Below are 243793 nucleotides of genomic sequence, written 5' to 3'. Positions count from 1 at the left end.
GAGGCCGCGGCGGGGCAGCTGTTGCGCCAAGAGGGGGCAGCTGCGGAGTTCCATAACCATAGCAACGGCATCAGCACCACGGCGGCGGCCGAGGCGAGGGCAGCATCCTCTCGCTCCCGCTTCAGGCAGCCTCGCCGCCAGGGGACCTGAGACCCAGCTCACAGGTGCCCGGGACTCCGCGGGCCACCCACCGCAGCTGCGAGTGTTGGCGGCTGGCGAAGGGGACGAGAGGAGCAAGAGGGACCCAGGAGTGGTGGCCCAGGAGGTGACGGAGGGGAGCCCTGCGGTGGGAGACAGGTAGGTGAGAGCACTCCGCGTCGGCAGCTGCCAAACTCCTCGGTGGCGGTGACGTTTCTGGAAGCGTGGCTGCTCGTTGGATGGCTTTCTATTACTTAACAGGGATTCCGCCGCGAAATGTGGTTTATCCCCTTGGATCCCCCCCAACCTCCCTGTCCTTTGGTGTCGGGCACATCTGGACAGGGCTGGAGGGGGCAGAGGGGGGGATCTGATGCCATAGGGGGGAGATCTGGGGTTAATGAGGTGGTCCCCACGGAAGTCCCAGCTGGAGGCTGAGGGAGCTGGTCCAGACCCTGGGCAAGCAGGTTCGACCGGCCTTTGGACCTGCTTCCCGGTTTGCAAGAAGACCGTGTAGGGGTGAACGGGCTGGTGGTAGTGGTTCTGTGGTTCAGGCTGACCCAGAGACCCATTCTTGCTGTGGCTCAGCTGGGGACGGGGGGGGGGGGTGGGGGTTGGTTACTGCAGCTCAGCTATGACATGGACTGGGACCAGAGCTCACAGCAGCCCGTGGTCTGTCCGGCCAGCTTCAAACCCGGCAATTGGAGGGCTGTTTAGACCAGGGAAGGGGGAACTATTGCCATTTCGAGACCCAAGGGTGTCCCTGGGGTTGATGTTGTTATTGCCGTTGGCGGGAGGGGTGGGCGAGAATGGGAATAACATTATAAACTAGCTGTCAGGACGCCCCCTCCCTTTCTCCTCACCTTGTTTCCAGCGACCCCCGCCCATGCCGTTGCCAGCAAAACAAGACCACAGGGGCTATGATGACACCCTTCGTCTCCTTGGCCACCCCCAGGACTCTGGCCACTGGCAAACTACTCCACTTTCAGAGAGCTGGAGAACGTGCCTCCGTTCTCTGGCCGAACTAGGGAGGTTTGCTTTCCATCGGGTTCTGTTGCTCTTGACATTAGGAGACGTGTCGGTGCTGCGAGGTGCCCGGGCTGTCCATGCGGAGGGATGGGCTGTTGTCCTGGGCTGCGGGCCGGGAGCCAGGGGCCCAGGGCTGGTCCGAGCCCCAGCCCAGCAAGGCCAGGCCCCCAGAAGATGATGGCGAAGGGAAGTCAAGTTAGGCGAAGAATTCGGGTCTCAAGGCTGCTGCCTGTGGGTGAGTGGGTCTCTGGGTGGTTTCCAGGAGGGGCAGCCGTCGATTTCCACGGGCTCTCTCTGTATACCCCGGCCTCTGGGGTCGGAGATCAGTCCCAGTTAAAAGGCCGTGTTCTTTAATTGGGCTTTTAATTTATGCCGTAGCCGGCAGGCATGTGCGCTGACCAGCGTTTCAGCTGGGATTTGTGTCGTCATGAGGAGATGTGACTGTGTTCAGACAGATGGGACGGTGCAGAGAAGGGACGAGGAGACACGGGTTTGAGTTCTGATCTCTTGCCGTACCTGCCGCGTGACCTTGAGCTTCTCCTCCTCCCCGGGACTCCTTTTTCTCATCTGTAGAATGGGGACACGAACAACACTTGCAGCTTGCCTGCTCGGGTGACAGTCGAGTGGGTGGGGTGATGGATGGGGGGGGCTTTTCCAAACCTAAGGTGCCCCGAAGATAAGAGGGGTTATCCTTCTTTTTAAAGAACCCCCTTTCCTCCTGTCAGCGAGTCGTTAAGCAGCCGTCAGCTACGGAAAGGGAGTGGAAACTCTGGCCAGTGACTCACAGCGGGGACGCTGTGCTGGGGTCCAAGGTCCCCTCAGGGACACCGAAAGGGGCCTCTGTCAGGGGAAATGCACCATGCCATCACCCTTGTTTACAAATGGTGAAGGTCAAGGGCTTTGCCGTCAAACACAGTTCTCATCTAGTCCGGGGACTCAGGGTCTGCTCAGCTGGGGCCGTGCTTAAGCACCGGATAGGTCCGCAGGAGGGGCACACACTGGGGCTCCCTGCAGCGTGGGTGAGGCAAGGACCCTGGACACACTCTGGGCTCCTCGTGGGCAGGGTTCACGTTCCTCCGACTCACCCTGTAGTGCCAGGTGTTCACCAGCGGTTGGCCCGGTCGGACCGGATGCTTACGGCTTGATGGGATCGCCAAGGGGACCGTGACTTTGGACGGAGCCAGGACTGGCTGACGGTGTGTCCTGCCCTTTCATCCCCTGCGCTGGTCTTGCTGGTCTCTCCCCACAGTGACCAACTCTCACTTCCCTTCGCCGCCCAAATTCACATGCCCCTTCCTCCGGGAAGCCTTCTTGCCTCTCTCCCCTCTGCTCCCAGAGCTCTGCAGACCTGCTCTGCGACAGCTTGTGCTGTGTTGTGTTGACATTGCTTGCGCCCAGGCCTGTCCCCTCTCTAGAGTGCATACGTCCTGAAGACAGGAACCTCCCCCCGCCCCCCCATTCCTCCGGGGCTGTGGCCCCGGCAGCTGGCGCACGCTCACCGCGCCCGCGGAACACCCAGCAGGCCGGGGAGTGCCGGCCCGCTGAAGCAGAGGGAGGAAAGCAAGAACGCATGTGTTACCTTCAGATGCTCACTCTCTCTCAAGTGGGTGTTTTGGAATAGCTGTAATCCAGTGCTGAATGGCCTTGGCGTAACATGTGCTGAAAGCGTCTGATGGAAGATGTTAAACGTTAAAATGCATTTCCCTGCCTTCCGTTCCCTGAGTTCAGCCCAGTGCAGTGGAAAAGCGCAGAAGGTAGACCCAGAAAGCCTTGGTTGGGGTCCCGGCTCCGAGGGGGCCTGGGCGGAGGACACTTGATTCTCTTGTCCCCCCATTTCCTCGTTTGGGAAACATGGCTGGTCACACCACCCCCCAGGGAGGCCGAGGGCTGGAGCGGCTGCATAGGCGGTGCAAGGAATTCCACAAACTGCAAAATACTCTAGCCAATAAAATGTGTTTTGTTTTTTTTTTATTGTCCTAAAAAAGTGAGCACACTGTCCCTGTCTGATGGCCGCAGCATCGGACGGGACGGGCTGGGGACCCTGGCTGCTCCGCTTCCGGCTCCGCCCACCCGGCGGCCACCCGCCTCCTCTGGGCTCCGTGACAACGGCCTGCCGAGATGGGCCGGGAAGGTCCGCATTGGGAAAGGGGCCGTGCCTGGCACTGAGCACAGGACATGTGCGAATTCCAAATGATAGATCAGATACCATGGCCAATAGTAGAAGACTCCCGAAGTTTGTGAAATGCCCCAAATGCATTTTTTCCCTTCAGTTTATCTGCGTCTGAGAGACAGAGAGAGAGCGAGAGAAGGCAGTAAGAAGGGAGCAGTAGACCCCTTACCAACAGCCCCGTCTGTGAGACACCAGGGGGGGTGCAAGATGCTAAAGATTTCCCTCCAGGAACTGAGACCCCCACCCCCCCCCCCAAAGCTCCGACACCACCTGCTCGCAGGCCTGGTGCCCTGTCCTCCTCACCTTCCTGGCCTCAGTTTCCTTACCCGTCCCCGGCCTGGATGGCGTCAGCGGCCCCAGCTAGCTCCGTTTTCCCGTGTGCCCCCACACCAATCCGAGCCGCTCCCCCCCGAGGTTCCATCCGTAGCTCTCGGGTTGCCCTGGGCTCAGAGCTCATCTCCGGTCCACACTCACCCTCGGGTGCACCAGGGGCCCACATCCCTGCCTCCAAATTTCTGACCCTTTCGGAACCGTCTCCAGTCTGGAGGAGGCCAGCATGTCCGAGAGGACCCTGGGACGTAGGGGGTGGTGACCACTCCATGCCACCTCTGCTGGTGCCGGCGCTGTGCTCTCCTGACCCCCCCTCCCATTCCGCTGGTCCACCTGTCCTGGGAGATCGCCTCCATTCAGACCTCACGACCCCGGAGGGGTGAAGCCTGACCTTACCCGAGAGCTGGAGGGAGTTCATGGCCATCCTGAGTACTCACTGGGCTTCCCAGACGCTGGCCGCCCCGTGGCACCGAGCGTCTCTGCTCAGTCGGAAGTCATTTGGAGGTGCCTGCGCAGACCCCAGGGGCGGCTGGGTGGGGCGTCTCAGCATCGCCACGGAAACTGGCGCCAGGGCCCAGGGCCCTCCGCCTTGGGGGCCTGGGAGGCGCGGTGGCGTGCCCTCGCAGGGACTCTGCGCCAGCACCTGCTGTGTGTCCCTCCTCCTGCCAGACCCTGGGAGTCAGTGGTGAGCAGGCCCATTCTCCCCGTCCTCACAGATGGCAGGACTCCTTAAGACTGAGCGACAGTCCACTGTGTGCGCAGACCGCACTTGGGTCCCCGCGCCCGCTGCAGGACGCTGGGGTTGCGGCCACGTCTCGGCCGTGGAGATGGCTGCTGCGCCCGGGCGTCTCTGCGAGGAGCCTGGCGTCTCTGCGAGATCTGGACTGCAGCGCCTTCGGGTGAACGCCCAGAAGCAGGATTGTAAGCGAGTTACACGGCAGTTGCATTTTTAATTTTTGAGAAACCTCCATCCTGTTTTCCACAGTGACTGCGCCAATTTGTGCTTCCATCAACAATCTGCTGGAGATCCCTGCCCTCCACATTCTCACCGATTTTTCTTTTACTTAAAAAATAATTAACACGGAGCGTCCTGACAGGTGGGAAGCCATATCTCAGTGCGGGCTGGCGTCTCCCTGATCGTGGGGGACATCCTTCCAGGCAGCTGGTGGCTGTTCGCAGGTGTGCTTTGGCAATGCGTCTGGTCACAGACTGCGGCTGTTTCTCAGCTGGGTCGTTTTTACTCGTATGGAGGTGTACGTGTCTTACACATTTTGGACATGAACCCCTTATCGGACATATGGTTTGCAAATATTCCCTCCCATGTCATAGGTGCCTCTGCGCCCTGTTGATTGCTTTCTTAACTGTGCAGAAGCTTTGTAGCTCGATGGAGTAGCATTTTGTTTCTTTGTTTGTTTGTTTTTGTTTCCTGTGCTTTTGGTGTTCTATGGAAAAAAAAATCATCACCCAGATGATGGCAAGGGGTGTTTCCCTGTTTTCCTAGTTTTTCAGCGTCAGGCCTTGGGTTTAAGCCTTTAATCCATTGTGAGTGGATTTTCGTGTATGGGTGAAGCTAATGGTTCCATTCTTCTCTTTTGCATGTGGATACCCATTTTTCCCAACACCGTTTATTGAAGAAGCTATCTCTTCTTCACTGCGTGGCCTTGGCACCTTTGCTAAAGATTGGTTGACCGAATATGCTTGCGTTTATTCCTGGGCTCTCTCTTCTCCACCGCACGGGTCTGTGCATCTGTTCCCGCGTCAGTGCCACACTGTTTTGATGACCGTATCTTTGTAGTGTAATTCGATACCAGGGAGTGGAATGCCTCCGGCTTTGTCCACCAGTGGAAGGGTCTCAAACTGGGAAATGATGGGTACAGACAGGCGTTTTGGATTCTGGCGGCGGCTTGGAGACTAGAGCGCCTTGCGGGGAAGTAAGAGGGGGGCAGAGAGACGTGGTGGGGGGCTTCCAGGTAGACGGGGGTGAGGACGGCCCCGGCCAAGGCGAAGGTGCTGGGAATGAAGACGACAGGACAAACCCGAGGAATGCAAAGGCGGTAGAGTGGTGGCAAGTTCCGGATGACTCAACCTGCAGTGTCTAATAAATAGGGAGGGACCAGGGATGCCTCTGAGTTGGGCGACTTGATCTGATGGATTGTCCTCGTCCGTGCTCCTGGGCCTAGGGACACAGGGGACAGAACAGATCTCGAGGGGGACATGGTGAATTCTGTTTTGTATAAGAAGAGCTGTCGCTCACTGAGGACATCCGTGCACGCTGTAGGGAACTAGAGATACCGGTCAAGCTCAGAAGAGAGTTCTTGGCTAAACCTGTGGACTTAGGGAACCTCCTAAGTGAGCACAGAGGTGCTCGCTGAGAGTGTGGAGAGGACCTGACCACCCAGGGGAGGAGTGCGGAGTGAGGATGCAGAAGGTCCTTCTAGCTTCTGCCTATCCAAAAAAAAAAAAAAAAACCAACAACAAAAAAAAAACAGACGAAAAGCACACACCCTGCAGCACCCTCTTGCCTTGAGGACTTCTCGCTTCATCTCCGCACCTTTGGCCGGGATGAGCTGCCCCTGGTGTTTCCAGGGTCCCTCCCTCCCTCCCTCCTTCAGGTCCCCTCTTCCTAGAGGCCGCCCTGGACCACCGCCCTCCTGAGCCCCTTCCAGCCCCCGGCCACGGAGCCCGCTTGCGCTTGCTTCGCCGCATTCCTCGCCACATCCGTGTCTGTGACGTTACAACAGGGGGCTCGTTTCCTTTTTTTTTTTTAGATTTTATATTTTCATTTTTAGAGAGGGAAGGGAGGGAGAAAGAGAGAGAGAGAAACATCCATGTGCAGTTGCTGGGGGTCATGGCTTGCAACCCAGGCATGTGCTCTGACTGGGAATCGAACCTGCGACACTTTGGTTCGCAGCCCGCGCTCAATCCACTGAGCTACGCCAGCCAGGTGGCTCCTTTCCTTCTTTATCGGCCGTCTCCCCCGCAGGCCAGTCCGCTCCCCGGAGCAGGGCCTTGGCCCTGTTTGCAGCCGCACCCAGCAGCAGCTGGGAACAGCCCCCGCCCTCCGGGAGCAGGCAGATGATTCTTTTCCAAGCACGTACGGCAGAAGTCATGCCGGAGGTCTTCCATAACGGGGCACGCGATGTCAATTAATTAAATAAGCTGGGTCTGTGCCGGTGCGTCGGGAGCTCCTGGTCGGAAGGGAGGATTTCAGTTCAGGGACAGACGACGCACGGGGGCCTTGGCCGCGGCTCCGCCTTCTCCCGGAACAGTCTGTCCGTCCTCTCTTCCCAGCCAAGCCTGACGAATGCCTTTCAATGAAATGAAAGGGACATGTCCCTCCGGGGACGCGGCTGGGGACAGCCTGAGGAGCGCGGCGGCCGGCTCCCACCTGCCGAGCTGTGGAGACTGCGGAGAAGGGTGTTCGGCTCTCCGCTGGGGAGCACCTCGGCGGCGGGGGGCCGCGAGCAGGACACGTTAAGTGCGGTGCCCCGCTGTCCTGTGTAATCCAGAGATAACAACATCGTTCAGGGCAGTTGTTCTTCACCTTAATTATCTCAAGGATCCCTTGAAGCATCTAATGAAGTCTGCAGTCATCCTGTAAGAAAACAGACCAATGCATCAGAGGGGTTTGGGGTCCCAGGAAGGCTCTCCTGGCCCCTGCCTCAGAATGCCTGTTCTCGGAGGCTGCAGACCCCCGGTCCCCACCCCCTGCCCCCCACCCCCCACCCCCACGGGGCAGCGTAGCCTCTGGTGGAGCCTGAGATAGCAGGTGTGCAGGACACACGAGGCAACTCTCGTGGAAATGGAAGAGCAGCACCGTATAGACAAATCCCAGTTCTGGGTGGAGGGACCAACGTTTTTTGTGGGGGGAGGACTGTTCCAGTTCGAAAACTGAAAGTCTTGCATGCAGGGAAGCCCCTCACCTGGACACGCCAGGTTGGCAGGTCACCCTCGCCTGACCTTTGTTGGCCGAGTGGCTGGAGGGGTACCTGGCCTCCGTGGAGTGATCCTACCCGTCTGCGGTCCTGAGGGGGAGGGCTGCATCCTCCGTCCTGAGACGTGGACCCTGAAGGGGCTCCTGTGTGAGTGCCTGAGGGGGTGCTGCTCTCCGTGAGGGTCTCAGAGTGGCTGGGGGGGGCGGGGGCAGAGAGCACGGGGGAGAAGACAGGCATGGCTGGTGGCGTGGCCTCACGTTGTCCCAGCCTGACCGCGGCAGGGGCCCGGGCGCGCAAGGCCCTACATGTCCTCCACCCTGAGGCAAGTCCTCCAGGGCTGTGAACCTGACCCCGGGAGGCACACCCGCCCAGGCTTTTCTGGGTGGGGCAGCTCCTCCCCGCTGAGCGAGATTTCCAGGAGAGCAGGGCAGTGATGGGTCCCCAGCCAGCACGGCAGTGGAGTGACGCAGCAGAGTGACGAGCCCCACACCAGCCTGGTGGGGGCGTGGTGCTCAGGGCCGGACGCCAGTCGTGTCCACCGAGTTTTCATCGGTTTTCCATGCGGGCCCCCACGTCTCCCTTGAAGACAAAGGAGCTCCCCCACAGCTGCTTCCTTGGGGCCGTGACATTCGGGCATGCCACGCTCTGAGTGTCTGTGCCCCCAAGGGAGTCACAGAAATACACTGCACAGAGGTCGCCCTAAGCTTCTCCATGCTTGGAGCCCAAGGGGCCCTACTGCCGATTCCCATCTGGATTTGGCCACACCTTCTCCGGCTCATCTCTTAAAGCGCCGTCGGTCGGGTGGCAGTGGGTGCCAGCCGCTTCGGTACCCCCCGGCCGGCCTGCCCTGCCCTGCCCTGCACCGGCCTCTCCTCCTTCTGTCACCAACGAGCAAGCTGCGCTCATCGGCCATTATGCCGGCGCCTGGGGTGGTGTTCCTCCCACGACAGGCCCCGCCATTGTCTCGGAGGCCTTCCGAGTTCAGCGCTGCGACCCTGCAGCACCTGGGCCGGCCCGCGTCAGCTGGGCCAGCTGTCCCCCGCTCCACGCAGCTGCATGTGCATGCGCTCCGAGAGTGATGCACGAGGATTTCCACTCCCACGTCGCACTCCTTCCCGCCACCCGTGGGCCACGGCCTCCCCTCCCAGCCTGCGCGCTGTGTCTCCCCGGCGTGGTCATTCTGGACTTCTGCGGGAAGCCCTGGCCGGTGAGCCCTCCCCCGTCCGTCTCTCCTGCACTGGCTCCCTTTTTGGGACCCCCTCCTGGCTTGCGTCTGGGTGGTCCTCTTCCCCGTAACCCAGACGTCACCCTGGCTTCTCTCTAGGTCATGGTCATCGTATGGCACCTGACCTGTCCCGACCTTAGTGTCTTTAACTCTCGTAATGGGCAACCCATTAGGGAGTTCGAATGACAATCCAATGAAAAAAACACATAAATCAAATTGATAGAGTCCATTGTGATACTTGGCCCCTGGTAGTCGATGCATCAGCGTTGATTCTGATTAAACACTAACCCGTATTCGTCGGCTCAGAGGCGGGTGAGGCTGGCGTTCTGCTATGAGAACTGAGCCAGTTGGGGGGAACTCTTCCTTGAAGGGACCCTCTCCAGGGGGTAGGCCGAGGGGCCCTCCCGGGCCGAATGCTGGGGTCGTGGGTGCAGGGACTCTGGAGGTGTCCGTGCCTGAGGACTCACGGGGTGGGGGGTGCCAAGGCACGGTGACCCTAAACAGTGACTCACTCTCCCATGTGACAATGAGTTCTCATCAGGAAAATCTGAATGACGGTCTGTGAACTCTGCTGAAGGGAGGCAGGGGCGTAGACTTTCTAAAATAAGTTACACCGGAAATGGCCACAATTAAATATAAAAGCACTTGCCATTTTAAGGACTTGGTGCAAGTTTTCTGAAAAATTCATTCCTGGGTGCACCGTCATGGCTGAGGTGTCACGGCGGGCAGAGGGAAGGGAGGAGACGGCGGGACCCGGGGTTCTGTGGAATCTTGTTGGTGTTAAATCAGAATATAAAATGCACTGAGAATAAATTGCCTTATTTTTTTAGTTTGTTTAAAGGAAATATTTAAAGATAAGACTATCGTTGGAATCCTGTGCTCTAGGTAGAGTAGCAAGCTTGGTATTTTAATGTGCCAGCCTGTGTTTGCCTTTTGGGAGAATAAAATGAATATTAATATAATTGCTTCTGATAATAGAATGAGATTTCCTTCAAAAGCACGCGGGCACTGGAAACAAAAAGAGGTCAGGAATCCTCTTTCAGTGACCGGCTGGGGCTGCGTTCCGTGGTGGTGCGCGGACGAGGGGGAGGCTCCTACTATGTGAGAGCAGCTATAGTAAGTCCTTTTCCTGGTGCCGGTTTCTCTCATTCTTCATGCGGGGGCCCCACGAACCCTATGGGAAGCCGAGGGGACCGAGGCCCAGAGAGGGGCAATGATCAGGTCATGGTCCCGCAGCCAGCAAGGGTGGGGGGGCCAAAGCTGACCCCAAATCCATCTGATCTGGACGCGTGTTTCTTCTCAACCTCCCCGCGGCGGCCCTGCCGAAGGGCGTTTCGACTTCAGCCATCTGTTGCAAAAGCAGAACAAAACTCAGAAACTGCCCAGTCAAAGGTAAGTGGCTTTTAGCCACTCAGCGGTGTGGGTCTGGGCAGCGGGTGAGCTTTGTCTGGCTTGAGATAGGAAAGGGGTGAGGAGGGGGTGCTGGCTGACCCTTCCCGTGAGGCCTTCCCCCTGCGTCACCGAATCTGAAATACACAGGAAAGACGCGTTATAGACTCGGGAGCTGGCGCAGGTGCGGTGGCGGGGCGGGGGGTGGGGGATCAGGGGGCGGGGGGAGAAGAGAACCCAGGGCAGTCTGTACCCTCCCTCCTCATTCGGGGAAATAATCGACCTTTCAGATGGTTTGCCTTTCTGCTTCATACTTTATTGGCTACCTGGAACCAAAGTGCAAGAAACCACATTTACTACAGTCACAGACCTGTCTTTTCTTCTTCGTTTGTGTGGCTTGAGTGTCCCCCTGGACCTGTTGACTCAAAATCCAGTGAATAATGTATGTGCCAAACGTCTGGGACGTCAGCGTAATGTATTATGTGGATCTAACTTAAAGTCAGTATGTTCCTCGGAGATGCATCTCACTTCAAGCTGAGACCGAGGCCGGGCTGGCCCCTGGCGGCCTGCGTGGGGGGCTGAGTCACAGCCGCAATGGAGCAGGTGCGTCGGGCTGGACATCTCCTTTGCAGACAGTCTTGGGTTCCTGGTTGTGGAGGCCATGAAGTAGTTTTCAACTTTCCATTCATGGTGCTTGGAACACAGTCTCATTGGACCCAAGTTAATCTAAGCTCCTAGGTGCAGGCACTATCTTGGCATGGGCTTTGTAGGAAACTGAAGGAAAATGCAGTTTATTGAGTTGTGGGGTGAATGGGTAAGTGGGTGGGTGGGTGGATGGATGGATGGATGGATGGACAGATGAGTGGATAGATGAACTGGTATTGTTTATATCAAGGGAGTAAAAAAACATTTAACCAAGCTGGGTGGATGGACACATGAGCAGGTGGATGGGTGGGTGGTCGGTGGGTAGGTGGATGGACAAGTGGATGGATGAACTGGTGGGTGGGTGGATGGATGGATGGATGAGTGAGTGGATGGATGGGTGGGTGGGTGGATAGGTGGATGCATGGATGAACAGGTGGATGGATGGGCGGTGGGTGGATAGGTGGATGGATGAATTGGTGGGTGGGTGGATGGATGGATGAACAGGTGGGTGGATGGGTGGTGGGTGGATGAGTGGATGGATGAATTGGTGGGTGGGCGGATGGATGGATTAGCAAGTGGATGGATGAGCGGGTGGATGGATGGGCGGGCGGGTGGATGGGTGGATGGATGGATGAATGGACGGATGAGCAGACGCATGAAGTGGCAGGTGGGTGGACAGATGGGTGAGCAGCTGGATGGATGGGTGGAAGGCTGGTCAGTGGACGTGGAAAGAATAAAGACACACTTGTAAAGGCACGGCTACCCAGGGCACTCTACTCGATGGTGGGAATGTAGAGTGAAGAGACCCAGTGCGAGTGGCCAGGAGGACAGACTCCGAAGCCAGCTAATTGGATTCCATCCTGCCCCCACCACCAGCCTTTGCCAAGGTTCCTGACCTGCTTGGGCCTGAGTTCTCTCACCAGCAAGTGGTGAGCAAGTGACACTGTCCCTGCTCACTGTCCCATGAACACTCCCAGGTGTGAGCTGCTGTCATCACTGAGGAACCTGGGGCCAGCTGTGGAACTTGCAGGGCCCAGTGCAAAATGAAAGTGAAAATTGTTATTTATATCAAGATGGTAAAAGAGCATTGAACCAAGTTTGGGGTTCTTCTCGGCCTGGTGTCAGGCGCCGTGCGACTGCGTAGGTCAGGTACTTATAAAACCAGCCCCGGTGGGACCTGCTTTCTCCAGAACCCCACAGCCGTCCGGGAGGGAAGGCAATTCTCCAGCGGGTTTCTGAGGCCCTTTCTGTCCGTGCCCCTGAACCCCCCTCCTCCCTGTGGCTCTGTCCCCTGCCCTTCTCCACGCCACAGAGGGACCCTCTGCACCACGGCCCTTCTTCCCCACACCTTTGGGAATGAGGTAGGTGTCAGCTCTGCAGCCCACGGTCATGCCCCCTCTGCTGAGATGGCATTTGTCCCCCCCCACCCCACCTTCAGTCTGAGAATCTCCGGTGCATCTCTCTGTCACCAGTTAAGCCTGAACTCTGGCGTGGAATGGACTGCCCATTCCCTGTGCCGGTCACCTGGCCTGTGCGGACGCACGTCCATCATGGAACCGGTGGATTTCACGTTCTCCTGCGGGCTCTGAGCTCCGCTGGGGCGGGGACGTCACCTGCTAACCTTGTCCGCCCGCCAACGTCTGGATATTCCATGTGCCCTCGGGAAGCCAGCCGTGGGTGGCCCTGGCACTGTCAGGGGCTCAGTCCCGTGGGGAGGCCATGGTTCCGGCAGCTGGTTGTTCCAGCATGGACACCCGACGTAGCCGGAGGAGGGCACGCGAACAGACCCTGGATTGGATGGGACAGAGCGGGAGGTTAAATGCAACCAAGCGGAGGGGCTGTCATTCAGTGCGCGAGCGGAGGCTGCCTAGGTTTGAAGCCGCGCAGCCGGGCAGACAGCGTGGAATTCAGCCTCAAAGGGCTGGACTCCCACGACTGGTCCGAATGCTCCCTGCCCGAGCTCCGGTCCGCTGCACAGAACGGGGCAGCTGTCCGCGCTTCGCCTGGACCCTGCCCTGCTGGTCTGTGCTGCGTCCCATGCCCACCCCGACACACCCAGCGGCGATGCGCCAACCGAGGGACCTACGGGTGACAAGGAGAGCACTGGGGTTCGGGAAGTGCTGGCCCGGATTCCACTCCGCCAGTCACTAGCTCCGACTTGGGAAACTTGTTTAACCCCTCGGACTCTGTTTCCTCCCCCAGAGAACAGAGAGAACCCGACCACTTTTCTCATGGTTGGCCTGGACAGTTAAGTAATAGGCCTACTGCCTGCACGGCCCTTAGCAAAAGCCCGACCTAGGGCGAACGACTTGAGAAAGACTAGCTTATCGGTTGCAAAGGAAATTTCATCCCGTACAAATTACGTGCCGAGCACTGTGCTCCCTGCTGGGGGCGCTGTGCAGACCGACACAGACTCGGCCCCTCTCTCCCAGAGTTTATATCTTTCCAGTGGGCAGAGCAGGGAGAGGCCGGAAGCAACAGGCAGTAGTTTCTCTCTGTTTTCCTCCCCCGGACAACGCACTTGGGCACTCTTTCAGGTACGCATTCATTCAACACACAGGCGAACACTTTTCCCAGGCCGATCACTGCATGTGGACTTCCTTATGCCGTCTTCACAACAGATAAAAATTTTACAACAGATCAGAGAACAAAGTGAAAGCGTCCCTACGAGTCCCTTTTCACCGATGCAGCTTCTGGAGTGCAGAGAGGCCGGGTGACCGGCCCAAACTCACACAGATGCTGAGTCTCCGAACCCAGATTCCGGCCAAGGCCAGCTGATTCCCAAGCCCTTTCCTGGGGCTGAGCTGCCCCGCCGAGGCGTCCCCGCGTGCTCACAGCACTGGGTGAACTTGGACGCGGTCCCCATGTTAAAGATGAGAGGGATGGAGGCATAAATCCTACTGTTTTCTCCTGCTGGGCTTTCTTCCACTTAGAAATAATTTCTCTTCCTCTCCAGTTCTTTCCCTGGACCTCTCCTTTCCCCCCCCACTTTCTCTCATTGGTACTTGGTGTCACTCTCTCTTTTAGTAGAAGGATGTGTCTGTGTGTTTTTCTTTCCTGTTCGACTGCGGGCAGTGTGAAGACAGCATCCACTTCACAGCCCGTCCCTGCCCCCAGTGCTGTCCTACCATCGGTGTCCAGGGAGTGTCTGTAGCATTTCATTGTTCAGTCGGGGTTTCCTTGTACAGCCTGAAGGCCACAGCCCACAGAACTAGGGTGAGCCCACGGAGCCCAGCACAGATGTCGGAACCAGTTGGGTCAGGATGCCGGGCCTCCGGTTTCCCTGGGAGCCGCCAGCACAGGCGGGGAGAGCTGACCGCCAAGCCCGGCTCCCCAAGCTCAGCACCAGCTGTGAACGGCCACTCACGGCTCTCCAGCCCCCACCGGGCCCCAGAGAGGCCCCGGGGACGGGCCGCAGGAAGATGAGATGTTCAAGAACGGCCAGTCCAGCGCTCAGCTCCCACGGGCTGCAGATCCAGCTGAGAGCTGCATTGTTTAGCCTTGTTTATTATTAGCCCAGTGCTGCCTGCACAGCTGGTCCCGCTGAGAACTGCCTCGGGGTGTCCCTGCCCCGGGCTGTCGCCGTGCTCAGAAACAGACTGTCTCAGTCAGGCACAGAGCCTGCCCAAGCGGGAGAGCTCCGGGGGACATGCTGCAGCAGTTATTCCGGTGGGAAGAGCAGGTGCAGAGCGGTACCACTTGATGTGCGTTATTTTGGGCTAGGACCTCAGAGCGCTTTATCATTGAGCGCCGAGAATAAAGGACCTGGGATTCATTTCATGTATCCATCCAGAAAGCGTTGCTGAGGGCCGTCCCTTGGGCCAAGCGCGGCGCTGAGGGTACAGAGATACAATTGTCACCTTCACGATCACTGTTGTCGTCCTCCCAATGCTGAAGTTTCCGGAACGTGTTCCAGCGGGCGCAATGTTGGGCGCTGCGGCGCGTGACCGGAGGGCGCCCTACTCCAGGGTCGCCGCCACACACCTTGTTCCTCACACGCCTGGCGTGGGGCGCCTGGCCCGTCGGGGGCGGCCCTGCGTCCGTTTCTATTTGGCAGATAAGTTTTGCAGAGAAGATAAAGGCCACGGCTTCCGGAGGCAGAGGGAGCAGCAGGGTTAGCCCTCAAACGCATGCGGAGGGCCCGGCGGTGGGGCTGAGCCTGCGGGAGGGAAGGACGTTTGCCGACTCCTTGCCCCGGGCGCTTTCAGCGGCGGGCTACCCGGTCGCCGGGGAGGCGTTCCTGGGAGCCGGGGTGCCTGGGTCGGAGTTTTCATTTGGAAGTAATTTCCGGGCTCTGTGGTGGCCCGACTAGCCAGGGCCGGGGGGGGGGGGGACCCCCATGCCAGGGGGGAGACCGGTTTTCCTTCGCCTGTTGTCAGCGGGCTGTGTGGTTACGGCCGTCTTAGGTTCACGGCGAGGCGGAGCAGGGAGTACAGAGACCTCCTGCGGACGCCGGCCCCCACACGGGCACGCCTCCGCTGGGGTCAGCGCCCCGCCCCCCTGCGTCAGCGCCCCGCCCCCTGCACCAGCGCCCCGCCCCCCGGTGGGCGTCTTCGACGTTTGATGCGCCCGCTCCAAAATGTTCCGATCACCGAGGCCCACAGTTCACTGCGGGTCCCCCCGGCGGCGCGTGGTCTGTGGGTCTGGTCGAATGTGTGACGATGGGCCTCCATGGCTCCTCTCACCCGGCCCTGCTGACCCCTGACCTCTTGGCCGTCTCCGTAGTGGGACCTTTTCCAGAATGTCACTTGGCGGTGATCACACAGTAGGTGGGCTTCTCGGGTGGGCGTCTTTCACTGCCTGAGACACGCGTGCATCCCCTTCAGGTCGTTGTCACTTGACCGGCGGACACTCGCCCACACCCTGCGGACAGAGAGCGAACAAGCCAGCCCTCCCTCTCACAGACCCTCCGGTTTAGGGGAGGGAGTCAGGAATTTAGAAAGAAAACACAAATAAATAGAAGGGTAGCAAAACAAAACACGGCAGCGGCCACAGAGACGTGCTGACCTAACAGTGGTCAGGGCGCCGTGTCTGGTTCGAGGACGTCGGACAAAGGCCTGCAGGCGAGGGGAGGAGGGAGCCATAGGGAGTCCCCAGGATGTGCTGGTCCCTGCTGCAGTCACCCCTTGACCTTCGGTCGGTCGTCCGTCCCTGGAGCCAGTGAGAGAGGCGGCGTTACTCGTCTGCTTGCAGCAGAGCACCCGGGGTCCCACCGTTGTGGTGGAGCTGGGCTGGGACCCGGTGCGAGGTCCTCCGCACTCCGGGCTCTGCCGTCTGCAGCAGCAGCCTCTGCCAAGGGCCCGGGGAGCACAGGCCGCCGTGCTGTCCGCAGGGCGGACGCGACTCCGTGTCCCGTGCAGGAGGAGTCGGAGCTGCCGCCGCCTCCCGGAGCGCGGGCGAGGGTTCTGCCGCCCCGAGAAAGAGGCGCTACATCTCTGCCGAGTGTTGCCTGCGACAAGCCGATGGAGTCAAATGACAGTGGACACTAACGCCTGAAATACTGGTCGCTGTGGAACGTGCCCAGCACGTCTGACCCACGGCTGTCGGTGGCAAAGCCCCGCGGGGCTGGCCCGTTGTGGACACAGCTCGTTCCGTCCGTGGTTTCCTGCGCCCTTCCCCGTGCGCAGGCGGAACCCAGACGCTGACGTTACATCGAACAGGAAGGTGCTTTCTCTCCCTGTCCCTGTCTCCGCCGGCCCCGCCCCCCTGCCCCCCGCCCCCCACCCCCCACCCCCCACCCCCCACCCCCCACCCCCCACCCCCCCACCCCCCAGGTCTTGGTGGGACGCAGAGGAAGTCACACAAAAATGGCTGCCGCTTGGCTGGGAGCGCCTCTCTCCTGGTTCGGTGTTACCGCTGGTCCTTGCCTGCGCAGCGGCTGCGCGCTCGGGACTTGCCCGTGTGCTGCTCTCCTCGGCTCAGACAGCCGCCTTCGGGGTCCAGAGCCTTTAGGAAGCTGCTCGCAAAGACATTAGACTGAATCTGGTTCGAGCAATGGCTTTGACTCTGGAGCCTTGTTCCCGTTTGAGGAGCCGTCAGGAAGGAGATGGCTGGACGGATTTAGAATGCTCCGGTATTTATAGTCGCGAGTGGAGTGCGGGCCCGTGGGGGGAGGGACGGGGCTTACCACCCAGGGCCGTGGAAGGCACGCCGGGGTCGCTGTGCTGCGTCCTCCAGGCCCCGGGGTCCTTGAAGGAGTGCCCAGCGAGGGCAGGCTGGGCGGGGCTTTGGGCTGTTTTCAGGGATTGCTCTGTGGTGACGAGTGGGCAGGTGGGGCGCCTGTAGGTTGTGCCCGGATGGACACCAGGTCAGTGCTTATTCCCGCTAAGTTGCAGATTGTCCGACTGGGTTCGCCTCTCAGTGGCGAGGAGAAAAGCCGATCGTATGCTCGCAGTCTTACGTGGAACAAAAGGTGAAAAGGTTCCACGCTGGGAAGAATTAAACTCGTTTCGGTGTATCCTTGTTTCTCTAAACTGGAGTAATTCACATTAGCAGCCGTGCCGATCGCCACGTGCTCCATCCTGAAGGCACAGGATTCTGCGCGAACCCTGGGTGAACGGGCTCCTCCCTTCGTCTTCAGGGAAGGACCGAGGTGGCCCGAGTCCGTGTAGCTGCTTTAACCAGCCGGTCGGCAGAGGGAGGGCATCACGCCTGCACCCAGGCCCCGGCCTCTCTCAGTGTGGGGCTGGCTCACTGCACACTGAACAGGAGGCGCTGCCCAGGCTGCTGGGGGAAGCCTCACACACATACAACACATAACACACACATACAAAACACACACCACACGTACCATACACACCATGCACACAACACACATGTGCCATGCACATAACACACAACTGTGCATAGACACATACCACGCATGCCACATAACACAGAAACATTATACATACCACTATGCACACACACCACACATACCACATGCACACCACACCACACATATACAACACACATGCAGAAACCCACAAGCACACGAAGTGTGCACAAACTCACATCGCACACAACACACACCATGCCCCTTCCTGCTCCTGTTCTCGCGCCTGCCCTTCACAACCAGCGTGACCAGGTTGTCTGCCCTCGCTGTCACCAGTGCCTCCCATCTGGTGTCCTCGTCACACCGTGCTGTCCCCAGGGCAAATCACCAGAGTCTTCTCGTCGCTAAACCCGTGGGAAACGTTTCACTCGTTCGTCCTGGAGCGGCCGCGCTGGCCGGGCCCTCCCTCCATGAGCCGCTTCCCTTCCCGGTTTGTGCTGACTTCATTCTTTCGTGGTCTCTCCCCGCCTGTGTCGCTGATCTTCTGTCTCCCCGTGGTCCGTGTCACCTCTGTTTCCCCGCTCACGTCCTGCATGCCGCCGTGTTTCTCTCTGGTCTGGGCGCTGGTCCTCTGATGTTTTCATGGCCAACATGCACCTGGGCGTTGTCATCGAACCTCAGCTCCAGTTACTGTCCGTGGGTTTGCGGCTGTACACCTTGCTCGGTCGCCCTCTGCAGCCCCTGCATCTTGGCAGACTTCTCCAGAAGCGTGTTTCCAGGCCCCTCACACTCCACAAGCCCCGCCTCCCTCTCCTTGCTGCAGTCGAAGTTCCTCCTTCAGGGGATAAGGGGCCCCTCTGCCCGTTCAGAGTTGTCCCCCCATACCTGCCCCTCCCGCCACCCCACCCCTGGGTCCAGCCAAGACGGTTCCTTCTTCCCCCTCGTCACGTGGCTCCTTAATCCCAGGAACTCGATTGCTCTTTGTTTCCCTCCGCTCTTCCTGCCGAGAGGAAACGATTCTAACTTTCAGTTCAAGGGCGTTATCACATTTATACTGTTTAAGTTTCGGGGTTTAAGAGGAGGCTTTGTTGTGAGCGCTGGCTGGGTCCAAAGCAAGTAAAAGATGCGGCAGCAATGAGGCCCCTGGAATTTAACAGGCAAACTTAAATACTGATGCAAATTTCAGCACCTTATGCATAAAGAAAAAGGAGCGAAAGGAGGAGAAGAGAGACCGTCATCCAGGTGGGATCGCAATGACCTTGACTCGTTTGGGACCAGCGCACTGAAAACCTCGTGCTGGTTCGATGTGCAGCTTCCCTCTGTCCCTGGACGTGAACCGCGAAAAGCCGAGAGCTAATGAGGCAGAGAGCGCAATAAACTTCTCCTTCTCCTTTTATCTCCCTGACACACGTAAATAAAACAGCGTTAGAGGGGTGGAAGTCTCCCATTACCAGGTAATGAAAGCAAAAAGCGCTTTCACACACAAACTGTCTTCGTGTTGTGACACCTGCCAGGTCCCGTGCATCCCGCAGGGAGGCTGTGGGACAAGTTTTACTATGAACGTGCTCACGCACGCAGAGAAGTTGAAGAAAGGTGTGATGCACACGTGCACTTTCCAGACCTAGATTGCACAGTCGTTAACATCGGGGAACGTTCGCTTTACCTGCACATGCATGCACGCGTACCCTTCCAGGTTGTGGGAACGTAAGTTGCAGAGTTCAGGCCAATGCAACCCAAATATCTCACTGTGCTTCAGCTGGGGAGAGGTGTCCTGCTGTGTGACTCCGACGTATCATCGCGGCGAAGAGGATTAAAAATACCCCGCAGCACCATGCAAAGAGTGGTCCACATTTGTATTTCCCCAGTAGTTCAGGAAAGGGGCTTGTGGCTATTTTTAGACAGAATTCCAAGTTTGTGCACTTATTTACAAAAATGTTAATAGATTTGTTCACTAGAACAGTTTCAGATTCACACTTCCACGTGTCTGTTGTCCCCACGCGGAGCCTCCCGGTGAACAGCAGCTCCCACCCGAGGGGCGCATTTGGGACTCTACAGTGACACGTCATTGTCACCCAGAGGCCAGTTTCTCTTAGGGTCCACTCTTCATGGGGCGCAGTCCGTGGGTTTGCACCTGCTGTTACCGGTCCTACGTGATGTTTCCAGTGCCCTAAACACCCTCCGGTTCCGCCTGGCCATCGTCCCTCTCACCGAATTTCTGGCCGCCGCCGGTCTGCTGACCATCTCCGTGGTCCTGTCTTTCCCAGGAGGCTCTGTCATACAGCCGGGACCACACTGCAGGTGGCCTTTTCTGGGTGACTTCTTTCACTGTGTCTAATGCTGTTGAAGTTCCTCCATGTCCTTTTACAGTTTGGTGGCTTTTTCTCTGTGAATTATCCGTTGGATGGGCCAGTGTATTTATCCATCACTTTACTAGAGATCTCGATTGCCTCCAGGTTTTGGCGACAATGAATAAGGCCGCTTTAAACATCCTTGTGCAGGTTTTTGAGTGGACACAATTTTCCATCTCCTTTGGGTGAACAGCAAGGAGCACGATCACCGGATCGTGTGGTGAGGCTGGGTTTAGTTCTGTACGGAACCGCCAAACTGCCCCCTACAGTGGCCCCACCGTCTGCACCCACCCACGGGGAGCGCGGGTTCCTGTCACTGCGCACGCACCCTGGCTGCGTTCTTTATTCCGGGGCATTCCAGTGGGTGCGCGGTGGTGCCTCACTGGGGATGGATTTGCATTTCCCCGATGACAGATGACGTGGTCTCGTGCACTTATTTGCCGTGTGCAGATTCTCTTTGGTGAAGTCTCTGTGAAGGTCTCCGGCCCCTTTTAAATTGGGTGGTTTGTTTTTTTGTTGCTGAGTTTTAAGAATTTTTTGGTATGGTTTGGATACTAATCCTTTATCAGATGTGTCTTTTGCAAACATTTGCTCCCAGTCTATGGCTAGTGTTTTCGTTTTTTTGACCATGGCTTTTGCATAACAGAAATTTCTAGTTTTAAAGAAGTCCTGCTTCTCAAATCTTTCCTTCACAGATCCTGCCACTCGGTTTGATCTGCAGAGTCATCGCCAAACCCAAGTTCCTCTAGATTTCCTCCTGAGTTATCATCTGCGAGTTCCCTGGTTTTATATATTACCTCTAGGTCTGTGATCCATTTTGATTTAATTTTATCCAACTGTATTAGGAATAATTGACAAATATAATTGTATTTATTTAAATGGTCAGCATGCAAATATTTAAATATACAGCATGACGATTTGATGTACACAAATTCTGTGGAGTGATTACGGAGATGAAGATATTGAACGTATCCATCAAGTCACGTCGTTAACTTCTGTTTCCTTGTGGTGAGAATGCTTGCCACCTGTGCCCGGAACCTTGACAGTGTATCGTATCCAACTGTTCCCTGGGGTCGCCACCGCTGTTCACGAGACCCTCGGCCTTCCCTCTTCTCCCAACTGTGAGCTTGGACCGCGTGCCGACCTCCTTCTCCCTGTTTCCCTCTCCTTCCAGCACTGGGTCTAGATTCTTTTTTATTTTTGCATGTGGATGTTCAGTTCTAGCACCATTTGTTGGAAAGATTCACTCTGCTCCATCATATTGCCTCTGCTCTTTGTCAAAAACAGGCCGAGTCTATTTATGTGAGCGTGTTTCTGGGTTTCCCATTTTGTCCCATCGACCCACTTGTCTGTGTTTTCACCCGAACCGCACCCTCTTTAGCTTCATAGTGAGTCCTGGGGTCAGGAAGCGCCAGTCCGCCACCGTGTTTTCCTGTGATATCATGTGGGCTAGTCTGTATTTTTGCCCGTCCTCTGAGACTGGAGGACCAGCTCGCAAACGTCCATCGGGGCACTCACTGGGACTTGGGTTGGGGTTGAGTCTGCAGACCCAGTTGGGCAGAACGGACATCTGTTCAACATCGGGTCTTGCTATCCGTGGACATGGACCATCTCTCCCCTCCGCCCGTTCTCCCCGGACGCCTTCCGTCGGAGCCCTGTGGCTGTCCCACGTGGGCCCCCTGTGCCTGGTTAGACGCGTGTCTGTGTGCTGCATCCCCGGGGCGCTCTGGCTGTGTGGGAGAGGGACGGAGTGCCGGGTGGGCAGAGATGAGTGTGGGTGCCGGACGGTCAGTTGCTGGGTGAAGGCCTGACTCTGAAACAAGAGTGTTTTAAGGGTAACAAAAGAAAAGCTGGGGTCCCACAGGGCACACAGATGTGCGCTAGAAGTAGCTTGCTGGCACTTTTTTGGAGAAAGAGGAAGGCTTAAGTAGGTTGGCTATTGAAAAGGAAAAATCACACACACACACACACACACACACACACACACTTAGCGAGAGAGTTTGGTCCCAACTCAGAGAGAGAGGCGGCTCCCGCTGTGTGCCCGCGGGCGGCACCGCACCGTTCGCCTGTGACGTGTGCAGAGCTCCGTGCCGGGGCCTGGCCCGGGCCCCCGCCCAGCACACCGGCTCCTGGAGCAGGTGGGCCTGTTACCTTACAAAACCCCCGCAGGCTGGGGCTCCCTGGCGGATGCCTCCTTACGTCACCGACCCTGGTTCTCTGTCCCCTGGGTTTCGGGAGGACTGAGAGTTTGGTCTAAGGCAGGAGTGCTGCCTAGAACTTTCTGTGAGGATGGCGATGTTCTGTGTCCACTGTCCGGCGTGGCAACCGTGAGCCACACGTGGTGACTGGGCCCTGGTGGCCAGAGCTACTGAGGCAACGGGCTTTCCTTTATTTAGTTTATTTAAACCTAAGACTCGCGGCTCTGGCACTGCCCAGCACGGGCCGGGGGCCTGGATCAGTTCAGCTTCCACTGCCGGTGGGGAGAGTGCCTCTGGGTGTTCCAAACTTGTTCCGCGGCTTTGAAGGTTCTGGCTCTGTGGACCCCTTGGTGGACACTAGGGTTGAGTTGATCGGCCGCGAGTGTACGGCCGCGTGGGACGAGCCCCAGGCTGCTGTTTCCTCGCCTCCCGCAGGTCCACAGCGCGGGCCCAGGGCAGCGTGCAGGGCCGCACCTGGGGAAGGCGAGGACTGCGCAGAACTGTGGTGACCGAGGTCGGACTTCGGGTCTGCCTTTTGGGTGAGGAGGTGGGTTGTTGAAAAACACGTGGGCGGGATAGTGTCACCGTCTGTAGTCGGGGATCTGCCCCCTCCTCCCTGTTTGTCACACGTCCTTCATACACGTTTCCGTGTGACAGCAGTGTCTCACGGGGACACAGTGCCCGCTCCCGCGTCCTCTGAGGGAGACACAGCTGTAGCTACAGTGGCCAGTGCGGAAGTGACATTTCTCATCTCCTGGACGTGACGTGGACTGACCCACACACCCCAGCCCTACCTCCAGTCAAGGAGGGGCTGTGATCACGGGAAGATGCCTTCCCACCCCGTTTACCTGCCCTGGCGTAGACGTGTTAGTTGGCACTACCTCTCCCCTGGTGAGGCACAATGCCACCCTTCGTTGAGACTTTTAATTCAGTTGTCAAGCCATTAATTTCTCGAACAAACACTGGTGCAAACACAGAGCATCGTCCAGTGGGCATTCTGTGGCCTCCGTCCCCTCTGTGGCCCCCAGGTGGCCCCCACACTCACCCACCCACCTGACCGCACTGCCCGCTCCCGTGTGCTTTCTGGTCTCCCCGCCAGGCTCGCCTCCCGCTCCGCCCGTGCTGACCTGCTTCTCGCTCCCGACCGAGATTCCGACCCACTCTCTCTAACTGGGTCACGCTGCAGCTGCGTGCTCGTCGTGCCCTGGCTTCGTTGCGCTGCCAGGAAAGAGATGTTGAGAGCACGGGCCGGTCTTCTCCTTGACTCGTGGACTTTCCTCCCACGGGCCCAGGGGCCAGAGGGCTGAGCAGGGCCCAGGGGCCAGGGGGCTGAGCAGGGCCCAGGGGCCAGGCCGGACTGCGGTGGGCGGAGCGAGGTCGGCTGTGGGCAGAGCTGGGCCCCTGGAGCTCCTGCCGGCCCCCATGGCTTCCTCAAGGGGGGGCAGTGCGTGGTGGAGCCACAGGGCTCAGCAGAGTGAAACGGAGGTTCCATTCGGTGTGGTTGGAATGGACCCACGAGCGTGAGAGAGGGGGTCAGAGAGGCAGCCGGACAGAGGGGAAGAACAGAGGGAAGGGCCTGGGGACGTGGACGGCCCTGAGTTCCTCTTGTGACCGGTCCCTCACCTTGTCATCCTAGGACAGAGTCGCCCACCTGTTAGCCCCCTTACTCCATCTGTGACCTGGGGATAGGACGGACCCTCCTGGGAAGGTGAAGTTCACGGGAGAGGCTGTGTCTGAAGGACCTCAGCGGAGGGCCGGACTCGGGGCCCACGCCTCCCGAGCCTCCACTAGGAAGGGATCTCGGAGGGGGATTGACAGGCGACGTTTGGGGAGTGCGACTCCGACCTTCCCTCCCCCCGCCCCGCGTCCTGGTATTTGCCTGGGGCCGGGAGAGCCCGCCTCCTTTGCGTACCCTTCTCCTTCCAGCTTCCAACTTGACACACCCTCTCGCGGAACTCAGGCTCTAATCTTTTTAATTGCATAATTGCCCTCGAGCCCATGATTCCAGCTTGTGGCTGTTTCCTCATTAATTGTTCTTTAAACAGTGAGCGCGGCGCAGCTTTCCCCGGCTGCCGAGTGCGTGCGGCACTTGCTAAAACGTTGTGACTCTCTGTCCAGGTCATTCATTCTGCGGCCGAGGTGCAGGAGGAGGTGGCTCCCGTGGTGGCCGCTGCCCGTCCCAGGGCCCGCTGCGGGGCGAGGAGCAGAGGAACAGGGCCGGCTCTCAGTGCCGAGTTCCTGGCCGTTTGGATGCGTTTCCTGTGACACTTGTTTTTCTGGCGTCCGGGCAGCGGGCCCACTGCCACGCAGCCCCGAGGATCTCTGTTGGGAGGGTGGCAGAGCACCCTGAAACCCTTCCATCCTGGGTTTTTCCACCGCAGACTCGCACTGCAGCCCCGGGGAGCCCGCCTCTGGCCCCTCCTTGCCTAGCACGGCCCCTCGCCCTCAAGTCCAAGGCCAACTCTCCCTGCGTGTAGAAGACCCTGGAAGTGGCCTGGTCTGGGGCTGTCCCCGAGGCCAGAGGGCTCAGAGCTGCAGGTGGGATTCCTGTTCCGAGGAAGCGCAGGCTGTCCTTCTGTGTGTCTTGTGCCATCCTTCTGTCTTGGTGCCGAGTGCCTATTGGACAGACTTGGGTCTGGAGGTGAGAGGAGGGCTATTTTATGGGACCCACCCTGGGAGCTGGGCGTAGCAGACCGAGGCGATGTCGCCCCTACCTCAGGGGGGGCCGGGGCCTGTCCCAAGCATCCTGGCCGCCCCTGCATTCCCTTGGTTGACTTCTGCTTGGTGACATCTCAGCCATCTTGGTGGTCCCCCAGGCTAGCTGCAGCCTTCTGGAGGTCAAGGGTGGCGTCCACCTGACTTCTTTCTTTTTGCATTGGGGTAACATCACCTCACAGCCTCACGTGAGTTCGAGGTGTGCAGCCTCGTGCATCTACATCCGTGCACACACCGCCGTGCGCGCTCCGCCGACCGTGGGCTTCCCGCCCGTCACCGCGCAGTGGGCCCCTTACCCACTGCAGCCCCCCTTACTCACTGCAGCCCCCACCTCTCTCCACCCTCCCACCCCCACCCCTCCTTCCCGTGTTTCCTGCATCTGTGACTTTTTGTGCGGTTCGTTTGTTTGTTAGATCCCACCTACAAGTGAAACCGGGTGGTATGTCTTTGTCTTTCTCTGTTGGACTTTCTCATTTAGCGTAATGCCCTCAGGGTCCACCCGCATTGGCACGCACCCCCCAATGCTTCCCCATGCTTGCCCAGGGTCTCCGCAGGGCTCTGAGGGTGGCACAGGCTGAACCTGGTGGCTGGACCCTCACGGCGTCCTGAGAGGTGAGCAGTGTCCCCCCCCATCTTACCCGAGGAGCCGAGGCCCAGACCACGTGCCAGAAGGTGGAGCGGCTGGAGTCCCGGGTGTGTCCTGCTGTGGGGTGACTTCAGAACCTCTGGGATGGTGTCATGCTGTGTGAGGGGCCTACTGCCCGTCAGGCCCCCCCACCCCCGCCCTGGTTCAGCCCTCCTCCCCTCCTTGGCCTGCTGAGTCCTTGTCCCCCACTTTCCTCCTCCTGCCCTCCCACCCTCGCTGCCCGGCTGTCTTGCCCCCGGGCGTGAGTGTCGGCTCCTCGGCCTCCTCGCCCCCGCGAGATCTTAGGGGGTTGAAGGTGAGAGCGTCTGGTTCGATCCCGTCCCTGCACACTACCTGGTCGTGGGGCCTGACGTCCTGGGGGGGTGCCTGTGGACCCCAAGCCTCGGGGGCAGAGCCGCCTTCTTCCTGGGTGTTTGACCTTCGAGAACTCAGCTTCGTTTTCTAACACAGAGGACGTGCTCATGGGCTGGCTTTACAGCAGGCTTGAGGGCTATTTTCTTTAGAAACTACTGTTACGTCTCACTCTCTCACTTATTTTAAGAAGTGTAATGGAAACAGTCTACCAGTAGTTCATTTCTGGAAGAGCACATAGAGCAGACTGCGGACCCTGACCCCGGGGTGGCCTCCAGGGGGGCCGTGGGGGCCGCGCGCAGCCCGTCTGACCATGCTGACCGGGGCCCACGTCCAGGTGTGCGCCGGGTCCCCCTCTCCTTTCTGAAGCTGGACACCTGCTTTCCTGACGTGTCACACCTGTGCTTGCTAGACGGGTGACTCGCTAGTGTTTTCTTCTTCGTGCTCGCAGAAAGGCACCGGCACCCTGTTTTCCAGACGAAGTTGAACAGAACGATCCCCACAGAGGAGATGGACACGAGGGGAGCCACGTGGCTTGACTCGTGAGTCGGGCGTCCAGCGCCTCCCTCGCTCGCCCTGGCCGTCACGCAGCCCGCCTCCCCCCGAGCCTGGGCCGCCCGCCAGCCCCGACCCCGGCTCTCAGAGGCAGGCCCCCCACCTCGCAGCCCCGTGCTGTCCTGACTGACGGCCGCGCAGAGCTGCAAAGCCTCGCCCCTCGGAGATGACCTGCTTTCCAGCGGGGCCCCGGGGCCCTGCTCCCCACCCTGGAGAACCTTTGGAAGAATTCGCACGCCGCCTGCTCTGCCAGGTAGGGACGCATTCTGCAAAGCCCCCGAACCCAAAATAAAGGCGAAGAGCCCCGGGGCACGATGCGCCATCCCCGCGCCGCCTGCGGCCTGGAGAAAGCAGGAGTGCACGGCACGGACACGGAAATAATTGGGTTGTTCCCTGTCGGTTTTTTCCTTTGTTTCTGGGAGTACTGACGCCGGACGGACTGATTATTGTTGTTGCTGCCATCAGCGGCCGCGTCTGCCAGGCCGGCCTTGGCTGGTCGGCCGGGCTGGCCGTGAGGGTGACTCAGGTTCCCGAGAGGAGCCCGGCCGCCGCGCGGTAATGGCCCCTGTCCTTTGAGCAGGATGACGGCCACATGAGTCATGCTGCTCCAGGTGGGTGGTTATTAGCAGCAGTGTTCCCCCAGTGGCGGACGACAGAGGCGAGCAGATCCTCGTCTGGGAGTGTGCGCGGGAGTTCGGGGACACGTCACCCACTGTGGCCACGGCTCGTCGGGGGAGCCAGGCCTGGGCTCGGGTCCGGGCTGGCCGTGAGCTCCTGGAGGGACTCGGCCTTGGGAGTCGGAGCGTTATCTCTGGTTAAGCGCAGTGACCCTGCTTGTTCCACATGCTCTCGTGAGGACTCGGGCATGTGTGCGGGAAACCGCTCGGGGTCCCACACCTGGTGGCCCTGCAGAAATGGGGTGACTGTCAACATTTCGCTTGCATGCCTTCACATGAACCCACAAACCAAGAGCTGGCCCCCTGTCCGCCCTGAGGCTGCCGGTAACTGGCTTCACGGGTCGTGTTGGGTGTGCGCACCCTGCCGTCAGCACGCCACACTGCTGCCCAGATCTGCATTCGTTCCGCGCTGCAAGATGTTATCAGGTCCCCTAACTGAATAGAAAGAGACCTTCCCTGAAAACTGGTTTTGTTTCTGTTTTTACCCATGGGAATCGCTGCTTTGGGGGTGGGGCGTCTCCTTGGGGAACAGGGACCTACCCCCCGAGCCTGGCTCACTCTCCAGTTTATGGCGAGAACTAAATGCCCCTGCAGAGCCGAGTGGCCCGGGGATGTCAGCCAGGGTGACTGTCGGCTCTGTGTGACAGTGGACTTCACTAGCGGTGGCTGCAGCTGCTGTTTACTTAACAAGCCTGGAGACAGTTGGCTCCTGACATTCTGTTTCTTCGTGCTGCTGAAAAAGAGTCAACTCTGTGTTTTTCAAATGAAGTCCTTTGCCATCTTTGCCTATGGGCTCACTGTCGTCTCATGGTCACAACATGATGACCACAGCTCCAGACATCACATCTGCATTCAAGGAAGAAGGAAAGCAGGAGTGCAGCCCCAGCCATTCACCTGCCTTGTCTGCCCCTTTATAACAACAACAACAAAGAGTCGTTCCAGAAGCTTTTTGGAATATTTCCCCTTTTATTTCCTTAGGCAAAGCAGGGTCACATGGCTATTTTAGCTGGAGGGGATGCTGGGGAAGTGGATGAATATCTGTTTTTTTCTTGGGCCTTTCTGCTCAGAGGCAGGTACAGGAGGAGGAGGGGGGCCTGAGCAGCCCTTGGGGGGCACACGCGGTACCACCTGCCAGGCGTGGGTTGGTGGGAACCGGTGTGGATTTGCTCCACGACTCTTCCCGTGACCCTCTGTTCCCTCCACGTGCGGCGTGGGAGTGTTTCACCCTCCAGGCTCGTGTTTTGGACTCAGAAGGGAAGTGCCAGCTCCCGGGACAGTGGGCGACTTGGGCATGGTGAGTGGGCACTGGCTCGCATCCCGGGGGCATCCGAGCCGGACAGTCTGCAGGCTCCTCCGGTCCCGGCTGCCCCGCCGACTGTCCAGGTGCCTCCGGGCACAGTGTGCCCCTGACCCGCGCCCCCGGCGTCCTCCCTGCGGAACGTAGGGGCTGCCTCTGCCTCGCAGGTGGCCTTGCCGGTGGTCCTGAGGGCGAAGGGTGATGCAGGATGGGATGTCTCAGCACAGGGCTCCTCTCCCAGCGGGCACTGCGGCTTCAGGAAAAGCGGAGAAATAGCAACGGATGTGCACGGGGCGCTTCCTAGGAGCCCAGCTCCCCCGCCCCACACGCTTTTGTGTCTGTTGAATCCATCCATGCCTGAGGTTTCAACCTACGAATTTGGGGGACACACAGTCAGTCCACAGCGGGGGTCACAGTTCAGCCCATAACCCCTCTGGAAGGGCTCGGGATCTGGATCTTTAGTGCCTGTCTCTGGGCGACGTTGCGGCCGTCCGGTTGGGCGTCACACTGGAGGAACTCTGGCCTGGACAGAGTGACGTGAAGACCTTGGTGGCCCACGGTGCTGCCCACGGTGCTGCCCACGGCGCCCTCCACGGTCTGTGGACGGGATTCTGCAGCCTCAGTCCCGCAGCGGTGGGTGCGGCTGGAGCCCCTCACGACCCCACCCTCCCACCTCTGCAAGCCCGCCCCCCCCCCCGCCCCCCGCCTGCTCCGCCTGCACACACGCACACCCCGGCCCCGACCCACCCGGCCCCCCCTCACCTTCCAGCTCCCGCACGGACACTCGCTTGCGACCCCCTTTCCTTTCCAGAGACGTTTCGCGTGTTCTTCCATTACTGTGTGTTTAAGTTCTGTGAGAGCTTTGTGGTTTGTTCCTCTTCTTTTTCTGGTCACAGCGCCGTCGTGTCCCAGTTTTGTCCTCCCCGAGCTCCCCAGGAGGGTTTTCCTGGCCTTCTTTTCCTTTCATCCGGCCACATCAGAGACCAGGGAGGGAGGGCCCGGTCCGGGGGAGGCAGCGCGGCTCCGTCCGCGCCATCCGGCGTCCCCTTCATCTGGGGACGTGCAGATCAAGGGCGAGCGTGAGGCCAGGATCGCGGCTTCCACGCTTCCAAGGCGAAGTCCTTTTCATCTTCTCCCCGACAGGGAAACGTGTCCTGGGGAGCCTCGGGGGGCGGGGCGTGGGAAGCGCTTTGGTGTGCCGTCCAGCCAAGGGGAGGGCTGGGAAGACTTTCAGAGGATCCTGTTTTCCTAGCCGGGCGCCCAAGTCTTACCTGAGAGCCGGCGGATCAGCTCAGGAAACTCAGATAAGCCCGCCGTGACCTTGAGGACAGGGGCTGCCCTTGTGAGTGGGGAGAATGCCTCCTCCCTAGGCCGGACGCTCGGGTGAAATAGAGTCACAAACCAGAAAGGCAAACAGCTGATTCTCCCGGGGGCAGTGTCTGTGAAAATGCTTTCTCCAGACCCTTTGCCTGCGTTAGAAACGCGCTTGGCTTTGGCAACACGTAAGTCCACTGTTGAAAGATGCAGAGAGGTCGTAGGACGGTGACCTGACTCTCTGGCTTTCTGGGTCACCGCTGGCAGTCAATCCGTTCTGGCGACTTGAATGTGAGCGAAGCCAGAGCGTCTCCGCCACGGGCCCGGTGGTGTGCACGGGGTTTCAAAAGCAAAGCTGGAGATTCTCGCGGCTTTGTAGCCTTGGTGGGATTTTGCCGCTCAAACCATAATATAAGGAAGACCCACTGGGGTTCACACAGACCCCGTCCACATGTGGGGGGCGCTGTGGCTGACTCATTGGCTCATTCTTTCCACACCCGTGTCCGGAGCGCCCACTCCGTGCCGGCACGCTGCTTGACCCTCACATGGTCTTCCCAGCGGATCATTTATCCCCATCCCACCCCCCATTCTCCAGTGATAGGAATGGAGGCTCAGCGATGTCGCACTTGAGGCCAAACAGCTTGTCACGCTGCGGAGCCAGCAGATGGGTGGGCGTATCTGACTCCGGAGCCCGCCCACAGAACCGCCATTCTTGGCCTCCCCGACGGCGCTGGCATGACTCAGCCCACACAACCGCAGTTCGCATGAATTATGGATTAAGTTGGATACGTAGGGACTGTGTATCCACAGCAGTGACACCCTCTAAATCGTTTCCTGTCTCTCCCTGTTCCTTCATTCACCCACCCATCCACTCATGCACCTACCCATGGACCCACCTGGCCACCCACCCATGCATTTATTCACAGGGAGGGTGACGCCAGGCAGGAAGAAGCGGAGCCAGAATTTAGACGTGGTTGGTCCGTTGGCCTTGCCTATATGCCTGTCTTCCTCAGCGCCTCATCTGCAGGCTGGGGATTATTACAGCAATGAAAGTCGCGCACTTGTTAGATGGTCGTGGAGATTACACGAGGCAATACGTTTAAAGCTCTCAGAACGTGTAAAGCTCTGGCACTTTGTGATTATTATCATCTGCACTGTATTATGCTTAATTTCACATAGTTGGCCGGAACTGGCTGAGAGGCTGGCAGCCCAGCCGTGCGGACGGAATCTGTGCACCGGGGGGCTCTGGCTCGTGGGGGACCCAGGCGACAGCTGTGCCGACCGCGGTCCCAAATGTGGTTTCCGTTTCTCTGACTGTGGGTGAGAGCCGAGGACTTTGCTGAGCGTACAAAGCAGAGCCAGAACAGCGTCTCAGGGACACGCTTAACCTCCGAAGCACCTCGAAAGGACCCGTGTGTTAACCGCGCTCCGTTTGCCGGATCCGGAGCAATCTCGCTTCTACATTAAAACGGATCCCGCGGGACTTCCTCGTTCTGGAGGTCACACAATTTCTCCTCGTTCCCACACGTAGGCCCTGATGGACCGTACAAGTCATTCGGTGAAGCCGGGCCGCAGTCCACACCAGCACTCACCTGGTTCCTTAAGACGCAATTGAGCTCTTTCTTCGCTCAACCTGTTTATCAGAGCGTCTGCCCCAGGCCGCGCCCTGGCTGCCGGCCGGTGACGCACAGGCGAGCGGGCGGCCAGGGTCCTTGTCCTCGTGGAGCCCGCAACCTGTGGGGAGCACATGCTGCACATGGGACGTGTAGCGGGGTACCTGGCGCCCAGTAGGTCCCCAGGACGAGCTGTTCCCATCCCTACGGGTTGCAAGTTCAGTGGTGCTCTGTGTCCGTGCGGCCTCGCCAGCAGGGAGAGAGCCACTGCTGGTGAACTTAATCTAAATCCATGGCCACGAGGATTTTTTTATTTTATTAAGTGTTGAGTAAAAGAGGAAGAAAGGGTGCCCAGATCCACCCTCGGACATGCCGCGGTTCTGCACTATTTGCCTGGAGATAGCAGGACAATGTTACAATGTGTTTCACTTGGGTTTCTTTGCCTGGTGAAGGCAGTGGCTCAGAGGGATGAGCTCTCTGGTCCCTTCCGAGGTGCCGGGACCCGACAGCCCGTGGTAACGACTGTCAGCAGCACGGAGACTAGACGTCCCTCAAAAGCCGTCCTGTAAGGGCAGCCGCGAGGGCCGTGATTTCTCCAGCTGACGAACGACGCGAAGACGGGCACCACGACGTGGCCGTGGTCCAGGCACCCACTTTCCCTCTCACCGTGCTGGTGTCTCGGCCCTGAGGGCTGGCCTTTGAAGAGAAAACTTTGGCCGAAGCAATGGCTTCAACACATGGGCAGCCTGGTATACAGACCCTTTCAAAATGGATCTTTTCCTTTGTGAAAGCAGTGGGCTTTTTTGTTCCTCCCTTGGATTGGCTCAGGACCCTGTTTCAGCTCAGTAAGTCGGCTCCCGGGGGAGGGCTCCACAGCAAGGCCCTTCTGCCCTTGCAGGTGTGGGCAGGGGCTGGAGAGACACGAGGGGCCGCTGTCACTTGCAGAGTGGGCTCTGCGACAGCTGAGGTTCGGGTGGCTCCCCGGCACGCTGTCCCTTCCCCTTCTTGGTCTTCGTGTAAGCCGGGTGTCCCCATGACATGCACTGCCATTCTCCGCTGCTGTGGGTTTGGTTGTTTTCACCGTTTGGGTTATTGTCGCCAGTCCTGTCCCCAACGAGAGGGCTTCGGCTCCATGGGACAGTTGTGTCCACTCCTCTGTTCTCAGTGCCTTGAGCCGGGCTTGTCCCAGAGTCCGAGTTGTAAACACTTACTGACTTAGTTTAATGGACGACAGTTTTGAAAATAAAGGTGTCTTGGTTTGACTAATTAGCTGTTTTATCTGTGAGTTCTGCCTTCCAGGTTCGATGTGAGATTTGAGAAGGTCACACAATGTCTCTTTTCATTTGCTTTTTATTTTCTAAGTTGGATCCTTGTAGGAAAAGGTGCAGACATGTAAGTGCACCCCCTGCAGTGCTGAATTTGTGAATGAGTTCATGTTTCCTAGCTCTGTCTTTGCAGAACATTGTTTGGAACCAGTTTGGGTAAAAAAAAAATAATGAAAGGATTATTTGAGTCATGGAGACTAAATCTCAAGTTCTGTCCCAGTCACCAGTTCTGGGACAGCAGTTCCCCGGTCCGTTCCTTGGGGTGGGCCAGCCCTGCCTCACCCTGATGCAGTGGGAGAGGAGACGACCACTGCCCGGCTTTCTGGTCGACCACAGACTGCATCTCCGTCTCCCACAGCTGCACAAACGCATGCTGCTGTGTGCAGGTCGGACCTCATGGGGTGTGCTGTTACACTTCAGGCAAAGCCTTAGGAAGGTCCCGACTCCTCGGGAGAAGCTGCCCCCTGGCAGGACCCCACTGACCGAATTAAAGGTAACCCATGCTCAGGTTAAACCACGAGGTGACAGGGGCGTGCTGTTCTCCCCAGAGCCACTCTCGGGGCCTCTGTGACTTATCAGTGGCATTGCCTTCAGGTCGCTCCATTTCCAAACTCCACAGCTGCTCTTTTCTGATTGAATTACAGACCCGGCAGGGCAGATCAGCCCTTCCCCCGGGAGCGGGAGCCCCCCTGCACAGCCAGGCCCATTGATGCCTCTGGTTTGCTGCGGATTCATTCCTCAGGGGAATCGCTGAATTGAAGATCTATTACTTTTTACGTTTTGCAATCTGTGGAATGCCTGGCATAATGTTCTGGCTACCCTCCAGAATCGTTTCACTTTGATGTTCTCTCTCTCTCTCTCTCTGTTTTGCTTTGCGTTGTCGCAGGTGAAGGTAATACAGTGGATAAATACATTGATTCTACATCTGAAAGGTAGAACCTGAGGCTCAGCTGCGCACTGTCTCTGGGGATTTGAAAACCTGGCGAAAGGGGATGATCAATAGCGTCTACGTGACTGATGTGTGTGCCTGCGCGGAGCAGGTGCTCAGTAAATATGTGCTGAGAAAATGAAACAGTAAACACAGAAACCCATGCACACGCACGGTGACCCACAGAGAGACGCTCAACTCTCAGGAGGTGTTATAATCCCGTCTTTTTATCCACAGTAAACCGCATTATTTTTAAACTGAGGACCCTAGACTAAGACTGAGGCAGGCTCGTTTCTAGTCTTGTTTGCACAGTATACCTCGGACAAGTCTGTCATATTCTGAGACCTCTACTTTCTCATCTGTAAAGTGGGGGGAGGGGTAAGTAAACAGTCTGTTACATCCTCTGCAGACTGCACAAAGATCCACTTATCCAACCTGGTACACAATGCATTCGACTAAGTGGCTCTCATCTACCTCTCCGTGTATCAACAGATGCACTTTCTCAACACTCTCCTCCCCCCTGGCTTTCTTTTCCCTCCCGAACTTCCTCCATCACACCTCTTTGCTCGATAATCAGGGAGTCAGTGTCTGCTCTGTGAAGGCATTGCTTGGGGTAGAGAACAAAGCAACAAACAAACAAAAATATCCTTGTCCTCATGGAGTATATTTGCTAGTGGGGCAAAGAATAAAGAAAAAAAACAATAAGCAAATAGCGTGTCAGGACGTGTTAAATGCAATGTGCCGGGTTCTTTACGTAATGGTAATGACGTCGGCTAATTGTTGGAGGTCCCCAGGGTCGTCTCAATCCAGCCAAGTGTCCCCACAGAAAATGTCAGTGTCCCACTCCTTCCGATGCCCGAAGGTGCATGGAGGAGACTCGGTGAATGGGCAACTTCCAGTCTCCTTGTGACGCTGCGAACTGCAGAAGTGAGGTTTGCTTGACCTTTAGCCTCATGTGCCCTGTAGCTAGGAGACGAGAGCCTCTTTTGAAGCCGCCGCAGTAGCAGTCTCGTTCTCTGATCAGAGTGGAGTCGATGATGACATTTTGAAGCCTAGGTTTTTTTCGTTTTCTTCCTGTCGGGTGTCCAGTGCAGTGAGAAGTATCCACCCCACTCAGGGTCCTGTGGTCACCACTAACATTGTAGCCAAGGTCAGCGACCACTTGGTCCTCCAGGCGTTGGCCAGAACAGCACTTCCTCCCAAGAGTCCCTCGGCGATGAAGGAATGACTCGCCGGACTGCGTCTCGCCACAGAGCGTCAGCATCTCCTTTCTCACCGACAGGTGGCATTCCGCTCAGAGACATCAGCAAACCAGTCTTCGGATCCTGGCTTGGACGGTGTGCCCCCCTAAAGCACTCCTGGCACCAGGCAAAGTGGTCCTCCGCCCAGCCGGAAAACTGGAACCGCCAGTAGCCATGTCAGACGCAGGGCGTCTCAGCCAGGGGATTGCTCATGCCAGCACGGGAAGGGGGCAGAGCAGGGAGTGGGCAGGGGGAGGACTCAGTGATGAGCAATGAATAATCATGATGATTCACCACTATGTGACTATTGATTAATTAATTGAGTAGTTGTTATTATTGATCAATCATACTGCAAGAAGAGGTGTTGATTGCAAGGGTGCAGCCTCCGTGCCCAGACCCCGGGGGCAGGGCCCGCTGCACAGCTGTGCCTGGTGGTCTGGGGAGGGCTCCCTGCAGCCGGCAGGGACACGGTTCGTCTCTGTGCAGGAGGCTTTGAGAGGGCGATGCTGGAAGGGCCAAAGGACACCGACGTCTGAGCTGGAGCTGGGCTCGGTGGCTAGGGCTGCTGAGGCAGGGCCTAGAAAGATCAGAGAAGCCCATCCCGTACCTTCCCGTTCTCCCTCTAGAACCTTCCATCAGCAGCCGCTACCGGAAGTCAGCCTGGTCATGAGCTGGGTGCAGTGCCCTGCAGGTTCCCAGCCCCAGAACCCCAGAACAGGAGGAGGTGGGCATGGAGCTGCGTGGGGAGAGGCAACCAGGCCCCCGCAGAGCCGGGGGGAGGCACCCAGCCCAGCTGCCGCCCCGGGGTCTCCACTGCGTCCTGGGAGCCGGGAAGCCCCCCACACCTAGTCAGGACCACGTGAGAGTTCAGAGTGACGCTTTGTCCCCACCGCAGGTCCTCCTGGGCAGGACTCCCCGCCCCGTCCCACTCACGGGCGCTGCCCTTCTGACGGCGTCTCCGTCACTGTCCACCCTCGGCGGCTGATCGTAGGGAGTCCTGCTAATTGTCGCCTCCAGAGTGACTTCGCCGTCCATTTCTCCTCCTCTGTTCCCCTGAGTACAACACAGTGTCAGGTTTGCGCTGTTTTTGTTTGTTTTTTTTTTACTATAGGATTTACCTAATCTCCTTCCTTTTCTGCGTGTTCCTCCGCTCATGCCTTCACTTTGCTGTCAGATGGTCTTCCTTCCAGATTAAAGAGACACGTATCCCCTTCCTCCAGCCGAAGCGCTAAATGCAGGCCTCGTGCCCACTGGCTCCCGAGAGGCCACGGAGGGTCCTGCTGAGTTCGTCCTCACAGGTCACGTGCTGTCGCGCTTCTCGTTACTGTTCTCCTGCTCGCCTCTACCTGCCACTCTCCGCCTGTCCCTGGGCCACCTGCGCGTCATCTCCTCATGACCGAGGCCTCCTTCGGTCCTCGCCTCCTCTCCAAAGCCCGCATTTCAGGTCGACGTGTGCGTGCGTGTTTCCTCAGAAGGCTGTTTGTGTCTCCCTTCTACTTACCGTTACCCCTCCCGCAGGGGTGGGGGTGGAAGGGGAAGGGCACAGGATTTGGGGCCAGACGGTCGAGGCTGGCTGGAAGGTCCGCCACCTGAACGCCAGATGAGTTTGCCCAGGTGGCTTCAGCTGCTGCGCCTGGAAAGGGGGACTCGACTGCCGGCCACGCAGCGTCGTTAGACACGTTAACGGCACCGCATCGTTGATTCCCTACTACGAGGCTCAGCACACAGTGGGCTTTTAAACTGCTCTCAGCTCTCCACTCGGACTGGCGTGCAGCTGCCACTCCCACTAGACCCGAAGCTTCCGGAAGCCAGGAGCAAGTTCATCGTCACCGTCGCTTCCTCGTAGGTCCCAGACCGAGGTCTGGCTCACAGCCGATAGTTTGCACAGTCACAGTCTCAGCGGTGGCCCTGCCTTCCCGGGAACGGACGTGTTTTGTGGCCCAGGCCGCCGTGGGCGGCAGCACAGCCAGAGCCAGGGAGGCGGGCCTGGCGGCGGAGGCAGGGTTAAGTTGCAGAGCGGCTGGGGGCGCCCGGGAGCGGCCTGGGCACGCAGCGAGCCCGGACCAAGGCGAGTCCTCTCCCTTTTGCTTCGGATACAGCACCCCACTCACAGGACCCGGAGGGGCTCTCGGCGCCCTCCGGTCAGAGGGAAGCCCCGACTGCTCCCTTCCCCGATGTCACGTCCCCCTCTGATGTCGTCAGATGGCTTCGTCTGTGAAGCGTTTCCTTTGGCACTGGCGGTGAGCCTGGTGCACGGCGGGCGCACGGTGCGGTGGAGTTAGAGTGAGAACACCTACGCTCCGCCCCGGTGGCGCCGTGTGTGATTAGCCACCTAAGCCTCGCCCCCCATTTACTGCTCAGTGTGCTGACCACACAGGGCCGTCACGAAATGACAGCGGACCACGCCTGTGAGGGCACATGGCAGCCTGGAAGAGTCCCCTCAGCAAAGCCAGGATTTCCATGGGTACGCGCTCGGGAGGCCTTGCCTGGTCGAGCTCCCCGTGGACAAACGGAGGCCTTCCCAGGGGCAGGGAATCGTCGGGTTTCCGTGAGAGTTAGTGGGGACCTGGGTTTTGTGAAGACCGACGGTCTGGTGGGAGACGTCCCGAGTCCGCGAATGGGGTCACCCACGTCTCTTCTCAGGCACCCGTCATCGAACGGGAGTCACATCCGTCACGGCTCACCTGTGTTAACCACGGGGGTTCACCAAGCCCCGCCCCGCTCACAGCGTCTCCATGGCAGTTACGGGGTGGGGAACATGGTCCCGTGAAAGGGGATGAAATACTAACGGGTGCGGTGCAGCTTTAGGAGGGCTGGTGTCAGTCGTTGCTACACTTCGTCGAGCAGCTGGATTGGCGTTGGCTTGGGGCCACGGTGTGCCAGGCGCCTGGGTAGGGAGGGGCTCAAGGAAAAGCAGCGATGACCCCCATGCCTCGAGGGCCTGGCTTTTGGCTGGGGTGTGGGAGACCGTCTGAACCAGACACCAGTGGGTGTTATGAGAGCAGCCACGGTTCCACACCGAGTGTGCACGGAGCCAGGGTGGGGGTGGGGAGGGAGAGGACAAGACAGGTTTGAATTACATTTGTGTTTGTGTGCAATACACGTGGAGAGCCAATGTTTTGACAGCTAGATCGGCTTTTGGGGGGAGGAGAGGAGGGCAGATGCATGAAATAAAGTTTAAAAAGACCCAGGTAAGATAATTTCAGTAGTCAATTATGTAATGTAAGTTCACTATCTCACACAAGGCAGGGTAATCTATGGTGAACGTAATACAGAAGGTTCTAGAAAGCTGGTAATGTGGTTAGGTCGGTTCCGGAATGATGCCTGGAACCGAGTATGTAATTATCTGTTCAGTTAGTTAATTAATCAATTAGTAGTTATATTGCGTTCCCAATCTTCTATAGTTGGTCTAATCAAATATTTTATCCCCAGGAAAATGTGAACTTTCCTAAAACTGCTCTCTTTGTGAGATAAAACTTTTCAACCTTCTGTGATTCTTCACTTTCCCCTTGAAGTCTGAGGAATACACACCCTTCATAAGTAGTTTTCAGTCATTACGAGCATATTTTCCGTCATGTCTTCGAGCGTAATTATAACTTGTGCTCATCCCAGTATCTGGATCATCTGGGGATCAGTCTCCATTAACCTGTCTTTTAAGAATGGGTCGCACTGTCATGTTTCTTCTCATGTGGAGTGATTTTGGACTCTTAGAGATGGCCAGTATTGTGTCGTGGAGACTCTAGGGCCTGTAACCTCCTTCTGGTGGGTTTTCTTTGTTGCTGATGTTCTTGTGATTTGTTGGTTTGTCGTGGTGGACGGTCAACTTAGTCGAACTCAAACTGCAACCTCTGCTTCTTAGGCGGCATTTCAATGTCAGTTTGGTGAGTCCATCCTGAGTCGAGCCCCCGGGGGGCTGCCCCACCCACCCACACCCACGCCCACGCCTGGTGTAGGGGTCAGCCGGAGGTTTGGACGGGATGTGAATGTGGAGTGTGTGCTGTCCTCTCTGCTTCTTCCCTTTCTTCGTTGCTCCCTCGCTTTGCAGGGGCTGCAGTTGCCCCGAGTTCTGTCCTCTGGTCTCTTGGGCCAAAAATACTGTAGTCTTTCGTAGGAGAGGTGTCCCCGCCCTCGCCTCCCTGCCCCGCCCCCCGCTAAAGCCATATAAACAGAAAACACAAGTGCAATTTGAACTAGATTTAGGAGGAATCGGAAGGTCGCTGGTACTTGAAAGCACTCGAATTCTCCTTCCTTTTGCTGTCTTTTACTGTATTTTTCACATTTCTGCCGAGGAAGCGGAGTTCCAAGAACTCTCGGGGCATCCATGGGATCCTGGCCCCCACCCAGGCGCTGCGGAGCCGTCTCCTAGAGGAGACAGGTGGACTTCTGGGGGTGCCTTACTTGAGATCCCCTTGAGTAATATCATAAAAAAGATGTTATAATAAAACTGGGCATTTAAATTGCCTCTTATTTTTAGGATGTCAAAGTGTCTTGCAAAGATGAATCGCTAGAAGCCTTTTGGGTCAGTTAATATGAGCAGATTTCTCCCCAAAAGAAGGTGACTATTTTTGTCCTTTTGGGTGTTTTTTTGTAGTTGAGATGCAAATAAGGCCTTTAACCAGTTAGTTGAATTTAGCCTGAGCACACTGACCCCCTCACCAAGTTCATTGCTCCTCCTAGGAATAATGGTGATGTCAGTGATTCATGAACCCTAGTGCTTGTGTGTGGGGATCAGTGCTACTGTGCAGCGAATGTGAGGCAGGCATTGTGCCTGCCACGTGGTCCTCGGTGACAAAGTGACTCCGCCCAGTGTCCCTGCACTTCACGCCCCGTGGGTGGCTCTGGTCTTCACTCGACAGTTCAGGAAACGGAGGCTGAGGCAGTTAGGCAGCTGGCTGTGGGTCTTCCCACTAGGAACGAGCCGGGCTGGGGTCTCTCCTCCCTGATGCCTGTGCTCTCCTTCTCGGCCAAGGTCTTCACCTAACGTGCACTACATTCCCCTCCTCTCCTTAAAGTCCTGAGGCATGGAGCACAGTCCCACCAGAAGCAGGAGCTCCTCTCAGACCCGCCGACTTGGAATGGGAGTTATCGGCGGACAGAGGAGTTGAGGGTAGACTGTTGGGGCGAGTCACAGTGTTGGCGGGGGTGGGGGGTGGCCTTGACAAACCAACCAAGGCACTTGGACGTCATTCTGCCTCATATATTGTCCTGCCAGCACTGGTCTTCAGCACCTGGTGGTCCAAGGGGCCGGCGGCAGGAGCCCCCCATTCTCCGGCGCATGTGCACCAGGGGCAGACGCTGCAGCGAACACATTATCACATGTTGTTCTCCCAAGAGCCTACGAGGCCGGTCTCATCTTCATTTCACAGAACTAGAAGCTAGGACTCGGAAACGTTCGAAGATGTTCCCAAGGTTGCACAGCCCTTAGGGAATGTCGCCAGCTTGTTCAGCTCCAGGACAGGTTCCTGCCGTGCTCACGCTGCTTAAAAAGCCACACTGGGACCAGATCTCAGGGTCAGACAGGCCTGAATTGAACCCGCCCACCGATGTCGACATGCTAGGTAAGGGTTTTCGGTTCCAGGGTGGACGCGTGGTTGCTAAGTTTGCATTTGGAGACTGTTGTGGTTTGCCAGGAGTGCTGTATCAGCAGAACACAGAGTGTCCTTCCACCCGCCGACCGGCCTCTGTGCCCTCCTATCACGTCGGCAAAGAGACGGCCTCTCCCCGAGAGAGGCCCAGGGTGGTGTCTTCGAGGTGCTGAGCTCCGTCTTGTTCCTACGATTGTCGTGAAGCTGAGGTTCCCTCTGTGCCTCGGGCTGGGTTGCACGAGGAGCGGGTGGATGTGCTGGGAATGCAGACGCAGCCGCCCTGCGCATTTCCCAGAAGGCCGCTCCCCAGGCACAGGGCTCACCGGCAAAGCCAGCAGGCACTTGGACCCCCGCTGCCCACCTCCAATGATCACGTCCCGACAAATGCTTCTGTGGGGGAAGCCACATCTCCAGCCGCATTGCTGCCACCCCCTCCTATCCCAGTGGCAAAGCTCACCTTATACATGCAGTGCACGCTTATTTTCCAGAGAAATGGAAAAAGCGACCATATAAGGGTGATCTTTTCACCCATTCAGATACACCGTCATTACGAAGTTACGTCCGATGAACTTCTCTTCTTGTGAATTCAGGGCCTCTCGTCATTTTGTCACCGAGGACACCGCTACCCCTGCGTTTGCCCCCCCAGGCCCCGTGGTCGCAGCTAAGACAAGCTTTAAGTGAAATGCTGCCCGAGTGTCACGTTGGGTGAAGGTGGAAGACCCCAGCTGTGTCTCTTTGACGGCTGTCCTTACAGAGCAGGACTCTGCCGGCCCCCCTCCAAGTGCAGCGGGGCACACAGGTTGTCACGGACCGTCTCGCCCAGGAGTCGGGAGGTGCACGGCCGTGTGTCCCTGGGACTCCGAAGCGTCTGCCGTGTCCAGACCCCCCAGTCCAGACCCCCAGCCCTCAGCGCGGTGGCCGGGGCAGCCGACGTGGACCCCAGCGGGGAACCAGATGGGCGCCCCCTACGTAGCCCCCTCCATAGTCTAAACAGACGGCTCCCGCGATCAAAACTGTGATTCGGAGAGATCACTTTGAGCGCGGACCAGAAGGCCATCTGTGATCTTCAGCTCTGTGTTTGGATTCGTTTGCGTGGATTTTATTTAGAAATGTTTTTTTGCAGACCCAATTCTCATAAAGAATGCAAGGCCCGGTGAAGCAGTGAACTGGAAAATACACGACGCCTTCCCAAACTCTGTACATAAACTGTCTGTATTGTTACTGCGTTTGATGAGTAATGTTTGAATTAGCGCATCGTAATCAGTGATGTAATCGTGTCACCACCGTGTTTGGACACAGCGGTGAGACTGTGTGGCACAGCGGCACACCTGTGCAATGAGGGGAGCGCTCTGACCTTCCCCCCTGGCTGTCGACCCTCAGACCCAGGCATGGCTGGTAACCCCTCTGCATGGGCAGCTAACGGGTTCGGTGTCCTAAGGGGCGTCAAACAACCAACGTAGGCACGTTTCGGAGAGTTCTGAAGGTCATTTCCGAAAGGAACTGTGGTGCGGAGTCGCTCTGGTACTTGTCTCCTGCCGTGAGCAGGTGGGAGGGGGCGGGAGCGTTGGAAGCAGGGGCATGGTGCCCGACGCGCCCCGACTGCGTCCCAAGTTCTGCTCCTCGCTGGCCCTGAGACCTGGGCCGGTAAACGGCTCCCATAGCTCCCGGCTCCTGCCCTGTGGAATGGGAATGATCACACCTGCCTCGACTTGGAAAAGCCCGGGGCGGAGCCGCAGGCAGGACAGGGGCTCAGCGGATGCTCATGCTAACCCCCTTTTCTTACAAAAAAAAAACCCTTTCCTGGTTATTCTGACCCCCGAGAAATGACAGAGGGTCAGAGTTGACGAAATCCAAGCACTTCAGAAGCAACGTTGGTTTCATATTTAGGCAGCAATTTATTTCTTTTCTTGGCGAAGACAAATTATACACTTGCTTCTAAAATATGAGGAGGGCGATGATGATTCACGCGCACATGACTCAGAGAGGAAGCGGGGGCTGGAGCACAGCTCCGCTAATAACCCTCCGTCCTCGCGACCGACGCTGGTCTGAGCCGTGGCTGCATCCCGGAGTTAGAGCGGCGGTCCCGGGCCCTCGGCGGGGGCTTCGGTTCAACGTCAGGGGCCCCGGCAGAGGGATGGCCGTCCCCTGGGAGCCCCCTCCCCTAGGCGGGTGCTCCCACACCGTCTGCAGCTGTTCCTTCTCTTCCTCCACTTAGTGTCCAAGGTTGACGGATCGCTGGAAACGACTCCTTCCTGTCTCTGCAGGTTACGGCAGCCGCTCCTGACGGCTGCCCCGGCCTATCATACCTCCCTCTCTCTGGCAACCCTGTTCTCTCTGTGCTTTCCGAAGAGAGTTCTTCCCGCTTCAGTCACCTGTGTGGCCGGGAAGAAAGGCCGTAGATCTGGGCGCCGACCGCTTTGTCGCCGTGAGACTCTCAGCCCCCTACCCTTGCTGAGCGTGCACCTCATCCTGTCCGAGACAGAGACGCTGTCTGTTTACCAGCCTCCTCTGTGGGGATTAGATGTGCATCAAACAGCTCACACGGCTCCTGGAGCACACCTGGCACCGGCCAGTTTTGTTTGCTCTCCTGTGGCTCCTCCTCGCTGGGAAAGTCAGACCTGATTTCACTGTGACATTCTGGGCCCCGCCCCCGACCTGTCCTCCACCTCTGGGTGTCTGTACACAGCGCTGCCTTCCCGCCTCCTGCCTCAGTGCTCTGTCTGACCTTGAACTATTCCCGTCGGAGTTCCCAAATCCAGTGCTTGGATGGATACCATTCCATTGTCTTTCCTCCCCGAGTTCCTTTTGACTGCGTGCCTGTACGTTGCAAGAAAGTCAAGGTCTTCTGGGGCCCCGTTACACCCGAGACGCTGAGGCCAATGATGGCCCTGCCTGCACTGCTGCATCTAGTTCAGCGGCTTCCTTCGAAAGCACAGCGCGTGCTCACACTGTGTTTGATGTCTTCGAGGCGGCTGTGGATCTGGGTCGGGTGGGTCGTGGACCTTAAGGCATTCCCATCCTACTAGGAGAGGGGGGGTTCACTGTGTCCGTCTGTGCCAAGGACAGTGAAAAGAGCACCAAGACTGGCTGGGGAAAGGAGGGCTGGATAAGGGGGAGAGCCCCGCGTGGCCGAGGACATGATGGGAGACTCGAGGAAGACTACGGCAGGAAAGAGACCCTTGCGGGAGAGCCGGTAGCTATGCTTTCGGCAGGAGGGCTGGGGCCGTGGAGACACGTTTTGCACCTCCCAGCCCCACCCGCGGGCTCCCCGGTGGGATGTGGAGTCACCCAGCGGAGTCCTGCTTGAATTCCTGACCCGCTGAGTCAGGAGCGAACACAGTCGTCATTGCGTCAGTCACGCAGTCTCTGGGTGATCGTGTCACGCACCGTCATTTTTGTCGTAGACACCCAGACGCATACTGCATGTCCCCGCAGTGTTCCGAGCCTTCCCAGTGGCCTCTGCCAAGTGTCTGACTGGGCGGTGACTCACAGTAGGTGATCAGCAAAGAGGGGGTGGGGTTACAGCACAGCGGGAAGTGGCGGCTGTGGCAGCTGAGTGAGGTGTGCGTGAAACACCCGCAGAGGGCAGGGGGCCGCCAAGGGGTGGCAGGGATCGAATGCGGGAGTGACAAGTTTACACGGAACTCACCGTCTGTGCAGTCCTTCCTCTCCAGACATGCTGCCTCGGCTGGAACGCCACCCTTGTCGGTGCGGTGGGCGCGGGGTCTCAGGTGCACGGGAGCGGTAAGTTCCGGAGCCTCGCCGGACAGCGCTGTGCCCGCAGAGAGCGCTACTCTGCACTGTGAACTGGAAGGTCCATCTCGTGTTCAGTGCCCCCCCGCCCCCAGAGAAAGGGAGAAAACACAACACAAGCCCACAAAGTACTGGGAGAAAACCAAGGAACTGGGAACCATGGGAGGGCTCCTGCATAAGAAAATAAAAACAAACAAAACCCCAGCAAAGCCGAGGCCCAAGGCCCAGTGTTGTCTGGCTTGCTCTGGGTCCTGGAACTCATCTTCTCTGGTCTCAGCTAGCGTGTTTGTCTGTTTACAGTGGCTGGAGAGGATTTTCTCAAAGGCGTTGTTTAAAATCCAGTTCTGATTTTTTTTAAGGAACCCACGAGCACATCTCTTGGGCCGAGACAGCAACAGGGATCGGTGCCCTGGGCTCGCAGGGTCTCTGCTGGCCGTCCTCCTCGGAAGCAGAGGTTTTTCCTAGCCTCAGTGCAACATGCGGTTGCGGTCCGGGGTTCACAAACAGGAGGCTCCGACGGGGAGCTGCCCAGCTCCTGGCTTGGCAGGTGCTCTCAGGGAACCAGATGGAAAGGAGGTTCTGGGAGCAAGTGAGCGTTTCAGAGAAATAGTTGCAGCTGGTCAGCTTTCTGGTTTCTTTGTCGTCAACAAATTGTTGTTGTCTTCCTTTAGGTGCCGAGATGGTGCCCTTAAAGTAGAGCTCATCCCCCCGGGCTCGCTCAGCCGGAGTCTACCTCTCCCTCCAACCACGGAGGTGGCCACCAGCACAGGGGGATGGCGGCGAGGGTGCTAACCGTCAGTGCCAGGGCGATCTGTGGGGCCACTTGTAATGGGCCACGCGAGGTTTCTAGGACATGGGATCAGGCCGTGAGTGAGACGTGGTCCTGGCACTCGTGGGCGGGAGTGGACACGGATAGGAAAATGGATCACAGGGCAAGGAAGTGTGTGCGGGCACAGTGGCGCCCCGGGGAGCAGGTTAATTAACTCCGCTGACCTCTGGCGCCGGCTCTGAGGCCCTGCCACGCGGTTGTGAAGTTCCCTGTGCTTTCCGTTCGTGGCGGCGGCGGCGGCGGCGGCGGCCACCACGGGGAATTGCACGTGAGAGTGGTGCCAGGGGACCCTCCCCGCCAGGTCTGTACGTCCCGGGATGACGGGCAACGTGACTGTTTATTCACCCTCGGGTCCCCAGAGCCTCGGCCACTGCCCCCTACACGGCGCGGTGAACAGAATACGTGAGTGAAAAATCAGGGAAGGCTTCCAACGAAGTGAAGTTTGTGAGTTAGGTTTTGAAGGACAGATCCTAAGCAGCAGGAGCAAAGGTAAATCTAAAAATAAGGACAATTTAAACAGAAAGTGGGACCTCATTAGCCCCTCGTTAGGGAATTGGCAGGGACCCCCACTAAGATCGCTGGGCCTTGGGGTCTTTTGGGAAGAGGGTTGTTGTGGGGAAGAGGCTGGTGCAACATTACTGAGCTGGGTGGTTCTACACTGCAGGCGTTTATTATTCTAGTGTGTCATTGCAGTTCAGTTCTCACGGCCACTGTGGGAGTGTAGACACGATTCCTGTCTTACAGGCCGAGGCTCAGAAACTTTTCCTTGTATCTTTGAAACGTAGCTTTTGTTTCAGGATAAAACATTGGACTTTTGAAAAAATCAACATAAAAGGTACATCTTAACATAGCAGTGCCATGGAAGAAGTTTTTAAACCTTTTGTTTTCATTGAAATACACGTTTCAATGATAATTTCAACAGTTTTCCCCTCACACTCAAAAATCTGGTTTCGCCAGCATCCAGGTCACGAGCCAGGACGTCACCCACACTCCCAGAACCGGTTTTTCCCAGTCACTACCCGCCACTGTCCCCAAGGGGAGCTACCCTCCTGACTTCTGACGCCGTGGGTTAGTGTTGGCTGGTGTTTGACGTTCACATACATGGAGTCACACCCTCCGTATTCTTTTGTGCTTGGCTTCCTTCCTCAGGTGCGATTGTGTAATTCGCCCATTTCGGTGTGTGCAGTGGTATTCCGTTCCTTGACACGCGGCATGCAAAGTATGAACCTACCTCGGTTCATTTGTCCATCCCGCTGAGATTTGTACAATTTCCAGTATTGGGCTGTTACAAAAAATGGTACAGACATTCCTCTACGTGTCCTTGAACACACATGTGTGTGCATTTTTGAATATATTGCTAAGAACCACATATGCTGTAAGGTGTGTGCATGTTTAGTTTTAATAGACATTGCTTGCTGCATAGTTTCCCAGCGATCAGACCGACTTACGCTTCCTCAGTGTGCATCAAAGTTCCACTCACCCCACGACCTCACACACACACGGGACTACTGTCTGCCTTGTCCTTCGTGGCCATTCTGGTCCGTGGGAAGTAGAACCCTGCTTTTATTTTCATTTACACTAATCAGATTCTAAATAAAGTGGGGCACCTATTCATATGACAGTGAGTCCTTTGACACACAATTTTGAGGTGTGAGTTCAGGCTCCAGATTCTTTCTTGTCGTGCTGACCTTACCGGACGAAATCCTTTGGTTCTTGCTGAGCCTCATGCATTTGTGTGGCGTCAGCACCAAGGACAGAGCCTGCCCTGCCGGTTTGTGGGCTACGTACAGCTCAGGTGAACCTCAGAGTCCACCCGCACTCAGCAACAGGAGGTGAAGCCAGGACAGAAGGTCAAGTCTGGCTGATGCTGAGCCTGTGCTCTGCCCACTCTAAAGAGGGTGAATGAGACCTAGGTCTCCCTTCTGTCTCGGTTGGGCTAGACGCATTGCAGAAGGGATGCTCTGTGGAGGAGGTCCCCGTGAACAAGGGACATTCGAATGTGGCCTCTGTAGGGAGCACCCCTGGGAGGCACAGAACTGCTTGCTCTCTGAGCGGCTTTATGAATTCACGACCAGGCTCTGTCCCAGCTCCCTCCGTGACACGTCTCGTTGGCGAGGAGCCTTGCCCAGAGCGGTATGGTCTTCTCGCCGACTGCGTGTGATATTTCCCAGTGAGTTCGAAGGCTGAAATCCAGCCCCTCAAAGGGTGGGCCTTGGGATCCAGTTCCACGTCGCATTTATCCTCCTGGAGCTGTGGGCACATCGCTTGTCCTCTCTGAGTCTTTCTCAGCTGGGACGTTGGAGTGATCCCCCCCACCTCAAAGGTCATCGTAAAGATCAAGTCGTCCCCTCAAGTCATCCACGAGTGTCCATGCTCAGCAGAGCCCCTGGCAACTAGGGACCACTCACTTCAGGATGGATATTATTAATGGTAACACCCACAGTGAGCGGTTTTGAGATTAAGTGCAAGGTGATGGCGACCGTGTGGTTGGCTCCACATGGCTTTGGGATGCATTTGTGACCGGCGTGTTTGGAAGTAAGAGACAGGTCCTTGGAGTTGACCGTGGCCCATGGAGCATTGCAGAGGTACTTGGTGGCAGTGAATGTTAGCAGTGCTTTGAAAAGCCATCGAGAAAACGTCTTGGGTTCCCGTTACAGAAAGAGAGGCCCAGATGGGGTCCTGAAAAGGTGTTCCCTCTTTCTAATATTATTTCCCTTATTGGCTTATTAATTGATCCAGTGACCAAATATCCAGTAACTGGAGGCGCTACAGTCTCGTGGGAAGGGGAGGAGGTTCGGGTCGAGCTGCCCTGAATTTGAAACCTAGTAGTGCTGTTGCTTTGGAACTGCCTGGCACAAGCCATTTCATCCAGCAGAGCCATCATCTAAAAATGGGGAGGACAGGGGGAAGTTGTAAACAGTCACTGAGATAATGTATAGGGATTGCTTTGTCTAACGCTCAACCGTGAGAAAGAAAGTCCTTCATCAGGGGTAGACTCTTTGAAAGCTGAATACCACTTCGTACAGATCATTGTTTTGGTTTAACAAGGTATCAAAGATAAACGCTACCTGTCTTTCTCCCCCAGCAAGGCAATCTTGGAGAACAGGAATGGTCTCATGTGTGGTCTTTATTTGCTTTGTTTTGTTTATTTGTTTGGCTGAGTATCTCTGTGCTTAGCCCAATGTACGATGTGTATTGACGCTTAGTAACTGATTTTGAATGATTTTTTGAATGAATGAATGAATGAATGAATGAACGAACAAGTTGTAGATCTGACCCCCCTGGAGTTTACACACTGCGGAGAAGGGGGAAAGACTCAAGTGATGGTGTTGCAAGGTAAAGAATGAACACTAAACTGTAATCATGCCTATCGCTACGTTATGGTCCAGCTATATGAGGGTGCACAGAGTCAGTGTCGGACATTGTCCTGAGCACGCGACAGGTGTCATGTGTTATGTAGGTCACCCACCCTTAGAAGGTGGCCACCTGTTTCATTGCACACACTAAACCTCAGGGAGGCTAGGAGACTCGCTCAGGGTCACATGACTAGTGGGCAGCAGGTCTCTAACCTCTCTGCCATCCTGACACACAGGTCTCTTAGCTGTGTACTCTGGCGGCAGAGAAGGGAGGTTTCTTCTGTCCTGTGAGATAGAGAGAAAGTACCATCTAACTGGGTCTTAGGAGCTGAGTTGAATTTTGATTCAGGGTGGAGGGAGGATGATGGGAAGAAGTATTACAGATGGGCCCAGAGGAGGGGCGAGGGAAGAGGCTGAGAAGCCAGAGTGGAATGGGCCTTGAATGCCGCGCCAGAGAGGTGGACTCCAGGCTCCAGACACTTGGGAGTCGGTCGGTGAAGCGGTGCCTCAAGAGGCGGAGCCAAGAGGAGCGCAGGGATTAGAGGGTGTTCAGTTACTGTGTCCCTGTCATGCATTCTTGGACTCTGGAGAGTAATCAGATTCCCCTTGGGGCTGTGTCCTCTTAATTAGCTCTTTGCACTAATTAATGGGCTCTTGTCCTTCTGTCCCTAGCCACCTAAATTGCTGACAGTGGCCTGCAGAGTCAGCTTTAGCTCTGGTCCTCCAGCAGCTGTGAGGGGACCAGAAGGCCCGCCATGGGTTTGAGAGACCCTGGTCCCAGCCCTGTCTCGGCTGCTACTGCGCCATGTCCTGGGGCGTCTCTTTGCTTCTCTGGGTTTTCATTTTCATGCTCTGTGATGCTGGAGCTGGCCTGGCTGGTTCCCGACCAGGCGAAGACCCTGGGATTGAATCCTTTGTCGTCGTCACCACCGACAGCTACACCAGGGTCTATGGAGCAATGTGGGGAGGTCAGGGTCAGTGCAGCATCCTGGAAAGACAGCAGCCACTTACTGGACACCTGCTGTGAGACAGGCACTGGTCGAGGCCCTTTGGTCACGGCGGCCCAGCTCCCCAACTCACCCCCATAGGAAAAGTAGCTGCTTTTTTGCAGCTGAACCCCTTCCACGGGGAATGCCCACCTCCTTGGGTGGCCATGAGCTAATGTAGGGAGTGCTGGGCACAGCGGCTGGCCCGGGCTGAGCGCTCTGCGCATGTCACTGGTCACTGTTACTAGAGGCTGGAGGTGAGGGAAGGTTGTGGGTCCGGTGTGAGGCGGGCATGGTAGAACAGGAGCTGTCCGGTCCTTCCACAGCTGGGTCAGTCTCTGCTGAGCACAGAATGGGACGTGAACGAGAGCCCTCCCCTAGCTCCTTCTCCCTCCCTCTCTGTTACCCTTCTCGTAACTCTGTTACCTCTTTACTGAGATGGGAACACTGTCCCTGCGGAGGGTCCCCACCACTCTGTTGAAGTGTGGCCGACGCGTGAAAAGCCGTACCTTTCTCATCTATACAACGCGACGAGCTTGAGGACAAGCCTCCACCCGTGAACCCAGCCCCCCATCGGGGCCACAGACGTATCCGCCATCACCTCCCAGAGTCCCCCCACCCGTCTCTGTGATTACTGCTCTGGTGGCTGTCGTCGTCTCAGTGCGGCGAGAGGGCAACACGAGGCCTGGCCTCTTCTCAGACGTTCAATCCACAGCACGGCCTCGGGCGAGACTTCCGACCACCATCTCCCCACCTTCCCCCCTCCCACGGCCCCCGGCAACAGCTTCGCTACTTCCCGCTTCTGCGAGCGTGGCTTTTTAAGATGCCACGCGCAGGTGAGGTCCCGCGGTGTTTGTTTTCCCCGCGTCTGGCCCGTGCCGCTCAGTGTCAGGCCCTCCCGGCTCACCCGCGCGGTTATGAATGGCGGGGCGTTGTTCTCGCCGTGGCCGAACACCGTCCGTGGTGCACAAGGACCAGGCTGGCTCTGTGCTTCCCCCCCCGCCCCCGCCCCCGCCGCGGCCTCGGACACAGGCTGTTTCTGGGTCGGGGCCGTCGGGAGTGACGCCGCAGCACCGAGCACAGACACGCAGGCGCCTCCCCCACGTGCCGCTCTCAGCTCCTTCGGGTTGTTGACCCCCGGAAGTGGCATCGCCGCCTCGTGCGTCAGTTCTGCGCTTAGTGGTTCTCGGGGCCGCCATCCTGTCTTCCACCTTGCGCCCTTCCCCTGCGCCCTTCCCGAGCGTGCATTCGGCTCCCCGGCACAGCGACAGCTTCCTGATCCGTAAGTGGCGTTGCACAGTCTGGGCCGACGCCGGAAATGCCCTGCGTGTTCCACGCCTGTGGGAGGGGCTGACTGTGTCTGGGAGAAAATGCACCAGGTCCTCCGAGTCCGCAGGTCCCCGAGACCCCCGTGAATGCCTGCTCCTCCTCTCCGTTCTCCCTGCACAAGGGCTGTGTTGCTTGGAGAGCTTCTATACCAATTCTCTCTCTCTTTCTCTTGCTCACACACACACACGTGCGTGCACCCCCCCACACACACACCAGGGACAGACACTGAATAGGCACTCAGTAACCGTCCATAACCCACCTGACCGGCACGTGGGCAGTGTGCATGCGTGTGGCGAGCCTGGCGTGCCCCGGCAGGCCAGGCCTGAGTCCCCAGGATGCTGACACTTGCTGTGAAGATCCTTTTAAGCCAAACGGTGCTCGGAAGTGGTGGCGTGAGTTTGCTCTCGTAGCTTTACCTGCAACTGGACTGACTACCCAGAGCAACAACAGTTCCTGCCCGGCGGCCCCTCGCTTTGCTGGGCTCTGGAGGCGGGAGGCGCGCTGGGTCGTTAGATCCCTGCAGGGAAACGCCACATTAGCTAGAAAGACTCTCGTCCTTGTCCTTCCAGGTCCCGCTGCTGTGTCAGCTGGTGTTAAAAGGACATTTTTCCTCCTTTTTGCTGAAGGCCGGGAAATCGCTGTGAAGACGTCCCTGGGGCCCGTGTTTGGCTCCGAGCCTGGGCTGGGAAGCCGCTGGGCCCCTTTCCAGCCCGTGGCTGTCGCTGCCTCGGGGAAGAAAGGTGGGGTGCGCGCCACGCGCCTCCCGCGGGCTCGCTGGTGATTTTCCCGGCCCCGCTGCTTGGGTGGGTCTGCAGCTGTCGGGCAGGGAAGGCCAAGGAGACCACGTGCGCTGAGGAAGCTTCAGTCGGGGGCGGGGGAGGGGGCAGGTAGAGGACGTGCCGCCCCAGACGTGCGTGGAAGGAGGCGTCAGGGCAGAGGCCCCAAGAAGCCCCGCGGTTTCCACCCCTGCCTGACCTGCTTCCTCCCGGCCGCAGCCGAGTGTGGAAACCTCTTTCCATCTAACACCAGCTAATGTTTCGGATAGAAGAGTGTCCAGGTTCACAGTTCTGTAACACGGTGCCCCGTTGTGATTCAGGGGGGCGCTGCCTCTGGAGCCCAGGCACTGTGCGAGTTTTCTGAGTTTCCCCGTTGCCTGTTCAGCATGCCGCACTGCGACGTCCCCTTCCGGGCGCCGATGTGGCTGGCAGTTTAGTCTCTGCAGCCGCCGGACTCCGGACAGCAGACCGCGGTGTCTGCCAGCGTTTGGGGTCTCCGTGGGGGGCAGCGCTTCTCCCAGCTCCCAGCCGCCTGGAGCTCGGCCCACGAACAGGGCGTGTGAGTCTGGGCTTTGGAGTTGTCTACAATTAGGGCATGGTCCCACCCATCAGTGTGGAGTGAGCCCGTGGGTAGCCCAAGGGACAAAAAGGTCCCGCAGCCTCGGGAGGTGGTGAGGTCCCTGCAGCGGATGGGTTGCAACCAGGCCGGGTGCCGGAGCGTGAGGGGGTTCCGCAGGTGGCGCCAGGCGGTGCCTTCCCCGTGGGGTTCTGCCGGAGAGGAGGCGGCTGACCTACTTTCCCCTGAGTCATCTCTCCCGCCCTCGGCTCACTCTCCCCTTCCTCCCACTTCCATCCAAAGGTGGTGGGTGGAGGGTGAGACGGGGATAAACCAGGGGAGACACTGGGGTGCTAGCCTGTGGCGATGACGGGGCTTCTGGTCTACCGCCCAGGCCCTGGTCCCCGGAAGTGCCTCCTACGTGTGCCTGAGCCACGCCCAAGCGGAGAGGCAGCAGCCCGCCACTCTGCACGGCGTCTCGGGTGTGCGGCATCGATGTGCCCCATGTCCCCTGCTCGGGGACATTCGAGGCCTCCCTCCCCATCTGAGCAGCGGTCTCTGAGGGCTGCCTCTGGCTCCCCCATTAGCCAGGCGGCCTTGCGACCAAGCATCGCCGTGCTTCTAGAACCCCCAAAGCCCAGGTTCCAGAGGGGTCGGCACGGGGAGCTGACTCCTTCCCCCCAAGCGTCCGTGCACCCATCCGCCATTCACTGAAGCTCACACAGGGCCAGGTATTCCGCAGGGCCCTGGAGAACAGGTGGGAACAAAACCCCCTTCCTGGGGTCCCCCCCCGATGTGAAGGGAAAACACATGCGTGGGGAACAACCTGCGCCCCGCTGCAGCAGAACGGAGGCGCACGCGGGAGCTCAGGGGTCCGAGAGGGTGCGTGCCAGTGAAAGGCAACGTTAAGGAGAAAAGAGACTGTGTTTGGCTGGGTAACGTCAGTCAATGAGGACAGATACTCGTGGCTTATGACCTCGTCCAGGGCCCTCAAGGCCAGGTGAGCTCCGGTACCTTCTGTGATCGGGACTTCCCGCTGTCCTCCCGTGTTCTGCCCTCTGAGGTTGGGGTGGGGTGGCTCAGGCGTGCATATTTGGGTAGCGAATTTTATTAAGACTTTCCCCCCTCGCTAAGGAAGTCATGCAGAAGCCCTTGTCTTCCATATAATAGACAGAGGGCCCGATCTCCTGGCAGCGGGGGTGGTAGGACCCCTGAGCCCTCCCACTTGGCTCCCCTTGGTTCCCTCGGTGCATCATAAGGGACATCTCTCCTGAACCCCTGGCTGATGGGACATGACCCAAAACCACTCATTTTGAGAGGAAATGGTGGGTGAGGGTGACTGCTCAGCTCCTCCTTTAGACGGACTAGCTTTGAGCTCCGCTGTGCACCCGGTGGACATTATTCATCTGTCTGAGCCTCCATTGCTTTGTGAGTGAAAGGCCAGCGGTACCAAGGCACGCCGTGGAGCGTTGCTGTGGACAGGACAGTCAGACACTGTCTGTCCAGCCCCGCCGCTCTGGGAGTGAGTGGGGACCCTGTCACTGTTTCTGCTGGGACGTGGGATGCCACCTGGGACAGCCGCTGCGATAATGAAGAGAACGCTGTGCCGTGAGAGCCCTAAACTGGTGCTTTGAAACAATCACTCTTCTACTCCTGTTCTTCCTTTATTAACGGGGGGGCTGAGACTCAAGGTCCCTAGCAAGACTTCGGGGTGGAACGAGCTGTTTCAGAGGCTTGGAGGCCCGGGTTCAAGTCCCGGTCATGAGCCGTGTGTTCCTCCCTGGCCGGCCTTGGAGCACGGGCCTGCCCGAGATCGACCAGGTTCTGCGTGAGGGACGCAGAGGCTGGGGGCAGGGCCAGGCTGGGCGGGGACTGAGTCCACACGAAAGACAAGGCGTTTTCCCTCCTTCCTCTTGGGGTCTCACCCCTGCCCTCTCCGGTGGCATAAAGTATGTTCCGTGGCTGCCCCGAACACCTTTAAATTGCACACTTAAAACCATGACATCAGTCTGCTGCCTTCAAATGAATGAAAGATCTCTGCTTTGGGGGGATGTCCCCACCAGTCCCTGCTCCCTGCACCACCCTCTCTCTGGCCCCGGCCCCGGGAGCCTCTAGGGGCTGCAGCAGCGTTATTCCCCAGAGCACACCCCCATCACTCCACGCCCTGGGGTGGGGGCTGCAGGTGTGTGGGTAAGCAGAAGCCGCCCATGGGCGTCTCTGAACTGGGCTGGTTTCTATGGACACCCACGGCTCACCCTTCCACGCAGCGTGGAGACCTCTGCTCCAGGTCCCCCGAGGCCTGCAGGGGTGGGGAAGGCAGGTAGTGAGGTTCTGACATGGAAATTGAGCAGATTTCATGTGAAATCATCCAGAGGGGAACTGCTATTTTTAGCAGCATCCTTCTGGTTGGAGATGCACCCTCATACCCTTGAAAATGCAATGGGTGCCTCCTCTCTCCTGGGGAACTTTCACCTGTGCGGACCCCAGGAGCCCCGGAGGGGACCGGGCAGGTCTGTACCTTGACCCCACTCAGCCCCTGCAGGCGCCGCTTGGCAGCACGTCGCCGAGGTACAGGAGGGGGCGGAGCCAAGTACCAACCCTCACAGAGCCCCAGGGGCGCTGAGCCGCAGAACCTGGGGCCCCTCTGAGTCTGTACGGCCCGAGCTGAGGGAGAGGAGCAGGCTGGGGTCCATGTCTGGGTGAGTCCAGCTCCCAGGCCAGGGCCAGGCAGGGACGCCGGAGGCGGGGCACGCTGCCCCAGGCTCCGAGCTCAGGTGTGGTGCCTGGGGGAGGGGGCCGCCCTGGCCCGCAGGACCACTCCTGAGGGACCCGTCAGCCTTCCTCCTGGGCCCAGCAGGGCGGTGACTGGCAAGGGGCGGCAGCGCCTTGTTCTCGAGGCCGGGAGACCCCAGGGAGTGCGTTGTTCAGAGGAAGGGTTTCCGGGGACACGAGCGCTGAGGTCACTCCCGGATGATGGTGGAGGCGGGGACTCAGCCTGTGGAGTTTAAACCGAGAACTGGAACCCGAGGCGGGCAGGCAGCCTTGAGGTCAGAGCAGAGACACGCAATCAGACCGTACGGGTTCTCGTGTGCAGTGACTTCCTGTGTCTTTACTGGGCTGTCGGATGTGAGGGTCCCTTTGTAAACACAGGCGTGATATTGGGGGTTGCCTACCTGCAATCAAGGTGAAGTTCACGCAACGTGAGATTTGCAATTTGACGTGTAGGGTTCGGTGACCTTTAGCACATCACCATGTGGTGCAGCTGTCACCTCTGTCTCGTCCCCAACGTGGTCATTGTTCCTGAGGGACACCCCAAGAGCAGGTAGCCGTCGCCCCCTGACATCTCTCCCACGGCCCCTGGAAGCCACACACGCTGTCTCTATGCATTTCCCTGCTCTGGACACTTTGTAAGACTGGACTCTTACAACGCATGGCCTTTAGTGTCCGGCTTCTCTCTCCTGGCGTGCTTCTGAGACCCGTCCCTGCTGTGCGCGAGGCTCTGGCGCGCGGGCCTTCGGCTCCGGAGCTTTAGGAACCATTTCCTCTGTCCCAGAGCCGGGCCCCTGTGTGGCCGCAAGCGCTTGTGGGACCTGCGTGTATGGAAGCTGCTCGTTGAGCTCATGGGCAGCTCAGGATTCGGCTGGCCGCCTGGTCAGGTGGGTGACCCCACCACTCTGCTCCCCAGACAGGGCGGGGGACCACACACCGAGGCTCGGGCCCAGGCTAGCTGGGACGTGGGACACGTCAGCCCAGGAAACCGCTTCCTGCACGTGTGCAGTTTGTCTCCTTGGACCCTCTGGTTCCTTGACTGAGCCATGTGTGTTCCACGACAAGTGAGGGCCGTGCGTGCCCTTTGCAGCGGAAGCAGGTGCTGTCTGGGGGACAGAGCAGGGGCAGGGCGACGGGACAGCTGGCCTTGGGAGGCAGGGCCAGCGGGGTCAGTGTCCCTGCAGCTCTGGGCGAGCTTTCTGCACCCGTAACAGTGGTCGCAACCAAGTAGCTGTGAGGTGTAACTAGATGAATGAATGTGCCCACAGACCATATTCATCGGGGCTTCACTCCCAGTGCACGGGGCTGGGGTGGGTGCTGGGGAGGAAGGACCCCGAGACCCTGCTTGTCCTGCAGACCCTCCTCACCCTCCCTGCTCTGTCCCCGGGTCCTGGGGGCTCAGCGGGCCTGCGCAGCACCAAGAAGGGGCTTTAGCTGTTTCATGTGGTCTTCACAGCACAGCTGGGAAGCATCTGTCTGTCTTCACACTCCCTCCCTTCCTTCCTTTATTGACTAACGTCTTTGGGCCTGCGTGCTGGCCACTGCGTCTCCCCGATAGATGCAAGGTCAAGGGCGTGCACGGGGTGTGTGGTCCCTTGGGGGAGACAGCAGGGAAAGGGGCCACCAGAGAGTCTGTAGCCCGGGCCACACGGCCAGCGAGTCCTGACTGTCCCTGAGGCCCGCAGTCTTTCCGGGAGGTGGGGCTGCCCTCCCACTGAGCAGATGGGTAGAGTGAGGCCCACGCCCAGGAGACTGAGCCCACCCCAGGGGAGCCGACACTGCAGCCCTGGGCCCTGGGCCTGTGTGCAGGGCGCCAGTAGGAGAGCATCGACTGGTGGGCTCAGGCTGTGAGCCGGACTGTGGTGGGGACGTGTGTGTGGTATTGTAATCATCACAGACGCGTGAAGAACCGGCTGTTGTTCTCATGTTGTAGACAAATGAGCACGAGACACGGTGAGCTTAAATAATCTGCCCAAATCCTTTGCCCAGCAGTAGAGAGTCGACATCACGGTCTTTTAGGAGTCCAGAACTTTCAGGCTTGCTGCCCCCAGCGCCCACAGGTCAGCAGGGCTCTCTCTGGTTGCGGTGCCCCGAGCCCCGGACGCCGCCTGGGGCACGAGATGTGCCCGACAGATGTTTGCTGCCTCCAGGACAGACACCCGCCTGCCTCCGGGGGGACCCAGCCGGGGCCCAGGGGGATGGGAGTCCGCCTCACACCCCTCCGGTCCAGACTCTGGAGCCCCGTGGGCCCGAAGCGGAGAGGCCGGGCTCAGGAGAGGCCGGTGAGGGCCTCCAGGTGGTGAGGGGCGGGGCCTGGAGGCAGACCCAGGCGTCTCTGTGTCCCCCATGTCCTCGCGCTCCTTGGCTTTCCCAAGCTCTGTGTCTGGCTCAGGGTGGGCCCACCTGCGGTGCACACTAAAGGCCTTCCAGGCCGAGCCAGCAGGGCCGGCGTCTGCCTGCCGGGCTCCATTGATCTGGGGGCTGGCGGCTCTGCAGGGGGCCCCTCCGAGGACCCAGGGGCTGGGCAGGGCCGGGGAGCAGAGGGAGGGAGATCCCGGCGGGGCTGTGCAGGCGGGTCTGCCGTGCAGGCGGAGGCATTTAGATACAATTAATGCAACTGCAGTCTCATTCGGTGATGAGCCCTGGGGATTCGGGTCAGGCTTCCCCGGCGGGAGCAGGTGGCACCGAGTGGCTGGGCGTCGACTCCGGGTGTCGGCAGCGCCTTGCTGGAGCATGGGGGGTGGTTTCACAGGGTGGGGGGGTGGGGAGAGGGGCCGAGATGTGGGCACAGCGAAGGTCTTGAGAAGGCACGCAAGTGACCCAGTCGTCCCCTGTTAAATGGTGTGCCCCGGCTGTGCCCGTCACGACGTCCCTCCCCGTCTTCCAGGGGTTTGTCTGAAGCACCGACTCCCTGTGTGGGCACCGCTGGCGGCCTGACTCCCGTGCTGCTGTTCTCAGGTGCACACACCTGGGCTGGGACCCGTCTCCCCCGGCCAGTGGCGCTGGGGTGCGGGGCCCTGTGGCCGCTCTGAGCCTCAGTGATCCCGTGGGTGACACAGGAATGCCGACCCCCGCAGGGCTGCTGTGGGCGGAGCCAGAGCCCGTGCCCAGGGGGACAGCGTGGCAGGGGACCTTGTTTCTAGGGCGATTCCGAGAGGTTCCTCTGAGCAGAGACTGGGAGGCCGGTTCCAGCTCCTTCCCAGAGGACAGGAAGGGCGCAGAGAGGGCAGGGAGGTCGGCGCGGGGAAGAGAGACCCACCCCCTCACACTGCCCCCTGCTGGTGCCAGGGCTGTGCTGCGCTGATGTCACCCACCCCCTGCCTCCCCCGACCCACTGTACCTAGGAGCTGGGGAGATGTTAATGACTTGCCCAAGGTCGCAAAGCCAGAAACGGCGGGGTTCAAACTCAGGTCTCCCAGAGCACTGTTCTGGCCCCATGCGGCTCAGGAGAAGGTGAGGAGGGGGCAGGGTCGACTCGGCTGCTGCTGGGACAGGCACCCCCCCCACCCCCCCCACCCCCGCCCCTGCTTCCTTCTCACTCCAGCGTGAGCTCTCATCAGCTGATGCCCTCACACTCGGCAACGTGTGGCACAGTCTTCTGGTGGAGGGGTTCCCTGAAGAGACTCCAGGTACAAGTTAGGGGGAGAGGCCAGATTTGGGTGGGAGGGGCCCTGGGCCGGGGACCAGAAGAGGAAGGAACAGTTTGCAGAAACCTTGGCAGAGACAGGAAAGGCCCGAGTTTATTTCAAGGGGACGCTTAAATTCCGAACCTTATGCGCATGCGTGACAGTCAGCCTGAGAGCTGTTTCCCTACGGTAACTGTTCCCATTCGGGGGGTGGGTGAGTCTTCTGCCCCGCCCACCACCGCCCTGGGCTGCTGCCCTTGAGCTTGGAGCTGGGCCCGAGAGGCCGGGGAGCGTCCCCCTGCCCTGGGCCGTGCCTACCTGCGTGCGGGGCAGCGGCTCAGCGGTGAGGAGGAGCCGGCCCGCCGGACCGGGACAGAACCGGGGCTTTGCTGCGCGTTCAGCCGTGTGCCCCGCCCCCCCAGTACGTCACCGAGCCTCTGTGGCTCCTCTGCAGGGTGGGGGTGGCCCTGGCAGTGTTCCCGCAGGGGCCGTTGGGCGGGTTACATTGACTCCGTGACAATCTCAGAATGGGGCCCTCAGTACCTGTCAGCTGATGGGGTGGCCGCCGGCCTGCTCGGTCTCCGGGCGGCAGGTGTGACGTCATCTAGAGGGTGAAGGGGGAGCCCACCTGTCCTGGGGCGGCCCGGGAGCAGTCTGTGCGGGAGCTAGGGGGGCCAGGGCTGTGCGGGGGGGCTGGTGGCCGCTCTGCGGTGCCGGCGGGTAGACCCAGGCTGATGTGTAGGGGTGGAAGCTGGGGCTGGAGGTGGAAGGGGGAGAGTCTGGTCACACGGGCTTGGGGTTCTAGGTCCCCCTCTGTAAACTGGGGGGCAGCAAAAGAGAAGAGGGAGGGAGGTGGGGTGGAGAGTGGACTTATCTAAGGCTGCGTTTCTGTCTCCCTCTCCTATCTGTGTATCTATCTATGTATCCATTGTCTATTTATCTATCTATCCATTACCTATCTATGTACCATCTATTATCTATTTATCCATGCATCTATCTATCCATTTATCACCTGCCATCTATCATCCATCTATTCAACTATTATCTATCTTTCCATTATCTATTACCCATCTATCTATCAATCTATGTATCATCTATCTATCTGATCTACCGGTCATCCCTGGCTCTGTTGCAGGGACTCCCTTGTCCCTGGCCTCAGGGCACACGGGGACCTGGGTCTGTGCAGTGCGGGGCGGGGGCCGTGGGAGGCTGGAGGGAGGGACAGAGGAGCAGACCCCGCCCCGGCTCCGGTGCGGCCCCTTAGAGAGTCTGGCGCTGCTCTGGCCCCTTCTGTCCCCAGCGTGCCAGCTCCCTATGCTGTCTGTGCAACTGCTTATGTGAACCATTTACCCTCTAGGTCCTGAAGGTCACACCACACCGTGCCTGTGGGCAGACAGCGCCGGTGGCTGGCGAGTTTGCGGGGGGCTGTGTTCCGAGGGGGCGGGGCCTGCCGTGCGTCTCCGCCTCCCGCTGCCGCTCACACCGGTGAGGAAACGCAGGGGCCCCCGGGTCCCGGGCTGGCTTCCTGCAGGGTCCCCTGTCCTCAGTGCTGTTGTGTAATAATAGCCGTCGGCTGTCTCGTTTCCCTTCCTGAGCTCCTGTCGCGTTCGCCGGGGTCTCCCTCCGTGCCCGGTGTGGTCGCCGACACGAACCGGGCCCTCGGTTAATATGAACATCGGTCCTGTGACCGCATGGACCGCGGGTCTCGTTATGACCGCGGAGGTGACCTGGGCAGCCTTCGCCGGGACGTTTAGAGAAAGAAGATTGTTTTTAGAAATTAAAAAGCATGTGAACTCGTGATTCATTCGATCCAAACATCAGGTTGTTCATTGTCATTTTACAAAGATGAACATCCCAGCCCGGCCGAGGTTTCCTTCTTCACGTGCGCCGTCTGTTACACCTGAAGGCCACCCTGCCAGGCCCCGCGTGGCCCTGTCCCTCCGGGCCTTCCCTCTGAGCCTCACACGGCACCCTCGTCCCCAAGCCCCCAGCGCAACCCTGGCTCCTGTTTCCCCAGAAGCCACCCCTCCCTCTCCCCTCGCCGGCCGAGGACAGACAGCGGACAGCGAGGTCCATGCTGCTGCGAAGCCGTGGTGTCGTTTATGAGCCGTGCGGCCCCCGGGAGCTGCGGCTGCCTGCCTCAGCGCCCACGCCGCTCCCACAGAAGCACACGCATTTTTGCGGTGCGCTGGTGGGCTGGGTTTTGAAGATTAAATGAAAAAAGAGATGAAGCACCCAGAACAACAATAAAAAAAAAAGAATGTAAAAAAAGTGCCCTGGCTGGCATAGCTCAGTGGATTGAGCACAGGCTGCGAATCAGGCATCGCAGGTTCGATTCCCAGTCAGGGCACATGCTTGGGTTGCAGGCCACAGCCCCCAGCAACTGCACATTGATGTTTCTCTCCCTCTCTCTCTCTCTCCCTCCTTTCCCTCTCTAAAAACAAATAAATAAAATCTTTTTTAAAAAGTGATGAGGCATCCCGTGGAATAGCTGTTCAAAAAGTTTCGTCCCCTTCCCCCAGGCCTCCTTTGTCCCCTTTAAATACACCTGTGTCAACCCTCACCTCCTAAACCCTGTTCTTCCTGCAGGACTCAGCTCAAGGGCTACCTTTGGTTTACTGGGCAGTTATGTGGGGCTCTGTCTGTGGGCCCAGGGTGCTGCCCAGGGCGGGTACGGCGGCCCGGGCGTCGGGGAGAGCCTGCCCCTCCGGGAGGGGCACCTGGGAGGGGAGACGGAAACCAAGCAGGGGAAGAATTCCACGGGCAGCTCGTGGTCCGAACTGCTGAACGGGGTGACCTGCGGGGAGGAGCTGAGGGGAGGCAGAGGCCGCTGTGGGGCTCACCCCTGAGCTGAGCGCAGGAGGAAGGCGAGGCCCAGCTCCTGGCAGCCTTAGGGAGAGCCTCCAGGGCTGGGGCAAGAGCAGGGCAAGGCCTCCTGCCCCTCGGGGGGCACGGGGCCCTGGGGAACCGGCAGCCTCTGCACCCCACCCGAAGCACGGGGCAGGCAGGGGGGTGCCTGCCTTCCTGTCGGCTCCCCGGAAGCCCCAGAAAACGCCGTCTCAGATCCGTGTTCAGGCCTCCCTGTGGTGTCCCTACGTGGCTCTCTGCTCTGGCTGCGAGGGGTGCTGGGCGTTGGGCGCCCACGTCTGGGGGAGCGAGCTGGTCGTGGAGCCTTGGCGACCTCGTGGGCGGGTCCCCGGGGACTGCAGACACAGGCTGAGTCACTGTCACACTTGGGAAGTTAATGACAGACGCGTGCGAAATCACAGTGGAAAGTGCCGTGGCCGGGCCGCCGACAGACAGCGCGTGGGAAATGCCAGCCTTGACGCGTTCCGTGGCAGCCTGGCGGCTCGGTCTCACCTCCTCTCCTGTTTACGCCGCGGCTTCGGGAAGGACAAACAGGGCGTCCCGCTGCACGGGCGGTGCTGTCAGTCCCTGCACCCTGCCCAGAGGCGGCGGGGGGGGCCCTCTGATCCCCTTCAGGCAGGACGGAGGGACAGCACCGCCGTCCTTCCTTCCCTTTAAGAGCCGAGCGGTGGTTTCTGCCCCGTGGGCTTCAGAGCCTCTGCCCTGGAGCTGCACCCGTTGGCTTTGCCCGGGCTGTGGGACCCGGCCTGCCATCATGCCCACTCCTGAGGCTGCTGCCTGTGAGGGGCACAGACCCCGAGGAAAGCGGGACCCCCTGGCACAGTGCGGGTGCTTCTGTCGGCATCGCCTTCCTGTGCGGAATAAACAAACCCATCAGTGCCCCCACGTGGGTGGTTTCCACGGGGACAGAAAGACAGTGCTTTCAAAGGTCAGGGGCCGGGCCGCTGGGGCTGCCGTTGCTGGGACGGAGGAGAGTCAGAGACCCCCCCCCCCGCCCCGAGTGCGGGTGTCGCCCCGGCCCCTGCCGGGTGGGCGCCCCAGGGAAGCACGCAGCCTGCCTGGGTGAGCCGTTGCTGCTCTCCTGCCGCGCCCACAACACCGGTTCTATGCGCTCTATGGTGACAGCTTGTACTCGTTTAACTACTTACTATATGCCAGACTCCATAGCAATGTGCATCTGGGGAAACTGAGGCGTAAGAGGTTAAGGTCTTGGCTGAGGTGGTTCAGGTGCCGTTGGGCCGAGCCGTGTCCCTCAGGCTGGGCAGGCTGTCCCACGGGTCAACGTCATCACCTCTGGGTGTCCTTGCCTTCTCTGTACGTTCTTCTGTCGTGACATTTGTCCCCGTGGACCACAGCGGTGGCCTGGCTCTCTCCCTGCTGATCTGTGTGACCCGATGGCCCCAGCGCGTGGCCCAGGAGGCCGGCTCTTCCTGGGGCTTCCGTCGAGCGGTCCTGCGGGCTGGGCCCCGTGAGCTGACGCGGCGAGCAGCCCCGGCAGACGCCCCGTGTTTGCCTCAGCAAAGCCCTGCAAGGACGCCGGTGTGGGCCCCTATTCCGGAGGGAAACACGGAGGCTCCAAGATGCTGTGTGGCCTGCGCACGGCCCCATGCAGAGCTGAGCCCGGGGCGGGGCCCCAGTGCCTCCGAGATGGTCCTTCAGCAGACAGAAGCAGCAGGCTCTTGGGTGCCCCTTCCTTCTCTGATGAAGAAATGCCTTTCGTCTCTAAGGAGATCGTTTTCCTCGGCCATGAAGCAGATGCTCCCGCAGTCATCAGGAGGAAAACTGGGGTGCCTTGCCCCTTGCCTGGTCAGACTGGCTGCCAGGAGTTGAGGGCGCAGTGGGGGGGGCAGGGTGGGGAGGGGGAGGCTGCTGCAGGGCGTCCAGAAAGGTTTCCTATAGGTTTCTCTGCCCGAGGAAGGCAAGGCAGTGCGCTGGGACCCCCCGGAGGTCTGGGGCCGGAGAGCTTGCCCGATGCGGGGTGCCCTCCCTGCCCGCCCCCTTCCACGCTGCTGCTTGTGCAGGAGCAGGCCTGCCCCGAACCTTCCCGCGCACGCACCCCGCGTGGTTCTCTGACTTACAGTCTTCCGAGCGCGCTGACTCTGCCTGCCCTTTCCGCGCGGTGCGGGCTGGCGCGTGGGCAGATACACACGGCGGCTTTTTTTTTCGTTCCATCTTTCAAAGGCCACACACTTGGAAGATTGATGTTTGAGAAGAAAGATTACGTTTCAAAGGAAAACACGCGTGTAAAGGGGTCAGCTGCCGAGCAGTAGGTAACGGCGGGTTTGGGATCGTGGTATTTCTCCAAATATTCCGTGGTTCTTGATGTTTTTGCCAAACAATCTCAGAGGCAACGACAGTGTTCTCACACACCTTAGAAAATGTAAACAACTGAGGAAACATCTTAGAAACGTTGCAGTGAAAAGTGCAAAACACCATTCAGCCTTAACGGACGCGGCGCCCAGCCGGCCGGGGACCTCAGCAATAAAGGGGGGAAGCCCAGGGCTTCGGGTCTGGAACCCACGAGGGGCCTTCCGAGTCGGTGCCCACAGAGCCGAAGGCAGAAATGGCAATACTAACCGCTACCTCTGATGAGTGGTGAAGTGATCAAAGCCGTTCACCTACCTGCTCACCTCCACAGCGCCCCCCCATGGCCGGACGTGCTCCCCGACGCGTGCAGGGAGCAGGAGTCCGCAGGGCCCCGCCTGCCCTAAGGCAGACGGATTCCGGCTCAGCTCTGCCCTGGGCTGGGCGGGTGCAGCCTTGTGCCTGGAGGTGGCCTCAGTGGCGGGCCCCTCCACCTGCCTTTTCCTGGAAATGGCTTGCCCTTGACGTTGAGAGGCGGTCGGACTCTGACTGGCTCCTGTGAGCTGGGGGGTCCAGGGCACGTGTCCATGGCTAAGCTATTAAGGAAGTGGGTTTTCAGCACACTGTGGGAGCCAGGCCTGTCCCCACTCATCAGCATGAAACTCCCCCCGGCAGGATTTATAGAGATCGGGGCGGGCGGCGCTCTGCGTCCTCAGAAGCGTTTCCCCGGATGCGCCCTTCGTCAGGGCTGGGGCGCAGGGAAGTCCCAGCACGGCCTCGTGCGGTCGGGGAGGGGGGGGCTCTGAACCACAGCCCGGTGGTCTGCTCCTGAGCTGTCCTGGGGGCAGAAAGAAGATGGGCTCTGTAGCACTTTCACCAGGATAAAAAGTGCTTTCAATTATTAATTGTCATTACCGGTATGTCCCATTTGTTGAGTGTGTATTGCATGTTGGGAACTGGGCCAAGGGCTCTGTGTGGCAAGTTCGTTTCAAGGTCATGCCATCGGGTAGAGCCACGTGCTACTTCCGGTCCCCACGTTGCAGACAAGGACGCTGGGAAGGCGAGGAGGAAGTGACTAGCTCAGGGCCGAGCAGGTGCACAGTGGCCGGGCTCCATTGGCTCTTGGCCGTGAAGCAGGTGCCTGTGGCTGGGAGGCCACAGCTGGGAGACTGAGGGGGGAAGGGCTGCCTCCGAACCCCACCTTAGAACCAGGATCTCGGGGTCCCAGTCCTGCCCCCGCCCCCAGGCGTGAGCTGAGTGATACTGAGCAAGTCACTTCACCTCCCTGCATCTTTCTCCGTGAAAGGAGGGACGGGAGGACATCCAGGGGACAGACACGTCACGGCCCCGTCCATCAGACGCTCCCACCCACCTGCGTCCAGCTGCGTGGTCCCCTGTCCTGGAAGCGCGGGCTGTCTGTGCCGGGTGGGTGTGAGCTCAAGCTGTCCTTTCTCTCTTGTTTTGCAGGTAATGCGCCAAAAAGATCATGTCTGAAGTACAAGGAACGGTTGAGTTTTCTGTAGAGCTCCACAAGTTTTATAATGTGGACCTCTTTCAGAGAGGGTGAGTCCGCTCCTCTATTTGTGTTTTGTGGGGGGGGGTGCGTGCGTGTGTTTCCTCCGGGCGGGGGGCGGGGTGGGGCTGCGGGGGTGGAGAAGGGAGGACAGGTTCCGGGAACGGCAGGACCCATGGAAACGGGACGTCCATTATTTTTCCTGCCAAGTGGAAAATCCAGACCTCTAGTGCATTTACAAATACGCCGTATACGAGAGACTAGAGATGCTAATTTCTCTCCTCCTCCTGCACTTTCTCCTGCCTTTTCTCTTCGTAGTTGGTCTGTCCCCTAAAGCTGTCAGTCTGTGTTAGGGGGAGTGAATTCATCGGAGATGAAGCTTGTTGAGTCCTGATAAGCTGCTCTCTCAGAAACCGAGAGTTGACAGCGTCCTCTTGCAATACACCGTGAGGACAGTGGCGTCCAGTTTGCGAGGGCGTCCTCTGAACTTGGCCGGTCCACGCGGGATCCCAGTGGGTTCGCACGGTAGACTTACCTCTCAGGGTCGTTGCAAGTAGCAACAAGGACACGGAATGGTTGCAGATGGCACCTAAACGCAGCCCAGGACTCTGTCCTCACGTGACTGCGGCCCTTCCCCCAGGTACGGACCAGGAACCCGCGCTCACAGACGCTGTGTGAGGTGTGCGCGGTGAGGGAGCAGAGCCGTAGGCGCCCGTTGGCTTGTTTTCGCTGCGTGACAAATGACTCTAACCTTAGAGACTGGACACGGTGACTTTGGGTTTAGCTCCTGATGCGCGTAGGTGACCTGAGCTGGGCTCAGCCTGGAGGTCCCTTCTGCGGAGCTGGACCAGGTCTCAGGTGATCTCTGCCGGGTGCGCTTAGGGTGGGGGCTGTCAGCCGGGGGGCTGGGGTTCTGCCCTCTGCGGGCTCTCACTGTCCAGCCGGCTGGCCCGGCCCGTTGCTCTGCAGCTGGGCCCCGAGAGCGAGGTGGGAACGCACGCAGCCCCTTGTAGTCTGGCCTCAGGACCAGGGTCACGCCGTTTCCATGGCCTTCTGTGGGCCAGAGCCAGGACAAGGCCAGTCTGGACTCCAGATCGGGAAAAGGACGCCATCTCTTGATGCAAGAGGAAGACTGTGTGTGCGTTTATCTGCCACGTTGAGTTTCAAAGGGACTCAAAGTGTTCTGAAATGAAAGCTTCGAGGGCCTCTTACGTGTCTGGGTACAGAAGACCGACTTCGGTGGCGCCGAGTCCTTCGGGCGGGTGGCCTGCGTCACTAGGAAACAGTCTGGGGCCAGGTGCGTGCTCCAGGGGAAGGGCGACGTGGGGGGTTCTGGGCGGGGCTCTGGAGACGGACGCTGACCTGGCAAAGCTGTGCATCTCTGGACACCCATCGCCCTTGGTCCCGCCCCCTCTCTCGGCCAGAACTCGGGTGGAGTGGCGAGAAGGGCCTGGACTTGGGGCTGGACCGCCTCAGTCCTGGCTTGGCTCCTGCTTCTTGGTCATCTCCCTCCGCTCTGCTCTCCGGGTTCCACATTTGTTTAAAAAAAGGAAGCATTTTGATAATGTCATGGGTCTGTCATAGTGTTAGACACTTCTCTGTTCATTGTCTCCTGACACCTTGTCACCAGCCGTAGGAGCAAGTGGTATCACCTATATGGTGCCGGGCAGGGGACCTGGGACTGGGGCAGCGAGTGGCAGGGACACGGCCCTCACGGAGCAGACGTGGGGTCCGGGCCTGGGCTTCCTCGCCCAGGACCCTGTATCGCTCCTGTTCCGTGAGGCTGGGCTCTGAAGTGGACTGCGCCCTCCCCAGGCGTGCACAGTGTGTCCATCTGCAATCGTCTTAGCCAGAACTCAGCGGGAAGTCAAGCCTCCTTAACAACCAGACTCCCACGTCGTAGCCCCTGGCAGCCTCCTTGAGTCCACACGGCTCAAGGTCACGAGTTCCACTCGGTCCCTCGAGTGCCAAAATAGAAGCAGGTGCCCCGCAGCTTCTAAGTGAGGTCCACTGAGTGGGCTGTGCCCCCTCGCACTGCAGTGTATTGCAGTTGGTGGCCGGCCAGTCACGGACGTCTGTCCGTTGTTTTCTTGTTCTAACTGCATCGACCCTCATGGGGCAGCAAATGGCTCAGAAACAAGCCCTGTAAGAGAAGCATCGTGAGTCGAAGGTAATGTTAATAATGGAAGCGTGGTGGCAAACCCCAGGAATTGGCAGAACCCCACCCATGTTCCCCTTGTCCGAGCCTGTCGATGACACCCACAGAGATGGCAGGACGAGTTCATCAGATCAAAAAATAAGTGGACTGAGCCACTTGGACTCACCGAAACGTTGGTAAATGGATTTGTGACCATCATTATTCATAACACACCTCATCCTACCTGTGGACTGGGGCTTCAGGTGTTGCCTAAGGCTTGTATGAAACCCAGACGTTCCGGAGTGACGCACCCAAAACACGAGCAGACCCCTGTGCCATTGGGAAAGCAGGTTGCAAGGAAAGGATGGAAATCGTGAGTTACTCAGCAGGTCATCATGCTCATCTTCCTAGCTCTGTGTGGTTTGGGAGGCATCGTATTTAGTTGTGCTCACCACTGAACTCTAATAGTGAGTTAGGGAGAATTACAGCCAGAACTCTGAATCACTCACGTGTACATATATGAACAAAAAGATTGTGTGTTGCATAAATTATTTTTTTATAGCATGGATTGTTGCATTTCTTAGCTTTTAAAAGACCTTTTCCTGTGTTTATAGTGCACATTGCACGCATGAGTGGAATTGCACATGCACATGATTTACAAATAAGTACACATTTTGAGGGGCCGCATGCTCAGAAATGGTCTTACCGGTAAACGTGCAAACCATCGAGAGCTGGTGACCCACCCCTGGTCCGTCTGACAGAACAAGGAGGGTGCTCACAAATGCCTCCTCGTTCTTGATGCTGGCATTCCGTGGTGTCGAGGAGCGTGGACATTTAGGGGCATTATGTCCGTGTGGATAAGGACGCACTCTTACGATCACACATGCCCGAAGGTGGGATTCATGGCACCTACGTTCCTAAACCGACCCAGACAGCATTGGGATGGAGGCAGGTGGACCTCTCAGGGGGGCGGAGCGAGTTCTAGGCTCTCTCTCGAAGGTCCCATCGGCAGTCAGATGGTGAGGCTGGTGGTCCCCAGGCCCCTGGGTCCTAGTGCAGACAGCCGTGGACAGGCTGGGTGTGATGCCAGTCAAGAATCTACACCTGTCAGGGGAGCTTCTGACAACAGGCATAATCCTCGATGTTCCAGGGCCAAGGGTTTTTCTGCTCTGAGTCCCCCAGAACAGGAGCCACACTTATGGGGAAACGTGATTGCTTTACCCAGTGAGCTCTCCACGGGGAAGTGACTGCAGCAGCCCAAGCCCCGTGCACAGGGCGGGGCCTGGGTGGAAGGCAGCGGGTGGTCTGCTGATGGCACACACAGAAGGAAGGTGGGAACTGGGGAAGCCGTTCCATTTGGGGGTCATGGGGATGTACGGTTAAGTATGGGCTCCATGGGGTCCTTGGGTGATAGAATCAGAGTTGGGGCCTGCGAAAGAAGGAGAGCACCCTTCCTCAGACTGGCTTTGACCGCGGTCATCCAAGTGCCACCTGGCTTCTCCAGTTGATGACAAATGTCCCCTTGAACGGAGGTCAAGGATGGCCCAGGTGTCCCAGCCCAGGCGGCACTTGGATAGCCCAGGCACCTCAGCTCATTGTCTCCCCGTCTGGCTGAGTAGATTCTTCCCCGGGATTTGTTGTGGGGTGCTGTCTTGGAGCCACGTGGACACCGAACTCAGAGTTTTGCATGAGAATCACCCCGATCGGGAGCCGCTTGCTTGTGGCACATTTATGTTTACCTGTGGGTGGTCTGTCCGGTCCCAGATCGCGTGCCACCTCTCGGTGATGTTTGCTGGGAGCAAACAGTCAACCCGCATTTACCCAAAGTCTGTGTTGACTGAGGCGGATTCTCAGAGGAAAAGCACCTCTTCGAACCAGCCCGCCAGCGTCACGAATTGTCACCCCCGTGCTTGGGCAGCCACACTCACCCTGGCAACAGGCAGGGCCCAGGGGGCCTTGGGGACCCTGGCTTGGGGCTCAGACCTGACTTTGAAGCCAGGATCTGCTACTTACAAGCGCTGAGGATGGGAGGACATCTCTTTAAGACGTTCGGAGCTACCATGTTATCGCCTATAAAGTGGTGATGACAGAGTCTGTCTCAGGGGGTTACGTGCTAAGTGCATTAATTAGTACAGGCGGAGCAGCTGGCATGGTGCCTGGCATCGGGTGGATGCTATCTAAATTGTCACTCCTGTTCTCACTCCTCAGCCCGTGCTCACAGCCTCAGCGGCTCGACCTTGACCTTCTCCCACCTTACTGTCGGTGCTCAGACCCTTGTCCCCCTTCCTCCTAATGTGTGCCATGAAAACTGTGCCCTGCGCGAGGTCCGGCCCCGCTTGAAGCCCTCCCCCCAACTGTTCCGCACATGGCTCTCACTGACTGCATTCAGCCGGTGTTTAGGGATCCCCTTCCCTCTTCCTGGGGCACGTCTGTGTTTGGTTCTGTCATCCGCTCACACGTCCGGTGCTATGGACGCCAACATGTGTCATTGTAGTCGGCTCTGGAGCCGGGACGAGGCAAGGCAGCCTGCCCTTCGAGCGTTTAGCCGCCAGCGAGAAGACAGACACGCCACAGACGGGGCCCAGGATGGGCAGTGCGTTCCGTAACAAAGACGGGTTTGGGGTGCTGGGGGGAGAGGCAGATGGGGGGTCCAATCTGTGGGCAGAGTCAGAGAAGTTGCCCTGGGAGGAGATAGCGTCGGGACTGTCCCTTGTCCCTTGTCGCTTGATGGGTGGGAGCCGGCCATGCAGCAGCCCCGGAAAGACAGGCGCGGACCAGAACGGCTCAGTGACGCCAGGAGGATCGAAGTGAGGGGAAGCGTACAGGTGGGGAGGGGCGGGAGGTGGAGGGTGGCAGCATTTATCCCGGCCTGGCTCTGTTAGACTCGCGATTGCAGGGAGGTTCGTGGCCCAGACCAGCCCTTTCTTAACGGGGCCGTGACGGCTGCCGTCCCGCAACGGGAGAGTGGTCTCAGCTCCCTCTGCACACTCCTGCCGCTGGAGCTCCCGCAGAGCCCCCGGGTGGGCTTTCCAGCGTGGGCTCTGGGGGTCAGAAAGCGGGGTGGGCAGAGACGTCGTTTCATGTACAGTAACTTTCTCATGAGGAAATACAGCCCTTAAGTGAGCAACTAGTGCTACAGCCCATTCTGTGGATATTTGGAAGTCCTCATTGTATACGTAACTGGTTTATCCCTATGTATGAGAACGTGAGCCATCGTGTCTAACCTTGTTAGCTGAAAGGGAGCTGAGAGAGGTCCTTGAAAATGAATTTAAATTTCATCTTCGGTCTTAATTTACACGAGGCTCTCAATCCTACTGAGAGTGAATTCACGGAGTGAAGTTTTTCATCGCTGGAGGCTCAGCATCATCTTCGGCCTCTCCGCCGTGCCTTCTCCACAGTGTCGTTGACAAGGTTTTCTTCCCAGAGGCCGGGGATTTTGCAGGCGGCTTCAGTCCTGTCCGCAGAGGGGGGGTGCCAGAAGGACCTCCAGCCAGACCCTCAGACCCGACACGAGAGGCCAGACGCTCACAGGAATGTTAGGACGGCGACCCTCTTCGAGCAAACTCACCTGCCGTTCCTGTCCCGGAGGGAGAACGGCTGAGTTGTACATCTGGTGGCTCTTGAAAGAAAAGGCTGAGGCCGAGACGCTGCCTGTCACAGCCTGACGCCCGGAGACAGCCGGCTCGCTGCGAGATGAGCTAACCAGCCCTGATGGGCCTTAATAGACTCAGAAATGCAATTATCTTTGCTTGCCAGGGATCAATGAATTGATTCGTCTGGTTCTGTCACACACAATCCTTTTGTAAATTTTTACTTCTTTTAGTAAAATACAAGGTCTATCCAGAAGGTATCCAGCCATATAATATGAAAAATAGAAACATTTATCGAAGAAGATACAAGATACAAGAAACACTGTACACAGGACAATGACGCCTCAGTCTCCTTCAAAGTAGACAACCTTGGGACCTCACACAGTTCTCTCAACCGCCATCAGCTGCCCCATTGTATTTTCCTGAATCTCACTGATGGTCTGAAATCTCTTCCCATTCAAAGGTGAATGGAAAGTTCTGGAAAAAGCCAGAACTTTCCATTCTGAGCCAGCTGAGTTCTGGAAAAAGCCAAAAGTCTCAGGGTGCCGGATCTGAGCTATAGGGGGCTGAGTCACCTGGGTGATTTGATGTTTTGCCAAACAACTGTGCACGAGATATGGTGCATGAGCGGGCACGTTGTGGTGATGCAGCTGCCAGTCCCCAGCTGCCCACAGCTGCAGCCTCCTGAGCCATCTGAAGAGTTTCCACGGAGGAATGTCCAAGCTTAATGCAAAACTGGATGCAGACTCGCTGCTCCATTCACTCAGTCATTTTGAATGTGACGGCCACACAGCACACACACTCACGCAGTGGCACCTACCGCCCCACTGACTAGTGCAGTGAGGTCGTCATTGTTCACACAAGCGCATTCCAGTCCCCTCTCCTTGGCTGCCAGGTTACGTGGATGTCATGCACGCCATTGTTATTATTATGTTAACAATGGCTGGACATTTTCCAGACAGGCCTCCTGTGCTGAGATTCCTTTAAATCATCCCCACTTCGAGGGGGACGGGGCATTAGAAATGGCAGAGGGAGGGCTGCCCTGAGTGTTCAGCTGCGCAGAGGGAAGGGCTGGGAGGTCGGAGTGGAGGCGGACCCACAAGGTCAATGCCGCCAGGGCTTCACCAGGGACACATCTGTGAAGACAGTGTCCCCCCCGTGAATGGCCAGGGGGTACGATTTTGACACTGAATGCCGTGGCTGTAATTTGCCATTTTAGTCCCACGAGTGTGCACCCATGGAAACCAAATCGTTCTCTGTGTGTTTGTTTAAATCAGGCTGACCTGCGATTCTTGCATTTCCATCCAGCACAAGGGGGGGGGTGGGGTGGGCCCAGTAATTTCTAAGAGGCTTTGTTTCTCTCAAATCCCATCATTAATATTTTCATACAAATGTGATCTTCCCCTCCCCATAAAACAGCATCGTTATAATCATTTCCACAGAGAATGAGCAGAGGTTAGTTACCCAAGTGCTTACAGAGATGGATATTCTGGATTATTTTTCCAGCGAATCCACATTCCTGTTAACCATGATCCTGGTTTTTCTTTTTTTACTTTAGAATCTGTGACTCCAGCAGGCCGCTGCTGCTTTAAGCCTTTTATCCTCTTAACCCCAGCTGAGGACGTGCGGGCGGGTGTGTCGGGGGAAGAGCCTGGCTGGGGCGATGGCAGCCCTGCAGGGATACCTTGGGGAGCTCAGAGCCCACCCCCCGCAGGGCCTGCTACCCCCCCGTGGACCGAGGACAGAGCTGAGTGCCCGGTCCCCTGTGTGTGGCCCCTCCGGTTCTGCACTCCAAGTGGCTCCCACTCCAGCAGGGACACAGCTGTGTCTCCTGAGAGACAGAGGTCTCGGTTCTAATTCCGTTTCTCCTGTCCCAAGCCAGGGACCATGGCTAGTTACTGACCTTCTCCGGCCAAAGCCTGGCCCGGGTCTCGCCTCCCGAGGCTTCGTGAGCCATGGGACCAGCCCAAGAACAGTGATGGCGTAGAACCACGGCGCCGTGTTTAGAGCAGGGAAGGGCCCCACTGCTGCTTTCGAGCGCCTGCAGCGCAGGCTGAGGTGGTGGAAAAACAACTGACAGTGAAAATGAGCCGGGGGTGCCTGCGGCAGAAGCAAGAGCAGGTACCCCGGCTTTGTAGACAGAGAAGTGTGTGCGTGTGCACACACGTGCGTGTATGTGTGTGAGAGCACTGGGAGGGCCGAGCACACACGCAGCCTGTTGGAGCCGGCCTCGTGATGGGCACGGCCCCAGTCAAGCTGCCGTTCCTGGTTCAGCGCCCAGAGCTTTACGAGGCGGCCTCTGCGTCCCTCTGTAAACGTGGGGAGTCTTGTCCCTTTCTCCCTTCTGTCCAGTCCACTTAGATGGTGCCCGCTCCCTGGCCAACTTGCTGAGCCAGCCCTCACGGCACTGCGGGTGTTACCTTCAACAGCCGTGACCACGAGGCCGCAGCCCCGTCAGGCCGGGGGCCGAGGCCCCAGGTCCCAGCAGCGTGGGCCCCTCTGGGCCTCGAGGCCGACCTGCGGGGGTCCCACTGGCTCCCCAGGGGGCCCGATTGCGGAGACGTTCCGGCCGCAGTTTGCCCCCCGGCATGACGGTGAGGTTCAGCGTCCCCCGTCACCGTCATGGCCGAGCGGCCCTTGCAGCCAGATGGAGCTTCTGGGTGGTGACTCTGTCTGCAGAGTTCTGCCCGGACACAGATTTGACGGATGAGGGTGTGGACGTTTTTATACAAAAGGGAGAAAAAGAGAATCCCCGGAAGACTCCAGAACGGCTTCAGACCCCTGGCAGTGCTCGTAGCAGGAGACAGCTGAGAGACACAGCGGGTCGTGGGAGGGGAACTGGCCGTGGCGGCGGCGGTTCCTTCTCAGAAGGCGAGTCCTGCCGGCCGGGCGGGTGGGGCGGGGGGGTCGGCTGGTTGGGGCGCAGCTCCAAGCGACAGTGGGCGGGGGTGCGTGCCCGTCATCTCCCTGCCTCTGCCTGTCCGTCCCCCACACTCAGCCAGCTGGCTGTTTCCCGGGCACGGTGTAGTGGCCTACTTCACCTGTCGTCATAGCCCGTGTGGGGAAGCATGACGCATGCCAGGTTGTGTGGTTCTTTTTAAAAAAATATTTTATATATTTACTTTTAGAGATGGTGACGGAGGGAGAAAGAGAGAGAGAATGAGAGATCAATGTGTGGTTGCCTCTCATGTGGCCCCCACTGGGGACCTGGCCTGCAACCCAGGCATGTGCCTTGACTGGGAATCGAACCTGCGATGCTTTGGTTTGCAGCCCGTACTCAATCCACTGAGCTACGCCAGCCAGGGCATGTTGTGTGGTTCTTTTCTTCAGGAGGGAGTTTGGGCCGAAGGCAGCGTCATCCAAAACAGTGCTCTCAGCGCCCGTGTTTTCTGAGTCCCTCCCATGTGCCGGCACCTTCCTGTGTCGCCTCCTTTACCCCTCACGGCAGAGCGGCAGACGAGTGCTCTCATCGCTCTCTGGCAAGTTTGGAAACTGAGGCTCGGAGAGGCGGGGTGCTGTCCGCCGCGGACTGGCGATGCCCCGAACACTTCTCCTGAGGCTGCATGCCTGGCGGGCGCAGGGCCGGGGTCCGACCCAGGTGTGACCGCAAAGACCTTCCCCCCGCACACTGTGGCACACCGTGCCTCCCGCTGGCTTTCTGTGTTAGCGTGAGAGTGGCAATGATGCTGTTAATCCAGCTAAGGATTATGGGAGACTCGCCTGGGGCTGCGCTACACATTCTTTCCGTCACCCTCCCCCGACCCCGTGCGTTGGGTCTAATTCTTTATCTGCAGGTTGCAGAGGAGGAAGTGGCAGCTCGGAGAGGCCACACAGGTGGGGGGCGGTGAATCTGAGACTGAAACCACACCTCATTTGATCTCGCAGTGGTGCCTTTAACCAGCACACCCACACCCGCGGGTGGAGGGGCTGGGGCCGTCTGTGTACGCAGTAGCCCGTGCCAGCATAAACACCCAGTCCTCGTCCCTCCCTCTCCATCCTGTACTCCGGCCAGACTCAGCTCCGCCCCCTGGCCCCTGTACTCTCCCCTTCTCCAGGAACACCCCTCTGCCTCTTCGCAAACTCCTCTTTGACCCTGAACGCTGTTCCCTCTTCCCCAGCCCGGCCCAGACCTGCCCACTCTTCAGGGCGCACTCAGGGGAGCGTGTGGCTTCAGCCGCACTAACTTGTTCCTGGAAAGTGGGGCACACCCTGGATGAGCCAGGCGAAGTCAGGCAGAGAGGTGTACAATGTGCACGGCGTCCCCCGCCATCCCAAGCTCGGCCACAACCTGCGCCCTGACACGCACAAGCACGTGGCGGCTCCCCAGGGGACGTAGACCTACTGAACGCAGTCCCAGCCTGGCTCCCCTGGGACCAGCGTCATAGTGCAGCTCTGCTGGACATGGGTGATGCCCGGGGTCCTGCCTTCTGCAGTCAGCCACTCTGTCCCACTGGCCTTGACCCCTGATTTTCGCCCCTGTTTCTTGACATGGGGGGTCTCTCATGCCCATTCCACTACCTCTAGGGACCAGTGTCAATCCCCTTCTGCCTGGGCCGCGCCCTGCCTCCCACGTCAGGGAATGTCTGCACATTCCGAGCGGACCTTGCCTGCCTCGCTCCTCAGAAACCCTGGGTGCCCGCCTCCTTGGGACCACGGCCATTATTTGTGAGTCTGGCCTCCTCCTCTGCTTGCCTGCAGGCCCCCCAAGGGCAAGGGCAGTCCCATCACTCCCTCCCCTGTGCGTCCTCAGCCCCAGTCTTGGCGCCTTGCACCCAGCGCCGGTCAGTTTGCACTTGAGCGTGACCGACGGAGCGGCAGGCACGTGAGCGGAGCAGACAGAAGCTTGCAGTGGCACTTCTGTGATGGTCACCGGCACGGCATCTCAGTGTTCGGGCCCTTTGCACTCTGGTTGTGGGTCGTCACGGACCCAGGCATCTGCTGCGGGCGTGGATGGGTTGACCTCCATCGGAAGGGTCCTTTTGCATCCTTGGAGTTTCTGTCTCAGTTCTCCTTCTGAGCTATCCATCTGTCAGTGAGAGACACCTTTTCTGAAACGCCAGGTTCCTGGTAGGAAGCATGGAGGACACAGCGGGCATCTTTCATGAGTATTCTCTGGGCGGAATGAGACAGTGCGTGCTGGACAGCTGGGATGGGGTCCAACTCAAGGTCGGCTTCTAGGAGCGGGCGACTTCCTGTGTCCTCACTCTGACGTTATGGCTGTCGTTGTTGCTGATAGTCACGATGTGCCTGAGAGAACAATGAGATACCTTGCCCATCTGTTGGCCGAAGGTCTCCCCTTATCACTCAGCATCAGTCCGTATCCAAGAATGAGGTGATGCCCAGAGATGTTGGTATGACGGGTGGATGACGAGTCCACACCAGGGACCCCGCAAACCCCTTGGTGGCCTCTGGGGCCCTCCTCGCCCTTTCTGTGTTGACTGCCCATTAGCAGTCCGGGCGAGCGGAGTTTTGGGAACGAGCACAACGGCGGCTGGCGAAGGACTCGGTGCTAGCGGTACCTTGGGCACTGTGCTGGGGGCACCACGGGTCCTGGCCCATTTGACCGTCACAGCAATTGACTTGTAAGTTGAGAAAGCCAACGCTCAGAGAGAAAAGATGAATCGCTCAAGGTCACACCCCACCCGCGAGTGGCAAATCCAGGATTTTAACACCTGGCCTGTCTGGGGTGGAAGCCAGCACCTTGGGGTTCCATCGCGTTTTCATGCCGCGCCTCCGTCCCGTGCGCCCGAACCACCTGTGAGTGGTGTTGGCTTCCCAAGCCGTCCCCCACCCCCCGCGATGGCTGGGGTCCCGTGCAGGATCCAGTCTCGCCGATTAGAAGTGCTCTTCCTGCAGAGACCTCTGTCGCAGTGTGAGGCTGCATGGCCGATTTTCTGGTCTGAGGTTCTAAATTGCCCGTGTCATTTCAAGCTGTGCAAGAAGCCTGACAGCCGGCTTGCACGCAGCCTCGTTTAATCAAGCAACACGCGTGCGAGGAGAATCAGACGCTCCCTCGAATCCGAAGGGAGGCGGGCCGCCACCTGTCGAGTGTCACTCGGTGCCCGGCAGCTCGTGACGAACCCCGTGCCGCGTTGGCCCTCTGGAAGGAGCCTTCCTTCTCCCTGCAGAGGGAGCTGCACCGGCCGTTTCTCTTCTTCGAGCAGCCTGGACACGCGGCCGCCCGGGCAGATGCGAAAGCCCGTCTGGGCTGACTCCTGAGGCGCGGCAACAGGTCCAGCAGGCGGTGTGCGCAGGCTCGGCAGACGAGATGCGGGGACAGGCAGCTCAGCCACCCGATTTTTGTGCGCAGTGTCTCTCCCACGAGGCTACCTGGTTGGGTTGCTGGTCTGACTTCTTAAGAAGCTGCTTGCATGAATAGGGACCTGTGTCTATGCACAGTTTGGAGCCGCCATGCAGGAGTTAGAAAAACGATAATAATGCCCATCGTTTTCATTTCTGTCCATAGCAACTCCCCAAAGCCCCTGGCGCCCCCGCTGGCGAGGGAGAAAACGGGGGTTGGGAGAAGTTTAAATAGTCCGAAGTCACCACACTGGGTGCGGTCATCGTCGTCACTGCCACTGGCGTTTTGTTTCGGGGTTTGGAAGAGGGGACAGTGGCAGCAGAGTTGTGGACACTTTGTGTAAACCTCCAAGTCCGTGCGCAAAGGGCACGCGCCTTGTAAAGGCCCTTCTTGTCGCCGAGTCGGGGGACAGTTGTCCCAGGAGCCCCATTCGTGTGGTTGTCCTTCCTGAGGTGTCTCCAAGGAAGAAAACAGATATTTCCAGAAGGCTTGACAGTGTGAGTCGCGCCCAGCAGTGACTCCCTTAGAGTTCTTCCAAATCGCCCAATCATCGACCCTGTTCAGGGTTCACGTTTCCTTTGGTTACAGGGACGGGGTGATGCCGGTCACAAGGAGACAGGGCCGCGGCGGGAGGGGGTGCTGCTCGGTGGTGAAACCGGCCTAGAGAGGGAGAGTGGTACCACTGGTGGTTTTCTCGAGGCGAATTCCCCCAGCACGGCCGATTTCGAGCTCGCCGCTTGGAGCCAGAGGACACGAAGCGTCCCGAGAACAGTGAGCGGACCGAGGACACAGCGCTGCCTGCGGCGGGGAGGCACTGCTTGCAACACCGCAGCTCCGGGACGGGACGGGCGGTTCCACGGCCGCGGTCCTCTCGCGCGCAGTTCTGCCGGCGCGGGGATGAGAGCGCTCGACCAAGTCCTCTTTCTTTGGAAGGACGGGTGGGGGCGGGGGACTGTGGATTCGGAGCCGACGACCGCTGACAGCGCGAGCCCCGCAGGCTCTCCCCGGTCAGCAGGGAGACGAGGAGGGTCGGGCATCGCAGTGAATATCGGCAGGATCTACAGGAATCGTTACGATCATTAAGTTTTGACCGCGTCGCAAGATACACACAGATTTTACCGAGCTCTTGGCGTCACCTCCTCTTGAAAAAACTATCCGATTTGCTGTGCAGGCCACTCAGACTCAGCGGGATGTTTGCGGTCCGGTCCTGGTGGGCAGAGACTGTCGGAACAGATGCATCATCTGTGAGTGCGGGGTAGAAATGTACCGGTCATTCCCTGGGTCTCCTTTTATGGTTGTTTTGAACACCAGAACTTCTCTCGGTGCCAAAGGCGGGGACGTAAGCGTCACGGAGGAGGCACCAACCTGCTGATCACACCATGGAAGGGCACACGTCAGTGTCACGCTGACCGAGGGACGTCAGCCAAGGATGACTCTTTATTTTTGTTTCCCCTGAGGAATCCCGTGCGAATCGGATGATTCAGCCTTTCCGGCACGTAGTCCGCAGCCGTCCACCCCCTGCGCTGGGCGCCTCTGTTCTCTCTGACCGGAACTCACTCCCCCACCTTCTCCCCCGCTGGCCCCTTCCCCGAGGACGGGAGGAGCTGCGAGCTTCCTTTCTTCCCAGCGTGTTTCTGAGGGTCCGGCTGGAAGGAGGTGGCGCTACAGATAGCTAAAGGGTGTTCGTAATGAAACAATAAGGTGGTTTTGGAGATTTGCTCCTAAATGTTATTTAATGCATATGCGCTGAATATTTACACATTTCTCCATCTCTGGAGGTTAGGGTTCTCATCTTCAGGACGGAAATTATGGCAAACGCATCAAAGGCTTCCTGAAAGAATTAAACACGATCGCGTATGTCACGAGTGAACTGGCGTGTGGATTTACGAGCCGGCAGAAGGTCCGTGTCAGACAAGAGGGCATAGCTCAGGGGCCTGGAGCCTTCTGTTCAATCAGGACGGAGCCCGAGTGGATGAGCCGAACTGAAGCGTATTTCTTGTCAACACCTTCTTGTAAGACCGTCTGACGTTCTCAATGACGACTAAGCCCTTGAAGCGCCGTTCAGCGGCATCAGTGTTTTTAAGGAGTAACGATTCAGACGGTGCCTTGGAATCGTTTATAAGAGGGTTTTGATTTATGCAACCGACGGTGACTCCCGAAAGGCGTAGAAAAACTTGTGCCTCTAGCGTTAGAGTTCCGCCTGCCCTTGGCTGGCCTCCCTACTTTGGATAAGTAGTCCGATATCAACAGTGACCTGATGTTTTTATCGGGTTGGCACTCGGGAGGGTGTTTTCTCTCACGGAGAATTTATGGAGGGCCGCACAAGATCGGGTACTGAAAAGTCCCGCTGACACAGGCGCCGGCTCAGGGGTGCTCCGTAAATCTCAACTATAATAACTGTGGCCGCTCCCGGCGCGGTCTGATCGGAAAGTGATGCATAGGTGCTGGCAACGACGGACCCATTTTCCGTCCGGCGAAGAAGACGTTGGAACCTGACAGCCGGTGGTAGTGATGGGGGGTTGGGGAGGGATTTGTGTCTTTTCCCATAATGATGGGATTTTTGAAACGAGCAGGTCTTTTATTAAAGAAGCCCTACCAGGTCCTCTTGCGTTTGCATGAATCAGAGTCTGGCAGTTACGGGCCCGCCGGAATCCAGCCTGCATGCATCTTTCGTGCTGTCGACAGAGGGCTGGGTTGCTGCCGCTAACTCTGCTCGGAATGGCTGGTACCACTCTGGCCATCGTCATTGATTTAGGGGCCACCATTTACAGTTGTAGAGTTGTTTTATGAAAATACAAATGTCTGCCTTTCCCTGAAATGCTGAAGCGTCCCGCGGTGCACCGCCCATGTGTTCCTCTCTAGAGGAAGCGGGGTTTTGTTGGTTGTGTTTTTTATTTTATTTTATCTATTTTTTGTCTTCAGCTGTTAGCATTTCTGGGTGGCTGGCTTCTCTTGGAACTGATGAGGCAGAAAGAGCATGCAGCAGCTTACCTCGTGTCATTCCTTGGGCCCGGAGGCCGCTGACTGTGGGCGTTCCTTTCCGCCTCGGAGAAGCTGCTTTGTTGGCTGTGTGCGCGCTGCCCAGAGTTTGTAGCTGCTCAGCGGTGCCGGGCTCCTGCTACGACGCGGCCGCCCCGGCAGGCAGGGCGGGAACCCGCTCTGCCTCGGTCTCCCTCACCCGACGAGGGCGCTCGCGGCCCATGGCTGTGGGGCTTCCCTGTGGACCTCCTGGAGGTTTGAACTGTCTCCGTGTGCTGAGCCTTTGCTCCCAGGGGACGACAGGGCCAGGGTGCTGGGAGCTTCCGCCATGGCCCTTCGGTCAACTGGCCAATACCTGACCTTGTTTTAGGTGTGTTTCTGTTTGGGTGGGTTTCTGCATTATATCCGATTTGCTGACGTTGAACTTGTGGCCCATTGCACCATAGCTCACACCCCAAGGAAGTGGGCAGGGAAACTCACAAATGCAGAATCCTTGAGGAGGGTCACTCGCACGGGATTTGCAAACAGTTCCCTTCACTCTGTGGTTTGTCTTTTCATCGTCTTCACAGAGCATCTTGCAGAAGAAAAGTTTTTGATATTGATGACGTTGAATGTATCGATTTTTAAATTTCCTCATCATGCTTTAGGGTCAAGTTTAAGAACTCTTCGCTTAGCTCTAGATTCCAAAGCTGCCTTCTACTTTTTTTTCTTAAACGTTTTATCGTTTTACCTTTTGCCTTTAAGTCTGTGATATTCTTTGAGTTAGTTTTTGTATCAGGTGTGAGATTTCAGTTGAGTGTCTCGCTGGGGTTTCAGTTTGGCCAAGGGATGTCCCGTTCCTTCGGGACCATCTATTGAAGAGGCTACTTCCCTTCATTGGATTGCTTTTCAGCCCTTGTCAAAACCGCCTGGGTGTACTTGTGCTCCTGTTCCCGCCAGGTGCGGGCAGAGAGCCCGGCTGCCCACCTGGCCCCCGCGTGCCGCAGGGCAGGTGGGGTTCTCATCACTGTCCATCAGTGGTGAGCACCCGCCTCCCCGCTCAGACCCTCTCTCGCCAGGTGCGGGCACCGGCCACAGGGGCCTCTCGGTTTTACGTGGTCTCCGGCGCGGCCGATGGAAGTGTCGAGCCACCACTGTCTAAAAACTGTCCATCGTGCTAGGCTGCCCCTTTCAGGTCCTTTCTCTAGAGGAAGCAGGGTTTTGTTGGTTGTGTTTTTTATTTTATTTTATTTATTTTTCTGTCCTCAGCTGTTAGCATTTCTGGGTGCTTGGCTTCTCTTGGAATAGGTGAGGCGGAAAGAGCATGCAGCAGCTTACCTCATGTCATTCCTTGGGCCTGGGGCCCCTGGAGTGTGTGCCTTCCTTTCCACCTCGGAGGAGCTGCTTTGTTGGCTGTGCGCGCTGCCCAGAGTTTGCGGTGAGCTTAGTGGGAAGGCTAGGAAGCCGTATGTCCACACAGTCTTTCTTGGAAGCAGACATCAGGACAGTTACCATTGTACAAACCTTCCATGTTACAGAAACAAAACCAAATCCAGAGCAGTTGTGTGATGTGTGCAAAGCCACACAGCCCTCAGACGATGTGGCCCAAGCTACAAGAATCCAGTGCCAGGGCCCTTCGCCCTACATTTCCTCAGTTTACTACAGGTGTGTCAACAGAAACACTCCACACGTACGTTCCCAGTGCAAGGACATCGACGGCGAAAGAGCCCCCGGCCATGAGCTCAGCGGGCCGTGGGCGTGTCCATGGTCCCTTTCCCTCCCGCTGCACTCTGTCTCACTCACGTGCTGGCTCGTCATCAGTGGGAGGGGAGAACAGTTATGATGGGAGAGATGTGCCCGGTAGCACTCGAGGGAAAGGGCCGTTAACCCCGAGGCGCAGAACTGCAGAAGATGCTTCCACACCTGCACGCAGAGGACTGCTCCCAGGGTGTCCCGGTGACGCAGGAGCCCACACAGTGTCACAAGGGGATGGAAGTTGGAAACCGGACTGGCAGATTGAAGACGAGCCAGAGAAATGCCCTGGGCGTGGTGTCCGGCTGTAACCCAGAACGTGCAGCTCAGCTGCTGAGCTTCTAGAGCAAGTGCCTGTCCGTGGTGCGAGAGTGACTCCGTCTCCATGCGTGTTCTACCACGGAACAAAGCCCCACACAAACACAGTCTTTAGTCTCTGGCTAAAGAGAAACCACTCCGCTTCGTGTCCCTGTGCCGTGCGACCTGTCTGTCCCTTTTCCTGCCCCCATCCCCAGCAGCCTGTGTGTGCCTCCCGTGATCTCAGGTGCGCCCGGCCTCCCGTCCGGGTTGGCCCACTGCTCCTGCCGATGGACCGAGCCCCCTCGACGGCACATGCTCACGCCCGCTGCCTAGAAACACCCACGGTTCCCTGTGACCTTAAGGGTTAAGACGCGGTGATTTCAGAAGAAGCCAACAGAAAGAAGTGTGAGCTTCAGCCGCCTGTCCTCTGCTCTTTCCTTAGGTATTACCAGATCCGAGTGACCTTGAAGGTGCCCTCCAGGATCGCCCACAGACTGAGTGCCTCGCTCCTTGGACAGACAGGTGAGCAGGAGGGTGGCGGTGGGGCGCTCGCCGCCAGCGGTAGACCGGCACTGATGGCTGTGCGCGAGGGCTCAGCGCAGTGCGAGGTACACAAAGACACTCGGCGAGTCCCTGCTGGCAGCTGCATGAGTTTAGAAATGGAGACTCGCCGTTGGTGTGGCCATTGCATGTGCGTTGTTGCAAGGGACGCCTGCTAGAGGAAACACCGTCTCAGGCGATCTGGTATAAAGCTGGCCAAGGGGAGTGTTCGCTGAAGTCACACCGGGGAGGAAGAAGGTGGAAACGGCAGAGCAGCTCGGGGGTAGGAGGGAGCCCTGCTGTCAGAGGGAGCTGGATGCTCAGCCGGGCGCAGGGGCCGAGTCAGCAGGCGTTTGAGGGGGAGTCCGATGCCACACTCTCAGCTCGGGGCACGACTGCCGAACACAGTCCGTGTTCGAACTGGGGGCGGCTGGCGTACGGGCGGGTGTCCGGGGCTCCCAGCAGGTATTCAGTGTAATAGAGCTTTGGGCCAGAAATAGAAACCTCATTCCGTAAGCAGTAAGGTGGGGCAGTGAGATTATGGCCTGGGAGAGAGATTTACATTCGTAGATTTGGGAGAACGTGCCGCTCAGCCCGACCTCAGGGAGAAGGAGACGCATTTCAGGATGGAGGAGAGAGAAAGTAAGGAGATAAAAACATGGAACTACGGAGAATCTGTTTCGCTTTCACCGGACAAGTGAAACTGGCCAAGAATGTCCAGTAGAGATAAGAGTTCTAGTTATAGCCACCGTCCAGAAAGTTCTTTTGTGATTAACAGCCAACGGCTTGGCTGTCAGACCACCCACTGTGGGAGTTGTGGCACGGTGAGCAAAATTGCCTGCATTTACTTGAATTCCCACCACGTAGGAGTGTACACGCCCTGGTCTGCTCCGCTCCCCCTTGGAGGAGGCGTGCGAGCTGTGGGAAGGGTGGGGCAGGTCCCTCGGGTCACTCAGAGGACGTCCAGGGGACTACAGTGGTTGCCAGGCATCAGGGTGACTGGGACCTGTGCTCCAGAAAGAGGAAGGCGCTGGACACCTCCTGCTCCTCCCCCGACTCGGGCAGAGTCCGGTGTTAAACGCTAGTCAAGCTGCCACACTGCCAAGCTGTTTCTTCTCCTCCACGCTCCTCCTCTCTCTGGGGAAGAAGTCGGGCACCCGAGACGGCGGCCACCCCCAGCTCTGCCGTGGCCTGTGCTATAGCCCCGCCCACCCCAGTTTCTGCCAGAAGAACTCGGCTGAGAGTAGGGGGTGTGAACCCTGACGTTGTATGAACTAGTCGTGTGACCTGGGGCCATGGCAACTTGGAGCTTCCTTTCCTCACCCGAGAAGTGGCTAAAAGTCCGTCCTCCGCAGGCTCCTGCCTTAGAGCGTACAAAGGAAAGCCTGTTTTGCGTTCCACAGAGGTTCTAAGGGCAGAGGAGCCGGGGCAGGACCTGGCCCCCGGTGAGCGTCCCATCAGTCCGGCCTGTACGTGGTCCCGGGACCGGGGCTGCGAGGCCGGCGGGCCCTGTGCATATATATGGACAGGACGCCGACTCGGGGGTGACACCTGGAAGTCGGGTGGGACTAACGCCCCGATGTTCTGATGGAAGCCATCCCAGGCTGGCGAGGACTCCAGGTCTTCTGTGACTCGGTAGAGCGGCAGCAGCCGAGCCGCGCTGGGAGCTGAGAGGCCCTTGCCGTGAGGACCAGGGGCCTGTGGGGCCCCTGGCAGCGGGCAGAGCCCGGCGGGCAGCCTGGCGGGGGGGGGGGAGGGAGAAGGATGAAGACAGGGCCATACAGAGAGAAAGGAAAGAAAAATGAAATGCAATTGCGGGTCAAAAGTGATGTTCTTCCTTGGTGTAGTTTGACACGGGGTCATTAGGAGGCGTTCGGTGCCCGTGAGTCCCACGCGAGGCTGTTAGAGCAGGAGGCTGGCGCAGGCCAGCCGCAGCCGCAGCTACGGTGAGGCCCCTCCCCGGCCCGGCGGGAGCGGGCGGCGTTTCCGATGGCTTCCTCAGAGTGGACTTCCCGCCTGTGTTCTTTCTGGCTAGACATCGCTGCGTTATACAGGCCTCCAGACCTTAGTGGCTTAAAACACTGATTCTTTTTATTTTTAATCTAATTTTTATCGTATTTTTGCCATCACCATTTAGTCCCCTTATATCTCCCTCCCGCTGCAGTCACCACCACCCTGGTGTCCGCATCCGGGAGTCCTTTTTCCTTTCGCTCGATCCCTCCACCCCTCTCCCCCGACTAGCTGTCATCTGCTCTCCATCTGTGAGTCTGTCCCCATTTTCCTCGCCAGTTTGGTTTGTTCGTTAGATCCCACATAGGAGTGAGATCGTGTGGTTTGACCGGGGGGCTCGGCCGGGCACTCAGGTGCCGCGCTGTGCTGCGGGCCCCGTGGAGGGGCCGCATCTGAGACGTGTTCGTTCGCCGGGCCAACCCCGCATTCGGGCGGCTGGAGCGCTTGAGGGAACGCTGGGCTTCCGTCCCGTTGGGTGGTCTGACTTCTCACGTGGCAGCCCAGTTTCCCGGGGAGGAAAGAGAAAAAGACTGCAGGTCTCCTCAGGCATAGGCTGGGGACTGGCACGGGGCCACTCCCCCACACTCCATTGGTCAGGGTCCCTGGCAGGGCCAGTCTGGCTTGGAGGGGAAGGGAACCCTACTCCACCCTCCACGGGCTCCCTCTGTACGCACACAGAGCGTGGGGGGCGGGGGGGAGCGCCCACTCACACTTGCAGGCAGTCATCCAGACGAACGTTCTACTTCCTGCACGTGCTTCTGAGTTAAAGGAAATATATATATACATATATATATATACACACATATATATGAATGAATATATATGAGACATATGATTAGACAGTGAGGCATGACATATTGACAAAGAGCCAGAAAGAGTTAAAACATACTCGGCGTCCAATGATGCCCGACACTCATTAGTTGAGTGGTCTCATTGGGACGAATGATTTCAGGGGGCTTGTCTGCCTGTGTCCAATGTGAAAATAGAAAAAGCTTGCTGTACCCAGAGCAGCAGAGTGCAGGGGTGGGGAGGCCACCGACTCCGGGCTTTCTGGGTTCAAATCCTTCTCCAGGTTCAGATCCTTCCCCAGACACTTCCCCGCTGGGCGGATTTGGACACGCGATTTAGCCGGCTGGTCTTCAGGCCCCGCCGCTGTGCAGGGGGGACGGCAGGCTGTGGTCGGGCTGAATGACTCGGGCACGGAAGTGATCGGACGGTGCCAGCTCGTAATAACCATTAGCTGGATGAGGTGGCTGCTAGGCACAGAGGAGCTGTTGCCTTAAGGACATTTTGCTGGTCCCGGGACGCGTCCCTGGGGTGCAGAGGCTGCCTTCCTGGCCTGGAGGAGCCGGGCCTCTGGAGTGGGGGGGTGGACAGAGGTGCCACAGGGATACAGCAGAGGTAGAAACTGAGACGGGACCTCACCTGAAGCCTGGAAGGACCAGGCGAAGTGGCCCCACAGATACAGGTGGGAAAGGCTAGACCGGGCAGAAGGGACACCGTGACCTCTGTCCCCAGGACCCGAACAGAGCAGAGCGAAGGCGTTTATGGTATGACAGGTGGCGGGCGGTAAGAATGAGCCGAGCTGAGAAGGGGCACGGAGGGTGCCAAGGCCCTGCCGGCCCTCCGGGCAGCTGGATTCGCTTTCAGAGGCACGGCCAGACTCAGTGACATTGCTGGGACGACACGAGCCCCGCGCTGCGCCCGAGCACGCTGTGGTCTCTCCAAGGAAGGGGCAGAGTTCCGCACTTCGGTTCTCCTCTGCAACCTGCCCGTGCTCCGGCAGCCACGCTGCATGGGAACGCACTGCAGTTCTGCGGACGGCTGAGATGCGGCTCCTCCAGGTGCAAAACAGTTTCTCACCGAGTTTTCTGAGCTAGATGTTTATGACTCGATCCCGTGAAGAGGGAAACATCACGATTCCCCGTGCGAAATGCAGCCACAGCTCGCATCTCATTGTGTTGTCTTTTATCAGTGCTTTTAAAAAAGGTGATCTGGTGGGGGGGCGGTTTCTCTGGAAACCCAGGCTTTGTTCTGGTCCGAGTCCGTCGTGTGTCTCGGGACAGACCGTGACAGGCTCTGAGCTCCCCCAAGTCAGGAGCGGACCTCCCCCGGGCGCTCCAGGAAGACCCCAGGCGCGGCGTTATGGAAGGGATACACATGGGGACGGGCGGCCGCGCTGCAGCTGTGACAGCGCGTCAGAGCTGCTGGTGGAGCTGGGAGCGCGGTGCAGAGGGAGACGCTCTGTGCAGGCGTGGGAGCCGCGCGGAGCGCTCGGCCTTCAAGTTCAGCACGAGTCTCAAGTCCACGGGGTCTTGGTCGTCCCCAGAAATAGAAAAGCATCCCGCGCAGGTGAGCCTCTAATGAGTCACCGAGGCCGGGACGTCCTTGGCTCTTCCAGCACATCAGAGGGAAAAGTGCCTGTGGTGTCTTCCAGTTGTGCTCCTTGAACTTCCGTGCAACGGAGAGGGTTAGATGGAGGAATCCGGTGATTAGGGAGGCAGGTCCGACGGCAGACTCACAGGCACATCAGCGTCCCCGTCCTCTACTGCAGAGCCACTCGGCGGTGCCAGGACCAGCCCTTCCACGTGGGAGCCCTGGCTTCCCTTTCACTCTGACGGGGCTCCTGAGGCTTTCTGCCTGGGGCGGCGGGCTTGGGGGCCCAGGGGGCGGGGGAGGGCCCGGCTCAGTGCTTGACCGCAGCTGGGGGAGCAAGCGCAGCTGCCGTTCTCCCCTGCTCACACGGACGCTGGCCGGGACCCCAGGACTGCCTGCACAGGGAGCTGACAGGGGCGTCCCTGAGTTGAAGGTGACAAGGGGGGACGTTGAAACAGGGCTGTCTGACCTCACTGAGGCAAAGGGAGCCCGCAGCGTGGCTGAGGGGGGCTGAGGCTGCCCGGGCAGGGTGTGGCTGCACGTGACGGCTGAAGACCGGACAGGAGGATGGACCCTGAGGAGGCTGGGCCCACCGGGCTGGAACCCAGCCTGAGACCAGCGGGGCGTGCTGCTCCCTGGTCTGTGTGGTGTGTGCGAGCACCTTGGACTTGAGGGAGGACACAGACTGTGAGGCTCCTTGTACTGTGGCCACAGTCGGGCACCCTACAGAGACGAGTCAGAGCCGGGCAGCCCCCGCCCCCAGACTGTTGCTGAGATGAGGCCTGTGGACGGACGTGGTCGGCCCCCGGGAGCTGTGCGGCAGAGGCTGGGCTGGAGAGGACAGGGACCACACTCTTCCTCCGGGCTGCAGGGGCTCTTAGAAGTCACACAGTGTGACTTTCATTATTCTTAGCAGTAATCACAAGACATACATACATGGGGTACACATGCACACATGTACACATGTGTATGCCCACATGCATAATAACTTTATTATGTACACCCATGTAAATGCATGTGAAACTGGTTTCAAACTTTCTATGTGTATCAGCATTTATGCATATAAATACATACACACGTGTGTGCGCAGGAATGGTCCATGTCGATCCTGACACCGTCTCACCTGGACACGGCGTCAGATCCCCCAGGGGAGGGGCTCACTCCTGCAAGTCGCCTCCTCACCAAACCAAAAGACACCTTTCTCCTCTTTCCGAAAACTCCAAGGGTCTGAGAAGCTCTGTGTCAGAAAAGGGGCAAAGACCAAATACATATTATTTATTACAAATCACAGTACCACATGGGCCGGAGGAACAGAGGTAAATGATACTCCATTCAAATGTGAGGGTTAAGGTATTTCAGGGAGAGGAACCTGAAGAAATTAAAAAAAAACACGTGACCGTCCTCACCTCAAGGGCTTGCTCCCGTTTGGTGGGTCTCAGAGGTGGCTGTCTCGGTTCGGGGTCCAAGCCCTCGGCACGTCCGTGGCTGTGAGTCGGCGTCAAATGTGCTTCGTTCTGGCTCTCTCCTTCCACCGAAACAGTGCTGGCTCGCAGATTTTCGCCGTCTCTGCCTACCAGCTTGTGGTAAACAAACAGCATTTTGCCTGGGGGGGCTGACTCTTGCAGTCCGACTTGGGGGAGAGAAACCGTTCCCGCTTATTGAGGCTGGTCAGTGGTTCGGCACGCGACAGGCCCCGCCAGCCGTCACCCACGAACGTGGGAGGGAGGGGAGCTCCGGGAATTTGAGGAAACGTGCACAAATTGCCGTGATTAGCTTCAGTCATGTTTTGAGAGGTAATTTCCGTTTCTATTAAGTGGAAGTGTTTAAGGGTTTCACAGCATAGGGGGCGGGGAGAGAGAGACATTTACTCTTCAAATGAATCAGTCTGATTTCCTTTCAGGGTCCATTAAAGTGCACCTAAACATCAAAAATGCCTGTTTGCATGGAGACGATGAGGCAGGTGAAACACTCCAGCTCCCGGGCTGGGAGGACCCCCCCGGGGCCCCAGGGAAGCAGGGCTCAGCCGCCCCGGGGGGCGGAGCCTGCACAGGCTGCGACCCCAGGATGCGCGGCCAGCGGCGGGGCTTCCGGCCCTGAGCAGCTCTTGGCGGCCTGGAAGCCCACTCACCTCGGGTCCCCTGCCCAGGCCAGGGGTCTGCTGGGCCCGCTGGACCGGTGACCCCGCTCCCTCGGGGTCCGGGCCCGATTGGTCACTTACCCTTCGTCCTGGAAATGGAATCGTGAGGCTTGCCTGGCCTCCCAGGCCCTCCGTCTTCCGCAGGCGTTCCTGCCTCGGTCCCTGCTGTTCCTTCCGTGTCGAATGCCTACCCCTTCCCCCTCACCTTCGGCCCCCCAGCCCACTGGACCGGCGGAGAGAATTCACGCAGGTTCCCACAGCAACTCCCCACCCCTGTCACATGGCTAATTCCCTGGTTACTGAGTCGGAGCTCCTTTTCCCTGGCCTGTGCACGCCCAGCCCAGGAGGCCACCCCCACTGCAGAGCCACTGGCAGTCACGGACACCTGGGGCCGCTTTGGAGGACTGCCCCAGGCTCCCGGGAGCGCTCTGTCACTGTCCCTGTCTGCACCGCCAGCTCCTGCTGTGACGCAGTGGCGGTTAGTCCAGGGACATGTGTCTAGCTGCTGGGCTCAGGAGGGGCAAGCTGGTGCGTAGCTCACTCCAGGGTCCCCCCACCCCACGGGCTCAGGCTGGTGCCCTTCGCGGGACCCTTGCTGAAACGTTCCTTTCTGAATCAACTTGAGAATTCTTGAATAACAGCAAGGCGAAGAGTGATCATGGGGGGAGACTTGAAAATGAAAAGCAGAACCCAAACTGATGCGGGGGTGGATGGGAGCACGGAGGTGTCTGTCACACAAACGCAAACAGAGATTATTGTAAATGTTACACATACCCTGCCTTATACAATCAGGAAAAACAAACAAAAACAAAAAACAAAACCCAGCAACCTTGTCTAAGGCTCCCCAGCCCCGGATTCCAAGCCTGTGTGTCAGCCGGACCGGCCTCGTGGCTCTACTGCTCTCCCCCAGCAGCGGCCGGGCACTGGAATCATTCCGCCAAGTGGCCTGCCGAAACCACACCGCCGCGTTGTGCGCAGACTTGAGTTCTGTGAAGGATCGAGTGGTGACGAAGTGCATCGGTGGCCCAGCCCGGGGACGTCACCGTGGGCCCCAGGGAGGGTCTGAGCTGAGGTTAGTTCGCCAGCAGGCACCAGGGGTTAAAGGCCGCGTCGAGCACGAGTTCCCCGTGGAGATTCCGTGGGTTTTGAAGCCGGGGCACGGAGGACCTCTGGCCGGCTGAACTCGGCAGGGGGCCGATAAAAAGCAGCTCGCGAGGGACCGGCCACAGAACCCAGAGCAAAAGACAGGATGGGGCTGGGTTTCAAAGAGGGAGTCTCAGCGAGACAGGGCCCAAGTCACAGAGAGGCTTTTGATGTGGCCTGGAGCGTGTCCATTACCAGCCATTTCTAAGCTTTGTCTTTGAGGTCTTTGAAATAGAACTTTTCAAGTCCCGCCTCCCCCTCCCCCCCACCCCTCCCCGCAGACACCTGCCCTGGCTCAGCCTGGATTGCTTCCCACTTTCCGCAGGAACTAAATTGCCTCGGCTGACTCTGTTTCCCCCCCGCCCCGGGATGTGTGTGACACCCTCTGTTTCTCCTCGTTCACACCCCGTGTCCCTGCATCATCGCACCCGCAGCTCCGTGTCCTCGTCACGTGGGAGTGGCCTTGCTCTCTCGTCCTCTTCCCACGAGGTTTTCCGCGCCCGTCCCTTACGACTCTCACTGCCATCAGCATCGGTGCTGCTCGGGGGTCGGCGTCCCCACTGACGTGTGGGAGACAAGGCACGTGTGTGTCTCTCCCTCTGTCTTCCCACCCCTTCGCCTCCTTCCTCCTCCTCCTCCTCCTTCAGAACTCCGTCCACAGGCCTGGCCGAGTCCAGGTGCCTCTGCTCTGTGGCATTCACCCTGTGTGCACATAGTTGGGTGTAGACCCCCGGTGCTCCCCTGCCCAGGCCTCCAGAGCTTAGGGCTCAGTGACGGCGAGGATCACGCAGCTGGTACTCGTCCCTGTCCCCGGCTCGGTCATCAAAGCCTGCATCTGGGGGCCAGCAGCCATGTTCTCTAGACAAGGATGCTTTGTCTCTCTGCGAAGCTGCAGCTCCAGTGAGTCCGTGTCAAAGCCCCCTGGGGCCCTCCGGTGGGGTCCCTTCCCCCCAGGCCTGGCTGCCCCGCTCACTGGACGCTGTCTGAGGAATCTGTCTCCAGCGGCTCTCCGTGTCCGGCGTCAGCCGTCCTTGGGCTCCTGCAGCAAGGAGCCTGCGCAAGGGCATGACTAGCCCAGGGAGAAGCCGCCAGGGCGGACCTTTAGCGCCGAGGCAGACGTGTGTCGTCGGGTGCCGGGTGACCCGCTCTCCTCCCGGCGAGCTAGCTCCCACCGAGAAAGGACGGAAGGTGGCGGCCTCCAGGTCTGGGAGCCAGGATGGGGAGAGACAGGGTCACTGGGGGGAGCGCGGCAGGGACTGCGGGCAGCTGTGTCTCTCGCCAGGCGGGCAGCGTCCTGGGGTGGGTTTCTTCTGACTGTAGCAGGCACCCGGGTGCACTGAGAATATACTCAAAACCAGGAGGGCAGGAATAGAAATAACGCCGGAACGCCACCTGCTAGGTGTCATATGGATACAAACACGGCTCTTGGCGGGTCATCGTCCTTTGTCACACGGTTCCCTCTCTCTCCTTCCCGTCTTCCCTCCTTGCTCCCTTCTTCTCTCTCCTCTCGCTCCATTTTTCTCTCTAGACGCCTCTTTCTAGTCTCTCTCCGCATGTAAAGAAAACGGAGATAATTCAGCCACTTACTACATCTTTTATTTTTGTTTATTGTGAACTTGTTGTTATGCCTTATGCTGGGTGTTAACTCCCCCGTAACGCTGCATGGCGTGAGTGCCGTGGGGTGTGTCTGACCGTTTCCGCGATGCGGACAGGTTGGAGCCCAGCGCCGTTTCTGGGAGGCCGCGTGAGGGTGAGACGGGCGTGCTCTGCCTGGGAGCCCCCAGGACCCGTCCGGCCTCCGGAGCGCCACGCGGCAGGCACACCCTCGTTCATTCGTGGGGGTGCACGCAGATGACCATCTGAGTCCCCGGCCCTTCCCCGAGACCGGCTCTCCTTTGCGTCTAAATACAACCCCCTCGGTCCGGACACTGCCCAGCCAGCTTGTGTGTTGCGTGTGAGTCAGGCTCGTATCAGCCGGCGCAGGCCGGTGAGTGCCAGCACATGCGTGCCCACTTTATGAAAAGTCATGTGTAGCACACGGCGGGTGGGTCTGCAGATCACCAGAGCACAGAGCAGGCTGCAGACACAGGTGCCGAGAGCCCAGCTGGCGGCCCCTGAGCGGAGCCTCCCACTGCCTGTCACAGGCAACACCATAGGCTGGGGCTGCCCAGGGAGTCCGAATCGTGGCCCAGCCCCCGGGCTGTGCCCGTGGGCTCCCCTGCCGTGACTCTGGACTCCATGTAAGGGCAAGGGTAGCGGGATCTCAGACAAGTCGCCATGCATGGCAGTGTCTGAATCTTGTGGTAGGATGTTTTTCTCAGTCATGTCCTAGCCTGGATGCGAGGAGGAGGGGGCGGGGACAAAGGCATCTGGAGCCCTGGGTGCTGCGCGAGCCGACGGCCACGCCCGAGGCCGGGCTGTCCATCAGAGCCCCTGCCCCTCTCTCACCTGCGTGCCTGCGCGCACGCGGGCTTGGTGCCATAGCCTCGCCTCCCTCCGCCCTTCCCGCTCGTCTCCCCTCCTGTCTTCCAGATCCTTCAGGACGTTGTTCCCCTGGAAGGGCCTCCCCACCCTGGACCCCTGCCTTGCAGGCTCACCCCAACATCACCCTTGCTGCACCCCTGCTTCCTCTCCTTCCCGGCGAGGTGTGCGTCCTCACGCAGGGAGAGTCACTCACCAACACCTATTTCTCCACCGACAGACCCTTGGTGCCCCCCGTTTGGGGACTGTGCCCCTGCTTGGGGGGTTTGTAAATGATGGTGAGTGACCCAGTGAGCCTTTCTGGGCACGCCTCCCGTGCACGGTGTGAAGGGCCCGTCCAGGGAGAAAACTGGGCGTGCATTTCACAGTGCCCGTGGCAGCTTCCGCCGGTGGAGAATGAGACTGTCTCCCCCTACCTGCACACCTGGGAGGGCCCGCCAACCTACACACCTGGGAGGGCGCATCAGCCTACACACCGGGGAGGGCACATCAACCTATACACCTGGGAGGGCGCATCAGCCTACACACCTGGGAGCGCGCATCAGGTGTCCTGTGCGGGATTACATCTCCCTGATTGCGGGGGGCGGGGGGTTGACCGTCTTTGTGCACAATGCTTATCTGTTTTCGTTTCCTTTTTATGAATGGCCTGTTTACAACGGTTTCTTTTCCTTCGGATCGTTTGCTCCTCAGTGATGTCACTCTGTTTCCTACCTTCCTGCCAGACGTGTCTTTGAGGGCGATTCTTCGCTCCGTCGCACAGAAAATCACTTCTCCTATTCTGTACATTGGCGTTTCACTTTGTGTTTAGGATATTTTTAGCAAAAATAAATGTTCACTTTGACGTCTGATGGGTCAAAGCTTTTGCCTATCAGCCTAAGTCGGGCTTTTGTTCTCACACGAATGGAATTTGTTGTCCTGCCGCACGGTTGTATCGGACAATGTGCAGCAGCAGAAGCCGAGGCTGAGGGGTTTGGGGGGCGGGGTCAGGACCTGTGCCTGTGTCTGTCTGGTTTCACGGCCGTTCTGCATTTGAGACATTGCTCCGTGCTGCTGCTGAGATGCACCCTCCGGGACCCCCACCCCTGCCACTCTCTGCCGTTCAGCCTGCCTGCAGCTCCGTCTTGTACTCAGACGGGTTTCGTCCACAGGCTTTCCCTGCTGGAGTCTTTTCGTCCCCTTCGGTTGTACCCTGGAGAAGCCAGTGCAGGTGCATTCGGTGGTTCGCCCTTCATCCTCGGGGATGCTGGGTGCAAAGTTACACGCCGAAGTGCGGAGGTCCCCACCTGGGACGAGCCATACCACCCTCTGGGGTCTCCTAAAAACCAAGGGTGTGTCAAATCTACTTTGGCCTCAGACATGTTTGATAGGATGAGTGAGTTGAGGTTGGATGGTCAGTGGTTGGGTGAGGAGTGAATGAGTAGATGAATGGACCCATGGGTGTCTCAATATATGGATCAGTAGATGGATCCTGGATGGATGGGTGGGTGGATGGATGATGGATGGGAAGATGGGTGGATGGGTGGGTGGATGGATGGGTGGATGGATGGGTGGATGGGTGGGTGGGTGGATGGATGAATGGGTGGGTGGATGGATGGGTGGATGGATGGGTGGATGGGTGGGTGGATGGATGGATGAATGGGTGGGTGGATGGATGGGTAGATGGATGGGTGGATGGGTGGGTGGATGGATGGATGAATGGGTGGGTGGATGGATGGATGAATGGATGGGTAGATCACAGCTTCAAAATAACACCAGACCAGCTCTTCTCCCTAAGGGCCTCACCCCTGGTCCATAAATACTCTCTCTTTTGAGTCAACAAAATCCTGAACATCCAGTGCATTAGCCTCTGTTCTCTGCCTGGGGTGGCTGTGACTTCCTGAGAAGTGAACGTGCACTGGGTCCTCTGGTCGCCAGGCCAGGAGTCCATATACAGCTCCTAGAGCAGGCCCCGCATGCCTGGACGGCAGGAGGGGATACTTCTCCCTTTCCTCCGTGGGAGGCGGTGCAAACGGAGACCCACTGCACGGCAGCAGCGGCTTCTGTGCTGTCTCCCCATCCTGTCTTCCCCCTCCACGGGCGCCACGCCACTCTCCTGCCCCCACCATGGGCTCCGCGGGCGGTGCCCCCAGCCCCTGCCTCCGGGAGCTCTGCTTCCAAGCCTGGCTCCGCACACTGGTCTGCACGGTGGTCTGCTGCGGCCTCTGTGGAACTTCAGCTTCAACAGCCCGTAACCATGGTTGTTTCCATCTTCAGGCCGTCAGCACCCCCGCCCCAAATCAAGTGTCTGCACTCCTGTTTCCTCCTGCTTTTGCACTGGTGGCTTCCATGACCTGAGAGCTGTTTTTCTTTCTCTTTCTGTATTGTACATCCTACGAGGAGAGAGACTCGTTACATACAGGTCAACTGCGCGGTATCACACCTGTGTCACCCAGGGCTGGGTGTTGAGTCGGTGGCTGGATGGGTGGCTGCAAGGGTGCGCGGCCCAGTGACAAGAACCTCACTTCCCTTCCAGACGTCATTTAAAGACGCTTTGCCTTCCGCCTGCATCCGGCTTGCTTTCTTCACTTAAGCACCGTTCCAGTATTGATCGCTGTAGTGTAGAGAAGTTTGGGTCGATATGGGTCTGGTTTAGAGCACCATAAGAGCTGTGACTCCTGAAAATGAATGTTCCTGTTTACCTTCCTTGAAGCGAGCGCGCTTTGCTTCAGCCTTCTGAACCGGGCGTTCCGGCCCACCCCTGTCCTCACAGACCTGTAGCGGCGGCGCAAAGAGACGTCCATCATCAATTGTCCAAGGCGTACACCAAGCGCCGCTTCCAGGGGAAAAGGGCCCCCGTTTCTGCGTTCGAAGGAGGAGCCCGCGTCTCCGAGACTCCGTCAGCGAGGAGGGCCGAGGGGCCGGGTGCTTCCGGCTCACGCTGCGGCCGGGTGGTCGCCCCGTCGTGTCGAGCGGACGACCTGACTTCTCCACGTTCCTGTCATTTGTTTTCTAATGATCAAGTGAGAAGGAAGTTATTTGAAAAAAATTTTTAAAGGTCAATGGATTAATGGCTTTATCCTTTTTTTTCCAAACTAATATATCTTTAAACCCACCTTCAACAAGCGTCTAGCACGCAGCTGCGTGCTGCCCGGGGCAGTGGGTCTGTCTGGGCCGAGAGAACTTAGCTGGTGGAGGGGCCACCTGGTATAACTGACTGCAGGGTGGCAGTGGTTGGTCCTGAGGACGAAGAGCTACGCGAGCCCGGAGTTTGGAGCCCGCTGGCTGAGCCTTGGCCGGCGCCCAGGCAGGTGTCGCTGCGGCTTTCAGGGGCTGGTCATAGAATCTGCTCAGATACAAGTGCACTGAGAGATCATGAGACGTGGCCCTCCACTGTCCCAGGGAGCACCGGGGAGGGGAGCGGGCGGGGCCCTGGACTTGGTGTCGGATCCTGGAGTTCAGCGCTGGTCTGCTCTTGGGTTGAGTTTCCACCACCCCGAGCCTCGCAGTTCCCACCTGTGAAATGGGTCCACGGAGCCGCGTGCTTTCCTTCTAGCTCCCAGTCCCCGGCTTGGGTGCGCTGACCTCAGACCTAGGATGGTGGCTCAGAGGTGGACAGAGAAAAGTTGCCTTTCCTCCTGAGGACTCAGCTCCTCTGTGGGGAGAATCCTGGTCCCAGGCTAGTGCCCCACCAGCCATTCCGCCAGAGTCTTAGTTTCTTCGAAATGCTCGCCGAGGCCACAGGGCAGAGCCCCGCGTGACGGTGCTGTGCCCCGGGCCCCCGAACAGCTCGCAGAACGGTGGAGGCGAGGAGGGGATGGGGGACAAAATAGGACGGGGACTGAATGGGACACCCACGTGTATAAATGAGGGGCATGAGGTGGGAGTAGGCACACATTTTTAGTAAAAACAGCGACACCTGCCCTTGTGTCCTCTCCCAGTCACAATGACCCCCCGGAAGAGGAGGTCCCCGCGATCCACTTACCAGGAAGGACATGAGGCTCCGCAGGGTCAGTCCCTGGAGGCGCGTAGAGAGTCAGAAGTTGCATACAGATCAGACGTCACTCTCTGCTGCCTCCAGCTTCACTCAGTGAGACAATCTCCAGGCGGAGGGGACGGCCTGCGAGGCCACAGAGACACGGGCAGGACTTTGAGGGAAGGATGAGGCTCTCCATTCATTAACCAATGCGAATCCCAGCCTCCTGGGCCCAGCTCCTCACTAGGAGGCAGGGGCGGGGGCGGGGCAAGTGGTATGCTCAGCCGCCCTGACGTGCTTCGGTCTGGTCACGGAAAGACACAGAACTGTCCCTCTGGGACGCTCTGTGACAGGCGCTCCCAGCAAGCAGGGGGTAACTGCTCCAGGGACAGAGGAGGGAGTGAGAGAAGGGCGTCGGAAGAAGGGACAAAGGACGCAGGGTCTTGAGGGGTGTCAAGGAGAAAGCTTGGTGGAGGGAAGTGTCAGAGAGACAGGGTGTTCAGAGAGAACGTCAGCGACCCCCCCTCGGGGCAGCGCTGTGCAGGGACCCCTGGGAGTTAGCGAGAAACCACCGGGTCTGACGGGAGGGACGCCTGCAGTTGGCAAAGCGGGTGTCAGCGTGAGCCGATCCCCCCGGACGAGACAGCACGGCATTAGAACACCGGACCGCAGTGTTTCTCTACGGCGAGCCGCAGACGCGCATTGTCATCATCTGATTGTTCCACACGACACCCTGGAATGGAGGATCAAAGCTCCGTTTTACAGAAAGCAAAGCGATGACAGGAATATCGTGTCCTCGTAATGGGGGAAATCTAGACGCTAACCCAAGCCCCTTAGTGTCCCCCTTGAGTCCCCATGGCCTATAGCAGCTCTCCAGACTCCTCGCGTCATCTTGCCGTGTCTCTGAACTGGACCCCACACATACCGACCCCCGACGGGCCGGCAGAAGTGGAAGCTCGGTGTGTGGTGCTCCTGACATTCACTCACGCGAACAGAGTTCTAATGGGCCTCTTTCGACAGCGGGGACTCTCGTGAGTCTCCAGCCCTGCCCGGGCCTTGGGGTTGTTAATACTTTCGATGAGTGGAGTGTGAGGGTTTGGGGGTGTGAGCGGCATCTCCGGAGGCTGAGTGGTGTCCAGGAGTCAGTGAACAGGAGACAGAGGTGAGCACATTCGCCCTGAGCCGCGCACACGAGGGTTTGAAATGGGCCAGCACGAGGGGGCGGGATCAGCTCCCGCACCAGCGCCCCGCGGTCCTGCTCCCTGAAGTCTCGGGTCCTGTAAGGGGAGGGCGCTGCTCACTCCAGCTGCTCCAGCTACGTCCGAGGCGGGGCCAGCTGTAGGCGGGGCTAAGGCGGCCGTGCAGGAGTTCAGATCAAGAATCGTCCCGGAGCTTGGTCTGGCCGTGTGGTAGAAACCTGTCCGTCCTGCATTTGCTGGGTGTCAAGTCCAAGGTCAACGACGAGGTGTCAGGTGCAGTAAGGGCAACCCATCCAAGTCACCAAGTGAGCTGGGATGCTAAGGCTTGCAGGCCATCTGGAGGGAGAGAGCCAGCCCTGCAGTCACTCCCGAGTTCATGCGCAGACGGACGGCGCAGCTGGGACGTTCGGCACAGGTGTGCAGCACAAGGGAATGGAGCCGAGGATGGGGAGGAAGGACTGTCAGCTGCATAGGTCTCCGTGTCCTGGAGGACAAGAGCTCAGGTCACTCTGGCTGAAGCAAGGACACCCAGCCTGGCCGTGGGGCCAGGTCTCGGGAAGACCGGCTGACTGACCCGCACGTGGTGTGGGGCGCTGTGTTTATTTCCACTCACACAAGGCGTCTGCTGCGAGCAGCTGAAACAGCAGCCACTGGCCTGGCCTTCCCCACACTGGCCAGTAGGCCTGGCCCCAACCCCAGGCCCTCTGGTTCCTAAGGGCCCACAAGGCAGCAGGTGGCCCGTGGGATGCTGCCCACCGCTGTGCCGGGCATGCCTTCTGACGGGCGGCTCCTGGGCTGGCCCTCGTGGACGATCCCGTCCCTTTTCTTGACCGCAGGCATGACCCAGGTGTGCGTCTCCGTGGTCAGGGCAAAGTCCAAAAGGGGCAGGTGAGGCACGGGCAGAGAGGGTGCAGCTGAGAAGGCTTTCTGGATGGGGAGTTCCACTCGTTCATGGCTCCGTGTTGGGGGGGATGGGGGTGCAGCTCCTGGGGGGCGCTGAGGCTGCTGATCTTCCTGGGCTGGTCCGTGTGGCTGATTCTGGGGCAGTGGGACTGGTCCCCAGAGGGAACTCCCATCTCTGTCCAGACAGACGCCGAGTGGCCGCCTGGCCTCGGCCGTGACTCTTGGGCTCCGCACTAGTTTTGTAGCAAGCCACAGCCGACCCTGCGTTCCATGGTCTCCCATTAGAGCCAAGGTCGCCGTGGGCTGGAGAGCGGGTCTGTGCTCTCGGGGGCGGGCGGGAACGTCGATGGAAGGTTCTGTGTTGGGGGCGTAGGTTTACGGTGTGTACTTGCCACCCAAAGGGTAGTGCGGGGAGTGTGCGAGATCACGCACACTCGGGAGGTGGGCTGGCGTCATCCACTCGCACGTTCTCAGTGTATGAGCCGTACGGGGAGCCTTGGGGTGGGCTGGGGTCCCTGGGGAGAGAGGAACCCCCTCCAGGGAGCAAAAACCTGGATCTAGACCGATGCGCAGGCTTACCACCTGGAAACTCGGGAGGCTTGGGGGAGCCATCTCAAGGAGCGAGGGGTGCTGGGACCTCCTTTCTGTCAGCAGGGAAGGGGCGTGCAGAGTCCTGCTGTTGCTGACTTTTTTGCCTAAGAAAGGGACCGAGGCCAGCCGAGTTCCAATCTCAGCCCAAGTCTCCCGGGAGCAGGCAGGGAGGTGCCCCATGCTCCGTCTTCTCAGCCAGCGCCCGCAGCCCCGGGCCGCACCAGCACTGCAGGGCGGCAGGGTTCCTGACCCACTGCCCCGAGAGTTCTCGGTGAGCAGGCTTTGCCCGAGCACCTGGCAAATAAATACCAGACCCCGCGCCTGGTGCTCTGCCAGGCAGCCCCTTCCCGGGCCTGGGCCGGCTGTTCCTGCCCATCCCCACCGCACAGGGGAGCAGACCGAGGCTCAGCTCGGTGTGTGGCCAGGAGACGAGTCCTTGAGAGGCGCATGCTGGCTGCGTCCTTCTGGGGTTGCATAGCAACGCACGCACGGGGTTGGCTAACACAGTGTTCTCCAGCGACGGCCTCGCTGGGCTCTCTCAATGGGCCCATCACGCTGGTTTGTAATTAAGTAATTAAGCGTGCTCAGTGTGGACGGGTGGATGCTTGCTAGTAAATTGTGGCATCAGGCCTGGTCGCTTTCAGCAGGTTAAGTGGCACTTTGTCCTCCGATCTCTGGTTCGGTTGCAGGAGACGGGGGTTTCTACCAGGCCAAGGTCTGCCCCGCGGCTTGGGTTTTCATGCGGCGTGGGTGAGGAGTCAGACTCCCGAATACGTCAGCCACCGCTCACGTCGGGAAATGTCCCCCCAGCCCTCCCCCTTGCCCCCCCCCACACTCATGAATACTCCACGGATGGGTGCACGGAGGGAAATTCGAGTGGCTCTAGTGTGCACAACCAGCGGAGCCGTCCTTCCAGGACGGAGCGTCCTCTGCTGTGCAGCGGGAGTGGCGGAGTCGTGGGAGCGCGGCGAGGAGGGGCCGGGGTGGGGCACTCCGGGCTGAGCGCGGAAGGGCGCCCTCTGTCCTCGTTGCGTCACCACCAGGGACGGGCGGTGTGTCTGACCGGCTGCCCCTGCGGTTGCCTGGTGACAGGATAGACCAGGGAGCGCTCAGACTAGGGGGTGAGAGAATGAGGGACAAGCCCTGAGGTTTGAAGTCGTGGTGCCATCTCCTCCTAGACTGTGTTCAACGGCGAGGCTGCACTTACCCTCGGCGGCGGACCCTGAGTCTCCTCGTGAGCGAAATAAAGGCTCTCACGCCCCCGTGGGAGAGGAATGGGAAGTACCCGGGACTCAGGCTAGCTTCTGTAGAGCAAACCCATCTACGGCCACACCGCCCAGAAGGCGCCCGATCGCGTCTCATCTCGGAAGCTAAGCAGGGTCGGGCCCGGTTAGCGCTTGGATGGGAGACATGAGCAAAGCCGTTTGGTGTGAATCCCATGTCACAGAGAAGGGACTTTCCCAAATCACAGCGCTAACAAACAGCACCAGCTCTGCTCACACCCAGCGTGCGGTGCCTGAGTGGCCAGCTCAGTCGGAACAGTGGGGGTGGGCTGCCCAAGATGGTCCCAACGAGGCAATGGGTCTGGAAGGATGAAGGATTCACTCTCACAAGGAGACGCCTGGGGGACAGACAGCAGGGGGACTACCAGCCCGGGGACAGGCGTGGGGGACACCCCCTCAGGGATCCCTCTGATGGCTCATTGCTGAGTCCCAGGGTTGTGCCCGGGGCCTGATGCACAAGGGGATTAATAAGAATTTAATAAACAGATACATGTCTGTGATGGCATAAATCATAGACACATATTAATATGGGGTTGTGGACAAGGCTCACACTCATCCACGTGCACGGAAGCCAGGTATTTAATGTTCCGTGTACGGCAGCGCACGTGAAGTAGAAAGCACTCAAAATGCTGGATATTCTTTGGAAAGACAATAAAAATGACAAGTGAAACACAGCCAGCACTGATGTGTCACCCGTGTGATGCGCCTCAGGAACTGAAGGCACAGGTGCGTTGGCATCCTTCCAGACGCTCCACGGAGCTGCTTGTGGGTCTAAATGCCCTGGGGGCAGAGGTGCCCACCTGCGTTCCCACCACCCGGCACCCGACAGCTCCGAGGCTCCCCAGGGAAATGGGCCCCTCCAAACGCCGGCACGGAGGGAAGGGGGTCTGGTCACCCCTGCCGTGCGTCGGGAGTCCCTGTTGAGGGGGGTTCTCCGGAGCCCCTTATCCACAGTTTCACATCCTGTGCTTTCCTGTACCTGCGGCCCACCACGGTCCAACATGTTAAATGGAGAACTCCAGAAATAGACAGTTCATAAATTTTCAATTGTGCACCGTTCTGAATAGCGTGTTGAAATGTCATCATCATGCCCAGGATGTGAGTCATCCCTTCGTCCAGCACGTCTGCCCCCGCCCCCCCCGGGTCACTTTGCTGCGTCTGGGCTGTCAGAGGGGCTGTGGCAGCATGGCAGGGCCTGTGTTCGGTCACCCTCGTTATAATTAAACATGCCACAGTCGGCCCTGGCCCGTGTGGCTCAGTGGGTTGGAGTGTCATGTCGTAATCGAAAGGCTGTAGGTTCGATTCCCCATCAGGGTGCACTCCTGGGTTGCGGGTTGGATGCCTGGTCTGGGCACGTGTGGGCGGCAACCAGTCAATATTTCTCTCTCTCTCTCTTCCCCTCTGTCTCTCTCAAATCAATGCACATGCCCTTAGGTGAGGAAGGAAACGCCACAGTTAATAATTTTTATTACTGTTCCACTTTGCCGTTAGTTGTTGTTAACCCCTTACTATGACTAATTTATAAATTGAACTTTTTTTGTAGGAAAAAACAGTATGTACGGGTGTGGGCAACAGTGGGTGCACAGTTGCACTGTGACATGTTTTTGAGTTAATAAAGTCAATGTAATAGTATCATAATCTGCACATCTTTTTCTGTATGAAGAACTGTGAACCTCCTCCTGCCCACCCTGTATAGGGCTAGGGACTACCTGGGGTTTCAGGCAGCCTCCGGGGGTCTGGGGACAGGCGCCCGACAGTCAGGGGGACTGCCGTACCCTCCATGGTGAGCCCCCTGCTGGACCAGGGGCCTGCTGGGCCTTGAGGGCCCACGCCTCGGTTGCCCAGGTTTTGCCGCTTCAGGCAACGCCCATGTTCTCCACCATTGCTCTTCAAAGCTCGGGCTTTGCGCCAGATGAGACTGCAGGCCACGGTGTCGCCAACCAGCCTCTCACTCCTGAGCCCTGGGGCTGTGGTGAGCACCCAGAGGCACCATCCGGGGCCCCAGCTTCTGTCAGGGCACCGTCGTTCCTGGAAACAGCTGCCCATGCCCAATGCACACAGTGTGCCGACACCTCGGTGGTGGGACAAGCCTGTCCCCGACCAGCAGGCCTCCCCAACCTCCAGACTCCAGACAGAGTCACCGGGATGTCGCCCCCTTCTCTCCCAGGGGACCCCTTTCTCCCTGTGCACGTTGGTCCACCGTGCTGGGGTGACAAGGTCTCCAGGAGAAGCAGCAGCCTTCTTGGAGCCGCAGAAGGTTCTAGCTCCTCACCCTGGTGGTGTGTTCGCCCTCCCTGCCAGTCGGAAAACACCCCCACGTTAGGGGAAACCCCGCCGGGCGTTTCCTGGGGAAGCAGTGAACCCCCACTTCGAGGTGGCTTTCTCTTCTGCCTGCTCTCTGACCTGGTTAGAAAAGGACAACGGAGCTCAGCCTCAAGGGCCTTTCTGTCGCCCTGTTCCCAGACGCAGGCAGAAGACTGTCTGGTATAAGACTGTGTGGTATAAGGAATCATTGCCATCGCCACCCTCAGCCCCGCAGGAAACCCGCCCGGGTTCTGAAGAGTTGTACAGCTGACCACACACTTCTTGGCTCCTCGTCTCCCTGGAGCCTTAGGTCTGTTATGAGGACTGGGCGGGGCGTGACTCTCCCTCAGGAAGCTCGGACGTCATGGCCTGTCCAAGGCCACAGAGCACAGAAGTGGGGGGGGGGTGGGCAAGTCTAGAACTGTGGGCAAGTGTGTACACTTGCCTTACAGGAGGAGGTCCTGTTCTAGACCGTCAGAAAGCCAAGGTCTTGACCTTGAGTTGCTTAGAACCTGACTTGGCTTCTCCAGTGCCGTGAGCGCCAGCGTGCCGGAGGGTTCTCCCTGGCGAAGGCGGCCCGGGTTGGAAGGAGTCCGGCGGCAGCTTCCCGGCCCCTGCGCTGGTCACAGCCCAGACTCAACTGGCCGTCCTCACGCCTGGGGGTGGGGGGCTCTCCCAGCGTTTTGACGGTGTAGCACAGCCCCAATTCTGGGTTGGGGGGCCCTCTGCGCACGGTCGAGTTCTCAGGGTGGGCGAGGGCTCAGGCTGCCGCTCAGGGCCCGGGAGCGCTGTCCCCTGGATTCGGGGCAGAGAGCGAGGTCTGTGGGAACTTTGTGATCGCGCCCACAGGGACCGGGAGGGCTGGGCAGGGCGCTTGGCCAAGGGAGGGGGGTCGGCGTTCGAGCTGCAGACACGTAGAGGCACGTAGGTACAAAGGGTGTGGGTGGTTCACATTTTGTTGGGAGAAGAAACGTGAGAACCAAAAGGCCTTCCTCTTGCCTTCTGGCCTGGAACTCTGGATGGAGTGGAGCGGAGTGGGTTCTTAGACGCTGGGGTGGGGCCCTTGACTGGTTTCTCTTCCTCCCCTGCCTTCTCTCTCTCCTCCAACCACCCCCCCTTTCCTTTCCGCCCCCTCCTCCTCCTCTCACCTGCCTTCCACCTGTCTTCCCTTGAAGTTCCAGCCAGGTCTCAGATACGTACGCATGGCACCAACCCCGACCCAAAGAGACAGACGTGTCAGACGCCCATAGTCGGCCCCTGCCCACTGGGCCGCTTCCGTAGAAGTCTGGCTGCCAAACAATAAGTAAAAAGGGGCTCTTACCCCACAGCTAGAAAGGGGCAGCACCCCGCAGCATGAGCGGGCGGTTCCAGGGCTCAGAGAGCACGCGCTTCCCGCACCTCTGGGTGCCCAGGGCCTGGGGTGCCAGGAGGGGGAGCAGCACGGGAGGGGCCCGGTGCCCCGTGTCTGCCGAGCAGGGCTCAGCACAGTGAGCAGGAGAGCCAGCACAGGACACCCCCCGGGGGGGGGGGTGGCGGCCTGCCCAGGAGCAGAGAGCAGTGCTTCCTTCCCGGTGTCAGGCCGAGGGGGGCGTGGGCAGGAGAAAGGGCAGGCGCCCAAGTGCGGGTTGTCGTTTAAGGAGGGAGGTTTCCGGCGGGAGCAAAGCAGGCGGGCGCTGTCCCCGCGATGCCCACCGTCCCACCGTCCCACCGGGCGCCTCGTGATCAGCGAGCCTGCTCCCGGAAGAAGACACCTGTGTCACGTCCTACTGAACAGTGATGAGAAAATGACACAGGACGTCCCATCGGGTGTGAGGGGTGCCTCGTCCTGGGCGTCACGGGGCCCCGTGGGGTTCGGCGACCTTCTGCACAGACCGCTGAGTCGGGCGGCCTAGTGTGTCAACCTCCAAACCGGGGGCGTTCAGTCCACCGCGGAAGGGCGGCCAGGGAGCGTGGCCTCCACCGAGAGGGCTCAGGCCTGTGTCCGACCTCGACTGGAAGGTCATCCTGCTGCGCATTACCTGCCTGCTACGTGCCCAGGCTTAGGCTCTTGATTTATTTTATCCTCCTTATGTCCACGCTGGCCCCAGGGGGCCATTGTGGATGTGCCCATTTGTCACGTGGCAAGCCGCTGTCGCAGGGGTGATGTCACTTGCCCAGGGAGGCAAGTGATTGGACTGTCACACTGGCTGTCCCTCCCCGTGCTGCTCTGACCTTCCCTCCTCTGCCACGGTGTCGGTCTGGCTGATGGATGAACTAGACCTTGACAGTGATAAAGGGCTGGCGCAGCAAATAAGAGACGGAGAGGCAGTTGCACACAAGGGTCACGGCGACCTCAGGGCCACGTCACTGTGAATCCAACAGGTTCAAATGGGCTGCTCCAGGCCCTTCACGACGAAGTTCCCGTTAAAGAGCAGGTGCCTCCCAGCAGCCTTGGAAACCAGCTGGGGTTTTACATGTCTCTGCTTCCCACTCGGCAGCCGCAAGGCAGGTGTTGGCTGAGATGTCACTGTGTGCTGGGAGGTGACAGGGACGTTTTGTCCTCGTTTCCAAGGGACTCGAAGCCGTCTGGGAACAGTACACAAGGTACCAGAGCCGTTTTTCCTTTGCTGTTTGGATGGATGTTCCTTATTTTCTTGGCTCCCTTTGTAACCATGCTATTTCATTTTTTCAGTGGGGCTTCATAGAGTACCGGCCTTCTGCTAAGTGAGCGGTGGCTGCTCTTCATTTTGCTTTATTTGCATTTATTGGAGGCTGTTTTCTCAGGTGTTACATAGACACACGCGAGGAGGGATCCACGCAGTGCCCTGTGGCACCGCGGAGAGTAGGGCCCTGCCTCTTCTCAGGACCCGGGCCTTGCCGTGTGTAGTCACACCTGGCCCAGTAACTCCCTGCAAGGACTGCGGGCAGGAGCACCTTCGAAAGCATTTAGGAAGCTGTGACGTGCAAGTCGGTGGCCACTGTTAGAAGGGAGTCGTTGCCTTGTGGAAACACGAGCATCGATTACTTCAGAGCAGTCCTGCGTTTCCCTGACTGGGCCGTGCACGCGTGAGGCGCTGTGAGGGCGTCCGCCCTTTGCTCTCCGCGGTGACCCCGGTCAGCGGTGCCGGGCTCCCGAGCTCGCCGGGGAGGTGTGTCATGTAGAAGTTCCACTGAACCCTGAAATGGTCTTGAGGGCTCAGGGTAGATCTGGGACATGTCGGAGGACATGGAGACGGGCAAGTTCCCTTAAAAAATTTGGTATCTAATGCAATTAGAATGAGCCCTTTCGCCTACAACGCAAGACAGAGTGCTCTTCGTGTTGTGCCAATCCACTTCCAGAAGAGGGCGACTGTGTGGGCACAAGGATGTCCTTGCAGGCGAAGGGCAGTTGCTGTCCTCGGCTTCCTCATTGTTCCTGGGGGAGAGGGTCACGGGGGGCTTCACGGAGGAGGGGACACATCATCAGGTAAGGAACCTAGCATGGCCGACAGCGTAGCAAGTGATCCGGCCAAGTGACATGGTCGATACAAGAGGCCGAGCCAGGTTCTCCGAGATGCCAGCGCATCCGATGAGCAGAAATCGTCATGTGATGGCGTCTCACCCTGCCGTGGTTTTAATCTTTGGGCGTGGAGTGCGGTTTGGGGCTGTTCCTTCCCTTGGGCCGATGGGGACAGACACCCGAGGGGGCAGTGGGCCCCGGCTGGTCCCGGGGCTCACGGACGCCCGCGGATTCTTGTCTTGCAGACGGCAGCGGCCTGCACTCGGCCCGCGTCTGCGAGAGCACCGTGCACAGCCGGGTCTTCCAGATCCTCTACAGGAACGAGGAGGTGCCCGTCGGCGACGTCGCCGTCTTCTGCGCTCACCTGCTCTTGGATGGGGAACGGGTGAGTCCCGGGGTCCGCCGGCCGCCGCGCGCTGCCCCTTCCCTGCGCCTGTCCTCTCCGTCGAGGGGTGCGCGGTCACGGAAGCCGTGGGTTCGCCGTGCAGTCTGACCGATGGGGGGTCCGTGATGGCAGGACACGCCTGCAATCGCTCACGTTGGTGCGCCCCTTCTTCCACGCCTGCAGTCGCCCATTTCCTCTTCCGGGAAGTCCCCTTGGACTGACCTGCCGACTCTCCTCCTCACTTGCCCTTTGCCCCTTTGTGTATCGGTCCAGGCATGCTCTGTGCGCACCTGCTTTGTGCAGGGCTCGGGGTGCAGGTTGGGGCGAGGGGGATCCCGAGGAAGGCAGCGAGCAGGCCCCTGCCCTGGAGGCACTGGGGAGGGTCAGGGGCGCGGTGTCGGCAGTGTGTCACCACGCGCCCGGATGGAGGATACCCACAGAGCCCTCTGTGTAGACGGAGGGGCAGTGGCGCTCTGGGGAGGGACGGGCGGGCTCTGAGAGGGGTCAGCGGCTTCTCCAAGCAGCTGGCTTTGAGAGGCGCACACTGGAGGTGCGGCAGACGGAGAGAGAGGGGGAGGTCATGTCAGCGGGGAACAGCGTAAGAGCCCAGAGGCCCGGGAGCCTCATTCCGTTTGCCGGGAGCTTGACCGCAGAAGCCTCATCCATCAGATGAATGCCCGCCCAGCAGAGGAATGTTCGAGGTCGAGACCATGGCTGCCCGGCCCCTGGTCCCACCTCCACTCCCTGCCGCCGCATTCCAGCGGCAGATTTCCTGCCGGCACCCCCGTAGTGAGGCGGAACTGTGCTCCTGGCCCAGGGCGCCTGGTAAGAGGCGTCCCCAGGTGGTGCGCAGAGGCGCGCCTCCCGGCCACCCGACACCCTCCTCTCCTGCGGTCTGGGTAGTGACCACACACCCTGTGCGGCTGGAGGCGCGGCCTTCTCACTGGTTCTTGCTTCGTTAGTGCATCCTCCCACCAAGGGTTTATTGAACTCCCACTACGCACACCAATGATGGGCGGAAGATGAGACAGCAAACGGGAAAATACCCCGGGTGTCTCGGGGCCTCTCTGTTAATGTTAGATCGACATATCCCGACGTGGTCCGGTAAATAAACCGTGGGCCTCTGTCCCTGGGCCTTCCCACTGCTGTGTGCTCGGCTGGCTGGCTCGAAGGTGAGATAAATTTCCAGGGGCGTGAGGAGGAGGAGGGGGAGTTCGCTCCCCGGTGGAGGCCCGCCCACTCTGCAGGGCCTGCCCCGCCTCCTGGTAGGTGCTCCGGCAACGAGAGGGCCCACCAGCACCCAGCTTCAGCCCGATCCCACGAGGGTGGAGATTGTTCTCGGGAGGACGAGTGGCAGGCAGGCGAGGCCACCGTGGAGCTGAGACCCGAGTGTGGGCGGGGGGGAGGGGGCCTGGCGTGCCGAGAGCCGGGGGCAGGGCCTGCCTGGAGGGGCTTGGCAGGGACAGAGAGAGGCCCTGAGGGGGGCGGGCCCGGAGGCCCCGGACGAGCCCCGAAGGCCCCAGGAAGGGGAGCAGAGCATGTTGTCGGTGCTGGACGGCCAGCAGCTTTGTCGGAGCGGTGCGGTGCCATGCGGTGCACGGGTTTCCTTGCAGAGGGTGGCCACGCTCCCTCCTGGCACGGGCTGGTCGGGGCTGGAGCCTCCTGTCTCTCTCTGCATCCCTGCCACGGGGGCGTCCCGGCAAATAACGAGTGGGTGGTGGCTTAGCCGGGAGAAGGGAAAACCGAATATGGAGCCCCTTCTTTTGGGGGCCTTTGGAAGCCCTTCTTGGCAAACAGAAAGGACTCTCCCCGGTGAGCCCCGACAACTGGGTCCCTGCCCGCCGGGTGCCTCACAGCAGCCACGGGCACTTGCTCTAGAAGGCAGACCAAAAGTCCAGAATGAACCCCTGTCAGCTGTGCTACCTGTCCGTTCCTGTGTGCCTTCCCCACCTGCTTCGGGCCCTGGAGGCTGCTGCCTGCCCACACCCACCAGCTGTGTCCTTACCTTGTGGGTCCTGTTTGGGCTTGGCCCGTGAGAGGCCCGCAGGTGGTTGGAGGAAGAGAGGGGAACGGGGCCAGCGTACCCCCTGCCTGGACTCCGTGGGTGCCGGGTCACCGGCTGGTCTGCGTCCATCGGCGTGCTGAGGCCAGCGTGACGCCTGAGAGCCACGGATCCCCACCTCTTTCCTCCTCCGAGTTCCGCGGCTTCTCGCCAGTAGCCGGAAGCCAGTTGCGATGGGCGAGTTCACCCCCAGGAGCGGCCAGGGCTGCGAATCAGGGTTTCCCTCGCCCTCTAGACAGGCGGGGTCCAGGGCTCGCCAGCCCGCCGCGGTCTGTGTGCCTCCACCTGAGGCCTCAGGCGGGGCCGCACCAAGTAGCTCCCTCTCCCAATTCCGACCGGCCCTCTTGCCCGACCCCACCGACCCCGGGGTGGGGGGTGCGGCAGCCCCGGTGTACGGAGGGTCTGTGAGTTCCTCCTTCCAGGGACTGTCCTGGGAGCCCTCACCTGGAGTGTGTCACCTGTTTCCTTCCCCGACCCTGCTGGTCACGGGACAGGCCAGGAAAAGGCTGAGCGTTGAGGAGCTCAGGTTCAGGTGCGTGCTCAAGGCCACCCCCCCGAGTGGTGGTAAGGAGGGCACTTCCTAAGGGGGCACTGTCGCTGGTCTCCAGGACCCTCCTGGGCAGAGCGGCTGTCCCTGCAGGCCGGGTTTGGGCCTCCCTCGGGCGCCTCGGTCACTGTTCCACCCTGATGCCCTCGGAGTCTCGCTCCGGCCCCAGCGGGCTCAAGCCTTTCTCGTTTAATTTTCCGGACACCGACTCGGAGGCGTGGCTCACGGCCGGCCGTCACCGGCCTGCGTGCTGCGGTCGAACGGGGCGTCGGCTGGACGGTGTGTCCTGTCTCCTTCTGCGGGAGAACTCGCTGGGCTCTGCAAGCTGACGGTTTAGTCCCGTGTTCGGGGCCACCCACACGGCAGCGCTGTTACCGTTGATCCCTGGGTACAGATCGGCGACGGTGGGAGTTAATTGGATCTGCCCATAAAACCACGTGTCCGACACGGACCCGTTCGCTCTTACCCAGCGACTGACTGACTGCTCACGAAATCCGAAATGCCGCATGGCCAGAGTTCACGGTCACGCGCGCACACAGCCCTCGTGGCGGACAGACATCGAGGCACCGCCCACGGGTCGAGCCTGTGTCCCACGTGCTGCGGGAGACGCAGCCGTGAAGGGCCCGTCTGCCCAGGGGGGACGCAGTCAGTCAGGGCCGGGGGTGACTGGGGGCAGAAGCCTCTGAAGCCTGAGGCGTGAGATGGGTGTTTGCACGATGGCCGTGAGGAGCGGGGGTGCGGAGGTCGGGGGGGTCTTGTACTTTAAACACTCTGTGCGACCCCCCAGGAGATCTGGGAAGCTTCCCGCACACCAAGTTTAGTGAAAGGAAGCAGGGTAGCAACAGCGTGAGCAGGAGTGCAGGACAACAGAGAAAGGGGGAGGCCCGGGGTCAGTGCAGCGGGAGCACACGCGGAGAGGGACCTTCGCTCACGCTGGCCCGCACGCGAGGTGCCGAGCGTCCCGGCAGCCGCGGCGGAGAGGAGACCGCTGCGGACCGGGTGCTTACAGGGGGGAGGGGTAGCGATCCCGTCTGACGTGCTGGGCTTCGGAGAGCGGCTCTGCCACACCCAGCCTCCACGTCCTCGTTTGAAAGTGGGGACAGTGCTCCTTAACTCACAGTTTTATGCACATTCAATAGTATCCTGGGAGCTACACAGTGGGTCTTCTGTAGGTGCTGGCTCCTGGTGTTTCCACTACTCTGTGCAAAGCTGCTTCCGGATGCTGGAAAAAATGACCTTCGGAGGGAGGGGACGTGTTTAACCGAGACGAGGCAGCCTGACAGAGGGACCGTGGACTGTGCATGTGAGTGTGTGAGCGTGTGTGTGTGCACATGTGAACATGTGTGTTTGGAGGGCAGGGCAGGAAGCCAACAGCCAACTATGAAATGAGTGGTTAGAGCAGCTGGTGACTTCACTCTGGAGCACCTTGAAGTGAAAAATTTTTTGAGACATCGGTGACGTCATCGCCGGGCTCCGCCCAGGACTGGTCCCCTGGTTGCGGCGGCGTGGCGGGCAGGTGTGGCGCCGGCGTGCACCGTGGATCTGCTCAGCCGCCAGCGCGAGCTGCGAAGGGTGGGGGGCCCTGCGCTTGGCCTGGCTCTCCCCCCACCCCCAGGAAGTGGCGGCAGGGGGTTGCGGCGCTTGGGCTGTGTGTACAAAGCGAGCTTCCTGATTATGCAAAACAAAGCTAGGAGACGAAGTTATTCATAGCCTTCGGATCCGCAGAATGTTAACTTTTAAATGCTTTTTTTCCACAACAAATTTTAAAACGCCGGGGACCTAAAGATAAATTCCACCCATATGTCTCTGCCTGAGCTATGCTTAACCAGGAACTTCTTTCGGAAGAGGACTTTAGGTGAGAGATTTCCTTCCCGGTGGATGAGAACATTCTGGCAAAGAAACAAACCCAAGAAGGGTGGGGGTGGAGAAGAGTTCTATTTATCCCTCAGGACACATTAACATTTTCTGCATGGCATGCTCTACTCCTGGAGCTGGGGGGGGGACCCGGAAGGAATGGAGATGAGGCTCCCCTTACTGACACCGGCTGACTAGGACACTGGGCAACAGGAATGGCCGGGGGTGGTTGAGTTGTGGGGGTGGTTGTTGTAGGGGTTGTTTTTCTCCTTCCTTTCCTCCTCCCCCTCTTCCTTCTCCCCGCTCCATAAGCCGAAACCCATAATAGAAATGTAACATTGCTTGATTTTTAAATGTTTGCAACTTTATGAGGGCTAAAAAACTCTTGTCTTCAGATGAAATTGGACTCTCACGCTTCCAGGTCATAAACCTGAAGCAAATTTAACAGGAAGCCCTGAATGCCAAGGTCAAAGAAACCAGGGTTCTGCGCTTTGCAGGGACGCCCAGGCTGGGACGGGGAGGAGCCAGGGACAGCCCTGACCTGCGTGTTTTGAGGTGAGGTCTGGTGTGGAGCAAGCAGCTCCCTCTGGGGAGGGGAGGTGACAGTGTTTCCTGTGGGGGCGGGGTAGCATCTACGAAAGGTACGTGAGCACCTGGCAGGTACAACAGACAGACAGATTCCTGTGCTAATTAGTGAAAACAGATATTTTTGGAAAGCTAGGAATAGATGCAGCCGTGGCTAGGACATAAGATGCTGAGGTGTCTTGAAGAGTAAATGGTGACGGGGACCGGCTCTCAGGACAAAGGATGGGCTTTCTCAGGACGCTGGGAAATGACTTGCGTGCCCCGAGAGCATCCGCTTCTCTGCACCCCTGGACGGCAGCGGGGGCAGGCGAGGGCGCCGGAGGGCAGAGGGGACCACACCACCGATGTCACCATGGTCACTAACCCAGCGGGTTCCCTGCTCCGCTGCCCCCACGCGGGGGCTGCGCTGGGTCACCGCACCCTGCTCGAAGCGACCCCAGATCGTCTGTGGGCAGAAGGAGCCTCTCAAAAGCCCGGCCACATAGAAAAGGGGTCTCACGAGTGGTTTCCTGCAGTTGGATTTCCCCAAGTTGGAGTACGTCCGTCCCTCCTGTTTTCCACGTAATGTAATACTCAAAAACATCCTGTTCAACCAGAATCCCACAGAGCAGACGTGGAAATTCTGCTCCAGCCCTAAACCATTAACTTCGTGGCGAGACTCCCATTCTGAACTCCGGGAAAGGGAGCGGCTGAATTTTTCACCTGGGCCTGACCTGGCCCCTGAGTTCCCTTGAACTTTGTCTGTCTCGCAGGTGGAGGAGGCCCTGAGTGAAGTGGATTTCCAGCTCAAGGTGGACCTGCACTTCACGGACAGCGAGCAGCAGTGAGTGTCCCCCAAAGCCTTGGACGGTGGTGTCGCTTCCCCGCCATGGACCCTGGCCCTTCCCTCCCCGGGGGCATCCTCACAGCCACGCGCCTCAGGACGTCCTCAGACAGGTGCTGGCCCGCCGCGGTGCCCTGTCCGCACCCACGGCTCCCCCAGGGGCCGGGGCTCAGCTCACCTGCGCGGGCAGGCACTCCAACCCCCACACTTCAGGCACAGGGCACCCCCGACTCCCGGCTTCTGGGGCCTGCGCCTGCCCCTGCCCGGCCCTCCATGCACTTCCACCGCGGCGTTCGTTAGGTTTTTAGATGCAGGCCTCTCTGAGCTGGCCCCCTCTGATTCCAAGTTCCCTTCTGACTCAGAGGAGGGTCCGCTGGGACCCCACCACTTGGCACGGATATCTGCTCTTGGGTCGCTGCCGTCTGACACTGAAAATCCGTTTGTGCTCCTTTTTCCCGGACCTGCTTCCCCTGCGCTTCTCCCGCGGGCTCCGCCTCCCACCCCGGGGTCACCGGCAGAGCCCGAGCCCCTCCGGGATTCGGGGCGGTGGGGGAGGGGTGGGTAATAAATAAATAGTCTTTGTTTCCAGGCATTGAGAAATCTGGTCAACCGTATGACGGGATCTCCAAACTCGCACCCAGTTCGCAGCTTCTTTTCACTGTCCTTGTCGCCTTGCCTCACCCCCGGGCCCCAGGCTCTGTCTGGGGAGGGGACTCCGTGGGCAGCAGGCCGCTTACCGTGTGTCCTTCCCGCCTCCCCGCCGGGCGGTGCAGGCCGGGCACGGCGGGGACGTGGAGGTTGCACGGGCAGCGCTGCAGCCCACCGGTGTGCATGCTGACGGGCTCTCCGCCCGGTGCAGAGGGAGGCGCCTGGTCCTTGGCGCTGCTCTTGGTGCTCGCGGCCGTCCCTTGGAGACGGCGCCCTCGGGCAGCCCTCCAGCTCCTCCCTGCTGTTGCGTGCTGCCGCGGGGCCTCCTGTGGTTGGCGTGTTCGCCCCTTGCAGGGAGCTCTTTCGTAAGATTCTTCTCCAGAGAACCCACATCTGGCCCTGGGGAAGTGAGCCCCGACCCTCCGACCCTCGCCGCCTGTGGGTGGGGTCCCCTCCCCTGCTCTGCGGCTCAGTCTTCTTTTGGCTGATGCGGCTGCCCCCCTCAGCTTCCCTCCTGAGGACGTTTGCGGGATCAGCCAGGCACCCAGGCCCAAGGTCCCCCCCATTTCTAGGGGCTGCAGGGCGAGCTCACTTGAAAACCCCTCTCCTGAGGCCTCAGGTTCTGGGGGGCACTCCCCCTCCGTCGGTTCTGCTGGCGGCATCGCAGCACGCTCTGGCCACTCTGCGGGTTGATCTTCGATCCTGGTCTCCACAACGTCACCAGCAATAGGTCACTTTATCCCCTGGGGAGCGGGGAGTCGGGGGGCCAGTGGGCCAGAGCTGGCGGAATCGTCTCCCAGTTCCCCCGAAGTCCAGACTCCCTGTCGGAACTCCCCCCGCCCCCTTCTCCAGGACGGCCCATACCCGAGGTGTGTCTGATGGTCACAGGAGTTCCCATGCGGAGGAGAGTTGAGGAGGGGGTCTGAGCCGTCAGAGACCAGACGGCGGTGCCCAGTGAGGACAGGCCTCTCTCTGCTCCTGTGCAGAGGGTCCTGCAGAGGCTCCCGGGGTCAGAGACTCTGTCCGTGGTGCTGCCGGGCTGTCTGGGCGCAGCAACACCATCACCGAGTCCTCACTCCTGTGCGGACCCCCAGCCCCTCCGGCCGCCTGCTGGCCCCATCACTTCTGTCTGCCCCTTGGTGGGATGGTGGGTGCTTGAGAAGTCTCCTCTTCCCCCCTCGGCCCCCAGAACCGTCACTCCAGCACCAAGCGGAGCGCAGGGCCCTTTAAGACGGCGGCCGGTTCCTAACCTGCGGGCTCGGGAGCAGAGCCCCACCTGCGTTGTTCCCGTGTCCCCCCTGAACCCTCTGGGGTTTCTTCCATCTCCTCATTGCACTGACGGTCCCCTGTGGGCTCCGAGCCACGGACACGTCCCCGTCCCTTCTGAAACCTCAGTAGCCCGATGTGTGCAGTGGGGTCACTGTAGACCCCGCCCCTCCCGGGTCTGTTGTGACGACGAAGGGAGACCATACCCACGCCAGCCCAAGGGCGTGGCCACCGCGTGGCGTCTCCTCTCCACAACAGGAAGCGCTTAACACCCGTCAGAGCAGGCCCCCGCGGAGTGTCAGGTTAGCTCAGTGGAACAGGAAGACGGCGGCTGCGGAAGAATCAAAAATGCCATATTTTTTCATAAACCGGGGTTCAGGATGACGAGGCATCCGCAGCCCATCCCGGGTGTCGACGCCAGGCTTTGGCACGGCCCCCAGGCAGACGGCGGCTCCAGAGCCACGCAGGTCTGCGTGGGGAGGATGTAGAGGGGTATGGCACGCGGTGTCGGGGGTGGAGGGGCTCACCTCGGGGGCGGCGGGGAGCCTGGCCCCCGGGGACATATCTCCATGTGCGCAGCCGCTTGGGGTTGTTGCCCTGGCGCAGCGGATCGAGTCTAGGGCTGCTGCCAAGTGTTCTGCACAGCACTACTCCGTCCCCGCGTCAGCGTCACCGGGGTGAGAGACCCTGCTCTTGTCTGGTCTCGCGTCACCACCGGCGGCTCTGCAGAGGCCTGGGGCACGGTGTCTCGGCGACTGTGAGTGACGCTGCAGCGAACGCAGGGTGCATGTATTGCATGTATTCCTCCAGTCACTCCTTTCAATAAGCAAACACTTGGTCCGCTCCTGCTGTTTGCCACGTGCTGGGCTAGGCCTTGGGGCCGTGAAGATGAGTTGGTCACCCTTCCCGGGGCGCTGGGGTAGGAGTGGAGCGGGAAGGACGGACTCACATAGGCAGCGCAGTTTGGGACACCCGGTGGGAGATGCAGCGTGTGTGTGAGGCGGGCCAGGCAGGGGCCCTGTGGAGCCGGGCCTGGACGGAGTCCAGGTTCCCTGCAGTCGCTGACGAGAGTGTGATGTCTGTCTTCCCTTCCCCGAGCCTCAGTTTCTCCACCTGCCTGTGGTGGGGAAGGCAGTCTCTCCCAGACCGGCCGTGCAGGGGTTGGACAGGATGACGCGTGTGTGGCGGGTGGCCGGGCCCAGGCTGTCCTGCACGCCTGCCCGGACGCAGGCAGAAGTCACCCGCCGCCACCACTCACGGGAGCTCGCTCGCTTGCCTTCCAGGCTGAGGGACGTGGCGGGCGCCCCCATGATCAGCAGCCGGACGCTCGGCCTGCACTTCCACCCGCGCAGGGGCCTGCACCACCAGGTCCCCGTCATGTTCGACTACTTCCACCTGTCGGTGATCTCCGTGACCGTCCACGCGGCGCTGGTGGCTCTGCAGCAGCCCCTGGTCAGGTACGGCCGCGCGGGCCCCGAGGCATGGCGGGGGGCACCTTTCTGCTCCACCTCCGTGGCGGGTGCACGACAGGTACGGCAGTGGGCAGTGGTGACCAGTATGGGCCAGAGCAGCCTGTCCCCAGCAGAGGGTCTGGCGCTGAGCCTCACTGAGGGGCAGGGGACAGGCGGGCGGGGGAGCCGAGGGCCCCAGGAGCCAAGGGGACACAGGCCGGGAGCCCGGGACTGTAACCAGCACAGTACAGATCGGCCCCCGGAGACATGGACTGTACGTCTGGCTTGGCTTTTCTCTCTCTCACTGCGCCTCATCGGAGACGTCCCCTAATGCCCAGAGACAGCCACCTTCCTCTCGGAGACGGGAACACTAATGGGTCCTGTCCTCTGGAGGTGTTAGTGGCCAGGCCGGAGTGGGGCTCAGCACCCCCAACCCCCGCCCGCCCCCGCAGCCTGGCGGGGGCTGGGACCGAGGGGGAGCCTGGACGGCGGCGGCGGTGGGAAATGCCTGTCAGACAGGCCGCACTCTGGTTTCCTAGCGAAGCCATTTGCGAGGTGTCCGCTCAGCCCCGCCAGAGGGAAGCAGGTGTGAAATGAAAACTTAACCTGGAAAGAACCTTCCCTCCCCCGGAGCAGACTGAGGAGAAGCATCCCACTGTTAATCCTCCCGGGGTTTCAGTCGAGGAGGGATTCGGGTGCACTGGAAAATCTCCTTCAGACCATGCCTTGGCCACGTAATGAGTCTTCTTAGTTAGTCACTTGCAGTCTGGCCCCCAAATGTGCTGTGTGCATCGCTGCTCGGATACGTTCTGTATGGCTTCTGGAACGTTCCTCCCAGCCAAGCTGGACACTTGCCTCCAGTCTCCATTAGAAACAAATCAGATCAACAAGAGCTGTATGAATATAATAATGACTGCGTTATTCATGTGGATTGTGTTACGTGCGTGATACTGCGATAGGAAGTGCCCGCATTTGTTGAGTCATCACGGTTCGCCAGACGCGGGACTGAGAGCTGAGTTTGTCTGACCTGGTGAAACCCTCGCGGCCCCCCCACAGGGACAGAGACACGAGGACGTTTAAAAACTGTGCCTGTGTCCCAGGGCAGGCGGGGGCCACTGCGGGGGCCGAGCCCTGGCCCGTGGAGTTCACGGGCTGCCCCTTGACCACCCAGCCGTGCTGTCCTTGAGTGATAGCTGTGTCTAGCCGTCCTGTCCACCCAGTTTGGCTCACGCACCTTTCTGCACCCACTGGCCTGGGTTTGCCTCCGTCCTGGTGCACCTGCCGCTCTCCAGACCAGGCCGTGTTGACGGCGAGGGCCCCGCCTCCACGATCCCGCCCCCGTGGCACCGACTCGCCGCCTGGCGTGTGGCGCGAGCCTCTGCGGAAACGTGTGAGTGAGATCCAGCCGCAGACGCAGAGTGGACCAAAACCTTCCCCGAGGTTTTCCTGGGCCCCTGCGCTGGAGAGGCCGCCGTCTGAGGCTGCTGCTTATCACGCCTTTGCCCTGAGAGACTCGGAGCCTGCCTGGGGAATGAGGCGAGTCTGTCGGTAGCGTTTACCCTCTGAGACAATGACCATCGGGACCCTTAGCAGGAGAGATCGGGAAGAAAGAGGAAGTGAGTGCGAGGGGACTTTGTCCACGTGTCTACTGACGAGAGTCAGAAAGGTCAAGCGGGCGGCCGTACCCCCAAAGGAGAAAAGTTCAGGTCATCTTGGCAGTGGCCCCAGTGTCCTTGGATGGCCGCTGTCACGCCAGGTCAGCTGATCTTGGTGGTGGCGTGCGGGACTGGACAGGGTCTGTTTTTGTGTGGGGGGCACATGACGGTGTCTCCAGCCACTGTGGACACCATGGACGGCGGTCCCCGACACCCATGGCCCTACTGGAACTAGCCCCGCTACGGGGTCTCTCATGTCATCTCCCCCCCACCCCCCAAGGGGGCTGACGTGGCGATGCTGTCACTCTGTGTACATCCCGTTTCTCCCCCCCCTTCTCTCCTCTGCAGCTTCACCCGCCCGGGAAGGGGCTCCTGGCTCGGTAAGGGCGGCCCAGACGCGGGGCCGGAGCAGTCGAGCCTTTCCCTGGAGAACCTGGTCTTTGGAGCCGGATACTGCAAGCCGACCTCCTCGGAGGTAACACCTGAGGGGGCGGGGCGCCGTGGGTCCCGTGAGAGTCCGATGTTATTTAATGTCCTGCTTAGAGGTTCCTCGCTCCGTGTGTCCCTCCCTGTCATCCACCCACGTGTCCGTTCCCTGCTGCGATTTCATCAGACTCATCCCTAAGGCTAGGCCTTGGGGCCAGCGCCGGCGGGGAAAGGGTCTTCCTACAGCGCCTCTTCCATGTGGCCCTTGAAGGGCGTGGTTCTCTGGGGGTCACGGGTTCTGGGGGGGCCCACGGGGGCCACCCCCTGAGCACATGGTCACCTTGGAAGCTGGTCGGACCCCAGCCAGCTTTGAAACCTGGCTGCCAGTCTCGTTGGCTCATTTCCCTGAGCTTTGGTTTTCCCACCTGCAGAGCAGGGCTGCTGATACTCAGGGCCCTCCCGGGGTCGTAGCGACGGGCGTGGGACCAGTGACTGACGCCACTGTGTGAGTCGTGCTCATGTGCAAGGCTGGGTGGTGACGGAGCAGAGCTACACGGACGTTCCGTCCTGTCCCCGCAGATAGAGCTGGGGGTGGAGGGACAGACAGGGGTCTCCGGGGACGTGGGCGTGCCCAGGGGACTGTTCAGAGCCCCTGGGCCTGGTGCGGGGTGGCGGGCGGGGGTCCCTGCCTCTCAGCTGAGGAGGCGGAGCGTGACCCGGCCACATCGGCGCCTCTGAGACTGTGGCCACGGGGCACGCAGGGAGACGGTTCTGGCCGCAGAGTCCCACTGCGCTGAACACGATGTGACGTGGCGGGGGGACTCCTTCACCCTCGTCGAGACTCAGGCTCCTCCACTCCCAAACGGGTGACACTTGCATCTCAGAGAGGATTTCGGGAGTTAATATGTGTAAAAACGGCACAGAAATAGACTCCTACCAGGCAGGGGATACAATAGCGTCTTTATTAAATAATCTTCTTCTTGGCTATTTTGGGGATATGTGTCAGAGAAGACATCCGTGTCTTCTGCCGGCGTCAGATGAAAGGGCTTGTTTGTGGGTGCTCCGCTGCGAGCGTGCTCTCGGAGCTCTGCTCACGGGCGTATCTTCAGGACGTGTTTCTCTCCCACGCACCCCCCTTCTGGACCCCTTCCGGACCCCATCCAATGCCGAGGGCTCCGTGCGGCGCCCACCCCTCCTTCCCACCGGGCGAGGGCAGCCAGGCAAAGAATACACCCCCTCCCCACCGCACCGCCCCTGCCGGGCCTGAGGGCTCTGCCCCCAAATCCCCAAGAAGCCCCAAGCCCCATGCACCAGCGAATCCCCCCGGAATCTACTGGAATCTGAGCAGACCGCAGCCTCAGCTCAGGGGTGGGAGAGCAGGTGCTCCCCGCAAAGCAAGGCTCTCCGTGCAGAGGCGTCTGCAGAAACTCGCGTCTCAGAGCCAAAGGAGCTGACCGGCTGGACAAATCACAGAGCACGGGGAGGAGAGGGCCGCAGTGACGCCACGTCCCTTCGTCGTCAGCCCCTCTCCCCCTGGAGCCCCTTTCCCAGGCTTCGGACTCAGAGTCGGAGTGAGGGCTTGCGTCTCTCCCGATCTGGCCAGCAGCTCGGCCCCGGGGGAATCACTTCTTTTCTCTGACTCGCGGCTTGTCCGTGGAGAGGGGCACCGGTGCCGCCCGGCGGGGCAGCTGAGATTAGATGAGTAAGCGCATGAAAGCCTGGAGCTTACAGCCGGGCATCAAAGTGCTCCGTAAAACCCTCTGCTAGCCTTATATTTCTTCTGGCTGATCCGCGTACTTACATCGAATAATAATTCAATCGAATGTTACTCTGAGAGCCCCAGTGTGGCCGCGCGGGCGGGAAGCCAAGGGAAAGGACTCCAATGTGATGCTGTTCTTGGCTTCAGTACCAGCCTGCTGTGTGACCCTGCGTGGGAAGCATGCCCTCTCTGGGCGTCAGTTTTCCGTTGTGTGGGAGGAGGACTGCATGAGGGTGTCCCGGAGGCCTCTCTGCTGCTGGTCCTGCGGCAGCTCTGACCCTGCCTGGACAGCGGGGGGCGCTCCACTGCTGCTCGCTGAGTGAGTCTAGATTCTCCGGAGAATCGGAGTGGGTGGCAGGTGCGTGTTCGCAGACACACACGTCTCCGAGAGAGGTGAACTTACTCTAAGGAATCTCCTCATGGGGCAGCTGAGGCCGGACCCTCCCAAGCCGCAGGGTAGATCGGCAGGCTGCAGACCTGATGCCGACCACCTCAGGTCTCCTTTGTGCACACCCGCGCCGCTCCCGGGCGCGCTGCTGATGCCCGGGAACCTGGTCACCCCCATGCTCCTTCTGCAGGCAGAGGGACGGACGCAGAGGGGTTCAGCTAGGTCCCCGCAGTCACACGGCCAGGCAGGTACCAGGCTGGGGTGTGGACGTCGTCGGCCTGTGATGCTCCCTCCCCACCGCTGTCATCAGCCACGAGGTCGACGGTTAAGCCAGCAGGGACACGGGCTCTTCTGCTCTGCCAGGCAGTGCCGATGACTCACCCGTGTGTGCCTGGCGCGGGGCACACCCTCCGGGGTCTGTCGCTGAGTGAACGAGTGTCAGAGCCCGGGGCCCGAGCACCTCTGAGGGCAGGAGAACGGACGCCCCCACAGGCTGACTGTGCAGGTGAACGGGTCCCCAGCGGGTCTGTGTCTGGCCCTGGGGCTTTGCTGGCCCGCAGAGATCCCCGCGGCTCCGCCGGGGGCGTGGGCGCGGCCAGGGCAGGTGGCTCTGTTGGGGAGCAACAGGCCAGCAGCCACCGCAGGGAAACGTCTCTGTCCTCGGCCTGGCCTGGCCTGGAAGAGGGCCTCCCAGACGCAGGAGCATATGCCGTGGAGACAGCGCAGGTTGCCGCGCTGGGGCCGTCTCCCGTGGAAGTCGGGCTGCGTGGAACTGAGGGCAGCACCTGCCTCGAAGGGACTAACGCTCGCTCCACACACTTCCACGGGGCGTTTGGCTTCCACGCTGAGCCTTGGACCGTGGCAGCCCCCTCTTGCTGACGGGAGGCATGGCTCTGGCAGGGCGAGGTGAAGCGGGGGAAACTGAGGCACAGAGCTAGCTTCCGGGCGGACATCTCCAGTCTCCCAGGCGTGCCCTTCTTCTCACTCTCCGCTCCAGTTTTATCGGGGGCTTTGCACTTTGCCCGTGCTCTACACACACCTGTGCTTGTCGTCGTCGACGTCTTCGTCCCCTTCATGATGGTGTCGAGTCACGTGGGAGAGACTCAGACCCCCATCGGAGCCGTTGGCACACCGTGCTGTGTAGCTGCCTCTGGACAGCAGTGTCTCCGCAGGTTTGTTTACTGAGCAAGCGCTTATGGAGCGCCTAAGGTGTCTCAGGGTCTGTGCAAGGAGCTAGAGACACAGGCTTGACAGACATGGCACCCTCGGGCCCCACCTGGGGGGCGTCTCCATTTCCGCAGCCCGGCCGTCGCTGACGGGCTGTAGGTGCCCAGGCAGCGCTGGGGGCACAGGTGCGGGAGATGCTGTAGCGTTAGGTTCTCGTGTCTGCGTGAGCGCTGACCGCAGCCAGCTCAGCCGCCGGGGGTGGACGGCCCAGAGCCCAGGGCTCATGACACAGTCAGAGGCCAACTGGACTTTTAGTTGTGTTTCAAGTCAGAACAAAATTGGTTCTCCTGGCTGGCGTAGCTCAGTGGATTGAGCGCGGGCTGCGAACCAAAACATCGCAGGTTCGATTCCCAGTCAGGACACATGCCTGGGTTGCAGGCCATGACCCCCAGCAACCGCACATTGATGTTTCTCTCTCTCTCTCTCTATCTCCCTCCCTTCCCCTCTAAAAATAAATAAATAAAATCTTTTAAAAAATGGTTCTGATTAGTTTGGATTATCTTCGTCTTTATATCAATATAGCCATACAAATATAAGTTTAAATCTTTTTATTTATTTTTTATATTACATTTCATTGATTATGCTGTGACAGTGGTCCCACTATTTCCCCCTGTGTCTCTCGCGACTCGGCAGCCCTCACTTCCTCGGGGAACCCCCACACCAGTGTCTGTGCCCCCAGAAGTCATAATCTGGCTCTGGGAGCAGTGATCATGTCTCCTTATTTTTGTGTCCTGGTTACGGACGTGAGGAGGAAGCACAGCTTGGGGGGCTGGGTGCATCTTCGCTGAAGGGCCCCGTGGTGTGCTGCGGGGTGTTCAGCAGCATTCCCAGCACCCACCCAGTAGACGCCAGTAGCTCCTCCCACTCAGCTGTGATTGTCATCGCTGTGCTGGGGCCAGAGGCTGCGCTGCCTGTGGCTTGTTCAGGGAGCGGCGACGAGGAGCAGGGGAGCGCGGAGAAGACCCGGCTGTCCAGCCGTCACACAGGGAGAGCAGCCAAGAAGGTCTGCGCAGAAATACAGTGATGGGCAGACTTGGAAAAGCCTGTTTCTTCTTGAACACGCACATTAAGATTGCCAGATCCCAGGAAAACGTCTCAGCTGAGTAAAGTGACGGCAACCCTGGGCAGAAATCAGATTAACGTCTCAAGTCTCCTCCATATCGACCCAGAAAGTTTCAAGTCAGCCTCCATCTTGTTTACAGAGAGAGGCCCAGAAGCAAAAAAAAAAAAAAAAAATCAAAGAAATGAAACAGATTGAAGAGCACGCAGCAGAGACCAGAAACACAGGTTAGCCGCATGCCCAGTCTGGCCGTATCGACAAAACCGCGAGCTTCGACTTCAAGACTGCTGGGGAGTGACCCCGACACCTGGCCCTCCCCTGCCAGAGAGCCAGCAGTGGGCTTCGCCTGCGTGTCCCCAGGGCCGTGCTCCCCACTGCCCCGGAAGGCAGGCCCAGGGAGCACAGGCTCCGTGGGTCAGGGGGAGGGACCCAGGAGACCCAACCAGCAGCAGAACCTGGCCCCAGTGAAGAAGCCCTCCACCCCCACCCAATGCAGCGGGATTTCCGGTGGTGGCAGACCTGCAGCTGCCCTGGGTCCCCGTTCTCCTCCCCTCTGCACGGGTGTGTCCACGCCAGCCCCCCTCCTGTTCATCCCCTGGTGCTCCGGGTAGGACAGTTCACTTACAGCCATAGGCTGCTGGGCCGAGAGGAGCCACATCCGGACGGAGCGCTAACCCGCCTCCGGTTCCCCAGAAATCTTACAGCTGGAATAGGACGCCGCCGTGAGCGCAGGAGAGAGCTCCCCTCGTGTGAGGCTGTTCCGGGTGGGGGACGGAGAGAGAAGTGTCGGCAATCGGAGTGGTGGTGGTGGTGGCAGAGACTGGCCGGATGCGCCCCAGCCCCGTGTCCTGTGAACATGCACATTGGAAGGCACGTCTCCCGGCCTCCCAGCCTCCCAGCCTCGTGTGCAGTTAGTCTGGGGCCACGGGTCGGGCCCCAGCCCTTATGGGGTACAGAGGGCTCGTTCCTTAACAGTAGTTTGTGGGAGGCTCCAGACGGTCCGTTCCTCTGCCTGGTGGCTCAGAGAACGTTAGCACTGAGAGGGCCACAGGTGGAAGGGTCCCTGGGTGCGTGCTCCTAGGAAGGGCCCCCCAAACTACTGACCCCCAGTATGCCCTTTGCAGGGATGGAGACCCAGCCCCCGCGGTGTGTGCCCTGAGCGCGCAGGGTTATTTGTCACCGCAGCGCCGTCTGCCCTGTCCTGACCATAACTCTGGCTCTCTGCAGAGAGGTACCTGGAATTCTCGAAACCTAGAGCTATGGCATGCAAAACCTGCATGGAGACTGCGGTGCGGCCTCGAGATCTCGGGCGCATGGTGGGGGTTGGTGGACCAGGGGCCAGACATCCAGTACCAGGCCCTGGCATCCTGGGCGGTGACTCTCTCAGACTCGGTTTCCGGCGGGCCCCAGGCAGAGGGCACCCAGCAGTGGGACACAGCACGGGCAATGCAGGGAGAAGGCTCGCCGGCTATGAACCCAGTGACCCCCCCCCCCCCTTTGAGTGACTTCCCCGTAACCCCGACAAGGAAGACACCCAGCAACGGACCGACTGGCTTCGCATGACAGTGTGGGTGATGACCCCGTGAGCGTGGGGAACACGCGTGCCCCCTTGAGGGCCCCACCGGGCTCGTGTGCGATGTCAGCGTGAGCGACAGGGAATCCTCACAAAGCCACTGTGCCCCGCTTGGAGCCTGGTCCGCAGACCCGCGGACAGGGTGCACCTCCTGTCTCCCCGAGGCCCCTTCCGCCTCTCTGTCCTCTGTCTCTAATCTTCGCTGGTCCGGGATGCGCGGAGGGGCAGGCAGGGGACTGGGGAGAATCCTGGCAGCTGGGGGGCCATGGAGGGGTCCCTGGGGTGAGGCAGGCAACGCCTGCAGCCCAGCTTTCCTCTCCTCTTCCTCCTCTCTCCCCATGTCTTGCCCTGGATTAGAGGCACACATACGTTTCGGAGGAAGAAAGGGAAATTCAGAGAGACAGCTGAAAGGCTGGCGTTGCTGTCATCCCCCTCCCCCAAGAAGCTGGCTCGGGGGAGTCTGTCACCCAGCTCGGGCTGTCAAAGTTCCCTTGTCAAACACCGCTCTGCCCACCGCCGACAGGAGCCTGGGAGCCTCCCCGCTTCCCGGCTGGGATGTGTTTGTCAACATGGGTGTAGCTGTTGCAAGTCCAACAGATTGGCACTGTACAGTAGCTCCGACGGCGGTGACATGACGGCGGTGACAGGCAGGCAGGGGAGTCTTTCCCTGGGGCTGCCCCGTACGTAGCTGGGGATGGTGCGGTCGGTGTCGGCCAGGAGTGCACAGCGAGACCTCCCAGGGAGCCTCAGATGACCTCACGCATGTCTGCGCCCCATTTCGAGGGTCTGGTTTAGCCCGGCTGGCGTGAGGGCCTGGAGGAGGGGGCGAAGGAGGAGAAACGGGGGTACATCTGTAAGAGTGTCAACAATAACAAAAAGGAGAAAAAGGGAAAGGAGAATTATAAAAGCCCCCCCGCCTCCACCGGTGACTCCCTCTACCCCTTCCCCAGGGGAGGTCTCCGGGAGTGGACCCACAGGCTCAGACTTGGGAGCTGGGCGCACACGGGCCCACGCCTGACCCTCCGCCCGAGTGCTCTAGCGCAGAGTGCCTTCCTGAGCTGGAGAGCACACGCACGTGAAATGCTGGGTGTGGAGTCGGGGCTCGGGCTGGCCCCGCTGGGGGCACGCTCCATGTCTGTGCGGAAGTCAGCGGGAGCTCTCCCCGCGGTGCCTCTGCGTGTCCCCCCGGGCTCGCTGACTCCGGATTTCTTCCTCCAGAGCCCTCCAGCCACCCACCCCCTGACCCCGGGGAGGCCTAGGAGTCCCTGCCCTGGGCCCCACGTGGCTCCTGCTCACCCTTCTCACTGACCCTGTGCATTTCACTGTCGCTGCTTGTTTCCTAGCCATTCTCTCTAACCAGGCTCCGAGCTCCTAGACCGGGGGCAGTAACTAGCCCCACAGTGCAGTTTCAGACCAGCAGGGGCCCCAGACGTGGGCCCCAGCTGGGGGGCCATCACCACCTGGCTCCCGATGCCCTCTGTGCTGTGTCCCATTCAGTGCCCCTGATCGCCCCCTGAGCTGAGCATCACCTGCATTTTGGACATAAGGAAACGAAGGCTCAGAGAGCTGGATGGACTGGGCCCAGGTCCCACTGTGGACAGTGTGGACGAGGAGCCAGGGTGGCAGGCTCCAATACCTGCGGGCCTGATTTCGGGTCGGCATGTGGCAGGAAAGAGCCCTGAGTTGCCAGCACCAGCCTCCCACGATGCACGCCCTGTCCACCCCTCGCCCCACCTCACCTGCACTCTATACAGATCGCTCCTTCCTCCCGAACATGGCAGGAGGGCTCCCTGACTGGTCCATGCTCCTGACCGCTCCATCTCAGCCAATGCAAGCTGCAGCCTGCTCGTGACCATTCCCTGAGTGGCCCAGGACTGGGCGTGGGTTACTGAAAGGGTCCCTGTGTTTCCCGCCCCGGACTCGGAGGAAAGGAATCCAGACTTAAATCGGACTCTGCCACAGACCAGCTTTTGTCCTGGAGTGTAAGTCAGTGAAGCAACAGTAACACACGCTGTTGTGACAGCCAGGTCACCAGGCCACCTCCGTGGTGGAAGCCGCCAGGGGCAGGATCCAGGCTCAGTGGTTCTGGAAACTACAGGGGGGCTGGCTCCTGGGGTCCTCCCCCCAAAACCTCGGCCTGTCCTCCCCATCCGCGTCCTTTCCTCCCTGAAAAAAGGGCAGGACGGAAGGAGAGTTCTAACCCCACGCTCCCTGTCTCCGGTGCTATACATAATTGAATATATTTGATACTTTCTATTGTCTTGAAAAATCACTTTACAAATATTGAAATAATAAAAGATCCATCAAAGCGCCGTGGTGCAATATTACCTCCTGTTCCCATGGAAACCAAATCACTTGCGTTCAGCGGGGTGGTTATTAACGGCGTTTGCCGCGCCCGCGTGTCGGGCCGGCGCGGCGGTGTGCACGCAGTGTTCGGCATCACCGGCAGCGTGCGTGCGGCTCACCGCAGCTGATGTGTGTCGTGGGGATTTCAGAAATGGTTGCGTTTTCTGGTTTGGTTCGATTTAATTTTTCGAAGGGCACGTTGCCAGCGTCAGTAAGGAGTTCCTTGGCTGTGTCGGTCAGTCTGTTCTGTGTGTGTGTGTGTGTGTGTGCGTGTGTGTGTGTGTATGTGCGCACGCATACATGTTTTAGGGCCAGGGCATTGAAGCGGTGGGACAGGATCTCCGGAGTGTAGGTTGGTGGCGGTGGCAAACCTCAGGACGTGGAAATCCAGTACGCAGGAAACAGAGCGGAGGAGGGGGATTTACTGAGCACCTGCTACGTGCTGTGCCCAGTGCTCGCTTTTGGCAAGCTTGATCTCTTCCGAGTCTCCTGACGTCCTTGAACGTTCCTAAGTAGGAGACCCGTTCTGCACGTGAGGAAACTGAGAATCCGGGAGGCCAGGCATCCTTCCTCATCACAGTTACTCGGACCAGAATTCTAACCCGGCTCTAGATGGTTCCGAAGAGAGGGCTCTCTTCTGTGCAGTGTGTTTGCACGAACTGAAACCGTGCTTCCCAGCAGAACACACATCCCCCACGGGCTGTTCTCACGGTTCGTGTGTTTAGTGTGATTGGCACAAGGTCAATACCGAGTTAACTTTTTCCTTCCCCTGTTTTTATCGGTCTCATTGATTTCAGTGCGGTCACAGTCAGAAGTAACAGGAGGGGGGTGACTGCTAGTTTTGCCCGTGTGCTGACACACTCACATCCATCAACCCCGCCCCTCCTGTGCGGTGCCCGCTCCGTACGGCCTGCCAGTGGGTCCCGGCCCCGAGGAGCCTGGCTTCCTCTCTGAGTCCATCCACCACCCGCCCCTCACAGCCCCCAGGTCCCTCCCGTGTCTCTCCGCCTCTTGTTTCACTGTTCTCTAGCTCAAATCCACACACAACAATTTATCGGGGAGAGAACCTGCCTCCGTGTTTGATGCTCGGTGAGCTAGAATCCTGCCCCCGGAGACGCCCCTGCCGGAGCAGCGAGCCCGCTCGTACAGAACCACAGCCCAGGAAAACAAGAGTACGCACAGCAAGGTGAAGATAGCACGGCGACCCGAGCCGTCCTCTCCTCCTCTCCCCCATGCACCTGCCTCCCCTCCCCCCTGAGCGTGACCTCACGGTGCGGGGACATGAGCTGACAGGCTCCTGACCCTCAGGCGGCATCGGCACAAACAGTAGAATTAACTGTAGCAGTGAGCATAGCAATAACCACTGTTTCACTCAGCGTAGCTACGACCCACGGAGTGGCCGTACGGCGCACCCAGCATCAAAGAGGCAGTGATTTATGACACAGCTGCATCTTGTCAACCATCGTGTACGGTAGGTGGCGTCTCTCTCCCACGCGGAGTGGTGCCTGTGGAGCCCTGGTCCCTGCCCACGGTCTCCGAGCCTGCCATCTGCAAAGCAGCGTCCCCGTCCGGGTGGGCCCCGACGACAGCGGGGCCTGCGCCCACCTCTCCCCGCCCACCGTCTCTCCGGCTTTAAGACATCCCACGTGGCGACGACCAGGCGGTCTGTACCGGACGCGCTCCCCCTGTGACATCGGAGAACGGCACCGCCTTTCCTTCAGGCGCGGCCTTCCTGCGAGTGAGATGGTGAAAATAAAGACGTTCGTCGGGAGATGTTTGGGGTTTTATGATGATCTGACAACAAATTTGTTTGTTCCGTTTGAGTGCTGGAGTGTTCCTAATTAAATATTTAGAATCCAATTTGCCAACTGCTCGCAACTTCCCGAGCGCAGCGCACAGCCGGGGGAATCCCTTCTAACGAGGAGCCGGTGGAGTGGAGTGCCGGAGGGAGGGAGGGAGGGCGTCTGCCGCTGCAGACGTCTGGGCAGAGGGGTCGGCCTTTTCACGTGGGGGGGGGGTGTCAGAGCCTCCTCGCTGACCATGGCCGCTGAGGTCAAAGGGCCTGCTGTCTGCAGAGCCCTGGTGCCAGCAGACGCGGGAACCGGCCTGTTCACGGCCTTGGAGGCTCTGCCACAGTGCCGGCAAGCGGGGGGCGGGCCCCTGGGCTGGGAAGCCTGCAGGGAAATGGGGTGCCGGCCCCCCGACGTCCCCTTCCTCTACTGCGAGCTCTGCAGCTCAGAGAAACAGGAGCAGTGTTGGTGTAGTGTGGGTGGCAGTGTGACGGCCGTGTCCTCACTCCACTGGCTGGGCCCTCCGCCCTGGCCCCTCTGTGTGTCACCTCGCCCCCCACACCTGCAGACCGGCTGGCGCGCCCCTCGTCTGTGTCCCCACAGTGTGGTCCTCCAGCCTTTGCCCGGTTTTCCTTCTTTGCCAGACACTCTGCTAAGCATAGCACCTTCCTCGCGCTACCTGTTCAGCTACCATGTTGCTCGTGGGTCTTGCTGTTGTTCTTCCTGCCTCACCAGTGATCTCAAATACACAGCGGGCTGTACGCCACGGAGGAGGCGCTCCCGCACCCAGCAGAGGGTCACCAGCTGGTGAGCCGTCGGCAGGTGCAGACCGGCGTGGAAACCGAGTCAGGCGCCCTCGCTGCAGTGAAGAACAGAAATGCTGTCACCTTGATGATCTTGGTGAACACGTGATCTTGGACCCCGAGGCAAACACAGCTGTGAACAGTGCACAGCGACATTTGATCCCGATGTGACCATCGACACCATCCAAACTTCACTTAAAATGTGTTCAGGTTATTTTCGGTCTTATTAATGTTGGTAAGCACCGGTTTGTAGCAAACTCTCGATTCTTGGCACCCTGGGAGGCTCACCCCTCCGTCTCGTTGTCCATCACGTCAGGCGGACCTGACACGCGCTTCACGAGAGCTGATCGGAAAGTCCGAAGCGAGCAGTGATTCATTGTGCAAAAGACTCTCCTTTTGATTGTGCGATGACTGCGATCGTGCCGATGAAAACCAGACGTGCCTGAAGCCGGCTTCACAGAGAACAGAGCTCTCTAACACGACCATCTCGACGCCGCGGGCTCCCGCCTGCCCTGGTGATCTCTCGGAGCAGACTGGTCTGTTTTCCTCGGGGGTCGGGGGAGCGCCAGGGTCCACGGAGCACCTGCTAACAGGGGGCAGGCATCGGCAGCAGTTAGGAGTGCGGACTCTGGAGTCAGGCGCGTCTCACTGCAGTCACAGCTCTGCCCTGGATCTGACTTTGACATTGAAGGTCCCCGTCGCTCTCCCCTCCTCGCTCTTGGCCGTGGCCCCGGGGGCTCTGGGACTCCCAGACAGCGGCCGCTGTGCCCTGAGGTGCGTGTGTGTGCGGCAGTGGACGGTGAAGTCTGTTTTCAGGGCCTGCTGGCCCGCTCGGGTCCGCTTCTCAGGTTCCCATGTGTGGAATGAGCCACGCATGGGAAGCCTGCTGGAAGTCCCAAGGGGAGGGAGACGAGGGCCACACCCACGGGACGGACCTCAGAACCCACAGCGGGAGAGGGATTACAGGTGCCGACTCCAGGCCCCCCTCAGTGTCCGTGGAAACAATGTAACACCTTTCCTGATTAAAATCACGGAGTGCGGAATTGTTTTACGTCTTCCGGTTTGGCACACCACAGTGAGCCTCTCCGGCTTCCAGGGTCAGGGCAGTGACAATGGTCACAGTGTCCCGGGGTGGCGGCGGTGTCGGTCCCAGAGACCGACAGCTCACGTATTCTGCAGATGCGTCTGCGTCTGTGATCTCAGAACTGGCTTCCTGGGGCCAGGAGGGGTCATCGAGTGACCCTTCATAGGCCGAAAGACTATAATCAGTTTATCTGATGGCCGGTCCGCCCTCCCCCTGCCACGTCCATCATCCTCCGCTCACTGGCTCTCGCCGAGAAGACCGATGCTGCTGAACTCGGAACAGGACCCCGTGGGGCAGCAGGGCATGTCCGCACCGCTCGGGAATTCTGGACTTGGCCCTTTGTCACCACGGCACCCAGAGCCACCGACGTCACCGCTCAGGGCCCGGTCCACGCTTGCACGCTCCCATCACGGAGTTCAGCTTCCCCGAAGGGGTGGAGACCAGAGGCGAGCACTCGCGAGACCCGGGAGCCGGAGGACACACGCCTTCCCAGCCCCCGGGACAGGGTCACCGGCACCTGTTGGGTCCCTGTCTTCCGTGCCTCTGGGTGCCCGGGCACTGAGGCCGGATCAGCGCGGTACGTCCGTCGGACGCCCGGGACAGGACTCCGGCCTGTCCGTCCAGCATCCTCGCTGCCTTTCCCCCCACCCCGGACTCGCTCACCTCAGACGCATGCCAGTGGTCGCGTGTCCCTGCGCTCGATTCGTTTGCCCACCGAGTCCTTGACCGTGAAAACCTCCTGCGCTCGGCCCCCCTCTCCCCACCCCTTCTCTGAAGGTGCAACTGCAGCACCCCCGTTCCGGGCAGCCTTCCCTGCCCGCCCGTCACATGCTCCCGGCATCCCAGGGTTCTTCCAGCATGACACCGCGGTTCACCGCAATTACACGTCTGTGTCCCCGGTTCCTCCGACTGAGGGATCTTTTCCTCCCGGGGGCGGGGACCATGCATGTTAACCTCTGGAGCTCACGTGTTCAGCACACGGGAGGCACCAGATACAGAGCGGTCGGGGTCACGATGGTCAGTGGAACTGACCTGACCCCATGCCTTGCTGAAGATGCGAGGAAACCCAGTGGGACTCCCGATCACGCGTGTAATACGAACACGGGATTCTCTGGAGTCACACAGATCGGCAGTGACCAGGTGCACGTTCACCCAAAATGCGTCTCGGGCACTCAGGCATCTCAGACGACGGCTGTGAATCACTCAGGGGTACTTGATCAACTTACCTGATTCGTAACGAGTTACTGCCTTTAGAGGGTTAAATAGGTCAGCATCCCTCGGCGGTGTGGGAGTTGATGGATTTGCTCCAGGGAGAGCTGTCGTGGAAGCCGTCAGAGGAAGGACCCACGTGGGGTTCCCACGGATGGTAATTAATCACAGGACTGGTGGGCTGTGTGTGGTGCTGGGGAAGTTCTCTCGCTGTGCAGGGGCCACTGTGCGAGGCTTTGCATCCTCCTGGTGCCGTCCTAACGGGGGTGCCCGGCCCGGCCCCGCGGCCCCAGACTCTGCGCAGCCATAAGGACCCTCGAATCAGTCTCCTTCCAAGGGCGGCGCTGGTGAGTAATGTGCGGGGAATGGGGGTCCGTTTTGCTTTGTTCTGTGTATCATACCCCTCGGCCGTATGGTTCCCCCCCGGGTTTCTTTCTGGATTAGCGTTTTGTCCTCGTCTGATCTCAGGAACCACGCTGAGTAAGTCGTATGGAGATTCCCCAACTTACTCTTTATGTCTCTCTCCAAGGCTCCGTAACATTGGCGTTGAGTCCTAAAGTCAGACTCGATCACAGACTCACGGTTCCTGGGCCTCCTCCATGGGCCCGGGCACTTTGCGGAGGAGACAGACACCGTCCGTGGGAAGACGCGGGGTGAGCAGGCGGCAGGGCCGGGCGCCGGAGCCCAGGACCCGGGGCTGCCGGAGCCCACGGCTTGGTCGGTCCGCTGTCTGATTTCACTCGGGCTCAGTCGCAGCGAGCGGACGCCCTGCGGGACTTCAGTTAACACCTCAAAACACGCAGATCTCGCTGGACACCTGCCCGCCGCCTCGCGCGGTTCCCAGGGGCCTGCCTCCGTTAGCGCTCGAACCCGGGGGTCACGTCCACTGCAGGCAGAGCAGCGCGACCTCAGATAGGTCATTCGGGTCTTGGGGCCGCCGTCTTTCGATCTGGGCGATGGGAACAGGGGTTCCTACCATTTACGACCTGGCCCGCTAAGGAAGAGAGCTTCCAGGCACAAGCGAGCAAAGAGAGGACCAGAGAATGTCCGGCGCGTTCGCCGACGCGTGTGTCTGCGTGTGCTTTCCGGACCTATCTGTGCACGTCTAGTGTGTGTGCACACGTGCCTGCACATGGGCACGCGGGCATGTTCTAGAAGGGCCCACAGGAGAGCACGGGTCCTGGGGAATGGGCCGTCCGTGCTGCATCTCCTGGGTAAGACGGGGCGTTTGCGTATCTCCACTTCACGTGGAGAGTCAGAATCGGAGCATCTTCTGCTGTGGGCGGGGCTCGTGGGCGGTCCCATGAGAGGGAGCGTGGTGGGCCCCCCCCCCCAGGTGCTCCGTAGACAGCGGAGCCCTTGCTCCAAGGTCTGGGCAGGCGGCCTCACACCCTGCTTCCCACCAGCTCCTCTCGCTTTTCCGCAGCTGGGCTGACCTTTGACCGCCCACCCCGGGGAAGGGGAGACAGGACATGGGGATGTGTGCCTGGGGGCGCAGGCGTCGGCGGTGGGACTTTGTGCTTATGAGACGGAAAAGCCTTTTGATTCCAGACCCTGTGGGACGCGTCTCTTAGGTTCCAACCAGAAGGGACCTCGGGACGCGGAGCCGGGCTTCTCGCGAGGCCCTGCGCGTCTGCAGTCAGAGCCTCTCCCGGAAGGCCCTGCTGGCCCCCTCACAGCGCCCTCCCGGCTGCCAGCAGTGCGCTTCCTCCGAGGAGCCCGCCTCTGTCTGTCCCCAGGCCCTGCTCTCACGGGGACAAGGGAGAGGGGCCTGTAAGGGGTGCCATTGGCCGCCACAACCCTGCGAGGTCAGCGCTGTCCTCCTCCTCCTCCTCCTCTTCCTCATCAGCCTTTATTGTTATTCTTACTGTGACCATTATTGTCATTGTGGCTGCTATTCTGGTCACGTGAGCGTGCTAAGGCAGGGGCGTGGCAGACTGCAGTGCCGTTCCCGCACGCCCACGGGGGCAGGGACGAGACCCCGGGCCCTCCCCCACTTTTCTCGGGCCCAGGCCGCGTGCCGCGATGACTCTGAACTCTGAACTCTGAACTCTGTCGTCCAGCAGGGCGGCTTCTACGCGCCCTCGGAGAACTGCGTGCAGCGCGCGCACCGGTGCCACCGGGGGCTGTGCCTCCTGCTCCTCCGCGCCCACCGCGGGCTCCGCGCCTACTTCCTGGGCGTCATGCGGGACGTGCCTGAGCTGCCGCCCTCGGAGCTGGGTAAGGCCCGGGCCCAGCGTGTCCCCTGCCTGCTGACCCCAGTGCCGTGGGGCTGGGGGAGAGTTCGCACACGGGCGAGACTGTGAGCATCCCGTCACCCGGGGCCCCGGCCCCGGGTTCCTGCCGATGAGACGGCGGGGTCCCAGGGCCGCTCCCGTGGCTCGGACGGCGGTGACGGTCAGGAGCGTCCGAGTGCGCAGAGCTGGACCGTGGCTCAGCTCCACTGCTCCCCTGCCCTCTGCACTTCCGGTCACTCATCCGTCCACACTGTGGAGATGCAAACCCCTGTCCCACGGGGGTCTCCCACGTGTGAGTGTGAGTGTGTGTGTGCACGTGTGCACAGGCACCCGCAAAGGCACGGAAGGACGTGGCATCCCGTGGCACCAGGAGCCTGTGGTGACCTCAGGGAGTGTGGAGTCTCGGGGCTCCACAGCTGCTCACCCGCTTGACCAGCACGACCCCTGCGGGCAGCAGGGACCGGCCCAAGGGCATCCTCGGGTGTCCCGTTTCTGTGGCCTTAGTGCCCACGTGACACCATGCTTCTCTCCCGAGGTCGGCAGCAGCCGAGTTTCAGGGCAAGTGCGTTTCATGATGTGCTGTCCTCTCTTTCCCCAGAGTCCCTCGCTGTCGACGAGACGCTGTCCCAGCTGTGCTCAGAGCTGCAGGTAAGTGCAGGGCTGACCCCCAGGTCTGAGGGGCTGTCCTATGCCGGGCAGACGTGGCTGTGTGCTTGGTAAAGAAATGGAGACGAAAGACAGGACCCCCTCCAGGCGGAAGAGCACACGAACATCCCGTGACCCTACGTTGCTGCACGCCTGTTACACACCCGCCGTGTGCCTGGCTCTGTGCTGCACGTTTTGGACAAACTCACTTGGTTAACAGGCCTCTGTGTTGTGGAGCCGAGGCCACGCCTCCCTGTCCACGACCCATCCCTGTAGCAAGCTCTGATTGGCTGCCAGCTACGTGCCTCTCCCAGAGGGTGATGGGGACCAGGTGCCCGTGCCGGGAGGACTGAGACCCGGCAGGGGGCAGGCTCCCGCCACACGATGATGCAGACGGTAGTGAGCGTTCGCCACAAATTCATCGAGGACGTATTAAGGACATCTGCTCAGTAAGCCCTGGGCAGGTGCATGTCACTAGTGACACGTTCTCCAGCACCTTCCTGTCCCCTCCTATCCACTGTGAGGCTGGGACGAGGGTGGCACTCACACATGTGCAGAGACAGGCGCGTCACCCCGCTGGGGAGCACAGGCCATGGGGGTCACAGGTGCGGACACAGATGCCTGCGACTGCAGCAGGGCGTGTCATGAACTGGGAGGAGGCAGGAGCTAGTGGGCCCCAGAGGGGAGGCTGCGTGGGAGCCTGGGGGCACGGAGGGAGCCCTGACTTTTGTAGGAGGGCCGTCCAGGCCCCGGGGGCTGGAGGCGGAGGGCGTGGGCGCAGGGCTGCGCTTGGGGCTCCATGAGCAGGGCCCTTGGGAGGGAGGCAGTGGGGTGACTGAGGCCCCTGGGGGGGCCCGGGCTCCCCGGGAAGGGGCCTGTGTGTCGCGCACAGGGCAAAGCCGGGACTAACTCCCAGGCACAGGGGCCATGAAGAAGGGAAGCGACAGGTCTGGGGGCTGGAGACGGGGAGGGGAGGTGGGAGGAGAGTGAGGCGTCTTTAGGCAGGGAGCAGCAGGTGACCACATTTACATGAAAACAGTCCCAAGGCCAGCTCCCGCATCCTGCATCCTCGTCCTGGGTGCTGCCGCCCCGCCCCCCCGCCCTGCTGCAGGACGCTGCCCCCACAGCAGCCCCGCCGGGAGGCACGGGCGTGTCCCCACTCACTTCCCGCAAGTGCACGCAAAAGTATGTGGCTCCTTGGAAACCCCCGAGGCTCTCGGCGGTGGGCCTGCGGCCTGAACCCAAGGCCGCGTGGGAGTCCCTGTCCTACAGTTGTATGCAATCCCTGCAGCGGTTCAGCCGAGGACTCAGCCAGTAAGTCTGCCAGACGGACCTCACGAGGGACAGACCCACGGCTGGCTTTCCACTCGGTGCCGGGCTTTATTTGACACAAAGCAACAGAATTAGCCGACGGCTGCAGGGGTGTGGCTGGTGACAGGGAGGGAAAGGGACACGGGGGTGGTTTGCTGCAGGGCTAGCCTGGTGATTGGAGTGGAAAGAACAGAACCCCACCACCACACAACACCCCTAAAACTTGGGTCCAGAGCCCTGAGGGTTTTAGAGGCACCATATCGCCACCTAGTGGCCACATCCAGTCTGGACTGCATCCTTCTCCCGGGGATGGGGTCGCAGGTGGAAACTGTTTCAGGGGACAATTTGCAAACACAGAGCTCTACAGTAATGCGGCGGCCCGGCCCATATGTGTCTTTGCTCTATGTGAACATTCTAAACATTTATTAAGCACCGACTCTATGCCTTTTGCTGGGAATGTCAAGGTGGAAGAGACCTTCCCAGAACTAGAAGTGTCCTGGGAAATGGCTGGTTCACACATCGGGCAGAAGCTGCCAGAAAGGGTTGGGGCTCGGCCGAGGGGCTGTCAGGGGGACTGAGTGCCTGTTGAGCACATGGCGAGGCCTAAGAGGCAGGGTCGGGGCTGTCAGCCGGCTCCCGGCCTCTCCTCGGAGACTTGACCTCTGTCTCACCTCTCCCGAGCTCAAGTTACTCTTCTTGAAGAAGCAGGGACTCGGTGGGTCGGCTCCCGTGAGTCTCCGGGGAGCGACCTGTGGCCCCCTCCCCCTGGAGGAGTCTGGAGTAACGGGAGAGGGGGCTGCTGGGGCTGCCGGGCGCCCACCGTGGGCAAACCGCCAAACCAGCTTGGGGCTGGGAGGCTCTAGGGACCTTAGCCTTCCCCCTCGAGACGCTGTGGCCACAGCTACCGTGCGGGGGCCGCGTGGCTCTGCGGTGGGCGGTCCTGCACAGGAACTGCCTGTGTTCCACCGGCCGAATAGCCAGTGTTGATGGGTGGAAGCTGTGGTGATTGCAGAGGGCGGGGTTCGGGGTGCAAGGGGGCAGAGAGAGCGGAGTTCAGGGTGCAAGGGGCAGAGAGAGTGGAGTTAGGGGTGCAAGGGGGCAGAGAGAGCAGAGTTTGGGGTGCAAGGGGGCAGAGAGCGGAGTTCGGGGTTCAAGGGGGCAGAGAGCCGTGCCCAGAGACAGGAGAGCACGCCGTCAGGAAGAAGCCCCCACTGGTGCCCGGGGGGAGCGCCCTCCACCCCCACCCCCACCGCCACCTTTCCCCTCCCCAGGTGCTGAACAACCCGGAGAAGATAGCCGAGCAGATCAGTAAGGACCTGGCCTGGCTCGCCTCCCACCTGACGGCTCTGTGGACGCAGTTCCTGGACACGGTGACCCTGCACGCCCAGGTGACCACTCACCTGGCGCAGGAGCATCACACCCTGAGGGTAAGGCGTCACACGGCGTGCATCCCACGCCAGTGGCCGCTGGACGAAGCTTCCCAGCAGTGCGTCCTCTGGGCAGAACAAGAACTGGTGGGGACCCCGAGGGCCCCAGGGCTGGTCCTGGCTGCCCGTGAACCTGCTGCCCTGAGGTGGCTGTGGTCTGGCGTAGCCTCTCGGGCCTGGGCTCCGCCATTTATAAAAGACCTCCCTCGGCTACCAGACGGTGACAGAGTTCGTGTCACGGAGTATTCCAGGTGCTCCAAAGGTGTTTTGGAAAGCACCGTATTTTGCCGTGTATAGCACCCACCCATGTTTTTGTGAGCATCATACCCAGGACCCTCATCATACCCATGGCATGTCATCATCATACCCCAGTGTAATATGCGTCCTTCTTCTTCCTTCAAAAACTTGGGCAAAAAACTGCATCGTACACGGCAAACATACACGGTATTTCGAAGTGTAAGGTGTCCCCCTGGGTGCGTTTCCGGGCTCCCAGCGTGGGCGGGTCCTGAGACACAATCAAAGGCGGCAAAAGGACCGAATCCTGGAGTCCCCAAAGCGTGTCGGGGACACGTGTGCGTGTGACTGGCTTCCCACCTTCTCTGTCTCACCCACGTGTCTTTATGGTCCCCGTTGTCAAGTGTCTCAGACCTAGACACAAAAACGACAGAAAGCGGTGCGAGAGCAGACTCGTACGCACGCGTGACACTGTGTGCGTACAGCAGGCTCGAGCGAGAGCTGGGAGAGGCGCCGCCCCTGCCCCTCTCCCAGGAAGAGACGGCTGTAGTTTCTGACCTCTGACCTCTGACCTCTGTGGGAGGCCGGGGTGGGGGGCTCAGCCCCTTCTCTTGGCTCGTGCCTCCTGGGGCCGCAGGCTCCTCATGAACATGGAGGCGACGCCCACCCAACCCCCAGGGAATGAAACCCTCCGCACGCCTCCCGTCCCCAGGTCCGAAGGTTCTCGGAGGCCTTCTTCTACACGGAGCACCAGAAGCCCGCCGCCCTCACGTTCCAGGAGAACCTGTAAGTAGCCCCTGGCCCGTGCCCCTGCATCACGCCCGAAAGCGGGCTCCCGGGACCTTGTTGCTCCGAGTGGTGGCTGCCACCCTTCGCCTCCGACTGCGCGGGAGAGCCCCCCCCCCCCCGCCTCTGCCACTCGGGCTGCGGGCTGCTCTGCGGGCGGGGGACTCAGACGCGTGGCTGAGGTGGGCGCGGGCAGGCGGCAGCGGCCGATGGCCGAGTTCTCCGTCACGGAGTGTCGCGGTGGAGCCGCAGACAGAGGCCGGTCTTCCTGGGCCCTGAAGACATGGGTGCGAGTCCCCTTTGCAAAATGAGTGAGAAGCAGACGGTGTGGCTACAGACCATGTCGGAAAAAAAACAACATAGGTTTCACCAGGGACTGTGCGGTGGCTATGACGTGCGTTCAGCCTAAGACTTAAGACCGAACGGCCTCTCCCGGGGGGCTGATGGATTTGTAAGTTCCCCTTCCTGCAAAATCAGAGGGGAAATGAAGACGCACCCGGAAAGGTCAGAGGGCGGAGGCAAGGTGACATCGTCCTCCTCGCTCAGAGTGACGGGGCGGGGGGCAGGGGCAGGGGCCCCTCCGTGGTGTGTGGCCTTCGCCACACAAGTCCCAGGGTTTCCCTTGTTTCCGGGCGACAGGCGCCCCCGGAGAGCTACAGGCGCGGCCGGAGCGGTGTGAGCGGTGCCGCAGCGGGTCCCGGGGGAGAGACCCTTTAGGTGCTGCCCGCCCCCCCCCCATCACCCAGGACACACCGGAAGGCCTTCGCCCTCGTCCCCCCCCCCACCCCTCCCCTGCGTGTGGGACGCACACTAACACTCACAGTTCGCCTCGTGGGCCGTGGAAGCGAGGGGGGCACCGGGATAAAAGCCCATCTGCCGGTTAAAACAGCTTCTTCAGAGACAGCGAGAGACTCTCCCTCCGTCATTTATTCCTGCGCTCGGTCCGGCCCCCAGCTGGAGCCGCTGGGATGTGTCTTCTACAGCCGAGGTCAGAGGAGCTGGGGGAATGCCGGGCGTCAGGGAGTCTGCGTCCTGGGTTCCCCGGCCACGGGGGGGGGGCCTCCGCCGGCCGGCCACGGTGGAGTTCCCCAGGAGCGCGTGCCCGTGGGGGAGCACGGGGACTCTAGGCAGCCCTCCCTGGGAGAGTTTTGTTGGCAGATGGACGATGAAGCCCCGGCCGACCTGGGTTCAAAACCCGCCCCTCCATTTCCCTCCATTGAGAGAGTTCTTTTAATGTCACCTTTGCTTTTTTTCTTTTTTCCTTGTTTGTTTTTTTCTAAACCTGCCCTAATCGTATTTCCCTTGAAATGGGCCGGATAACAATTGTGAGGACCGTACGAGGACACCCCGCAGGTGGAGCCCACAGCAGCAGCCACAGGGAGGTTGGACGGGGACCCGTGGGTGACGCAGGCGCCCGCCGCACTCACGGGCACCGAGGGCGCGGCGGGGGGCGAAGGGAAGGCACCGTGCCCGTGGGCTGCTCGTGCGGAAGGAGAGGGGCGGGCTGGACTGTAGCGGCGAGGAGGGGTGTGGCCGCCGCCCCCGGCGGTTCTCAGTGACCAGCCCTGAGACCAGCGGTCAGCTCTGGCCGGCGGCGGTGGCTGCGTCCCGCCGCGGGGCTGCTCCCTCCGCGGTCAGTCTCAGCACCGAACACGGACTTGGGGAGACGCGTGGACAACAACTGGTCTCCCACAAGCCAGGGCGAACTGGCTCCGCCCTGCTGTGGGGGAGGGGAGGCCCGTGCTAGTCAGAGTGACAGGAGAGAGCCCAGGGTGTCGCAGGCGCTGCCTGACCGAGACGCAGACTGTGCAGGCGGCGGGGGTCACGGGGGCAGCTCCCCGTGGGGACACAAAATGTTTGACCAGCGGCAGGAACGAGGAGGGAGCAGGGTGGGCCAGACAGGTTGGTGGGGGCCCGCCCATGGGGGGCCGCGTTGACCAGGGTAAAGACTTTGAACTCCCTACCATGATTAACGCCTTTCTTTTAGTGTCCGGTGGGAGTGGCGGGAAGACCTTGAATGTCAGCTCCCATTTACAGGGTTTGGGATCCTGGTTCTGTAACGTGTGACACTTGGGACGTGAAACCAGTCCTCGAGCCCCCCTGAACTAGTTGCTTAGATGCGAAGGGGAGACCCCCTCCTGCTGCAAACACCTGTTCACTGCGGACCGCGGTCCGGACCTGGTTGGGGTGTCGGTGGGGTCCTCGGGGAGAACAACACGAATCTCCCGTCTCAAGGACGTTGCGCGCCAGCCTCGGGGGTGAGCGCGTGGATGGGAGAGGCCAAAAGTAAGAAGCGCCGTGGGAAAACACACGTCCGTGTGAGAGGAGATTGTAATGTCTGTCCCATGGCATAACTCAGAAGAGAGAAGTTTACGAGTACCCCACTAATAGTAGATACGAGCCTATAACCTAAAGCATGGGCTAGGATAGACACTGCATTATTCAAGACGAAATAAACTTTTGATGAGATCGTGGGGAATAAGAACTGTGGGGGAGAGAGGGGCATTCTGTGTCGGACGGAGAGACTGCTCTGGGAAAGGCGGGAAGGGCCACGAGCAGCGGCGGACCAGAAATGGGGAGAGCATGGGGCTCTGCACTCTGCCTGGCCACTGTGCGGGGCAGGGGGCGCGCCCCGCGGAGATCAGAGCTGGGTGGGGCAGGCGAACGCCAGCCTGCCAGAGGCAGGTGGACAAGCAGGAAGACAGGGCGGCCCAGGGGAGAGCCACCTGTCCGGGCCCGTCTCGTTCAAGCTCAGACTGGGCTGCGGTTTCTCAAACAGGAGCTCACGATCCTGCAGCGGGCCTCGAGATCAACGGGGTGGGTTTGGAAGTGCCCTCCTTAAATGTAGAAGGACGGGGGAGGGGCGGGGAGCACAGGGTCGCACAGTGCGGGGGACGGGGAGGGTCGAACACGTAGTGGGACTCAGTGGCTCTGGAACCGTTGTCTCAGCGTGTGTCCCCGGGCGTGTGTGGCCGTGCTGAGATGCCACGTAGCACGAACACCAAAGACTGTTCCCTGCCGCAGGTTGCAGTATTTAGAACGTGTTCAAAAATGCTGCAGCGCTTGCCAGTAGCAAGGGTGTCTCTTATGGTCCCTCTCCGTGTTCCCCCTGTGTGTGGCCTGTGCCTTCCACACGGCACCGGTGTTCAGTGGGAGCTTGCTGGAGGGACGCATGTGGCCCGTGCTGTGCAAACCAGCCTGTCCCGATGATTTAATCCCCACTGTGCGGCTTTGAAGCCTCGTTCGTGTGACGAGAGGCTCTGGAGACAGGGCTGCCAATGGTCACCTGCCTCCCTGGAGCTTAGTCTGTTGCTCGGGCTCCGGCATGAGGCTGTGCTCTGTGCTCTGCGTGCACCAGCTCCCTGAGTGTCCGTTCACCCCTTTGGTAGGAACTGTTACTGCTCCCACTTTTCAAAAAAAAAAAAGACCAGAGAAACCTGGGTGGCCCAGAGGGCTTCAGTGATTTACCTGACACCACACGGGGAGCCAGTGGCCTCCCCGTGGGTTTGTGGGAGTCTGTATCCCGCCCCCAGCCTAAGTAGGCTGACTCCCTGACTCCTGTGTGTGGTATGGAGCCATCATCCTAAAGAATACACGGCCCAGAAATAAAACGTGGGTTCTTCCGCCTCTAGACTGGAAGGCTCTGTGTGCCGCTGGGCTGCACTCCTGGAGTCGGGGGACCCCTGGCGTTGACATTACCAGGTAGTAAGTACACCAGGCCCTGGGGGCTCCATCCCGCCGCTCTCTGGAGCTTCCCCATCCTGCCCCATCAACACTCTGTGCCTATAGATTAGACGCTCCCCACCCCCCGGCCCCAGCCCCTCCCTGGCAGCCACCACCCCACTCTGGGGTTCTTTGATTCGGGCTGTTTTAGCCTCCCCAGACAAGTGGAGTCGCGCGGTATTTGTCCTCTGTGGCCGGCTTCTTTCGTTTAGTACAGTGCCCTGAGAGTTCACGCACGGGGTCCCGTCTTGCGGAATTTCCCTCTCTTCAAGGCTTGCACCACACGTCCCTCTCCCCATCCGCCTGTCCGTGGGCACTCAGCTGGGCTCCGTGTCCTGGCTGCTGCGAGTAATGCCGCTCTGCCCCTGGGGTGCTGCTCTCTCTCCGGAGACCCTGGTCTCCCTTGACCCTGGTCTCCGTTCTTTCGGACACACACGCAGGAGTGGGGCTGCTGGGGTGCCTGGTAGTCCTGCTTCTAAATTGTCGGGGAGCTTCCGTGCTGTTACCCGCAGGGGGCGCACCATTTCTTGTTCCCACCAAGGTTCCAACTTCTCCACACCCAGGCCGACCCTGGGGGTTGTTTGTTCTAGTAACACCCCCCTAGTAGGGGTGAGGCCATGGTGGGCACGCCCCTGGGGTTTGGGGTCGTTTTGTGAACACATCCTAAGCTCAGTTTCAGGTACGTCCCGGGTCGTGTTTTCACAAAGCCCTGCGGTTGGGGGGCCCCCTTCCGGCAGGAGATGACTCCCGCGGGACATCATGACTGAGACTGACTCTCCAAGCCCTTCCTGCTGCGTTAGAGTCCCCTGGTCACCTGACCCGGTCCTGGCTCCGGGAGCTCTTCGGGTCTATGTCAAGTGTCAGTCCCCTGTTCACAGGTCCTGGGCGTGCCGCTGTTCCCGCGTGTGTCTCTGAGCGTGCCGAACCCTCGGAGAAAGGGCCGAGGGGCAGGGCGTTGCAGCCGGCGTCTGGGCTTTGAGGAGGGGAATCCGTTCCTTATTCCCTTTCGTGGGTTCGGCTCCGACTGGGAAATGAGGAGGAAGTACAGTGTGCATAGTTCACACGTGTGTTAAGGGCACATGTGCAAGGCACCGTGTATGCACACGCGTTGGTCTTCACTTGCTGCTGGGAACGCTGACGGGGAGATAGGGCTTGGGGCTTGGGGCTCGTGCAGAGTCCCGCGGCCTCGGCTCTTCTGCAGGGGCCGGTGGTTGCCACGGCCCGGGGTCGAGGTGGGGCTCCCAAATGCTGCAGACAGACAGACAGACAGACAGACGTGAGCGGTGCACGCTCAGTTCTTCTCCCGAACTTGCGACCCGGTAGCGCTCCCATGGGAAGGAGTGGGCTGGCGCAGAGACAGACCATGGAGTGCTCGTCTGCGTCCTTCCGGAAAGGGGGTGGGCATGCAGTCTCTCCCTTCCGCAGGAAGTGGGGGGGAAGGGGTGGGTGTTTTCTCCCAGCCCGGCCTTTGGAGGAGGGACTCTGATCACTTCAGATTCTGGAACCAGACTCCTGCTGGAGGAGGGATAGTTGAGTCGCGGGGAAAGAGGAGGAGGCATGTTTAGAACCCTGAGTGGGGAGAATTAACAAACGTGGCCCCTAAGCTAAGAGGACTCACACCGTAATCAAGGGTGCCAGCGTCCACTCAGTGAGCGAGAAAGGCCACTGCAGATGGTCCTTCAGTCAGGTGGCACCAGTGTGCGTCGGGCCCTGGGCGCTCATGGCGCTCGGAGAGGTAGGAGTATAAGTGGAGAGCTTTCCGCTTTTCCTCCGGGAGGCGAGACTCCCGGGCACCGGGAGATCCAGCCCCTGTCCCATGTCCCACCGGAGTGGCATTTGCTCCGCTCCGCTGAGTGGGGCGTGGCGGAGCCCGAGTTTCACCAACGGTACAGTCTGGGCCCGTGGCCTCTGTCTCCGTGGCCGGACCAGCTCCACCACAAAGCAGACTTGGGCTCTCGGGGCAGCAGGGCAGGGCCAGGAAGGGCGGGCAGACAGACAGCGGTCGTCAGAGTCTGCTGAATGTTTTCCGGATGTTTCCCTGGGATACGGGGGATGCACGGGCGGCGGTTTTGCCGCGTCGAGCTCGTCCTCGGGCGCTCACCTGGCCGTGCGTTCCCCAGGGTCCAGTCCCACAGCCAGCTGTCCCTGGACATCCGGAGCTCAGAGTACCTCACCGCCATGCCACCGCTGCCCGCGGAGTGCCTGGACATCGACGGCGACTGGAGCACGCTGCCGGTCATCTTTGAGGACAGATACGTGGACTGCCCTGCGACAGGTGTGTCTCCTTTGTTCCGGAGGGACTCGGGGGCGGGGCTTACCAGGGGGTTCCTGGCAGGGGCTCTGTGCGCGTCCCAAGGGCAGTGGGAATGAAGGCTGAAGCTCCTTCTCCCTTCGTAGAGGAGACACCAAAACCAAGGGGCTGCTGGGAATGTCCCTTTTCCAGTGACACTCATAAGCCCAGTAACAACGGGACAATTGCAGTAAAGACTCCCTCGCCCACGCGTGGGGAGGGATGGCACCAAGTGCCTGAATGTGTTCACCTGCTAAGCAGCCACGTTCTCCCTGCTGCCAGAGTGCCGGGGAGGGAGGGCCTTTCTTCTCTCGACGTGCAGCTGAGAGGGAAAGTCATTTCCGGTCCCACGGCAAGGGCGTTCCTCTGCTAATCCAGAGCCACTCCTTTCAGGGAGGAAGGACAGCACATCTGTGTGTGTTTGCTCACACGCAGTGTGTTTTGCTGGCGCTGCACCGTTTTTCAGTGAGCGGACGGGTCACCTCGGCAGAGCCTGGTGCGAGCCGGGAGAGGCAGTGAGGCCCGTCTCTGTGGCCTCCCCAGGCCCTGCCCTGGGGAACCAGCAGCTGGAACACGCCCACGACCCCTTCAGGGGTCAGAACGTGCCAAGCCCTCTGCCAACTGGGATGCGTTCCACGTTTTAGCATTTTAGTCCCACAAGCCCTATTTCACAGAGGGAAACTGAGGCACAAGGCGTGTGCGTGTGCATGAAAGAGCAGGCGGCACGTCAAAGCCGACACTCACAGCTAAGTTCACCCCGATTCTGAAGCCCACGACACCTGTCTCGCCGCCGCAGCGAGGATTTCTACCCACACAGCCCAGGTGCCCATTGCACAGCCCAGGTGCCCATTGCACGGCTCAGGGTGTCCGCAAGCCGAGGTTGGCAGGGTGTTCAAAAGTCCCCGTGACTTCCGAGGACAGTGCTGCCTGCCCTGTGCGGAGGAAGGATGCTGGTCGGCTGTCAGTGGCACCCTGACACCTGGTGTCCACACGGGGTATGACGCCCATGTTGTGGCTCTCGCGATGGCAGCCAGCCGGGCTGGGGGAGAAAGCTGGCCTCGGCACTGAGACTGTGTGTGTGTGTGTGTGTGTTTGTGTGTGTGTGTGTGTGTGTGTGTGTGTGCGCGTGCGTCTCTGTGTTCCTCTCCGCCAGAGCTTAATGATTTAACCACAGAAAGCTAGAGGGGTTGGCGCAGAAACTGCAAGGAAGCCAGCCCTCGCTCCCAGACCCTCTGCTGTTACTGTCGCTGGGCTTGGGTGCAGCTGCCTCCTAGGCTCCTGTGCCGCCGTGTTCACCGGCAGGCACCCTGGCCCCGGGTGGAGGCGCACCTGACGACGCCATCAGCCCCTGTGAACCGCCGCAGCCCCCGGCTTTGTGTTCCCAAAGCGGCCGCACTCGCACAGAGCCCGCCCTGCAGCATTGGCTGGAGGGCCCACCTCCGTCTGCAGGAGGGTCCCCGCCCCTCCCCGCCCCACGTCAGCCCCCTGCGGGCACACACCTGCCCCAGCAGGCTCTCTGAGCCTTGCATTGTCCAGATCGACTTTGTGTCTCATGGCCGGCCTCCCTTCGCGGCTTCCGTCGTGTGCTCGGGACGTAGGACTCGGCGGAGACGGGGCCCCCAGCACTGACCGGCCATCTGCCCGAGGGCCGTTGCGCCCAGAGGCCTGGCTGTCCCCCAGCACCTCTCAGCTGACCCTCCCCGTCCCTAAAAAGACTCGCACAGACGCATCCACGTCTCCATTCACAGCCCGACGCCTCCCTGGGCCTCCCACTTTCTCACAATGTGCTCGGACGGTTCTTCCATCCCAGAGCGCAAGTGTCGGCGAATCAAGAACTGCCTTCCATTTCCTCAAGGGCTGGGCGGCCACCTGAATATTTGTAACTGGAAATGATGTTACTGCGTCTGCAGTCCACCCTCTAGTGGAGTGAGAAGGGAACTAGAAGAGTTGCATTTGCACCCCTGAGTGGTCTGCCACCTTACTGCGGCTAGAGCGCCTACTGTGCGCTGGGCACTCGCCCACTGTGCGCCAGGCACTCGCAGGTTCTGGCCCCATTATCTGTGGTCCCTGCTGCTCCCACCCACGCCCCCTCCCCTGGCCCGAGGCGGCTGAGCCGTTCACCGGGGGCCTGCACAGCGGGGCAGGCCCCCTGGGCTTGCCGCTGGCTCCGGCCACTGGTGACCGTGTGGAACCGGGCCACAGGGCGGCGACTGCCGTCTGCAGGACCCCGCCGGCCCTGGCGAGGTCCGTCCACAGAACACTGCAGACCGACCGGCGCGAAGGAGGTTCCGAGTGGGTGTCCCTGAGTGGCATCCGTTAGCAGTGACACCCAGCTCTCACACCGCCCGGGCTGTGGCGGTGACAGTAAAACATGACACAAAGCCCAGACTCCACGTTCGTGTGGGGCGCTCAAGTTCATCCAGATGGCGGGCTTTCTCCACTGCCTGACGGACCCCCTGTTCCCTCCAGTCATGCCCGCTCCCCCCCCCCCCCAATGGGGGCTAACCGGTGCTCGGCCAGGCCGGGCCCTGCGGACTTCTGGGCCTCTGCCCATGCCGTCCCCTTCCTGGTGGGACCCCTTACCCGCCTCTTGGAAGAAGGTTAGTTCCTGTTCTCCAGATACGGCCACATTCTTTCGGCAGGAGAACCAACTCCATTGTTCCTGCCTGTGTCTCTCCACGTTTTCTGAGTCCTTGGAAGGCGGAGACTGGTTCGCTGTTATCAGTAACCCGGCTTCCCCTCTCCCCGGCTGTGGTCTGTCTAGCGCAGGGCCCCGCCTGTGGGGTGTGCTGGGGACCATCTGTGGGGCCACGTGAAATTGAACTGGCGTTTTTTTAAACCCACGCAAACCGTTAACGAGACTCGTCAGCTTTGTGCTGCTGGCATTTGCGTCTCAGTTCATTTTACAAACACAGTTTGTTGACTGCATGCCAGCCATGGGGGTCGAGAGAGTCCTACAGCACAAGCCCTGCTCTCCTGTGGCAGCCAGAGGTGCCCCGTGGATCGCAGTGTGGTGGTGGGCGTGTGACACTCCGTGTGTGCAGAGGGGGTGCTGGGACTTTGCCACACAGGGGGTCAGGCTTGCTGTGGTGTGGGGGGCGGTTCCCCCAGAGGAGGCAACATCGGCTTTGCCTCCCACGATGCGGAGAGCGTGTCTAGGTGAGGAGGCTGATCCTGACCCAGCCATGAACTTCACTGACAGGAGGCGATGATGTTTCAAAGCCCCATGCCGTTTTTACATTAAGTGCCTCCGTGGTTTACTTCTGGTGAACATTCGATAGTGATTATAATCCTTTAACTTTTATTAAAACCACAAGGAGGATTTAAACTTCTTAAATAAAATAGACGACCAGCCCTCCCCACCCCCCCAATCTTTTCTGTTTGGCGTATGTGGAACCTGAAGCCTTGGCACCCAGAGTTTTTATTGGGGTTCCTTATGCAGGCGTGGTCGATTGAATGGCCGGCCACACTGCTGACCTCCGCCCCCAGTCCACCTTCCCCGCCAGAGGCCGTACTGGTATCGCCTGGCACAAAGCTCCAACCACGAACGGCATGGCGGGCCCTCCTGGCACTGCCACCCCCATCCGAGTCGTCTCCTTGGCATGCACTCTCCAAGGACTCACCGTGGGGCACCTGGGCACCCTCGGCTATCTGGGCCCTCAAACGCCAGGACGCCCCCACCGCTTGGGGAGCTCTGGGAACTGAGAGTTCACCTCCAAGGAGCCAGGTGGGCACAGAGCCCCACCCAGTTCTTTCTGGTGCAGCTGGGCTTTTGGGAAATCTGTGGCCATCGAGTCTTAAACTACAGGGCGTGGTTTTCTTTTTTCCTTTCGTAGGGCAAGATTCGAATGTTTACCCTCGTTTTGGTGTCCCAGCACCCAGTCCTGCAGAGACGTGTCTAAGAAGCAGAGGAGAGAACCATCCGGAAGGCAGAAAATCGCCCTGCCGGCCGTACCTCGTCTTGCCCAGCCCGGGGCCACCGCGCACGGACGCAGACGAAGAGGCGAGCGGCTGTGGGGCGTCAGACGAGAACGTGGCCACACCCGGCCACGCGGACGTCTGCTCTGAGTCTCAGGTGTACCTGACCCTCGGCGAGTTCCCTCAGGACGCAGGCTCGCCCGAAGACGCATGTCAGACTGGCCAGGGGTCTGATGTCGTCAGGACCCACTCCCAGGCCGATGACAGCCGGCCGGGGAGGAGCCCCAGCCCAGAGGGTGGCCCGGACTACATGGACGTGAGGTCCAGCACCAAGCCCACAGTGGTCGTCAGTGACCAGCACGGGCGCGAGCACTTTCGAGACGACCATGAATCGGCGGACAGCCGCGGGGCGGCGGGTGGGAGGGGTCCCGGTGCCACCTCTTCAGAGGAGAGGACGCCCCCCGAGTCCGGGACTCTGGGCAAGGGTGCCACCCAGGACGCTCAGACGCTGCCGCTCAGTGTGAAGCTCTTCCCCGGGGAGCCTTGCGATCCCCCGCACGCTGCTGCTGGGAGGGCGCCCCCTAGGGACCCCCTGCCGGAGGAGCGGGAGGATGTGTCCATGCTCTCCCGGGCCGCCATCAAGAGGTCCTCCTCCGTCATCTCGGACTCCGGCATCGAGAGCGAGCCCAGCTCCGTGGCCTGGTCGGAGGCGCGCAGCAGGGCGCTGGAGCTGCCCGGGGACCGGGAAGGCTCGCTGCAGCTGGCGCGCAGACACGCGCTGCACCGGAACTCCCTGGAGGGCGGGCGCACCGAGAGCAACGCGAGCCTGCCCAGCGGGATCCAGGCGTCCCTCACCTCCATCAGCTCCTTGCCCTTTGAGGAGGAGGAGCGGGAGCTGGCGCTCACCAAGCTGACCAAGTCGGCGTCGGCGCCCCAGATCAGCAGCCCCGAGGAGTCTGCCGAAGACACGGACGCTGCGCGGCGAGGAGGGGGTCTCCCCGAACCTCCGGTTGGGCACGTCGAGAGCACAGATGCCCCAGGACCCTGCAGCGAGCCCAGGGGTGGCCCCAGAACCCAGGACACTGGGGGGAGCTGTCCTCTCGTGGAGGTGGTCTCTGAGGATGTGGGCAGCCAGCAGGGCCCCGGTTCCAGAGACATCCCCGAAGATAAAGGGGTTCACTCGGATCCTCAAGGGCCCTGTCGCCCTGATGGCAGAACCGAGACCCCGCCGGGGGTTGAAACCAAAGGTCTTAATTTTCCAATACCGCCTATCATAGCCCTTGAAGGCCCTCGGGACGGATCTTCTCCTAGGGCGGAAGTGGAGACCCCAAAAGGCACGTCTGCAGGTGGTGGGCCCCTGGGGGCGAGCGCTCCGCCCGACGGCGGCAACGCGGGCATGGAGCACCTCACGGAGCGTGGGGTCCCTGACCTGAGTTGTGCACCGGCTGCCGAGGCCATTGGCTCCCCCTGCAGCCCTGAGGCGGTGGCGCCCCTGGAGATGGGCCACCGGGCAGGGGTGGTGTGCTCCCCTGTGACTCACCCCACTCACGCCCCGGCCGTGGGTCACCCAGAGCCCCGGGCTGGCCCCTCCGCCGCGGGGCCCCACCTGGCCCCAGCAGAGGCCTTCTCCGCGGACGGCCTGAAGGCCGTGGAGGTCGTCAACCTGTCCGTGTCCTGCACGGCCACGTGCCTCCCGTTCTCGTCTGTGCCCAAGGAGACGCCCGCCAGGGCCGGCTTCTCGTCCAAGCAGACCCCGCTGCCCATCACGCACCAGCCGGCGGGGTCCTTCGGGGTGGTGTCCGCCCCGTGCAGCCAGCGGGAGGAAGACGTCGTCGGCGAGAGGATGTTCAGGTGAGCCGGCCGGCCCGGCGCGGGCGGCCACGCGTGCCCGCAGGCTGCTCAGGCCCGTGCACCCCGCTCCGAGACCGAGATCGCCGCGTCCTCGTGCAAACACAGTAATGCGCTCGCGCCGTGCCAGTCAGACGCGCGGAGCAGCAGACGGAAGTAGAAAGAAAGCATCAGTGAGCCCAGGTCTCACGTGCAGCCGCCCTGTCAGTTCCTCCACACTTTTTCCTGCCTGGGTCTATATCTGTACATTCTTCCTATGCAAAAACTGGGTAATTCTGTACAAACTAAGGGGTTTTTTTTAGCCTACTGTAGTGGGAACACCTCTCTGTGTTTAGCAGTCTACTTTTGCATTATCATTTCCTGTTTAAATGATGTCCCACTGCATAGATGATTCATTAACAGCCTATTTTAGAGAGGGGCACCTAAGTCTCCTTTTTGGTTTTTATGACGATAGACAACTCTCTAGGAGTGTCGCGCACGCCCGTGTTCGCACGCTCTGGAGGACGGCCCCTCAGGGGCCTCGGGAGTCTGGGGACCTCATCAGATTCGCCTCGTCAGCCCTTGTGTGTGTGGTTACGGTGCCCTCCCTTGGGCGATGTCCCAATCCACCCCTCAGCCTCGTGTTGGGTTCGTAGCCCTACAGCTACTGCACCCGCAAACTCTATGTTTGATTAGGTGTATCATAGGGTCATCTTACCAAAGCACCCCACTGCACGCACCGTCTTGCCAGATGCTGAGGGGGGCCTCTGTCACGGTAGTTCCAACAGACACGGCCCAGGCAGGCCCACCTCGGACCGCTGTTCCGTGAAGATTATTTTTTTAAAATATTTTGTTTATTTATTTTTTTTTAGAGAGGGAAGGGAGGGAGATAGAGAGAGAGAAACATCAATGTGCGGTTGCTGGGGGTCATGGCCTGCAACCCAGGCATGTACCCTGCCTGGGAATCGAACCTGCGTAACAAGCAGCTGGCGGGCAGCTCCCAGTCCAGCTCCCAGCCCCGGCCAGCGCTGCCCTGGCGGCTACTGTGCCCGCAGGCTAGCAGCGAGGGGAGAGCCGTCAGCGAGGGGAAGTGGGCAGAGGGGATGGCTTATGGGTGCGCAGCTGGGCCAGGGTGGGTGGGGACAGGGACTCATCGGGCCGGGGACAGTGAGTGTGAATAGAGACGTGGTGGCCAGGAGAGGCTTTTTCTGAAGGCGACAGCTAAGCTGCTGGTGATGGGGGTGATGGTGATGATGATGATGATGATGTGGCTCGTAATAGCTGCTTTCCACTTCATCCGTTTCAAGTATGCTCTGAGCATTTTGCACGGATTGTACCACTCACTACGCAAAACACCTGTACTGAGCAGGCGATGAGGTGGCCCCCCTCCTACACACGGGGAAGTGGGAGGCAGAGGGGTTTCGTGGCTGGCCCCCAGCTGTCAGGGTCAGCTGAGATTCTGACCTTGGCAGTGTGACCCCCGGGTCTGCGCTGTCGTCAACTGCTACCTTGTGGGAGAGCAGGCATCCCAGACAGGCAGACCCGAAGGCACACAGGCTCAGGGACCAGGCCGCATCGCCCGTGCAGGGCGCTGTGAGAAATGTGTTCTTGCTGGAGGCTGGGAGGTGGCCCCGGGGAAGCAGGCGGCGGCCAAGCCGTGGTGGCCTTGGCCACAGGCGAGAAGCGTTCACTCTGGGGAGGCCTTTGCAAAGACTGTGTGGGTCCCAGGGGCTGGATAGGACCTCACCAGGCCTGCTCAGGGCGGGAACCCCGGAGACATCTGCGGAACCCAGACCTGGGGAGCCCTCGGTTTTCCTGGGGGGGCCGTCTCTCTCCCTCCTCAGAACAAAGCTTCCCCCACCGCCGTCTCCCCGGAGGCCGCACCCCGTCCCCTGGGCGGACACTTCCTTAGGGTGCCCATCACTCCCGCGTCCCAGGCTGACTCCTCCCCCGTTCGGCGCACAGTGCGCAGCGCGGCGTGTGATTAACTCGTGTATTCTCCAGTTTCTATCAGGCCAAAGAGAAATTTAAAAGAGAGCTGAAGACTGGTGGACTTCTGTACAGTGACTTGTCCGTGCTGGCTTCTGACGCGCCGTACTTCCCGCCAGAGGAGGAGGAGGAGAGCCTGGAGGACGGGGTTCACCTGGTCGTCTGTGTCCACGGCCTGGACGGTGAGTGTCCGAGCGGTGTCCCCCGCAAAACTCTGCATTATCCTGGCTGGCGTAGCTCAGTGGATTGAGCGCAGGCTGCGAACCAAAGTGTCGCAGGTTCGATTCCCAGTCAGGGCACATGCCTGGGTTGCAGGCCACGGCCCCCAGCAACCGCACACTGATGTTTCTCTCTCTTTCTCCCTCCCTTCCCTCTCTAAAAATAAATAAATAAAATCTTAAAAGAAACCTCTGCATTATAAACACGAATTCATTTGGATCGGCCACTCCTTCAACGAGGGGTCGGTCAGCAACGGTGGGGCGGCCGGAAGCGTGCTGGGCACGGGGACGTGGCCTTGGCCCCGGGGAGAGGGTGCATCGGTCACACGCTCCTGCCCAGACAGCGGTTGGATGCATGGGGGGAGGGGGGGAGGCAGGCATGGAATGAACGAATGGGCCAGTGGAGTGAACGCAGGGAGAACTGGGTCGGACTCGCTTTAGTTACGCGAGCTGCCCAACGAGAAACGGCGAATGCGGGAAATGGGGGGGGAAGGAGGGAGGAATCCCCGGGGCGCCCGCCCCGATGACGGGGATTAGCGCAGGCGGGCTCGCTGTCGTTCCAGGGAACAGCGCGGACCTCCGGCTGGTGAGGACCTTCATCGAGCTGGGGCTCCCCGGGGGCAAGCTGGACTTCCTGATGTCGGAGAAGAACCAGGTACGGGGGCCGCGGGCCTCGGGCCGTGAGGCTCCCGGGGTCGCCAGGGCAGCCACCAGGGCAGCCTGTGCACACGCAGATGGCAGGGGGCCTGGCCACCGGCACGGGCCTTTCTTCGTCCTTGAACACTGAGAAGTGGACCGGTTGGCCTTACCCCTCTAGTGTCTTAAGGCTCACGGAAGGCAGGCAATAAGGAGCTCTGTGGGCCTTCTCATCACTCCCCGCCCCCCGTCCCCACCCTGAGAGGTGCTCAGGGGACCCCCTGGCCCCAGCACACAGCTCCAGGCAGCCCGCGACCTGGTAGGGCAGCTTCACCTGTGAGAAACTGTTCCTGTGATGGCCCCAAGTCTCCCTCCCTGGTCCCGTCTGCACTTCCAAACGTTAGCCCCCGAGGCTACAGGAGCCCTTCCGGAGTACCTGCCCCGTGTCCGCCCTTCCAGACCCTCAGACACCTGTGACCTCTCTCCTTGGCCTGCCACGCTCTCGTGTCCTCTGACCATCCTGCCTAAGGCCTGGATGGCCCGGGGATCCTTGTCAAAGTGGACGTCTGCCCCCTCCCTGGACAGGGCCCTGTGCTACGCCCATAGGCCAAGCTGGGGAGGGGCAGGGGCCCGGGAGGCGGGCAGGCCTGGGTGTGGGTCCTGGCTCAGGACCACGTCCCCTCTGAGAGCAGGGTTCCTCCTCTGACACGGGGACAGCGGTGCCAGGGGGTGTCTCTCCATCTGACCGAGGGCTCTGCGGTGTCCCTGAGGTCCTTCGTTAGTGCCCTGGGCTGCGAGTTCAAGTCTGCAGCCCAGCATCCGGCGGCAGCACGCTCCCAGCATGCACCTCGGGGTTCCGTGGAGGGAGATGGCCCGAGGGAGAGCCCGGCCTCGCTGTGACGCCGCCCCATCCCGTCTCCTCTTCCCTCTTCCAGACGGACACATTCGCAGACTTCGACACCATGACGGACCGGCTGCTGGACGAGATCATTCAGCACATCCAGCTGTACAGCCTCTCGGTGTCCCGGATCAGGTATGGGGCGGGGGGCCCGGGCAGCAGCGGGGTAGCCCCGAGCGTTGGCTGTGTTCGACAGCGGCGTGACGCCTGCCGTCTGCCACCGGGGCACACGGACTGGTGGCCTTCGTGGCGTAGAGGGCTCCCAGAGCGGAGGCGGCACACCCATAACTGTCTCAGCGTGTGTGCGGGGGAGGGGACATTGGAGGCGCAGGAGAGAGACACTGGGGCTGAGTTGGATGTTCCCAGGTGAGTCTTTGTTCTTCTGACGCTGTGAGCCTGAGTCCCGGCTGTAACCTTCTCGAGCCTTGAGCCTCTGAGGCTCTGTATCCACAACGTGGGCCCGGCCCACCTAGATGGGGCATCACAGAGCTGGGCAGGTTCCCTGCCCGGGCAGGGGGCCTCCAGGGGCACGGACGGTGGCCTCCCACTGAGGCAGGTGGCTCATCTGACACGGGTACTCGTCGAGGCTGATGGGAGCCAGCTTGTACCTGCAGCGTGTGTGGTCGCGGCTGTGAGCCATCGGGCGTGTGCCCACCCATGGGGGACTCGGGGAAAACGCCACCTCCTCCTCGTCTCACAAGTGAGGGTGCAGAGGCCCCCAGGGGTGCGGCCACCAGCACGGGACACAGGCAGGGTTTCCAGGGTGGTCACTGAGTTTGAAAGGAACGCTGCGCTGCATCCCCAGACCTGGGAGGACTGTCGCACTGGAGCGGGCTCGGAGGAGGGGGTCGCCTGTGCGAACGGGGAGCAGGCGGGGGGAGGGGCCAAGGGCGTCGGGGTGATAAGAGAGGAGTGGAGCACAGGGAGAGGGGGTCCCAGGTCGGGTCACGAGGGGCCTCAGCAGCGGCTGGCGCTGCAGCCTGTGCGTGAGCCGGACGGCTCGATGCTCAGCCAGGGCCCCCAGGGGACCGAGAGGAGACAGGGAGACCAGATGGGGGAGGGGGCTGCTCCCAGAATGCAAAGCCGGGCGGCCGCCCACATGTCTCTCTGACCACACCAGGCGCAGCAGCCGCCACTCACGGAGACCCCTGTCTTGAACTCAACGGGGGTGCATCGGCAGCCCCAATCTCACGGCCACGGCCCCTAGATCCGGCGGGAGCTGGCGGGCACCGCGCCTGCGCTCCCAGGGCGGGCCTCTCGGGCGGCAGGCCTGCCGTCCATCACCGTCTGGTCACCGTCACCGTCGCCGTTTCTGTCTCCAAACAGCTTCATCGGCCACTCCCTCGGCAACATCATCATCCGCTCGGTCCTCACCAGGCCGCGGTTCCGGTATTACCTCAGCAAGCTGCACACGTTCCTGTCGCTGTCCGGGCCCCACCTGGGCACCCTGTACAACAACAGCACCCTGGTGAGCACAGGTAAGGGTCGGCCGAGCCTGGCGCCCGTCCCCGTCCGTCCGTCCGTCCGGGGTGGAGGGGGGTGAAGCCAGAGGCGGACCTTCCTCTCGGTGCACCCCGTGACTCCGGAACCTCCTCCGAGCGTGGGCGGTGGGAGGAGGCCCGGGGGGAGTGAGGCGGCCTCTGGCGGGTGCTGCGTGGGTGGAGGCTGGGTGTGCAGCCCTCTGCCCTGCCCCCAGCGCTCTGGGGGCCGCAGGGGGGGCTCACTACCTCCCACACCCAACCGCGCTCCCGAGGGAGCGCCGCTCAGCACCGCGCCCCCCCTGCCCGCGCCTGCTGGGCCTCGCGCGTCTGAGTCCGGCTGCGTCCGCTGCCCCCAGGCCTGTGGCTCATGCAGAAGCTGAAGAAATCCGGGTCCCTCCTGCAGCTGACCTTCAGGGACAATGCCGACCTGCGCAAGTGCTTCCTGTACCAGCTCAGCCAGAAGACAGGTAGGTGCGTGGCCTCCCCCCCCGGGCGGCGTGTCCCCCCCGGGCTGGGCGGCGTGTCCCGCGTGGGGGCCGGGGCTCCGCTGTGGCCCCGGCTGGCATCCGAGCTACGTGGACTCGCTCGTGGTGGGGCCCGATCCGGAGGCATGGCCTCGCCCGCGCAGGAGGTTACTCGAGGACTCAGCCGCCCCTTCGCCGGTCTCCCCGACGGCATGGGGGAGGCATCCCAGGTGGCAGCCCTGGTGCATGCGTGGGGGGGGGCCTCACTCTCCAGGAGAGCTGTGGCCTCCGATTCCCAGCATCCTTTCACCTCCCGATCACCCAGGCCCCAGGCCTGGGGCCCAGCTCACAGCCCCTTCACGCAGGGGCAGACCCGCCCGCCCCAGGGCAGACAGACACTGTCCATTCACGCTGACAGGGGCAGGGAGGCTGGTCCTTCCCAGGCAGGCCTGAGGGCATGCCCCCCGCCCCACCCCGCTGTCCGCAGGGAGGAAGGGCTCAGAGCTGCAGGCGCCCCCCTGTCCTGGCTCCGAGCAGAGGGCACCCGGGGGCAAGGCCTCCTGAGTGTTCCCGGCCCACAAGAGCCTTGCTGTCCCGGCACCTTGCTCCTGTCCCGTGTGGAGTAGCTCACTCCGTGTCACCTTGGCGTCCCTGCCCGACGGGCACAACGCCCACCTCTCCCTTCTGCGGCACGAACACTCCCCTGCAGCAAATTCTTCCCCCAGCCTCTCGGCCCGGAAGGTCCTTCTGCAGGGGCACACCTGCGGGTCAGGTGTGTCTGCTCGGGCACTGTGTCTCAGGGCGGGCCTGTCCTGCGCGTGCTCCCGGGGGTCAGTGTGCCCACCTGGCTCGTTGCAGGCCTGCAGTATTTTAAGAACGTCGTGCTGGTGGCTTCGCCCCAAGACCGCTACGTGCCGTTCCATTCCGCCAGGATCGAGATGTGCAAGACGGCCCTCAAGGACCGGCACACCGGTAAGCCGCGCTTCATTCATGGTGGCGATCTAATAGAGCAGCGTCCGTTCCGGAACTGGACTCTGCCCAGCCGGGCCCGTCCGCGGTCCTGCGCTCACACCCAGCGTTCATTGTTCCCGCTTCCTGGGCCGAGTTCCGCGCCCCCCCCGCCCCCCAACTTCTCTGCTCGCTTCCCCCCTGCAGGGCCGGTGTACGCGGAGATGATCAACAACCTCCTGCGCCCCCTGGTGGAGGCCAAGGGCTGCACGCTGGTCCGGCACAACGTGCTGCACGCCCTGCCCAGCACCGCCAACGCGCTCATCGGCCGCGCCGCCCACATCGCCGTGCTGGACTCCGAGCTCTTCCTGGAGAAGTTCTTCTTGGTGGTGGGACTCAACTACTTCAAGTAATGGCCTCGGGGAGCTCGCCGGAACCACCGAAGACCCAGGAGAGCCTCGGCCAAGTCACCCTTTTGTAGATCTCAGCCGTTCGGGGTGGAGCTCAGAGCGGCGGGGGGTGCGGAGGGGGGCAGGGGGCGGGGACAGGCTATCCCGGGTGCCTCCGCGTCAGAGACTCGCAAGGGCCGAGCTCACGGTGTTAATTAAAGGCAACAGACGTTACCGAGCAGACTTCAGCCCCCTGGCGTTTCATCCAAGATGGTTTCTAGGGAGAACACGAGAGGCTAAGCAGTGCTGGGAGCTGGGGAGCCCGCCTGGGTGAGCCCCAGTGGCTCGCAGGGAGAGCGCGCCCCGATTTAACGAGGTGTGTCCGGGACGTTGCCAGCGCGTGGCGTTCTCCTTTTTGACTCAAGGGCGTGCACACAAGCGCCTCAGACCTCAGGTGAACCTCTGCGCAGAGGGAGCTTATCTGTGTAAATAGAATCCTTAACGGACTCCACGTGCCACTTGTTCAGGGACGTGTGCTGCCGCGATGTCATTCCCTCTTCCTGTTTTGTCAGCAAGGGGCGAAGGAATGCGTTCTGGACTCCAAGTCCGTGGCGTCACAGCAGCCATGGTGTCACAGCAGTGGGCGGGTGATTGGCGGTGTGTGTGTGGGGGGGGGGGACCAAGGCGATGCTGCAGACGCAGCTGGCTGGAACTCGGTGAAGCAGTCGCCTCCCCTACTTCTCCAGCTGTCCTCTACGCATAGCTGTGGTCCATACATTATTTTTGTGGTTGCTTACATCTCTGTCTGTGGTAGGGAGAATTGACTCTGACTCCAGCTAGCAGAGGGGGGCACCGAGTTCATGCACAGGTGTGTGCCGCTCCTGCTGGCATACTTCCAAAGAAATGCTAGGTTAGCATTTGATGCAACTGCAAAAAAAAAAAAAATCAAAACCATTCAACGTGCCAGCTGCTCCTCCTGTCTGCGGAAGGACAGAACATCTCAATGGAGGAGGCGAGCTGGGCTCACAACCTCAGGGGAGCTCTGAGAAGGGTGCTGGGTATCTTTCAACAGAAATGTCTTCTTGCCTTAGGAAAATAAAGGGCTAGGAAAGGTTACTATTGATTTCAGCAAAAGGAAAAACAGCGCAAGAGAGCAGGGACGAAAGTGAGGTCAGAGAGGACAACAGCAGCTAGGGAGACAAAACCTGGATCGTTCCGTGGCTGCAGGGGAAGTTCGGAGACTTCCCGGGTGTTTACTGTGGTCCCGAAGGCCGAGGACACTCCGTGGGGCTAAAGGAAGCCCAGAGGGTGATTGCGTTGTGCTGGGGGACACACGAGCCTGGACAGTGGGGGGACCGACCCGGGAGACGCGTCTTCCGGAGGCCTGAAGGCAGGTGGGAGGCGTGGACAATGTCATCGTCCCGGGCCCCTTTCCTGCTTGTGCGGAATTGCGTCATAACGTGTGGATGCGCATCTGGGACCGGATTCCTGGTCCCAGCACCTGGACCATGACCTTGGGTAACCCAAGGGCGTGGTCATAAAACCAGGGCTCATCTGAGAACGGATGCCTCACATGCTCACAGCACGGCTTTGGGAAAACCAGGGCAGGTGTGGGGGAATGCGTCCCGAGAAGCCACCATGCGGGCGGCCAGACTGTGGTGGGCTCCTTGAGAAAGGACAGAAGGGGGCAGGCGCCTTTGCCTGGTCTGCAGAGGCAGACAGACCTCCTGTGGGTCTTCCTCCGACTCTGCCGGCGTCCCAGTCCTCACACGCCGGGGTCAGTCCGTCCTCGGGGCCCTGTCCCACTGGGCCCGTTTCCAAGTTCCCGACAGATGCAGACCCTGTTACCTGCGCCAACCCACGCGTCCAGCCCAGGGGGGACCCGGTGCCTGCCGGGCAGCTCTGGGCATTGTGTGTCCCGGCCGGACGCTTGCGGCGGGACCCTGCCTTTGCAGCGACGGCTCCTTTACGCCCAGCGAGGGGCCCTGCCCTCTGACGAGTGCTTCCCACCGTGGGCGTCCACCTCCCATCGGCCACGCGTGCCGCTCCCTGGCCGTTTGAAAGACCACGGAGCCAGCGGTGTTGGAGCCGGGGCGCATCCGACGACCATTGTCTTTGCCAAACGCCAGATACCATTTTTAACTTCCATATGCTGTCTGGACATCGTGAGAACTCATGGCAATAAACGTCCAGCTGCATGGCGCACCCCTGTTTTCTGGGGGTGCTCTGCTGTCTGCGTGAACACTCTCCGGCCTCTGAGCATCCGTCGTAACTGTGTAGAACGTCCATCTCTGTATTGTACATGCGTGTCAGCTGTTACGTGTCATGCCTCCTCTCAGAAGGGTTTTCTATGTCTCTTTCTATTGACGCATAGATATCTAATATATATATACATATACATATAATATATATAATGTAAAACAGGGACATTCTATTATTGATGATAAAAATTATAAACAAAATGCCTGCCAAGACAACTCTCTAGTCCGTCTTCATTCCCAGCATCAGTTTTGTTTTCACAGTTTGTCGTGCTTCTCAGAACGGCTTAGAAATAACGGTGGCTAATAAATACTGAGATTGCCGAGGCCGACGGGATGCCTCAGTGGCAGGGGGTGAAAGCAGCTGGAGAGCTACGGCCCCCAGGGAGAAGGGGGAGGGGCCCGCTCCTTTCGAATTCCCCCCCCCCCCCGTGTGCTCCTGTGCGCCCCCTGAGGGTCTCCTTCGTGCGACCGTGTCTCCCAGAGCGCAGGCGCCTGTCTGACTCATCAGCGCCCAGTTTATCGCTGCCAGAGTTCAGAGGGCACCTGCTGAGGACAGTCAGTTCCTCGAAAGCTCACGGTGTCGTCTCTAGCCCCTCAGCTAACCCATCCACAGCCACGGATGCTTTTGCAGAAAAGTCTTGACATTGGCTCACGTTGACCCTGTGAGCTTCTGAATTTGCAAGAGCAGAGTAGTTCCAAGGGACAAGGTGGCGTGGTGGCGGGTGTCTGCGAGGGGCAGAGCCTCCCTAGACTCGGGCTTGCTTCCAAGCCTGTGGGCTTGGGTCCGGTTTTCTGGTCTGTGTAATTGAGTTGAAAGTATCTTCTTCGAAAGGTCCTTGGGGTCAATGGATGAGAAGGGGAGGCAGAGTGCCTGGGACGGTGCCTGCAGAGAGGGGGTATCCCAAAATGTTAGGGGGTACCGTAGGAATGTCTTGTCATGAGAGGTTCGCTAGGGGAGCTTTTCTTTATAGGAAGTCAAGACTTTACGTGGCCTCACGGTGCGTCCTCCATGATGGCCTGGAGGCAGGTCACCTTCCTGAGACTTGAGGCCTAAGCTTCCAGCTCTCAGAGCATTTTATCGCGATCCCAGGAGCCTCCACGCGAGAGTGGTCCGGCTCACTTCGGCGCGTGATTGGATGATCTCCGTAATAAAACCGCTTTCCTGCTCAGGGCAGAGTGTAAGCCATTGTTAGGTTGAGAGCGGAGGAAAGGCCAAAGCCGGACACCCGGGGAGAACAATGTGACGTCCGATTGAAGGTGATTGGGAGTGTGAATTCTGCAAATGTCCCTCGGCCAACTTTTCACTGCAACCGACGGGAGTGTCTTTGACAACGCGGGCGGGAAAAGGCTCCATTATTGTGTTGGACACAATCCCCTGCTTCGCCAATTTCTTGCTCATGGAAGGCGAGTAGTGATTCAGGCGTGTCCGATGGCCTCTGCAGGTGTCTCTGCTGGCTCTGTGTTGCTTCCCTGGGGGGGGGGCCTTCCTTCCGCCCCCCATGCTGGGTGGGCCGGCTTCTTTGCACACGGAGCTTTATCAGAAGGTCTGGGACTGTCACCCTCACCCTGTCCCCACAACCTATCCTGGCAGACATTTCTTAAAAACAAATGCCTGGTCTTGTGCTAAGCGCCGGCGGCTACAGACATTAGTCGGGTGGGACCCTGCCCTTCAGGAGCGGGTCATCCGGGGGGACCGGGGGCCTGTAAAGCTGGAAGGCCGTCCCGGCAGCCAGGGTGATGGGGCAGGAGGACCGGCGGGGGGGACACCGAGGACCCTTCCTCACCAGCCACCCTCCGGGTGCCGGGGTGGGACATCCCGTCGGGGTGTGGACGTGCGAAGCTGCCCGGAGAAAGGGCACCCACGCTGATGACAGCCAGGCCATTCAGGTAGGATGTCACGTGTCAGGGTCCAACGAGGGGATCTGCAGACGGAGACCCTGAGCGGCGCCCAGTCCGGCCCCATCTGCCGGGAAGCCCCTGCGCCTGCGCACGTCACACGTCACCGGTCTGGAGGGCAGTCCGCTGATGCCCTGTCCGTGGTCGCCCTTTCCGCTTCCCTTCCAGTCGACAGACAGAAGCAGGCTATCAATCCCCCCGTGTGTCCCTACGCCGTGCCACACGCGGGCTAGACCTGGGGAGGAGGCCAGTGGCCTGTGAGTACTGGTCACACACTGCAGGGCTCCAGGGGTTATTTCATCTGGTGACCTTAGGTCTATTTCAGGTTACTTTAGTTTTCGAAGGTGACCTGCTGCCTCGTGGAAAGCAAAGTGGGGCGGGGCCTCCGGTATGGCCCCCCTCTCTGGAAAGGAACCTGAACGTATAAGGCCATGCCGCTGTGAACCCTAATGCGTCTTTACTCCGCGCACCGCGCCCGTAGGCCTCCTACCCCCACCCCCACCCCCCCCCCCGCACCCTTGCACGCCCTCTGCAGCCCAGGGGCGACCGCGGTCACCTCGTCATCAGTGCCGATAGAATCCCCCTGTTTTTATACCTTGGTTCTTGGGTTGGCATTTTGTGTAGCTCGTATATATGTCTATATACACACATATATGTGTATATATACATCAGCAACAATATTAATAAAAACTCTTTTGGCTCCCTTTCCCCCGGACTTCGTGTTTCTGGAATGCACAGTACACGCTGCTGCGGGATGTGGGCGGGGCTGAAGGAACCGAGTCTCTGTTTGCTGGGAGGACCCCTGGAGTGGGGTGGCTATTCCCGGGGTGCGCACGGTGGGTAGGGCCCAGGGTATCTCGGGGGGCCGAGCAGAGCAGAGAGGGAATTGAAACTGGACTCTAGGAGGGTCAGGGAAATTCTTGTGCCCTGGCACATGTAGGACTTAAATAACAATGTGTCGAATGAATGAATGAATGAATGAATGAATGAGTTTGGCTCACAGCGGGTGCGAAATAGGTACCAGCACATTCCTAAGCTAGCGGCAGCCTTTCTGCCCCAGCAAGCTTTCTCCCTGGGGCGCCTTTCACAGCTCTGCCCAGGGACAGGGGTCCCCTGCTCAGGGAGGACAGACGATTAATGCAGCCTGTGGCAGAGGGGACACCCTTCCCTGGGTGCCCTGGCTGGAGCCGCGCCGCCGGCAGGAATTCACGTGGCCTGCAGAGGGCGCCCAAAGGCTGGCCAACAGCGAAATGCTCGCTGGAGCTGGAAGGTTCGGTTCCTGCCTTGGAGAAAGTTGGCTTGGAGTCCTCGCAGGAGAAAGTGAAGGTGGTTTTGGTTTTTGTAAACAAGAGAGAAACACAGAAGAAGGTAGAGTTAGGGAGGGGTGGTGTGGCTTTGTAGGACCTCTAGCCGGGATTAACTAGGTGAATGAATGTATCCCATTTCTGTCCTGAAGCCCCAACTGAGCTGTGCGGTGAGCAGGCCCCAGGGCTGGGAAAAGGAGCTGCGTGAGGAAAGGCAGGTCCCCTGGACCAGGACGAGGCCCGCTGGGTCTTCAGTCCTCAGCTCCGGAGTTGCCTTCTCAGCAGGGCCTCCCCGACCCCTTGGGAGAAGGACAGGACTGGCTAGCTTTCTTTCAGAGGAGCACTCTCTCTGCCGCCTGCAGAGCAAAGGGAATCCTTGGATCCTTTCATCTTACAAGACGCTGCCACTCCAGGGGGAAGTCGCAGGAGGAAGTCAGGCAGCTCACTGAGGGGCCACCAAGGAGGCTGAGGTTCTTTTTCCTCTAGGGCAGGGGCTCCCTGAGTTACCAGCGGTGTCACCCTGGGTGCCTTCTTCTGATACCTGGAGAGGCGTCCTATTGTGGTGGAGCAGGGGTGGCTACTCCCATTGCAGAGCTGGAGGAAATGAAACCCAGATCAGCTAGGGACTCGTCCAGGCTGGGTTCAATATCACCCCCACCACTGCTCCCCATCACGGGTCTCTCCAGCTCCTAGGAGCTGCTGTCCCAAAGCAAAGCCAGGTTCCGTACCCCATGGCACCCTGGGGTGTCAGTCCCGATGCTGGGTTTCTGGGTTTTGTGATGCAAGTGCCCACAGGAGGCTGTGCCGGCTGAGGCCTGCACCCTGAAGATGCGGTCTGGAATACACGCAGTGGCCGGCCAGGGCCAGACAAAGAACCGGGCTGCCCCCCTTCCCACCCCCAGCCCCTCACCACCCCTACCCCACTTCATTTTGGAGATCTTGGTTGATTTCAATAACTGACCATTGGGGCTTGTTGTTTTTTTTCCCCCTTTCTGCACTTTAAATTGTTGCTCTTAATAAAGAAAGAGTGAGGCCTAGATCCTGGACCCCCAGCCAGGGCCCTAATAAAAGCAGAACCCCGAGCCCCTCTACTCTCTCTCGACCGGGCTTTGCTCTGTGGCCCCGGGCACCTGTGAGCAACCCCACCCCACCCCCGGGCCCCCCGCTGATTATCGCTGAGGTGCGTCTGGCAACCCCGACACCCAGCCGGGCTGGTCCGGCCATGGCGCTGGCGTCCACAGCCTGGAACCAGCACAAAACTCACCCCCCGCCCTTAGCACCCTCAGATGGCTCTCCCTTTCAGTAAAGCCCCTCCCCGCTCAGCTCCACCTGCTGGGGCGGCCTCCTCGACCACACCCCACAGTCGGTCAGCCCGGGCCCCTGTGCTTCCCTGCCGGCTTTGGTTCATTGCGCTGTGATCCACAAAACCGTGAGGTATTTGAAGTGTGCGATGTGGTGATTCGGTCTACATGCACCCTGTGAAAACGTTGCCCCCGTCTCATTAATTATTCTGCCTTGCACATTTATCTTGTTTTAACGGTGAGAACATTTACGGTCTACTCTCTTAGCAAATTCCAAAGGCACAGTAGTGGTACCAACTTTAGCCACATGGTTACACCAGATGCCCCAGACTTACTGTCCTACAGCAGTGGGTTTGCATACGTTTTTACCAACCACCCCCTTTCCCCACAACCCCCGGCCGCCGGACACCACATTCCTGCTTTCTGGTTCTGAGTTTGGCCCCTTCCTTCCTTCCTCCCTCTTTGATTCCACATATTAAGTGACAACAGGCAATAACACAATATTTGTCTTTGTCTGGCATATTGCACTTAGCATTTAGCATGGTAGCGTAATGTCCTTCAGATTCATCCATGTTGTGGCAAATAACAGGATTTTCTTTTTAATAAAGATTGAAAAATACTCCATGGTATATAAATTCACATGTTCTTTATTCATTCATCCCCCCGGGGGCCGCTTGGGTTGAGTCCATCCTTGGCTATTGTGAATAATGCTGCAGTGAAATGGGGTGCAGGTATTTCTTTGGGGCGATCATTTTGCTTCCTTTGGGTGTAATCCCAGGAGTGGAATTGCTGGATCATGTGGTAATTGTGTTTTTAGGTTTTTGAGGCACCTCCATACTGTTTCCCCCCCACAGTGGCTGCACCCGTTTACTGTCCCAGCAAAAGTGCGCGACGGTTCCCTTCTCGCCACATCGCAGCCAACACTTGTCATCTCTCTCTCTCTCTCTCTCTCTCTCTCTTTTAAAATAATAGCTGTAAATAAACCCAAAAGGCACTAGAACAAAAAAAGGAGAGGCTTTATGGAGGTAGTTTGCAAACGCAGGAGAAGCAGCCTCCTGAAAACAAAAACAAAAACAAACAAAAACATGTGCTCCCCAGAGGAACAGACAGAGGGGAGGAGTTCTTTGATACAGAAAGTTTCCCCCCAGGTTCCATATCAGATACTTTTATGTAAATGAGGAGTCCCAATTCCTACAGTTCTGATTGGTCGGTATTGCTGATTCCTGATTGGTTGTTACGGAGCAGTTCTGATTGGATGAGGTAGGTCTCCGTTGATTGGTTGAAAGGGGTGGCAGGGAAGTGTGGGGCACAGTGTGGGAAGCGAAGAGTTGCCTCTACAGTGCGTGGGGTTCCCTGAAGCCGCGCTGGAGTCTCCCTTAATAAGCCCTGGGGCCCTCGGTGGACCGCAGGGAGCCCGTCTCAGCAGGTAGGTCTGCCTCGGGCGGGGTTCTCTCTTCCCGGGGTCCGCACAGCCATTCTCTCCGCGGGGAGGCCACTGCCTCCTTTCAGTTTTGACCGGCATTTTCCCGCAGAGCAGTGATGTCTAGCACCTTTCCATTTGTCTATCTCCTTTGGAAAAAATGTCTATTCTAGGCCTTGGCTCATTTTTACTTTTTACTTTACTTGTAAAAGATTTTATTTATTTACTTTTAGGGGGGAAGGGAGGGAGAAAGAGAAGGAAGCGTCAACGTGGGGTTGCCTCTCCAGCGCCCCCTACTGGGAGCCCGCCCTGCCACCCAGGCACGTTCCCTGATGCGGAAGGGAACCAGCGACCCTTCGGTTGGCAGGCCGGTTCTCGAGCCACTGAGCCACACCAGCCGGGGCTCATTTTTCCATAGGGATGTTTTTTTGTTTAGTTTTGTCCACTGTCAGTCTCCCAACCGGAATATAGATTTCCCGAAAGCCAGGATTGTGTCTGTGTTGTTCGCCTCGACCCAAGGCACGTCGGCCAGGACACGGCACAGGGCGCACCCAGGCTGAGCCCTGTGAGGCGCCCCGAGGCGAGACTAAGCCCTTTGGAGGGCGCCGCTCGGAGGGGGGAGGCTCGCCCCCGAGATTCCTCTTCTGTGCCTTCCTGCAACTAGAACTCGCTCCACTAGAGGGCGGAGCTCACCGCTGGTTTGTGTTTGTCCTTCCGAGAGCCGACCCCTCAACCCCCAGCAGAAGGGCAGCCTTTGCTCCTCCAGGCGGTAACACTCAGGGGCTCGCGACAGCCACGGGATAAAGGGTTTAATGGAACCTGACGTCATGCCTGACCAAGTTGAAAATTTAAATGATTCAAAACAAAAAAAACCCCAAAACTAACACTCGTATTAAACGATTTTTCTTCTTACAAAAACGCCGTCGCAGCAATAAAATGTGCAAACCAAATGAACACATTGCTGTGCCCACGTTTTACATTAATAGCAAATCAATCACCCCTGGACCCCATTAAATGAATGTTAAACAAACATTTAAAGGCTGTGAATTTGAAGAGTTCCAGGTTACTGGCCTGTTTGTGGAGAGAGCATCCTCTTGACTCCAGCCCAGTGGCTCCCTGCACCCACCCCTGACTCTTGGCTTATTGCCCTGGTCAGGTTCAGGTCCAGCCCTAATCCAAGGGCAGGAGCTTCTTAGCAGCTGCCTTACCTTTATCTGTTTAAAGGTTTTATTTGTTTTTAAAGAGAAGGAAAGAGAGGGAGAAAGCGATAGGGAGAGACATCATTCTGTTGCTTCTTGCACACCCCCTACTGGGGACCTGGCCCGCAACTCAGGCATGTGCCCTGACCGGGAATTGAACCAGCGACCTTTTGGTTTGTAGGCTGTTGACCAATCCACTGAGCCACCAGCCAGGTCACCCAGCGGCCTCACCCATAGTACAATGGTGCCCACACATTAGAAGATAAGAATCACCTGATACGAATGTGAAAAAGACACACGCTTGGCCTCCCACGGAAGCCCATGCATTTATCTCTTTCATCAAGCAACTAGACCCGGTGAAACAGGACCTTTCCTCTAACCCAGTGGCTATCAAACTGGAGTGTACATTGACATGACCTAGGAGCTTTAAAAAAATCCCTGCCCTCCCCTCACCCAGTTCCATCAGAATCTCTGGGGCGGCACCCACGCACCGTGTTTTAAAATCTCCGCAGTTACTCTGAGGTGCAGCCTCCGTGAGGGTCACTGCGCCTGACCCTGGCGTGACACACGGCCAGACGCCCGGGCTCTTCGAGCGCCCTCTCCTCGGTCCCCGGTTCACACGCGCATTCCCTCCCCTGAGGTGCGCGGGGCCAGGCGGCTGTGCAGCCCGGCTGTGAGCCCCCGCGGGGATCTACCCGCCGTCTGCCCCAGGGCCCGTGGGTGCTCCTCGGCGACGCTGGCACCCACGCCGCTAGATTTTTGTCCCGGTGAATCGAGATACTGTATGGCAAGCAGTTGGTGAACAGTAAGTGTTCAGTAAGCGGTGGGCATTGAGTTACCCATGTATTCTGCAGATCGCGTGTCCCCAGGCCCTGTGCTGGGTGCGCTGGGTGCCAGGACAGGCCCGTCACCCGCGGGGAGTGTGTCCCTCCGTCTTTGGAACCCCCAGAGGTGCCAGTACCGAGACGGCGTGTCATGTCCCCCCAAGATGTTGTGAGGTACGACGGAAAACGAGGCATCTGTTCGAACCCCCTGATGACCCTGCTGACTGGGGGCTAAGGCAAGGAAGCTGCTGGTGTCTGGAGATCCTTCTAGATGGGAAGGGTCTGCGAGCGGAGACCAAGGGGGGATTTCATGGGACTGAGGAATGTTTAAAAGAGTGTGACGTGGGGACGCTGGACTCGAGGCAAGCACATCGCCTCCCAAATCATCCCCTGGAGAGCATGGGGCCAGAATGGGGTGCAGACAGGAGGTGGTTGCCGGGGTCCTCAAGACCCCCCAAAAAAGCCTCACTGTGGAGGGTGGGAAGGGGTCTGGGAGAGGCGCCACCCTGGCCAACCGCTGTTACGAGAAAACGTCAGTCTACTGTACCCACATTTTCAGCTATTATTCAAACAGATTAATAAGTACAACGTTTTATGAGAATTCCCGGGTATGTGCTGCTGCTTACAGGCGATGCCGTTTGTTGGGGTGCGCGGTGTTCCGGGCCCGAGATGGGGGTGCCTGGGACGAGGCCCACACCCTCGGCCCCAAGTCAGGGCAAACATGCAAGGTCACCCTGGGTCGGAGGGCCGTGTCCCTTATGGCGTGAGGGTGGCATTTCACAGCTGAAACCGCAAGTGCGGGAGGGAGATGCAAAGCAGACACTCGCTGCAGGCACTTCCGTGGGGCTTTCAGAGCCCCACCTTCGTCTCGCTGCCTTGAAAGGTCTGTCAAAGCCGAGCAACCGCTCTTCGTGAGTGAGGGCTTTCTCTTCCCAAAAGGGCCGCACGCGGCGTCAGTCTGCAGGGCCGGGAGTGCATTTTTAATTTTATTTATTTATTTTTTTAAAAGATTTTATTTATTTATTTTTAGAGAGGGAAGGGAGGGAGAGAGAGAGAGAGAGAGAAACATCAATGTGCGGTTGCTGGGGGTCATGGCCTGCAACCCAGGCATGTACCCTGCCTGGGAATCGAACCTGTGACACTTTGGTTTGCAGCCCAAAAGGGCCGCACGCGGCGTCAGTCTGCAGGGCTGGGGAGTGCATTTTTGAAAGTGGTGCAGAATTCCCCGCGGCTTTCAGGTTCCCCAGCGGATACGGTGCGTGAGGGACGGGCCTTTCTGTGGGGGGGGGTTAACTCCGTGATTCCAGCGCATGCCGATCAGCCTAACGGTTCCCCGTAACATCCTGTTACTCTCTGCCGGTGGCCCCCAAGATAATATGAGCTTCCTGACCTGGGCGGGTGAATCCAGCAGGAAAGCAGGCGACCCAAGCTCAGCCCGCCGCCCATTACCACCCAAACTGTGTCACTCCTGCTCAGAACTTCCTTCCCCCGGGAACACGCTACTCGTGGCTGAGAAAGATGCGCAGGAATCCACTCCACCCGGGGAGGCCCCCATGAGTCTCCCATTAAGTCAGAGATGACAGGTTCCCGCAGGGCTCCTCCGCGCTATTGACCTTTTGGGCTCGGTCATTCTTTGCCGTGCTGGACGGCCTACACATTGCGGGGCGTTTAGCAGAAGTGACGGCCCCTGCACCCAAGACAATGTGCCCCAGGGGTGATGACCGGGTGTTGGTAAGTGTCCCCTGGAGCAGAGGTGGGCAGCGGGGGGCAGGGGGAGGGGGAGACATCCCGGGTGGAGAGCCGCTGGACTCAGATGAGGTTAATTCTGAGATGAAAAAGTAGACTTGGACTCGACCTGGACAGCCTTGCTTTATGCCCACGGGCGCATCTGGAAGGGCTCCTGTGTTGAGCGAAGACCCGGAGGACAGAGGCTGGAGGGTGTCCCTTGGGAGGTCTCCTGGAGCCTGGTGGGGGAGGGGGGACAGGGCGGGGTTTCCAGGGAGGAGTTTCTTGGGTCCGCGAAGAAGCAGAAATGCAAAGCTGATGAGGACCCTAGAGTCCATTCCATCCTCAGAACTGGCCAGATACCGACCCTTACTGCCCCCCTTTTCCCGAAAAGTAAATGGAGGGGTGTGGCGGCTAATGGCCAGCCCAGGGCAATGCACGCGATCCGGGGATTCTCTCCGTCCCTTCTGGCCGGGAGGAACGTGGTCGTACTGTCCCAACGCCACCGGGAGACCTGGGGTCCCGCGGCGGCCTGGGGAAGGGAGGGACGCCAGGAGAGCCCAGTCTCCTGTGGCCCGATGACACGGCAGACGCCTGTCCCGTGTTTTGCTCCCAGGTAAATCGAGAGAAAGGCATTTTGGGGGATGGCTCAGACGTGGGGGGTCGCTGTCCCAGAGCAGCCCCTGGCGGTCCCCAGCCTCTGCGGGACAGACGCTGGAGGAGGGGGTGGGGCAGGAGGGACGTGGGGGAGGGGCCCTGGGATGCCCGTGGCGCCGCTCTGTAACGAGGCACAGACTGGAAACTCCCGATACTCTTGTCGGGAAGCCGGGGTGACGGACCCAGAGGCCTGTGAGGAATTCCCCCGACTGCGGTTTCAGCACGGTCCCCACCCTCCAGGGACAGCTGCCCGGCAGCGGGCCCGCCCTTCGCTGCCCCCTGCAGGTCTTGCAGAGAATTGCGGGGTTCGGCGCGAAGACCGACTCAGGGCCGAGGAGAAGCGTGTGTGTCCCCAGGATGTCCCTGGTGTTCTTGAACGCGAGTGCGCACCCCTGCTACTGCTCTCTGTTTGATGACGCTGTTTCCTGACATCGATCTTCCCTTCTGCCCGCCTTCTTTGGCCTTGGCCTGCTTTCTCTTTTTGGCTACATTCTGCAAGCAGATATTTAGATGATTGATTTTCAGTATTTCTTGTTTCATTTTGAGTGGGCACGTGTAGCTATGAATTCAATTATTTTCCTAGTTAAAGGGCTACTCAGTAATCTGTTTCTTTTTCACTGAGCTTTTGTGTTTGTGCCTTTTAGGTAAATTGTCTCTTTCACCGCGGTTGTTTGGTGTGCGGGTATAACTTTATTCCTATTTTTTTCCTGTCTTGTCAACGGCTAGTGAAGTCCCTCTTTCACTTGTGGTGTCGGCAGTCTGCGTCTCCTTTCCTCTCTTCTTACTCAGTCCGGCTGGCGGCTTATCATGTTTATCGATCTTTCCAAAGAACCATTTTCCCACTGATTCTCTATTTTTTTCTCTTTGCAATGGCATTGCTTTTTGCTTTTTATTTTTTTCTTTCTTTTGCTTGTTTCGGTTTCCTTTGCTTGTTACCTGGGTTCTTAAGGTATACACATGGCAGATTGCCGATAGGAGGTCTTTCTTCCTCTGTGCTGCACACGGTCGCCCCCACCAGTATCTCGCAAGCCCCCGAGTCCCACAGGGATCACTCTCTCCTGTCTTCCTTCCCCTTCGATTTAAAACCCTCCGCTCTGTATTTGATCCTTGAATTATTTATAAGGGTGTTGTTTAATTTCCAAATATTTGAGGGGTTTTTTTTTCTCCCAAACACCTTTCTGTTATCAGTTTCTCGTTTCAATCCGTGTGGCTGAAGAATACACAGTTTACGCCTCCCACTCACCCTCCCATAATGCGGTCTCCTTCGGAGAGCGATCGCTGTGCGCCGGAACTCAGTCTGTTTCTCCCGGGGGTTCGGGAGCCTCTGGCAGACCCAGCTGGCTGACGGGGTGCAGGGGCGCCTCCGTCTGTCCTCAGGGGCAGAGCCTTGCCCCGCAGTCTTCTCCGAGGGATATCGGTGCTGCCACGCCGGCTCGTCTGAACGAGCGTTCGCCGCGATGCCTCCTTCCCAGCGCCCCTCGCTGCCCCGTCTGTGTTTACAAAGGCGCATAGTGCCGGCAACAAGTGTCTGCAAGACGCTGTGACGAATACAGACCTTTGGGAGGGCGTGACCCAAACACGGAGATTAGTGCCCACCCGAAGGGGAACTCGCCTGCTCATTTGTACACGTCAATAGGAGGGAAGCAGCACGGCTTTAATCCGGCGCCTACCCGGTGCCAGGGACCTTCCCGGGTGACTTCCCAGCACTCCCCGGGTTTTCGAGCTGTGATGCTGCTGCAGGTGGCGGGCAGACACCCCTCCCCCACCGGAGTGCTTTGGCCCGTGGAAGGATGTGGCAGGACGGGGCGCTCCTAAGGCAGGCCCTGTTGCTCTCCGGGAAAGAGCGGGGTGCTCTATTTACTGAAAGTACCTGGGCTGCCGTCGCAGACGAGGGGAAGCGGCAGAATGACCGATTTCCACGGGCCGGACGCCAAGCCGGTTCTTGGTTCCCTCGCTGTCTGCGGCTGGCTGCACAGAGAGAGGCCCTGGTTTCGTGTGGGTCGTGGACGCCGAGGTGAGCACCTTGGCTTGGGGTGCTGAGTACGTTACAGTGGAGGGGTGATAAAACACTAGGTAGGGGGAGCGCAGTTCTCAGAATCAACACGCAAAGGAATTAGTTAGGTGAGATTCAAAGTTTGCCATTTACATTGTTTTAAAAGGAGCCCAATTCTTTCATCTAGGTCTTCCTTCTCCCTCCCAGAATGCAAATAAGAGTATTGATCGTGGAACCTGGAATCGGTCCAGCACAAATTGCCTTGGATTCTTAGTCCTGACTCAGATTGTTTTTTTTCCCCCTTAATTGGCTGTTTCAGAGGGGCGTGTGGTCCAGGGGCAGGTGGGGGTCTTTATACTGATGGACCATCCACCACGGATCAGTGTCGGACTCTGGGGAGTTTTGTTAGACTCTCGGAGCCCCAGATTTCTTGCATTCAAAACACCAGTCATTGTTCTGGTTGCAGAGGTTCTGTGGGAGTGTAGTGACACCATGCCGCAGTCAGTGTGTGTGCGTGTAAACGGCCATTCTCCGGCGCTCGCGTCTCTCCTGACGGTGCAGAGCCCTCGGAAGGGCGGGGCGCCCTCTCTGAACGCGTGGCTCTCACCCAGGGATGAGCACTGGATTGGGGGCGGGGGGGGGGGGCTCCCTGCTGGGCGTGGCCACGCCCAGGAGCCCCGTGGCCGAGCCCAGTTGTTCACGCCCCTTTTATAACTCGGCTTGTATCACGCCTACTGCAGTCTCTTTGGCCAAAGCGCATCCCCCGGTCCCACGCAGGGGCCAAAAACTATACTCTGCAAAGACTTGCCCGGATGGGTGTTTGAAAGGATCCACCAGACCCCACAGAGCCTCCTGTCGTGAGGCTTTGGTTCAAAGGCGGAGGGTGCGGGGCAGCGAGAGAAGGGGAGGGCGGGCAAGCAAAGCGTCAGGGTCACTGTGGACATCGAGGCAGCAGGAGGTTTACTGAGAGGAGAGGAAGGTAAAAAATGGAACTCCGCATGCTGTGGCGTGGCCCAACCCACGCCGAAGGCACGGGGAACGTGGTGCCTGAGAAGTTTCCACAGGTGAGTTAACTACAGCTGAAGCGATGTTGCGTTGCCAGGGGCGGCCAGCCCAGCGGCGTCCCCGGGCCACACTGCAGGAAGATGAGCTGCCTGGGGCCGCACAGTACATACACAGACGCTAGCAAGAGCTGATGAGCAGAACTAAGGTCTTAAGTGCTTTTACGGTTTTGTGTGGGGCTGCCCTCACGGCCATCCTGGGCCGAGTGTGGCCCGAGGCCGTGGGCTGGATGCCCCCGTGGACCTCCCTTTCCTGATGACGACGGCCGAGCCAGAGGGTCAGCAGCGACGACAGAAAGCTGGGCGCCACCAGCTCCCAGAGAAGCAGGACTGCCGACCTCCAGATCCCCTCCCCAGCCGGCAGCCACACCCTCTTGCAAAAGAACCTTCGTTTTCTGGTTCCTTGGGGAACCCGTTTAGAAAATGCAAAGAATACCTAATTCAGAAGGATAGCATAATAAATACATTAAGCAATCTATTTGAACAATTAGGTCTACCATTTGCTTGGGGTTCCCTCTGTTGCTTCTCTTCCTAGTAAATGTTGTACTTTTGATCGTAAAGGTAATCATTGCGTATCTTCTTAAGTAAGCTTGTGCTGGCCGAGAATTAATTAAAAAAAGGCTGGAGAGGTTTTTACTCAGAGTTAACCTGAGGGGTAGCTCCCGGAAGCCGAGACGAAGCCTGCAGTCCCTCGGAGTTAATGCGTTTGCTCCTCGCTACCAGTTGTTACTCGCCCCAAGTATCGGGGTGACGTGCTGTGGGCAACACCCTCAGTGTCTCCAGTTTCCCTGAACCAGTCATCCGAGCACACTGCCAGCAAGAACAGTCTTCCCGAGGTGCTTCTGAAGCTTATTTTTAAAACAAGAGTTTATCTCCAGAAGATACGCTTCAGCTTCTTCATGGTGACCAAGGACCTCCACCCTTCTTTACTCCAGTGTAAGAATAAAATCAGATGACGCAGGGCGAAGGAGGTATGTGGAATGTAATGCATACAATGTAGAAACAGTGATTTGAGAAGGTGGCCGCACTCTTTAGAGGGACGGCGCAGAAGAGAATTAACAGTTGCGGAGCCACTGCTCTTTGGAAAATAATGTACGCGTGTGCCGCCACAATTTTGGCAACGGCGCAGAGGAAGGCTCAGAGGAGCTGGCTGAGCTTTGGCGTCTCGCCGAGCGTAAACCACGGTGGTGTTTTTATGGACGCTCTGGTGGACAAACACCCACCTCCAACTCGGTTTCCTCCCCCATCATCAAAGCGCAGGAGCTACGTCAAGACTCCTCGAGTGAACCCTTCAGAGAGCAAGGACACTCAGCGTTCGTGAAGCCGGTGACGGCGTCGCCCCCGCAGCCGAGGCAATGTGCTGTGCTCCGCCGCCGTTCCGCTCCGTGTCCGAGCCAAGGGGACCGAAGAGTTTACTGCCACCCCCGCCGGGCACTCCTGTGTCATGTTTGTCCCGTGATCCCCCCCCGCAGCCCTGAGAGTCTGCTGGAAGGTACCTCTGTTCTGCAAGTTGGGTTACAGGTTCAGGGAAGTCCAGTCACTGGTGCGGTGGTCCCTGACGCCAGGTCCAGACATTGTCCCCCCGTCCCCCAGGGCGCCCTGCCCCTGCCTTCCCGTGGGAGCTGAGTCAGCCCCGGGTTTCTCGTCCTGAGGACGAGTTCAGGGGGTCAGTGTCCTGAACGGTGTGATGACTTCCTGCTCTGGTAGCTCTTAAACCTGAAATCTGGCCCAACAGTTCAGCTTTGGGGCTTTCATGCTGGCGCCACCCAATTTTCCCCCACTTCCTTTCCCACTATCGTTTTCCAAAACATTAATGACCTGCCCATGGAAAATTTCCAGATAACGTTACATTGAGAACTTCTGAAACATTAAAAAATGTCCTCGTTGTAAATCCAATAGTGCATGGAGAGAGCTTTACTAGGGTGACCGCCGGGCATTCTGGACTCAGGATAACAAATTCGCGGCGGAGCACACGGGCCGAACGTCGCACTGCGACCACGATGCTTGGTTAGCGATCCAGGAATAGGTACGCACATTTGTGAATGTGCGCAGGTTGCCGGGTGATGCCTGTTAACTCCCTGCAGTCAGAATACCCCGCATGTGGGCCTGACGCTGCGGCGGCTGAGTAACTCTCGATCCCTGTGTCTACTGTGGTTCCTGGCACAGAGTTCACGGGGGCTGACCCCGGGAGCTGGGTCTAATCCGTGCAGGGGAGCGCCGTGGCGCGGGGTTTCTGAGAGATGGAAGGCGGGCGAATGCAGAGCGTGAACACTTCAACTCTCAGGGGTGCTGAGTATCGCCCTCCTTAAACCGGGGCGTGTGGTTAAGTGGGAAGAAGGAAAACCTCACTGAAAGCAAACAGGCAGGGTGTGTCCTCCCCGGGGTCGGAATGCAGGGCGCCGGGGCCCAGAGTGATCACCCCACGGTGGACAACAAGGTCCCCTGTAGAGGGAACCTCAGTTCACACTGGCCGGCTGGCTCGCGGGCACCCAAATTAGGCACTCGGTTCCACACCATCCACACCCAGGATCCAGGGTCCTGTGTAGAAACAAAACAGAACAAAACAAAAACAACAAAATGACCTTGCAGGTGCCCTCAGGGACTAGTGCTGGCTGGGCTGCTGGGCGAGCAGATCGGTGAGGCTGGTTGGGAGGGTGGAGCGACAGTGGTTGGCTGGATGGGGGGAGGGGCCACACGGAGGAAGGACTCACGGACATGGACAGCAGTGTGGTGACTGCAGCGGGAGCGGGTAGCAGGGGACTAAATGGCAGTGGGAAAAATACGATAAACAGAAAACAAAAGTGGAAGAAAAAGAGTTGTAATTAAAGTAAAAGAATTGAATTTTATGCCTTGCTTATTTACTTCTAGGATGAGGGGAGGATAACGTTTTGGCTTTCTTATGTGACTCTCTTTGAAAATGTGCAGCATGAAGTTCATGGAAAATAAAATTTTTACCCTTGAAAGGAAAAAAAATAAAAGAATTGAGGGAAGATTTGCGGCAGAGAGATAATAGCCTCTTCTGCCGCCTAAAAGAAAGGGGGTGTCTCCTCCTTCGCACGCAGACACATCGCAGCATGCTTCCCCGTCTCAGGCTCGATTTCCAAACGCGAGACCGTGGGGGAGGGAGCCGTGAGCCACCGGGCGCTGCGCGAGCGCCTGGAGGAGCCCCAGCACGCAGGCCGGCAGGGAGGGGACCCCGAGAGGGGCCCTGCAAGAAGACTGGGCACCTGGCAGATGTCCTGTCCTGTCCCCACTCCCTCCACTCCCTCCGGGACGGTCAAGTCCTAAGACATGTCCTACAACACGAGTCCCCGCGATGGAACCGTTACCACGGCTGCCCCAAGGACATCAGAGTAAGTCAGTCAGTCACCTTGGGGCCAGCGCTTCTGTGGTCTATCCCGCTCCAGCTGGCCCAGGACAAACCTCGTGGGGGTCACAGGGGCATTGCTGTGTTTGGGCGGGTGCGCACGCCTGTGACCCCTGCACCGTGATCGAGGCAGTGAACGCATCCCTCACCTCCGGCAGTTTCCGTGTGCTTCCTTCTAGTCCCCATCTCCAGTTCCCACCCCAGCTCCCGTCACAGGACAAGGGCAGACGTGCTTTCCGTGACGAAACGTTAGCTTTCTTTGCTTAAAATGTTATAGACTTGGAATCGTACACAACGCCTTCTCTTTGGGGGGTGGAGTCCGGCTTCTTTATACCCAGCAGGTTATTTTGAGGTCCGTACATGCTGTGGCCTGTACCAGTAGTCTGTTTTCGTGTTGATGAGTAGAATCCCATTGTAGGGATCGACTGTGGTTTGTTCAGCTGGCGATGGGCGTCTGGGTCCTTTCCAGTTTCGATGATCACACATAAGCCATGGTGGACATTCGTCTCAATGGTAGAAAGCTGGACGTGACGAAGGTCTGTGGACCCTGGCACGCTCTGCACGAGCAGTGACGGCAGGCAGGGCCCTGGTCTCTGTCTGTGGGCAGGCCGGACGGGGGACAGACAGACGCCCGTGTACGCAGGAGGCAGGCCTGTAAGTGTAGGGGTTTCTGAGTGTTTAAACTTCACTGACTGTATTGGGGTGACACTGGTTACTGAGACTGTATAAGTTCCAGTGTACGATTCTGTAACATACCATCTGCGTATTGCACGGTGTGCTCACCACCCAGACTCAATATAGCTTGGAGTTTTCCGATGGTAAGGCACGAAACCATTTCTCATGATATTAGGTGTATTGGTTTGTGTTATTTTTGAAGTTGAGTATTTCAAAATGCTTGATAAATTCAGGTGGTTCTGCTTTTGTAAGCTCTCTCTATTCATGCCCTGGCCCATTTCCCCACCGGAGACTTGCCATTATTTTGTTTATTAATGCTCGAGCCTTTTGTATTATGCAGCACCGAACCCCTGGGAAATTATCTGCTGAAAATAGCAGAACACGCTTGCCTTTTTTAATTGAGGTTACTTTTTTGTAGAAAGCATGTCAACTGCTACGTATTCAAATCTGTCCATTTCTCCATTCTGTGTGGTTTCTCCTCTTCCAGAATGCGAAACGCCAAGCCTTTCCCAAAAGATTTGGCAGATTTTCAATTCTGTTTTGTTTTTTCTGAGTACTGCTCAAATTTTTACCTCTGACTGCTGAGAGATTTATTTGGATGCGTGCGTGTGGGGAGGTGAGGACCCAGAGTAATTATATTTCCTCTAAATAGCTAATTATTTTCCCCAGTACCTTCCTTGGAGTCATTTGTCTTTCGCTTTGTCGGACTAAATTCTTCACTAGGGCAGAGCCACTACCTGTCTTACTGAGTAGTTCTGCTTATCACCAGAAAGGGACCGCCCTCCTTATGGTCGCAGCTTTGAAAGCTCTCAGAACTCACCCCCAAATGCCTAAATAATCAGTTGCCTGGGGCCCCCTCCGCAGGGGACCCTGTATATCAGGCAGTCCTCTGAAAGGTGTGGTCCGGCGACGATGATTCTGCTGTGAACACTGGCTACTAGATCGCCAGGGCGCGGCGGTTCCCGTGTGAGCTGACGACTTTACAGTCCAGGCCGGAGGCCAGCGGGTTTCCAGGGCAAGACCAGGCTCCCTGCTGCTCCTGGCCCCTGCCCCAGGCCTTTTCCTTACCACTCGGGGCCTCCGGCAACGTCCCTCCCCCGTGTCCGCCCCCTCCTCTGTAAAATGAGTACGACACCGGCAGCGATCTCCCCAGATGGAATGGGTGAACAAGTCCAGGTGGGCAGAGACTCGGACTGCTCTGCGAAAGCCACAGGAAAGCTCAAACCCAGCTGTCAAGTTTCAGAGCCAAACCCCGCGTCGGAGTCACGGGTGGTGCGGTGGAACTGGGCTGGCGGGGTGCCGTGGGCCGGAGAGTGGTGGTCTCCGACAATGTATGGTCACAGCAGGCAGCGGTCGAGTGCTCAGCAGCGCTGGTTGGAAGTGTGGGTGGTGCTGGTGCGCCGCGGGGTGGATGGGGAAGCCCACTTCTTCCAGGCAGCCCCAGTTCCCGCCCCCCCCCCCCCCGCCCCGTATTTCTGCACATGCTCCCGGTGGTCTCTGGAAAGCCGTCCGTGTGCGGGCAAACGGTATTTCGTCTGCTAGGGTCTGGGCATCTCTCTTCTGTCGTCTCAGATGTCTCTCACATCCGCTGTGACCTGGATGCGTGAAGACAGATCCGACTTGAACGTGTTAACGCTGGGAAATCGACGGCTTCCCGCCTGCTGGTGCGGCCAGTTTACGGAGCCAGCCAACCAGGCCAGGCCGGCCGGGGTGGGGTGGGCTGCGGAGGGGCCGTGACAGGAACACCTGTGGCAGGTGCCGGCCCTGCAGGTGCAGTGTGGGGCTGGGTGGGGGGAGGTGTGTGCCGTGTCCCTCCCCGCCCGCGTCATCCCTTTCTAGGTCACCACAGTTTCTGATGCGTCCACTTCGTCCACGGTGTCCCCGGGTTCTTGAACTTGCACAGAACTTCTTGTCCTATCTTTCCAAAACCCCATTCCCACTTCCCACCTCTAGCGAGGGCTGGCGGTGCCCACGTCTCATCTGCCGCCGTCGTCCTGCGTGGTGAAGACGGAGCCTGAGCTGAGACCCGGGGTCCCCGAACGACACGACACGCTGCCGCCAGCTGCCTGCCTGCCTGCCTGGCCTGGCCCGGGAGGCGCGATGGTTTTCACATGGTTACGCGGCTCCAAGATGAAACAAAAGACGCGTGCTATTTTGTGACGTGTGAAAATTGTAGCCAATGTGAAGTTCCACGTCAGCAAATGAGGTTTTCTTGGCACGTGGACACCTACGTCCACTTAGACGTTTTCCACGGCAGCCTTCAGGCCGCATGGGTGGAGCTGGGCCGTGACAGGTCGCAGAGGTCGAATGTGCCCAGGTGTCTACCCTCTGGTGCTTCCCAGGAAAAAAAGTCAGCCCTCCATCTAAGTCGCTGTTTTGTTTCTTGAGACTCCCAGTTCCTCCTTGCACACAGGGCTGTGGTGCTTGGTCGGGTGGGCACCCCCCTTTTTGGCAGAGGGGGCTGCTGCTCCACTGGCGGCCCCTGCAGGGCCCTCCCTGAATCCTTACGCGGTAGCTCCTGGCTCACTGTCCCCAGTTCTCCCTGATTTCGTGTCCACGTAGATGGCCCTCTGGTCACACCGGCCAGCCAGGCCCTGGTCCATCCTGGTCCCCCACCTTACCCCGTCCACCGAAGGCCATCACCCAGCCTGGCCGAGCCTGGGGGGAGGCTGTAAAAGGGAAAAGGGACACTTTCTGCTTGCTTTCTCTCCCTGCACTTGCCCCGTTCCTGGCAGCGTGGCCCACGGTGCCGGTCCGTCTAGGCGGGGGCGGCCCCTCGCCGCAGCGGCGTCCGGTTCCAAATCCCACAGGCAGGCCCGCGGCCAGCTTTCCCGCGTCTCTCTCCTCAGGGACACCCGGCGCGGCTGGCTGCTGTCCCTGGTGGGAAGTCAGGGGCGCAGCCCCACAAAGCCCCTTCTCGGAGCTCACAGACGCCTGCATCCCGGGGCCCCGCCCCAGGCCCCTGCACCGACTGGCTCCGGTCTCTTTTCTTTGCTCCCCGGCCCCCGAGATCCCCGGGTGCCTCACCTTCCCCTTGTCCCGTCTTCAGTGTCCAGCTAATGACTCCTCCGTTCAAACTTGTTCTGTTCAAATGTTTGCCGGGTTTCCCGTCTCCTCACTGGATCTCGGATCACAGAAGTATCGGGCAATGTAATCGGTCTTTCTGCCTGGAAGTCTTTGTCAGCTTGGTGGCCGGGACTCCCCAGGGCTCTTCAGGAACTGTTTCCTCTTCGCTGTCTTTGCTGGATTTTCCTTGTTCCCCAGCCACGGACCCTCGGGTGTCTCAGATCTCACACCGCAGTGTGTTTCTCTTTTCTACCTTCATTCCATTGGGGGTTTCACTCAATGTCACGGCGTTCGATGCCAACTGTTTAAAGCTCTCCGTTGGCCGAGGACTCCAGAATCACTGCCTCAGGGAAGACCTCGCCCCTGAACTCCAGGTGCACACGCCCAGCTGCCTCCTGAGACGCGTGCCTGTCGAATAGGAGCGCCAGACTAAACACGGCCACTGCTCTCCCGAGACTTCCGTCCACGCCTGTCCTCCTCGGCCCCCACGGCGGTCGGCGGCTCCTCTGTTCTGCTAGCGGGACCTCGAGTGGTGAGATCAAGCAGGTGGCGGGCGCGCCCATCCTGGGACAACTCCCTTTTGTCCAGGGCGAAGGGGTTTGGCTCGCCCTGGGGCGGCATTACCCTTCCCTTGTGTCTCCTTCTATCCCCTCCTCATTCTGGGCCTCTTTCTGCTGCCCTGGTGGCGCGGGGAAAACTAACTGAGGGGCGAGCAGGCAGCGCAGGGGGCGGGGGCTGCTCTGGGCGGGGACCTGGGCCCAGAGCCCCGATCACACTGATCACCCCGCTGGGGCCGGACACTCAGAGCCCTGCCGAGCGGTGTTTCATTGGAGCGGCTCACGGTCGGAACCGAGTGATTTCCACCCCCCTCCCCGGCCCCAGTGCTAGACGGGGGGTTCACTCACGGGGTCACTGTCACTGTGCCACCTCCCTATTTCCCTTTGCCTTTCCAGTCTTTTAGCACTTACTTAACTAGTTCCTTACATAAAATTATTTCGGTTGAACTTCCTCATGCTGTTTCTGTGTGTTTGCTGGTGCATTCTTTACTTCCTAATTGTTGAGAAATACTCTTCACGAGTGTATTTCTTTCCCTGCCACAGTGCAGTTTTCCTGAAGGCGGACAACAAATTTACATTTCCCTTCTGTGTCACAGCACTGCGCAGAGGTTATTTGATTAATTTAACAAACTGAGAAGTGACTTGTGTCAGAAAATGTACTGCAGTAATTACCGTGTCTGGCCAAGCGCCAGGGTCTCCCGCGGTGTGTGCAGGTGTGTGTGCGGTGTGCGCGTGTGCTGAGGGGTGTGGGTGTGTGACTGCCTCACAGAGCGGAGACCGGAAGCCACTCGAACAGAGTGCCTCGATGTTTCTGCTTTCTTAGTTCACTCCGCTCCAGGTTCCCAGTAAAACATCGTCCAACGTGGACGGTAGGAACTGAGAATCCTTTTTTTAAAGTTTTTAAAAAAGATTTTATTTATTTTTAGAGAGAGGAGAAGGGAGGGAGAGAGGGAAACATCAATGTGTGGTTGCCTCTCGAGTGCCCCCTGCTGGGGACCTGGCCCACAACCCAGGCACGTGCCCTGACTGGGAATCGAACCACTAATCCTTATGGTTTGCAGGCTGTCGCTCAATCCATCGAGCCACACCAGCCAGGGCTGCGAATCCCATTTCTGAACGTGAAGTGGAGTGGATCGCATTGTTCACTGCGACACTGAGACACGGAGGTGACTGGGAGCGGGGTCCGACTGCGGCGGGGGCGGGCAGGGGAGGGCCCGCGTGCACACGCAGAGAGGAGGCGAGCCGGCCGGAGGCAGACGGAGCCGATGGGGGGTGGACGATGAGACAGCTGGCCGCATAATCACGTGACACACAGTCCTCGAGGCCTCGGCTTCTCGCCGGCGGCCCGCGAGCGCGGAGCTGACCCGCCCGCCGCACGGGCAGAGCCGGCTGGCAACGCGTGAAATGCGTGGGGGCGCCGGAAAAGAAAAGGTCCGTCCCTTGGTCCCTCCTCCCGACACACACCTGAAACCACCCCGCTGCCGGGGCTGACGTGTGTTTTCTTACCGTGTCTCCGTGTTACGTGGTTAGGAAGATTGTCAGTGGGCGCGCGGGTCCTGCTTTGAGATAGCCGAGAGGGGTCAGTGCGCGTGCTGCTGACGCCCGTCCTCCGCCCAGCGCGGGTGCAGCGCGAGCCGACTGGCGCCAGAAAGAGTCCCCGGGAGGCGCCCAGGTTTCGCGCAGGAGCCGGGAACGGAGGTGCAGACGGGTTTCGGGGGTCAGCTGGGACGGGGACATGGACCCCTCCCAACGCTCTCTCTTCCGGCCTTCTTCCCTGTTTTTCTTCTGTGGGTCCTCCTCGTCATCGCTCCCCTGGGTGGCGTCCTCTGAGGTTCCAACCCGTTCTGGGTCATCGTGGCTGTAAACAGTCCCCGAGTTTCACGCATTACCGCTCCTGGCACCCAGGGGGTGGGTCCTGCTCAGCTCTAGTTTCAACATTATGGGGAAAGAAGAAGAAGACCCCGTCGTACCGTGGGCACCTCCCTGGGTACACCGAGGGTGACCACGGTCGGGTCCCGTGTCACTCGCTGACAGTAGCTTCCGCAGGAACCATGCGGCTGGCGGCGTGGGGGTGGTCCCAAGAAAAAGGAGGAGGTCCCGGGAAGATCAGACAGTAGCTGTCCCTGGAAGTGACGTAACAGAACATTTCTTACGTCAAGTGTGGTTGTGTCTGCGTGTTGTCCCGTCCTGATGACTGGTGGTCGATGCTGTGTCCAGCCATCCGTGGCGGAGTTCCCGCGCCACGCTGACAGTGCTGGCTGCAGAGGACAGTAAGACTTTTAAGGTGGGAGCTCTGCCCTCAAGAGGCTCGTAATTTGGTGGGGAGACTGTTCAAGCCGCACACTCTTCAACAAGCCCCGTCTGGGTAAGCCCCAGTTTTCCCATTTCTCGCACGAGCCACCCTTTGCCGCTTCAGAGAGCTTTTCCTTCTTAATCTCCCTGGGCTCCGGATTGCCGAGTGCAGGGGTCTGAGAGTGCTGCTTCAGACACACTGTCTCGGGGCGTGGTGTGTCTTTGCTGCCCACTCATGAGCACATTGGTGTCTTCACACCTACAAACCTGGGAAAGGGGGTGGTACTCTGTAGGAGCCTCCCCCGGGAGCCACGGGACCTGCGTGTTGTCCCGGGCCCTGCCGGGTGGGTGGCCGTGGGCAGGTGACTGCCTGCAGACGGGCATTTCTGGGAGCAAAAGGCAGTGCAGCCTGACTGAGGTGAGGGGGACAGGGCTCTGGGGGGCCCCACAGGGCGCAGGGGGAGCGGGTGGGCGCAGGGGAGCAGGAGGCAGGGCTGGGCCAGGGCCCCGGGGGAACCCAGATGGCACATGCCCTCCTGCTCTCTCTGTCTGCTGAAGAGGCCGTCCACTCGAGATGCAGCGTTGTGGCCCTAGCACCCGTCCAGCCCGTGCTGGGTGCTATGGACGTCCTGTAGGACGGACAGGGCTCTGCCCTCAGAGGACCCATGGACTCCGAGGTGGGCGCTGAGCAAAGGCCCTCAAACACCTAAAAAGACGGTGCGCGGCAGCACCAGGCTCCGTAACGCCGAGCCTGGGGAAGGCGGACAGAGCGGCCTGTTTGGGCTGAAGGGCCGCTGACCCGGTGGTGTGGTGGGCGGACATCGGAGGGGGCCTCGTGACCCCACTTCCAGGTCTCTGTGCCTTCGTGTCCCCCCACCCCAAGGAGAGGGGCTGGCGACCTGTGACCAAGTCCCACACTCGTGGTTCTGCTTTGTCCTATGAGCCTCTGATGTGTTTGCAGACTCTTGCTGAAGCCCCACCCTTCTTGGGGAACAGAGCTTCGTGCGCCCCCTGGCCGCGGGGAAGCAGATTCCGCCTACAACACCCCGGGAGAGCCTGGACCCAGGCCCTCCCCCAGCTGAGCCTCCGATGAGGACCCAGCCCCAGCCCACCCTTGGGGACGCCCAAAGCACAGCACCCAGCTAGCCCTGCCTGGACCCCGACCCACAGATACTGTGTGACATTGGTGTCATTTTAACCTGCGATGTTTGTGGCACCAGTGAGGCAGCCACAGATAACACACACACAGAAACACGGTGCATGTCCGACTTGGTGCCAGGGGAGCGCAGCGTCCACGGAGGGAGATTTCAAGTGTCGCCACCCTCCGCCCCCCGCCCAGCTTGAGGCGCACAGCCCAGCAGGGGCCCTGCGCTCGTCAGGGCAGAGACGGAACCAGAGAGGTGCCTGTGGTTTCCCGGGGGCTCAGACACGGGAGCGCCGAGTCCGCTTCCTGGGGTTCGGGCGGGCCCACGCGGCAGAAAACACGTGAGCTGAATCTCGGAGGGTGAGGAGCTGTCGTCTGCCAGGAACGCCAGGGTGGGGGGGGTGGCATCTGGCAGACGGCACAGCATTTGCCAAGGCGCAGAGTTGTCGACAGCGGCACATCCCGTCAGGACGTCTCCCCGAGTTTGCACGACGGGAGACCCTGGAGACTCGGAGAAGGAAGAGGAGAGGCAGCCTCTGTGTACTGAGCGGCTCCGCGTGCATTTTAAAAACCAGTGGAACCACTTGGTGGTTCTTCGTTCCCTCCTCTGCCGGCCCCCGAGTTCCACGCCTTTGGCCAGTCTACGGCAGGCGGACAGAGTTACTGTCTTCCCAGACTGCCCCTCCCCCTGGGAGTTACCAAACAAAGCGAGAGCCGAAGGCAGGTGGGAGAACCCGCGTGGTAGGAGGGCCCCGCGCCCCTCTGTCCCGCCAACGCGCTTTTCACGCGTCTCGGCGCTCCCTGCTGCCGGCCCCGATAATGCCGGGAGGGCGTTTGCGGGGGAAAGCGGCGCCTGGAGATGAAGACGCGAAGTTCCTAAATGCGTTTTGAGGCGCAGAGGAGATTTCTCAGGAACGGAGTTAATGTTCCGAAGAAAGCTTTGTTTTTCCGACAGACTTTATGACCGTTTCCTTCACGCAGCACCGTCGTGCTCAGCCACCGGACGGCCGGGCAGATGTCGGGAATGAGGAGCCCGTGTGGGCATTAGCGGAGATTACCGGGCGCAGAGAGACGGACACGGTGTTTAGCTACGCAACATAAATTTCCCGAGTGCATGCCACTTAGCAGCGCTCTCTCCGTCCTCACCCCGCTGGAAGGCTGAACCAATCAATCATGAAAACAGGGCACCGGGCCCCACGCCGCCTCCCTCCAGCTGCGGCCTTCGCTGCGGGCAAGGGCGGAGGCGGGGAGAACGGGAGCCGTGCTGGTCTCACTCCCAGAAGCCCCGGCGGGCTGGGTCTTCCCCTCCTCCGTGACCTCTGGGACTCCGCTGTCCCCGCCTTTCCTCGCCAGACCTGGCATTGGCCCCGTGAGATGTACATTTCCGTCCCCGGGCCTTGATGTGCTTCAGTCCTGTCGCCTGCCGGGTCCGTCCAGCTTCCCTGGGCCAGGTACCGTTTGCTGACATGCCAGGGTCGTCCTTGAGACCTCGTGCCTCCTGAAGTCCCCGCCAACGGCCTGCTGTCCTCCGTCCAAGGTGGACTTGCTCAGGAAGCTGGCTGCTCACTCGCCAGTCGGCCATTCACCGAGCATGCCCAGTGGGCAGGCATCTGTTTGGACACCTGGGAAGAAATGGTTCTAGGGAGGAAGATGCATTTCACGTAAGGTGGCTGATAGATGGGGCCGTAGCCCAGGTTTACTTCTTTCTAACTAGCTCTGTGCCGCCTCCATCCCCGAGCCCCTCTCTCCGTCCGAACCACGAGGGCCACCCTTATGCGCCAGCAGTCTCTGTGCGCCCGCCTGCACCCGCATTCCTGGGAACCGGCTGTCGTGCATCTTTACAAACAGATGGCCGATAATGAGAATGGTCCTGTCCCTTACCTGTAGTCCCTAATTAGACACTGTAGATACAAATTCAGCTTTAATTCAATTACGCGGCAATGAGCTGAGGAAGTAGTGCTTGCACACCTCGCCGCCGTTCGGCTCCGGAGCGATGGACGATAATATTTGTGTCCCCTTGGATTCGGTGTGGCGTTCTTCATATCCTTCGTGTAAGTGCCTTCGAAACACTCTGGTTGTAATCACCTGCTAGAAGCGGAGAAGCACTCAGAGAGAAACAATCATGTGTACCTTAGACCTCACGGTTACTTTTTGAGCCCCTATTGACAATAAGGCACCAAAGAATATTGAATGTTTTACCACGCACGTGATTTCACATGTGTGTCTGTAACAGGCCCGGCTGCAGTAGGGCTTGCCTGGGTGTGGTGGGCGGGGCACGTGGGTGTCCTCTCGCACGAGGTGGACAGCAGTGTGAACACGTCACCTAAAATGTCACATGGTGTGCTTGAGTGTGGTATTGTGTTATGGAATTACATGCTTGTGGTTTTTTAATAAAGTATTCTGTAATAAAAGGGCGTTATTTGTACCAGGCCCTGTGTATAATGAGGGAGAGAGAGAGAGACAGACAGACAGACAGGAGGAGGGGGGGGAAGCCAGAGAGGGGAAAGGAGGGAGGGAGATAAGGAGGAAGAAAGCCTCCTTATCTTGTAGGAGTGCCTTGCAGACTAGGCCCCCAGGAGACAGAGACGCGGAGGGACTGGTTCCCGGCCGGATCACGAATGCACGGTTTCCGCTCCAGCGGGTGACAGGTGAGCGATGCAGGTGTTCGAGGCGGGAAGCCTGCGGAGAACCTGTGTTTGCTTCCCCATCTCGGGCTCGGAGCGGGCCCCAGACCCTGCCCGGGCCCGTGGCCACTTGGGGCCGCGACACACAGGGCAAGTGGGAGAGGCCCAGCCGGGCTCCCAAGGCGTAGCTTCCTCGCAGTGTCCATCTCTCTCTCACCAGTGGTGGTGGGTGGGCGGGGGGGGTGGTCAGGGCCAAGGTCGGAGCCGCTGGGCCTGGGAATCCCTGCTGCCCTCAGGCTGTGCCCGGCAGGCGTCTGGCTCCCGTCCTGCCATCCGCCTTCCTCACGGGGTCATCTCCCTGCCAACCGCTGTGTCTCCTCCTCTTCTTTCCGCCAGCACATTCCTGCCCGTGGCGTCCACACCCCGCCGTGTTCTGTGTGCCGGGATCCCGAGTGGGCACGGCCGCAGGCCTCCAGCCCCACATTGCCCCCACTCTGCGTTCTCCCCACCCGGGTGGTGGGCCGTGGGGATGTCCTCTTTCTTTGTGACGTTGGGCTTTCTAAAACAGTCACGGAGGCCGCGCGCCGCCTTATGAGGTGACCTTCACCAGCCCTTAGTCCGGCCGCGCGTCGGGGCGGAGGGGTGGTTTGCGCAGGGGTGCTGTTGGGTTTGCTGTCACGGGAACAAGTCGTTCTTGACCTTTTCACTTTTAAGGGCTTAATGAACTTGCGAATGGAAATCACCCACAGAAGTAACACGTGTAGCCTCGGCTTCTATAATTATAAGCCATCGTCATTAATGTTCACGCTTTGACATGCCAGGGGTCACTGCCGTTAATACTAATGAAACAGATCGCGGTGGCAAAAGCCGGCGGCAGAGAATCTGAAAGGTCTCATTTCGAAGTCAGACAAGGAACCGGAGAAGAAAATTCTGGGTAGGGAGGAGCTGCAGGGAGACAGAACGGCACGGGGCATCACGGACTTGCGGGCCGTGACCTAACGCGTGCCGTGCTGTGCAGCCGCGGTCTCCCAGGCACTGTACGTGCGGTTCGCACCGCTCATGTGCCGCACTGGCCCCGTGTGGCCCTGTGTGGCAAGGGCGTGACCCTACCTCCACCCTGGAGTTGTGCGAACGGACACAAACACACAGAGTGGTGTAAACATAAAGTTTTTGGAAGCTTTTCTATCCTGTAATTGCTTTTGTGACGTCTTCATCTGTGAAATGCACCAGAACAATTCCGGAGATTGACATTAACCTCATCGGCACAAAATCATGTAAGAAGTTATTTAAATTTTATGAATAATAAACGTCCTTCGTGTTGTTTGAATCGCTGCGGTTGTGTAAGAGAATGTGCTTCCGTGTCTTGGTTTTCTAATGCTCTACAGCAAGCCATCCCCCAACGCAGAGCCTTACAATAATAGCCATCGTTCAGTTTGCTCATCTGGGCTGGGGGCCCCTGGCCTAGCCTGGGGTCACTCACTGACTGTAGATGACGGAGCAGGGACCATGGGGTCCAAGGTGGCCTCCCGCCCGCACCTGGGGGTTGTGCGCTGTGGGACGGGGCACCTCGGTCCCTCCCACTGGCCTCTCCCGCATGAGGGCTCGGACTTGTGTGCGCGTCGTGGTCTGAAAGCGAGCGGGCAGGGCGGCAGCCCGAGGCTCAGACCCCCGTCCCGGCGTTTCTGCCGGGACACTGCTACAGCAAACCCCAAGGCCACACAGGTTCAAGCGGACGAACAAACAGAGCCCGCCTCCTGATCGAAGAAGCCCCCACACCCCATTTCCAAGGGGAGGGCACGCTGACAGAGGAGGAGTTCGTGGTCACTTCTGGCAGCTTAGCAGAGCCTGTCCTAAGGTCACAAAACACTCACAATTTCCCCTCAATCGATTTAAGTTCTCGGTCTCAGGACCCTCAAGACTCCCCTCCCTATCAGGTCGGAGCCGGCAGAAGCCCAGGTCCTGGCGGGCTGCACTGGATCTGGACGAGGGCGGGGCTTCTCTGACCCGGGGAGCAGGCTCCAGGGACACCTTCCGTGTGACAGTGTACCTGTCCCCGCCCCCTCTGCAGCAGGTGTGTCCTCCCCAGGGGGGAGCCCGTTGGTGGGCTAGACCCCCTTAGGTAAGACGGCAGGTCCCTGCCCTCCCCGGACACACGATGGGGGGAAGGGTAAGATGGAGGCCCCTCTCTATAAAAACGGGGAGGAACCGGCGGCCCGCGGAAGTCGCAAGTGCACAGAGACGCCGGCGTCCAGACGGGCCCGTTGCCATGTCCCCACGCTCTGACACTGGGCCCCCCCCGGGGCAGGCCAGCCTGCTGCACGAGGTGGGGTTTTGTCCGCTGGTGTCCTTGACTCCTGGCTGCACTCCCTGGGCTCTGGGTCCTGCCTTCTGGGCCACGGGCTCTTTCTTCCCTGTGGCGTCTCCTCTCTCTTGCACAGGGAACACCCCATTTTGCAGCCCGGCAGCTTCCCCGGCCCGGGTCCTGCCCGTCAACAGTTGGCGGCTTGTTCTGAACGGTGTCCGTCTCTCCCACACAAGGTCCCAGCCTTGCCACCCGTTAAACTGTCTTTAAGACTGTTGTGGGTTTCCTACAGGCTGCATAAGATTCCTCTTGCCCTGCTGGGTGTCAGATTTGGCTTGGCCAGTGGCTCCTTCATTCCTTCCCTCTCCTCCCGCGTGGACCCGGAGCCCCACCCTGGCCTGCCCCCCACTGTGTTCTGGACACAGCTGACTCATGTTCACGGGCCCACAGATGGAGAGCGACTCTGCCCGCGGACGGACCCCCTGCCGGCGGCCGGGTCTCCGGCCAACCCTGGCGTGGGCAGGGATTCACTCGAGCCGGCCAGGAGCGAGGAACCCCAAGATAAAAGCCGTGCGACAGGTAAGTTAGGGTGTCCTAGCCTCATCCGCCCCTGATCTCGGCGACTTAGGCGAGACTGGGAACCGCGTGGACCTGACGGCGTTCAGATGAGATTCTGGACTCGGCGTTAACGCTAGGGTGGGTTGAGAGTTGACGCTGTCGGGGTGAGGTGAATGCATTTTTGCGGGTGAGGGGACCAGACTTTTAGGGGGCCAGCGGGTGCACGGCAGGAGGGTGACTAGTGTCTTGAAAAGCTGTGTTCTGCCGCAGTCTCAGCACGTGCCCTTGTTTGGGGACAGGGTCGTCGCAGGTGGGACCAGTTGAGGTGAAGCTGTGCTGGATGAGCGCGTGGCTCAGACCCAGTGCGGAGCGGGCCGGGGTGGGGGGGGCACAGAACCGCGTGCTGGCGACACGCCCCTTTGGAGGCGGAGGCAGAGGCCTGGGTGGGGCGCCCACAGACCAACCAGGGGCTGCTGCTGGGAGCCCTCGGAAGCCAGGGCGAAGCAGGAGCGGGTTCTCTCTCCCAGGACCTTGGGGGAGCGAGGACCCGCTGAAGCACGAGGTTGGACTCCTCGTGTCTCGGTCTCTGGGAGAATATTTCCTGGCATTTTAAGCCGCAGAGTTCACGGTGATTTGTTCTGGCAGCCCCAGGAGACGGATACGGGGCGACCGCCAGTGTGGCTCCGGTTGTCACGCAGGGCCTCTGCTGGCGTTGGCAGGGCCTGTCCCTGGTCGTTGGTCGTTTGTCCGGCCACACGTCAGCTTTGCTTGGCTCTCGCTGGCAGCCACACCGGTCCCCGTGCCCGCACACCCCGGTTCTCACCACCCATGTCAGGCTGAACAAGGCGCCCCCTCCTGATGCCTAAAACCCACTCTCAGAGCGCGCCTGTAGCGAGGCGCCCACCAAGCTATCCTCGTTCACGAGTCCCGCAGGAAGCCACCCCTGTCCGCAGGGGGGCTGGCCAGAGGCGCGGTGCCCTGCAGGGGCCGAGGGCGGGGCCCGGGGCCCGCCTGGCTGGGCCCAAGTCAGCGCGTGCAGCTCCTCTGCCGTGTGACTCGGACAGACTCTCGCCGCCTCAGTCAGTGCGTGGGCCGCCACTCCCACCCCTCCGTTCTTTTTTATAAATAAACCTTACTTTTTATCGGAGTAAACTTTATGTTTAGAGTAGTTTTAGGTTCACAGCAGAATTGAGCAGAAGGGGTAGAGATGCTCACCTGTCTCCCGACCCCAGGTGCGCACGGCCTCGCCCACTGCCGAACAAACCCCACGCCGGGCAGTATCTCCGATACAACCGACGGACCGACCCAGGCGCCCTTGGGATCTCCAAGCAGGGGCTCAGGAAGGATGAGGAGAAAAGGAAGAAGCAAAGTAAGAAAAACAGACAAGGGCATGAGAGAGAAAAACAGGACAGGAAAAAAGAACCTGCAAGAAAGAACTTTAAAAACACAGGAACGACGGAAGATAGTAGCAGCCCCTCCCTCACAGCACTCTCGTGAGGACGGAATGCTGCACAGCATGTAGAGCGTTCAGCACAACGCCTGGCAGGTGGCGCACGTTCCGAAAACGTTAGCTGTTTTTATAACAGATGGATGCGCTGTCGCACCGATGATTCCGGCACGGGCCGGGCGCACGCACGGAGCAAGGTGTGGGTGTTGTGGAGGGTTCTGAGAAACGCTGGGAGAGTCCCGGTGAGCGGCCTGAGGTGGGTGCGTTGCCCGGAGTGGGCGCACCGCATCTGCGCGGTGATTACCCAGGGGCCTCGGTGGTACTGGAAGTGAACTTGAACGCACACCTGCAGCTGGAGCCTGCAGCTCCCCTGTTCCAGAAGCAGAGACACGGAAGGGAGCCTGCCTGTGCGTTTTGCTCGTTTCGGGGTCCCTCAGGAAAGGAGGCGCTGTGCCTCTTGGGCGGGAAGAAGCGGGCTGCGGGCGCTCTGCGAGCGGACCCCGAGGGGGCGGCTGGGGGTCCCGTTCTCCGGGGAGAGACGTGGGAGCCCGGGGCCACAGAACTAGGTTCCCTGCAGCCGTGCCTCACGGCAACCACGCACGCCCCACGTCAGTCCGAGGGCCGGCTCTGCAGAGGTGGTTCGCTGGTGGCCCCTCGCATTCCAGGAACGGGGACGGCCCGGGAGCCCAGGATCTGTGCGGAGACCTGGGTCCAGGGGTCAAGGGCATGTGAAGTTAGCCAGATGACCTCCCAACCGTGGTGCTGAGGCTCTGCATATGGGGAGGCGGGGAGAAAGGTGGGGGGGGGGGTCTTACCAGGTACGTGGGGTGTTGCAGCCACACCTGAGCCCTGCTCAGGTGACGGCAACGGAGCACAAGGCACCTAGGGTTTCTCTGACCTCAAGGGATGCGGTTTTAAATTTATCTTCCTCATCACTGGCGTCTCCGTCAGCATCCTCACCGGTTCCACTAGCACCGATAATTAAAAACGAGCGCCGGACCTGACGCAGCTCCCCCTCCCAAGTTCCAGAACCGCTTCTTCAGAAGCACAAGGGCGAGCACTTGCAGACGGGAGCGCCGGTGAGCTCCAGAGCGAGCACACGTCCTCACGCCAAGGACTGTCTTTCAGAATCAGAATACACTACGGAACACCCGCACCGGGAAGGCAGCTGTAATCTAGAGAGCTGCTGCTTAATCAGTGCCATTTCACAAGGCTAAACAAAAACAAATTATATTTATATAAATAAATTGTATGTATACACATGGGGATGGGAGCGAGCCCACAGACGCGGGAGAAATGGGGAAAGGCCAGAGAAAAAGAAGCGGACACTGCGGCTGCAGCTCCACGCAGGGTCTGGCGGTTCTGACCAAGCGCCCCCTGCTGGCCGGCTCCTGGAGAGACCTGCTGGGGGGCTCCACTCGCTCCCCTTGCTCTGAGCCCAGGCTCCCCGCCCAGCAGCCTGAAGAGCGGAGTGGAGACCCTGTGTGGACTGCTCCGCTCCGCAGGGAGAAGGCGCTCACCCGCCGCAGTGAGCGCGCCGGGGGCAGCCGCCGCTTCCACCGGCCAGTCGGCCAGTCCAATCACTAAACTGCCACCTGACTCCTCCGTGGGCCCCGCCTGGGTCTGGTCCCTGTGAGTCTCGTCCTCTGAGTCTGATCGCCTCACCTTTGTGTGTTTCTTAAGACTGAGATCCAGTGCCAGGGAGCCACAGGGGAAGTGCAGGTCGGCGGATCGAGCTGGGGGGTTGGAAGAGAGGGCCCCCCAGGAGGTAGGTGTTCCTCGGCGTCTGGGGCCATTGGGGATTGTCACGACTAGGCAGGTGCCAGGGTCATCTGGCCAGCAGAGGTCAGGAGTTATGCTAAACGTCTTGCGGTGTGCAGAGTGACCCCCCCTGCGCACCCCCAAGAAAACGGTCTGGTCTGACGTGTCAGCAATTCCAAGGTCGAGAACTTCCGGGCTAGAGAAATAGGGGCCTGGGGTCCGGGCCAGGGCTGGCCGGGGCCTGGTCTCCGAGTTCACTTTGAGTGGGAAACCTCAGTGCGAAGAAGAACTCTTGCATTTTCCAACTTGCCAATTTGTTTCCTCTCCACTGGCCAGCCCCATTCCCCAGATACACCGCCCGCGGAGGGGATGCCATAATCTGTGTTAAAACTTCTTGTGTAAATCAGGGATGGCACTGGGGACCCAGACCCTGTCCTTGGCTCCGCTGATCTGGAATGCTTTTTCTGTAGTCTGGCACCCATGGAGAGTGACCCTTGGCCTTTTACTCCGCAGTTATCCCACTGAGCTATCTGTTTCCTGCTGATTAACCAGGTTATCATCCGTAAGGCATGTGAGATGCTTAACATCCATGCTGTCACAAAGGAAAATAGCAAAGAAGGAAACGATTCATTTGTCTGAGAATCCCCTGTGGCTGGTGCACTCTGAAGTCCTATTTGCATATAATGTGATGCTTAGCTTGGGGTGCAAACATGTTAGTTTCCTCTCTCCGCAAGGATACAGCTGAGGGAGCTGAGCCACCTGCTGAAAACCCCCTTGGTTTTTCCTTTTACTTCCGAGTTATTTAATGTGGGAGAGGTGATGTGGTCCTTTGGACGGGGGCGGTGCGGGACCCTGGCTGGGAATGACAGACACACAAACCACAGGCCGAGCGTGGAGAGTTTTCCTCCAGCGCGAAACACAGACAGCACCCCCGCCTGCGCCTGTGCGGCCGGGAGGAGCTTCTCTGGGACTCTGTCTGGCGGCAGCCCCTCCAGAATGCATGCTGCCGCCACCGCTGCTGCAGTTGAACTTCTGGAGTGAGCCCTAACCAGAAACAGCGGATCAGCCAGGAATAGAACAGGAGTCGGTCTACCAGATTCATAAAACTCTGGGTGACGGAGACGGAACGGTCTCTAAGGATGGTCTGAGCCTCAGAAGCACCTGTCGATGGGATCCAAGTCATTTTATGAATGAATGAATGAATGCATGCATGCCTGAATGACTGGGCGCCTTGTGAAAGCTTTGTGACACCGTGTCTGATGCAGGAAGGAATGACAGTCCTGGAGTAGGGCTCTGGGCAGGAACTAGGGTTGTCGCCTGGCAGGCGGGATCTCAGATCTGGTGTGGGGGAGGGCGGGCCTGGGGTTTGGGGGGCGGAGGGGCTGGTGCCCAGAGGGCCAAGCTCTGGTTGGAAGGAGAGTTTTGTGTCGTGGAGATAAAGCGGGCAGAGAGGCTGCGAAGAGGACAACAGGGCAGAGCCTGGGGGTCTGGAGAGTTGAGGGGCACGGGCCGAGCCTGGAACGGGGCACGGGCCGAGCCTGGAACGGGGCCCGGGGGCCCGGAGCCTGTGTCGATGGCACCCAGGGGCTACCCGTTCTGGTGACAGAGGACAGACTCCGAATCGCAGCTTCGAACAGCTGTGAGGAGCCAGACGGTGGGAAATTCGTCATTGACCTGTTCTGAGTATGGTTCAGGTCTTCAGCAAAGGAAACAAGAACACATACTCGAGTTACTTTTTAAATAGTTTTGTCTTCGGGAACGCGAATTGCCACTTAGTCTCGGAAGAGGCCTCGCGCCTCCCAGCGATCCCGGTGATGCCGGGAAAGGCGGGCGTCGGCAGGACAGCTGACGGTGGGGGCGCCGCGTGGGGGCCTCAGAACGTCTGCAGGCAGACGCAGGTCCTCTGGGTGCACACGGGACGGGCCCTGCGTGTGTCAGTGACCGTGTCCCCTGACCGTGTCCTCCTGCACCGTGCGCCCCGGCCTCATAACCGCGTGCCCTCGCCGCTCACCGAGCCTGTCTTGTCCCCGCTCCCTGCCACTCCCGTCCCGCCCTGGGTCCTGTGGAATCTCTCCTGCCTGGTTCTGGGGGTCGCGCGTGAATGTTCTCTTTCTCGATGGAAGGGCAGGTGTCCGACTGTAGTGCACGTCATGCTGGGTTTGACAAATCCTCCGTGTCTTACTCCTTGAAAATTGAATGCCCCTGCATTCCAATTTATTTTACTTCTAAGGTTCTTCGTGTTTTCATAAAGGTCCCCTTTCTGTTAACTCCCTTGACGCTTCATTCGGGTCACGTGGGGCAGAGCTTAGGAAACTCGTTTTCCAAACAGGCGAGGGAGGGGCGGTTTGGCGGCTCGTGCAGGACTCGGACGCAGCTTTCCCGAACGCCGTTGCTATTTGGAGAGGCAGCGGCCCTTCCGTGACACCCTGGGGTGGGGGGTGTCAGAAGCACCCGGAAAGCCTGTTGTCCCTCAGGTGCCTGGTCCTCACCTGCGCAGCTTCTGACCCAGGCCGTCTGGGGTTGGGCTGCACACCTGGCTCCTGTGAGCCTTCCTCCCGTGTCACCCGGGCGGCGGGCTCGGGGCCACGCTGTGAGTGCTGCCGGCCCCCAGGCGAGGGCTGCCGGGGTTTGGCCGCCGGGGTTGGAAGCCGAGCTCTGAGCGGCAGAGCCGGGACTCTGGAAAGCTCACTGAACACGTCTGGGCCTCCTCGTGCTCACCCGCAGAACCGGGAAAAGGATGGCGCCTGCCTAACGAGGTTGTTGCGGCGATGGGGGAGGTCATCTTCCTGTGGCGGCTGAGGGAGCGCTGGCCCCAGTAAGCGCTGTGTGGAAGTCTTCGTTGAAGACGGAACTACTAAAACACTCCGACAGCTACAAAGCACCTTTTATTCTTACTTCCAAACACACTGTGGTTACGGGCCCCAGCAGTCCCGTGCCACGTGGCGACCTAGCTCTCACCGCGGCCTCTGTCGTCCCGTGACGTGTCCGGGAGTGTCGGTACCCCGCCCTTGTCTGTGCAAGGGCGCCCCCCTTTGGGTGCAGACCGGCCCCCAGGACGGGGTAATCTCATCTTGGGGTCCTGCCTCAGCTCCGTCAACGAAGACCTGTACTCCGAGTGAGCTTGCGTGCGGAGGCTCTGGGGGGTGCGTCTTCGGGGGACCGTGACTCAGCGCTCCGTGGCGTCACAAAAGTGGGAAGGACGACCCGAAGAGAAGGCAAGAGCAACCAGAAAGCCAGCCGGGCAGCAGTGCCTGGAAGTCGTCTGGATTTGCGCAGGGGCCACGCACCCGGGGTCGCCGCTGGGGCTCAGGGGCAGGATTTGATTCTTCACGAAGGGTGTCAGAGGGGCATGGCTGGGCCCAGTCCCAGGCCAGGGGCCAGATTCAAGTCCAAACAGCTTACTGGGCAGGTGACACCGAGACGCCTCCAGGTGAGGGAGAAGTTAGGGCGGAAAGGAAGTCAGCAGAGGGTGAGTTACCAGACAACTATCTCTGTGTGTGTGACCTGGAGCTGAACTCCCACGTGGGGACCCTGGATCCCTGTTTGGAATGGGCCTTGGGGCGGCCCTGCTGGGAGGTGGGGGACATGGGCACCGCCTCCCATCAGTCATTGGCTGAGAGCCGTTGATTGACAGGGCAGTGCTTTCCTTCTGTGGCACCACTGGCTTACCGGGGAGGCAAACCGAGAGGCTCCGTAGGCAGACAGACAGGGATGCCGACAGCTGGAAGCTGGGTCTCTGCGCCCTGAAGTGGCAGTGGTGAGCGGGCCACCGACAGGCGGCCGCGCCGTGACACATTGGCGATGACGATTAGCTGCGATGTGTATCTGCTGTTAACAAGCTACAGGGGATGAGTTTAGGCAGAAAATACGAGGGAGAAAATATGTTTGCCAATCGTAGGAACTCAATAAATGTTCGCGTTTACCCTTCCTTGACTCTCCTTCGTGATTCACATTACACTTACCTGCCGGATGCCAGTTCCTTCCCCCCTGGCTTGGGGCTTCCGGAGGGGGTGGCACGCAGCAGTCCTCAGAACACGTCCCCCACAGAGCCGGTGGCGTCCCTGGGGACTTCCCTCACAGCCCGTCTCCCTGCCCAAAGCAAAGTGATTCGTGCAAGACGGGTCCACGGAAGACAAGGGAATGATGATGGCGGCGACGGGACTCCCATGGCTTCCTTGTTCAATGTCCATTCTTCAAGGCCACGGGCATCTCTCTCCTGGGGGTGCTGGATGATGCGGTTTCGTCTCTACTGGAGACTCCCCTCGACGAAGGTTCCCGGGGTGAAGTCCAGCCGGCATCAGCCTCATTAACGTGTCCAGCGCCGCATGCAAATGCCCGCTCCAAAGGGAGTGTCCATCACCGGGATGAACTCCGTGGAGGGCGACAATCTTTTCAGTGCCGCCAGGGCAAACGCGCGGTAATGGGAATGCAGATGAGCGCAGTCCCCACCGCTTCTTCCGCACTCCCCGTGGGGGCCGCTTTCACAAACAGCCGGCGTCCTTAATTGAAATGTAAATGAGAGGTAAATTATGGAAAAGGTGTTAGGAAAAGTAAAACATGGCCCAAATAAAAGCTCAGAAATGAAAGGTTTTATGAAGTTGAGAAAATGAGTCTGAAATGTTAATTGCTTGGTAGGGAGTAGCTGGGGCGCCAGGGCACGGGGCGGAGAGAAGGAGGCCGTCCCCCCTCCGCCCGCCCACGGCATCGGCATCAGCGGGCGCCCTTGGGTTCTCTGCTGCGGAGGAACGGGTGTGGGCAGACCCCTGCCAGCTTCCTCTCTCTTGGAGATGGAGTTCAAAGAGGCAAAAAAAAAAAAGAACAATTAAAATGAAAGGATGATAGCAGGGGACCTGGTGGAAATACTCTTAAGGTGACCAGGATACAATGTCCTCTCTGTTTTTGAAACCGGTTCTTCAGACGAAGTAGAATAATTTCAAGCCAGACAGAGAGCGGTGGCGAGCAACTCTGGGACAGCGAGTTGGCTCGCGGCGCTGCCTTTCACTGCCGAAGGCCGGCGTGGCCTGGGCCCCAGCCTCGGGCACAGAGGAGCTCACCAGGAGCCACCTGTCGCACCAGAGCACAGCGGTGGCCGCTCCGTGCCGAGTCTAGCCCGTGCCAGGAGGGACGGGCTGTGCCGCTCCGCGTCGTCCAGACCCCAACGACCCGCAGAAGACACCTGCGAAGTGGTCGATGCTCTCCGCTCAGAAAGGCAAGGATGAGGCCAAAGGGGCCCTTCCTTCCGGACACTCCGCGTCAAGGGGAGGTGGAGATGAAACAAATGCCGTCGGTGCCCGAGGGCAAGAGCTAGTAAGAGAGGGGTCTGTGCAAAGGGGAGTGGGACCAAACAAAAAAAGGGGGGAAGGTGGAAAGAGAGAGAGAGGGAAGAGAGGGAAGAGAGATAAGGGAGAGAGAAGGGAGAGAGAAGAGAGAGAGAGAAGGAGAGAGAAAGGCTGGGCCCTGGGCCATTGGCCGTAGAGGTACAGAGTCTCAAACAGAATCCTCTGGAAGCAGGCTGAGATACGGTTGGATTGGAACCAGAGGGATCGCCCGACCACGAGGGGGAAGGTCCCATAGAGCAGGGCGTCAACTCGTTTTCACGGGGGCCACACCGCCTCCCGGTGGCCTTTAAGGGGCCGGATGTAACTTCGACTCCTTAACAGTGAAGGAGTAGTTCCATTTACACGGTCCTAAAATTATTTCGGCCCTTTGAAGGCAAGCGCGAGGAGGTTCACCTGATGTGGCCCCCGGTGAAAACGAGTGTGACAGCCCCGCTGCAGAGGGTTAGCGTAGTGACGGCCAACGCAGGCGGGGGAGGGCCCTCCGAGGGCCCCGTCCCACCAGGACGGGGCTGCGGCCACACAAGGGGAGCGCCTTTCGAAGGAGGGGTCCTCGTGAGGGTTTCACCTGCGCTCAGTGACGGCGGCAGGGGTGCAGAATAATGTCATGATTTTCTGTGTAAACAAGGAAGGAGCGCTAACTGGCTGGCACCGATCAGCCCTGCCTGGCAGGGAGCAGGTCCTATACAATTCGTTTACGTGTTAGTTATTCTTTTTAATTGATCTAAGTGAACACAACTAAAAAGTGTCAGAAATCTAATTCGCATCAAGGTAGCTGGACTCTAGAGCCCTTTAGTTTTTTTAAAACCTCTACTACTTCATTGCCTGTTGATACTGTATCAGCAAATCTTCAAACCAGCGCTGGAAAAGTTGGGGCTGGTATTCCCAGAACACAGCGGGTAAACCCCTGGCTGTAGTCACATTGTTGCCAGTGCCTGGTGAGCCAGGCCCCACCCCCCCCCCCGGCCCCCCCATTCCTGACTCCAGAGCCTGCACCCTCCTGCCGGCTGATTTTGCACAGGCGCGCAGAGGCCGGGGAGGCTGAGTTGGATCCCTTCCTGTCTGTCTGTCTGTCTGTTCTTTAGACGGTGCCCGTGGGCCGGTCAGGGGGACGCCTCCAACTTTTACCTGCCTCTGCACATCGCGACCCCCCGACAGTCTCCGAATCGATTCTGCTTCCTGCTTGATGTCATTTATCTTTGTCATTTTCTCTGGAATAATTACTGGGATTTGTGTTCTCAAAAAAAAACAAAAACAAAGCTATTAATGTTTGTCTGTAGCAAAAAAAAATAATGAAATAGAAACATTTCAAAAAATGTCACAACTGATTATAGTTCTAATCGTGCTTGTTCCCGCGTTGAGTACAACACTGCTCATTAGTGGGTAGAAACAAACCATAAATTATTGTATTTGTGGCATGCATCGCAGCGCAGGATCGCATGCCGAATTCCTATGACAGGCATAAAAGAATTATTCAGAAATACCGCTCTGTTTGGTGCCAAATTTAGTGATAACTTATAGCTGTCTGAATCTCCACACCTGCTGCAAATTCCCTCGTGTCCGCACGTTTTACTGATTTCCCAGGGATGGAAATTGAAGAGCATTATTTCTTTTTTACATTTTATTTATTGATTTTAGAGAAAGAGAAGAAGGCAGGGAGAGGGAGAGAAACAGATACAGAGAGACATCGATTTGTGGTTCTACCCACCCATGCGCCCCTTGGTTGCTTCTTGCATGTGCCCTGACCGGGGATCGAACCTGCAACCTTGGTGTATCGGGAGGCTGTTCTAACCAACTGAGCTGCCTGGCCAGGGCCTTGGAGAGCATTTTCACCCACGGGGAACTTGTGACTTCTTCACTGTGTGCGTCCTTACCAGAACCTAGAAATGCACAAATTCAGCCCTTGCCCAGGCTGCACCGTGGCCGTGTGCAAACACATCCTGTGTCCTGCGTTCTGGAAGGCGGCTGAGGTGCCAGGGATGATGGCCACCTGCCTCCCCCCGGTACAGACACCTGGTCACGGGCGATGCGAAGAGCACCAGGAGATGCCGCAATGGGAAACACACAGCAGCTAGGACATGGAGACAAGGAGGCACGGGGAAGGCGGGGGAGGGCACAGAGGTGTGGCTCGGAGCCCGTGGATCCACGCCCACCAGGGAGCGTGTGCCACGGAAGAGGCGCCGGGAACACCTAGCAGTAGGGGCGTGACCACGGTTGCCCGCAGCAACCCCAGCCTCGTGCAGGGGCCGTAGAGAGCGAGGAGGCCTCGGTGTCAGGAATGAGCCCTGCACGCGGACCCTCCGGCACGGGGCCCCTTGTTATGGCTGCTGCCGCTGCGTCTTGGGAGAGACCGGTGCTCATCCCAAGACGTGGTCCTGTAGAGCCTAGCGGCCCCCGGCCTTTCTGGCACCAGGACCAGTTTTGTGGAAGACAAAACAGTTTTTCCGCGGCCCAGGGCGGAGGGATGGTTTCAGACTGACTGAAGCGCATTACACCGGAGCTCCCTTCCTCTGTGCGGCCCGGTTCCTGACGGTCCCGGGCTGGTTCCGGTCCGACTCCCGGCCCGCCTCCCGCAGGCAGGAGACCCCTGCTGTGGACCGTGGGAAAGAGCTTCACTGTTACATTGAGTGACAGCGGAAGCCTGCAGAAGGCGTGAGCGGAGGAGTGCAATGATTGGACACCTGTTTCACACGCTTGGCCTGCTGATTGGTTGAATGCGGGTCACGGGGACTAAGTCTGAATGAAGGGACGCAGGAAGGAGGTGGCCGAAACCATCGTGGCCGGGATTCGGGCAGGGCTCGCAGTGATGAAAATGATGAGAAGTGCTCACATTCTGGGTTTGTTTTTTTAAGGCAAAGAATATGTGTCGATGGGTTAGGCCTATGGTTTGAGCAGAAGAGACACATTTAGGAGGATCTGATACATTTTTGGTTTGACGGCGTGGAACAAGGGCATTTCCATCGACTCAGCCAGCCTTCCAAACAAGAAACAGCTCTGGGGGTGTGTGTGGTGGGGGGCAGATCCAGGAGTTCCGTTCGGGGCGTTTGAAGTGTGTGATGCCTGGTAGACATTGTGGGCAGGCGGGGGGTCCGTGGGATGTGGGGCTGGGGTTCCGTCAAGGTCTGAGCTGAGGCTGCAGTCTCGGAGGACGTCAGCACGTAGGGGGTCTTGAAACCCCTGATAGCAGATGATGTCATCGGGAGTAATAACACAGCTTTTAAAATATGAAGGGCACAGACCCAACCCCGAGACTCGTGGTGCTGCCGCAGTTGAAGGTCACAAAGTGAGAGAAGCCAAGAAAGGAGAATGAGAAAGAGGAGTCCTTCGGGTAGAAGGGGAACCCTGTGCAGCGGTGCTGGGAAACTCGGTGAAGAGTTTTAAAGAGGAAACACCGTCTCTGTCTGGTGCTGCCGAAGGCCACGTGGCAGGAGGACTGAGCCGTGGCCACCGGGTTCCGCCAGAAAGTGGCCTTTCCGATGGTGTCGAGGAGGGAAGGCTGGAGGAGAGAAGGCACAGCCTGACCCGGGGGGTTTAAAGGAGCAGCGAGAGAAGGTGAGATCCTGATACAAAGAGAAGGGCAGACGGAGGTCAGCGGCAGGTGGCTGCGGAGTAGAGAGTCCCTCACGTTATGATGAGAGATCACGGCATGTTTCTAGGTGAGAGAAATGATTTATTAGAAATTGAAGAAGCAGTGACGATCGATAAAAGATAATTGTTTGAGCGGTGCCCTTGAGTAAGGGAGATAATGCAAAACATTTGTTTCCTTTTAAAAAAAATGTATAAAATCGGAGAACAGTGCCCCTGTGGATAGTACGTTTCCAAAGCTGTGACAAGCCCGTCTCCCACCCCACGAGCCTTTCTGCAGTGCGACCTCCTGGGGGGCCGGCAGGAGATGGAGCCCGGCCTCTCTCGGGGTTCTGTGCTCTCACCGACAACACGCAGCAGCAGCAGCAGAAGGCCCGCGGTGCCAGTGGAAGGCGCAGCGCTGGGCCGGCAGCCTGCATGCCCTCCTGTCCGGACACGTGTTCTTGGAGCGTTCCAGCTCAGAACCCAGGCTCCGGGTTGTGACAAGGTCAAGGGTGTCCAAGAGCAGCGTCCAACGGCCCCTGCTCGGCTGCGGGCTCGTGAGTGAGCCGTGGCAAAGGTCCGGCCACCTGAGCCCGCAGACGACTCCAGACACTGTCTGAACGGCCTGAAAGCCCCCGAGTGTGAACCAAAGTCTCCAGAGCCCAGACAGCCCACGGCAGCACGAGAAAGACAAAAGCAAGTAGTATTTTCCAGCCACGAGGTTTCAGGGTGCTGCGTCACACAGCAGTCGGCGACCAGGGTGGAAATCGGCACCGGAGGTGAAGGGGGTGCTGCTGAGACCAAACCCCAGAGCAGGCGGTCCGGCTCCTCGACCCCCTGCTGGAGGTCCTTGCAGAGAGGACGGCGGGCGGGTCTGAAAGGGCCATGAGAGCTGCCCTGGAGGAGGCTGGAGGAACGGGGCAGGTGCGGGCGGACAGCTGGGCAGGGAAAATGCCGCTCTCGGTGACATGACAGAATCACCTGGTGGGTTTGGCTGCAAAGATGATTGGTCATAAAGACGATATTGTGAACACGGAAAGGAACAAGCTGAAAATGAAATTGCTCCGCTTTCCAGAAGAATTTAGATGAAATACAACTCAGGACCTCTTGGGTTAAAGAATAAAATTGTTTCTCATAACCAGCTTCTCTTGGCCACAAAGGGCTACGCCTCCAAGGTGCCCACAGGGCAGAGGTCATTTCAGGCGTGTGGTTGTGAAATTCTTTGTTAGCATTTCAGAAAAAGAAACTCAGAATTTTTTTCATAGTTCTCCACAATCCAGAAAAGACTTGTAAGAAAGTTCTGGGTATTTTCCCTTAGACCCTTGGCTCTGGGCGGAAGCCGGAGAGGGGGCTGTCTCACAGAGGGCTGTTTGCGTGACTTTTTTCTACCGGACTAACCCTCAATAAGATTCACTTCAAACCCCCAATGCTTACAAGACATTTACTTAGTTCGTTGTTATTATTTAGTTACTTGTTTTGTTCAGGCAGTAACACTGTCTGCTTGGACAGAAGTGACAGAAACTGTCCCAAATGGGAAGGGCCTCCTTACAATTGGACCTCAGACATCAGGTGGGCAGGGGGCAGCGGCGGCAGCAGCTGCCCGCAGACAAGGGAGCTAGTTGTCATGGGCACCGGTGGGCGGTCCGGATGGGAGAGCAGAGCCCCCAGAACCACTCCAGAAGCATCAGGACGGGGTCTCGCGTCCAGACTCTGGCAGCGGCCCCTCTGGATTCCGGAACCGCCGCTCGGAGGCCGGTACCTGCCACACACCCTCCTTCTAACAGAGGGGCCCGCGGCAGCCCCTCCTGCTGTTGCACCTCGGACCCGAGGAGAGCGTGTGATGTTTTATCTTCAGTTCAGAGTTCCGCAGACGGAGATAAACCGCCCTCACGGGGCCCGTTTTTACGGGCTCGCCCCGCAGGGGTCGCCACAGCTGAGTCGCACTGGGCTCACGAGACCCCGGCCTGGAGCCGACACGGCGGTGCGTTAGCTGCTGACGTCCCTGGGGGGTGGGAGGCACAGTTTCCCCGAGAAGATACGTGAACTGTCGTAGAAGACCCTGTTTTGTACACACGGCCCCGGCGGAATCTCCCAGCCCACGTGCTCCTCTGCTGTGTGGTCTGGCCAGGGCCCTGTCCGGAGGCGGAGCGTGTTCATGTCTCCCCGCCCTTGAGTCTGGACTAGCTCTGGGAGTGCTCTGGCTGCTCGGATGCTGCAGAAACGGTGCCTGGCCAGTTCTAGTCCTTGTGCTTAGCTGGACCGGGAGCGCCTGCTCTCTCCCTCGAGGAATGCCTGCACCTGGGACGCGGGCTCTCCAAACCCACACGCCGTGCTGGAAGGCCACCCCGTCCCGTGGAGAGGCCCTCCCCAGGCACCCCGACGGCTTCGCCTGACCTCCGCCATAAGCAGCGCCAACCTCCAGCCGGGACATCAGCCTAGGGCCAGCCCTCGGAGGAGGACTCTCTCTGCAGCCGCTGTGTAGCTGCGGCCGCATGGCAGGGTCCAGGGGGGCATCACCAGTCAATGCGCGGCACGGGGAGAAAAAGAGCAGTGGGTTGTGGCTGAGCCAGGGAGTCTGGGCAGCTCGTCCCGCAGCACCGGATCGCCGCAGCCGCCGCCTCGTTCCGGCAGAGCGGCGGTTACCCAGCAAGTGCGCGCCCAGCGCCCAGCATGGCACGTGACACAGAGCAAGGAATGAACTCGTGTTCTGTCTCCCCTTTTCCGTTCGGATCAGTTTGAAATGGAACTGGATGTGATAGTGGAGGAGCTTGACGACGTTCACACCTGCTGCTCGCGCCCCAGCGACAGTTCTCCCGTTCTGACGACGGGGCCGAACGCTAGGGGCGAGTTCTCCAACTTCCCCCCGCAGGTGGCCCCGGGCATCCTGGGATTCTGCGGCGGGGCCGCGCTGGCCAGGACAGGGCCCCTCGGGGGGGTTCGTGCAGCATGCTGTCCGGGGCACGTGCAGGACACACGGCCAACGTCAGGTTCAAGGTCAAAAGAAACTCTCCAAAGGAAAAGGAAGGCACTTTATAACACAAAGGACACGTCCAGTCCTGGAACAGAGCGAAATAGACTTAGGAGCTCGGGCCGAGATCTCCTTCTCTTGCTGTGAGAAGCGCTCGTTCACGGAAAGCCGGTGTGCACGGGACCCCGTGTGACAGTGCAGTGGGGGCTCACGCGGGGCCGTCTGTCCCCACGTGGCAGGCCCGTCTGCCCCCGACGCAGCACCAGCACAGCGTCCCGACCGGTCGCGGCGCTCGCCACCGGACAGTTAGTTTCCCGCCCACGAGATGAGCAGGAGAGCGACAGGCACGTTCTGAGGAGCAGCGGTCCTCAGAGGAGGATTTGGACTTTCTCGGTCAGGCTCAGAGTCAGAGTCTCCCCTTTCCCTGCAATGACGTCGACGTCACTCTGCACTGACACCTGGGAGCGACCAGGCCGAGGTTCCTGTCTAGGGCACAGAAGTGCCCTTGGAGGCTGGAGCGTTTGCGCGCTGTAGCCGGTGGAACCACTGGAGGGCAGCAGAGGGCCGCGGTCCTGAGCCAGAGCGGGGTCCCCGCAGTAGGCACCTGCCTGAGCCCCCGGAAGTCTGGAAGTCCGGAGGATTTACTGACCTGGTCCAGCAGGCAACGCCTGGAGGTCTGTTTGTACCTCCTGCTGGCCCGCTTTCTCAGGGGTGTGTCGGTGGTCCCTGTTTGTCCGTGCATCCGTTCATCCATGTGTGCATGCATTCACCCTTCACGCCCTGGCCTCCGTGCCCCGCACGGTCCTGAGCCCGGGATGCACCCTTGACTGAATCTGGCACACGATGAGGGGCCCCTCCCAGCCAGGCCTGCCCGGGGCCACTGCGGCTCCTCTGCGGTGTCCCGGGGCTCACGCCCACCTTTCACGCACCCGGTCTTCCACGCTGCCTCTGGTGCTCGGACCGTAAAGAGAATGTTAACACTGAGCAGGGCTGGCCTTCTCCTGCAGGGGGGTGGGTGGGGGGGGGGTGGGGGGGGGGTGGGGTGGGCGGGGTGCTTTCCTGGGAGCAGCAGGAAGATGATCCACGGAGGGGAGGGGAGGGGGGCAGAGGAAGGCCTCCTGCCGCTGAGATCGGAGACGGGACGCTGTGGGGGAGACGTTACCTCATCCTGTCCGTCCTTCACCCACTTCACGGCTCATTGGGGTGCTCCCCTGTTGAGAGCTACTTGTCAGAGGCCCGGGGACGCCGGGACAAAGGGACACACTCCATCTTCCAGGGCTCGGGTCTTCCAGAAAAAACCAATGGGTGAACGATGGTGATGTCTACTTGAAACATTGTTGCAAAGTTGAACATGTCTGTGCAATTTAATTATGTACACTTGGTATGCTTTTTTCAGTCTCTTTGTGCCTCTGCTTAACTGCAGAATGGGGGGAAATAACAGTGTATCTCAAAGGTCCATCAGGAGACGGTACAGAGGAAGCACTCGGCCCACTTGATGACGTAGCAGGTGCTCCAGGAAAATCGGCCACAGTAATTGTTTTGTTAGTAATATTTGTTGAGCCCTGGCTGGGTGGCTTACGTGGTTGGAGTGTTATCCTGTGCACCAAAAGGTTGTGGGTTCGATTCCCTGTCAGGGTGTGAATGGGAGGCAACTGATCAATGTTTCTTTTTCACATTGATGTCTCTCTCTCTCTCTCCCCTCCCTCCCTTCCTTTCTCTCTCTCTAAAAAATCAGTGAACACGTCCTTGGGTGAGCGTGGAAAGAATATAGAAGAAGTTAATTACAGTGACTTCACGGCAACCACCCCCTGTAAGGACAGAGGAAGGGGAATAGACTTGGGAAGGAATACAAAGAGATGTTTATCTACAATATTCGTTTCCTGAATTTATGCTTTAACTTTATTTATTTAAAAATTTGAAGCAAGTGAGCATGTTGACCTCTGTTAATGGGACATGGTGGTCACAGGGGTGTCTGTCACCTCGCCTTCCCTGACCAGTCTCTTCTCCCAAACTTCTGAAGTCACACAGAGGGGAGAGCAAGGCCCCTCTGAGACGGAGACTGGCAGTGGCTCTGGTGCGGAGGCATCCCTCCCTCCGAGGAAGGCTGCGGCAGGCCCCGCCCCCGGGCGCAGACTGGGGGGCTTCTGCCTTCCTTCCTGCTCTCCTGGAGCCCCAGGTGCTGCCGAGGCGAGAAGCCTTCTCGCTCTCAGGCTGTATTACGTCTTTACCTGACGTTCTCCTTGTGGGCGGGGCTCCGCCTTGTTTGTGAACTCCCGGACTGCGGTTCCGAGTCCGGCGCCGGCGCCCGGCACAGCGAACTTCCCGCAGTGTGTGTGGGCTTCCCGTGACTTTGCTGGAATTACACGTTATTACCTGACCACTCATGTCATCCTTGTTTGTGTGCACTCAGGGTTCTCTCGAGAGCGCCGTATCAAGCCGTTCCGAGGGGCAGGGACCCTCCGGTCAGCCCCTCCACCCTCCTGCCCCCACGAGTAGTGACTGAGGTTTCTCATCGGGGCCTCGAGTGGCTGGGGCCACTGTCCAGCCCCTCCCCCAACCGACACCTGCCTCAGAAGTTTGTGCTTTGAACTCAGGAGACAGACTTTCTCCTGTGCACCCTCCAGAAGGGTTTCCATAGCAACCACCGCCACTTCCAAGGTGCCAGCAGGTCTCCCTCCTACATCTGACTGTCCCCCTCCCTGTGGGCCATGCAGGTGACGCGAGGCAGTTGGACTGAGCCTCAGGTCCCCTCACCAAGTGTTTCACAGCTGGCAGGAACAGGTGCACCTGTTACATACATTAGTGAGGCTCCGCGGAGGCTGGTGCGGCTGGATCCTCCTGCCACTCCGGGGGAGGCCTGCTTCCCTCGGTCCCACGGTCCACAAGCGTCCCCGAGCAGGAGCAGGGGCCTTCGCACGCGCCGGTGCGGTGGGGGGAGTGTGTGCACGTGACGCAAAACTATATGTAAACATTCTAGTCGGACAGTATACATTGCACATCCTATAGCAAATGTTAAATTATGTAACTATGTAATTATGTGCTACCTAGTAGTATAAATTATGTAATTATAACGTATGCAAATGACATGTTACGTGATATTATAGATTATATAATTACCTGCACCCTATACATGGTAATGGATAACAGCATTATCCAACCAATAATAACAAAAATGTTATTATTTATTATTTTCTTTACTAGTTGCTGAGCTCCTTCTATTCTAGACCTGATCTGATGGTACTTAATACCTCTCAGTGCTTAAATGCAAAATATGCCACATGAGCTATAAAGCTCACTTTCTGCTAGTCAAGACTGAGGTTATAGGGATGCATTTCCTCTCCTTGTCTGCCGGAGGAGGGGTTGGCTAGCACCACTGGAAACCTACTCTCTCTGCTGGCCTGGAGCTCTGCATCTGGTCACACAATCCCCCCCACGCCCCTGCCCCTGGTCCGTTTGTAAAGTCTCATGCTGAAGAACTGCCTGCTCTTGGTGGTGGTGGGTCGGCTTTTTGGGGTCCCTATGCCCGGCTGGACGGGGTCCTGTGGGACCTCAGTGGGCCTCCCAGCTGGTCCAGAATGTCCTCTGTGCCCCCTCCCCTGGCACAGCCCCCTGCAAGCCTCCCTAGGCAGTGGCCCGGGGCCCCATCCAGAAGGACGTGTGACCAGGCTCTTTCCCAAGCTCCTGCCAGTCCCACGGCGGAGCCGAGCCCAGAGTCCCACAAGAGGCCACCATCTGTCTGTCGCCCTGTGGCTTCTGACGTGACCGCACCAGAGACAGGGGACCTCGGATGATGCCAGCACTCCTAAACTGTTGAATCAGGCTTTAGGGTGCAGAATGGGGTGACGTTTCTTTTAAATTTATAACATTTTGTTAATTATGAACAAAGCATGATCTCCCATGGTTGAGGAAGGGTTCTGCATGTCCATTAAATCTGGCTTCTTTACTCTGTGATTCAAATCTTATCCATCTGCATTGGATTTTGTGTGCTTGACATAGTAAATCATTGAGAAACATGAGTCAAAAATTTCTGCTAGAGTGGGATTTTTTTTACTTTATTCCTGCCTATTCTCTTTTTTTTATATTTTATTTATTTTTAGAAAGAGAGGGCAGGAGGGAGAGAGAGGGAGAGAAACATCAATGTGTGGTTGCCTCTTGTGCGCCCCCTACTGGAGACCTGGCCCACAATGCAGGCATGCGCCCTGACTGGGAATCGAACTGGCGACCCTTTGGTTTGCAGGCTGGCGCTCAATCCACTGAGCCACACCAGCCAGGGCTGTTCCTCTCTATTCTTACATAGTATTCTGAGACTTTTATCAGGGTCATATAGGCATGAAACTGTATTTAAGCGTCTGTATTCATAACTGTTCTTTTGGTCTTAAAGTGTATTTTGTATGACATTTAAAAACGAAACCAGCCTTATTGTGATGATTATTTTTGTAGTATATCTTTTTCCATACACTTACATTCAATATTTTCGGGTGGTATCTCATAAACAAAACATAGCTGAGGGTAATTTTTTAATCCATTTGGAAATTTTTTAATTAAAGAGTTTGGTCTATTTATATTATCAGTGTATCTATACTTATTTTTATGATTTTCACTTTATAATTTTTTTAACTTTTAAATTAAGCTTCATCTGCCTCTCTTTTGAACTGATCACGGTTGTTTTATTTAGTTTCTCATTTTATTTATTTCTGGTGTTTTATTCTCTTGGATATTAAGTTGTGCGTCTCATTCATCTTTCAGGTGTTCCCACTGGACCTTTATACTGAGCGGTTAACCTCACTCTTCCTGACAAGGGGGGTTTTATCACTCCCGTCATTATTTACACGTGAGAGCTGTTCAGAATTTCAGTTGTGACTCATTTTATCAACCACGAATTTAACGGAATTGTTATTATTATTATTATTATTTTATTCAGGCAATGTTTATATTTTCTCATGTTCATAAAAATTTTTTGCTTAAAAGCTGAGATCTCGCTTCATAGATCTTCCTTCTGGGTTGTGTTTGTTTTTCAAAATAAATAATTCAGTAACATTTTGTTCAGGAAAAACTCGGTTTCCACGTGTTTGTCCGACTGAAAGTGCCTTCATCGGTGGGAGAGAGTCTTACTGATGCCGAATGCTAATGCGGTAGGGACTCTGTCTCGGTGCTTTGAAGATACTTCAGGTTTCTTGGCTTCTTTTTCTTCTTTGTTGTGTTTCTCTCTCTCTTTTGACTACTGAGAAGTTGCCATCAGTCTCGTTATTATTCCTTCACAAGTGATTAATCTTTTCTCTCCGGCTGCTGGCAGTGCTGCCAGTTCGTTTGTAGCCGTCTGCTTTTGAGACGGGGTCCGGGGTTGGATCCCCTTGTGTTTGTTCCACTCAGGGTACCTGTGTTTCTTACACCCGTGGGCTCGTGTTTTTCAAACCCCTGTGAAATTATCAGCGATCACTTCAAAAGCCACCGTTTCCGTTCCATTTTCTGTCTCCAGGACGATGGTTAGATACAAGCTTTCTAAGCCCTCGCCCTCTCTTTAATGCGGTTCCACGCTTTTCTGTTTTCCATCTCCTCACGTCCTCGCGGACCCTTCTTGGGAGTGTCTTCGGGTTCATGTGCTGTGACGGATTCTGGCCGCTGCTGTGTGTATTCTGCTCCTTAGCCCCCCCCGCCGTGTCCTTGGCATTGGCTCGCCCCGCTCACCCCCTCATCACCTGCTGGCTGAAAACAGCCAATAGCAAGAGGCTATTAAAAAAAGTTACACTAAAGCCGGGGTCTGCCATATTTTTGCATGAAGTTTGAAAGGAGGAAGTGAGGTGGGCCCTGGTTGTCACTGCCTGACAGAAGGACCCTCCAGTGTCCCTCCCCCAGCTTCCCGAGGCCCACGCGCTGGCCGTGACCTGGGGCAGGGGCCCAGGAGAGCTGTCGTGTGCTTTCTCCCCTGGGGGTGGCCTTTCTCCAGATCGCCCCCACCCTGGTGCTTTCTTTCTTCCCCACTGCCCGCCTTCGTCCTGGAATGGCCCCCACCTCTGTTTTGAAGGTCAAATAGGGGTAAGGGACCAGTCGTCACTTCTTTTGCGAGAACTGTGCTTCATATGCGGTGACTCTCTCTCTGTCTCTTTTTCCCCAGGGAACCACTCACGCCTTCAGCCTCACTCTCCCAAATGTGGAAGGTCGGAGTCGAGCCCCCAGGGTCCCCGCAGCTCGCCGCCGGCCGCACGCCTCCCCAAGGTAGTGTGACGTTTACCTGCTTCTCACTGAGTTCTGGGAGTGGCCGAGGCACCTGCTGCCTCAGATCCCTTTCACAGAAAAGCAGCATAGAAACCGTTATCTAGAAGTCACTCGTGACGTTCCCCGTGTGTGATGTGGCCCGGACAGTGGGTACGATGCCTTCTCGTCTGATGGTGCCCCCTCTTGACTCGAGGAGTGGGAGAGGGCATGTTGGAGCACGACCGTGCCGTGTTTGCCATGTGCCCACGACAGGGTGACAGCTGTTGGGATTACCCCCGGGGGGGGGGGGGCTTCTGTGGCGGAGAAAGCCGTGCCGGGGAAAGGGGTGTGAAGAGAAGGCGAAGGGTCAGGGGAAAGTTTGCTGGCACCTAACGAGCCGGGGACACAGAACGTTGACCAATTTCACAAAGCGCCTGTGGGTGAAATCTGGGGAGCAGACTTGTACACACAAAAGTGCACCGCCCCCCCCGTGTTCCACTGCTGCACTCAGAGCGTTGTCTGCAATGTCAGGTGTGGAACTGGTGGGTCGGACACACAGCGCTGGGTCCCCTCAGCAGCCGGCATCCCCGGGGAGGGGTGGCTCTTCGAGGCTGACTCTGAACACAGCTCTGGAAATCAAGTGATCGGGGGCTATGGTGTGTCGGGCTGCGGTCCCCGGTTCTGAGGAGCGAGGGGTCCCACTGTGGTGGTCAGCCGGGTTACAGATGGCCTCCAAGTGCCACGCTCTGATAGGGGGCCCCCATTAAACTAAAAGCCCTGATTAAGATGATAATGTATTTTTAGCGTCACAAGTCCTAATTACGACCCAACTCAGGTAGCTAGCATGCGTTATTTAGAGAAGGGGCAGACGACAAACACCTGGACTCTTGTCCCGTTAAAAATTCGCAGCCAGCATGTGATCAAACCCCGGCTCCCTCCCGGTTAGCCCCGCCCTGAGTCCCGTAACCTGGGGGCAGACTGCGCCCGCCCGTCCCGTCCCGGGAGCCGGGGCTGCGGCGCCAGGGCCGCCCGAGTGGGCTGGCGATCGCGCGTTAAAGACGAGTCTAAATCTACGGAACGGAGCTGCCCGTCCCTCTGCAGCGAATAGCAGGATGCTTCCTCCTCTACGTAAACGTGTTTCTTCCGGAAAGGGATGTGCGAATTGGGTTCCGGGAGCTTGGGTGCAAAACCCCTGGGCTTTATTTCACGACCTCCCCAGCCTCTGCCACAAACCCGGGTTCCCCCCCCCATCCCGCTCCCCACCTCCCACAGCCCCTCGCGTTCACCCCGGCCATCGGACTGTCGCTCGCGAGCACAGGGGACAGCTGGTTCGGGGAGGGTGTGGCGTGTGAGAAGGTAGCCTGCCTATAAACCCATTGGCTCCACAATAATCAATTTGAACCAACTCCAAAAAGTATGCTTTCGTAACGTCTCAGATCCCAGTTAGGGCCCGATAAATGGCTTCCGCGTACGGCACAGCCAGCCTGGTTAGGTTTCCTGTTCCACGGGCCGCGGGCAGGCAGAACTCCCGCCCCGGCGGCGCCCAGCGAAATCCGGAGCTTCAGATTTATGGAACCGCACGGAACAGACGTGGCCCCTGGAAGGTGTCGTGGAGTGGACACACCCGAGGCGGGAGCACCCCTGGGTGTCGGTGCACCTCCGCTTCCTACGTAAGGAGAGAGTCTTCATTGGCCAGCCGGAGGCACGGAGGTCCGTCCGAGTGGAATGAGGTGGGGCTGGCTGGAGAGCCCAGAGGGTGTCGGGGGAAAGAGTGATGTCACCCTCAGCAGAGGGAGACGCGAGCAGTTCGAGAGAGAGAGAGACAGAGAGACAGAGAGGGAGACAGAGAGAGAGAGACAGAGACAGAGACAGAGACAGAGACAGAGAGAGACAGAGAGAGAGACAGAGACAGAGAGAGACAGAGAGAGAGAGACAGAGAGAGAGACAGAGACAGAGAGAGACAGAGAGAGAGAGAGAGAGAGGGGAGTCAACACGGGGCGGGGATCAGCTGAAGCCTTTCTGCAGGCAGGCGGTAGGGACGTGGGTGGGGCGGTAGGCGCAGTTCAGAGGATCCCACTAGAATCTGCTAGAAAAAAGTCATAATTATATGTGAGAAAAGAAGCTCCCAGAAGCCCCTGGAAGCCCTGAAGTGTATCTGTTTGGTTACATGGAGTTAAGGAGGTAAGTAAGTAGCACCGAAGTATTTCTGACGGGAAATCTCCACGAAGACTTCGTGTGTGCCCAGCGAAGACAGGGCCGGGTGGGGAGCCACGGGGAGAATGCATCCTCACTGCGCTCCTGGGCCGACCCCTTGCGGTCTGGGTCGCGCCCTCTACCGGCAACACGTTCCTTCTTGTGCTGTTCCACAGGCAGGCGCGGAGTAACCCTCCTGGTAGGAAGAACTGGGGTGCGTCAGTGAGATGCAAAGACTTCAGAAAGCGCCTCTAACCACGTGGTGGCACCTGGGCAGAGGCTCGGAAACCAGGGAGCTCACAGCCGTGTCCCCGGAGGGCGTTGCAGGGCCGAACTTGACCGGACGCAGGCCAGTGGCTCTGCTTACGGAGCGGAGCGGAGCGGCGGGGGTCTCGCGCTCCGCTCAGCTCCCAGCCCGGCTCCGGGAGCAGGCAGCACTGGGCTCCTCCGTCGTCAAAGGAGCCCACCCTTCTGCCGACAAGGCTCGCTGTCTCTGCCCAGGTGCGTCCCCACCGTGAAAGGTCTGTCTGTGTCACACGCGTCTCTTCTGCATCCAGTTTCGCTGGGTCAGATCCACCCGTCGCCCGCCTCGTCCGCTGCTCTGCGACTACCGTCTGGCGATTCCCAGAGTCGCTGCGGCTCAACTTGCTTGCTCATTTATTTAGTTATGCTCATATTTGCTGCTCCGCGTGTTTTTACCGTGGTCAGCATTCATGGGCGCTGCACCCTTGCAGGGCCGATAAGTCAGCAGGAGCCATTCTGGTGGTCAGTCCTGCTGTCAGATATCAAGGGGGCGGGGCTAGCGGAGGAGGAGACCGTGGGAAAAGGTAACTAACGAGAAATTCTCCGAGATCCCATTTTTTTTGTGGAATCTCTGCTATTCCTTGATTCATGGTCCAGATGGCACTTCTCTCTTTCAAGCTGTTTTCAATTCTAGTTCGAATTTTCAAGCATTTCATGAATGTTCCTTTGGAGGGCCTAGTAGCTACCAGCCACCATCTATGACCATGTGACATTGACCTTGGGGGCTTGGAGAGGCTCCTGAATGTTATTTTCTTTGGCAGATGAGCAAGCGCAGACTCAGAGAGGCCCAGTAATCTGTTTAAGTCATCGAGCTACTACAGGGGAACGCTCTTATCCTGAGTTTTCAAAGCTCGTATGTAATTCTTATCTACACATGGAAGACCACGGCTTTCGATGAGTACACACCTTCCACCGAAGGATCCCAGGACTGAGCTTCTCCCAGAACCTTCTGTCTGGTTCCTTCACCTTCTCGCTCTCCTGCCGCCTGGCTCCCAGACTCGAGTGCCGGGTGTCCTCAGTCTCAGTTCCTGTTTCTCCTCCCATGCCCTCTGGGCAGCCAGGCTTGGAGGGCGTTCCTGCCTTCCTCCCTCCCAGGGCCGCTCGCAACCACTGGGCTGCCCCTTCTCCCTCCCACAACAGAACACAACGACCCACCAGTCAACCCAACCAGCCAGACAGGGACGCTCTTCAAACAGGTGGCCGTGGTGCCCCCCTCGGGAAGGAGGTTATGAAATCCGTTGCTGGGAGTTCAGTGCTTCCCAGGGGTTATCCCCGTACCAGCTATTATTAGTAGTATTAGAATTACTTTGTGTCAACTAGGTATCTTAAAAGTAACACAACCTGCAAGTCTGATCATATCAAAGAGCGGCGAGGCTTTTTGGAAAGTGAGCAAAGCAGTCGCTACAATGCGCATCCCCCGTCTGGGGTAATTCTCACCCAGGCAGGCTGGCTTCGTATTAACGATGAGCATTTTCGGCTTTAATGTGTTTGCTTACACGAGATGCAGATTGTAATTTAATGGCAGGCTGTTTAATTATGCCTTCATTTGTATAAATTGTAATGTTGCTCCTGAATAAATGAAATAAAAACCTCTTTAATTTCCTTCTCAATATTTAATTTAAATCAATGATAAACAGCGGCCCTCGCTTTGAAACAACGTTAATTATTATTCGGAAAACTAAATTTGTTTTTGGACGTATGGTATGTGCGGCGTGTCGGTTTCATAATTGGACTGGAAATAAGATTGGTGGAATTGCAGAACCACTAAGGAGAGGGGAAAAAATACTGTCGCTTTGCCTCAGTCCATTTCTAACCACAGAAAAATGTACAACGTGGGCTTTATATTTTCAAACTGTTCTCGTAATTGTTATCCAACGTATAACTGAGGGTTTAGCCTTAGAAATACTTTATACCTATACCACATAATTATTCATGTTGTTGGAGCAGTTTGTTTTTCAAGTCTCTCTGGACCGTTTGTACACCCTGTTAAAGAATTAATAAGGGGAGGGGAGGGTTTGTCCCCTAAGACAGAGCTGGTAGGCAGCAGCCGGAGGAATCCGGTGGTGGTGGTCTGGCTTCAGGGCCCCTGTGGCGAACTCTCCTGTGCTACGGTGAACTTCGCAAAGTGCGTGCGTGGGCCCGGTGAAGCCGGCGGGTTTGGGAGGGGCGTGGGCTCCAGGAGCCTGTGTCTGGGGCCTGAGCTGGGAATGGCGGTGGGACAGGCTGCTGCGGCCACCTGAGGGGGCCGTCTGCAGCCTCGTGCAGACATTCCCGGCACTGTAAGACGGCATTCCGTGGCGACCAGACCCAAGAGGGGCCGAGGGGAGCGTCCACTACGCAGACGTGACATTGGAAGTCACCGGAGGTCTGCAGGGCCCTGGGGGGAGCCGCCCCTCTTTGCTGATTTTGTTTTTCGATTATAGTTTACCTTCGACGTTATTCTGTATTTGTCTCAGTTGTACAACAAGAGGCTGGAAATGCATGGGCTTTACAGGGCGGCCCCCTGGTGTTGCCGGTACCCGCCCCGGCCCCCTGCGCGGTGATGACGATGTTAGCGGCTGTGTTCCCCGTGCGGCACTCCGCGCCCCGGGGCGTCCTGTGACTGCCAGCCCGCGCTGCTCCGTCCTGCACCTTCGTTGCGCGGCCCCCTTCCCTCAGCGTGTCCACGCCAGCCGCGCCTCACACACCCGGGCTCGAGGACTCTGGCTGGGGCTGGCGTTATTTAAAATGTGAAGTTTTAATCCGACTTTTTTTTTTTTTAACTGAGACAAACATATTCTTTTCCCTGGGCTGTTGAAATGAAATGATTGCCTTGAATATTGCGAGGAGCTGGCGGCGTGCCAGGGAGAACAATGTAATTCTAATTTGATGGGTTTTCAAGTCTTCTCCTATAGATCACCGGGGGGGCGGGAGGAGAGGCCGTATTTTTCTTTTCTGTTCAAGCGTGAACAGAATATTTGCAACCTGAGATGACAGTTTTAGCAATTTGAGATGAGTTTATCTCCAAATAAACCTAATTTTCAGTATCATCGAATAGTCACGATCCATTCACTCTAACCATCGAAACAAACACCGAGCGGCGATGAGCTTCGCACCCGGGAAACGTGGGACGCCCCGGCTGGCCGGAGCGGGGCGCTGTGCCGGCACCCAGGCCTCCTTTCCTCACTGGGTGGGCCTGGGGGCGTGGGGGGGGGCATCGGACCTCGGGAACAGGGCATGTGAGAGTTCCCCCGGGTCAAACTGAGAAAAAGGCAGACTCGGTCTTCAGAGCAGCCTGGCTTTCTATCCCATCCCGTCCCATCCCACTCACTCTGACCCCTCCCATTCACTCCATCCCATCCACTCCCATCCCATCCCACCCCATCCGTCCCACTCCATTCATCCCACCCATCCCCTTCTGTGTCCTTTTATTCCGTTCCATCCCCTCCCACTCACTTCTGCTTTATCCCACCTCACCCCATTCCATCCCTTCAGTGAAATACAACCTCGTTCTGGACTGGACACGGTGGGGTCGCCCCGAGAATCCCATGAGCTCACATGCACTGCCTGGTGCGGTATTTGATACATGATGTCTCTGCCCCTTCTTGTTCCGGACACAATAAAACAAGATTTGTAGCTCAGTCGGGTTACATCTTTTATGTGCCTGATGTCAGCTCAGTTAAACTTCTTACCTTTAGTGACATTACGAATGGTTTACTGTAATGATAACAATAATAATACTGTTAACAATGGCAATAAAGTTATAATAAAATATTTAATCAAAGAACACATCCCTGTGGAGCCACAAATATTTCCATGGGCCATGACTCAACGTTTCTCTGAAAGTCAATGTATTGAGAAAATAATAATAATAATAATAATAATAATAATAATAGCCAGTTCTCATTAGTGTTGTTTATTGCCTAGTATCGTGCTCTACAGCATTTAGTTCACTTCTCACTCACCATGAAATGCTATGAACCAGGTTCCCATAGTTTCCTCATTTGACGGGGATGGAACTGAATCACAGAGAAGGTGGGTGGCTTGTTCAAGGTCACAGGTAGTTTAATTGTTCATCTCTATTTGGCCCGAGGGTGTCTGGCCGCAGGCCCCGCATTCTCGAGTGCCCACGGGGTGCCCACCCGGGGACGACGGGTTAGCCCCGTCTCCTGTCCTGTGTGCATACAGCCCTCTGCGAAATGCGCTTAGCTGTCCCCTCACCCCCTGTCCCTTAACTAGATCCTTCCTGGGTGCGCGCCCTTGACCCACAGGGCCTGACCCTGACCGAGAAGGTGGGCCTTGTCGGCAGAGAATTCTGATCTGCGCTCTTCTCTTCTGAGCAAATCCAGTTACTCTGTGGCTGTTTTCTGTAACACAGCCTGCGGATACTCAGTCCGTGTCCAATCACAGATGCTCAGTAATTAACGACACCTACGATTCCCAGACCTTACCCTCCTCTCAGATAAAGGCCATCCATCCGCAGAGTGAACAGTTAAGTGCTCCATGGGAAGATAAAGCTCATTTCCCTTGTCCTATAACTATTATTTAATTTATATAACAGATAGTTGGTAAGCATCTGGGGCTTTAAAACGCAATTGTTTCATGTAATGCAAGAGGCGGGGCCAGCCTGGGGATCCCTCTGGCCCGGGCTGCTGGCCCCTCTCTGCAGGGCCCGGGAAACTTGAGAACACTGAGGTCGTGACACAAAAGCACAACAGGAACCGTCAGACGCAGGGTAAGTTGGAGGAGAGAGAGAAGTGCGCACCTTTCGAGGTGGGAGTGTGTCTGGAGAGAAGCAAAGGGAAGGCGAGTTGGCCCGGGTTCTCCCACAGCCTGAGCTTCAGCCCTCCCTCTTCCCTCCCCCTTCCCTCCCTCCCTCTTCCTTCCCTCCCTCTTCCTTCCCTCCCTCTTCCCTTCCTTCTCAGGGTCCTTAGGGGCCAGCCGCTTACCCAGGTTAGGAACCTGTCCCAAGGAGACTGGGGTCCTGCTGGAGTGCAGGGCACGCCAGTACCCTGGTGACAAAGGCCCAGGGCCGTTGGTGACTCTCCCATCACTAGTCGGTGGTGGAAAGTCCAGGAAGAGTCCAAGGCCAGCGACATGGAGAGCAGGACCTGTGGCAGCCATGGGCACAAGGTCAGCTGGGTCTCACTGCTCACTTATAAGTCGTCCGTGTGTGGAGCCTCAGAGACTAACTCTACGATCGGAGCTCCTGAAATCCGTCCTGCGTCGCTCCTGATCGGATGGGAAGGTTGCTCAGGTGGGTGGATGTCCGTCCGTCGGTGCTGGAGAGCCTGTCAAAGCACAGCCGGGGGCGAGGCAGCAGCCCCTAGGGTCAGGTCAGAGGTCACCTTCATCCCTGTGGACCACGGATGGGCCATGCTGATTGGCTTCTCCTCTCATGAGGCACATTGTGGTGGACGCCTTGATGTGAATTCAGGTTCGGTGGACTCTGTGTTGCGAAATATTGGCTAAGTAATGTCTGTATGAGCTTCAGATGCTTCACCTGCAACTCTGAGACAACAGCTGCAGCGGCCTAGCCTGGGCTTCCCAGAAGGCAGACCTGGAACGGGGTTCGACTGCGTGTGGGGAGCAGGGCCAGGGGGAGGAGCAGGCTCTGCGGGAGGCAGCACTGAGGCAAAGGTGTGTACGGAGTTGAGTGACCGGTCCTCCAGCCCCACAGAACCACTCTGGGGCCTTGGGAAAAGCGTCTCAGGCCCTCCGCGCGAGAGGAGACGGGGAGACGTTAGTTCACTGATTACTGTGCGAGTCCGCCCCGGCTGCTGTGAGCGACGGAATGCCAGACGCCGGGCGACTGAACGGCAGGCGTTTTTCTCACGGTTCTGGAGGCCGGGGAGTCCAAGGTCGAGGTGCCGGCGGATTCAGCTCCTGGCAAGGCCCCTCTCCCTGGTGCGGCTTGCTCCTTGCCCCGTCCTCACGCGGCAGAGAGATCCCTCATCCACGTCTTTGTTCCAGGCGCCAATCCCATCAGGAGGGCCCCACCCTCGTGACCTCCTCCGAATGCAGTTCCGTCTGCAGGCCTCACCTGTGAATGCCAGCGCACTGGGGGCTGGGGCTTTGGGAAGTGCATTTTGGAGTTGCAACATCCAGTTCGCAACAGCTCCCACTCGTCCTTGCTCCGAGTGTCACTCCTTGGGCCCTTGTAGTGGCGTCGACAGAGAGGCCCCAGGAGCTCAGCCTGGCAGGGTCCCAGGCGGGGCTCTGGCAGGACGCACCCTGCAGGGTGGGCTCCGCAGCGGGGGCTGGAGGGAGGGACGGGCGATGCTGGGAGGACCGGAAACCCTACACAAGGTGCAGTCAACACCGGCACCTGTCTGCAGGTGTGTTCTGCGGATTACTGTTCGAAAACAGGGGTACAAGAACCGCCCCGGGCTGAATGAGCGTTACCTCCCCTCTCTGCCTTTCTTTTGTCTTGTACACATTTTTCATTTCGCATGATTACGGTCAAACTCCATTAGGGGAGCGGCACTTAGAACCGGTCTTGAACTACTTATTTCCGGGGCCAAGAGTTCACTGTAACGGCCAGACCTACGCAGGCCCTCTCTCTGCAGAAGGTGTGCTTCATCATCGCGACACCTGCTGAATCCTAATCCTTGCTCCAGAGCCCTCAGCCCAGGGGCCTGCAGCCCAGCCCTGTCTCAGCGGGCTCACGCCCTCGCACGCTCTCTGCCCGGGGCAGGGGGAGCCTCCGGTGCCGTCCGCCTGCGCAATTTAACCCGCTCAGGGCACCTCACCAGGGCTTAATTGAATTCAGTCAGACACAAATTGATAGAAATCAATCCCAAGTGATTAGCCTCCACACTCATCAATGCAATTAAATGAATGAATTTAGGGAAGATTTACCTGAATGGCTGACGTGTTTCTGAAATACACCGCCAACGGCCGTGCTGTATCGTGGGCGGTGCGCGCTGCGGGGATGAGGCTCCACCTCCCCGTGGGCCGACGTCTCCACGGGTGCTGGGGAAGCACGCACGAAAAAATAAATACAGAGCGGAACACGCTCTGCCGTTTTGAAGGGCCTCACAAATGGACGGTTCACCTTCCCAGCGCCCGGAAAAGCAGGTCAGACTGGGCTCATCTTCAGCAGTGAGAGCCATTCTGAGTCCTGCCAGGGGGCGGCCCTCCAGGTCCCAGGGGGCCGGGTGTGGCTGCCCCCTCTGCTGACGCGGGAATGTCTCCGCTTCCTGTGCAGGCTCATCGCCGCCTGCACCAGGGGACGGCGTTTGTACCCCATCTCCCTGCGTCTGCGCTTGTTCTCCAGCCGCGTGTGCACTGTCGCACACCCAGGGTGGCCTCTTTTGCGACATAACCGCAGTGACCTAATTTCATGGGATCCACGCAATGTGTGTTGGGATACAGAGGAGCATGAAATCCCGTATCAGACAATTTGGACCAACCTCCCCCTCACTGTGAGACTTCCCTGACATCATTTTGTGTCGGAGGCTAGTAACGCAACTTCGTTCACTGACGTCAAGTTCACTGTCTCATGCCTGTGGCACGTCCAGCCTCAAATGGTGTGGCTTGGACGTGGTGAGTGATCTCTGAAATTCCACGCCGTGTATTCTCAGTCTACTTTCCTGCTCCCTGGGAGCTAGAAGCCTTCCTGAGTGGTTTATTCCAGAGCTCTGCTGAGAACGATGACACGGGGACTTCAGATAGAACTCGGACACAGGGCGCGGGGGAATGGGTGGCGCGTGGGCCCTGAGAAACCGCCCGCCCAGTGGGAGGGTTCGGGAAGCAGGTGCTCAGGCCCGGGCTTGTGAGACCCCTGTTTTCCACTCGCAAAGGCGCGGTTTGGGGAAAGCCCGTGTCCCGCATGCACGGGTTCAGGCGCTGAGAGGATTCGGGAGACAATGAAGCATGGGGCTGGAGCAGGACGAGGCTGAGGGGCTGACGTCCGTGGCCCTGGAATGTCCGTCTGCCGCTCGAGTGCAGCGTCCAGGGCTGTGCAGACGCGCCCAGGGTTTTCCAGAAGTTCTTCAGACACTTCAAGGCACATGCCCCTCCTCTCTCCGATGGGGGGGCTGTCTGCAGACGCTTGCACCCCTCCTCATGTGACAGTTTCCTCGCCCCCCCCACAGGGTCACCGTCTTCAGGTTTACGCTGGGTGGGTGGTCCCCACCTGAGCTCCCGCCCTCAGGCAGAGCACACACACGGGAGGACCGCGTCCAGCCCTGTGCTTGGGACACGGCTCTCGCGTGCACCAAGGACCTCCAGACGTCAACCGCGAGATTTCTGTTTCAACCAGAGCAGACAGGTGCAATCTGGTGAACCACACCGGTAGGACTGCCTTAGGCAAGGGGAGAAAATATTCAACGAGGAGTTAGGAAAATGTGTTCAAGGAAGAGCTTGGTCTGTGTTCTACAACCTGACTTGGGGGCAGCCACCTGCTCTCTCTGGGTCTTTGTACACCGGAGACACTGAAAATGCTTGTTTCTCAGTGTCAGGTGAGGATGGAAATAGATTTTTTTTGTGATTCTCAAAGTGACACGGGCTGTAAGCAGGTGAGCTGATTTTCAAAATGATTACTGTCTCCGGCTCGTTTTGAGGCTCCGGAGCCCCGGAAAGGAAACACGGAAGGCAGGACCGGAGGGTAGCTGTGAAAATGCCGCAACAGCGAACGTCGTAGCATCTGAAGCTGCCCACCGGTGGGCGACGCTTCGTCCCTGAGGTGTGAGCGTGTCACCGCGGGGCACGCGCAGGGGGAGGAGCCTGCAGGACGTGTCCGGGCTCACCTCTGGCGGCTGTCATTTTGTGTCGGCCGAACACTGTCATTTGCACTGTGTGCGGTCAGGCTGGCTTCCCACGGCCTGTCTTCCCGTGACGTGACGCGTTTCAGGGACGCGGACGGCAAGCACGGAGTTAAACTAGGAGATTTGGTTTTCAGAACATGTTATGTTCAGTGGGCTGGGGAAGGGACAGGGGGTCCTTTCGAACGTGTTAAACTGGAAACATGCATGCCGTGCAGTGGGGCTTCTGGTGCCGAGGACGCCGAGTGTGGTCCTGGACCACCCCGGACTCCCGTCCCCGCATCTGTAAAACTGGACTGCCACGAGCATTTACTTGAGAAGGTCGGCGGCGTTTATAGGGGTTTATGAAGTGTGTAGCTCAGTGCCTGGCACGCGATGAGCATGCAAGAATGTTCGGTAAATTGATAAAAACAGCAGTAACGGCAATGGAGATACTAATGTTGCTGATCCAACTGAATCGTAGCGTGCCCACCCTGTGTGGGCCACCATGGTGTGCGGAGGAGTCTGTGTTTCTGGGGATAAAAAAGAAGCCGTTGGAGAGTTTCAATCCCAACAGTCCCGAGACGCACGGTGTGATGATTGAGGGTCCCTCGGGGGGATAAGGCGGGCCAGAGGTGGGGCTGGAGGAGGAAAACCCAGACAGGACCCCGCTCACTCCTACGGCAGGTGAGGAGGGCGGCCACTGGGCAGCCCTATGGCGGACAGAAGATGACAGGTTCGACACACCTTTGGCCTTAGAGCCTTCAGGGTGTCCAGCGCATTGGACGTTGGTGGAGAGGAAGATGGAGGGGTGGAGGGTGGCTCTTAGTCAATTTCAGTGAATCGGCAGAAGAATGTATCCATTCACGACGACTAGAAAGACACGCAGGGTCGAGGGGGTAGCGGGGGAGGCCGGGATGGAGGGCAGAGAGCGGGCTTCAGTGGAGCCGAGGACATGCCGCCCAGAGGGGGAGGGCGTCGGGGGGTGGGTGGGGAACTAGGGTTCTGCTCCCGAACACGCTCCTGGGAAATGGTGCTGCGTCATTGATACCGTTCTAGCTATGAGTTAGCATTTGATGCTTCTGGAGAGAGAGAGAGAGAGGGCAGCTACCCGGGGAAGCTCTTGGGCAGGTAATTGTGGCTAGAACGCTGGGTGCTCCGATGCCAAGTTAACTGAGTGGCCTCAGAGAGAAGTTACGTACATACACACGTATCTCTGTCTACACCTATGCATCTGTATCTGTATCTGCCTATCTGTCTCCGGTTTGTCCAGATAGTATCCAGACAAACAATATGAAAACTAGAGACACTTACTGAAGAAGACACAAGATATAAGAAACATTGTACACAGGACAATGATGCCTCAGTCCCCTTCAACGTAGGCACCTTGGGACCTCACACAGCTCTCCCAATCTCCATCAGCTGCCCTCTCGTATTTTCCTTAATCTCATCGATGGTCTGAAATTGTTTCCCTTTCACAGATGATTTTAGTTTCGGGGAAAAGCCAGAAGTAACAAGACTCCAAATCTGGGCTGTAGGGGGGCTGAGTCACCTGGGTGATTGGGTGTTTCAGCAAAAAACTGCACCAGACGTGATGCATGAGCGGGCGTGTTGTCGTGACGAAGCTGCCAGTCACCAGCTGCCCACAGCTGCAGCCTTCTGAGTCATCCGAACAGTTTCCATGGAGGAATGTTCAAGCTTAATGCAAAATTTGATGCAGATTCATAGCTGTGCTCATTCAGTCATTTTGAATGTGACGGCCACACAGTGCACATGCCCACTCAACAGCGTCTACTGCCCCACTGACTGTACAGTGAAGTCGTCACTGTTCACACACGCACATTCCGGTCCGCTCTCCTTGGCTGCCAGGTCACATCGATGTTGTGCAAACCGTTCTCATTGTATTGACAACGGCTGGACTTTTATCGGACTAACCTCAGTGGCAGGTACTTGACAGAGGAAAATGCACTTGAAATGAAGGCTATATTAATTAAAACAACTGTCAGATATAGCTTTCAACTTACTAGGTGAGGGGTTTAAACATAAAAACATTAGCGCCACCCCCTTTGGGTGGTGGAATACGTTCATTAAATGTGAAGACGAGACACAGGTTTCGGAAGTGCTCTTAGAAAACAATGGCTCAGCGTTTTAAAATTCAAAACGTGCTTCCCTTTTGTCCCGTACATTTCTTGTCACGGTAGCTGCACCGAACAATCGTCCAGATCTTTCTCTCCACCCTTCCCTCCCTCTCTCCTGCCCTCACTGGGAGGAAACAGCTAAGAAAAAAAAGTTTGGAAAGGGTTTCTAGTTTTCTCTGAAGGAGAAAACATAATTCCTGTTATAAATGATGATTATCCTTGGCTGGTGTGGCTCAGTGGATTGAGCGCCAGCCTGCAAACCAAAGGGTCGTGGGTTCAATTCCCAGTCAGGGCATGTACCTGGGTTGCGGGCTAGATCCCCAGTAGGGGGCGCTCGAGAGGCAACCACACATTGAAGTTTCTCTCCTTCTCTTTCTCCTTCCCTTCCTCTGTCTCTGAAAATAAATACATACAATCTTTTAAAAAACAATGGTTATGATGCACAAATTGTAACCCGCACTCCAAATAAAAGGGAAGTGCATGGAGGTCCTTCCCAGTCTGTGCTGTTTTCCCACCGGTCCTAGGCGTGCTGAGTCCCTGCTAATAGAGCGTGGCCGTTGTCCCTCTAAAGAACTCTCCCCGCCCAATGCCTCGGTCTGATCTGTCCCTGGCACATGCAGTGCTGCCTATTAAACGAATTAGCTGGGCTCCTTTGGTATAATTAATAAGCAATAACCATACCATTGTTTGAGGATGCTAAAATTTTAATGTCCTCTTGTTATCTGCCTCACTTGAATACTGAAGAACATAACGATTCCACAGAGTCATGAAGTGGCCCGGACCCTTTTTAGCTTTATTGTTATTGCCAACTCCCACATGTGTTTGGCTGTGGCATTGAACCATTTCCGATAATGGAGACAGTTACAGGCACCAGGTAAGAAATAGTTATGGCACAAGTGTGAATACAAGGTGATTACATGTATTGCTTGTGTCTTCACCACTGGAACGGGAAGTTTAGGGGAAGGGATTGTCTCTAGTCCAAAATTCTTTGATTGTTCACAAAACCAACTCGGCACCCAGAGGCTCCAAACGTTTTGCTCTGGTGTTTGTTGGTCAACAGGCGAGTGTAGGGCGCCTGCCGGGTGCACAGCTCCCGGGGCCTGGGGGGAAACGGGTGTGATCCCTCCTTGCCTGTCCTTCCTGAGTGCCCATGCTGCGGGCTGGGCCCCGGCTGGAGGTCCGGGGTCATGGTTTCCACCTGCCTGGGGCTTTCAGGCAGAGTCCTGGATTCTTGAAGTCAGAGCGAAGGTCGAAGGGTGTCTAGTTAACTCCTCGCCGGGTGCCAGAGCAGCATCGGCGGCCGCCTCGTGGAGCGGCTTTCCAGTCTGTGGTCGACCTTCGCGAGCGTAGGCTCGCTCTCCGCGCCAATCCCCTCCATGTTTTGCATGGCCGGGGCATCAACAGTGCACGGTGCTTTATTTATTTCAGCGTGGAATTTCCTCTGAGGCATCACAAGAAGTCTGCCCCTGCTTTCACAGGGGTTGTCTCAGTTGTTACGCTGGTGTGATTTTCCGCTTGCCTGTCTGTCCTCCTCTTTCTTATACAACATGGTCAGGACTCCCTCTGAGACGCTTCCTACCCGAGTCTGCGTGTTCTGCGGATCTACATGACCTCCGGAGTCTAACCCCTCACAGGGAATCCAGCTGACCCGGCGGGGTCTTATCCATGGAGGGACTATCCCCTTCATTATTCGAGATTTTTTAAAATTAATATTAACTAAGTTCATGATAGAAATAAAAAGACTATATATAGACATGCGGCATGAAAACTCGCCTTGTAAGGGAGTGGCCATAACGGGGTTCACGGAGCCTGCCGCAGGGGCTGAGACCAGCAGACGACGGAGCTTCCCGGGGTGTCGGGCCGTCTGCCCAGAAGAACACAGTTTAACTGGGCTTGGACAGCAGGAATGGACAGAAAATAAGATATTTTAGTGAGAAAGGAACTTCTGAAAATGTCTGATACTAAAGACAGAGGTGGAAAAGCTACCCTGAGTTACCCAAAACATTAAGCAATTCAAACCAGAATGCACTGACCCGCCCGAGATATTGCCGGTTCCCACACTGGCCCCCGGACGAGAGAGCGAGGGGACCAGGAAGAGAGAGGGGGGCTGCCGAGGGTGGGCAGGTCGGGGTGGGTGTGAGGAGCGAGGGGACTTCCGTAGGAGGCTTGTCTCGGGGGTTCCAGAGTGTGGGTCCCTGCCCCAGCCGCCGGAAGTGTTCAAGTTCGTGCAGAGGCCTTCAGGGGGCTCAGCCCCACAGACCGCCCAGATGGTCCCCAGGCCACTTGGCTGTCCCAAGGCCGTGTCCTTGAAGAGAGCCCCACTGCGGGCAGGGTGGGCAGAGTGTCTGTTTCAAGGCCCAGCGTGGGGGTGAGGAGCCCCCGATGGCCCAGGTCCAGCTGGAGGGACCCGTCATGTCCCCTCAGCGGCCAAGCCCCGCCTGTCCCCCAGAGAGGCTGCAGCCTGCCGGGATGATGGTGTGGAGATATGTAGAGGCAACGGACACCGGGGGCAGGCCACTGTCAGCCACGGCTCTTCGGGCAGCCCTGAGTCCAGTGCGGAGGACTGGGAGTGGCCCGCCAGGGAAATGGAGCGGCGCCTATGAGACAGAGCCAGGTGCAGTGCCTGGAGCACGGGACCGTGCCAAGAGCGATGCGCGCGGTGTCTCATTCTCTGCCGGCACTGCGAGGGAGAGGTGCTGTTACTATGCCCGCGTTACAGACGGGGCAGTCAGGGGTCAGAGGGGGCGTGACCTGCCAGGGCCCCCAGTGAGCAACTGGCCCAGCAGAGTGAGAACCTGGGTAGTTTGGGTCAAGTGCGTGCAGTCGAGAACTTGACGCTACTCCTGTCTTACACGTGGCCAATCAGTGACCAGCGGTGACTGCGGTCGGCGGACCGTCGGTGCACCTGGAGCTCCCCCCCAGGGCGGCACAGTGCGTTGCTGCGGGCTCCCCGCGTTCCTTGTGTCGGGGAGCCTGGCGCCTCGGGGGTCTGTGCACCAGAAGTGTCAACATCGCCTGCGGCTTGTTGGAAATGCGGAGACTCGAATCACAATTTGAACTCTAACAAGATCCCCGGGGGGTTTGTGGGCACATTAACTTTGAGACCAGCTCCTCTGGGGGTATGGCCCCTCCTGACGCTGCAGACATCAAGGGACAGAAGGCTCAGAGGTCACCCTGGCCTCCCAGGCTCCCGCCCTGAGCCCTGGGAATTATTCCTGGGGGGGGGGGGAAACAGGATGCGCAGGAAGTGACGCGAGCGCCCCTTCAGGCTGCGGCGTTCTCGGTTCTCCCCGGCCCTTTCTATGGCTCCCGCTGTGGTGAAAGGGCGGCTGGGGCGGAGGGGCCCCAGGTCAGAAGCCTCCCTTCTCGCGCGTCCCCCGCTGCGGGAGACCTGACCACCAGCGGACCGCACCTGCAACCGACGCTGCGAGCACAAGGCGTCAGTGTCGGGCCATCAGGGTTTGCGTTACTGTGCAGCAGCCCAGCCTCTCCCAACGGATGCGCCGTCCGGGCAGCTGGCCCTGCAGACGTCAGGGCTCACGAGTGAGCGGGTGCCACCTGCCGGCTGGGGGAAGGCGTGGCCGCAGAACCCCTGCTGCGGGGTACAAACCGGCGGAGTCGCTGGGGCTGCAGATGGGAGTGGGCAGGGGGGAAACACCAGAGGCGTCCCCAGGGCAGGTCTGCGTGCTGCCCAGGGGCTGCGGTCCGGCAGCCTTCCAATGTTTAGAAGTTGCTCTTAGGCGAGCGAATGCCTGAGGCCGCAGGATCCTGGAGGGGCCGAGTCCGTCCGTCGCCCGCAGGAGGAAGAGGGCCGTTTGAGAAAGAGTGTCTCCCGGGAGGGCACCTTGGTAGACGGTTAATATGTGGCTGTGTATACTGGCGAATGCTGTGGATTCCAGTATGTTCTTAGCACTTCCAAACCTGTTGTAAAACGTGTACTTGGCCTCCATTGTACCTGTATCATGGCACTTAAAACCCTGGGGGTTTGCCCTGATTTTTTTATATGTACTTCTACATTGGTGAGCTGCCTTATGCAAAAACCACAATGACCTTGGAAGGCCTTTCTTTCAAGGCCAAGGGAGGCTGAGCACACACCTGCCGTCCCCTCCCCCCAGACCCCGTTCTGCCCCCTTTCTCCCTGTTGCCGCGGGGCCTGTGGACTGGTGAGTTCGGTATGCGGTGGTGCCAGGTGAGCCTCACCTGAACTTCAGGTAAATCACCCCTGATTTTCAAAGGCAGCATGGAAACGGGTTTTGGAGAGACAGGTGAGCCGCCCCTGGAACTTTTTACCCCAGAGGATTCTTCCCCGTGACACACCAGCGGCTGCGCTTGCTTCTGGAGGAAATGATCGAGTTGTTTTCTTCGTTCTTGGGTACATCGTCCAGCAACTTTTAACTTTCATTTTATTTATTTATTTGTTTTAAAGATTTATTTATTTATTTATTTTCAGAGAGGGAAGGGAGAGTGAAAGAGAGAGAGAGAGAGAGAGAAACATCAATGTGTGGTTGCTGGGGGTGGTGGCCTGCAACCCAGGCATGTGCCCTGACTGGGAATCGAACCTGCGACACTTTGGTTCACAGCCCGAGCTCAATCCACTGAGCTACACCAGCCAGGGCTTCATTTTATTTATTTTTTAAATTCAAGTTATCGGGGTGCCATGTGGTTAATACGATGCTGTGGGGTCGAAGTGTGGGTTTCCGTGGCACCTGATCCGCCTGTTGCACTGCGTGCCCGCCACCCCGAGTCAGGTCTCCTTCCCGCCATGCAGTCGGCCCCCCTTTCCCTTACTACCCCCCCCTTCCCTCTGGTCACCAGCATGCAGCTGTCCGTGTCGATGAGTTTTTGCTTGTTTTCCTTGTTTGTTCCTTTGGCACTTTCATGTTACATCCCACACATGAGTGAACCCTATGGCCCTTGACTGTTTCTGCCTGGCTTACATTGCTTAGCACGAGAGTCTCAAGATCCAGGCCTGTTGTCTGTCTTTCTGCAGTGAGCACCGATGTTGATGGAATGAACAGGGACCTGTGTTCCGGTAAGAAATCCGGGGTACAGCGTGGCCTGGCTCACCAGGTAGGGGCCTGGCTCACGCATGCCCCCACTTCTGGGGTGCAGCCTTCACACCATTCGCCTCGGGAGCCTCAGCCTCGGCTGGGCGGCCACTGAGCTCCATTGGCCACGGGGCGGGGGGGGGGGGCGTGAGTGTGGGCGGGGGGCTGCAGAGCCCACTCCGGGGCCTGGGGTGGAGTCGGGCCCAGCCCCAGTGGGTCCCTGTCGGTGAAGAGAGTCGGCTCAGCCAGCTGAGCCATCGGCCGGGCGACTCCCAGGCGCCCTTGCGGTGACGATCTGATAACCTTCCCTCTCTTCAAGTGCAGCGGAGTGGGGAGCTCGCAGGATCAGATAGGAGAAAATGGATTCTGACAAGGCGTTTTCAGGTTTTCAAAAGGCAGGTCTTCATTCCGGCCTGATGTTTCATCTGGATTTATTATCTCCCCATTATGAGAAAATCAAAAGAGGTCATTTGGAGAGGTTTTATCTTCCTTTTCTTCCGAGGAGGCCTCATGAAACATTTATGAGCTCCTGACAAGATCAAGCCACGCTCTCCTCGCGGCTCTGTCTCCCGAGCGGTGCCCTCCAGAGGTGCCTGGCCCGGTCCCCTCACAGGTGACTGCTCAGTGCCGTCTCTGGAGGCTGGCTTGTTAGTGACAACGTCGGCCTGCCTTTCTGCAAACGTCCCCGCATGCTTGACTCCCAGCCTTCTGGAATAAAGTGTGCTAACGTAGTCGGGCTGCAGCTTTCGGGAGCCTGTTTCTTCGTTCCTGCACTCTGGGCAGAGTTGTAGCTGGCGGACCTGAGCAGGGTGTGGGCATACGATGTTGCAAGAGCTGTTTAAATATGAAACAAGTTGTCAATATTAGTGACCTGCTTTTCCCAATGTTTATTGTTTATGGCTCACCAGGCCTCTTGCAGGTCGTACTACCATTACAGACACACAAGGTCTCGGACAGGGAGTGGGAGCATAACGCGCTGCATGTTAAAGTCAGAGGTGGAAATGTCGATGGAAAACTGTCTATCGATTGGTGTCACGGGACAGAAAAGCAATTCAGAAGCTAATTGGGCACCTGCTGTGTGCCAGGAAATTAAAATACCCTTGACTTCACATAGCCATTCGGTCCAGTAGGTCTTGTCGCCTCCACCCTACAGAGGAAGAAAGCTGGAGCTCAGAAAGTTGAACAGCCTGCCTGAAATGTCACAACTCACAGGTGTGGGGACAGAGTTTAAATAATTTATGTCAAACCCAAATCTGTTTTTCCTAGCAAACTGCAATTTTTGGTGTGTTTATCAATTTTTGTATAATGTGACAGCATAAAAAATCACACCTTCTCTCTCTCTCTCTCTCTCCATATATTATATTTATTCTCTCATACAGGGTCTGGCAGAAGTAACACCTGCTTGAGTGTGGTTGGTAGGGTGACAATAAGGGTGTAACAATTTATCATTTTAATTTGGACATTTCACCTAAAATGTCATGTAGTGTGCTTGAGTGTGATATTGGTATGTTGCAGAATGACATGTTTATGGTTTTGTAATAAAAGATTTTGTAATAAAGAAGGGGCGTTATTTGTGCTGAACCCTGTATCTATATAATAAATATAATATATTATAATGTTGGTCTAGCCTCCTGCAGGTACACACACACACACACACACACACCCTCCATTATGTAATGTAAATAACATATAGGTAAAGGACATGATTAAAGAATTACAAACTGAAACCTGAAAACACGTGCTCAAATCCGTTTGCGTTCAGCTCCAGAACTGATCAAATGGGCTGTTGATATCCTGGTACCAAGGTGGTTTCCACCAAGTTCACTGAATCACTTTTCATGACAAAATGCCTTGCATTTTACTTTACAACTCTGTGTGGGTGTTTTTTTTTTTTTTTTTTTAATCTCTTTAATTGTTCCACTCTCAAGATGTAAGCCTTAAAATTTGGGGGGAGATGTCACCGTTTCCCCAGGGAAGCGCGTGAAGGCAGCCGTGGGTTCTGGGCAGTGTGTTCAGTCTGAAGGGGACAGCCGTGAAGACCCCGGAAACCAGGGGTGTCCAGCCTTTCGGCGTCTCTGTGCCACCCTGGAGGAGGAAGAAGGGTCGTCCTGGGCGGCACCTTAAACACTTGTGACACGTGATCATGAGAATTCTCTCAGAGTTTTAAGTGGATTTACGATCTTGTGCTGGGTGAGCCATCCCGGGCCGCACGCGGCTTGCGAGCTGTGGTGTGGACACCCCGCCCCTGGTGAGAGAGCACCACAGCGCTGTGAAAGCGCTCAGTTTTGAAATACGAAGTGAATCTTAAACGGACCCCGTGGTAGCAGATTGTCTTTTGCCAAGAAAACCCCAGAAATACGTGCCTCCCACATGCTGCTTTACAGACGTGCACCCCCACCCACCCACCCACAGGTGGAGGTGTGTCCCCTTCCTTTAACCCCGTGTGGGCACTTGAGACTGACCTAGCCAAAACAGAACGGCAGAAGGGACCCTAGGGGCCACCCACCGCGCGATCCAAACATGCCATTCCCGTCTCCCCGGAGGTTTGGGGGACCGCTGCCTTCCACCCCGGCCACCGTGCTGTGAGAAAGCTCCAGAGGCCCTCTGGGGGCCTGCGCAGAGAGGCCGCCGTGGGGGCCCGAGGCACGGTCTCAGGCGGGGCTCCCGGGCCCTTGGGCCGACTGCGTGTGAGCACCGTCTCGTCGGTGGCTCCTCCGTCCTCCAGCCCGTGACCCGCCGACCTGTGCGGGGCAGGGACCAGCTGTCCCGCCAGAGCCCGTCTGCAGTGCAGACCTGCCGGCGATCTGCTTGTCTCCAGAGCTGTCAGCTGCTGGATTCCAGGCGGTTTGTTACAGTAGCAACAGACGACTGCTTACTCCCTAAGGGCGGCGCCTTGCAGGTGGCTGCCCCGTGTGTGTGGCTGCACTGAGGCCGGCCGTGTTTCACCCGCTGCCAGCCGACCTCGCTTACGTGCTTTAGTGTGCTTCGCTGCGGTCCTGCGGCAGATGCGGATTTGAGCCGTGCTTTTGATCTTATTTTATGTTTAAATCACACCTGATGTTCAAGATTGCATTAGTTTTGGCATGCAGCATCGTGATGAGACATTTATATAACTTCGGAAGGGATCACCCCCAAAACCTAGGCCCACCTGTCATCACCCACAGTCGTTACGATGTTATGGACCACGCTCCCTGTCCTTACTTCACATCCCCACGGCTCAGGGGGAAAGTTGTGGGGGAGTCTAAGAAGTGCAGTTTGGCCGTTACAAAATATTCATGTGCTTTACGCGCTGAGGCGTTGAGGCAGAGGGGAGGCCTGTTCCGGGTGCGTCCCAGGTTCGGACATTGTGAGCAAAACGTGCGTTCAGACCCTGCCCTTCCTCCAGTCCCGCCAAACCCTACACCGGGGAACCGTGTCCCGGGAAAGACCGCCCGCCGGTTCTTAAGGAACGAAGGGCCCAGTTGTCTGCAGGTTTAGGGAAGACCCGGGGGAATCAAGACGCATGTTACCTAGTGGCAATCTCCTCGAGTCCTACAGGGCAGGGCTTTCTCGCATTAAAATTTAACTCTTGTTTAGTATTTCAGCAAACATATTCGATCAAACGTTTTGACCTGTCTCACACGCCTTTTGAACGGTATCAAGGAGGCGGCGTTGGTGGACAGACAGTGCACGGGTTTCTGTCACGCAGCTCGCTGTTCTGTTACATACGAACATGGAGGGGTCGTCCGCACAATCAACGCACAGCAGTGAACACACCTGTCACCCCCAAACCTGTCCCCTCGCCCTGCGCGTCCCCCGTCCCAGATCCCACCCACAGGCAACCACTGGTGTGTCACCGGAGTGAGAAAGGATGCCAGCCGGCACCCTGAGCCTCTGGACAGGTCGCAGGGAGGGCGGAACCGGAACGTGACCCAGGTGGTTGGTGTTCTTGTCCAAAACCATTCGACCAGGAAGTGGTGGGGCGGGGTCCGGAGTGCGGGGACCTCCCCCCCCCCGGACTCTGCAGACGTGGTGATGCAATGAAAGGCCGACAGAGTGGGAACGCAGCTCATTGACAAGAAAAGAGATTAAAGACTGATAACAGGCAATTACCAAACACGACGCTTGGTTGAATTTTGCATAAAAAATATAAATGACATTTTGAAAACTTTAGGGACATTTGACTATGGACTATTTTTGGGAAAACCATAGTTTTAATGTTAAATCTCTTGTGCACATGAAGGATTATGTGGGAGGCCGCCCTTGGCTTTCCACGACGCAGGCTGGAACGTTTGCAGGTCAACGGCATGCTGTTAGCAACTCCCTTTGTGCACGGAGAAGGAGCGAACGCAGCAAAACGTTACCAATGACAAATCTGCGTGAAGTTTCTGTGGTTCTGTGCTGCAGTATTCAGTTTCCCACAGCTGAAAATATTTCAAAAAGATCATATTTTTCACGAGATGTGATTTATCAGTAGCAATAACCGAAACCAACTGAACCCTGTGCCGGCTAATTAGAGAGGACGCCGTCTGTTAGAAATTGCTGGGTGGTTCCCAGAGGGCCAAGCGATGAGGCGAGGCAGCCAGGCCAGCAGGCGCCGTGCCAGTGACCTGACCCCGGGCCCCTGCATGCTGACCCCGGGGTGGACGGGTGGCCGACACCACGAAGCGAGACCAGGGACGCTGCAGCTCACTGCACCTCCCCAGGTACGGGGGAAGACGCTGCCTTTTCTCTCCAGAAAATGTCCTGTAGGGTTTCTCAGCTCTGAGCCGAGGCTCAGCTCAGGTGCGAATGAGGAGGCCGAACTTGCTCCTAATGCTGACCCCGGGATGCCGGACACAGGAGAGAGCTGAAATGTGGCTTCTTGCACGGTGAAAGGGGGTTCATGCCCTGTGCCCAGCTCACCAAGGGTGGAGTCCAGTCCGACCAGGAAGGCGATTGGCATGCGGGGCAGATGGCAGGGGCAGAAGCCCAAACGACCGGTGCTCACCGCCCATCCCAGGGTGGCGATGTCCAGGGTGGGGTCTCCTTCAGGGAATGCTCTCGGGGGAGTAAGGAGTCAGACTGGTTCCTGAAGTCTCCGTGTGGCTCGGCACAGGGGACCAGGACAGGTGAGACCCGGAGGCTCCGTGAGGCCCTGGCCTGGGGGTGCCCTTGACACGCGTGACACAGAAGCCTCAAACTGCAGATGAGCCGCCCCGGCCTGCTGTGCTTGCATTAGTGCCGGGGCCAAGAGAGGCAGCCCCCGGACTCTGGGTGTGTCTAATACGTGGGTGCGATGCACCATGTTAAACCAGGCAGCCCTCCCAGAGTCCTCCCTCTTCACGGGAGCAAACCCCCTTCTCTCTCTTTGCCCAGCCATCTGCCTCAGCCTCAGCCTCAGCCTCAGCCTCAGCCCCAGCCTCAGCCCCACATGGGGCCTTCTGGGTACTGGCCGCTGCCACAGCTGAAGGACACCTCTGTCTCACGGAAGACAGGCCGGCTTCCGGGAGCTTCCCAGCTCCTCCAGCCAGACCCAGCGTCCCCCCAGGCTCTCTCGGTCACTCTGTACAGAGCTCCTCTGATGCCGGGCTCTTAGGAAGGACTCCCTCCATAAGTGATAAACTTTTTGTTAAAAGGCAAGCCACGTCTTTTGTTTTCTTTTCTTTTCATCCCACGTGCACATCACAGAGAAGGCACACACGAAATGTTTGTTTTTCTTTTTTAAAAAAGATATTTTAACAGCATTTTCCCATACTTATTCAAAGAAGAAAATAGATATAAAAATTCCTAAGATTTCACACAACATCTCAATGCTGATGTAATTCTAAGAGTCTTGCTCTCACAAAGCCAGCTCTGAAACTCGTGCCCAGCCTGCTGTGAGCGAGGCTGGCGGCCTCTGTTGCGTGGGCCGTACTTTACATGTCAGTGCAAATAACGCCTTCCTTTCGAGGACACCGAGTTACTGAAGGGCAATATGCTCGTTAAATAACATATTTATACTCAGCTTTTAATGAACGTCAGGTCCTATTTGAAGTAACGAGCACGCACGCACGGACACACTGGTTTTACGCCCCCAACAACGTAGAGAGCGATACTGTTATTTCAGTATTTTACTAACGGGAACAAGGAGTCCCGGTGACGTGGCTGATCTAAGGGTTCTGATACTAGAGGCCAAGCCGTCCGCCTTCCGGCTGGAGCGGCGCGGCTGGTGACGGTGTCCCGATCGGGGCTCATCAGTGGGACCAGTGCGCCTTGTACGTCAGCAGCTGACTGCCGGGACACTGGGCGCGGACCACATGTGCGCTCTCCGTGTCATCTGGGAGGTGGTTCCGGTCAGTCTGAAGTTCTTCTTAAATGAAAATGTTGCTCGAATACAAAAAGGAAAAAAGCAATGAGACGGGTAATGCGGATAGCGTAATTCATGTGATAAAAATATTTGTACCTGTAATATGCAGGGTCCAGCACAATAACACCTGTTTTTCATTACAAAATCATTAGCATGTCATTCTGTAATGTAACCTTATCACACTTGAGCACGCCATGTGGCATTTTAAGTGAAATGTTCAAGTTAAAGCTCTAAGTTACTTCACCCATATTATTGCCCTACCCACCACACTCAAGCAGGCGTTACTTCTGCCAGGCCCTCTATATGTACACAAATGCATAGAAAATGCCCCCGAAACATGCGCACCTGAGAGTTTAACAGTGTGTCCACAGTGTCCACACCCAAGAGGTAACAATGTACATACAAAGTGCGTATACCCAAGGGTTTATCAATGTGTACACAGAGTGTACACATCTAAGTGTTAAAGTTTAACTCAGAGGAAGAAAATGTATATATTTCCATAGTGTTTAAATGTCTTACAATGTTACAACAACTTTTACCTAATGAAGTAAAATAACAAAGTGGCCAGATGTCAGGGTGTTCAGAGAGGAGTGTGGGAACATTTCAGACGTTGTAGGGAAAAAGGTCAAAGCTTATAATGTCACTGAATCCAAGTTTTTTCTCTAAAGAAGCAGCGAGGTAAATGGAAAATACAAAAATTGTCTTTTCTGGTGCCTGAAAGTGTGTCACATTCTATTAGTGAGCCCCCACCCCGCTCCCCACCCCGCTCACCCCGTCAACTGGAGCCGGCCGGCCCCCACATCCGGCTCCCTCGGGGACACCCCTGCGGGCTGCCCTGCCGGCGGGGGCGTGGGGACTGAGACTGAGCAGCATCAGGCCCCTGGTCCGCGACAGGCCGTCTCGGGCACGGAGTGAGCGGAACATCCTCTTCCACCCGTGGCCGTGTCCCAGACTCTTCAGTTATACCTGAGACATCGCTGTAACAACTGGCATCGGAGCAATAACAAGTCTTGGCAATTTCTCTTTGGGATTGGAAACTCATGCATTATGCATGTGTATGCAGATTTTTCACCTGTGACAGGTGTAGTATGGGCAATTTCCCTGACATATTAGGAAAACCAGCCGTGGTACCAGTAACGGATACAAATGAGGTGTTCTCGTCAGTTTATTTAACCATTTCGTGCCACCCTGTGGTGGGGGAACGCCGTGGCGGGGAGCTCGGTGATTGGTGGGAACCCTGGGGACAGCGGCTCGGATGACGGGGCCCTTCGTGGAGAGACGGGCAGGTTGTGGCTGTTTACTGCTTCCCCGGCTGATTTTCTCCTGCTGAGCAGCACCACCTGAGCGGTGGCACGCCCCATCGGAACGGCCAGCTGGCGAGCTCAGCAGAGCCTTTTCCTGAGGGATGAGACAGATGTCACAAAAGGGGAGAAATAATTATCTGTGACCAGCACCCCCTCTGGACGAGCCGGTGAGGTGTTGTTGCCTGACGTGCTTTGGCGTCCAGGCATCTGGGCCCCCGACAGCCCTGTTCCACGGCCACCCGTCCTCTGAAACGGCGTGGACCTGGCGGCGGCGTCCTGAGCAAACGACAGTCCAGGAAATCAGATACGGCCTTCCGGTGCCCCATGTAAACCACGTGGGCTGGAGACGGAGACAGTGTTTTCCTGGCGACTGATCCGGAGTCAAGGAGAGACCTGCGGGCTGGGCATCTCCAACTCCGGGCACGAGGGGCCGGGCGCTGCCCACGGGAGTTTGGGAGACTGTGCGCTCGCTTGCTCTCGAGATATAGGTGTAGAATAGATACAGATATGGATACAGGCACAGATACAGATACAGATACAGATACAGGTATACAGATACAGATACAGATATAGATACAGATATAGATTAGATACAGATACAAATATAGATACGGATTAGATACAGATACAGATACAGATATACAGATACAGATACAAATATAGATACAGATATAGATTAGATACAGATACAAATATAGATACGGATTAGATACAGATACAGATACAGATATAGATACAGTCCATCCTGAAGGTATCCAGCCATGTAGTATGAAAAATAGAGACATTTCTTAAAGAAGATACAAGAAACATTGTACATAGGACAATGACGCCTCAGTCCCCTTCAAAGTGGACCCCTTGGGACCTCACACAGTGCTCCCAGTCTCCATCAGCTGTCCCATCATATTCTTTAAATGTCACCAACCAGTCTGAAATCTCTTCCCTTTCAAAGGTGAATTTAGTTCTGGGAAAACCCAGAAGTCACAGGGCGCCAAATCTGGGCTGTAGGGGGGCTGGGTCACCTGGATGATTTGATGTTTTGCCAAAAAAAATCTACATGAGACATGATGCATGAGCGTGTGCGTTGTCACGATGAAGCTGTCAATCACCAGTTGTCCACAGCTGTGGTTCCTGAACCATCCAAATAGCTTCCGCAGAGGAATGTTCAAGTTTAACGCAAAATTTGATGCAGATTCATTGCTGTGCTTGCTCAGTCATTTTGAATGCAATGGTCACACAGTGCACGTGCTCACTGAATGGCATCTACTGCCCCCACTGACGAGTACAGTGAAGTCCTCATTGTTCACACATGTGTGTTCTACTTCATGCTCCCTGGCTGCCAGCTTACACGGATGTTACGCAAACTGTTCTCATTGTACTAACTATGGCTGCACTTTTCCAGGCAGACCTCGTGTATATGTGCATATTATATGGCCTTTACCATGATCCAAAAGGTCAGCACATCGTTACCTCGACTGAGAGTGGCGGTGTTGCTTGAGAAGGACATTAATCGGTTTTCGCAGTCACACACCTAGAGAGAGGAGAGCTGGGAGGCGGGCCAGCTGGAGCCTGTGTTCCGAGCTCCCGCGGTCACAGCCCGTCCAGACACGAGGGCCCTATCAGTGTGGGCATGTCCCATCAGGGGCACGTGGGACCGTTTTCTCATGATGTAATGTAAGTCAGGCTTGCGGAGCATTGCCCTGAAACCAGCCAGGTCTGTGGGCTCACCCTCCCCCCACCACCCAAAACTGAGGTTGCAGAGATCCAGCCCCACCCACAGGCAGACAAGCCCCAGACAAGGCGGAACCCAGCCGAATACTCTGACCGGGTCTGTTTCTCTCATGCGACACCAGAACGTCAGGACCCAGCTGGAGCCTTGGGGTGGCCGAGTCACCATCCGGGGCTGTTTGTTGATCTGGGGTCAGCTCTGTCTGATCCAGGCTCACGTCCTGGCTTTGCCACTTACTAGGCACGGAACTCGGGAACTCAGCTCTCTGTTTCCCCGATTCCCCAGGAGTCAATGGGGAGCACCTTCTGTGGAGGTAAGGGAGTGACACGGTCACCCTTCCCAGAGCACTGGGAGGGCGCCTGGTGCGCTCAGAGGCTGCACTCGTGTTTCGTCGCGTGTCCGCATCCGAGGCCGAACTGCATGCTCACCCTCTCTGCCTCTCCCCTCAAACACCCGGGCTCACGCTCCTTAAGGAGGGGTGAGGAGCTTGTCCTGGCGGAGGTCATGCGACCCGCTATCCCGAAGGCAGGGTGTGGCCAGTCAAGTTCAGGTCCTTGTCTTTTTACAACATTGAAACTTGAAGTGGTGGCATCAGAAGGACCTAGATAAGGATAATATGCCTGAAGGTGTGTGAACATTGGGAGCTGTAGCCACTCTGTCTGTGGGGGAGAGAGGGAGAGGGAATAGGAAGCCGATTTTTCTGCCTTTGTTTGAGATGCCCAAGGCCGTTCCTGAGACCAGAGATGGACTTGGCAGCCCGTCCTGGGGTCACTGGCAGTGCGGTGGGGAAGGGGGAGCTGGGGGGGGGCGGGGAGAGTCGATGCCGGGGGCTGGGCCGGTGGGCGGGCACTTGCTGTGGCTACGAGTCCGTCTCGTCGGGACCTGTGGGGCGCAGCGTAAAGATGCCTCAGGATCGCCCCAGCTTGTAGGGACCGGCTGAGGACCGGGTCTGCGGCCACCCTCTATGGTGCTGCCAGCGTGCCCGGCCCAGGGTGAGAGAGGGAGAGCCCGCGGGTGCACAGCACAGAGAGGTGCTTATACCAGGACATCATCAGGGGAGACCCTGGCTGGGCGTTCACAGAAGCCTCGGTGGTGATGGGAATACGGACACAATGTAGGAATACAGTAGGAATACAGATGATGTCGCGTTGCAGGCGGATACAGCTGAGCCGCAGCCGAAGGAAGCCAGGTCGGGAGCAGTCCTGCCTGGCTGTCTTCCTCGGGCACGTGGGCGGCAGCGGGAGGCACGGGAGCCCCCTGCTCGCCCCCGTGTCTCCCCTCGGGGCGCCCAGGCCTCATTATCCTCTCCCTGGTCCGTCTCATGGTCCCCAGGGACGAAGCCCCGAGTTCCCCTCCTGCCTCCCTGCCCCGCCAGGCCAGCCGAGGCTCCCTCCAGCACTGTCTCCCTCCAGCGAGACCGTCGTGTGTTCAGACCCCCAGGAGAGCGGTCCCGGCTGTCCGCTGCCGTGAGCGGCTCCCGCCCATAACTGCGCTGCCGGGGCGCCACGCGGTGGGGAAGGAGGTCGTGTAAAAGACCTGAAAGGGAGCACTTTTACATTCCCCTGAGAAATTTAAAGTAAAATGGAATTATCAGTGACCCATCAAGTAAGGGATATCATTTAAAGTCCTAGGGTTCATTTCTGCCACCAAACCGTTTGTGAGTTTAAAAATCGCGTCGCTGTACTTCATCTCAGAGCAAGTCGGTGAAAGGCTCTGTTTACCCAGGGGCCGGGTCACCCCCCGGGGCTGGCTGCGGACCCCACGGCGTCCATCCGCGGTGAATTACTTCTTACAGGCGTCCTGGGGCGCCTTCGGGTCCCACACACTGCAATCAGAGCCAGCCAGGCAGTGTTACAGAGGTGTGATGTGTTTAATGTGGAAAGGAAATGTGCACTCCCTTGGAGACACAGCAACCTGGGCCACACCAAATAAAATCCGTTCTTCCTCTCGGCCTCTCGCTGCGTTTCCCCGACTGCCACCCCCTGGGGGTGCTGTGCCATTTTCTGGTGGAACGGGGCTGCGGCCACGCTCGGGGGCTGCTGGTGGCACCCGTGGACACACGTGTGTCCCAACACGACGCCCTGCTTGCTGGTGCGTGTGCCTGGGACCTGTATATATATATACACACACACACACTCACACATATGTGTAATTTTACCTGTATGTAAAATACACACAGGTAAAAATGTGTTCGTACGTGTATGTATATTGTATATACATATATACACAAAGTAGTGTTTTTTAGAATAAGTATGGTCTATGACACTTTGGAAACACCAAAAATATTTGTTTTTTTTCTGAAATACAGCTTTTTTCTCGAGTTCTCTGTTTATCCTGCAGCCATAGTGTAGCCCCTGCTCACCCGATGGGGGTCTCAGCACCTCTCAGCACCGGCAGGGGTCAAGGGTAACCCCTCAGGCCCAGCCCCTTGGTCTGGGCCGGCACCCACTGCAGGTGACAGTGAGGCCGGCCTCGCGACCGCACTGCGTGGGCGTCCGTGCTTTTGCCTCCCCCGTAGCGGGCGGACGACTCCCATGGCGAAGTTTGGGTGGGCGGGGCTCCCGCTCCCTTGAGGCCAGGCCCCTCACAACTTCGAAGGGTCATTCATTCCAAGGGCTGTGTCCGTTCTCCCCAGTTCTCTCGACAGCCACACTCACCTGCCTGGCGCAGTATAAACGCTGTGAAGGGACCCGGAGCGGGAGGCGGTCCCTGCGGCTGAAGCCCTCCCTGCGAAGGACAGTCCTGGCTGCCCTCCTGGAGGAAGCGGTGGGCGAGCCGAGATGGGGTGGGTGGGGAGGAGTCGGCCATACAGAGCGTCTGCGGGACCCCCTTGCCTGTCGAGCGCGCCGCCGGCACTGCCGGGGCGGAGACGCCGGCGGGGGGAATGCGGCTGTTGCCGACTCGCAGAGGGGACCAGGTGGTTGGAAAAGAGGGTGCGGGCCGCGTGGGCAGCCGGGGCCACGGAAGGATGTGGGGATTCCGTTTAAGTGCAAACATGTGGATTTATTCCTCGAAGGAAGTGGAGCAGGGGATTGGCCTAGAAAGGTTGGTGTTTTAAAATACCGTTCAGGCTGCTGGGCCCAGAGGTGATGACGAGGGAGAGAAGGCAGGAATGGGAGAAGGACCAATGGAATGTTCTGGTAGCGGTGGCAAAGAAGACGGCGGCAGCTCCGAGACGAGGGGAGGTGGCCGGAAGGGCGGGGGAAGGCCTGGCTCCGCGCGGAGGCCCGTCCGAGAGGCGGCAGAACCAGCAGGCGGCAGGAGCCAGAAAGGGGTGTGGGGTGCGGGGTGCGGTGGATTTCCAGTTTCACGGCTCGGTCCCGGGGATCAGAAGTGGAGAGGAGGTCAGAAGAGCAGGCACCCAGTGAAGGGGAGGTTTGAAGAGCAGACTACCTGCAGATAATTACTCCGGCCTCCTTCCGCGTGGGAGGCTGCCGTGACACATCGGGGCAGTGAGGCCAGCTCAGGCTGTGATGTCGGGAAGGACTTGGGGATGACAGTCTGGAAATGGGTGACAGGTGGAGGCGGCAGACATAAATGTGGGGACTGGGAGCATAAACGTGTGCTTGAAAACACGAGGAAAACGGGGGCTGGGAGCTGAGCCCTGGGAGGGTCGGTGCGACCCACGCCCTGGCGATGCGCCGCATCTGCCTGTTCCGGAGTTTCCTCGTCCCCCCGCGGTGCGCGTCTGGGTGGAGTGTTCTTGCTGTGGGCTCCCACGGTTCCGTGTGCAGTGCCAATATCTATGTTACATGGGACGTCTTTTTGGCTGCCTGTTTTCCTGTTTTTTTTTTTTTGTTGGTTTTTTTTTTTGCTGCCTATTTTTGATGGAAAGAATTTGTTTTATCCATCTGTGCCTCTTCAGTGATAAGCGTGCTGTTACGCCACACGGCCTTAACAGGCAACTGATACTTGGAAGGAGGGATGGATAATCTTCTATGATCACGCCTGCGTCGACAGTCCTCAATGTCATGCCCTTCTATAAATTGAGAAATACTACGGAAGACAGAAATTGTGGGCACTGGACCCCAGCTACGGAGACCAAATCCATACAAACGATTTTCTGTCCTCCGGTCACGACGGTCTCTCCGCGGGAAACATTTCTGAGACCGGGAGGGCTAAAAGGTACCCAGACACCTCTGCATCTGTTGGGGTGACCGTGTAAGTTTTTTTATTTTCCTTCTGTTCACGTGTGGTTTTCAGAGGTGGAGCCATTCTCGAGTCCCGGGGAGAAATCCCTGCTTGGCCGTGGTGCCCGACCCTTTCAATGTTCTGTTGAGTTTGGTTTGCTTCTCTTCTGATGGGGCATTTCTCTCGGTGTTCACCAGGGAGGTTGGCCCGTGGTTTCCTTTCAGAGCCTTTGTCTGGCGTGGGCGTCAGGGTGCTGCTGGCCTTGCGGTTTCTTTCTGTTTCTTTTTTGGGGAAGAGTTTAAAAAGGATTGGTATTAATTCTTTTATAAATCTATAAATGCTTGGTAAAACTCACCTGTGAATCTATCTGGTCCTTTCTTTTTTTTACATTTTCAGTGACAATTTACATTCAATATGGTTCTGAGTTTTTCTTTGTGGGGACTTTTCTTATTCCAAATTCACTCTCTTGTTTGTTATTGGTCTGTCTAGGTTTTCTGTATCTTCCTGATTAAGAGTTGGTAATTTGCATATTTCTGGGACTTTATTCATTGCTTCTGGGTTGTACAATTGCTTGGCATATGGTTTTTTCATCCTAATATGCCTGTACTAATTAAAATTTCAGTTCCGTTAGTTATAGAGTCTCCTTTTTCATTTCTGATTTTATTTATCTGCTTCTCTCTCTCTCTTCTTTTATTCTGTTAGTCTTGCTAAGGGGCCTCCAGCATACATCTGCCGGGTCACGTTTACTGTAGCATGTTCGCAGGAGCCACGGCGTGGAAACCACCACACCGTCCATCAGAGCATGAATGAGTGGTAAGAAATGAGTATACACACGATGAAGTCCTGACCACCCCTGAGAAGGAGGGCAGAGCTGCCAGTCAGAGTGTGCACGTGGCGGTCAGCTGGCCAGGTCCGACCCAGGGGTCCGGTCCGCGGAAGCGCAGGGCCTGCAGGAGATAATGCTGCGTGTGGGCCTAAACCTTTGCCACGAGGACAGGTCTCATGTTGGGTGACCTTGTCACAAACACACAAACATAATAATAACAGCTGAAGGGGGAGGGAGGGAGCTTTGGGGGCAATGGGTGTGTGCAGGGCGTGGCCTGTGGGGGTGGTTTCACGGATGTGTACTGATCTCCCAACTCAGCAAGTGTCATCCGTGAAGTATGTATCACTTCTGTGTGTCAGTCACTGCTCAGTAAGTGATGGTGGAAATTAATAAAGAGATATCTTTATGCACCCCGAGAAACAAAAGCACCCGAGAAGATCTTAGGCATAGCAGAGCATCCCCGACTTCTCACTTGTGTTCTCCAGTTGTAGTGCATCGGAAACATCAGTAACATCCGGGAAATCTGTGTTTCCTGGGCACTAATTGTGCTGTTAAGGGGAAAGTGACAAGATCTGCTGCAGGGGTGAGTCCCGGGAGTTAAAGAGTCCATCACAGCCTCTCCCGAGGCCCTGCTGGGAGGGAAGGCCTCAGTGTCCTGCAGGCGGCTCTGCTCGTCCGCCCCCTGGAGGCGGGAAGGAACATTACCTCCTTTATGATTTCTGTGGCA

At 58.6% G+C, this 243793-nt stretch overlaps 1 protein-coding gene across 2 annotated transcripts; it reads left to right on the top strand.

The window, feature by feature from the left end:
* Positions 1–221: 221 nt before the first annotated feature.
* Positions 222–156960, top strand: FAM135B (family with sequence similarity 135 member B). Of its 2 annotated transcripts, none has more exons than XM_045861243.1 (20): positions 222–297; positions 65025–65120; positions 82551–82630; positions 106751–106890; positions 112691–112761; positions 115959–116132; positions 118130–118256; positions 133513–133666; positions 134282–134331; positions 136911–137066; positions 138013–138086; positions 143930–144084; positions 147936–149868; positions 151849–152015; positions 152615–152706; positions 153623–153720; positions 154912–155063; positions 155423–155533; positions 156389–156502; positions 156686–156960. In XM_045861243.1, exons 2-20 carry the CDS (start codon positions 65044–65046, stop codon positions 156889–156891), a joined length of 4131 nt encoding a protein of 1376 aa, XP_045717199.1. In that variant the 5' UTR covers positions 222–297; positions 65025–65043; the 3' UTR covers positions 156892–156960. The 2 variants fall into 2 exon arrangements, with proteins under 2 accessions (XP_045717199.1, XP_045717198.1); XM_045861242.1 differs by having other exon boundaries at positions 133510–133666.
* The last annotated feature ends 86833 nt before the right edge of the window (positions 156961–243793 follow it).

This window comes from Phyllostomus hastatus, unplaced genomic scaffold (genome assembly GCF_019186645.2).
Source record: "Phyllostomus hastatus isolate PE091 unplaced genomic scaffold, TTU_PhHast_1.1 phas_scaffold_21, whole genome shotgun sequence".
Lineage (NCBI taxonomy): Eukaryota > Metazoa > Chordata > Mammalia > Chiroptera > Phyllostomidae > Phyllostomus > Phyllostomus hastatus.
The sequence above is the reverse complement of the archived record's forward strand: the minus strand, read 5'-3'. Positions and strand labels throughout refer to the sequence as shown.

Coding starts and splice junctions, on each gene's coding strand:
- FAM135B (XM_045861242.1), top strand. CDS start 65,044: ATGTCTGAAGTACAAGGAACGGTTGAGTTTTCTGTAGAGCTCCACAAG. Junction 137,067..138,012: donor AGGAGCATCACACCCTGAGG/GTAAGGCGTCAC, acceptor TCCCGTCCCCAG/GTCCGAAGGTTCTCGGAGGC. Junction 152,707..153,622: donor TGATGTCGGAGAAGAACCAG/GTACGGGGGCCG, acceptor TCCCTCTTCCAG/ACGGACACATTCGCAGACTT.